General features: G+C 46.6%; 10 protein-coding genes across 16 annotated transcripts; 7 read left to right on the forward strand and 3 right to left on the reverse strand.

The window, feature by feature from the left end:
• Positions 1-1416: 1416 nt before the first annotated feature.
• Positions 1417-17035, forward strand: P2RX1 (purinergic receptor P2X 1). The gene is made up of 12 exons (XM_080825898.1): positions 1417-1573; positions 10187-10334; positions 10635-10706; positions 11154-11223; positions 11475-11571; positions 11896-11976; positions 12261-12402; positions 14133-14260; positions 14668-14758; positions 15179-15244; positions 15587-15688; positions 15803-17035. The coding sequence occupies exons 1-12, from the start codon at positions 1437-1439 to the stop codon at positions 15866-15868; spliced, it is 1200 nt and encodes a 399-aa protein (XP_080682024.1). The 5' UTR covers positions 1417-1436; the 3' UTR covers positions 15869-17035.
• A 10323-nt stretch (positions 17036-27358) lies between these two features.
• Positions 27359-47640, forward strand: CAMKK1 (calcium/calmodulin dependent protein kinase kinase 1). The gene is made up of 15 exons (XM_080825893.1): positions 27359-27753; positions 28727-28774; positions 29206-29259; positions 29674-29725; positions 29985-30118; positions 30788-30824; positions 31590-31611; positions 32782-32870; positions 36030-36229; positions 38150-38203; positions 38933-39006; positions 40746-40833; positions 41063-41191; positions 43296-43399; positions 45613-47640. The coding sequence occupies exons 1-15, from the start codon at positions 27394-27396 to the stop codon at positions 45683-45685; spliced, it is 1518 nt and encodes a 505-aa protein (XP_080682019.1). The 5' UTR covers positions 27359-27393; the 3' UTR covers positions 45686-47640.
• An 8111-nt stretch (positions 47641-55751) lies between these two features.
• NCBP3 (nuclear cap binding subunit 3) lies at positions 55752-116388 on the forward strand. Of its 2 annotated transcripts, XR_013968120.1 has the most exons (15): positions 55752-56002; positions 57915-57980; positions 60053-60158; positions 71233-71358; positions 73260-73388; positions 73610-73686; positions 74415-74523; positions 76388-76487; positions 76778-76881; positions 78684-78975; positions 80594-80748; positions 82188-82349; positions 83187-83349; positions 83830-83992; positions 116275-116388. XR_013968120.1 is itself a non-coding variant. In XM_080825887.1 (14 exons), exons 1-14 carry the CDS (start codon positions 55820-55822, stop codon positions 83936-83938), a joined length of 1881 nt encoding a protein of 626 aa, XP_080682013.1. In that variant the 5' UTR covers positions 55752-55819; the 3' UTR covers positions 83939-84339. The 2 variants fall into 2 exon arrangements, 1 of the variants encoding a protein (XP_080682013.1); XM_080825887.1 differs by lacking the exon at positions 116275-116388 and having other exon boundaries at positions 83830-84339.
• Positions 93577-161436, forward strand: ITGAE (integrin subunit alpha E; the record flags this gene model as incomplete). Its single annotated transcript, XM_080826610.1, has 31 exons — positions 93577-93610; positions 116275-116395; positions 125368-125459; positions 126688-126755; positions 127134-127251; positions 127464-127592; positions 127986-128101; positions 128699-128850; positions 130011-130164; positions 130703-130853; positions 131337-131404; positions 132144-132279; positions 132879-133021; positions 133377-133517; positions 134161-134385; positions 135400-135530; positions 136875-137005; positions 137774-137940; positions 139055-139183; positions 142762-142835; positions 146242-146374; positions 147764-147862; positions 148399-148478; positions 149189-149266; positions 149746-149809; positions 149897-150004; positions 153289-153345; positions 153657-153752; positions 154881-154976; positions 159505-159618; positions 161126-161436. 31 exons carry the CDS (start codon positions 93577-93579, stop codon positions 161219-161221), a joined length of 3501 nt encoding a protein of 1166 aa, XP_080682736.1. The 3' UTR covers positions 161222-161436.
• HASPIN (histone H3 associated protein kinase) lies at positions 150048-153169 on the reverse strand. Its single transcript, XM_080825886.1, has one exon. It carries the CDS (start codon positions 153088-153090, stop codon positions 150775-150777), a length of 2316 nt encoding a protein of 771 aa, XP_080682012.1. The 5' UTR covers positions 153091-153169; the 3' UTR covers positions 150048-150774.
• A 14444-nt stretch (positions 161437-175880) lies between the features above and the next one.
• On the forward strand, positions 175881-191943 carry P2RX5 (purinergic receptor P2X 5). 3 transcript variants are annotated; one of them, XM_080825888.1, is made up of 13 exons: positions 175881-176137; positions 179896-180046; positions 180693-180764; positions 181050-181125; positions 181212-181308; positions 181581-181661; positions 181998-182136; positions 182694-182830; positions 183287-183380; positions 183514-183579; positions 186079-186161; positions 187008-187157; positions 187901-189335. In XM_080825888.1, the coding sequence occupies exons 1-13, from the start codon at positions 176001-176003 to the stop codon at positions 187968-187970; spliced, it is 1353 nt and encodes a 450-aa protein (XP_080682014.1). In that variant the 5' UTR covers positions 175881-176000; the 3' UTR covers positions 187971-189335. The 3 variants fall into 3 exon arrangements, with proteins under 3 accessions (XP_080682014.1, XP_080682015.1, XP_080682016.1); XM_080825889.1 differs by lacking the exons at positions 187008-187157; positions 187901-189335 and adding an exon at positions 191469-191943 and having other exon boundaries at positions 175927-176137; XM_080825890.1 differs by lacking the exon at positions 187008-187157 and having other exon boundaries at positions 175973-176137.
• Positions 191944-193725: 1782 nt separating this feature from the next.
• EMC6 (ER membrane protein complex subunit 6) lies at positions 193726-195034 on the reverse strand. Its single transcript, XM_080825897.1, has 2 exons — positions 194461-195034; positions 193726-194289 (listed from the first exon to the last, which is right to left on the reverse strand). Exon 2 carries the CDS (start codon positions 194250-194252, stop codon positions 193920-193922), a length of 333 nt encoding a protein of 110 aa, XP_080682023.1. The 5' UTR covers positions 194253-194289; positions 194461-195034; the 3' UTR covers positions 193726-193919.
• Positions 194736-199663, forward strand: TAX1BP3 (Tax1 binding protein 3). 3 transcript variants are annotated; one of them, XR_013968121.1, is made up of 5 exons: positions 194765-194890; positions 197866-197985; positions 198339-198416; positions 198738-198992; positions 199076-199663. XR_013968121.1 is itself a non-coding variant. In XM_080825895.1 (4 exons), the coding sequence occupies exons 1-4, from the start codon at positions 195611-195613 to the stop codon at positions 198873-198875; spliced, it is 351 nt and encodes a 116-aa protein (XP_080682021.1). In that variant the 5' UTR covers positions 194736-195610; the 3' UTR covers positions 198876-199663. The 3 variants fall into 3 exon arrangements, 2 of the variants coding, with proteins under 2 accessions (XP_080682021.1, XP_080682020.1); XM_080825895.1 differs by having other exon boundaries at positions 194736-195625; positions 198738-199663; XM_080825894.1 differs by having other exon boundaries at positions 194760-194890; positions 198738-199663.
• Positions 199664-200379: 716 nt separating this feature from the next.
• On the reverse strand, positions 200380-218541 carry CTNS (cystinosin, lysosomal cystine transporter). 2 transcript variants are annotated; one of them, XM_080825891.1, is made up of 12 exons: positions 218457-218541; positions 215564-215643; positions 211388-211466; positions 210035-210119; positions 206685-206788; positions 206432-206563; positions 205554-205653; positions 205342-205461; positions 204131-204301; positions 202119-202236; positions 201697-201811; positions 200380-201356 (listed from the first exon to the last, which is right to left on the reverse strand). In XM_080825891.1, exons 2-12 carry the CDS (start codon positions 215622-215624, stop codon positions 201275-201277), a joined length of 1167 nt encoding a protein of 388 aa, XP_080682017.1. In that variant the 5' UTR covers positions 215625-215643; positions 218457-218541; the 3' UTR covers positions 200380-201274. The 2 variants fall into 2 exon arrangements, with proteins under 2 accessions (XP_080682017.1, XP_080682018.1); XM_080825892.1 differs by having other exon boundaries at positions 204209-204301; positions 218457-218531.
• Positions 218542-219006: 465 nt separating this feature from the next.
• On the forward strand, positions 219007-243256 carry SHPK (sedoheptulokinase). The gene is made up of 7 exons (XM_080826033.1): positions 219007-219220; positions 224354-224495; positions 231180-231363; positions 231907-232059; positions 233044-233219; positions 236591-236791; positions 240782-243256. Exons 1-7 carry the CDS (start codon positions 219053-219055, stop codon positions 241192-241194), a joined length of 1437 nt encoding a protein of 478 aa, XP_080682159.1. The 5' UTR covers positions 219007-219052; the 3' UTR covers positions 241195-243256.
• Positions 243257-253362: the final 10106 nt, after the last annotated feature.

Raw genomic sequence — 253362 nt, forward strand, 5'->3', positions numbered from 1 at the left:
GGGGACACCCAGCCTCCATCTCCCATCTCCAGAGGAAGCCCCAAGGACACCTGGCAGGGTTGATGGCCAACGAAGGAGGCCTTCCTACTTCAAGTTGAGGCCTCTAGTACTGCTTAGGGTGAGTTTGGGCAATTCATTTCTCCTCTCTGAGTTCATTTCTTCATCTGCAAAATAAGGCATTGGGTCAGGGGAGGCCTCCAGCTCTGGGGCTCCAAAAGCAAACGTAATACCTCTGTCCTGCCCCCAGTCCCCTGGGGCCCTTGCATTCATGCCCTGGGCTGTGGTTGAAGAGAGGGTCTGCAGAGGGTCTGTACCTTAAGATCAATAATAGCCTCAGGATTTTGTCCTCAGTGTTGTTGGGACCCAACCCCTTGGGGCCTCTACCTATGAGGGGAATCCCATTATCATCCCCATTTCACAGATGAGGATGCAAGCTCAGACTGGTGAGGCAAGTTACCCAAGACCTCACAGGCAGCTAGTAGCAGAGCCAAGGATATTAACTGAGGCTGTCTGATGTCAATGTCAGGCTTTCCCGCTTTTGTCTCAGGAGCCCAGTGGCAATATGTGGCCCCTGAATCTTCTAGGCACTTGCCTCCTTCTGCTTGTTTTTGGGAGGTGGAGATGTGGCTGGGACAGAACAAATGATGGGAGAGAAGAGAGGAGCTATAGAGATGCCAGCCAATGCTAAGGTTGACTGGGCAAAGGCCAGGCTTGGACTCAGAGGGACACGTGGATGGAAGCTGGGCTGTAAGGACAGAGGTGGGGGTCCTGCTGCAGGCTCTGGAAGTATCAGACAGCTGATACTTCCAGAAATGGCCCTGCTTCCTCTTCTGCTCTCCTGGCCACAAACCCCCCAGTGACTGAGCTCCCCACCTGGGGGCACAGATAGAATGGGGAGGATGTTTGGATATGGGAATGAGTCCCAGGTTTGGGGAAGGCTTCAGCCTGAGGCCACTCCACCCAAGTCCTGGCCTTGTTCTGTTCCCCCAGGTTCATGGGGGGCTGACAGCTTTATCTTTGCCTTGTGACGGGTGGCCCGTGGTTTCCTGCCAACAACTCCTCTTTCCGGAGGCTCAGCAGGGCCCAGGCGGAGCCAGAAGGAGCTGTGGGGCTGGGCTTGGGTGGCCCCACCAGCCCCGCCCCCATCTATCTTTGGGAATTTATTTGTCCACAGATGCTGCTGGCCCGCAGTCCATTGCCTGCCAGGGGCCAAGAGCTGCTCTGATCACCCAAGGGCTCTATTTTTCAACCCAAGTGCCTTCAACTGACCCCTGACTCCTGACCTCTGGCCCCAGCTGCCCTGTCCTGCCCTACCCTTCCTAAGGGGCCAGGAAGCCCCTGGGCTTCCACTGTAGACGTGGGCATCGACACCTGGCTCACCTCAAGAGCAAAGGCTGTGCAAAGGACTCAGGTCTCAGGCCCCAGCCTGGCCCACCATGGCACAGCGGCTCCAGGATGAACTGGCTGCTTTTTTCTTTGAGTACGACACTCCCCGAATGGTGCTCGTGCGCAACAAGAAGGTGGGCGTCGTCTTCCGCCTGATCCAGCTCGTGGTTCTGGTCTACGTCATTGGGTGAGTCTGGGCGCCCTACCTGCCACCCTTCTTGTACCAGCTTCCAACCTGGGCCTCTCCTCCAGGCTCTGGGAGGCCCCCATGACCCCAAGGAGTGCCTCTTTCTCTTCCTCGGTTGTCATCCTCCCTAACAGACTGTGGTGTTACTCAGAAGGAATGAAAGCCTGCTAACTCACTGTCAAGATGGGGACAGTTCGGCAGAGAGGGGAAGTCCTGCCCTGGGTCATATGGTGAACAAGAGGCAAAGCCGTTGGGCCCTAAGGAACTGACTCACTATTAACGGTCTCTCAAGTGGTGAGTGGTGCCAGAGGCCAGGGCCCTAGCAAACCACAACCAGAGTCCTTCTACTTCTGACCTCCATGCCACGCCAGGCGGAGACACACCCCATTTTAAAAGCCACACCCCATTTTATAGGATAGGTCCTGTTCCCACCTGCCCTGCCTAAATTAGAGGCATCCTGAGATACTTGAAACCCCCAGAGTAAAGAAAGTTCCAAATTCAGAACACCTGGTACCTTAATGGTGGCCTGTCAGGCAGGGATTGGAGGTCAGTTCTGGTCCCAGGGATGACTGCTCCTCTCTAAGCATCTTGAGACCTGTCCCACTGTCCCAGGAGAGCAGAGGCAGAAGTAAGGTGGTACTCCCCTACAGTCTTGCCATCCTGGGAGCCAGGACAGGCCTGACCATGCTTACACATACGTGTGCTTCCGTGAGCACACATGTGCATGGTGGTGTGTGTATGTATGTGTGTCATACCTGGAGCTCTGTGTGGATACACGTGTTCTGTGTCTGGGCACATGCCTACTGGGGGTGGCTGCTGGGTGTTTCCCTGTGTCTGAGTACCCACATGTGTATGTCGTGTGGCTAAGGTGACTGGGCACCTGATGTGGGTGCCCCGGCGGTGGGGGGCGGGGGGCATCATGTCTACTCAGGGTGATACAGCAGAGGGTTCTTGGAGCTCCCAGGGCCAATGAAGGAGTTTCAGCTCCTGCTGAGGGGGTTTGGGGATACCCGGCAGAATCACTGTGCTGTGGGATTCTGAGGGCTCTGCCCCTCTCCTGTCCATGTCCCCATTTTTGCTGTGGGACTAGAGCCCAGCATGGGCTGACTAGGAGGCCAGACAGTGCCCTATCATTCTGGTCCCTCCAGGGCCTCTGATATCCAAAACATCTTTCCCTCCACCCTGTCCGGCCCCCAAGGCCTCAGAGCTGCTCAGGTGGAGTCCAAGCCAGGAGCTAACCCTGTGCCACTTTTCGGCCTCTGCTTCCCTCCTGTTCACAGACCAATTTGACATCTGTAATGCCATTTGAGCTTGTGAGGAAAACTGAGGACCAGAAAGGAGTAGTGGTCACATAGCAAGTCCCAGCTAGAACTGAGGCCTCTTGACCCCCAGTCCTCAGCACTGCCTTCTCCTTTCCCACCTCACTAGGGCTCTGAGAACGTTGTAATGGGACACTGATGCTCTGATACCAAGCACAGGATGGGCCTAAAAGCTCAGCATTAGCTGCATTCCTGACCTTCCAGGGAAAAGAGAGCTTGCCAGCCCAGGCCTAGCCCATGCTTCACCAGAAGAGGCTGGAGAATATTGTCCTCACTGTGGCCCTATTTCCCCTTATTTCTGCTTTAAGTCAGCAGTGGGAGCAGTGCCAGGGCCCTCTTGTGCATTGGTGACAGACTGTGAGAGGGAAAGTGACAGTCCTCCCACCCCACTCCCCATTGTACCATATCGTGCAAGCCAACATCCAGTCCTGAACACATACCTCCAGTAACAGAAACCTGCCTACCTCCCTCCTTGCTTTCCTCCCCGCAAGGATAGTCTACTCGGTTTCCACATGGATGTGGCCTCCTCAGTGTTGGTGAGGCTCAGAGACACTGGGTGATTTAGTCTGGATCTCATAACCAGAAAGAGGCTGAACCAGATTTGAATCCAGCTGCATGGCTCCAAATTTGGCCTTCATAGCCTGGAAAGGAAACATCCTGGGAGTGGGGCATTGACATGCCCAAGTCATACAATGGAGCGCAGAAGGCAGGGTCCCCTGCAACACCCGCCCCTCACAACCCCACCCTCAAGCCCAGACTTTCTGTTCTGACTACAACTCTTACTGTCTCTAGCACCCTGGTCTGGCCTCTGCCCTCTGCTTAGCTGACTGCTCAGCTGCAGACAGAAACCGGCCTGGACTTGGTCTCACTATCCCAAGTTTTAGTTTCCCAACTGTTCCATGGACCAAGGTTTGGCGGGAACCCTCTAAAGAAGTTGTACACAGGCTTGTTTCTGAGGAGGGATGCCTTTCCTTAATTAGCCCTCTTCCCAAGGCCCCTGTCTGTCTGAATGCCTGGTCCTGTGGGTGCTGCAGGGTACAAAGGCGAGAATGGGAGAAGAGCCAGACTCCCGCATTCCAGAGACAGAGGCACAAACAAGATGGAGGGTGGGCAGACACAAAGACAGAACCAGACAGAGGGACAGACACTGACACACAACCACTCAGATGAAGGGAGAGGTCCTGAGACTGAGAGATGGCCAATTACTAAGAGGCAGAGAGTTTGATGTTGAGAACCCAGGCAGACACTGAGAAGGCAAACTGAAGCTGTGTTCTCTATCAGTCACACTCTTCTGGGGAGTCCATGGCCAATGGAGGGAGCAAGTGGGCCTTGAGGCCCTGGTGGGCTGAGCTAAGATCACACTCTTTTTGTCTCAAATTGGTTAATTTGCAGTCAGAACTGTCTCCTGGGAGGTGATGAGCTCTCTGTAACTCAGTATAGAGGCGGTATACATGGGCTGTCATCCATGACCTAACAGGCCCAACCAAGGAGTGTACTGGGATATATCCCTGCCTGGAGGGCTCTGGTTTGGGGAGGACAGAGGTCTGGCTGCAGTACACAGGGGGTCCCAATGGGATTCGTGAATGCTACTTGGTAAATGGAGCCTGGAAACCTTCCTGGAAGAGAAAACAGAGTGGCAGAACTAGCCTTGAGCAAAAAAGTCTGGGGGCTATAAGCCAGGCAAGCCTGCTCTTGGCTTTCTCTTTGCCACTACCCCCTCCTCCCCCATCTACCTTCACACAGAGCTCTTGAGATTGCATGCTTCTGAGATTTTCAGATGGGTCCTGGAGCATACCAATCAGGAATAAGGATAGATACAAATTCTTGATTGGAAAAATACATCCAGGGACATTTCTACAGCATCTTCTCTGTGCCTATTGCTGTGCTGGGATCCATGCAACAGAGGTGGGGTACAGGGTGACCAAAGGAAAAGTGAGGAGTGGAGGATGAGTTATCCAGTATTCCTTTGGTTCCTAGGGAAGAGTGGGGCTATCGAGTGGTTTATGCAACTGAAAAAAAAAAATCAGTAAAGGCTTCAGGCCTGGCCAGATCCTCCATGCTGAGGACACAGGAAGAGCAAGTTCTGCAGGGAGATGGGGAATTCAGGTGGGTCCCATTTGGGTTCTCCAAAGAAGCTAGCCAGGATTTTCTCTTCTTCCCAGCTCTACTATCTTCTGGGCTTCATTCTTAGGCAGTCTCTCTGTCCTCATAGTGACAAAATGACCACCAGCATCTGCAACCTGACATCTCACCAGCTTAGCCATCTCTAGGGCATAAGACTATCTCTTTTTCCAGAGTTCCAGCAAAAGTCCCAGATCTAATTCTTACTGGCAGGGATCAGACCAAATGCCTACTACAAAACCAATTGTTATGGCCAAGGAAATGAAAAACCCTTGTTGGTAGAGTCTCATCATGTGTCTACCTGGTCCAGGTACTCCTGCTGGAAATCGGAGAGTGATCAAAGGCCCTGGGGCAGGAAAAGAACAGTAAAAGAGTCACTAAGGTTAGGCTGTGGAGCCTGAAAGGACCTAAAGGAAAGGAGGTGGAAGGGTGAGTACAGCCACTGATTCAGGCCTCTGAATGCCAGGCTGAAGAACACGAGCTTTCTCCTAGAGATTTTGGGGAGCCATAGAAGGATGTCTAGCAGGGGAAGGCCCAGGGCAAGCAGGGGATGGGGAGGGAGCAAGAGGGGAGGAGGACGCCATGCCAAGGCAGAAGCAGTGAGCATGGAAGACAGAAGTAGTCATCCTGGTGAGCCCCACACCAGAGAGGTGTGTGTGTGTGTGGAGGGGGTGCCCACTGCTTAGTTTCTGCCCATTATTGCTACAGCAGTTCATGGCCCAGCACAGCCAAAGTTTTTGACTTCTTAAGAGTAGTGAGAAATTGGAATTTATGAGCAAAAGGAGCCTTTTGGTATTTAGAGGTTGGTGACTCATTAAAAAAATGTTTAAACATGAATTGTCAGCCCAATTTATCTGTAGACAACATGTAGACTAATCTCCAAACACTCAGTGTGGGGCCCAGCTCTAAACTCAATCCCTCCTGGGCCTGGAGTCTGGTCTTGCCTCTTCCCAAGGCTGCTGTGTCCCATAGCATCTGCCTGGTCTGGTTGGCTCCTGCCCATGGTTGCACCTTGTGTCCCCACCAGCCATAACATATTGTCGCATCCCCACACCAGAGTTGCCCTGACATCTGTCCCAGCTCCTCTGTGTCTCAGCCTCTCACAGCAAAACCCCTTTCGGTCCTGAGATGAAAACCAAGAGGACAGAAGGCCACAAAGAATGTGGGGATAATAGAAAATGAGGGTGTGAGGCTTTGAGGAGGAAGGGGTAGGCATAGTGCCATCCTCCAAGACGAGGGCACCAGAGGAGCAAGTTCTGCAGGAGACATGAGGCACTCAGGTTGGTCCCACTGAATTTTTGTTCTGAGATATTAGTCAAATGCCATAATATTCACCCTTTAGGAATATTCAGTTCAGTGCTTGTTTGTATAATCACAAAGTTGTGTCACCATCACCACTATCTAGTCTACAACGTGTCACTACTCCAGAAAGAGACTCTGTACTCCTTAGCAATAACTCCTCATTCTTTCTCTCTACAGCCTGCTTTGCCTGCTCTGGATATCTCATAGAAATAAAATCATATGTGGCCTTTTGTGTCTGGCTTCTTTCACTTAGCATAATATTTGTAAAGTCCTGTGTTGGTTATAACATGTGTCAGTAGTTCCTGGCTGAATACTATTTCATTGTATAGATATGTCACATTTGATTTATCTGTTCATTGGTTGATAGTTATTTAGGTTGTTTCCACTTTTGCTTCCTATGTATAATGTTTCTATGAACACTTGTGTACAAGTTTTTATAGGGAAGTATTTTCAGTTCTGTTGGGTATTTTGCTGAGTCAAGTGGTAATTCCATATTTAACTTTTTGAGGAATTGCCAGGTTGTTTTGCAAGGGTTTGAGCTGAGTTTGAGGTACCTGCGTGATGTCTGCGGTGAGGGACCAGGGGAGGGAGAAGGAATGGGTATCACAAAACATTGTGTCGTATAGACATGTATGTAAGACTTTTGAGTGCAGAATTTTGGTTGGCTTTGTTCACTTCTGTATTTTTAGTGCCTAGAACACTGCTTGGCACGTAATAAGGACTCAATCAATAAATACTTGTTGAATCACCAAATGAATGTGTGGAATTAGATCTCCAGGGAGAGTGTAGAAGTGGAGATAAAAATCTGGGGCTGAGAAGCCAGGGGGATGGGGGCAGGTGAACATATTAAGAGGAATTACAGACTCAAGACAGTGAAAATAAGAGGATTATTTATTATGTGCCTACTGCATGCTAATTTCCTCAATGAGAACTCACGGGAAATCCCACAGTCATTTAGACTTGCTTTCTTCCTGCGACCCAGCCCATAGCTCAGTACATAGGAGGGTCTTGCTCATATTTATTGAATGAAAAGCAGCATTTTTGAGGTAAGTGCCATCACATCTGTTTTACTGAGAAAGCCAGGACTCAGAGAGGTTTAGCCTTTAGCCTGGTGAGGCTAAAGACACACAGGTGGTGAGTGGCAGTGCTGATACCTGAATCATGGCTTCTGTTACACTTTGGGGGCCACACTCTTGGTCACTCCACTATTTGGAGGGGTTCAGAACATGGAGAAGCTCCCCAGAATCCCCAACAGCTCCTCTGAGCTTGGGCATGGAGTCAGGATCCTCCTTGGAGGAAGGAGGCTGAGGAGGGTAGGCGTGGGTGATGCGCCCAGTCTCCCTGATAAGGCTGGAAGCACTTAGGACTGGAAGCCTTTGTCCTGCCTTGCCTGGTGCCATCTGGGACCTGCAGGGGACAGCAGTGACCATGTTCAGGCTTGGGAGGGGCGCCTCCTGGGCCATGCTGGGGGAGAGGCCTGGAGAAGATAAAGTGGAGACCATGGGAGGGGAGAGGAAAATCTGGGTGGGCTGACTTCCTGGAGCCTGGGGCTGGGAGACCACCCCCAGAGACCTAGCACTGACTCTGAGATTAAGATGTCCAGAGAACTGCAATGAGACCTGAGCTCTGGGACACAGGAGAGGGTCTTTGAACTCTGCTTGGGCAGTCAGAGCCACAGATTTCCCCCAGAGATACAGAGCTACACACTCTGATGGTTACCACAAATGGTCACACACACTCAAACACAGTCACACTGCATCTCCATTCAGTCTTTCCTTTTTTTTTTAATTTAATTAACATTTAATGTATTATTTGCTTCAGGGGTACAGGTCTGTGAATCATCAGGCTTACAGAATTCACAGCACTCACCATAGCACATACTCTCCCCAATGTCCATAACCCAGCCACCCTATCCCTCCCCCCTACCCCCCTAGCAACCATCTGATTCCTGAGATTAAGAGTCTTATGGTTGGTCTCCCTTCCCCATCCCATCTTGTTTCATCTTTTCCCTCCCTACCCCGCACGACCCCCTGCCCTGCCTTTCAAATTCCTCATATCAGAGAGATCATATGATAATTGTCTTTCTCTGATTGACTTATTTCTCCTAGCATAATACCCTCTAGTTCCATCCACGTCATTGCAAATGGCAGGATTTCAGGGGTTTTGATGGCTGCATAGTATTCCATTTTGTGTGTGTGTGTGTGTGTGTGTGTGTGTGTGTGTGTGTGTATCTCACATCTTCTTTATCCATTCATCTGTTGATGGACATCTAGGCTCTTTCCATAGTTTGGCTGTCATGGACATCATGTAGTCTTTCCTGAAAGAAATGGACCATACCCAGGACTCTCAGTTGTAAACAACAAAAACCAAACCCAAACTGCCTTAAATAAAGAAAGGGAATTTATTAGCTCATGTAACAGGAAAGTCCAGAAGTAGATTTTTTTTTAACATGTGTCAGGCTTGGCTAGATCCAGGTCCTCAACCATTGTCGGGAGACTGCCCTCTTCCATCTCCTGGCCTAACTTTCCTCTAAGTTGGCTTCATTCTTAGACTTATCTCTCTGTGAGATAGCAAGATGACTAACCATAGTTTTGGTCTTACGGCTACCTTGCTCAGTTACCCAACAGAAAGGATTCTTTCCCAATAATTCCCAGAAAAATCCTAGCCTCATTGCTGAAACTCCCCAGGTTGTGTGTCCATCTTTGGACCTATCCCTGTTGCTAGGGCAATAGAACAGTGGTTGGCAAATCTTGGTAATGTGCCCCACCCTCCCTACACCCAAAGCTAGGAGGGAGGTTAATTTCATTGACCCTCCCAGACAGAAAATGGAGAACCCAAAGGAACAGGGGTTCTTCATGTTAGGAAGGGAAGGCCAGAATTTTCTAAGAAAGCTGGGAGGCGGGGCGCCTGGGTGGCTCAGAGAAGCCTCTGCCTTCGGCTCAGGTCATGATCCCAGGGTCCTGGGGTGGAGCCCCACATCGGGCTCTCTGCTCAGCAGGAAGCCTGCTTCCCCCTCTCTCTCTGCTTGCCTTTCTGCCTACTTGTGATCTCTGTCAAATAAATAAATAAAATCTTAAAAAAAAAAAAAAGAAAGCTGGGAGGCCTCCATCCTGAGTCACTCCACAAGGGCCTCAACTGGGGCCACATAATGCGGAGGGCCACTTAACCCTCTGTTTCCTTCCTGTCCCCCTTGCCAGGAGCTCCCAGCATGGCTGAGATAATCATAGCTAATCTCTATGTAGTGCTTACTGCATGCCAGTCCCCGTTCTAAGTGATTTACATGCAGTAAGTCACAGCAAGTACAAATAGTACTATTATTGTTATTCTCGTTTTACAGATGAGGAATCTGAGGCAGAGAGGGATTGAATAGCTTATCCAAAATCACGCAGCCCATGAGTAGTGTAGCTGGGATTCCAATCCATCCCCTTGGGCAACAAAGGCCAGGTTTTCAGCCATCATGCTCTGCTAGTTCTCAATGGAAGAATCTCAAGAAGGAAGGAGCACTCTGGGCATGAGGATTATGGTCCAAGAAGCTTGGTCTCTAGGCCTCAGCAAATCCTGCTCTTGGAAAAGGATCTGAAAGAGTCCTTTAGTGGATCTCCTCTCCAGGAATTAGTATTTTCCTTGTAAAAAGAGGGGGGGAACATTAGGTACAGGCCAGCCCGGGGAAGCAGGTGAGGCTCTCCTGCCCCCAGCCCAAGACGTAGCTTTAGAAGCAGAGAATGGCTCAGAGACTCATCTGGAGAGGGGAAGGGAAAATATCTGAAATGTCTAGCTGGTGCCAGAAAGGGCAGCAGCCCGTATAGCCTCATGCCATCTTTGAATGGCCTGGCCCAGCTCTGACTCCTTTAACCCCCAAAACACCCCACAGGTGGGTGTTTGTCTACGAGAAGGGCTATCAGACTTCAAGTGGCCTCATCAGCAGCGTGTCTGTGAAACTCAAGGGTCTGGCTGTGACGCAGCTCCCAGGCCTGGGCCCCCAGGTCTGGGATGTAGCTGACTACGTCTTCCCTGCCCAGGTAAGCTTACTCAGAGGTATACATTCCACCCACAGGGCCTGGCTCAGAGTGGGGGTTGGACTCTGTCCAATCTCCATATTGGACTAATGCAGCTCCCATCTCCCTCTGGGCCTCAGCTTCCCTGACCGTGAATGAGGGGCAAAAATAGGTTGTAATATCAACCCATTCTGATGTCACGGGGTATGGAGGCTGCTGGGTACCATGTGGATTTCAGGGGCTTGTTGGGCCAGTGTTTGTGTTCTTGGAGCTGTTCTCCCAACTCAGAACTCTGCGCTTCCCTCCCCTACTCCTTATTTCCAGGGGGACAGCTCCTTCGTGATCATGACCAATTTCATTGCGACCCCCCACCAGGCTCAAGGCTACTGTGCAGAGGTGAGGACTGCTATCCATCCCCTCTCCCTACTCCTTACAGGGGAAAATATCATGGAAGAGGAAATTGCCTTGGGCACTGAAGATAGGCTTTCTCAGGGCAAAGCTATGGTGGAATTTTAGGCATAGATTAGGCATAGGCATTCACAAAGTAACAGTCTGCTATTGGCAGTGATGCTTCCCTCCCAGCTGTGTGTCAAGCAAGATGCTGAGCCACAGTTCCCACCCAATCCACAAGCCCTAACATCTCTGGTCCCTGCCAGGTGACACTGGCATAGCTTGGGATGAGCCCAGAGGGGTCCTGGGAGGGTACTGGGGAAGGAAGCTGTAAGCAAAGTTCACCCCAAAGCTAACACTGCCTCATGATTTCCCTAGGGCTCTGGTGGTGGGAGGGGCTCTCCTTAGGACACTACTCAGAGGCCTGGGATCAGCCACTCTCCCTTCCCCTAGCACCCAGAAGGGGGTACATGCACAGATGACAGTGGCTGCACTCCAGGGAAGGCAGAAAGGAAGGCCCAAGGTAAGGTTGGCCTCCTCCTGTCCCCCTGCACAAGCCCTGTTCAGCTCCAGGCTTCCTCCACCAGGAAGTCCTTCCTGCTCTCTCCCTTCCTGCCATTCTAACCTTGGCCTGCCCTGTCCCAGACCCAGCCACATTTCTGTCCTCAGGCTTCTGCTCTTTGTTGTCCCATCACTGGGGGCTCTCAGGGATGAGGGGCCTCCTCTCTATCCCCAGCTTGGAGTGGACACCCATGGGTTCCTCCTTTGCTCCAGGCATACGCACAGGCAAGTGTGTGGCCTTCAACGACTCTGTGCAGACATGTGAGATCTTTGGCTGGTGTCCTGTGGAGGTGGATGACAACGTCCCACGGTAATGCCTTATCCATCCAGGTAGCTGGGAGCAGGTTTCCCAGCCCAGACAAGGGGGCATCTGGATCCATGTTCTGGAAAGGATCTGTCCTCCCTTCTTCCAGCCCCACCCTTACCCCATCTGTACGGCCCAAGCCAATGATCCCTCTGGCCCCTGGTCAAGGGGCCTGAGAGTCCATCATTACAGCACACCCTCCCCCTGCCACCACTCCAGGGCACCAGGAAGATCCCATAGGTTCTCACACCCCCATACCCATGACAAACACTGTCGGGCACATGGGGGACTCCTGAGGAGAGGACAGTAAGTGAGTACGGTGTCCTCCAGCCCTGCCCTTCTCCAAGAGGCCGAGAACTTCACACTCTTCATCAAGAACAGCATCAGCTTTCCACGCTTCAAGGTCAACAGGTTTGTGGGAAAAGGGGGCAGAAACGCAGGCACCCACCTCCCCCCTCCAAGGCTGCTCCAGCTGGTCTCAACTGTCTCTGTCACCTTCCACTTCGACTGATTTCACTTGGGGAAGAAACCTGAGCCGGGCTCCTGGGGTGGGCCACCTTTAGTCTCAAGGGCTGTGGAAGGGGGGGTTTGTGGAGCTTGTGAGGAATCTCCAGAGCTTTGGGACATGGTGGTCCCCCCCCCCCACCCGCCCCACTGGCATCCTGCCTCTACTGATGTTCTCCACCCCTATGTAGGCGCAACCTGGTGGAAGAGGTGGATGCGGCCTACATGAAGACCTGCCTCTATCACAAGATCTTGCACCCACTGTGCCCCGTGTTCAAGCTCGGCTATGTGGTACAGGAGTCAGGACAGAATTTTAGCACCCTGGCTGAGAAGGTACGGTGCCAGGTTAATGAGAAGGACTAGGTCCTGGAATCAGCAGGTCAAAGAAGGCTTTTCCATCCCAGGTAATGCCCCCTCAAGCCTTTCAGGTATGGGCTGAGTATATATGTGGATTTATTCCCTAATACGGGAGAGTCCTGAGGGTCAGGCCTGAGTCCTCAGCAGAGCCTGGTTGGTATGAATCTGACACAGAGGAGGTGCCCAGAATGAATGGTTATGGGCAGACATTTTCACCTGGATGTTTGCTGAGGTCACACTGTTTTTTAAATATGGGATGAAAGCAGCTTGAATTCCATGCTCTATGGCCCTGAGAAGGCCTGTGCCCTGCTCGATAATCTTGAAAATTCCAGAATCTGGGATCTGTACAGTCACCTGGGGTTCCAAGAGAAGCAGTACCTTGTAAGGAGCACAGACCTGTCTGACTGGGTTCAAATCCTGGCTCTGCTCCTAATGAGCAATGTGGTCTCAGACTAGTTAGTCTCTTACCTTGAGTATGTCTGAGCTTTTGCACCTACATAGTAGGGATAATAATAGTACCAGGCTTGTGGGGTTGTCTCGAAGATCAAGTGGGTTCATGCATAGGATGGCACTTCAGTACTGCCTGGCATGTGGTGACCCTGGGTACATGTTCCCACGTGATCATCATCAGCCTTCTCTTATAGTTGCCTATTTAGGGATGGAAATCAGCTTCTTTTCTGTGATATCACACATACACACAAAACTTGCTCACAACACATTTATCTAAAACAGGGATCAGCAAAGTTTTTCTTTAAAGGGCCAGAGGTTTCAGTTTTGCTGGCCATATGGACTCTGTTCCAACCTTATTCAAGTCAGCTGTTAGAGAGCAAAAGCAGCCACAGAAAATATGCAAACAAGTTCGGCCCTTTGGCCTCAGTTTCCCAAACCCTGGAGGCAGTTTATACTGGAGCAACACTTACACAACCAGAAAGCTGAATGTTAGACTTCCCTGTTCCTAAAATCTCCCTGCCACGTGTACTAGGAACTTCTCACCCCTCACTATCATCCACAGACCCTTGCATCCCTACCTCCTGCCGAGTCGCCCAGCTCCACTCCTGCTCTGACCACTCCCCAGATCTCCTGTTGCTCAGCCTACCCCCACCTGTCCCCGATCCTCACCTTGCTCAGAGAAGCTTCACTTTCTCAAGTTTTCTCTTCCTAACCCAGGTCTTTACAGACTCACTCTTTAATTCAACATTATTTACTTGCCTTCCACACTGTAACTTTCACTAGGAACTCAGGAGTCAGTGACAAATGAGACACACAGCCCCACTCTCACAGTTTATAGTCTAGAAGAGATGGGTTAATAATCACACAAAATGAATATATGATTTCAAAGTGACAAATGTTCCAGGAGAAAACAGAGGGTCTAACAGGCACACGTTTTTAGACTAGAGGCGGTCATTAGGGAAGGCCTCTCAGGGAAAGTGACCAAAGGATAAGAAAGGGTCAGCCTCGTGGAGCTGTATATGCAAAGGCCCTGAGGTAGAAAGAACCTGATATATTCTAGAAACCACCAGAAAGTCAGAGTGTGATGGGTGGGAGGTGGGGCCAGAGGGGGCAACAGGACCTTGCCCTGCAGTAGCTTCTCAGCGTCTCTTCTCAAACAAAAAAATGCTTCCCACTTCAAGAGATTGCTGGCACCAGCATAAGACAGGACTTTCTTGATCCTGAAGCCTGGGTTTTAAACACCGGCTTCCCTGCAGGGCGGGGTGGTCGGCATCACCATTGACTGGAACTGTGACCTGGACTGGCATGTGCACCACTGCAAACCCATCTACGAGTTCCATGGACTGTATGAGGACAAAAACCTGTCTCCAGGCTTCAATTTCAGGTGCCTGCCAGGACCCCACCGGTCCACCCTTCCTTGGGCTCCCAGAAGGTTGAGGGTTTTCATGTGGGTCTTCTACTCCCAGAACCCCTTGAGGCCCAGTAAGTGTCCCCAGGAAGAAAACAGAGGAAGCTGGGCAACTCCCACTGCAGGGAGCCTGCAGGGAACAAGACCTTGGCACCCTGAGCCCCCACCCTTTGAGGCCCACCTGGCCAGGACTGGCAGGGGAAATCACTGACATCAAGAGTTAGGGTGAGGATTGAATACAGCATTCATGGAATGAGGCATGGGGTGTTGGGTGCATGGGACTGTCCTCATGGACCTCTGAGGGCTCCTGCTGAACTCCAAGAACACTGGACCCAAAACTGTTCTCCACCACCCTCTTCTGCAACCTCACCCTTTCCCCCAAGGTTTGCCAGGCACTTTGTGGAGAACGGGACTAACCACCGCCACCTCTTCAAGGTGTTTGGGATTCGCTTTGACATTCTCGTGGATGGCAAGGTGAGTGTCCAGTGTGAAGGACAGCCAGAGACACGTTCTTAGTTCCTGTGAGTGCTTTTTGGGTGTCCATGGTTATAGACAACAGGAAGTTGACTGGGCTTCATTCAGCAGTTTTACTGCTGATAACCAATGGGCCTGATAACCACTGAGGGCAGGTCTTTCCAGCCAGTGACCTCACCTCCTCCACTACCTCCCTCTGTCCAGGGATGCAGAGCCAAGGTCAAAACCAAGGACTTCTAACCAGCAGCTGAGACCCCACATAGAGCCAGAGCTGTGTGGAGCAGGCTGTGGAGCCGGCTAATGGTGGGGGTAGAGGGTAGAAAGGGGGAGCTCTTTGACCCAAGTCTGACCCAAGTCTTGGCCTTTTCTACCTCGCTCCTTCTGACTGTTAATCCTTCTTTCCCTGGACCCTGCCACCAGGCTGGAAAGTTTGACATCATCCCCACAATGACAACCATTGGCTCTGGGATTGGCATCTTTGGAGTGGTAAGTGCTAGGGTCACAGGGGCACTGTACTAAGGTCAGTCCCTCCCCTTCCACATCTCAGTGGCAGCTTATCCCATCCTTACTGAGCCCAGCCCACCACCCCAGACCCACAGTATGTCTGAAAAAACTGAGGGCCAGAGCTGGGGCAGGACTGAAGTGGGATGGGGTGGTCTTGATCTCCCAAGGGACATGCAATGCCTCAACCCCCCTTCCAGAATCTGAGGTCTAGATAGAGCAGGGTTGAGCCAGGCCCCCCAGCCAGAAAGGATTGAAGTGGGACATGGAGGGTTCTGTCCCTGCCCCAAGATTCCCATGCGCTATCTGTCCCTTCCTTGCCCTCAGGCCACGGTTCTCTGTGACCTGTTGCTGCTCCACATCCTGCCCAAAAGGCACTACTACAAGCAGAAGAAGTTCAAGTATGCAGAGCACATGGGGTCAGGGGCGGTAAGAGATTTCCCTGAGTTGGGGCCTTTCTGAGGCCTTAGGTCCACATGTCTGTGTTGGGGGGCCAGCTGCTTCCCTGAGGCTGACTTTTTGTTCCCTCCAATGCTTACACAGGGCGAGCGTGACCCCGCAGCCACCAGCTCCACCCTGAGCCTGCAGGAGAACATGAAGACATCCTGACCCTCACCCCCTAACTCCTGACTGGACACAGCATGAGGCTTCAGGCAGGGGCCCTGGTGGGGTCCCAACCAGGACAGGACATGGTCTCTGCAGGAGCTCTCCACCCTCTTAGCCAGGCAGACACTAGGGTCTTGTCAGCTCAGTGGGGACACTGGGAGGGACCTGTTCAAGTCTGGGCTCTGGCCCCAACTCCACAAGCCCCAAGGGAGCTTTACTCCAGCCTCAGCCACTCCTGGTTTAGAGAGCCTGGGGTTGGGCAGGGCTCCTCTCACACTCCTCTATCAGAGCTGTGTGCTTCTCACTCTGGGCCCTCAAGCACTGCACTGCCTCGTGTCTCTAGATTCATGCTTTCCCATATGGCAGACACTAGCCACGATGAGATGACCATTTAAATTTATATTAATTTAAACTGAATAAAATAAAAAAATTCAGTTCCTAAAACTAGCCAGCCACATTACAACTGCTAAATAGATACATGTGCCTAATAGCTGCCATACTGGACCACATAGAATATTGCAGAAAGTTCTATTGGATGGCTCTGCTTGAGCCCTGTTTCTTACTGGCCCCAGATTTTCCTAGGGAGCTTGTCAACATTGCAGGCACCTGGGCCAACCTCAGATCTCCTGAACCAGAATGTCTAGGGCTGGCCATGGAGATGTAAGGATGGCAAACTCCCCAGGCCATTGTAAAGGCTAAAGTTTAAGAACTGCTCCTGATTGGGTATCAGATTTTGCCTGGGCCTGCCTGACCTGGAAGATGCAGGCTTTGAGTAGGTGTGTGGTGTACTTACAAGCCACATGGTGTCTCATGTACACACCCGCACACTCTCATCTACATGCACACCCCCCTCCCATCCACACTCTGGCTTTGAACAGCTGGGGCCCTGCAAACACAGCCATCTGGACAGACCTATGCCCTCAAGTACAGACACATGGTCCATGCAACAGCACCTCCACAGAGCTAGGCTTCTCCCTAAGTGTGTCAGGCCAGGACAGTCCCTTCTAGCCATGAATCCTCACTCAGCTACCTCGGGTTGGGGTGGAGCCCTGGCCAAATCCTGGGCTCCCTGCTTATGGCCCAGACTCAGCACCTAAGGCCTGACCAATTCTGTCTGAACACAAGGTCTGGGGAAAGTGAGGGGTGGAGTACAATAAAAGGAATGAGGACAAACTTCCGCCTTCTGTACTTTTCCCTCTCTGAAACTGGGTGTCCCCATCTGTGGAATGCAGGGTTGAGCTGAGAGATCTTTGAGGTCCTCTCGATCTCTTGTTAGACAGTGGTGAGTCGACACTTAGGCCCTGAGCCCACCAGGGTCAGTCTTGGAGGTCAGCTCACCTCTGACCATGGGCCACTGTACCCAAACATTGGAGCTCCTTCTGGTCCTCCATGTACCCCTAACACAGCTTTGAGAGGCCTGGCACTCAGACAAGCAGATATTCTCTGGAGTGGCCTCAGGAAAGCAGGAATAAGAATGGGGCTGGCTGCTCCAGGAGAGAGACTTGAGGGAATCCCAAAGAGGAGAGGAAGGTCTTGAATGGAGATAATGTGGAAGGATTCTCCAGGGGCCCTGCAGTGGGCAAGACCTGCAGTCTGGACCTATGGCCAGTAAGGGACCCTGGGAACCCCCCCATCACCAAATTCTATTTAGACCAGTGCTCTCCAAGAGCAGCGATGGAAACATTCTCTATCTGTGCTTTCCAAAATAGTAGTCACTAGCCACATGTGGCCACTAAATGTTTAAAATGTGGCTAGTGAAACCAAGGAACTGAATTTTTAATTTTATTTACTTTTAATTAATTTAAATCACCACACATGGCTAGTGGCAGTAAGAAATGATATTGGGCAGCACAGGCCAGCCCTCTCCCTGTCCTTCAGGCCCTTGACTTTCTACCCTCTTCCCCAGCTAAGAATCATCCTTTAGATTTTACAAGAAGGGAACTCCTTCTTCTTCCTCCCTTTGTTCTCCAGTCCTATGTGCTTTTGCACCTCCTGCCCTCTTCCTTCCTGAATGATCAAAGGATTCCTCCTTTGTATCCAACCCTTCTATCTGGCCCAGAAGCCTCCTAGAGAGGCTGCCTCTCCTCTCCAATACCTGCATTTGCTCCTCTCTTCTGCCTCCTCCTGGCCCTTGTTCCTCTGCAGCTCTTCCTGCTCTACCTTCCTGTCACCATTCCAGAAAGACCTACACTTCTATACTTCCCTCTGCATCCCACCCTCTGCAGCTGGCCGCCAGCCCCCACCGCCACTTCTCCTAAATGCCCTTGTTAGGGTTACCAACAGTGTCCTTGCTGCCAAATCCAAGCAGACACTTCAATCCATATCCTGCTTGGCCTGTCAGCCTCTGACACTGTTGACCAAGCCCTCCTTTGTTGAAAGATTTCCTTCCAACAGCTCTTAGAAACCACCCTCTCCTGATTTTCCAGCCAGACCAGTATATAGGGAAAAGAGTTTTCAACTGCAGCTCTGCCAAGGGTCACTGTATGTCCATAGGCAAGTTGCTTAACTCTTCAAGCTTCTTGAGGAGTCAGGGATAATAATAGCCTCTACTCAGGTTGGGATAAGATAAGATACGTATATACGTAAAGTGCCTGGCATACCAGTAGCACTCTGCCTCTTCATTCAGCCTCCCTTTCAATGGTGGAGTCAGCTAGTTGTCCCTGGGTATCTATCCTCTCTGTAGTGATGTAACCCTTGGTTCTTCACTGGGTATGTGGCTGCCTAGCATGGAAACTGCATTTCCCAGCCTCCTCTCCCTGCTGGGTCTGGCCATGTGACTAAGTTTTAGCTAATGGGATATATGTGGAAGTATCATGTGACACCTTTTGGGAACTTTCCTTAAAGGAGAGCTGCTACAGATCCTTTGCCCTCTTCTTCATCCTTGTCTTTATCCACTGCCTGGAATGCGTATGTGATGGTTGGAGCTCTAGCCACCACCCTGAACCATGAAGACGAGAGTCACACCCAGAGGTTGCTGGCGTAGTAAGTGGAAAGAGCCACATCTGGAAGGTCCTTGTGGCGCAGAGCTGACCTACTTACCTTGGGTTGTCTTCTCTGAGGCTCTTATGTGGAATTTCTGTTACCTGAGTCAAAACTGATCCTACTTGATACAGAAATCTCTCCACCTTAAAAGCAAGTGTTCAGTCCTTGGCCTCTGCTTTAGTTGCTCTGAGTTATCTCACCCTTTCCCATGACTATACTTATAATTATGGGTCTTTTCTGACAACTTCCAAAACTGTCTCTCTGGCCCAGCCCTCCTTCCTGAACTCTAGTCCCACATATCCAACCCGAGTGCCATATCTAATTATTCATCAGACAAACATCTTTTGAGCACCTACATGCTCATGATATGTCAGACTGTGTTGGGTGCATTAGACACAGACCCAGTCCAGAGGGGGAACACACAAGTAAACGGATGCTAAGTACATGGAAATCCCTAGGAGGGGCTATTAACCCATTAACACTGAGGACATCATAGGGAAGGACTCCTGGCAGAGGGACATTGAACCAAAACTTGAAAGGAGTTAGACAGGTAAGGTGGTTAGGACTGAGATCATGGAGGGCTTGTTTGGACCTATTCTCAGGGTACTGATGAGCCATAGAAGATTCCTAAGCAGGAGCTGACTAGTTAGACTTGGGTTTCTGAAAGATTGCTCTGGCTTAAAACAACAACAACAACAACAACAACAACAAAAAACAAAACAAAACAAACAAACAAACAAAAAAACATTGCTCTGGCTGCCAAGTGGAGAAAGGCCAGTAGGAGGCGTGAAACTGGATGGGGATGGGAGGCCAGTGAAGAGGCTGCTGCAGCAATCAATCAAGGTACACAATGATGGTGACCTGAGCTAAGAGAGGCAGAGAGCTGGAGAGAAATGAATGGATTCCAGCGATATTTAAGAGCCAGCATGAGCAGGGCTGGTCGGGGCTAGAGTGACTCCTAGTTTTCTGGCCTCAGACTAGTTTTCTGGTCCCAGACAGGGACACAAGAGGCCAGGTTTGGGGAATGATATGGAACTCTGTTTTGGGCACGTGGTGGGGTGAGGTGCCAGAGGGTTCACAAGTGAACTTAGCATAATTGAACCAAGAGTTGTTGAGCAAACCAGAGAAGAGTTACGGGGATGGGCACAGCCCCCAGGAATTGCCACCGTGAAGGTCAAGATGTCCTGACCGCTGTCCCAGCTAGGCCATTCCTGCTTCCTGTTTCATAGAGCTCTTCCCCAAACATGAATCCGACTATAACCCCAGCACTTTGGGATAAAGCCCTTCCTCTTTCCCCTACCGCCCCCCCTCCCCCGTAAACTCCCGAGTCTACCATTCCTGGCCTTTCTCCCTGGCGCTCAGCCTGTGCCTCATCCTAGCCGCGGATCTCACTTTGCCCCCCTCCTAGCAGGCACCGCGCATCTCCACCACCACCCTCCACCCCCCAAACCCTCACCCACGTTGTGCCCTTGCCCCAGCCAGGCCCAGATGGAAGGAGACAAAGGGTTTTGGAGAGTAAGCACTCTCCAGCTCAGGCTAAAAGGCTCAGGCCGAGGGTTGGAGGGATTTGGGGGGAGCCCAGGTAGCCTTCTAATTAGGGCGTCGGGGGCGTGACGAAGTCCAGACCCGCCACAGCGGGAGGGGCCCCTCCTGAGCCACTGCCCGCCGTGGCCCCTCCCCTCCAGGAGCCGGGCGGGAGTGCTGGGCACTGATTGGGCGGCGTCGCGGGCCGCGCAGCAAGACCAATGAACGAGGGCGGGGCGCGGCGGCAGGCGAGGGAGGGAGAGCTCCCAGGAGCCGCGGCGCCAGCGGTCTGAGCTCTGAGATCCCAACCCGAGAGAGGCGGGTGGGGCGGGGCGCGAACCTCGGGAGCGAGCCTGACTGCTCGCCCGGCCGCGGAGACTGTCGCCAGGCGCCGAGGTAGGGGTCGGTGGGGAGGAGACCTGGGGCGGGAAGCGGGAGCGGAGGAACACCTGAACGTCTGCTCGGAGCCTGTAGGGAAGAGGGATGGTCTACGAGGCCGCGTCTAACGAGGGCCTCTGGGACCGCATTGGTGCGGGGATCCTCCCCCTTTTTGGGGGGCCGGATCTACGAGGTGCCTGCCGGAGCCCGCTTCTGTCTGCGCTGGCTGCCGGGACCCCATCTGTACCGGCGCTCAGCCATCTGCGTCGCTTCCCCAGCTCTAGTCTTCAGGACTGCGTTCATACCCGGCGCACTTCCCACGCCCTCCCAAGCCGTGGGTGGGAGGCCGTGTCTCTGCAGAGTGGGCCCAGACCTGTGCACCCACGTGTAGATCAGCGCAGAGTGCTCCTCCTACACGGCTCTCCGCCGAGTCTTCCTGCAAAAACTGGAGATGGGGGGGGGGTGGATGAATGGGACAGATGTGTCGTGTGGCTTTAGCTGCGCAGTCGTTCCCCTGGATGGGGCCTGGGTGGAGGGGTTGGAAGAAGCGGACACTGCGGCTTCAGGGGCCTATTAGGCACAGAATTGGTGGCTCAACGGGTGCACACGTGCGCGGGGACCTGTGTGTGGTGTTTGGAGGTGGGTGTGCGTGTCACGTGGACACAGGAGTGTGCCTATGTGTGTGAGGAGAGTGCATGACTGGATGGAGTGGCGTGTGAGGGCCGATCACATGGACGTCTGCGTGCGACGTTGGCGTGCGTCTCTGGGAGGGGTGCATGTGTGTCTCGAGAGTGCAGAGGTGTAGAAAAGGTTATGCCCCAGGCACAGGACAGTGCCTTTGTGCGTGCATATGAGGCTGTGTATCTGCCAAGTGGGCCAGGGCCTGGGGGATCACATAGCTTGTGTCCTTGAGGATGCACTGGCGCCCATGCAGCCCTCACTCCTTCATTCAGCAGGTACAGACTGAACACCCACTGTATGTCAGACCGTGTCCTAGGCTCACAGACTCTGGGACCCTTGTCTCCTCCTTAGTCTCTCACCCTCAGTCCCCACAGCAGGCAGGGGGATCATTTTTAAACCTCATCCAACTGATCATTGCCCTGCTCAAAACCATCCCCTGGCTTTTGAGTCCTCCTGGTCTCTGTCCACAACCCCCTCCAAGGCCAGGCCCTGAGTCCCATCTTGAAAATGGCTCTCTGTCATGCACAGTGAGAGCTTCCATCCTCTCCCCCTCTGAAATCCTTACTCAGTGGTCATGAAAGAACTTACATACCACCTCCTCCAGGAAGCCATCCCTTGGGTCAGGCAGAGCGAATGGCTGGGCCTTCTCATCCTGGTATAACTCTGCTTGCCTGGGTAACTCTGCTTGCCTGGGTACCTGGTGTAACGCTGCTTGCAGAGCCCCACTCCAGCAACAATTAGCCTCTTACTCTTCCTCGGACAGTGTGAGCACTATCCCTCCTCACAGCCTTTGCAGATGCTGGTTCCTCTGTCTGAAATGCCCTTCCCAGATGTGCACACTGCTTGCCTCCTCACTTCCTTCAGATTCTACTTACATTCTATAGAAAGGCCTTTCTGACCACACTGTAAATAGTACTCCCAGCCCCTCACTCTTGATTCCCCTTACATGACTCCACAAAAATACATGACTGTATTTTTCTCCATAGCACATACCACTCCACAAATATCATCTGTTAATTACTGCCTTTCTTGCTTGTCACTTCTTGCCCCTACTAGAGATTAAACTGTATGGAGGTAGGGACTTTATCACTGTTTTATTTCCCAGCACCTAACACGGGAGGTGTTTATGGACTATTTGTTGTATGAATGAGTGACTCTGGATTTGCATTCCAGCAGTCTGTGTCTCTGGCTGCTCCCTACCCTGTGAGCCCCCCAGTCTGGGGCTAGGTCTCCTCTTCTTTTGTCCTCCAGATTCCAAGTTCCTGGAAGGCCAGGTGTGGGAGAATTGTGACCACATTTGCATGTTTGAAATATTCCCTCTAGCAACTGGTATGGAGGAGGACATGGGGTGGGGTCAGGGTATGAGGCTGGAGGTGGGGGTGCTGTGTGGCAGAAGCAGTGGGAAAGAAAAGTAGAGGTCTAAATCCTGACTTCGTAAGGATTCCCCAGCAGTGGGGAGATCAAAGAGGGCTCCCAGAGGAAGAGATACCTGAGCTATCCTCCAGCAGCAAAACAGAGGGAGGTGTGTCCCTGGCAGAAGGCACAGCTTGTACAGAGGCCTGGCAGCAGAACAGAGTCTGCAGTTTGGGAAGCTGCGAGTGGTGTGATGCAGCCAGAGTAGAGAGGAAGTGTGGGGCTAGGGGAGCAAGGATGGGTGAAAGGGAGAAGATGGGCTCCTGGGTTTCTGAAGAATTGAGAGGAGGACAGTACCTAGCTCTGCAACAGGCAGAGGAGGAAGGGCAGACTTGGGTGAAATGCTAAGTTGAAAAAGAACCCTGTGGGTCTGAGCTGCCTGAGGACATGGTGGGGAGGAGGCAGCTGGCTAGAAGGAATCGGGCTGGAAGTGCAGACCTGGTGTGGAAGATGAGGAGGGGCAGAAAAAGGAGGCAATGCCTGGAGCTCATCAGCCAAGATGTTCTGAAGATGCACTGAGGGTTGCCATGCCAAATTGGGCACAGAGCCCACTGCAGTGCTTGGGGCCTTTCCAGGGATGACGGGAGGGGGCGTCCTCACAGTAGGCATCCTCAAGCATGACTTGGCACTAGATGCCTGGGCCTCCCTCAAGGAGAACTGAGTCATCCTGGGCAAAGGCAGGAGCTGCAGAGGGTACCCGTTGCCAGGGCTGTCCAGACACTTGTCAGGAGCATAAACACGGCTCTGGTCATGCAGCCTGGCGATGTCAGGGCCACCTTCTGTGTCTGGCCTGGATGGCTAGACTGCCTCCTTGCAGCTTTTCCTTCTGGCCAGTTTTTGGATGGCCAGGCCATGTCCTCTCCCCCTGCATGGTAGCTGCTCAGCCTGGCCCTGGGAGTCACAGCAACCTTCCAGAACTCAGAATGAGGTCTGAGTGGTACCTGAAGTCATTCCAGGAGGGGCTCCTTGAACATTTGGTATCTCTCCTGCTCTGGGCCTCCTCTGAGTGACCCAGATGGATGGGGGCGTATCCTGAGGCCAGGACAAGGAGGCATCTAGAGCCAGGGTCTGTATGTTGGAAGCAGCCAAACACCTTGGGGAGAGGGGCATAGCCTGAGGGGGTTAGTGTGCCAGGCCATCCTGGAACCAGGGGGCAGATATGGGGTTGTACATTGTACATCAAGGCTCTCTCTTGGTGGCTTCTAGATATAGATACACCCTAGCCCTACATCACTCAGGCACAAACTGTTTTTCTGTCCTCGATCTCACCTACTTCCCTCTATAGCTCTGGGAGTTGGCAGGATGGCAGCCTCCTGTTTGATTCACATAGGAGAAAACTGAGGATCCAAGAGTCCCAGTGACTTTTCCAAGGCAACATGGCCCAAGTCTGGGAGGACAGGATTAGGATAGCTTTTCCCAGTGAGAGAGGGCCTGAGTCTGGTCATCTTGACCACAAGGCTAGGCTGGTCCCTGGGAGGCTCTCCATGCCCATAGAGTCCATGCTGGGCCCTGAGCCTGGGTCCTAGCCTCTCTGTCTGTCCTATTTGCCCATGTAGTCCCTAGTTGCCTACCCAGTCAGTTTCGACAAAGTGTCTAGTGAGGCCTCTGCTTGGGGAGGACCTTGAGAGCCCCCCTGGGTGATCCCTCAGAGAGGGGTAGCACCTGCCCATGACACACAGCCCATCCTGATGGACAGGTGTCCAGTGGGAGTTCAGACTTGACCTTCTGAGATCAGGCTTCCATGGTCCCCACGCAGACCCCGCCCCCCCATCCTGGAGCACATGTACATGAAGACCTAAAGGCACCCCAGTGCACATTAACACATTTACACATCTGTGTTGACCATACCACTAGAGTTCTGTCTCCATGCAGATAAGCTTCTCTGTGTGGACTCTTTTCCCCCCTGCCCCCACATAGACACACACCATGACCCCACCCCACATCCCTGCTTGCATACATTCTCTTATGTGTGGACACAGGCCCTCAGATGCATAGCCTCAGGTGTTAGGCCCTGTCGCCTGGACATGAGGCTGGAACTTGGGGCCTCCCTGCTGCCTCCCTCGCAGACATGCTTAGTCACCTGAATTTGATCCAGGCAGAAGGGAGGGTGGAGGGCCTGACGTCAGCCTTCATAGCCGCCTTACGCCGCCCGCACATCCATCTGGGCCACAGCGTGTCCTAGGCAATCTCAACAACAGCAGCACAACAAGTCACTTTTACGGAGCTTCCCCAGTGGCAGACTCAGTCCTGAGCCCAGTATGGGTAGTGTTCACACCTTTACGCCCCATGACTACCCAGTGAGGTGAAACTCCTATTAGCCCCATTCCATAGATGAGGAAAACTGAGGCACAAAGGTGAAGTCACCTGCCCGTGGGCCCACACCCAGAAGAAATGGAGCCTGCAGCCTGGCTTCAGAGCCTGGGCCCTTAACCAGGGAACAGGACCCCAGGTTGGAGGAGAAAGACTTCTGCCTTGACTTACTATATGAGCCTGGGCCCATCCCTGGCCCTTGCTGGGCCTCGCTTTCCCATCTGAGAAAAGGGAAGGAAGGGAATTAGAGGAGGATGGCTTCTCCCTGGGGTAATAGCCTCAGGGAAATCATATGCAAATTGTATGGGCCAGGGCCTTACAAGGGGGCTATAGACGGTGAGAGTGAGGGGCAGCAGAGTGGTCCATCTACAGGGGACAGTGGGATGGGCCAGCCAGGCTTGGAAAGCTCCCTTCAGCCTTGGCCTCTCCTTTTGCAAGTGGCCTGATTTCTAAAGCCTCCCTGATACATCAGCTACATTCACTGTCCCTGCCTCCCCCCATCTCTTTTATGAAGGACTCCTTGATGCTTCAGCCCTACTCACGCTCCTTCTCTCCTTTAGAGAGGCCTTCCTGATGTTCTAGCCCTACCTGCCTCCCTCACCTCCTCCAGGGAGGTCTCCCTGATGTTCCAGTCCTACTCATCCTCTCACTTCCTCCAAGGAGGCATCCTTGATGCTCTAGGCTCACCAACTGCCACGTCATTCCTCTAGGTCCAGCCTTCATGTCTTCTCCTATTGCCAGTCTGAATTCCCTTCCCCCTTCCTTTCTGCATATCAATATCAGCTCTACTACCTCTAGGTTTTCCCTCATTTAACACCGTGTGTGCCAAGCACAAGGGTTCTGGATGATGACCTTGCCCACTATCCCTCTGTAAGCCTTGTGGCCCTAGGGAATCTGCATCCATGGTACAGATGGAGAGACTGAGGCTCACAGTCAGGAAGGAGCCTGCCTCAGCAACCCCACAGTAGGTTGGCAGGCAGGATTGGAACCCAGTCCAGGATCCTGTGTGGCCAGTGGGTTCTGGTGGCCCTACCTCCTTGACATCTGTCAAAGCAAGTTGATGGGGGAACAAGGGCCATGTTCTTAAAGTTCTTAAAGTCACTGTGTGAGTACAGAGGAAGTTAGCACCAGACAGGAAGGGCACAGAGTCAGGAGTCCACTCACTTCCTTTTCTTTAGAAGATGCTAAGTCTGGCCCAGGAAGGAGGAAGGACATTGGGCTGGGGTGGGGCCAATGCTCAGCCTCCAGCAAAGGTGGAGTCCCAGTCTGATATCAGGATTCAGCCTGGAGTCAGGGTTCAGCCCAAGGTTGTGGTGGAAGGTGAAGGCTGGGGCCGGAGTTGGACAATGGTTTGGGATTCAAGCTGGGCTCAGTCCTTAGCCTGGGGCCTGGTTTGGAACTCAGAATGCAGTAGGGTCCAGGGGGGTATAAGGCCTGGCCATGGGGAGCATTTCAGCCTGAACAGCTGTGACAAATATTTTGGGCACACAAATAAACTGGAAGGAAAAACACAGGAAAAATAAGGGATGAACTTTTAGTTTAGTGGTTTGTCCTAACACCCGCCAAAGCATCAGCCCCTCCCCAGTGAACACTGTCCTAAGCTACAGTCTCTGCTGAGGTAGGAAAGAGAATAATGGAAGATGGCAAACTTGCTCTGTGGTCCTGGAGAGGCCTTCCTGGAGGAGGTAAGTGACTGGCTTGAAGTATCCAGGAGACCTCTGCATGACCAGCGCCCAGCTCAGCTTCCAGGCAGCAGCATTGGAATGCTCTGCAGTCAAGGGTGGGGCTGGTGAGTCACTGGGCTGTCTCCTGGATGGGGCCTGAGCTGACCCTGGACTCTGTTTCTCCTAGTGCTGCTGGGCCTCCAGGAGTCTGCCCATGTCTGTCTGGCCTGACTCCAGAATATCAGCTTCTTGCTGCTTTCCTGTGAAGCCGGCAAGGCAAATGTGACCATACCTGTTTTATAGATGGGGAGAGGTCTAAGGTCTGCTCTGCAGCAGAGCCAGATGAGTTTCTAGAATTCCTTTAGTTAGTAGGGACAGACTTGACTTTGGATGCTGGCAACTCAGGCAGAGGAAACAGGTAGGGCAAAGTCATGAAGGTAGGACCTAAAGATTGTGGCTGCAATAGGAGAAGGGCCTGGAAATCTGACCTCCATACTCCATTGCCAGGATTGAAGCCTTCTCTGTCCTCTTTTCTCAGGTTCCCAATAAGGCTGAGGACCCCCTGAAACTGTGGCAATGGAGGGGGGCCCAGCAGTCTGCTGCCAGGATCCCCGGGCAGAGTTGGTGGAGCGAGTGGCAGCCATTGATGTGACCCACTTGGAGGAGGCCGGAGGTAGCCCAGAGCCTGCCAGAAATGGTGTGGACCCTCCTCCAAGGACCAGAGCTGCCTCCGTGATCCCCAGAGGTTCTTCAAGACCCTCCCTAGCCCGGCCCAGCCTTTCAGCCAGGAAGTTCTCCCTGCAAGAGCGGCCAGCAGGAAGCTGCCTGGAGGCCCAGGCTGCTGCTTATGCCACAGGGCCATCCAGCCACATCTCCCCACGGGCCTGGCGGAGGCCCACCATTGAGTCCCACCATGTGGCCATCTCAGATGCAGAGGTTGGTGGGGCAGAGCTAGGGGGTCCTCCTGAGCTTTTCTGTAGTCCTCAGTGAAGATGCTTTTCTGTCCCAGCCCCTGCCACACAGCTGCGTAGCCTTTGCTTCTGCATACTCTCAGAGTTGAGGAGCTTGCTGTCTCGTAATATGGCTCTTCCTACCAGGGAAGCTCGTCTGAGCCAATCACGGGAGCCAGTCACTGCCTCCTGGAAGTCCCACCATTCCTGTCCTCAGGCCAGGCCTCAGAAATAGGCCCCTCCCTGGTCCCCCAAGAAGTCCTCTTAGGGATTTGAAGATAGATAGTATGTCTGCCCTCCCCACCCTAAATCTAACAGAGCTTTAGCCCCTGCTTCTAATCCTGCTACTTAGAATCTGCTCTGACTCAGAAGCTGCCAGCATGCTTCCAGCCTCTGGTCTTGCTTCTGTTCCTCTGTCCCAAGGGCTCTGTCCTTGCCACTTAGATCTGAAAGTGAATCCTAGTCCTGAGCAAGCAATCTACCGATTGCAGAGACTGGGCTTTTCATGGGCTTTTTCATGCCTGAGCCAGGGCTCTGGTCTCCTGTCCCTAAGGCTCTCCTCAGCTTTCTTGTCCATTCAGCCAAGACCTTGCATATAGCTGGTTCTAGAAATACTTGCTCATGTGTTTCTCACAGATGTAGGTCTCCCAGACGCCCGCATTCAGGCAGGAGTCAGTGCATTTTTCCTTCACCACTTCCTAGGGAGTAAAGTACAGCCATGGCTCACCATTCATGTTTGCAGACACTGTCCAAGGCCTCTTGTCACTTTTGGTGGCATGGACACTGCCACGTTTCTCCCCATCCAAACTTGAAAGGTTGATGAAATGTGGGGTTTGAGAGTGAGGGGCCCAGAGCCAGGATTGAGCCCTGAACAGGCTCCTGGGGTGGGATCAGTACTGCCTCTGGGTCAAGTTTTACCTGATGCTCCCCTCTTTACCCCCTCCCTCCCCCACCCCCAGGACTGTGTACAGCTGAACCAATACAAGCTGCAGAGTGAGATTGGCAAGGTAGGACTGGGACAGGCCGAGGGGACTTTTCTCTTGAGACTTTGTGGTGGCAGCCTGTCAGGACCCTCTGCTTGACAGTTCCTTCTCACCTGGGAATGTGAGGCAGAGCCAGAAGGGCCCCAGCTTAGAAGTGAAGAAAGTTTGTCCTCTAGGAAATACCCATGGAAGGGTGGGAAATGATTCACCAGTCCTGATTCCTTCATTTTTGATAGAAAACAAAGAGGGACTGAAGGAGCATAGAGCTGTGTTGAGCCAGACAGAGGCAGTGACCAGGGCACAGGAGTCCTCTCCCTGTCTGCCAGAAATGTATGCCTGCTGAGGGCCAGCTGGTGGTGGGGTGGAGATGGGCTGTTGGGGGAGACGGCCGGAACTGTTCAGGGTGGGGTGGGCATTGCCCTGTGCAGGTGGGGCTGACCGGTGCCTATTTCCAGGGTGCCTACGGTGTGGTGAGGCTGGCCTACAATGAAAGCGAAGACAGGCACTATGTAAGTCTGGGAATGGGAGGGAGGTGTTGTGCCGGCCAGGCCCCAGAAGCCTGGGAAATGGGCAGTGGCTGTGCTGAGAAGACAGAGGACAAGGCTGCCTCTAGAGGGAGTGAGTTCCTGTCCCTAAGGATATGCTTAGTAAAAAGAGTAAGCTTCTTGACCTTGAGAATATCCCAGCAGAGGCTGGACCCCTCTGAGGGGAGAGCTCCGGAAAGGCTTACCGGGGAAATAGGGCTGAGGCCTAGACTCTGATGTGGTCACTTCCTAACCCAGCTTACCCACACACCTAGGCCATACCTTCAGTTCTGGTGGCCATCACGAGTGTTCCTTTCCGGACCTCTATCCACATATAACCAACCTGTTCTAGCTTCTGGTGGCTGCTCTCAAGTGACATTTCTGCCCCTCCCTCCTCAGGCAATGAAAGTTCTTTCCAAAAAGAAGTTACTGAAGCAGTATGGCTTTCCACGTATGTATCTGCTGGGTCCTGTGCTTGGGAACACCTTACCTGGGGGCAAAGGAAGAAGGGACCTTGGTCCCTAGCTAGTTTTTTTTAGGACAAGGGTAGAAGTGGGGACAGCATGAGCAAAGGCCTGGTGGTGGGAATGTGCTTGGTGGGTTAGGGATAAGACCATGGTCTTACAAGGTTCTTGCTTGAGGCTGGTTGCAGGGCCATGGTGAGGCCCAGCCTCCTGCAACAGGGGCTTGACTCACCTTCCTGGTCACAGGTCGCCCTCCCCCAAGAGGGTCCCAAGCCACCCAAGGAGGACCAGCCAAGCAGCTGCTGCCCCTGGAGCGAGTGTACCAGGAGATTGCCATACTAAAGAAGCTGGACCATGTGAATGTGGTCAAGCTGATTGAGGTAGGAAGCAGTGGTGAGTGGGTGGGAGCTTGTGCCCAAGTCCTGTGCTTAGGAACACTCAGCACAGACCTAGGGTTCTCACAGTAGATGTGGCTAAGGCCTCCAAAGACAGAGCTAGACTTGGGATGGGGGCTATAGGGAGGTTTCAGGGGTCAGTTTAGGCTGGTTTGGGATGTTCTTAGGGTCTCAGTGAGGGTAAAGGGCTACCTCGAAGCAAGAAGTGAGCCCCTCATCATAGCAGGAGGAGAAAAGAGCTGGGTGTCACTTGGCGGGCCAGGGTTGAGGGTCAGTGTTTTGGTTTTTTTTTTTTTAAGATTTTATTTATTTATTTGACAGAGAGAGATCACAAGTAGGCAGAGAGGCAGGCAGAGAGAGGAGGAAGCAGGCTCCCTGCCGAGCAGAGAGCCCGATGTGGGGCTTGATCCCAGGACCCTGGGATCATGACCTGAGCCGAAGGCAGAGGCTTTAACCCTCTGAGCCACCCAGGTGCCCCGCGGGTCAGTGATTTTTGAGGCCTCATCTATCTGGTGCCTGCACAGTTCCTGGTCCATTGTCTGGGGTCACTGCAGAGCGAACCAGGGGTCCTGGGGCTGGTGAGTACAAGGAAGTCTGGGACTCCCACCCCGTGCCTCCCCCATCCCTATTCCCATGTCTGTTTCCTCTGACTAGGTTTTGGATGACCCAGCTGAGGACAACCTCTATTTGGGTAAGTGACCCAGCTTGTTCCCAAAGCAGCTTACCGGAGTCAGTCGGAGGGCTCCCGAGGAACACATATGACCTTCAAATGGGCTGTGTGAACATGTTCTCAAGCCCTGGATTCCTTTGCCCATCCCTGCCAACGCAAGCTTGGAATATCCAGTTAACTAGATTGAACAAATATTCCTAGGCCCCCTCTCCACTAATCAGACAGACAGTGGATCAGGTAGATGCAGGAAGCAGGCTGTGTGATGTGGGTTCCCAGATCCTATCTGATAGTTCTCTGCCTCAGTTTCCTCACCTATAAAATGGGGACAATGTATCTACCTCATAGGGCTGGTATGAGGGGTAAATGAGTCATTATATACAAGATGGTTGTTAATGTTAATTTTATGGCTGGGTTTAGAGGCCCTGAAACAGGGCAGAAAGAACACTGGCTTAACAATAAAGGCTGAGGCTTTAGTCTTCCCTCCCTGTCCTACCTGCCTATCTGCTATGACATTTAGGAAAATTCCTGCCCCTTCTCCAAGCCTCTGTCACCCACCTTCTTCCCAGAAAAGGAACCCATGCTGAATCAGATGAGGCAGATCCATAGGAAAACTACTATTACCCATTTACTTCCTCTGATACCCTGGAGCCCTTGACCCATCCCTCCCAAAGTTATGCTTGGATGGCTGACCCTCTCCTACCTTCCAGAATTAGGGAGGGACCTTGGCATCACCTGCTTTGCTAGCCTGGCTGCACCTTACTTACTTTTTCTTTTCTTTTCTTTCAGTGTTTGACCTCCTGAGAAAGGGGTGAGTTCCCCTTCCCAGTCAGGCAGGCCAAGTCTAATCCAGGCCTTCTTTTCCCTCCCTGTATCCCTAGTCCCAGGGTTGGCTTCTGTAGAAGAAAGCAGAGGCCAAGGCCCTGCCCTCGGGGAGCTCTGGTCTTGGGGAAAACAAGAGACCAAGAGGGCAATCCTTGGAAGTCTGGTGGGGGTCAGTGAGACTAGAACATTCAGACAGTCCTCTGAAAGAGGTTTTGAGCCAGGTCTTAAAGACCTGGAAAGATTATGAGGGAGGAGAGGGAGAAGAAAGGAGTGTTTCTCAAGCAAATACATAGAGATGGGGCCCTTATGTGGATTAAAATCACAAATAGTTCTTTCAGCTTTTGAAGTTTATGAGTTGAGTGAGTGGGACTCCATTTGCTGCCATTTACAAGAGGGGAAGCTGAGGTTCAGAGTGGGTAAGTGGCTTGCTCAAGGTTACACAGTTCTAATTCATGTCTGCCCTATTTGGCCTTCCCAGGGTATTTGCAAAGCAGCAGACATGGGGTAGTGGGCATAGGCCTGGGTGGACCGGAGCCCTAACTGTCCAGACCTTGAATATAGGCTACATATGGCTTGTGATTTTTCTCTCTTTGGGGAGTGGGGTTGCTAAGAGTAGCATCCTTCTAAGATTCAGAGGCTTTCAAACATTTTTGACCTTTATTCAACTTAGTATGTTTTCCATTTCCATCAATATCTGTAACTGAAACCAAAGTTTTACAGATCTTTATTACATGTGATACACTCTGATAAATTCTACTTCATTAGAAAAACAAAGCATTAGCCAACAACTGAATTGATTTCATGGCCCTCTATTTGGTTAGACCTAAAGTTTGAAAAACACTGCTCTGAGTGGCCTTTTTTGCAACAGTTTGATTATGGGTAATTAAATACTCAGAAGAAGGAATGAATACTAAGCCAATCAGAAATTAAGATAAAGCTAATTTGAAATTATAGTGATTGTAAAGGGATAGTTGGGTCTGTGTATGTTTTAAGTGTTTCATTGTGTGGGAGAAATAGCTAATGTCTTGATTTCTGGGGAGCAATTTGAGCATAGAGGGCTCCCCAGAAGTCCCGAGGGCCCAGCCCCTGTCGGCCTTCACGAGCTATCTGCTTTTACTCATTCTGATTCACTGCTTCTCTCCCTCCCTTCCTGTAGGCCTGTCATGGAGGTACCCAGTGACAAGCCCCTCCCGGAGGAGCAAGCTCGTCTCTACCTGCGGGACATCATCCTAGGCCTTGAGTACTGTGAGTCGGGGTGGGGGGGGGGGAGGTTGCTGCTTGCCGCCTGGAACAGGGGACCGGAGGGAGACACCAGAAAGGGTGGAGCCCAGGCTGAGCTAGCTCTTTGCAGTTCTTGTCTGTCGGCGCTGATCTACCAATCAGTTTCATTTGGGGGCGTGGCAGGGCTGTGGGCGGGGCCAAGTTCTGGTGGGAAGGGGAGGGGAGGAATTGGTGACTGCCTTCCCTGGATGCCTGCCAGTTGCTTCGTGGTGTCTAGTCACCATTGAGTCGGGCTGTACCTTGGGGGTTCTCTGTCTCTATCTCTTCTGCTGAGTTCTTAGGCAAGGCTTAACCTGTCCACAGGGCCTCAAGAGATATAGAAAGAAAGAGATTTATGTCCAGCTGTCCTGTCCTGTCATGGGTCCTTTGGGTGAGGAAGGGTGTGTTTACTGTGAGGACCCTAAGGTGATGAGAGCTCAGGAGGGAGGATGGTAGGGTAGCCTCTATCTCTGGAATTCACTTATTCACTCATTCATTTATTTCACTTACTTCATTCATATATGAGTACCTGATAAGTGACAGGTAGAGGCAAGGAGATGACAGAGACACAGATGTGAACTCAGGGAGGGACCTCACAGCCTAGTGAGAGGAACAAGAAACTAAACAGGCAGATGTAATGCAGGGCCTGCTAAGGTTAGGGAGGCACAGGGATGTTAAGAATACTGAGAGGAGGTTTCCCAGCCTTGAGGGATGGGCGGGAGGAAGTATGCCAAGCAGAAAGAACTGTATAGCAGAGGCACAGTGGGGAGTGGGCATATCCTGTTTGAGAATGGGAAGAAGTAAAATCTGATTGAAGCATGGGGCTGAGGAGAGTGAAACATGATTCAGGCCACACCATGAGGGCTGGCCATACCTCCACAGAGGACTTTCCTGATTTTATCCTGTCAGCATTGTAAACCCCTGGGGGCTTTGAGAAGGGAGGGGCATGATAGGATTTGCATCTTAGAAAGCTCTTTCTGGCAGCTGTGTGGTGGCTAAATAAAGGGCAAGAAGTGGCCAGCGGGTTAGGAAGGAGGCTTTTTCTACAGCCCAAGTGACAGATGGTGAGCCTGGATTAGGACAGTGTCAGTGGGGAGGAGATATGAAGGAGGTGAGCGGGAACAGCACTGGATGACATACTGGTCATGGGGACGGGAGGGCCCTCAGACACCTATGTTTCTGGCCTGGTTTGGGGAATAGAAGTGGTTCCCAGCTCTCTAAAATCTTAGCTTGGTTTATCTGGAGCATATTCTCTCCCTGGGTGAACAGAGTGAGGACCTAGCTGAGGTGACAGGAACCAGGGTTATCTTTATCTCATTTGAGTCACTCCAGTGCCCTCTAATTAATACTCTCTTTGTACATATGGAAAAACTGAGGCACACAGAAAGGAGGGTTTTGCAGAAGGTCCCTGTCAAGGGTCTTAGACTTAGGGGAAGGAGGCATTTCACCCTGAGTGTGACAAGTGGCAGCCACAACCCTGTACCAGATTGGCTTCCACCCCTTCCTATCCTGGGCCTTTCCCTACAGGGAGGGCCTGTAGTCCCCCATCCTCTGTCCCCATCCCACCCACCCAAAAATAAGCTAATCCCATCTGGCTTTTGAGTAAAGCCTTATCAAGACCCAGTTAATCGTAGTGAAGGGCTTCTGGGAGCCCATTGGTTAGAACCAGGGGCTGGACAGGCAGATGAATGGAGGCACCAGGCACTGAAGGTTTATTTCTGTTGGTATGATTCTGGTCCTCAGAAGGGAAGACTTGGGGAAAGCTCTGTGATCAGGGAGCCCCAGGTCTGATTTTTAAAGATGGGGCAAGTGCAGCAATGCAGGTATGAGAAGCAGTCAGATCTGGAATATATCTTGGAGAAGTTGAACCCATAGGACTTACTGATGAATAGGATATGGGGTCTGAAAAAGAGAGAAGTTGGGAATGATCCTGAGGTTTTTGGCCTGAGCAACCGATAATGGCCATTAACTGAGTAGGAAAGACTAGAGGAGGAGCAGGGATCTTCTGTTTTGTTTGTTGGGGGGGGGGGTACGTTGCTGACAGAAAAATCAAGTACTGAATTAGATGTGTTATTGAGAAATATTGAGATCTACATTGAGATGTCTGCTGGATATCCACATGGATAAAGAACCCAAAGTTCAGGGGAAAGGTCAGGATTTGAGATAAGAATTTGAGACCACTTTCCATGGTCAAATACACAGCCCCTTGAGCCTCTGCACTCCAATGGGTGTGAGTTAAATCTCTCCTGTGCATCAGGCACATAGGAGGCAGTTGCTATAGGACCAGTGGTTTGGTTGTTACTGTGTGTGACACTCCCTTCCTCTCCTCCACTCTCCTCTCCTCTTTCTTCTTGCCCTTTCCATCTTCCCATCCCAGCATCTTGGGATCTGTTGGTCCAGGGGAAGGTATTCGCTGAGTGGGGAGCCCATTAGTGGGTGGCTGGGGTAGGGTCAGTGCTTGCTCTCAGCTGGGACATCTCTGGCCATCTCAGCCTGAGACGCCCATTTTTCCTGGCAGTCCCAGAGCCAGGAAGCAAGGTGAGCTCTCAGCCTCCTGGAGTAGGCTGCTCCTTACCCCAGCCGTGTTCATCCCAGCAGTCCCAAGGCCTGGAATGCCCTCTCTCTGAGGCCAGAGTCCCTAAGCCTGAAGCAGTACTTCTGCAGGATACCTTACTATTCCACCCTACATCCAAGAAGGAAGAAATCTCTGAGCAGGCTGGGTGGGGGAAGAGACTGGAGATATGTTTTGATAGGCTTTGGGACTGCAGATAGCATGAGGGAAGTCCAGAAATGGCCAATGGAGAGCCTCCCTTCCCGATGTCCTCTGAAGGCCCCCTCAGCAACAGGTGTCTTGATTGCCACAGAGCACTTCATTTGGAGTCCAAAGAGTACTAAGAGTCCAGTCCTGGCTTTGCTTCTAACAGCCTGGGCTGGCCTTGGTGTCTCCACGGCATAGTGGAGCAGAGGGGCCTAAAATCCCTTTTGAGGTCCTGAGAGGAGTGTGTGCATGGGCTGAGATGGCCCTGCTCCTTCTCACTAGAGTTTGAGATGGGCTTCCCTGGCCAGGTGAGGGCAGGTGGTGGGGGGGGGGGGGCTCCAGGCATTGGTCCCCCATGCCAGCACTCAAGCTGCCTCTCTCTGCAGTGCACTGCCAGAAGATCGTCCACCGGGATATCAAGCCGTCCAACCTGCTCCTGGGAGATGACGGGCATGTGAAAATTGCTGACTTTGGCGTTAGCAACCAGTTTGAGGGGAACGACGCTCAGCTGTCCAGCACAGCCGGGACTCCAGCATTCATGGCCCCTGAAGCCATTTCTGATTCTGGCCAGAGCTTCAGTGGGAAGGTGGCTTCTAGGACCTAGGCTGAGTTGGGATTCAGGTGGAGGGGTGCGATAGATTGCAGTGGGGCCTTGTTTCTAACCTGAGGGTGTCAGGGTCCTTAATATCTCAGGAGTGAACACTGAACATGGTCCTCTCCTTCCTGTTTGCCTCTTCCTGGAGTCTTAAAAAACTCCCCAACATTGGCCGCCTCTCATTTTCCATCAAAATGGCCCCAGGTCTCCCCTGCAGATATTTTCTGCCAGCTGCTCTGTGCTGCGTACAGGTCGGAACAGAGCCCAGACAGCCCAGCTCTCCATCCTTCTGGAGATGGTGGAAAAGAGCAGGAGAGCTCATGTTTGGGAAGAAGTTGGATGCTCCCCTTAGACTCTTTGGAGATGGCAGGGTTTGAACTAGGTCTTGATGAACAGGGAGGATTTGAGCATGAGCTGGAGTCTAGAAAATGTATGAGGGCACTGAGGGGCACAGGGAAAGGGGGCACTATGGGGCTTGAGCAGAGTTTAGAAGGCTTGGGGGCTTGTGGTTCCTCCTAACTGACAGAGGCAGTGGGCACAGCTTTCTGAGCAGGGGGTTTCAGTGTAGTGTGTTCCCCTGGGCATGTGCCTGTTCTCACCTGCCAAGGAGGCTGTGGTCCAGAGGTATTTGGACACATGTGGGTGTGGAGGAGCTCAAAAAAGAGGTCAGGGATGTAGATAGAGTTTTTTTTTAAGAACTTCTAATTTTGATATAATTCCAAGTTTACAAAAAATTGCAAGAATAATACAAAAAAACTCCCATGTATCTTTTTACCAAGATTCACCAGTTATTGACATTTTGTCCCATTTACCTTTTCACCATCTCTCCCTATATTTATGTAATTAATATTACATTTTTCTGAACCATTTGAGAAGTTAAGTTGGAGACATTATCCTCCTTTATCACTAAATATTTTAGCAGATACTTTCTAAGAACAAGGACATTCTCTTACATAATCTCAGTACTATTATCAAAATTAGGAAATTTATCATTGATACATGACTATTATCTAAATGACCTTATTCACATTTCATCATGGATCCTGTCCTTTAATGCCCCTCCTCCTTTTTGGCCCAAGATCTGATCTAGGGTTAGTTACAGCATTCAGTTGTCACATCTCTTTGGGGTCCTTTAATCTGGAAGATTTCCTCAGCCTTTCATTGTCTAGTCTGAACTTGACATTTTTTAAGAGAACAGTCCTGTTACTTTATAGAATGATGTCAGTTTGCATTTGCCTGGTGCTCCCTGGTTCCCTGGTTGGAGTCAGGTGAAGCATCTGTGGCAGGAATATGTAGACAGACGTTTGAGAATCATTCACATTCACTCACATTCACATGAGAGAAAGTGGAAACCAGGAGAGGAGATAGGATTCCAGAAGGGGAAAATGTAGAGAGAGCACACATTAGAACCCAGAATTTGAGGGAGCTGTGAGCAGCTGTGGAGGTGACTGAAGACCAAGGCCTTAGTATGGACAGGGTCCGTTTCTGGTGTTAGAAGAAGGCAGATGGTGACTTCTCCAGTAGATTGTCAGGAAAAGGGATGAGGATCTGTTTTAGTGAGTCTAAGTTTAGTACATACCATGGTTTCTGGGGTGCGCCATGGGTACTGCAGATGTGACCCTGAAGGTAAAGGTAGTTTTGCACCTGCTGAGTTAGAAATGTATCCAGTTTGGGTCTGTTACAAGGGAACTTGGAATCCCTGAGAGGTAGGGGCCCTGTTCTGGTCATCCCTGTGTCCTTAGTGCTCAGCACAGGGTCAGGCAGAGAACAAGTGAGTGGGAGTATTTGTTGAGTGACTCCATGACTGAGGAAGGAGCTTCCCAGTATGCCTTCTCCCATAGCGCATGGGAGCTAGGTGAGTGAGGGGCATTGGTTCTTTTTGAGGGACTGATACGAGCTGTTTCTTCATAGGCCTTGGATGTGTGGGCCACCGGGGTGACGTTATACTGCTTTGTCTATGGCAAGGTGAGTGCTGGGTGGGCTGGCAGACCCTTGGCACCGTGGGCTGGGCCAAACTGAACCAGGATGAATGACAGCTACAGGCCCTTCCTTTGTGTCCTAAAGCCAAGTGACTTCTGAAAGGGCCCACCTGGCCCAGAGAAGACTAAAGGAAAAGCTTTTTTCTGTTCTCACCTGACCCTTGGGAGGAGAGTCATGTGAAGGAGTCCGGGGACAGCAGACAGCCCAATGGGAGATGGTGGCGTTGCCCCCTCTCCACCAGAGCACGCCCTGTCCTTCTGGCCCTTGATGCCATCCATTCTTTCATTCATTCATTCCACAAATTGTCCTTGACTTTTGCTCCGGGGCAGGCTGGGCCTGGGGAATGCTCAACACTGACTTGGCAGAAGTCCCTGTCCACAGGCGCTCCTACTCTATTGACTGGACTGAGAGGTGGGAAGGCATCTCAGTGAACGTGTTCGCAGACTCCAAGCCCTGGGAATGGAGGCCCTTCTGCAAGTGCCTGTTAAGCCAGTGCCCAGCCTCATAGTTCCTTCAATGATTCATTTGTTCAGTCAGTGTCTCTTGAGTACCTGCTGTGTGCCAGGCCCTAAACAAGTTAGACAAGGTTTCTCCCATCTGTTAAGGAGCCCAGAGCTGCCCCCCACTTCTGGCAGCACCAAGAGATGGGGTCAGTCCCCCAGGGCAAGTTGAGGCCCTGGGCCTTCATCCTTTGTCTGCTTCTCCACCCAACAGTGCCCATTCATCGATGATTACATCCTGGCCCTGCACAGGAAGATCAAGAATGAGGCCGTGGTGTTTCCTGAGGAGTGAGTTGCCCATGAAGGGGGCTCCTGCCCATCCCCAGGAAGTCGTGTCTGAGTTGTAGCAGAGCCTTTGCCCTTTGAAGGCTCCCCCCAGCCTGCAGATCTGGAGGTGGGGGTGCTGTTTCCTGGGAGGGGCCCCTGGTGGGACGGTAGAGCAAGGTTTCAAGGACTTCTGATTGGATTCCATTGTAAATGGAACTCTGAGACCAGGAGTTGGGCAGGAATGGCCCCAAGTTACACATTTACACTGTTCCTTCTCTAGAGGCTTCCGTGGGGTTAATGGTGTCAATCTTATGCACACGCTGGAACCACAGGGAACCTCTACTTTCCTCACATGGGGTAGGAAGGCTTCAAGATAGCAGTGTGCTTCCCCATTTTGTAGATGGAAAAGGAGACTTCTAGAGGAGACTTATCAGTGGGATCTGGGATTTGAAACCACTCCCTCCTCCCTATCCCTTCATGACTAAGGTCTTTGAGCCCAGAGGGACTATTTGGAGCAGTCTCCCTGCTTATCTGTGCTTCTTCTGGTTATGATACTGGCTATCACAGCTCCTTACTTTAAAGGGCCCTTCTGCCATCTGATCAAAGTCCCCTGGACAGGTCAGAAACCAACCTGGGTATTGTCCTCAATGACTCCTGCTCCCTTGTGCCCACTCCCATTCCGGTCCCCAAGCCCTGTCGAATCTACCTCATATATCTCTTGACTCCATTGATACCTGTGCCCCTAACTGGTTCTGTCCTTGGCCTTGTCTAGCTACCTTTTCTGTGGTCTCCCTGCTGCCAGCCACCACAATCAGGTCAGGTTGACCCTGATAAAGCACAGAGCAAGTCTCAGGCAGTGGCAATGCTCCCCTTATCTCACCATGTCTCCTGCTTAAAGTTTTTCCAAGGCTTCATAGATCCCACATGAAGAGGCCCTTTCCTAACCCTGGCATTCAAGGACCTCTGCCCCCTCTAGCCAACTAGATTCCAGCCCTTCCCTATAATTGCCTGTCTTTGTGCCTTCCCTGCCGCTGTACCCTATGCCAGAGGTCTCTTTCTTCCCAGCCCAGGAGTTGTAAAAGGGATTACATGTCTAGGACAGCGGAGGGATCCAAGGTCAACAGTCCCAAGAGTGAGTTCCTTCTCTGCAGGATTGGACAGATGGGCTTCCTAAAAATCTTGGTAGCAAAGAAGCCTGGAGTTTGGGGAGAAATAGTCCAGGTTAATGTGCAGCTGAGAATCCTGCTCTCCCTTCCCCTGAGTCTCTCATCCCTGCCCTTACTGCTCTGGTTAACTATGTGGCAGCCCACTAACCTCTCTGGGCCTCAGCTTCCTCCTCTGTCAAATGAGAATCTTAGCTACCTCCCAGTCAGAGGAGAGGATAAGATGGCGAGTGGGGCAAAGGCTTCTAGTATGCCTCTTCTCACATTATCCTCACCATTTCTGCCACCCAGGGGGTGTTCAGTTACCCCTGGTACCCCTGGAATTGCATTTGTATTTGTGGCCCCTGCCTCCTGAGGGATATGGCTTTATTTCCTGTTCAGGAAAGAAGGATATTCATCTACTTGTTTTGAAGCTCTCCCCTTCTGCCTTGGTACCTTGGGGTATCCCTCTTGCTCTTGAAGAAGTGAGGGTTGGGTGTGTCTCTGCCCTGGCATGTTCTATTGAGGGAATCCCAGAGCAGGTGGGGATGCAGAGGTGAGTAGGAAAGAACCCTCACTAACTACCTCTCCCTCATCTTCTTCCTTCTCCCCTTTTAGGCCAAAGGTCAGTGAGGAGCTCAAGGACCTAATCCTGAAGATGCTGGACAAGAATCCTGAAACAAGGATTGGGGTGCCAGACATCAAGGTTGGGGAGCCAGAGGTCTTGGGCTAAGCTTGTCTTGGACACAACAAACAGGCCTCAGTTTCTTCCTCTAGAAAGCCCTACACCAAGATATATAAATCATATATTGGGTTTGGATTTGGGGTTTGTGGGCTTTGGGTCCCCTCAAGGCAATTGCTGGTTGAATGCCCATGGTCCTTTGCTGACTGGGTGTCTGTCTATCTGACCTCTCCCTGCCCTCCCAACTCCACAGTTGCACCCCTGGGTGACCAAGAGTGGGAAGGAACCCCTTCCCTCAGAGGAAGAGCATTGCAGTGTGGTGGAGGTGACGGAGGAGGAGGTGAAGAACTCAGTCAAGCTCATCCCCAGCTGGACCACGGTGGTAAGGGGCTGAGGGGCAGAAGGCTCCCTTGTCTTGGGAGGGCCTTAGGTGGGCATTGCCATTGCCTGAGACTTGCTGTGTGCTCGGCCCTGTTGGGGGACAGAGGGCCATCTGGTCAGCCAGTCCCGAAGCTGATCTGTACTGAGACCCTGCTGGAGCGCAGTGGGGAAAGAGGTCATGTTATTTAGCCTCATGGTAGGGAGACCAGGAGGCCTGGTGAGGAGAGTGAATGATTTAAAGAAATATACTGCCCTCACTGAGTGTCAGCATTCATCATGACTGGAAGAAGCATTTCCTCCCTCTCTCCCTCTCTCCCTCCCTCCTTCCCCCTCCCTTCTTTCCTTTCTTCCTTCCCTTCTCCCCCCTCCTCTTCCCCCTCCTTCCTTCCCTCCCGGCTTCCAAGCATTCTATTAGGTGCCAAGAACATGATGGTAAGAAGGCCTAGGAAGCTTTTGGATTGGAGATGTGGCCCTGTGCTCTTGGATCCCATCTGTGTGCTGCCTGCACTTTCCTCTCACAGTTTAGTTTTTTTCATCTTCCTTTGGACAGGTTCCATATTAACTATTGGAAGTTATTCATGTAGCCCGTAGTGGCCACTTGGGATTTTGGGGGAACACTGAGAACCATGATCTGCCCTGCACTGAAGTATCACAGCAAGTTGGGGTAATTATAAGGCAAAAGGAGAGCTGGTACCTATGCTGTAGGTGACATCAAGCCTGTGCACTTTGGCCCTCCTCACTGGGTCCAGGCCCAGCTAAAGCCAGTGGCCAAAGTCCTGCTCATTTCTATGATCTGTAGAGCTCCAGGACTCTGTGGGGTCCCTGGAACCAGCCAGCTCCCATAGGGTCTCTACTGCTACCTCCTTGGTCTTAGCCACCACTGTCTCTCTCCTTAACCACTGGAATAGCCTCCCAAGTTGTCCCCTGCTTCCACCCTTACCCCTACTACGGTTGCTGCCCAATTCAGTAGGCAAGGTGGTCTTAGTGACTAATCATGTCCCATTTCAGCTGAGACCCTGCTCACTTAGGCTACCATGTCACTCAGAGGAAGAGCCCCAGCCTTATCCACCCTAGAAGATGCCACACAGACAGCCCATCTCCCACTCCCATCTTCCCACTGCCTTACCTCTCCCCTCCTCCCTCCGTTTGCTCAGCTCTAACCACATAAGCTGCTGCTCCAGAACCTTCCTTCCTGGCAGATGCTTCTGCCCAGATATCTGCAGGGCTCACTTCCTCACTCCCTTCAGGCCTTTACTCCAAAGTCACCTCAGTGAGAAGTGAGCCTTCCCTGGCCCCTTATCTAAAATTCCCACCTCCTCTTTGTCATACTATATCCTGCTACTTTGTTTTATTTTCTCTCCTTAGCTCTTACCACTAAGTAGCGTATGTTTTACTGATTTGTCTTATTTACTGCCTGTCCCCCGAACTAGAACACAGGCTCCATGAAGGCAAGAATTTTTGCCTCAGTGTGGTGCCTGTGCCTAGAGTAGTGTCTGGCAAATGACCAGCACTCGATAAATGGTTGTTGGTCGCATTCAATGAATGAATAAATGAATGAGTAGAAGAAAAACTGAATGCAGCCCCACACTAGGCATGTGTGTGTATAGGCAGGGGCCTAGAACTGTCCGTGCTATGGGAGGAGGGGAGAAGTCAGCGAACCAGGGTACAGCATCTCCCCATCCAGGCATCTCCCCCAGGCCACTGTGCAACTTCCTTGCTGCTCTGCCTGCCACAGATCTCCTCCGCTCCATCCTTCCCACCTCAGCTATAAGGCATTTCCTGATCGCACTCTGCATGTCCTCAGGATAAAGCCCCTGCTTTCAGCTTGGCATTCCAGACCCTTCACAATCTGCTTCTGGCCTCTGGGCACCCCCACGCACTAGCTGTGCTGAGCTCCTCACCATTCCCAGAATTCACCCTTAACTATCACCCCTGTGCTCCTGCCATTTTCTCTGCTCGAAATACTCTTCCTTCCTCTGCTTACTGAAAGGGAGCCTCAGCAGGGCCCACCCAGGAGTCTTCCCCATAGGGAGTCAGAGAGGAGGCTGCCAGTGTGTCTGGGAGCCTGGCGTCCTCTGTTCCTCACTCTGATGTGTCCTCCCCAGATCCTGGTTAAGTCCATGCTGAGAAAGCGTTCCTTTGGGAACCCATTTGAGCCCCAAGCTCGGAGGGAAGAGCGATCTATGTCTGCTCCAGGAAACTTACTGTCGTAAGTACCAGTGGGCTGAGGCCTACAAGGTGCTCCCTGGGGTGGCGTGGGGGCTGAGGTGTATCCCTGCAACTTTCACTGTCACTGGGCTGTGCAGGCTGAGCCTGGAGCCTGGAGACTCAGCCAGATCTCCGAGGAGGGCCCTGTTGGCACCTCTGTTCTCAGTGGATGGCAGCCTAGTAGAGGTTTGCAGGGCTTGTGTCTGCTCCTTGTAGAAGGTTGCCTGTCTGTGAAAAGAGAGGCATGTCTGCTGACTCTTCCTGGCCTGGGGGAGTGTTAGCTTTCCTGAGTGGCCCATGATCCCTCCAGCCATTGCTGAGGCCATGTTCTCAGGCAGCACTTTGGAAATGCTCATCCAGCGAGTAAGGAAGACAGGCTGGCTGGCTGATAGGGCCAGGGAAGAGAAATTCCCATTTGCCGAAGGCTCCCTACTGTGAACCAGGCATGTGCACTCACCGCCTCCTAGGAGAGGTGGGAAAAGCAGTTCCCCAAACCTCTGTGAGCCTTGTCCTCTGCTTTTCCACCTTCTTCCATTAAAATAAAATTGAGTTTGGGGTGCCAACAAGGCCTGCTGGAGTTTGTGCACTGACCCATAGAGAGAAAATCATGGGGGCGGGGGGATCCTGGATCAGAAGGTGGTTCTGGGACACTTGTTGCCTTCCTCCAGCCTGTGAAGGGTACTGCAAAGGGGAGACACTGTGTACCTTTCCACACCTTCTGCCCCTCCCACCCTCTGTGTGGGAAAGGCGTGGTCCCTAGAGAGGGGGGTGCCAGATGTCCAGTATTTGAGCCTCTCCACATCACTTATGCGGTGCAGGGGCCCAGACGTTGGTTTCGTGTGAGCCTACCCTTTGGTAAGTGGGATCTTCAGAGCATCAGGTCCCATTCAGTGGACAAGCTGGTGTCTGCTCCAGCCAGAGGTTGCTTGCCCACAGTGATGTCTACATACCAACTGCTTGCCCTCCATTTGACAAACTTCCTGGCCAGTGGAGGTTGAGGGATGGGTCTTTGGAGAGGCCTTGACAGTACTGAGCTTCTTTTTAGTTCTGTCTCTTCGGTGAGGTGGCCAGAGTGAGGAGAAGGAGTTCCCCAGGCTCCTCTAGGTCTGTAGGCCTCAATGATGGAATTGGGCTTAGTGTAGGGGATCGCATATGTAACACCCAAACAGAGCCAATTTTGAGAGTGAAAGAGGAAGCTGTTTTAAGGCATTACAGAAGGCATTAGGTAGGACCATGAGGATGAACAAACCTGGATGGCTGGTTAGTCCAGCTCAGTGCCCATGACTCGGCGCCCCCTAGTGGTGTTACGGGGAAGTCACGAACTAAAGATAGCTAGTGCATGTCTGGCACAGAACGGGTCCCAAGAACACCACTGAACAAAGCAGTCATTAATCACCATCCTTTCATGGACATGTTAATGGGGAGAAAGGCCAGTTTACTCACCTGGACTGTGATAGAATTAGGCTTAACCCTTTTCAACTATAAAATTCTATAATTCTGTGACCCAAGTTTAATTCTGAAAAGCAGGTTTTACCTCATCGAAGTCCCAACATTTGTCCTAGATAGAATCTGTTTTTTATGCTTTGGGATAATTGGTGAAGCTCTACAGTAGAGTTAAATGGTACTGATTTTGTTTTTTGCACTGATTTTTTAGTATCAAAATCTATTCATTGGTCATTTTGAAAAGAAAAATCTTTGGGGAATAATCAAATACAGGAATGCATTAAATACGGGACAGAATTCCAAGACTGATAGATAGACTCTGCCCTATGAACAAGGCAAAGAAAATACAAAACCAAAGCCTCTCTACCCAGGATGATGGGGGCTGAGCTAGGCCACCATGGAAGGCCTGACCTACCTGGTACTCAAGGGTGCAGGGGAGTTAGCTGGGTCAGCTTGTGAGCAGCTCTGGAAGCCAAGCTGGGAAGTCTAGACTTCATCTCCAGGCAACAGGGAACCACAGAGACTTGTGGGCTGAGACCAGGGTTAGGGAGACCGGCCAGGGGCCACAACACAAGGGGCAAGACTGAGGGGAACTTGGGGAAATGGTGGCGGCAGGGTGCGGGGGGCAGTGGTTGAAAAATTGTGGAAAGGAATGGCTGTGTGTGTGTGTGTGTGAGAGAGAGAGAGAGAGAGAGAGAGAGAGTGTGTGTGTCTTCCTGAGTGCATGTGCTGACCCCTGAGGTCCCTCTGCCCCTGGTGTCCCCTGAACAGGAAAGACAGGTGTGGTGAAGGGGGCAAGAGCCTGGAGCTCCCCGGCGTCCAAGAAGATGAGGCTGCATCCTGAGCCCCTGCATGCGCCCAGGGCCACCGGCAGCACGCTCATCCCACGCCTCCAAAGGCCCACTGCCCTCATGCTGACAGCCGCCCCCGCAGGCAGGGGGCTGAGGACTGTGGCCCCTCTTCCGGCCCCCCTCCTTCTGTCATGCTGCATGACCTCAGCGCACAAGTCCAGGGACAGGATTGCAATGTTTGTCATCTGGGGTTGGGGGGGCAGGGCTCCCATGAGGCCTTTCTCCTTGTCCTGGCTCTCCCTGGGGGGACCCATCCTGTAGGAAAAAGAGGTACCCATGGTGCCTTAGAAACCCCACCTGGCTATCTGGCAAAGCAGGAGGTAGGAAACCCAGCTAGCAGGTGGAGGCCTGGTTTATGACCACGGCAGAGACGTTCCCTTGGGAGTCAGGCAGGCCTGGCTCAGTTGCCTCATGAACATGGAGGGCTGTACTGTACCCACCTCAGAGGGGTCCTGTGAGAGCTCTTGTCTACTGAGAATGCTGATATGGAGGCTCTGAGCCCCAGGGAGTTTTCCTGGGCCTCGTGGAGGCAGGGGCCAGCATTAGAGAATTCAGATTCCTCTTTTGCTGTCTTCAACTTTTACTTTTAACATTGTGGCGGAAGGGTGGTACGTAAAGGCCTGCTTGGGAATGACTATAAAGCTCTCACACAGCTTTGGGTGGTCCCCAGCATGCTCATTGTTATTTGGCAGCCAGGTAGGGTGGACTGACCTTCCTTGATGGTTTCACACTCAGCGCATCTGGAGAATGGGATAAATGAGCGCTCTGGGCAGAGGCCTGAGTCAGGAGCACCCACCTTCCCTGCCCACTTTACTGCCTCCCTGCATGGTCCCCTGTAGAAGAGACACCAGGGGCAGGCCCAACCAAGGGCCCTGGACTCACAGGGCTGTGGCCTTGCAGATGCTGAAGTAACGAATCCGACCACCAATCCTGCACTGGCCTGCGCGTCTGGCCTTGGAAGCTGCCCTCCTGTTGCTACAGTGAAGGACAAACTGCCCAGATTGGAGGCAGCACTGGAAGGGGGACCCTGGTGGGGTGTGCCCATTGGCCACTGGCCACAGAGACGTGGGCCTCCTGCCACTGCCTCACCCCCAAGACAGTTGACATTCGGCATGCACAGAGCTGGTGTGCCAGAACACATGTGTGTGGACCTGGCCATGCTGGGGCGGACTTGATCTTCACCCTAGGATCTGTGTCTGGCTGGCTTGGCATTTACTGACCAAATCCTCAAGTGATTGACCCCCAAAGGAAAATAAAACAGGCCTCCAGTACCTCCCCTGAAAGTATGGGCCAAACAACAAGGGATTTCAGTTGCCTGTGTGGGGCTCCTAGGGCAGGAAGGCTGGTGCTGAAGAAGAGAGGGAGGCTGGGCTGGAGGAGCGTCTGTGTCCTGCTCATCTTTGTGCCTGTGGGTATATGTTGCACCTGCACGCACACGCATGTGCGTGCCCATCTGCTGCACACAGCACACCTGCATGTCTTGCACTGGCACATGCATCTGTAATATAGTTCCTATGTGTCTTTAAGGCTCTGAGCCGAATGTGGCTCATTGTCCGTGGGCCCACTTTTCTCCCTCTGCAACTAAGGCATTATAACCCAGGGGTTAAAAAATAATTCAGTACTGTTTTTAAGAATACTTTTTTTAGAGTTCATGGGAGGCCCATCACAGATCCACAAGTTTCCTTGAGCATCTCTGCACTGGGGCCTGGAGGGTGGGAGTTTCAAGGAGGCACATCAGTTGGGCCTGCCCTCACAGACCTCATAGGTGGGCCTGGCTCCACAGCCCATGTCAGAGCCTGGATGAGGTGCTCACCCCATCACTGGGGGTTTTGGTTGGCATTATTGTTTCTGAATGTAGCACAAGTGATGAACAAACCCCATAAGAGTGTTTTAAAAATTAACTTCCCAGGAAGTGAGTTAAAAACAATAAAAGCCCTTTCTTGAGTTAAAAAAAAAAAAAACAACTTTGTGTGTACATTTTCAATATCTGGGTGTGTGCTCTTTCTCACCAGCTGGACCACTGGCTTGGCTAGTTGTTCTGGAAGATTCTGAGCAGGGCAGTGGTGAGAGGAGCTCTGGAGTGGGGTTGGGGGGGTGGCAGGGAGTAAGAAGGAGGCAAGGAGGGAGAGGGAGGGAGAAAGGCTGGCTCTGGAGGGTGACGAGCTAGTCAAGGATGTGACTCAACCTCCTGAGCAGGTTCTGTGGCCCTTCCTTGGAAAGAACAGGACATTTAGGAGCCAATGCAATGCCCATGTTTCACAGGGACCCAGGGAGCCCAAGGTATGGTCCTTGGGAGCCATCACCATTCCTTGTGGGGCGAAAGTCCCATTGGAGCAGCACACAAGTCCCTGCACTACAGGTCCAATGTCTTTACTGTGCCCCTTTGCCCTTGAGCACTGGCATGGGCTTTATGTACCCTGTAGCTCCCTGCTCGTAGTAGGTCCTCCATAGCCACCATGAAAAGAGTCATCAGTGAGGTTAGACAGCCTTGAGCTTGAATCTAAGCTTTTCCATTTAATAGCTGTGTGTGACCTTTGGCAAGCCATTGGAGGAGTCTTGGTTTCCTTGTTGGTAGAATGTGAATATCAGCACCTCCTCAGGGGCTTCTTGTGAAGTTGAAGTCCTTGTGCCAAGCATCTGATACAGTACTTGGTATATAGTAAGCACTCAGCAAGTGAGGCCCTTAAAAGAAAAAGAACTTTGTTTCTGGGGCTCTCTGAAACCATGGTCTTAGCGGCCATGGGCTCAGCAATCTTGCATGATTGGTATTTACCTGTCTGTGGAGTTCCCAGCTGGGTGAGAGGAGACCAAGCCAAATGCTATCCAGTACGCTGAACAGTTGTTCCCTCTGAGAAATGGGTACCAAAGCTGTTCTTGCATGTTTCATGGTCATCCTGGGAAGGTCCCATGAGGGACTGTACCAAGTCTTCTCTAAGAGGGGCACTGGTAGCCAGGCAGAAGTTTCCCAAATACCAAGGCCTGTAAATAGGTCTATCCCCACTTCCTCCCCACCATCTCTCACTTCCTCACTGGTCTCCTGGCCTTGGTCCTTGGGACTCTAATCCATCCTCTTACTGGCTACCAGAGAAATCTTCAGTCACCCACCTGACGATGCCCATCACTCAGATCCTTTCCACATTTCTCCAGTTGTCAGTCTGGCATTTGAGGCCCCTGTCCTCAGCTCTGCTACCCTCTGGATGCTCTCCAGACCATGCCCCACACTCCATTCACTCCTTACTCTCCACGACTCTTCAAGCCCACCCACTCTAGAGCACTGCTTTCCCCCATCCCTGCCTCTGTTTGTCAAAGTCAGCCCCACTTCCAAGGGGCTGGTTCATCCCAAGCATTGCTCACCAAGCCCTGGGCCTGGGTTTGACAGGCCAGATCCTCATGCATAAGAGCTTTTAGGACCATGGGTGCATGATGTCATTTCCCCTCAAGGACAACCACTCTAAGAGGCAAACTGTGGTAGGGAAACTGAGGCCCAAGAAACAGTCTCACTCAGTCACATAGCAAGTCAGGGAAGAGCCAGACTAGAGCCTAGATCCCCTGTCCACCCACCCCACCCAGGTCTTCCCACATCAGCGGCCAGGAAAATGGAGAACCCTATATAGGGAAAGGACATCTAGGGAAACCAGAGACAGAGGCTGCCTCTCCAAGCCTAACCACAAGGAGAGCTGAGCCCAAGCCAGCAGGGTCCAGCTGGAGGCTAGGGGGCAGTCGGGTTTTTCCTCAGAGGCCCCAATTACTTACAGAGAATCTTTTTGGGCTCTGGAATCTACAGGCACTTTGGTCTCTGCTCTTCCCAATCCCTATCATCCTATATGGTCTCAGCCTGAAGTAGAAGGGAGGGGGGCTCAAGGCAAATGGGTTTTTTCAATTTTCCAGGGAGTCACCCAGACACAAACTGGAACCCATATAAACACCCCATAGATTACTTAGTCTGTCTGTCTGTCTGTCTGTCTGTCTCTCTCTCTCACAAACACATACAGAGGCCTATACACCTACATAGCCTCCCCTTGGGCAAACAAGCAGGCCTGCCTCCTGGGCCATTGGGACTCTGCCAAAGGAGGCCAGGGGGAGCCATGCAATGGGTGGTGCTGGACCCTGGAGGTCAAATGAGAAGCTCAGAAGGAGACCAGGAGGGTCTGGGGAAGGGTGTGCCCTCCATCTGGCCGGTAGAACAGTCTCTTGCCTGCAAGGACTCCCTGCACCCCTCCAGCCTCCAGCTAGACTGCATGGCCATGGCTTAAAGGACCATCTCGTGTCTGGGTCCCCTCTGTCATACACACACAGACCTGGATTTTCCCTCTGGGATCTCAGACTCATTTATTTCTCTAGCTAGGATGTCCCAGGGAGCAAAGTCTCAATCCTTTCATTCTCCAGGGCAGCTGCCAGTCCCCTCCCAGGACAAGCTGACCAGTTTGTCATTAGCCCATCCCAGCTTTGTGGTCAACCTCCCTGCCCTCCCCACTACCTAGCCCCCATCCCCCAATCTCCAAATCACCTCCTCCAGGAAACCTTCCCCGGCCACAGCCCCAGAGACACCCTTGGCACATGGCCTGGTGTCTAGTCCATCTCCTACAAGACTGGGATTCAGGGCACAGGAATTGCAACCTCACCCACTGACTGATTCACTTTCTTAACCTATATCTGCCCACTGACTGTTCCACCATGATGAAGTCCATTCGAAGAGCATCTCTCAGCTGAATCACAAGATGGAGTCTTCCCTCTCTCCACTTGATCCCTTGTAAGGCCCTTCTCTGGCCTGTATCTCACTGACTTTTTCTGGTTCCCTGTTCCTGCTCCCCAGCCGGCAAACTAGTTCAGGCCTCCCCTGTAGCTATAACCCAGATTTCCACCCCTGTGTCTTTCCAAAGGCTACTGCCTCACACTCCTGGGCATATAGGAGGAAGCCCCTCCTGCCTTCTTTCTCAGATGCCCCCTACTCTGACTCCTTCTTTCCTGCTACTGCCTGGCTCACTCTGTCCCATTCCCAGCAAGACAGGTCACTTTCCTAGCCATGGTCCATGCACTTGGCTGATACTGTCTGCATTAAGAGCCTTGTGACACCCCCACCCCACAGACCTTTGGTGTCCTCAAGAGCTACCTTCCATGGCCCAGACAGGGGTCTATGCCGAAGGAGTGGAACTGGAATAATGGAGAACTGCAACACAGGAAGGAGCAGGTTAAGCCTGTATACTTGGTCTCCCCCGGAGTCCAGGGGACCATGGAACTTTCACAGAAGAGGATCCCCTTACCCTCATGTGCTCCCATCTCCTTCTTTAAGACAAGCTGTCCCAATATCTACCCACCTTCCTGGGAAACCCACCCCAAAGCTGAGGGAAGGCTCCCAGCTCTGGTCTGTCCCTCCCACTCCCATTTCAGTCTAAACAGTAGTTATCAAAGTGCCTACATGCCAGGATCTCCGAAGGAGCTTTGGGGGGAAAAAAACAAAACAAAACAAAAACCCTGATGCCTGGGCTCTACCAACAGAGATTCTGATTTAATTGTTCTGGGATGTAGTCTGAATGTCAGGATTTATTTTTTAATTAATACGCTGTATTTCAGAACATTTTAGGTTTATAGAAAAGTTAAGAGGAAAGTACAAAGAGTTCCCATATACCCTCTCAGCCTCCTCTCCTGCCCCCCAGTTTCCCCGTTAGTAACATCTTGCCTTATTGTGGTGTGTTTGTTAAAACCAATGAGATAGTAAAGACCACAGTGTATATCAGAGTCCACTCTTTGTGTTGTACATTATGAAAGTTATGTAAGTATGATAAATGTATATCACGTATCATCCTTACAGTTTCATACAGAGTAGCTTCACTTCCCCAAGAATCCCCCATGTCCCACCAGTCCATCCCTCCCTCCCCCCAAACCCCACCCTTCACCTACCCTCAACCCCTGTCAACCACTGATCTTTTTACTGTTGCCATACTTTTGCTTTTTCCAGAATGTCATAGAGTTGGAATCATACAGTATGTAATCTTTTCAGCTTCCTCATTGATTTTTAAGTTTTTCCATTATTTTTAATTGAGATGCAATTGACGTGTAATATTCTATAAGTTTAAGGTGTATAACATGTTGATTTGATACATTGTATTGCAGTATGATTGCCACTGTAGTATTAGCTAACATCTCTGTCTCTTCACATAATTATCATTTCTTCTAGTGGTGGGAACAATTCAGATCTAGTCTCTTAGCAAGTTTTATATTTATAATAATTTTGTTGTCTATAATCACTGCACTGTGTATTACATCCCCAGGACTTATTTATCTACTAGTTACAGGTTATGTATCTTAACCTAGGTGATTTTAATGAACAGTGATGGTTGGTATTGAATAGCCCTGGTCTAGAATTTGGTAAAGGTGGGTGTAGATCTAATGCTCCATGTTTTTAAATTTAACATGGGCAAAAGTCTCTCTCTTTTTTTTTTTTTTTGATATGCCCATCCAACCATCCATCCATCCATGCATCATTTCAGTATATGTCCAGGGCCTTCTATACCTGGGCACTGAGTTAGACAATCAGCTAAATCAACACTGTTCCTCTTCTCATGGCTCTCATAGTCCATTGCCGGAGACAGACATTAATCAAGTTGCCATGCATGTATGTGGATGATTTTAAACTGATATGAGTGATATATAGGAACTATGTTGTGGTGGTGGCTCTCTAAGAGTAGTTGGGAGATTTCCCAGAGGAAAGGAGGCTCTAGCTGAGATCTGAAGGAAGAACTAGCTAGGCCAAGGAGGAGGAAAGAAAGCTCGGGAAAGAGACCAAGCTGTGCAAGACCCTTGTGGTAGGAGGGAGCCTGGTACTTACCAAGAACTGAGGTGGTGATGTTGGGAGTGAGGAGGAACACAGTACAAAATGAAGCTGGAGAGGAAGGCAGGCCTGGATAATGTGTCCTGAAAAGATCAATCTGCCTACTGTGTAGAGGAGGGATGAGGGTGGAGAAACCAGAAAAATGGAGAAATCAGTGGGAAGGCCACTGAGTGTACAGACAAGATAGGATATGATGATGGCTGGGATGGAAAGAAGCTGAGGAATGGTAGCCACGAGGATAGAAAGAAGCAGATGGACAAGAGGGATATGTAGGAGAAGAGCAGTGCCTTGAGACATTCAAGGGAAGATGTGCAGTAGGCAGTTAGACATGTGGTTTGGAGCTCAAGAGGAGAGGGGAGATTTGGAGATGGAGATGTGGGCAACCTAGAGGTATATATGGTGGGAGAACTGGAAGCCATGGATATGATAAGATGGCCCAGACACTGAGCATGGGGTGAGAAGAAACAAGGTCTAGGACTGAGTCCTGGACAACTGTTAATATTGGGTAAAGAGGAAAACCCCGAAAAGGCACAGGAGCAGGATCAGCAGGGAAGGTGAAAAAGGAAAACCAAGTGTGGCTTTATAGCAGAAGAGTGTGTGTGGTTTCAAGAATTAGGGAGTGACCATCAGCATCTATGATACAGAGTGGTCAAGTCAGATGAAGAAAATGAGGGAAGATAGTCCTTTCAAGAATTTATCTGTGTAGGAGGTTGGGGAACATGAATACAACTCCCTTACCAGGGTCAGCTGCCTCATGAGCTTTCCTTTAACTGTGGAAAGTTTTCCTTAACTAACACCCTGCGCATGTTCCAACAACAGACATAAACTGAGGGGGCAGGGGGTGTGAGGCATGGGTTCTATGTACCCAATTTAGAACTGCATTAAAGAACATCTCTGAGTAGGCATCACGTCCAGTGAGTGGACCATGTTACCAGTCCTCAGGTAGCATTTGATTTCACCTTAGAAGCTTATATTACCTTTTAATAGCTTTTCCTTTTGTTACCCCTATGAGAGGTAGGCTTCTACTATTTTTATTCCCCTTCTCCATGAATGGGAGAGAGAAAAAGGACAGGGTGTGGCTGATTTCAGTCAAAGAAAAAAAAAGTGAATTCTGCAGAGGACCCTGTTAATATCCTCCATTGTCCCTTAGCCTCCATCTTCACAAACTTTTAAGACTTGTCTGTACTTTTTCACATTCCACCATTAATCTACCTTCTCCTTCATGGGCATTGGTCTCCTCAAGGTCACCAACAGTCAACAAACCTCTACACCCAAGCCAAGTTTCACTGAATTTGACACTTGATCACTTCCTTCATGAAACTCTCTCTCCTGTCTCCCCCAGTGTCCCACTCTCCTGGTTTCTCCTGTTAATAAGAAATCATCCAGACTTTGGAAATAGGAAAAAGGAATAGGAAAAAGAACAGCAGTGATGTCCTCTCAGAGTAGTGTCAGGTGTTATTCAATGTGTCAGTTCCACCTGGGGATCATTGATTTTTCTAGGGACATGTACCTTTGCTTGACTTCTGATTTACTACTGAGTATTTTACAACTCTGTAAGAGTAGAGGCTAATTCATAGGAAACATAATGAGTAAATGATTCTTGTCAAATAGCAATACAAATATTTTCTGTCTGATAAAGGGGAACACCAAAGGTTGCACTTTCTGGCATTGTAGGGCTTTAACCTTTATTGTCAAGTTCATTTCAGCATTCCTTTGACTGACCAACTCTGTATTCATTCTCAAATTCTCTTATAAATTAGTATTAATATCTTACTGATGTCTACATTAATCAGTGAATAAAAGCTTTGACATGTGTATATTTTATATTTCAGTCACTTTTTTTTTTTTTACTTTTTGAAAATTATTCTTACCCCTCTTAATTCTGTTAAGTGGCTTGCCAAAGTCACACATGGTATAAGGGGCAGAGCCAGTCAGTTTGAAACCCAGACATGTGTGATGCTGATTAAGCCCTCCCTTGGTTTATAATTATTTATTCCTCCATTAATAGAGCAATTAGGGCCTCTGAGAACCTAGGGTCCCACTTACACCCTCTTCAGATGGGAAGACAGGCCCAGATAGTGGCCAGATCTAGCCCAAGGTAACACAGGAAGGAAGGTGCAAAATCAGGACTCAAAAGCAAAAACTGACCAGTGATGCCCTCTGGAAGCCTGTCTCCCTGTCTCTCCCTGTCTCCCAACCAGGATATCAGAAATGTTGCAAGAAATCATGCTCAAGAGTTTACAGTGGACTGAGCCTTGGCGAGTCAGGAAATTTGGGTTCAAGCTCTGGGCTTTGGGCAACTCATACTCTTCTGGAGTCTCAATATTTATGTATTTGAAATGGGCCAATTATTGAGAGACTTGAAAGAGACACCAAGGTTGGCAAGGCAAGGAGACAGTAAACCTACCAATAGGCTAGAAGTGAAGGACCAAGGCTCTGGAGCCTTAAGCTCAGATTCAAGTTTTCTTTCTTAAATAGCCTGTCACTTGGGTACCTAGGTGGCTCACTCACTCAGTTGAGCATCCCACTCTCGATTTCAGCTTAGGGGTCTCGATCTCAGGGTTGTGAGATTAAGCCCCACATTGGGCTCCATGCCGGAGTCTATAGAAAAATAAAAAATAGGGACGCCTGGGTGGCTCAGTTGGTTAACCGCCTGCCTTCGGTTTGGGTCATGATCCCAGGGTCCTGGGATTCGTCCCCTGTCAGGCTCCTTCCTCCGCGGGATCCCTGCTTCCCCCTCTGCCTCTGCCTGCTGCTCGCCCTGCTTGTGCGCACTCTCTCGTTCTCTGACAAACAAATAAAGAAAATCTTAAACAATAATAACAAATAAATAATAGCCTGTCACCTTGGATAAATTTCTATGCCTCAGTTTCCTCATATGTGAAATGGTGCTAGTAATAGCGCCTATCCAATAGAGTTGTAAGATATCAAGAAGTCAGAACAGTCACTGACATGTAATGATCATTTAGTAAAGCTGACTTTTATAACATGTTTAATGCTCAAGGCGTCCTATTCTCTAAGTGAAGGAAACAGCGATCTCCCCCAGGCCCCGCCCCCTCCGGCAGGCCCCGCCCACGTCCCCCCTCGGGCCCTCCTCTTCACCAGGCCTCGCTCCGGCTGTCCTGGGTTCCTCCCGCCACCAGGGGGAGGGGGCGCTGAGGGGGAGGGATGTGGAGCTTCTTGCCGAAGTAGGCGACACTCTAGAGAGCAGCGGCGACTGCTCTGTGGCCAGAGGCGGCGGCGCTCTAGCCGGCGAGTGTACGAGGCGGGTTCTCAGTGGTGCGGCCGGCAGGCGGCTATGGCGGCCGTACGGGGCCTGCGAGTGTCGGTGAAGGCAGAGGCCCCGGCGGGGCCGGCTCTAGGGCTCCCGTCGCCTGAAGCGGACTCTGTTTTGGAGCGTGGCGAGCCGGAGCCCATGGAAGTGGAGGAGGGCGAGCTGGAGATTGTGCCGGTGCGGCGCTCGCTGAAAGAACTGATCCCGGTACGGGCGGGGGGCGGGGGCGAGGAGGTCGCGGAGCTACTTCCCCGCTGAGGAGCCTGCCCGCCGGAAACGGAGACGGCGGGCGCCTGGGCCGGGGGCAGTCTGGGGAAGGGGAAAGAGAGGAGTGAGCGCTTAGAGCGTGGAGGCGCCAGGCTTGAGGAGAGACGGGGAGCGGGAGAAGGGACGCCGGGGCGCCCGGAAATGGGTGTTGAGGGGGCTGGAGAAGATGGGGGAGACTAAGGGGTATTTGAGGACACTCCCTTTACTGCTTCTCTGAGCCAGGCTGTGCAGGGTGGTGAGCGAGGAGGGGCTGGAGTTGTCTGGGGTCTTGAGATAAAGGCGGGGCCCGGGGCGGGAACGGGAGGAACTGTCGGGTGACGCCTGCATCGGGGTCTCCGTTGGAGCTGATGTTTGTTAAAATATAGCACTCGCGGTTTCTCTTAGAGGGTTGGACTTGTCAGCAGCCGAAACTCGGTGTTTCTTTTGTGACTTGGGAGTCATCTTGTTCCCATTCCACTTGATCTGTAGCACCTACACCGTGGCCCCAGCATGTGACCCTTAGTGAGACCAAAACATAAGCAAACCAGCAGTAGTCCTTGGTCCGGCTTTCATCACATGGGGAGGGGCGGGGAGAGGTGTTTTGCTTTTGGTCTCATGGTCCTATGTCGCGTTCTTAGGGCCGGTCTCAGGCCTGCATGGCTTTTATGTACTTAGTTTCTCATCTAACATGAACTACTTTTTAACCACATGTCAGCAAGTCTGGGTTTTAAACTGAAGTTGTGGGAAAAGGCGAAGAAGATAGGATCACTAAAGATAGCAAATGATGACTCTGGTAACAACAAATAACATAGTGGCATTTTACCATTTACTACATTATGTTGTTTAAATTTCACTGCAGTTGTGAAGTAGATATTATCCCTTTATTCCTTTAGTGCAATATGGAGTTATTGCATCCCCCACTAGGTGCCAGACACAATCCTAGGCACTTGATCAAGGTCAAGATCAAACTGTCTCCGGGAGTTTGTTTTAGTAGGAGGACACAAATACAGAATTTCTAATAGTGGTAAATGCTATGAAGAAGGTAAAACAAGTTAATGGGACAGAGAGTGCAGAAAACTGGGTAAGTGTGCAGAGCCAGAAACCAAATGGGATAGGATGGTCAGGGAAGTCCTCTGATAGTGACATTTAAGCTGAAGCCTGAGTGACAAAAAGGAGCCAACCATATGCAGGTTTGGAAGAAAGTATTTCCAGCAGGAACAACAGTAGCAAAGACTCTGAGATGGGAACAAAATTGTTTTGTTGGAGAAATGTAAAGTCTGTAGAGCAAATGGGAGCGCAGTTAAGGAGGTCAGGAAGGTAGGCAGATACCATGGAGGAAACCCAAGCCCAGAGAGGCCAAAGGAATTGTACAGTGGCAAGTAATTAGTGAATCTCAGAGCTGTGACTTCAGTCTTTGGCTTCCAAATCCCGTCCTCTTCATTGCACTGTGTTGTTTTCCCAGGAGGTCTAGATGAGTCTGGACTTTCTGTATTTTGATAAAGACTTGTGCTCCACCTGGTGGCCTGACATGATGGATTTGTTTTGTGTGTGGCTGGGGAGATGAGTGAGTGTGCCTTAACTTGGACATTTTTCATGAAAGCCTGTATTTTCATTTACATAAATACCTTCAGCAAATGGACTTCGTTAAGGTTTGGGACAGGGTCTGATCTAGATAAGACGACTTCTTAGAGTGGTTGATTGTGTATTACCTGGTGTTACTGAGACAGGCTTCCTCATGAATAAAGGGTTGCCAGGGTGAGGAAGGGTTGCTGAAAGGAATGACTATCCAAAAGGAATCTGTTACAGGGCTGTCTTTTATCACGAGTTTTTCTTCAGTTGCTGTTAGCATTTTTCACTCTTCCCCTCGTGTTAGGACACAAGCAGAAGGTATGAAAACAAGGCTGGCAGCTTCATCACCGGAATTGATGTCACCTCCAAGGTAAGACAGACCATAAATTATTTATTCATTTTGATAAGCCGGTGAACTTAATGAACTTGGTCCCTAGGATTTGTGAAACAGCAGTTATTCTTTACCTCCTTTTTTCTTTTGTTGCTTCATTAAGGCCTTTTTAAATTTAAATTTTGTATTACACAACAATGTCTTCATGCATCCTAAAAACATACAGACAGCATTTGTATTCTTACATTTATGAAAAGATAAAATCCATGTACCTAGTTGCCTGTGCTTAGCCATATTTAAAAAAAAGTTCTTCACTGGGGATGCTTTTTTTATGTTACATCAGCTCTTTAAAAATGTGTTTTTGGGGCGCCTGGGTGGCTCAGTGGGTTAAGCCTCTGCCTTTGGCTCGGGTCATGATCTCAGGGTCCTGGGATCGAGCCCCGCATCGGGCTCTCTGCTCAGCAGGGATCCTGCTTCCCCCTCTGTCTCTCTGCCTGTCTCTCTGCCTACTTGTGATCTCTCTCTGTGACAAATAAATAAATAAAAATCTTAAAAAAAATTTTAAAAATGTGTTTTAAATACTGTTTTTAATGCTATTTCCACTTTAAATGAGACAGAACATGAAAAGTACCTGGCATATAGTAGGCTGTTAGTAAATGTCTTTATTCTTTACTTATTGCAGGCTTAGAAAAATAGGATGTCCTGATTGTGTAGCTGTCTAAACTTTGAAAGCCAAGTCAGCTGAATTATTCTCAGTACCTGGGAGTATTGCCTTTTTTCTAGTGACTGCTATTACTAGGTTACCAGCTTTCCTGTAACTCTTTACAGAGCCTAACCTATTGTTTTCCATATTATAGACAGTCAGGATACATTTGTTGCTTTAATTGGTGGTATCCAACTTAAACATTCATTCTGATTTTAATGTGTGCAGTTAAGTTTAGAACAGAATTTTGAATTATAATTCTGAGTAATGTTTAGCTATATTGGGTGCATAAAAACAAATAAATATGTCATGCTTACCTTTTTGTATTTTATCTGGGTCTCATTCTCAGATTGCTTAAAAGCCAAAAGAAAGAACTAGTCATCTTTTAGACAGGCAAGGAAATAGAATAAAGTGAAGATATTTTCTTACTGTAATTGAAAAAGAAGTAGATTGTTCTGTTTACTTTTGTACAGTTAGCCATTATGTGAAACATGTATGAGGGAAAGGGTGGTAGCCCCAGAACTGGGACTTAAGTTGTTACTAAGGAAAGGTAGATGTGTTGTTTGCACTGGGAAGACTTCAGTGAAGAAAATTAGCATAACTGTTGGGAAATAACAAAGTGTTGCTGCTTTACCAATCCCCACAAGCTTTCTTGTAGTCAGACCTTCAATTAGTGTGGCAAAGTCAGTGTACAATTAGTGAAGAGTTCCTAAGAGCTATCAGAAACCCATAGTTGGACCTGGACTTATTTTAGCTCTTGGAGAAAAGCTTATGAAGTTGATTATTTTTTCAGGGAAGTATCTGTGCTTCTTGTCACTTAAAGATGAAAACCGGCAATTCCATGGACACAAGCCTAGAATAGAGGAGAGAGTTTCTTTGCTTCAATATTATTTTGAAACGGGGAAAACGCTTTAGGAAGTGGACTGCTCAGGCAGACATAATGTGATAGGTGTGATTACCATGCACACAGATGATGTGAAATGGGGGTGGTGGTGGCACTTCTAGAAATAGTACTGAGATCAGAAGATCTGCACCCCCACCACCAGCCAGAGTATCTCCAGCAAACCTTTTTACTTTTCTGTATCCCAGTTTCTACACCAGGAAGATTGGAGTGAGATTGTTTTGTTGTAATTTGTTTGCATGATTGCTAATAATAAGTAAAATGTCAGAGAACCAAAACATTCATTACTCATTGAATCATGGAGATTATTACAAATTATAACAGTATTAGTATATGCTCTGCCAGTCATTGACTGAATATCCATTTCTCTGCAAAAATTATTAAAGGCACAGTGTTGGTTATTTCTTCTGATTTACTTTAGGATTGTCACTGAAGCATTGTGTTGCATTTATGATTTAACTTTCTTCCTCCATGTGTCACTTCTTTGGCCTTTTCTGTACCTTCTAGGAAGCAATTGAAAAGAAAGAACAGCGAGCCAAGCGCTTCCATTTTCGATCAGAAGTAAATCTTGCCCAAAGAAATGTAGCCTTGGACCGAGACATGATGAAGAAAGGTACAATGTGTTGGGGGTATTTTTCTGCATTTTCCCAGAGAATGGGTTTTCCCTGCCATGGCCTTGTGCTTCTGGCCTTCCAAACACTCCGAAAAGAAGGGACTTGCCAAACCTCCATTTCTGAGTGATGTGTTTAAAGTTGAGCTGCTGCGGGCGCCTGGGTGGCTTAGTGGGTTAGGGCCTCTGCCTTTGGCTCGGGTCATGGTCCCAGGGTCCTGGGATCGAGTCCCACGTCGGGCTCTCTGCCCAGCCGTGAGCCTGCTTCCCTTCCTCTCTCTCTGCCTGCCTGTGATCTCTGTCTGTCAAATTAAATAAAAAATCTTTAAAAAATAAAAAATAAAAAATAAAGTTGAGCTGCTGGGGCATCTGGGTGGCTCAGTCCGTTAAGCATTTGCCTTCAGCTCAGGTCATAATCCCAGAGTCCAGGATTAAGCCCCACATCAGGCTCCCTGCTCAGCAGGGAATCTGCTTCTCTCCTCTGCCCCTCACCCCACTCTCACGCTCTCTTTCTCTCTCAAATAAATAAATAAAATCTTAAAAAAAGAAAAAAATGAAGTTGAGCTGCTGCTAGCTGTGTCTTAGATGCTATAGCTGGAAGAGAGATCATCTTGTCAGAAAGCCCAGAGACGGTTACCCGGTTAGTGGCAGAGCTGAGATTAGAACCTGTACTTCTACAGAATCTTACTCATTTTCTGCTTTTATCATGGAAGTGTCAACGTTTCTTTGCCTGTAAAAGTGTGGGACGTCTGGGTGGCACAGTCGGTTAAATATCCGACTCTTGGTTTTGGCTTAGGTCATGCTCTCATCGGGTCGTGAGATCGAGCCTCATGTTGGGCTCTACGCTCAGTACAGTCTGCTTAAGTCTTTCTCCTCCTTCTGCCCCTCCCCCCCACATGCTTGTTCATGCACACTGTCTCTCAAATAAATAAATGAATCTTTTAAAAAAATGTAATGGAAGTGTATCACACCAATGGTTTTTTTTTAAGGGGAGTCAGAGCAATACTGGGATTTTAGGGGAAAGCCATTAATAGTTGTGTGATCCAGGTTCGTAATTTTATTTTTGTGTTTTATTAAGGTAAATATTTTGCTTCCTAGAGCTCACCCTGAAGTATATATAGCAATCTGCCCTAGTCTTCAAAAGCAATTTATAAAAAAGGAAAAATTAATACTTTTTAAATTCACAGCCCGTATTATTCCACTCTAATATAAATGCGTCAATACAAATGGTCTCCATTTCTAGTATTTGCAAATTTGGGTATTTGAAGGGCTTAATAGGCATCCCTCTAAATGCATGTTAAAGGTCTCTGCTTTGATGTGTGAGTTTCTCTTGTTGGGAACTTGCTGTCTTACCAGGCACTATGTTAATTAGCACATTACACGTTTGTTTCTTAATCATTTCTCACAACAACTCTATGAAGAATATATTTTTATCCCTATTCTACAAAGAAAGAAAGAGGCTCAAAGAAATTTAATAAATGCCCAGGGTTACACAACTAATACAAGTAGAGTCAGGATTTGAACCCCGGTTTTCTGACTCTAAAGCCTTGCTCTTAATTACTTTGCTCTTTTGCCTTATAGTATGTATATGATACCATAAACCCAAACCTCCTCAGTCCATCCCACTGGATAGAGTAGTTTGGATACAGAGCTCAACTCTGGATGCTGCTTTACTCTTTTTCTGCATCATGAGTTCAAGTTGGAAATATGACCTTGGTTCCTGTGCAGGCTGGGTTTCCAGGCATCTGCTTGAGTGGATTTCTGTTTTAGGAAAACAGAACAGCTGTGCAGCTTGGCATTCATGTCTGTACAGTCTGGGCTCAGGTAGACCTCTGAGGCCTCTTACAACTCCACCTTTAAACACCATAGTTTTACCACAGCTGTTTACTTCTAGTCCTGTGAACATTTCTTATGATACCCTTTTTTTTTTTTTTTAAGATTTTATTTATTGGGGCGCCTGAGTGGCTCAGTGGGTTAAAGCCTCTGCCTTCGGCTCAGGTCATGATCCCGGGGTCCTGGGATCGAGCCCCGCCTGGGGCTCTCTGCTCAGCCGGAAGCCTGCTTTCCTTCCTCACTCTCTGTCTGCTTCTCTGCCTACTTGTGATCTCTGTCTTTCAAATAAATAAATAAAATCTTAAAAAAAAAATCTTTATAAAAAAAAAGATTTTATTTATTTGTCAGAGAAAGCGAGCAAGCGTGAACACAATTCAGGGGGGAGCTGCAGGCAGAGGGAGAAGCAGGCTCCCCACTGAGCAAGGAGCCCCATGTGGGACTCGCTCTCGCTCTCGGGACCTTGGAATCATGACCTGAGCCAAAGGCAGATGCTTAACTAACTGAGCCACCCAGGTGTCCCATCTTGTGACATCTTGCTCTGATCTTATTCATGCCTTTCAGTAGGGTGATTAGCCCTTCCTATCATCCCATGCTTTATCTGGTTCGGATGTCACATCCTCCATAAAGCATCCCTAATCACCCACTCAAATTTCTCTCCTACTTCTGTTGGAACTCTTTAGCATGCTAAGCCCTCCTGGAATTCAGTCTCAGTTTCTTTGTGAATGTGGGCAGATTATTGAACCTTTTTAGGTCTCAGTCTCCTTGTCTATAAAGTGGGAAAATGATACCTACCTGAAAAGGATCACTTTCAGAGTTAAGTTTTAATTAAAAAAAAAAAGAAGAAGTTTTGTTTTGCTTTTCTGGTTTTTTTTTTTTTTTGGAATAGCAAACCTGATTTCGTGGTTCTAAAGATACTTCTAAAAAGCAATAGATCTACCTGGAATGTCAGCTAGAGCAAGTTGCTCATTACAACATGATTCTCATGTAGGAGGGAGCACCACCTAGGATAGCATTGCTGAACTCTGGAGAACTCTGGTGCTTATTCATATCAGTTTAGATTAGAATGGGAGGGGGGTTGTAAAGGTCCCAGAGATAGTTCTTTCTTTTAGTGTCTCTCCTAGTAATTCTACTGTATAGTCAGGATCGAGAGCCTTTACTCTTATGGTTAGGAGCCTGGGTTCTGAAGCGTAACCTGTGCCTTTCTAGTTCTTTGACCTCGGGCAAGTTATTTAGCCTCTAAACCTGAGTTTCCTTATCTGGAAAGGCAGATTAACAGTAATTTTTATATGGTTATTGAGAGGCTTTACTAAAATGTTACAGCTCTTAGGGTGGCATATATAGTAAGTGCCCAATAAATGTTGTAATTATCTAATGTTCTCCATCTCAGGCAGTCATCTAAGTGGCCTAGCCTCTTGGGAGAATGGGGATGTTGGAATAAGTATCTTGACTCCTGCAGCTGCACCAGGTCTCAGGTTATTTTTCTTCCTCTTCCTCTCTTCCCCCCCCTTCTTCTTCTTACTCCTCTTCATTCCAGTAATAATAAAAGGTACCACTTGATAAATGCTTATTATGTGCTGGTCACTCTTCTATGTGGTTAACTTATCCTTTGATGAATGCTGTGAGAGAACAGTATTCATCATTTGTTTTACTGATGAGGAAACTAAGGTGCTGAGTTTGAGAATGTCACTCAGATCCTACAGCTAGGTAAGTAGCAAGACTGGAATTTGAAGGCTGGTCTGACCGAGGCCTGTGTTCTAACCTTTTTGCCAGCATTCAGGGACATAACTTGGGATATATTGCACTAGACCATTCTGCATCAGGAGTTCTTGCTACTCTTGAGTGATTCGGTGTCAAGCAGCTTTAGTCTCCTTATCCCCAAGATCAAAGCTCTCTTGTTTGGAAGGGACTTACAGGTTATCTAGACCCAACCTCCTACCCAGTGTTGCAGGCCTTTTGGCAAGGTTCTCAGTGCTCTTTTGGCCTTTGCCTGAACATTTCCTAGTGGTGGCACAAGAACTGTTTATGAAGCGGTCAGTCTTATATTTGGATACGTCCTTGTATTGAGCAGAAATTGCTTTCTAGTAATTTCTGTTAGTTACTTTGTGACTCTTAGAACAACATTAAGTCCTTTCCTTATTCATACAGTAAACCTTCTGGTGAGGGAATTGGCAGGCTGTGCCCTAAACTCTCTTTACGTGACATGACTTTCTGGTCTCCTTCCTCTAGACTCTTTCCAGTCTCAGAATGCCCTACATAAGGGGAGGTGTAAATTCCAGACATGGTTGGATTCATGGGGAGTGTGGCAGGACTGTTCCTGTAGTCTCTGTCCTACCTGTTTCATAGTGTTGTATTAATCTTCTAGTGTACCTGAGCACCGGGCTTTTCCCCAGGGATCAAAAGTCTTCCCATCTTGTACTTGAAACATTTTTAAAGAATTACCTTTTTATTTATCCTTACCAATTTACATCTTGTTGATTTCAAGACTGTTTCAGCCTATTGTGTTGATTTTATCATAACTACCTTTAAACATTTTAGCTATACCTAATCTATACTTTGGTATACATGGCTTCTGCATCTGCTTCTGTTGGTAAATCTTAAACAAGATAATCCTGATGATGTTTAGATTTTTATGTTTATTACATTCATTCTCTTACATTAGTCATTAGTAATTTACTGTTTATCTTTCATGTTTGTTCTTTGGCAGGTTGTGCTCCCCTAAACTCTGCTGCCTTTTCTTTTTGGGGGATCACCTCTCATGCTTTGAGTTATTATATTTAGTGTATTCCAAAGTTTTTGATCATTTTATTTTTATTTTTTTTAGGATTTTACTTATTTATTTCAGAGAGCGAGAGAGAGGGAGGGAGCTGAGAGAGAGAGGGAGGGTCAGGCTCCGCAGGGAGCCCAACACACAGGGCTCTATTCTAGAACCCTGGGATCATGACCTGAGCCGAAGGCAGATGCTTAACTGACTGTGAGCCACTCAGGCGCCCCAAGTTTTTAATCAAAGGCCTTGGAATTGACTACTTTTTCTCTGGATTTTCAGAAATCTGCTTTCCTAAAAACCTGAGTTTTGTGTCCTACTATCTGTCATTCTTTGTCGTCTTTCCTGCTAGGAAGTCAAAGATGATTCCCTCACCACCTTGCTTTTACGTTAGTACTCAGTAAATGTCCAGTCCTCATTCCTCAGTGCATGTTTTCAGTGCCACATCAGCAATTAGCCCTTTCTCATTGGTTGGCCATAAATCTAGGTGCCTTTTTTGTTGTTTTATTTTAGGCAGTGGCACCAGCAAGGTGAGGAAGTATTGAGCATCCTTTTTTGGGCAGTCTTCCATCAAATTTTGAACTTAACAAAGTTTCCATCTCCAATGGATCTTGCTGCTGTCACTGACTGACAGTTTGGTTCTCTTTTGAGAATGAACCTTTTTTTACATCTTTACCTGCTTCTTTTGACCAAGATTGTCCATTGCCCATTTCTAGATTTTTATGTCATTCTCTCTTCTTCAAAATATAAACATCTGAGCCTAAAAGCTTTGTTCCTTCTACTCTTTTCCTTTTGTTTGTAAACTATTTTTTCATTATAGGGTTTTTAAAAAATGTTTTAATGTTTTGATAAACAGTGCTGTGATATTCTTGATACTTATTTTTGTCATTTTTTTTTTGGTCTTTATTTTCTTTGCTTATCTCATTTATGACTAAATCCTTGTTATCAGATCAGCAAGTCTCCTACAAGATATTTTCTCCCAGGTTTGTCATTGCCCCTTCCCATATAGCTCTGAGGATCACTCAGTCTGTTCCCACTGCTGGGCCACTGCTCTCCCTGTTATTTGTTCTTTTTCAGAACTGTGTCTTTACATCCCATGGGATTTTTTTCTTCCAAAGTCCTGCTGTAGCTAGAAGAACTAAGAAGGCTCCTGTCCAATGTGGACAGCCATCTCAGTTGTATTTGGGCTCTGTTCACCATTGAACTGCTGGTCACTAGTAAGGACTTGCCAGGGCTCATAAGTCTTGATGGTCTCTGTCTCCATGAATCTGGCTGGCAGGAAAACACCCACCTGATTTAGTCTGACCATACTTGTATGGTTTCTAATTAAACCTATCTTTCACTCTTCAAAATGACAAGTATTTAAACATTTTTTTATCTGAATGTGTTCATGTACTTTAAAGTAAATGCGTAAATACTTTTAAGTTCATTAGTTTTGCTTCTGTTTTGGGGTTTTTAAAAAGATTTATTTATTTATTTATTTATTGAGAGAAAGAAAGAGCATGTGCGAGCAGGGAAGGAGCAGAGGGAGAGGAGAGAGAATTCCAAGCAGACTCCTTGCTGAGCATGGAACCTGACATGGGGGCTGAACCCCATGACACGTGAGGTCATGACCTGAGCTGAAATCACTAGTTGGGGATGCTTAACCATCTCAGCTACCCAGGTGCCCCTAGGTTCATTTGTTTTAGATAGATATATGAAAACATACTTGAGAGTAATGAACATTGAATTCTTAACAAAATTACTTCAGAGAAGGGAGGGAGAGAAGGGATGTGGAGGAGTTACACAGGCCTGTTTTGTATGTAATGTTTTATTTGCCTCAAGTCTTTTGAAGAAATTAATCATAAAGTTAGGTGGTAGATATGCAGGTATTTAAAAAATTTCATTGGTACATTTGCATATTTTACAACTACAAAGATTAAGTGAGATATATGAACTGAAGTATTTAGTAAAAAAAAATAAAAATAACACAGTCCTGGTAAGGCTGAGGTTCTTTTTTTGGAGGATCTGACCTTTATTTATTTATTTTTTTCCATTATGATACTTGTACTCTTCTTTTTTTTTTTTTTTTTTTTGATACTTGTACTCTTTAATCCTTATCACCTATCTCACTCATCCCTCCACCACCATCCGCTCTGGTAACCATTAAGAGTCTGTTTCTCGGTTTGTCTATCTCTTCTCTTTTTTTTCCTTTGCTTGTTTCTTTTGTTTCTTAAATTCCACATATGAGTGAGATTGTATGGTGTTTGTCTTTCTCTGACTGACTTCTTTCACTCAGCATTATACTCTAGCTCTATCCATGTTGTTGCAAATGGCAAGATTTCATTCTTTTTTATGACAGTAATATTCCTCTGTGTGTGTGTGTGTACAACACATTTTTTATAAAGATTTATTTATTTATTTGAGAGAGAGAGGGAGAGCATGAGCAGGAGGGGCAGAGGGAGAAAGAGAGAGAAGCAGACTCCACACAGAGCCCTAACACAGCTTGATCCCACTACCCAGAGACCATGACCAAGACTCGCTCAACTGCGCCACCCAGGCACGCCTGTATACACCACATCTTTCTTGTCCATTCATCTGTCAGTGGACAATTGGGCTGCTTCCTTAATTTGTCTATTATTAATAATGTTGCATATATCCCTTTGGATTTGTGTTTTTGTTTTTTGGGGGTAAATGCCAATAGTGTGATTATAGGATTGTAGGGCACTTTTATTTTTAACTTTTTGAGGAATCATCATACTGTTTTCCATAGTGGCTGCACCAGTTTGCATTCCCACAAAAACGGTGCAAGAATGTTCCTTTTTCTCCACATCCTAGTCACCTCTTACTGTTTCTTGTGTTTTTGATTTTAGCCATTCTGACAGGTGTAAAGTGATATTTCATTGTAGTTTTGATTTGCATTTCCCTGATGATGAGTGATGTTGAGCATCTTTTCATGTGTCTATTGGCCATCTTGATGTCTTCTTTGGAGAAATGTCTGTTCATGTCTTCTGTCCTTTTTATTTTAAGTTTTAATTTTAATTCCAGTGTTTCAGATGTACAATATAGTGATTCATCAATTCTATACATCACCGTGTGCTCATCACAAGTCCACTCCTTAATCCCCATCACCTTTTAAACCCATCCACTCTGCCCTCTTCCCCTCTGTAACCTCAGTTTGTTCTCTGTAATTAAGAGTCTGTTCAGGGCAGAGTCTGCTTAAGATTCTCTCTCCCTGGAGTGCCTGGGTGGCTCAGTGGGTTAAGCCTCTGCCTTCCACTCAGGTCATGGTCTCAGGGTCCTGGGATTCAGCCGCGCAGTGGGCTCTCTGCTCAGCAGGGAGCCTGCTTCCCTCTCTGTCTCTGCCTGCCTTTCTGCCTGCTTGTGATCTCTCTCGCTCTCTGTCTAATAAATAAATAAAATCTTTTTAAAAAAAAGTCTGTTGCTTGATTTGTCTCTCTTTCATTTTTTTCCCTTCTTTGTTTTGTTTCTAAAGTTCCACATTCAGATGGTATTTGCCTTTCTCTGAGTGACTTATTTCGCTTAGCATTAAAAAATATGGAAGGCTCCACAAATTTACATGTCATCCTTGCTTAGGGGCCATGCTCATCTTCTCTGTATCATTCCAATTTTAGTATATGTGCAGCTGAAGCAAACACTATGCCCATTCTTAAATGGGATTATTCATTTTTTGGATGTTGAGTTTTATTAATTTCTTTATATATTTTGTGTACTAACCCTTTATCAAGTATGTCTTTTGCAAGTATCTTTTCCCATTCAGTAGGTTGCCTTTAAGTTTTATTGATTGTTTCCTTTGCTCTGCAGAAACTTTTTATTTTGATGTACTCCCAGTAGTTTATTTTTGCTTTTATTTTCTTTGCCTCATGAGATATATCTAGAAAAATGTTGCAACAGTCAATGTCAGGGATACTACTGCCTGTGCTCTCTTCAAGGATTTTTATGGATTCAGGTCTCACACTTAGATGTTTAATCCATTTTGAATTTATTTTTGTGTATGGTCAAAGAAAGTGGTCCAGTTTCATTCTTTTGGATGTGGCTGTCCAGTTTTCCTGATGCCATTTGTTGAAGAGACTGTCTTTTTTTTTTTTATTGTATTCATTCATCCTTTGTTAAAGATTAATTGACCATATAATTATAAGATTATGTCTGGTTTTTGTCTTTTGTTCCATTGATCTTTGTGTCAGTTTTTATGTCAGTACCATACTGTTTTAATTACGACTGCTTTGTAATATGAGTTGAACTCTGGAATTGTGATACTTCCATTTTGTTTTTCTTTTTCAAGATTGCTTTGGATATTCAAGATCTTTTGTGGTTCCATACAAATCTTAGTATTGTTCGTTCTAGTTGTATGAAAAATGCTGTTGGCATTTTGGTAGGGATTGCATTAAATCTGTAGATTGCTTTGGGTAATATAGATATTTTAACAATATTTGTTCTTCCAACCCATGAGCATGGAATGTCTCTCCATTTCTTTGCATCAACTTGAATTTCCTTCATTGGTGTTTCAGGTCTTTCATTAGGTTCCTTTTTTTTTTTTTTTTTTTTAAAGATTTTATTTATTTATTTGACAGACAGAGATCACAAGTAGGCAGAGAGGCAGGCAGAGAGAGAAGAGAAAGCAGGCTCTCCACGAAGCAGACAGCCCGATGTGGGGCTCGATCCCAGGACCCTGGGATCATGACCTGAGCCGAAGGCAGAGGCTTTAACCCACTGAGCCACCCAGGCGCCCCTAGGTTCCTTTTTGACTATATAGCCTTCAACCTTTCTTCCTCCCTAGAGGTAATAACTGTTATCAGTATGAATTGTACCAGGCCTTTTTTTAGGTATTTGTATACACAAATACATACCTTTAGAAAATGTATGGTGGCATTTCTATTTTATTTTTTTAATGTCATCATGTTATACAGGAACACCTCGTTTTATTGCACTTTGCAGATACTGCTTTTTTTTTTTTTTTAAACAAATTGAAGGTTTGTGGAAACACTGTTGAGCAGGTCTGTTGGTGCCATTTTTCCAACAGCATTTGCTCACATCAGATCTCTGTCACGTTTTGGTAATTATTACAGTATTTCAGACTTTTGTCAGTATTATTGTATTTGGTATGGTGATTTGTGATCAGTATCTTTGATGTTAACAATTGTAATTATTTTGAGATGCTACAAACCACTCTCTTACAAGATGGATAACTTAATCGACAAATATGCTTGTTCTGACTGCTCCAACTGGCCAGTCTCCCATTTCTCTCCCTCTCCTTGGGTCCCCATTCCCTGAGACAAAACAATATTGAAATTAAGCCAGTTAATAATCCTACCACAGCCTGTAAGTGTTCAAGTGAAAAGAGGGTCCGTGTCTCTCACTTTAAATCAAAAGCTAGAGGTGATTAAGCTTAGTGAGGAAGATACATCAAAAGCCAAGATAGGCCAAAAGCTAGGCTTCTAGTGCCAAAGAGCCAGGTTGTGAATGCAAAGGAAAAGTTTTTCTCAAAGAAATTAAAAGTGCTACTCCAGTGAACACACGAATGATAAGAAGTGAAACAGCCTTTTTGCTGATATGGAGAAAGCTTTATGGTCTGCAAAGGTCAAACCAGCCCATTCCCTTAAGCCAAAGCCTAATCCAGAGCAAGGCCCTGACTCTTCTGTGAAGGCTGGGAGAGGTGAGGAAGCTACAGAAGAAAAGTTTGAAGCTAGCAGAGGTTGGATCATGAAGTTTAAGGAAAGAAGCCATCCATCTCTATAACCTAAAAAGCACAAGGTAAAACAGCAAGCATGTAGAAGCTGCAGCAGAATATCCAGAAGATCTAGCAGATTAATGAAGGTGGTTGTGCTAAACAACAGATGGGCAGTGAAATCTCGTGTTTTGTTTCCCATGTGCACTTTCCTGATTACTGGTGAGATCAACCATCTTCTCATATGTTTATTGGCTTTTTGTATTTCCTTTTGTGTGAAATGTGTGCTCATGTTCATTTTTATTTTGGGCTATCATTTTATTATTGATTTGTAGGATTTCTTTACTTTAGTTTCATACTTGGCTTTATATTCAGGAGCAGCATCTCTTCAGAATTGTCTTGACTATTGCACATCTCTATTTGACATATATTCTAAAATTATAGAATCAGCTTGTCAGGTTGAAGGAGTAACCCTGTTGAATTTGGTATTGCTTTAATTACAGGTTAATTAATTACAGGTTAATTAATTTAATTACAGGTTAATTAATCATCTTTTTAACAGTACCTTTTGTTTAATCTTTCTCAGCCTAATATACCTTTCTGAATTAGATTATTTGTTTAATGCTGTTGCTCTGTGATAAGAATTAAAATAGCATACCTTACTGTCATATCTCATTTCTCTTGAAATACTTGTCATCTCTTCTAGCACATTTCTTTTCTAAACACAGGTTATCTGAACTGTTACAAAGGGCTACTGGTGGGATGTGCAGTAGCAGGTAAGAAAATTCTATCATCTCTTTTTTGTCTTGTTTTTCTAGCAATCCCCAAAGTGAGACTGGAGACAATCTACATTTGTGGAGTAGATGAGATGAGTACCCAAGATATCTTTTCCTATTTTAAAGAATATCCTCCTGCTCACATTGAATGGTTGGATGATACCTCCTGTAAGTACACTCAAGTTTTTTGTTGTTTTTGCCATCTCAGATGGTGAATATTTGTGATTGAGACTACTCATCTGTTCCCTAACCTCTGCCTTTAGCCTAGGGGAGAAAGAATGCCCATTGATGAGAATCACAGTGCCTTAGCCAGTCTGCCAGATCATATTCCATGAGTATTTCAAGTCAGCTCAGATGAGATGACCAGGAATCTAGGAGGTTGGTTGCTGGCACCTGAGTCTTGTGTACATGATTGAGGCCTCTTTAATTCCCACAATTTCCCAAAAAAGGGGTGGATCCAACTATATGGACTTGGGGCTCTGTGTTCAGGGCTTTAGATTTTGTCATTGACCTTCCCATATAGGTCTTCACAGGCCTGGGTCTGCCTTAGTATCTGATCTAGAACTAAACTGGAACTTTCTGATACTGTATGAAACCTCTCATCTCTGCTTGCTTTGAAACTTCACCTGCTTGAACTAGCTATTATTTTTACTTGCATCCCCACTCCAAGTCTGGTAGGACTTGTGGTAACCACTCTGCTGGCTTCTTGTCTTAATTCACTTCTAGTCTGGCTTTGTTTACTGCCAGCTTGCTGACCTGCTAGGCTGTACCTTGAATAGCTGCCTGGTTTTTTTTTTTTTTTTTTTTTGAAGATGTTGATTCAGCATTGAAAGAAGAAACATGACAGAATTGAAGAGTTTTCTCCATTTTTCCTTTTGCTTAACTTACACTACCTAAATCAAGGGTTGGCAAACTTTTTTTTATAAAGGGCTAGACAATAAATATTTTAGGCTTAGCAGGCCATACAGTCTTTGTTTTGTTATGTCTGTTCAGCTCTGCTATTGTAGCATGAAAGCAGCCATAGACAGTATGTTACTGAATGAGCCTGCCTGCTTTCCACAGATTTTTTTTTAATAAAAAATATGTTGGATGTGTAGTTTATTATTTATTTATTTGTAGTTTGGTATTTATTTATGTGTAGTTTATTATTATTTAATTAATTATACCTACATAAAGCTGGTGTAAATATAAATAAATAAAGGAATAGGTGGTGGGCTGGATCTGGCCTGCAGGTTATAATTTGCTAACTCCTGATCTACGTTACTAAAACTGTAGCTAAGGGATATTAGAATCAGAGAGACCCTTTAGACTTACCCATTTTTACTAACTCATGTTGAAAATCAGAACTGAGAAAAAGAGAAGGAAAATTGTTTGCTCAAGGCCATATTGCATGTTTGTAACAAAAGTGAGAATCTGTAAGTCTTCATATCTGAAACTGAGAATGTAAAGGTAACTTTAGTTTGAGAAATGCTGCTTTAATTAAAATTAAGTAGATTTATTTTCTATGAGACTTCTCAACATCTTTTTCTTGCTAAATTCTCTTGCTTAAAGAAGCAGATTAAATTAGTTGCTAAAAAGCCAAGTGGCTGTCATGGCGCTACTGTATATATTCCATGGATACCATCATCACCTACACTTTACAGTAAGAAACAGTCATTTAGCGTGTCTGAATGACAAGGTACAGCAGACGGCTTCCCTGTAGAGGGCAGTAGTATAAAGGCTAATCCAAATTTATTTGACAGTGGTCTTCTTGTTATCATCATCATCATCATCATCACAAGAATGCTAACACTATACTTGCTGAGTCAGGCATTTTTAATATACAGAGCTCTTTTTTCATGGAATACAGTTATTTTGTGGAACCTAGTTTGGGAATGCAGCTCTAGGCTAATTTCATCAAAGAGGTTTTACTGCCGCTTTCTGTGCTGCTTTCATTAGTTGGTTCGTACATTTACTGATACTGATCTGTAGCTAGATGAGGTCATAGCAGTGACTATGTTGCAGTCTCTGTTTTTAAAAAATTTACCATATGGGTATGATGTAATGTTTTATTTTACATTTTGTTTTAGGCAATGTGGTTTGGCTGGATGAAATGACAGCCACACGAGCCCTTATCAATATGAGCTCTCTGCCAGCCCTGGATAAGATAAGAACCAGGGATGCCAATGAGGACAGGTCATCTGAGAAAAGTAAAAAAGGTAACAATACAAAGGAGGGACTTTAGGGATGAAAGTCCTGTTCTTTACACCATTGGTTTAGGTTTCTCTGCAAAGCATTATATAGTATCTCATTGTCAGTTATTTCTAAGGTAAGCTGTGATGCTTTGGATCACCAGTGTATAGGAGAAAATAATGGACTTCTAAGTTACGTGAGATGGAGTTATGTTAAGTTTCATCTTGTCCCTTATATTGTATTTTAGACAAGCAGGAGGACAGTTCAGATGATGATGAGGCTGAAGAAGGAGAAGTTGAAGATGAGAACTCAAGTGATATAGAGGTTAGTAATAGGGCAAAGATATAAACAAGGTTATAGTGTAAAAAAAAACTGCTTACTTTCTTTTATTTAAGGCTTAAGGACTTACTAAGTTGTGTTCTTCCTTTGATTGAACCTTTTGAGATTATATCAGGCTCCTGGCCTTTAAGTTCTTATGGCTGTAATGAGTGACTTTTCCTGAAATCTTAGAATAGTACTCATTCTTCTGTGTAAGAGAAAATGGGTTTATTGAGAAATACTTTGAAATGCTACCTAATCAATAAAATTAAGAAAAAACAAGTGATGGAATATTTCCTCATGGGGCATGTGCTGTTATTAAATACATTATTAAATACATTAAAGTGTATTCATTTAAAAAATATTTATTGAGTACCTACTATACACCAAATTCTAGGTCCTGTGGATATAGCATCAAACCAATGTCCTTCCCTCTTGGAACATACATTCTAGTGGAGAAGACAGACAATACACAGATACACAGATATATAATGTCAGAAAGTGAGGAGTGCTATGGAGAAAAGTAAAGAAGGGTAAGCAGATAGAGAATGATGGAGACTATTCTTTTAGACAAGGTGTTCAGGGAAGACCTCTGACTTAGAAATGTTTCAGAAGAACATGTGCTGTCCTGCTTCAAGAATTGTTAAAGAATGCTTTCTCAATGGTGACTTTGCTACTGAATAAATATGAAAGAAGCTTTAATGTTTATATTGAAAATGCTCTTTTTTCTTAAGTTGGACACATTGTCTCAAGTAGAAGAAGAGTCTCTGCTAAGAAATGATCTTCGTCCAGCCAACAAACTTGCTAAAGGAAATAGGTTATTCATGAGATTTGCTACAAAAGGTAAATGTGATATTTGGCATTAATTTTTAGTTTTATTCTAAGTCATGTATTTTTGAGTGACATCCTTTTCTTTTGAAGAGGAATTTAGGTCAAGTAATCTCAAAGTCCCTTCAAACTATAATGTTCTATGCTTGTGAAATGATGGCTTGCTGCCTGAATTGAATTTCACACTTTGAAGGTGAATGTTAGCTGTTTGTATACTTTTGTGATTTCTGGCTAAAGTAAGTTATTTTCTCTTTGTTTGTTTGTTCTCTGTGCTTTTCAGCCAATTTATCTTCTGAACTATGAAAACATTTTTAAATTATACTTTCTTATTCATCACAGCAATATCTTCCTGGACATTGCTAGTAGTGCCATTCAGCCTTATCCTCTAAGGACCTAAAAGCCTCCTAGGCTCTCTATGCACAATGATTCTGGTGTGCATTAAAATAGATATGAAATTTGAATATGGAATACACTTCTGGTTTATTTTTCTTGACTGAGACATGTTTAAAGAGTCTAGGCTCGTTATTTTATAGACTGCCCCTCAGTTTGTTTTTTTACTATCTCCTCCTGATTGAATCGGACTATACATAATAGGCAAGAGTACCACAGAAGTGCTGTTGTGTCATTTGCAGTGCATCATGTCAGGAGACACGTGATATTTACTTGTCCCGTGTTTGGAGATGTTAGCTTTTCTCACTTAGTTAAGGTAATGATTGCCAGGTTTCTCCTGTTTTCTGTTTGTAATACAAAAATTGGCGGGAGGTACTTTGAGATTATGTAAATAGACTTTGGTTCATCATACTTCCACTCAGCATCCATTGATGACTTTTTAACTCTACATTTCTGTATTAGTTGGCATTGTGCTTAAGGAAAACCTTTTTCTTTTTACCCATTTATTTACTTATTTACTTAATTGTATCAGTTTAGGTTCATGAGTCTTATTTTATTCAGTGGGTTATTCATTCATGTCTTTGTTTTGATTTACAAATCTTCTTGGATTTGGCCAGTGGAGCCCCTTCAAGATGTATTATTTTGACATGCCTTCATGATTCTTTGAACACTTTCATACTTTATGGCACAGTAAAACATCTTGTTTTTCCATACTCAACTTATACTATCCCTGTCCCAGATCTGGAATCAGCCATTTCTCCAAGCAGCTGGTGGGCATGTCTTTTAAAGGGTGCACATACTGGCTTGTGCCACTGTTTACTTATAGCCCTGGATACGTGTGCCTTGGTATTCATCTTCTGTAATCAGTGAGTGCCTCAACGAAAATGTGTATGATCAGTGACCACCGTTTCTTTCTATTAACTGGCATTTTAACTTGATGAAAGTTATACATTCTAGATAAATGGTGCAGTGCTGTTTTCTTTAAGCCATTTTACGAAACGTCATGATAGATTGGAAAAAATGTTTTATGAGATATATGGAGTTATGTATAATCTGTTTCTTTAATACTGATTCTTTGTTATTGGAGTGTTGTCATTCAGAAACAAATGTCATCTTTCAGGGGAGCAGGAAAAATGCTACCTCTTCTAGAAAGCCCTTTTCATTCTTCAACAGCTGTAGTGACTGAAGCTCTCGTAAGCTTCCTAAAACCTTGTATGTTATGTTATTGTTGTTGTTAATAATATTTTCTCTATGAGGTCAGTCAGCTCCTTAACAGCAGCTTAACTTCATTCATCTCTATTTTGCTCCACCTGCTCTATACTGCACTGCTTTTGTAGGCACTGAGAGTGAATATTTGTAGCATATCTTTCCCTTTTGTTGGCAGATTGTGCTGATCTGACCTCCGCTATGGAAAACATATTTTTAAACCATTCAACATTGTCTTCATACCAGTGGGAAATCCTAGGTAACTGTCGTAATTAATTTTTAGATGACAAAAAGGAACTTGGAGCAGCCAGAAGAAGTCAGTATTATATGAAATATGGGAATCCAAATTACGGAGGCATGAAAGGAATTCTTAGTAATTCTTGGTGAGTCTAAAACTTTACAATAGTTTAAGTAGTACTTGAGCTTTTCTTAATCCCGCAGTTGGTATTCTGCAGTGGAATGTCAACACCATGTGTGCACTCAAAGGAAGACAAGAAGAAAGAGTTCAAGATTCTTAACTCTGGGGTAAATGGTATGAAAGGCTGAGTTTTAGTTTCACATGGAATGTCTCTGTTTCAGTACCTAACATTTCATCAGTGTATAGTTGAACTTAGTGGATTTCAAAGTCCTTCCTGTTGGTTTTTGACGATGTGCTTATTTTGGAATGTTGCAGGAAGCGAAGATATCATTCCCGTCGCATTCAGCGGGATGTGATCAAGAAGAGAGCCCTGATTGGGGATGACGTTGGCTTGACATCCTATAAACACCGACATTCCGGTAGTTGCCTGCTCAGCTCTTGGGTAGACACATGTTTGGCTCCCGAAATCATATTCTTATTCTTAATACAGTCTTTTAAGGTTCCAAACTTTATCATCCTCTCTTCCTTGCCCTCACCCTCTGCCAACATATAGGAAAGTAAGTCAAGTCACGATTAATTTTAAATTGCCCATACAAAAGAGGTCAAATGATTTAATAAAAGCTGTTCTAACAAAAAAGGCCAAATGTGACATAGGAAAAATTGAAATAAAATTTTCTGTAGGAATCTAATTTTTCTACTATTAATATCAAAAGCTGCATGAAAATTTTTTGTTATTTTATCAGATGACTTGATTTTATTATTTCTTTGATGATAAAAATAGGCTGCTGTGTCTAATGTTTTATGCTTATTGGCTTGTGCACACGAATGCCTCTGTTAAGTAGCATGACTTGGGTTTCATTTTGTTTGTTCTGTCCTTCCTTTCCTTCTTTCTTTCTTTTGGTGCTTATATAAGAAGCATTTTCATTATGTTTTTATAAAGATTTGTTTCTATTTTTAATCTGATCTGTAGAATTTTCTACATGCTTTGTAGAACTGCTAAGTCAGCGTACAAACATGGGATAACATGTTTACGTGTTTATCATTGTAACAGGGACAGGTGAAGTCTATCATTTTTATTTAATGGATATATCCAAAGTTGTATATTTGAAATCTGCATCTTTAAAAATGCACATACTTTTCTGTTACACAGTTACAGGTTTCTAATTTCAGTTACTCTAAGATATTCTTATCATATAATCTTTATATTGTGTTAAGTTAAAAAGCAGATTGCCCCTAATTCTAGCACTCTAACATAAACAACTGATTTCATTTTACATTTTTCTTACTTGTCTCTTTTCATAATAAATATAATTGTTAACATATATTTTATAGTCTTCTCCCACTTAAAAGCATTTTCCCATGAACTTTAAAGTTACAATTGATTTTCATTATTCATAGTGGTTATGTTCTATAAAGTCATTGTGATCATTGATATAGTGAATACTAAACCATTCAGAGACTCTGGTCGCACCATTTTCATCAACTGATCAATATATAACCTTCTTAAATTGTGTTTCTGTTTAAAGACTTCTTATTTAATACATATTGTTGATTCATTAACATTGGACTCACAGCCAACAGCACTGTATCTCATGCTTGAACAAATCTTATTTAACACATGTTTATTCTGTAAGGCACATCACAGCCTGCTTGGGCTTAGGAACTCTAAATAGCTTTGGCAGTACACTTAGAGGACATTTTTAAAAATTTTTAAATGAAATCAACAAAAGCCATAAAAATATGAAAAGCATGGCACTTAAGAAACTGCAAAAAGAACACTTGTTTACAGTATGAGAGCTGAAACAAGAAAGCAGAGTATTGCCTCATTTGACCTCAGCTGGGAATATGCACATCTGATGATTCAATTTTTTGCCACTATGCACATGTTCACAAATGACAAGAAAACAACCCTACAAGTGTTGGTGTGGAGATACAAATAAATTTGGCTGATTTATAAATACAGAATTCATGAATAATGACAATCAACTGTACTTTAGATTACTTTATAATATTCCATCAGGTTACTAGATTATACTTTACCTAGCCATTCTTCTGTTGTAGGTATCAGAGTGGCAACTAGATTGGCACTTACATAGATAATGCTCCAGTAATATCTTGGGAATGGGAACCCCACCTTTTGAAAAGGTCACCAATGTAGAGTAGAAAATCAGATTTGTTAGTTTCAATGCTTTTCCTAATGTTTTTTGGTTAAATTTCTTAGGACTAGTAAATGTTCCAGAGGAACCCATTGAAGAGGAAGAAGAGGAGGAAGAAGAGGAGGACCAGGACATGGATGCAGATGACAGGGTGGTGGTGGAGTACCATGAGGAGCTCCCAGCTCTCAAGCAGACCCGGGAACGGAGCACATCTAGGCAGTCCAGTGCCAGCAGTTCAGACTCCGATGAAATGGACTATGATCTAGAACTGAAAATGATTTCCACTCCTTCACCAAAGAAAAGCATGAAAATGACCATGTATGCTGACGAAGTGGAATCTCAGTTGAAAAATATTAGGTAAAAATATTTTTTCTCTTTAGCAATGCTAGCTTTTAATTTTATTTTAAATACTAATTTATAGCTTTCTCTTAACTCCTCTTCATTCTATAATCGCTTTTATCTGTTTTCTTATTAGTCTGTTGAAGAATTTGAATAAAAGCATCCAGTTTTTCTTGTAAATATACCAGAAGTAGTCCTTGTTATAAAAAATGAGATAGTAATAGAAAGTGAAAATCACCCATAATGTCATCTTTCCGAAAATAACAACTTAGCAATTGAATTAATAACTTTCCTGCTAATTTTATGCCTATACGTAAAGCATGGAGAAATTATATAGTTCTACAAAAATGAAGTTGTATTTATATTGTTTTGCAGTGTGCTCTTTCTGTTTAATATACTGAAGATTTCTGCTGTTTTTTCACCCAGACATAGTACATTGTTTGAAAGTATCGTGATTTATTTAACTATTTCCTTATTGAAAGACATTTAGGTTTCTATTTTCTTACTGTTGCACTAATTAGATAAATTTCTTGAATCCCAGTTATTGCACAAAGCTACATAAATGTTTAAAAATGTGATGTTGCTAGGAGTGCCTGTGTGGCACAGTTGGTTGAGTATCCAGCTCTTGGTTTCAGCTCAGGTCATGATCTCAGGATTGTGAGATTGAACCCCACATTGGACTCAGCATGGAGTCTGCTTAAGACTCTCCTTAAGACCCTCTATTCTTCCCCACCCACCCCTATTCTCGCATGTGCGTGGTCTCTTTCAGTCTCCAAAATAAATAAATCTTGAAAAAAAAATTGGTTTTGCTAAATTTCCCTCCAAATAGGTTTTACTCACTTTATAAACTATTACCTATTACTCACCAGTCTTAACCAGTCTTTCTAATTTTTGCTAATTTTGTGGACCAAAAAATAGGTATTTTAATGTGTTTCTTTTTTTAAAAAATTTATTTATTTATTTTAATAAACATATTAATGTGTGTTTCTTTGATGGCTAGTAGGGATGAGCAGATTCCTGAGGGCAGATAGCATATGCACAACTCAAAGTGTTGGGGTCCAGGGGTTCTCTAAGTGTTCTTGGTAGTGTATTTGGGGAAGGGAAAAACAATTCAGTCTAATTCTTTTGTATGGCTTTGTTCATATCCTTATTTTTAGTTTTCGGAGACCTTTCCAGTGTTGAATGCTGCCAGAATAATGCTGGTGCCTAGCATGGTAGCAGATGTCTTTGACAGAGAAGTCTGCCCTTTACTGTAGACTCTTCTATCTTGACTACAGCAAAATCACAGCCTGGGTTAACAGAGATCCGTGAGCCCTTTGCAGGCCTTACTTAACGTTTGTCCTAGAAGGGAGGGGACTGGGATTCACAATTACACATTCTTTGATAGTTTACAGATACCGTTTGTGGAAACCACCCTGGAAAACTCAGAAACCTACTTGCCCTGATTGATCTCTTTATAGCAGGCTGATATGCTATTGTAAACAAATAATTATTGGTATATTGTATTTGTGAGTGAATATTGGCTCTGTTAAATTGAGCTTCTTAAATTGTCTTCTCCAAAGTATATGAGATTATTGCATAGTCATTACCCCATAGTTGAAGCTGGTTAATTGTACCTTTTTTTTCTTTTTTAAAGGAACTCCATGAGGGCAGATACTATATCCACAAGCAATATCAAAAACCGAATTGGTAACAAATTACCAACTGAGAAGTTTGTAGATGTCCGACATCTATTAGATGAAAAACGTCAGCACACACGTCCACGGCCACCAGGCAGCAGTACTAAGTCAGGTATTGTTCAGTTGTGTTTCTGAGCTCCAGAAAGCAAATCAGGACAGAGATAGGTCCTTGGATAAAACATTGCGAGTAATGAACTGATTTAGTTGTCCTAGTTCTCCACTTCTAAATTTTGAGTTAGGTGTTGGAACTTTAGGACTTGAAAAATAATGATCCTTTTGCAGTATTAGCTTTCAATATTTTTGTCCCAGTTATTTTATTCTGTATGTCATTGATATACTTTATACATAAGGATGATAGAAATTAAGTTGAGTTGTTGGTCAAGAATTTGAACTAGCTAGTATACAAGTGCAAAGTAGGTACTTGGCCATGCCTGCTATATGCTGGACCCTGGGTTATATGCTGGGAGTGTTAGAATCTTTGGAGGGGATTCATAGAACTTAGATGGAGAAACACAAGTGCACGCATTCAAGTAATTCCATTGCGAAACAGAATGGAGTAAGTGCTCTGATACATCTATAAGCTGTGGGCTGTGGGAAAACAGAGAGGAGGTAGATCTACAGGGGGAATTGTGGAGGGCTTCTTAAAGAAAGTGGCTTTAGAGCAAGGCTGATGGAGGGAGTGGGATCTCTGTTAGCAAACCTGTTTTTTTGAGGTGGGAAGTAACCTGATCTTATATCTATTTTAGAAAGATAATTTGTGGCAGGATGGGGTAGGGTAGAAAGTCAAATAAGTAACAAGGGCCTGAACTAGATCAGGGAGAGTGGAGGTGGAATGGGTGAGAACATCAAACCTTGTGAAGGAAGAAGACTTGGCACTAGGAAGTGAGGGAGCAAAGGGAAAGAAGCCAAAAGGCTCAGGCCTGAGAAACCAGAAAGTTGGGGATGCTGCTCTCTGAGACGATAAACAAGATGGATGAAAGCCCCAGTACAGTGACTTGCTAATGAACATGTTGTTTACATGCTGTCATTGTTAGAGGGAACTCAAGAGGACAGATTTCTGGAGGGATTGGAGGGAGGAAAAACAAATTTGATTTGACATATCTTCCCTTGATCCTTTGGTTTTTGTCAATCTCATTACATTTACTGTTAAATATAGTAAGTTCATTAAGAATTCCTTATATGTTGAAAGGTTTCCCCTCAGGGAACTTACAGTAATGTTTGTTAGCTGAAATGTTTGTAAATTCTTTGGTATGCTTGGTTCTACTTAAAAAAAACACACACACACTTGCACAAAAAACAAAAACAGCTGATTTTGTGTCAAAAGTTCCTTTCTGGAGCAGTTCTTTTCCACTAAAAGCCCCTATGTCTGACCTTTCCTAGGGGAATCCAGACTCATTATTTAGAGAGAAGGATTTTAGAAGTTTGATTTTGTAAGGCTCTTTGTCATCATTTGGGGAGATTTGGCACCAGGTCCTCTAGGGATCTCAGGTTGACAGTATCATTAGCAAAGCTCATGTTTGGTCACAGTAATACTTTTTTTTCTTTTTCTAGATATACGCCAGCGGTTAGGAAAAAGACCGTATTCTCCAGAAAAGGCTTTTAGTAGTAATCCAGTCTTTCGGAGAGAGCCTTTTTCTGATGTACATAGTAGGCTGGGTGTTCCCAGACAAGATGTTAAAGGCCTCTACTCTGATACACGGGAGAAGAAATCAGGTTGGTAACACTTAAAACTGAGTGGGATAGGAATTGGGTAAGAGCAGACTATAGCATAGAAATACTTTGTTGGTCAAAGGCAGGAAATAGCATATATCAAAAATAAATTACTTTTCCTCTTCCATTATAGTCGTTGTCATAATTGTAATAATAAGGGTTTGGAAAATTTAGAAAATAGGGGGAAAAACCCACCTTTATTCTTTCTGTTTAGCGCAGATACTTTTTAGGCTTAAGTCTCTATTCACATCTTTGTCAATATACATATTCTGCTTTGTTCATACAGGATTTTATTGTGATCATTTTTCACATTGTTAAATTCTTTATAAATGTTTAATTGCCTTTATAGTGTAGTATGCTATGAAATTCTAAACACATATGTCTCTATTGTTAGATATTAATAAAGTGTATTTTAAAAAGTATAGTGGGATAGTGGGCCAAATTTCTGAAAGTATACAGTATAGCAGGCCTATCAGTTTGCAGACTTTATAGCTGGTAATGATCTGGGAATGGCCCACTCCTGGCAGAATGAAGCTCTACAGAGAATGGTGAGTCTCACCAGGGAGGGGCAGGTGTAGCATAAGCAGCTTCCCAGGTGTTTCTGTTATACACGGGAGGCACACGTCCGCTAGCTGCGAGACCCCAACTGAGGGTCCAGATCCCTCAGTTCACAGGCAGGGATGATAGCCAGGGAAATGAGATTATCTTCCTAATGCTGCACAGAGGTTACAAGAGCCATAGACCCCTCTCAAGAAGGGCAGTGCCCCTTCTTCCTCAGCATTACCCTGCTTCTCAGCATTGATCAACCACCAAAACTGAAATGTCTTCTCACCCAAACAGGTAGTTTATGGACGCGCTTAGGATCTGCACCCAAGACCAAAGAAAAGAACACAAAAAAGGTGGATCACAGGGCGCCAGGCACTGAGGAAGATGACTCTGAGCTGCAAAGGGCATGGGGGGCTCTGATAAAGGAGAAAGAACAGTCTCGCCAAAAGAAGAGCCGGTTAGATAACTTACCATCTCTCCAGATTGAAGTTAGTCGGGAAAGCAGCTCTGGTTCAGAGGCAGAGTCCTGATGCCCTTGGGGCTAATGGCAGCTGCCCTAAAATCTGACATTCTCATGCAGGGTGGGGTGCACAGTAGGAACCTTTCCCTTCCCACGCCCCCCCCCCCCGCAGGAGTTGGCGCCCCTCCTGCTCCTACACAGTCACCCTCAGCTCTTGCTGCTTCAGCAAGACATGTTAAGAATGTGACATGTTTTGAAGGGCATCTATCTATCTTTTGCTGCAGAGTAAGAGTTCTGGGCCCTCAGTTCTTTCCCCACTACCCCACAAGCTTTACCCTTTGAGGAGAAGGCAGCCCTCCAGATTTTGTAGACGTTTTTCTTAATATTTTTAACATTGTGTCTTTTAAAGAAATGTTTTACACAGTTCATCCAAAGAGCAGAGAACTGAACTTCTCACTATTGCCTTGGCCCTGACAGCTGTTACCAGCACCCTTTTCCCAAGAAAAGTCAATTCCCAGGTGCTTATTGGACAGCCTTCGAGGGGGAAGATGAGGGAAGCTGCCAGCTCACCCTTCCGGGACCCTAGTGTGGGGGCCGAATCTCATGGACCTGACCTCAGAGGTGCACCAGTGCCGCCCAGGTAGATAAGAGATGCAGCATCGATCGTGCTTCCGTTCCTCCCTGGGGATTTCTGTTACGGGCCTCTTAGCAATCAGCTTGAAGTGAAGATCAAGTTCAGTGCTATGGGATTTTTAGGAACAAAAAACTGTGACTTCTGGATTTGGGGTGGATTTTTGTGCTAGGGGTGGGGTTATGGGTTAATGTTGAACAATTTTTAAGTCTGTATTATGTTTAAAAATATTAATGATTTAAAAGTTTAAATTTTTAATTTTTATATGTGAAAATACTTCCTGTTGGCTACAAGGGAAGCTCAAGTGGTATCTTATGTGTGCTGTTAAATATATATTATATACTTTGGAAGACGGCAAGGAGAGGAGTCTCATTATTTTTAAATGATCCTAATTGTATAGTCTGTCTGTTGTATATAGTGTTCAGCTTGCTTTTTGGCCACTGTAGGAAAAAAATCCATCCATCTGAGATGGGGTCCTGTTGTTTATTATCACTTCAGAAGTGATACATTAGTATTTATTCTTTGTATTTCCAAGTTCTGGCACCTGAAGATATCTTTAAAACTGTCAAATAAGATAATAGTTACAGAAATTTTAGTTTATTTCTCATTTACTTCTAAACTCCTTTCAGATTATTTTAAAGGCAGTAGATTATTTTATCTTCCTATTTGATCTTTATTTTGAAGTATTTAATGTTTGTATTCTTCTGCAGGCTTAAAAATAGTGTTTCACTTCAGTTCACTAGAACTTAAGAATTAGAGAGAGTAAGCCCTTGTCTCATTGTGATATCACAACTCCTCACCTGTCTGGAGTGTTTCAGTACCTGGTATAGTCCTGGATTCTAAGGATCTTTGCTTGAGGCATTGAGAGTTGATTACGGTGTGATGTGATTGAATGCAGAACACTGCTGCTAATAAAGGAAGGAAAGGGCTGTAGGACTTGAGAGCTGCAGCAACTGTACTGCACCATGTTTTGTTGGTTAACCTGCTTTTCACTCCCTTTGGAAAGATTAGAGGCTGTAACTGTGGTATGTTTCCACTTCCGGAGTGGATTCTTAGAGAGGGATGGTTCTCTGCCAGTTGAGACCTAATGTTTCTGAGGTTCCTCCCTTTTTTGTTCTGTGGAGCATACAGCTGAGAGCCAGATTCTTGAGACGGGGCAAGGTTTGGGGACTTGGTAGAGTGAGAAGAACAAGAACAAGGTCTCTGAGAGTCAGAGACCTGGATGCCAACCCCTGCTTTCTGTTCCATCTGTCCCATCTGGCAAATGAATGGGCTGGTACCAGAGCTTCTGACTTTGTTGGTGCATCTCAGTGGTGTTTTACTCTTCCTGAAGCAATGGTTGTGGGCTGGCCAGCACTGGTTTCTGTTGCACCTGTGGGGAGGGTCAAGAAGGGCATGCATGAGGTTTTGGGCAGGGATTCATCCCTATCCCATTTCCATTACAGTCTCTGGGTCTTCTAGTGGGACAGAGATATCCTTGTGGTCAGGGTCCTAACTGATGTGGTCTCAGCAGTATTTTGAAAAGGCCCTTCTTCTGTGTTTGCCAGTCATGACCTTTTCCACCAGTAGTTTGGGCCCATCTATCCCATGGTCTAATAGCCCTTGCCAGTCTCCTGCTAGAGATCAGGGAATGCTTTCTGGAAAGGTGGTGGTGTGTAGTCAAAACTGGGCCTTTGATCTAACCAAGAAAAATGCCTGCTTGGGCAGACTTGAAATTCTTACAGATATACAGACCCTGGAAAAGTATCTTAGAAGATTTTACTTCCCCAAGTTATTGTTGGCTACCTCCTCTCTCGCTCTCTGGCCCACACTCAGGCACTCAGATCTTGCAACATCTTACACGTGCTCTGAATGCCCAGGCCCTTTCTTTGGAGTTTGGGAGTGAGGGTGGACTGTCAGGATGGTCCCTTAGTGGCAGCTCATTGTGCCTGGGTGCTCCTTATGTATGTGGGCTTCAGGGCTGCACACTTTTCTATATTCTTCTTAGTCTTTATGCATATGAGATTGCAAATACATTTTTGCTGCTTCATAGTAATTTCAGATACCTCATTTCTGTTTCCTGCTTTCCTTCTTGGGAGAGACACCAGCTACCCAGGAGAACTTGTGGAGCTTGTGACAAGCCCTCCTCTGGCCCCTTTGTCTGGTCCCATGAACTCCTTCCCTTTAGTTCAAATCACTGTCTTCTCCCACTTTATCCCTGTGACAGCCTCCTCCCTGATCTCTTCCCCATACCGCATCCCTCCATCTCTGTTCTGTGTACTACAGCTGGGATGAACTTTTGTTGTTGTTTGCAGCTTGACAGCTATTATTTACATAGCATACCCCTTCACTCCTTTAAAGTATACACTTCAAGGTCACTTGGCTATCTCAGTTGAAGGAGCATGCGACTCTTGATCTTTGGGTTGTGAGTTTAAGCCCCACGTTGGGTGTAGAGATTACTTAAAAATAAAAAATTTTAGGAAAAAAAATAAAGTATACACTTCAGTTGCTTTTAGTATATTTGAGTTGTGTAGCCATCACCATAGTCAGTTTTAGAACATTTTCATCACCAAAAACAAACCCTATATCCATTAGCAATCATTCCCCAGTTCCTCTCCCCTCCTGGCAACCTCTGCTTTTGGTTTCTATGGATTTGCCTATTCTGAACACTCATGTAAATGGAATCATACACTTTGTGGCGTTTGTGATTGGTTTCTTTCACTAAACATATTTTTGAGGATCATCTGTGTTGTAGCCTGTGTTAGTACTTCATTTTGTTAATGAATAATACTCCATTGTATGAATACAATACATTTTATTCATTCATCAGTTGATGGACATTTGGGTTGTTTCCACTTCTGGCTGATGTGAATTATGCTGCTATGGAACATTTATGTACAAGTATTTGTGTGGTTATGTTTTTATTACTCTTGGGTTATATAACTAGGGTGGAATTGCTGGGTCATACAGTCTGTCTTAACCCTCTGAAGAACTGCCAGACTGTTCTCCCAAATGGCAGCATCATTTTCCATTTTCCCCATTAGTGTATGAGGGCTCTAGTTTATTCACAATCCTTGACAACCCTCGTTATTTCACAGCGTGAATTGGTATCTCATTGTGATTTTGATTTGCATTTCCCTGATGTCTAATGATATTGGGCATCATTTCTTGTGCTTCAGAATGAACTTTCTTAAAGTTATTCTGTTACTTTTCTGCGTAAAACCTTTCTAAAGCTTCACTATTGTCCTTGGAATAAATGCCAAACTCCAATGATAGCTCACAAGACTTGTCAGAATTTAACTTTTGGTATCTTTGGCCAGTTCTCCCCGCCTCCCCTGCCCTGTGCCCACTAGTTCCTTGGACCCATCTTGATCTCACCAGTCTTTAGTGCTTTTCTTCCCTAGCAGTGACACACTCCCCTGGCTCTTTCTCCCTTCTCTTAAGCTTTGCCTTCTCTTTTCCCTCATCCTCAAGGACTTAAAGACACCTCATCTTCAAGGACTTAAAGACCAGGTGGCTGCCTCCATCTTCCAGAGCCAGGTTATGGGCCCCTGCTATGTATCCCACAGTACTGCCATGAATGAGACTCTGCTCATTTCAGGGTTGGGCTATACAGTCACACCTAAGATAAAAATGGAGTGTAATCAAAATTCCACTTGGAAATCCTGGGGAAGGTGCCATGTTGAAAACCAGCATCATGGGTTCCTGCCTGTGTGGGACCATAGTTTCTTTGACTGAGTTACAGGTGAAGTGGTTGGCCTACAGTGAAGGCCATATTTTGTTTAAAAAAAAAAAAAATCCACTTATTTTTAGGTGTTAAATTCACTCAGGCAAGCAACTCACTTTTGAAGAGGCTCTTGGGAACTGTACAGGCCACAGGTGTGGCAGGGCACAAGCTTACCTTTAGGTGAATGGAGGTGAAATGGCCCAAATGACTTAAAATTGCTTTGCTTTTTCCTTGTTTGTTTGGTTTTTTTTTCCAACTTTTTCAGGAAAATATACCATTGTGTTTGCCTAAGTGAAATGTGTGTTTGATGCCAAATCTCTGTAACTGCCCCCCAAAGCCAGCACACCTATACACTGAATTGTAATGTCCTGTTCCTACTTTGTCTCTTTTTTGCTAGATTGTAAGCTCTGTGAGAGCAGGGACCAGGTCTGGTTTGTTCACGGATGTTTCTCCAGTCTTAGAGAAACCTGGCAGGTTATCTGTAAACATGCGGTGAATGTATAAATCCCCCAGCTGCAGGAACAGCTTCATTCTCTGAGGCCTTTGGGTCCTCTTACAGGCTAGTCCTTGTTTTCTGCCTTGTACACACGATACTTGATGTTCATGTTTTATTTTCCCTTTTAGCCTGTGAGCTCCTAATGAGCCGGTGTCTTCATGTTGTTATCTCTGTATCCTCCCACCATGCCAGTCCAGAGTAAGTAGTACTTAAAAAGTGTTTGGTAAATGAGTGAATTATGGTAACAACCCAGCTCTGACTCCTTTGCCTACAGGCTAGTTGAATTCTAGCTGACACTACCAGATTGAAAAAAATGAATATTATATAGAAGTGCATAAACTGTATTTGTATAAGAAAAAAATGTCATTAATTAGACCTCCATAAAATTCAAATTTTGATGATCTGGCCGTATCTGAGCTGAAGTTTACCTGCTATGTAAAGAATTTGCAAGAGCATCATGTAGAATATTTTTTTGGAAAGCATTCATCTGCCCCAGGAGAGCAGGAAGGGAAGCTGGCAGCTGGATGAGAGGCCCCAAGGAAGAATTACTGAGTCAGTTCTTAGCTTTGGTTCCTATTGGAGAGGAAAGTGGTGGCAGTCCAAAGAAGGTGAAGAGAAACAACTTGTTTAGGCAGCAGCTCTTTGGCCTCCAGTAATAGTCCACCTCTCACTCGGAGCATTCTTAAAGTTACGCTGAAATGCTAACAGCCCGTTTGGATTAACATTAACAGCAAACAAATCATGGCTTCACATATTAATTAATTGCTGTACAAATAAATTTGGTTACGAGTATTTGCTTTTAAACTTTATATAACAGGAAGCAAATGAGAAGTTAAAGCCTTTTTTTTTTCTTTAAGAACTAAAAGGACAGAATGTTTTTGATAATTTTGAGAATATCACACTTGCTTCAAGGCAGATTGTTATTGCATAATCTGACCAATGAAAATCCAGAACTTTTCTTAACATGTTTATAAAATAAATCTTAGAAGAAAAAATATGGTAGCATTTTTTTAAATGAAATTCTATGAGCATTTCACAGGATTTTGATATTCCTGGGAACAATTAGAGAAATGCTGGCTCAAAAGCCTATTTCAGATTATGAGGCACTGAAGTGGGACTTTCTGTGCTATAAATAAAACTCTAGAGTGTGGATGGTATTAACCTGCCAAAGTCAATTCCCTGCCCTAGGGTTCTTACCTGTTTTTGCTTTAGCAGTTCGGAGGCCCTCTTTGCGTGACCAGATTCTTTAGTAGGTGAAACTTTGTGTTTCACAAATTGCCTGTCACCCTCACCACTGACTGATGTAGGTTAGTGAAGGCAAGAGGCCCACACCGTTGGCGGGAGAGGAGACATGACCTTCCTATCCCTTCCTGGCTTTTTGTGTGTTTAATCATGTGGTGCATCCCCTCTTGTCATTGGCAAGGAGTACTCAGGAAGCCCATGATCAGGAGGTTGCACTTTTAGCTCAGGTAGAGTGTCTTTGGAGGATGGTCAAATAGACTAGTGTCAGACCAGGCCTGAAGCCCTGGGGACTCGTTTTTTCGCACACACAAACTGGAGAAGACTGAACAAGTCCCTTCACCTCTTTGGATCTCAGTTTCCCTGTATGTCAAATGAAGGGCTCAGCTGGGATGGTGTCCAGGTTTCTTTCTGTTGCTAATGTGAGTTCTAGGATCTTTGCTTTACTTTTGTAAAGACCATTAGAAGCCTAAATTGAATAGGAAGGAAGTTGGGCAAGCAAGAGGCCTAAGCCCTTGGACCTTTAGTCCATAAACCAACCCCTCAGTTACAGAAGAATAAGAGGATTCTCTCCCTTGCTTCTTCCCCACTAAGCCCACCTTCCCCAACAAATACACACACACACACACACACACACACACACACACCCAAGTGTTTTATTTGGGAGGCTTTTTAGGAGGTAGTCCATTGTATTAGTTTAGGCTGCCATAACAAAATACCATAGACTGGCTTAAATAACAGAAATTTAGTTTCTCACTGTCTAGAGTCTGAAAGGCCTAATGAGGGCTCTCTTCCTGGCTTGCAGACGGCCATCTTCTCATAGTGCCCTCACATGGCCTTTCCTTGGTACATGCACATGGAGAGAAAGATCTCTCTTCCTTTTCTAAGACTGCTAAGCCTATTAGGGCCATATATTTATGACCTTAAATTATCTCCCTTAAGGCCTTTAGACCTTATCTCCAAATAAACTCAAGTTGGGGCTTTATGGCTTCAACATATGAATTTGGCAGTGGGGCACACAATTGAGTTCATGACACCCCGTAATGCGAAAATCCCGTTATATGTTTGTGAAATGAGGTCTCTGCTTTTTAAAAGCTCATGAACTGGGAGGAATTTAGACCCATGGGTATGAGGGTAGGAGGATTATAGTAGTTCAGAATCCTGATACTAGAGGAAACAGACCTGTCTTAAGTCCCAACTCTGCCACTTATTAGCCATATGGCCTTAGGCAAGTTACTTAACCTCTCCAGGCTAGTATCCTCATCTGGGATTTCAGGATAACCAAGTAGGTTGGCTGTTAGGATGAGATGAGGGCTTTGCATGGAAGGCCCTTGGCACTGAATCTGGCATTCCCTCCTTAGTGCTCAGTCAATGGCAGTGATTCTTACTGTTCCTCAGACTTCCCCCAGGTGCCCTTTGCCAGCAGTCCTCTCTCAGTAAGTCCTCACTCTTCCAAATTTCCTCTACCCAGCTTCTCAGGACTCAGAAGGCTAGTGGGTAGTTAGAACATCTGTGTCCAGAGGCGATGAGGCAAGACGAGGGGAACTGCCCCGTATCCGCTGGTGAGTGCAGATATCAGAGCTTTTGACTCACTCTCAAGACAGGGAGCAGTTAGTACTTTTACCTCTTGCTGAACAGGTCTTCTCCATCCTGTAACTTTTAAGACAATTTTGAAATAATTTCAAAATTACAGAAAAGTTTCAAGGATAGGACAAAGTACATTTTGCCATATTTTACCATTCATTCTTTCTCTCCTGCCTTCTGTCCCCCCATCTCCACCTCTGAAGCATGACCTGTTTGAGAGTGACTTGCATACACCTGTCCATTTACCCCTGAATATTCTAGTATACATCTCCTAAATTTCTTAGGAAATAAGGACAGTTTCTCATATGACAATGACATAATTATCAAATTCAAGAAATGTATAATTTTATCTAATTAGTACAGTAGTATCTAATAATTAGATACATGTTTCATTTTTGCCAGCTGTCCCAATAATGTTCAGTAATGTTTTTGAAAGCTTTTTTTTTTTTCCTGGTCTATGATCCAGTCCAGGATCACACTGCATTTTGTTTCCTTTCCTTAGTCTCCTTTAACCTGGAACAATTCCTTAACCTTTGTCTTATGATACTGATGTTTTTGAAGAGTTCAGCCCAGTTATGTTGTAGAATATCCCTCAAGTTGGTCCCTTACCATTTGTCTAAAACCTGTATGAGGTGCCAAACAGAAGTATTGTAGAACACAGTCTGGCTCTTTCCTTGTGAATCTTAGGTTTGGATTTGTGGGGACAGTAGTTAATCTCAGATAGGCTCAAAGGACCTATGTGTGCTTGTGATTTAGAGTTGTGTCATGCTGACACCAGCAAGCTTGGGTAAACACATCTTTGAGGAATGCAGGATGAATCTGCATTCTAGACGTCCCCAAAGATGCAGAAATGGCCCTGCATCCTGTCCATCCTCCAGTCATCAGCTTCGCTTGGCCTCCTGAGGTGCCCTGAAGTTCATACTTCGGACACGAAGTCCTGTTTTCAGAAATCTTGAGCATCTGCAGTCCTGGGTTCTAACGTGTCCCTACTGCTGATCTGCTCTGTGGCCTGGGGCTACTCTCCAACGCCTCTGGGCCAGTGATGGGGAGAGGAACCTATCCTGGCTCTGCCAAGTGCCCCTGGCACTCCAAACAAGTGTGGGGTAAGGGGAAAGTCACTGAGCCTTGGAGTGTTAGGAAAACAGGCCAGGGATCTGGACCACAACAAGGTTGAGCCAATTTGGATAGTCTTCTTTGTGATCTGGCAGGCAGATCATCAGACCTGGAACTTTGTTTCCAGCTGTTGGACAGTGTCAGAAACAGTGAATTGTAATCTCTGTTCAAGCAATCATATAGCATCAGGGAACTGTCACATTAGTTGTGGGTATTTTGTCAGACCAAAGCAGACAATGCAAACATGTTTTAAGTGTCAGTGACCTCCACAAGACTGGCCAAGCAAACTTTCAAAGTGAGAAACAAAATAAAATTGATTTTCATCTTATCATTAGGTCAACACCCTTGTCTGCTTTAACATTTGCATTAACACTACAGCATGCTCTTCCTGGGGATGCAGACATTCGTGTGAGAGACATAGAATCTCCTGCCTTTTTGAATGTGAATTCATTAAAATTAAATAAAATTTAAAATTCAGTTCCTCAGTTGCACTGGTAACATTTCAAGGGCTTGGTAGCCACATGTGGTTATTGATTACTGTATTGGACAATGCAGGTCTAGAACATCATCATAGTTCTGATGGACAGCACTGCTCTGCACATAACAATCTGGGAAGCGGGGACACTTCATTCTGTGACAGATGACAGACTTGGTCACAGGGAAAATTTGACAAATTGTGAAGTTAGCTTTTAAATATGACTGCAAGCTGTTGGCAGTATATCTTTGGGGGTTGGATTGAATCAGAGGTATGCTGGAAAGATTTATGGAATTTTTATGTTTTCTGGTAGCTCAGAGCTCTGTTAAGTTAGTTCCCACGTCATGGTACTATAGCTAGGTTTTAAAGAGAATGTAGCCGAGCTGAATTCACTGAGGTGGTGATTTCAGCCAGTGCATTGGGTCTTAACATTTAACAGGGCCTCCATAGCCTCAGGGCCTTGAGTCCAGGGGCCAGGTGCAGGAGCCCAGTTTCTAGCTGTGGGGGTACTTCAGGTGGGAAGGGGACCTCATTCTCATTGCTGAGGCAGCGCCACTAAGGACTCTGGGCTGGATGTTGGGCTAAGGTATCTGGTGGTAGGTTCTAGAGCAGGGCAGGAGGCTGGGACTCACTCACATGAATGATAAACGTCTGGATTAATACTACTTCTGCACTCAAACATCTGTGAAGACATCCAGAGCTATGTTCCTAGGCTAAACCTTGTCTCACTGTTCCACGTAGTGTGGGTCATGGGGAAGGGCTGATAAGTGTCTCTGAGCTTCCAGGACCCAGCCCACAACTGCTGAGGAAGCCTCACAGCCGGCTGTGCACAAGTGGGAACATCCGTGTCTATGTGAAAGTGCCTGTCTGCCTGTGGGTCCTTGCTTCTGTGTGTGCCTGTCCCCGCCTCCAGGCCACCAAGCAGAGGAGGGGAAGCTGAATAAGCTGAGGCCCACGCCGCTGCCTCTGCTCCAGCTAGGATGTGGCTCTTCCACACTCTGCTCTACATAACCAGTAAGTCAGCCTCACCCCCCTGTCCTGAGAGGTTGCTGTGCCCTCAGCACAGCCTATCTGTCTAAATGGGGCTCACTCAGAGTGAGAGGTCAGAGACCGTAGGGAATCCCTAAGGGAGGCGCTCTTGTTTGCTGGGTTAGATCCCCAGTCTTGCTCAGAAGGGCTTCTGAGGCTGTTGGCAGTGCTGATATCCTGTGGCTTCAGACTCCAAAACTCTGCCACCCTGTTCCTCCTCCAGCCAGTTTACCCTCCCCACCCTGGGCCTTTTCCCTACACCATCCATTCTGGGCAGATCCCTGGGTCTGTACAAATTTGTTCTCAGAGTATGGAGGCTAACGATATCCACCTTCCCCAGCAAAGCACCCTTCCATCCCAGATTGGGGCTCAGCTGATAAGGGTGGGGGACTCTGAGAACATGAGCATTGAGGAGAGACTTGTGGGGAGGGCATGTGTCTGTCTGGTAGAAGGCGAATGTACTGGGGGACCCTGCTTCCTGTTTCTGATGTTAGGGCTAGTATGAGAAACTGTGTGTGGGTGGAGGGGGCACTTCCTCTTCCCCCAGGCTGAGGGGTCCCATTCTGGCCTTTAAACTTACCATGGAAGCCACTTGGGGCAAGGCAAGCCATGAACCTGCACCTGTCAAAAGGCCTCAAGGACAAGATTGAGCATAGTCAGGGAGCCCCTGGAGGCAGCTCAGATCAAGCCAGGGGCTAGAGTGGTCCAGCATATTGATCGGCACAAGCTTCCCCAGGGGTCTCCTGCATTGCTCAGAAGCTTGGTAGAAGAATGAGATAAACATCAGGCAGATGTTTTCAAGGCTCTTGGGAGCCTGAGTTCTCCCTGAAGGATGGGCAGGGGCCAGCAACTGAGTACCAGACTGTCTGAGAAAGCTGAATCCATTGTTGGGGGGGATCTCAGAGTTAGCATCCACCCTGGGGCCAGGTCACCAGGCGGCAGGCCAAACATGTAAGGGACCAGGAAAGCATACGTTTTGGACACATTTTAATATTTGATACTCAAAATAATCATTATGAAAAGGTCAAAACTTTGTGAGCTTCATTTTCTTACTTTACAGTTTAGACTTCTTTTTATTTTCAGTCACATACAGAGTGTGGAGAGGGTTTCACACTTTTTATGGCTTAGGGCTTTGATCCCCCATCACCAAATATGTCTGAAAAAGAGACTAGACTCTGGAGCCCAGAGAGGTGCAGTGACTGTCCAGAGGTACAAGCAAGTACATGGAGAAATGGGGCTCAAGCCCAGGCCTCTGCCCTGACTCCCAGCTCTAGAATACCCCATGGCCTGGGGTGCTAACCTTGGCATCATTCTGAGCTCCTGCTATTCTGTTTCCCATGGCCTCTGACATGAACAGCTATTGCCCCAGTGCCTTTTTCAGCAATGCTGATCCAAGTGACATTTATCAAACCCCTTCTGGGGCCTAGACAGTCTCCAAGCTGATGGACAGCTGATAGCAAGGTGGAGCAGGCTTGCAATGAGATCACTTAGCCCACAACTTGGCTAAGCAATGGGAAGGTTGTGTGAGCAAGGCCTCAGCAGCTCCAGTCTGAGTGGGAGAAATGAAGCTGTGACAGTTCTGCTCCAAGCTGTGAGGTGGAATGGAGGGATGGGCCAATCCTGAAGTGCTTCCTAGAGGAGGTGAGACTGGTGCTGAGTCTTACGGGCTAGAAGAGTCTGAGAAAGTGAAATGGAGATGCAAGGAGGGTGGGAAGAACCCCTCAGACTATGACTCCAGGCCCAGGGCTGTGAATCCTGTGCCTGGCTGGGCTTCCCTAGACTGGAGGAAATCTAGACTATTCTGGCCTGACCCTGATCTTTTACCCTTCCCAAGCCACCCACTGTGATGATGTCCACTTCTCATCTGTGAGAGCAGATGAGATAACATCAATTGTCTAATAAGAGTTTTTAAGCCAGGAGCAGATACACAGACCTGCTATAACCCTGGAGCCACCCTTACCCCCACTCCTAGCCCTGACTTGCCCTGCTCCCCTACAGCTTGCTGTCCGCAGCTCCGCCTTTACCCTTGAGCTGTTCTGTGACCCCAGCCACTCACTTCTCCTTTCATCATCACCTTGCAATGGTAAAGAAGGAGCCAGAAGTCTAGGGCCTGCTGCGCTGTTGTACCAACTTCAGGCTGAGACCTGTGGCCCTGTTGGGTCCTCATGGGGAGTGGGAAGATGTCAGACCTGGCTCTTCCCAGGGCACACCCCAATACTTGTGGGCAAGTATTTGATGGAAAACCTTGGTTGCTAGGGATGAGAGACCAGTGTCCAATGTGGCCCTGAAGATGGAGGAGGTCTTCAGCAAATATAGACTGTTGGAGGGGGGCTTTCTGTTTAGTATGGACAAAGATAAGGGAGTGTGAGGAGTCTGTTTAGGAAGATGCAGGTCAAAGCTTGAGTGGGAGCAGAAGGCTGCTGTCACCACCCCCCCGCCCCGCCCGAGCACATGCTGGGCACGAGGGTGCACTGTCCCTGTTCTGGGCCCCTGTGTGAAGAGAAAGCAGGCTGCACAACAAACTCTCTAGCCGGAGCTGGTGGGTCCATTGAGGATGCCTTGGGGTCTCACACATGGGGTTTGGGAAAAGGGTGTTTCAAGCAAAGGCAAAACATCCGAAAAGAGCAATGTTTGTGGGCAAGCCAGGTGTGGACTGTGGTCCATGTGGGAACCAGATGTTTCCAACCTTTGCTGGAAGGCTGGCTTGTAGGGTGTGTATGGGGGGCTTGTGGGCAGTCAGGCTGGAGAGCTCCAGGATGGTAGTGGGGATGTGGAGCCTAAGGGAGCTTAGACCTCACCCTGAGGGGAATGGGAAGCCACAGCAGATCTTGAGCAGAGTGACAACAGTGAGACTTACATGTTGGAAGGTGGAATCCCAGAGAAAGGGGAGATGATGAGGCCCCTGTGTGAAAGAACAATGTGGGTGGCTTGAAGGTGAACTGCCCCATGGGACAGGCAACTTGCATGTGGCTATGAGGCATGAGTTTCCCCTAAGGCCTTTTTGGGTGTTCTGGGCAGATTGTCAGAACACCCGACTCTAGTCCCAGTTCTACAGCTAGCTCCTTTTATAAATTTGGACAAACCATTCCCCCTGGACCCAAGTTTGCTAAACCAAGAATAGTGCTGTGAGAATGTGTACTTAAAATGTCCATAAGAGACTCTTAATTGTAGGAAACAAACTGAGGACTAATAATACACTATAATACAGTAATAATACACTATATACTAATGAACTGAATTTAAATAAAATAAAATTTAAAAAAACTAAAATGCCCAGTGTGTTGGGGGAAGATAAAGATTTAAGGAGGAAGGCAGTGCTGGCTGACAGGATGAAGGGAGGGTCTTATTCTTACTCAGCAGGCCTAGGTGGCTGGAGACAGCTTGGGAGAGGCAGCTCTGTGGGTAGTGTGGTGACAGACACTGGTTTGGCTGGGCTCACATGTCTGACAGCACATAAGAGGGACTTGAAATGGAGGGTAAGGCTGTCAGAACATGACAGGCCCTCCCTTGTGGTTATAACACTAACATCAGCACCCACATACTGAGCCTTCAGTGTCAGACCCTGGGCAGGCATTGTCCTATTTGCTCTGCACAGCCATGTATCTCAGGTGGGGAAACTGAGGTGAGATGACAAGCCTAAGTTTCTTCAGCGTGACTCTGTGGCAAAGCAAGGATTTGAACACAGGACTTTCTCTGTCTGGGGTCCATGCTGTATTTTCTTGAGTCTCAGTGGGAGGTGAACATGATAACCACTACACTATGGAAACACTGCATCTGAGTCTCAGTGGGGAAGGAAGGGCTTACCCCATCTGGTGACAACCCAAGCAAAGGTAGAATGTCAGGGGCATGGAGGGAATGTGCTCTAGCAAGGTGGCCCACGGCTGGCAGATCCCTGACTCCAGCCAGCACTCAGGGTGGGTGCTGGTGACTAGGGAAGCTCAGTGAATATGGTAAATCCCCTCTACACATGTTCTCATGCCACTGTGCTTGCACAGGAGGTTCTCGCTGACCTAATTAAACAGCTATCTAACCCGGAGCTCTGCCCAGGCTCAGTGAGGGGCTGGCACGACTGGGAGCTCTGCCCAGCAGGAAATGTGCCCAGCTTCTGGGGCCATTTGTAACTCTTTTTTCTGTTTACCAACCCCTCAGTGCCTCCAGCTTTCACTAAAGGCTTGAGTTAGACAGACCTGGGCCCTAGACACAAGTATTCAATTTGCCAATGGACCACAAGCAAATCACTCAATTTCTCTGAGCCTCAGCACCCTGTATGGTGCCTGGAAGAAATCAGGTGATCTGGGAGGGTAGCTGTGGTTATCTCTCTGCTCATCTGCTGCCCCTTCCCACCTTTCAAGGATCTTGCATCAAGATCGCTCAGGTGAACAAGGCAAAAATGAGGATGGGTGGGGTGGTGAACAAGAATTTCTGGCCTACTCTGACATTTCCAGGACACTTCTGGGTCTGGCTCTATGCTGAACTGGGCTTTGTGGTTGAAGGGGAGGGGTGTCATGGATGGCTCAGATCACGTTCTGGGGGAGACAGACTTAATCACAGATCACTCTGACCTAGACAGGACTTAGTCAGAGCCAGACACACTGCAGGATGTGGTGGGGGCTCAGGGACCAGTGAGTAACTCTAGCTGAGAATATGAAGTAGCTCCTGGGAGCAGGGAGTGCCTGAGCAGGGCCCCAAAGGATGGGGTGGATGTGAGAACAAGGAAGGCATACTGGTCAGGGGGAACTGCTTGGACAGGGGCCCAGAAGTGGGAGGTATGGGGATGGTGTTCAGGGAGTGGGGTATAGAGGAGCTTGAAACGGCTGGAGAGCAGACCTAGGAGAGTGGGCATTGTGCTAGGCAGGGAGATGCCACAGATGCCCAGATGAGGAGACTGGACCTATCTCAGGGGTTTCAAACCTTGTCTGTCAGTTACACAGGAAAACATGGAAGGAAAGCCTCCTAGTCACCCCTTGCAAGAATTTGCTAGTTCTTACTCTTTTTTAAAAAAATATTAATTTATTTATTTTAGAGATAGTAGAGCTGTGAGGAACAGAGGGAGAGAGAATCTTTTTTTTTTCTTTTTTTTAAGATTTTAATTATTTTTTTACACAGAGAGAGAGATCACAAGTAGGTGGGGAGGCAGGCGGGAGTGGGGGAGCAGGCTCCCTGCTGAGCAGAGAGCCCGATGCGGGGCTCGATCCCAGGACCCTGAGATCATGACCAGAGCTGAAGGCAGAGGCTTAACCCACTGAGCCACCCAGGCACTCCAGGGAGAGAGAATCTTAAGCAGACTCTGCCCTGAGCTCAGACTCTACCAAACACGGGGCTCTGGGGCTCCATCTCATGACCCTGAGGTCACAACCTGAGCTGAAACCAAGAGTGTGGTGCTTAACAGACTGAGCCACCCAGGCGCCCTTTTAATTTTATTTTTGAGTAAGCTCTACACCCCATGTGGGGCTCAGTCTCACAACTGACATCACGACCCAAGGCAAAATCGGGAGTCGGAAGCGTAACTGAATGTACCGCCCTGTCACCCTGTCACCCTTAGTTCTTACTTTTTAATTCTCTCCTAATCAGTTTGTTTACCCTAACCTGACTGATCAAGAAACACAGGGCTTCTCATAAAATGATCCAAGGAGCCTGAGTCCAATCCTGTATTCATGGAGAACAGTGCTCCCCATCTCCCACCTCTAGAACCCTTGAGGGTCCATGGGATGGCCACAGGGATTGTCTTTGAGCCCCCTTCACCCATCCAGCACCTAGAGGTGTAGGCCACCCTACCTGGCCCTGGGATGACATGGTGAACAAGGCTGACTCACAGTCTTTGCCCTCAGAGGGGCTCACTGGTGGCAGGGGAAGCAGTCAATAAGTAACAGGCAATGATAAGTAAACAAGGAGTTGAGGAGAGTAATGTCAGTTTGTGATAAAAGGCTTACAAGGGTACAGAGTGCCTACGTAGGGGTCTGGAGGTGAGGAAAGCCTCTTGGAGAAGGTGAATTGGAAGAATCAGGAGGAAGTCAGGAGATCACCTCAGAGCAGAGCACTTTCAGCAAGGATAAGACTTGGGAGATGTACACTTGGGTGGGATGGACTCTGCTGCTCATACCCAATTCTCAAAATTCTCAAAAGTGATCCTTGGCCCCCAAATGGGAATTGCTCATGGTCTGATTATGTTTTCTGTTTTATACTTTGGGTGATGGCAAGCAAGACACAAAGAATAGCTCCCAGGTAACTTGGGATGCAGGTTTGTTCATTCACTGCTATTGTTTTTTGTTTGTTTTTTGTCTGTTTGTTTTAACTGTACTCTGCCCCATTCATTCATTGTTCTTGTGAAGAGAACCTTGGGAAACATTTTTTCTGGTTTTCTGTTTGTTTTCCTGCTTCACCAGAATAATTCTTTTCCCAATTGTGTGGACTCTGCAAATAATACAACTGATCATTTTCATCCTTATACTGACTTCAAGAAAGTTCATACATTTATGCAGTTATTCAACAATTAATTTTATTTGGCATCCACTGTGACCTTATACTGTGTTCAGAGTCCAAAGGGGGACCCACCATAGAAAGTGCTAGCACTTGCTGATGCACAAGCCAGGTGGCCTCCTTCCTGGTTTAATTGTGCCCTTTCATGTTCATCCCTCTTTCATTTTCTTTTTTTAAGACTTATTTATTGAGAGAGAGAGAGGACAAGTGGGCAAGGGGCAGAAGGACAGGGGGAGAGAAAATCTCAAGCAGACTCCTCGCTGAGTGCAGAGCCCAGTGCAGGGCTGGATCTCACAACCTTGAGGTTATGACCTAAGCCGAAATCAAGAGTTGGAGGCTCAACCAACTGAGCCACCCAGGAGCCCCTCACCCCTTTTTTCTAATTGTCACTTTCCTTCCTTTTTTTTTTTTTTTTTTTGGCTTGCCCCATCATTTAAAAATAAGTTTTACCTTACTGTCTTGTATATTTTTATGAATTGCCACAAATCATTCCAGGCAAGGCCAAAGTATAAGGGAGAAGAAATAAAGTGCAGATGTCTCCTTTCTGCCAGCCTCAGGGAGAGGGCTTGGGAATTGAGAAATGAGAGATTGAACACTGCCTTCTCACAATGCACCCCCTCCTGAGCCTTTGAAAGGTGTGTTTTTTTGTTTTTTTTTTTTAATATATTTTTATTTATTTATTTATTTGACAGAGAGAGAGATCACAAGTAGGCAGAGAGGCAGGCAGAGAGAGAGGAGGAAGCAGGCTCCCCGCTGAGCAGAGAGCCCGATGCGGGGCTCGATCCCAGGACCCTGGGATCATGACCCGAGCCGGAGGCAGAGGCTTTAACCCACTGAGCCACCCAGGCGCCCCTGAAAGGTGTGTTTTTAACAAAATTTTAAACATGTACAAAAACAAAGAAAAGAACTGTAATGAAGTCGGTATACCCATCACCCAGATTACACCATTATCAAGACTTGCCGTACTTGCTGCATCAGTTCATAGCCCCTTTGGTTTCCTCTAAAGCTGCGCTGCTCAAAATTTGGTGCGGTGGCCAGCAGCAGGGCATCATCTAAGACCTTGTTAGACTAGGCTCTCAGTCCCACCTCCTGATCTACTGAATCAGAATCTGTATTTTAATAAGAAACTTGGGTGATCTGTTAGCACTTCAATGTTTCAGAAGCATTATTATAAGGCAAACCCAAAACATTGTGTCGTTTCATCCCACACACTTCAGTACACATTTCTGAGGTATGTGGTTATTTTTCTTACTAGGCCACAATGTTTTTATCATCTAAGAAACTTAACAATAATTTGGGGGTGTCCATATTCAAATCTTCCTGTCTCAGTTTATCGCTTTTTAACAATAAGTTTTTTGGAGTCAAGATCCAAACAAGGTCCAGATTACATTTGGTTGCTATGCCTCTCTTAGTCTAGAGTGGCCAGTTGCCTATATTTTGGTTTGTGTGTCCTTTTCAAGTCTTTGCTTTACTGTAGGGCTTGGTGGCTTGTCTGGTAGAAGAGCGTCATTCAGGATTTGTGTGTTTGCTTCCTTTTGGTGTGGTTTGCCCTTTTATCCCTGGAATTTCCCAAAACCTGAATGTTAGCGCTAATGACTTCATTAAATTCAGGTTTAACTTTTTTGGAAAGCATACTCTATAGTGGGGATTTTGCCATATTTCCTAGATTTATCTCACTCCCCTCTGTGTTTCTTTTGCCAAAGTATTTTAAAGACTTGCTGCTCAAAATGTGGGCACCACTTGGGAGCTTGTTGAAAATGCAGAGTCTGGGACTCCTATAACCTTCCTATGGTGTCATACTCTGAGGCGCATATGTTTGAAGACTCATTCTTGGGGATGTTAAGATTGACTATTGGGTTCAGGGGGTGTCAATCTAATTGTAAAGTTTTCTATCAAACTTCCTTCTAGTAAGTTTTATCTGTTGATGATCGTGGCCTGAATTCATTATTGTACTTTGGTTTGCAAAATTGTGTTTTTATGATTTTATTATTCTGCCCTCATCAACTAGGACTATTTGGTGACCCTGAAATGCAATTTATACAGGAAAGATAAGAAAATTACTTAGTATTTTCTCTTTAATAAACAATTTTTAGAGTAAGGGGATGGTGCCCTCATTACTTACAGTGCTAACCAATGCAGTGTTTTGATTTGTTTTGGAGGTTTTTTCTTCTCTTTTAAATATTATTATTAACTTACAGAATTTTTATATATTCAATATGTTTTAGAAACTTGTAATTATATTTTAATGTAAACTCTTTTGAATTACACAATAAAATTACACAATAAAATTCTGATTAATGACTTTTCAAAATAAATCAAATGCATGTCACCAGTACCCATTTCGAGAAACAGAATATGACCAATGGCCCAGAAGTACCCTTTGTTCCTCCCTCTAGTCATTCATTATGTCATCGCCAAGGATAACCACTCTCCTAACTTCTAATACCATACATTATTTTGCCTGTTTTAAACTTTGTGTAAAGGGAATTATACAGTATGGTCTGTTTTGTTCCTAGTCTTTCATCCCACATTGTGTTTATGAAATTCAACCACCTTAGATGGGTTGGGTGGTTATTTTCACTGCTTTAGAGTATTCCATTGATTAATATTCACAGTTTTTCCTTTCTACTGCTGATGGATATTTGGATTGTTCCAATTTGGAGTTATGAATAGTGAGGCTGAGAACATTCTTGTACATGTCTTCTTGTGAACATATAGACACACTTCTGCTGGTGATATACCTAAAAATAGAATTGCTGGGTCATAATTTGTGCATATGCTCAGCTTGGTGATACTCCCAAATGGTTTTCTGAAACGGTTATACTGATTTATGTTCTTACCAGTAGTATTTGAGAGTCCTAATTGCTCCAAATCATTGCCAACACTTAGTATTATCTTTTTCATTTTCATCATTCTGGTAGTTGTGTAGTGATATTGTATGGTGGTTCTAATCTGCCTTTTTCTGAAGTCTATTGAGTGCCTTCTTATTTGATTACTGGCCATTTGGATAATTTGTTGTGAAATGTCCTATTTCTATTAGCTTACATGCCTTTTTCTTATTGAGCTCTTAGAATTTTGCACATATTCTAAGTCTTCTGTCAGATATTTGTGTTGCAAATATCTTCTCTCACTCTTTATTCTCTTAATGATGTCTTTTGATAAACAGAAGTTCTTAAGTTTAATGAAGTTCAGTGTATCAGTTCTTTCCTTTATGGTTAGTGCTTTTTGTGTCCTGTTTAAAAAATATTTGTCTACCCCAGGTCCTTTGTTTTCTCTTAAAAACGTTATTGTTTCATTTTTCACATTCAGTCCATCTAAATCCATATTTCAACCTATCAGGAATGTGTGTGCGTGCGCGCGCGTGCGTGTGTGTGTGTGTGTGAGAGAGAGAGAGAGAGAGATGGGGTGAGAATAGTCAAGATTAATTTTTTTTTTCAGTATTGATATTCAAGTGACCCAACACCATTTATTTAAAAAATCATTCTTGGGCACCTGGGTGGCTCAGTCAGTTAAGTGTCTGCCTTCAGCTCAGGTCATGGTCCTGGGGTCCTGGGATCAAGTCCCACATTGGGCTCCCTGCTCAGTGGGGAGTCCACTTCTCCCTCTCCCTCTGCCTCCCACTCATGTTCTCTCTCTCTCTCTCTCTCAAATAAATCAATAAAATCTTGAAAAAAATAAAAATAAAAAATTCTTTCCTGGGGTGCCTGGGTGGCTCAGTGGGTTAAAGCATCTGCCTTCAGCTCAGGTCATGATCCCAGGGTCCTGGGATTGAGCCCCACATCGGGCTCTTCGCTCTGTGGGGAGCCTGCTTCCCCTTCTCTCTCTCTGCCTGCCTCTCTGCCTACTTACGATCTCTGTCTGTCAAATAAATAAATAAAATCTTTAGAAAAAAAATTCTTTCCTCACTGTTCTTCACTGTTACCTTTGTCCTAAAGCAGGTGATCATATGTGTTTGGACTCTCTGTTTCATTGGTCCATTTGTCTGCCTGGATGGTCTATCTGTCTGCCCTGTGCTAGTATAATTCTGTCTTAACTGTAACTTTGTAATATCTTGATAGATGATAGTATGTTATCAAGTCTTATAAGTTGTCTTTCTCCTTTAAGACTGCCTGACTATTCTTGCCCTATACAATTTCATATAAATTTTTAAATTGTCTTGTTAACATACCTCACCTTTTCCCAATAATTTGCTGGGATTTTGATTAGGATTCTATTGAAGCTATATATCAGTGTAGTGATAACTGACAACAATATTGAGTCTTCATTCATGAACATGATCTAGCCCTCCATCTATTTAGATCTTTAATCTCTCCTAATCTTTTATAGTTTTCAGCATGGAGGTTTTGCATGTCTAACTAAAGTTAGACTGTTTTTTTTTTTTAAGATTTTATTTATTTATTTATTTATTTATTTATTTATTTGTCAGTGTGGATGGGGAATCACAAGCAGGCAGAGTGACAGGCAGAGGCAGAGAGAGAAGCAGCCTCCCCACTGAGCAAGGAGCCTGAATATGGAACTCCATCCCAGAACCCTGGGATCACGACATGAGCTGAAGGCAGCAGCCCAACCAACTGAGCTCCCAAAGTTAGACTTATTTTTGAGCATTTGATTTTTCTGTCTTTTGCTAATGGCATCTTTAAAAATTGTTCACTGTTTATTTGATCATTGACAGTATATAGAAGTACAGTGGTTCTTTGTATATTGCCTATATATCCAGTAACCTTGCTAAAAGTTCTTGTTAATTCTTGGTGTTTGGCTGTGGATCTGTTGTATTTCTCAATCTGCTTAATCATTTCATCTGCAAATAATGGCAGTTTTATTTTTTCCTTTCTAATCTTTATGCTCTGTATTTTTTTTTCTTATTGCTCTAAGTCCTCTGGCAAAATGTTTAGTAAAGTGGTGAGAGTGGTCATTCTTGTCTCCTTCCTGATTTTAGGGAAAGCTTTCATCAACTCACCAATAAGAATGATGTGTGCTGAAGATTTTTGGTGGATATTCTTTTTTTTTTTATTTTAATAAACATATAATGTATTTGTATCCCCAGGGGTACAGGTCTGTGAATCGCCAGGTTTACACATTTCACAGCACTCATCATAGCACATACCCTCCCCAATGTCCATTTCCCCACCACCCTCTCCCGTCCCCCCTCCCCCCAGCAACCCTGTCTGTTTTTTGAGATTGAGTCTTTTATGGTTTGTCTCGCTCCCAATCCCATCTCTTCATTTTTTCTTTTCCTACCTCCCCCCAACCCCCCCGCATTGCCTCTCCACTTCCTCATATCAAAGAGATCATATGATAGTTGTTTTTCTCCAACTGACTTATTTCGCTAAGCATGATACCCTCTAGTTCCATCCACGTTGTCGCAAATGGCAAGATTTCATGTCTTTTGATGGCTGCATAGTATTCCATTGTGTATATATACCACATCTTCTTTATCCATTCATCTGTTGATGGACATCTAGGCTCTTTCCACAGTTTGGCTATTGTGGACATTGCTACTATAAACATTTGGGTGCACGTGTCCCTTCAGAGCACCACGTTTGTATCTTTAGGATATATACCTAGTAGTGCAATTGCTGGGTCATAGGGTAGCTCTATTTTCAGTTTTTTGAGGAACCTCCACAGTGTTTTCCAGAGTGGTTGCACCAGTTTGCATTCCCACCAGCAGTGTAGGAGGGTTCCCCTCTCTCCACATCCTCGCCAGCATCTGTCATTTCTTGACTTGTTAATTTTAGCCATTCTGACTGGTGTGAGGTGGTATCTCGTTGTGGTTTTGATTTGTATTTCCCTGATGCCGAGTGATGTGGAGCATTTTTTCATGTGTCTGTTGGCCATCTGGATGTCTTCTTTGCAGAAATGTCTGTTCATGTCCTCTGCCCATTTCTTAACTGGATTATTTGTTCTTTGGGTATTGAGTTTGATAAGCTCTTTATAGATTTTGGATACTAGCCCTTTATCTGATATGTCGTTTGCAAATATCTTCTCCCATTCTGTCATTTGTCTTTTGGTTTTGTTAACTGTTTCCTTTGCTGTACAAAAGCTTTTGATCTTGATGAAATCCCAAGAGTTCATTTTTGCCCTTGCTTCTGTTGCCTTTGGCGATGTTCCTAGGAAGAAGTTGCTGCGGTTGAGGTCAAAGAGGTTGCTGCCTGCATTCTCCTCAAGAATTTTGATAGATTCCTTTCTCACATTGAGGTCCTCACATTTTGAGTCTATTTTCGTGTGTGGTGTAAGGAAATAGTCCAATTTCATTTTTCTGCATGTGGCTGTCCAATTTTCCCAGCACCATTTGTTGAAGAGGCTGTCTTTTTTCCATTGGATATTCTTTCCTGCTTTGTCGAAGATTAGTTGACCATAGAGTTGAGGGTCTATTTCTGGGCTCTCTATTCTGTTCCATTGATCTATATGTCTGTTTTTGTGCCAGTACCATACTGTCTTGATGATGACAGCTTTGTAATAGAGCTTGAGTCTGGAATTGTGATGCCACCGACTTTGGCTTTCTTTTTCAATATTCCTTTGGCTATTCGAGGTCTTTTCTGGTTCCATATAAATTTTAGGATTATTTGTTCTATTTCTTTTAAAAAAATGGATGGGATTTTGATAGGGATCACATTAAATGTGTAGATTGCTTTAGGTAGGATAGACATTTTCACAATATTTGTTCTTCCAATCCATGAGCATGGAATATTTTTCCATTTCTTTGTGTCTTCCTCAATTTCTTTCATGAGTACTTTATAGTTTTCTGAGTATAGATTCTTTGCCTCTTTGGTTAGATTTATTCCTAGGTATCTTATGGTTTTGGGTGTGATTGTAAATGGCACTGACTCCTCAATTTCTCTTCCTTCTGTCTTGTTGTTAGTGTAAAGAAATGCGACTGATTTTTGTGCATTGACTTTATATCCTGACACTTTACTGAATTCCTGTATAAGTTCTAGCAGTTTTGGAGTGGAGCCTTTTGGGTTTTCCACATATAGTATCATATCATCTGCAAAGAGTGATAGTTTGACTTCTTCTTTGCCAATTTGGATGCCTTTAATTTCTTTTTGTTGTCTGATGGCTGAGGCTAGGACTTCTAGTACTATGTTGAACAGCAGTGGTGATAACGGACATCCCTGCCGTGTTCCTGACCCTAGCGGAAAAGCTTTCAGTTTTTCTCCATTGAGAATGATATTTGCGGTGGGTTTTTCATAGATGGCTTTGATAATATTGAGGTATGTGCCTTCTATCCCTACACTTTGAAGAGTTTTAATCAGGAAGGGGTGCTGCACTTTGTCAAATGCTTTTTCAGCACCTATTGAGAGTATCATATGGTTCTTACTCTTTCTTTTATTAATGTATTGTATCACATTGATGGATTTGTGGATGTTGAACCAACCTTGCAGCCCTGGAATAAATCCCACTTGGTCGTGGTGAATAATCCTTTTCATGTACTGTTGGATCCTATTGGCCAGTATTTTGGTGAGAATTTTCACATCTGTGTTCATCAAGGATATGGGTCTGTAATTCTCTTTTTTGGTGGGATCCTTGTCTGGTTTTGGGATCAAGGTGATGCTGGCCTCATAGAATGAGTTTGGAAGTTTTCCTTCCATTTCTATTTTTTGGAACAGTTTCAGGAGAATAGGAATTAATTCTTCTTTAAATGTTTGGTAGAATTCCCCTGGGAAGCTGTCTGGTCCTGGACTTTTGTTTGTTTGGAGATTTTTGATGACTGTTTCAATCTCCTTACTGGTTATGGGTCTGTTCAGGTTATCTGTTTCTTCCTGGTTCAGTTGTGGTAGTTTACATGTCTCTAGAAATGTATCCATTTCTTCCAGATTGTCAAATTTGTTGGCGTAGAGTTGCTCGTAGTATGTTCTTATAATTGCTTGTATTTCTTTGGTGTTGGTTGTGATCTCTCCTCTTTCATTCATGATTTTATTTATTTGGGTCCTTTCTCTTTTCTTTTTGATAAGTCTGGCCAGGGGTTTGTCAATCTTATTAATTCTTTCAAAGAACCAGCTCCTAGTTTTGTTGATTTGTTCTATTGTTTTTTTAGTTTCTATTTCATTGATTTCTGCTCTGATCTTTATGATTTCTCTTCTCCTGTTGGGTTTAGGCTTTCTTTGTTGTTCTCTCTCCAGCTCCTTTAGGTGTAGGGTTAGGTTGTGTATTTGAGACCTTTCTTGTTTCTTGAGAAAGGCTTGCACCGCTATATATTTTCCTCTCAGGACTGCCTTTGTTGTGTCCCACAGATTTTGAACTGTTGTGTTTTCATTATCATTTGTTTCCATGATTTTTTTCAATTCTTCTTTAATTTCCTGGTTGACCCATTCATTTTTTAGAAGGATGCTGTTTAGTCTCCATGTATTTGTGTTCTTTCCAAATTTCCTCTTGTGATTGAGTTCTAGCTTCAGAGCATTGTGGTCTGAAAATATGCAGGGAATGATCTCAATCTTTTGGTACCGATTGAGACCTGATTTATGACCCAGGATGTGGTCTATTCTGGAGAATGTTCCATGTGCACTAGAGAAGAATGTATATTCTCTTGCTTTGGGATGGAATGTTCTGAATATATCTGTGATGTCCATCTGGTCCAGTGTGTCATTTAAGGCCTTTATTTCCTTGTTGATCTTTTGCTTAGATGATCTGTCCATTTCAGTGAGGGGAGTGTTAAAGTCCCCTGCTATTATTGTATTACTGTCGATGTATTTCTTTGATTTTGTTATTAATTGGTTTATATAGTTGGCTGCTCCCATGTTAGGGGCATAGATATTTAAGATTGTTAGGTCTTCTTGTTGGACAGACCCTTTGAGTATGATATAGTGTCCTTCCTCATCTCTTATTATAGTCTTTGGCTTAAAATCTAATTGATCTGATATAAGGATTGCCACTCCAGCTTTCCTCTGATGTCCATTAGCATGGTACATTGTTTTCCACCCCCTCACTTTAAATCTGGAGGTGTCTTCGGGTCTAAAATGAGTTTCTTGTAGGCAGCATATTGATGGATTTTGTTTTTTTATCCATTCTGATACCCTGTGTCTTTTGATTGGGGCATTGAGCCCATTAACATTCAGGGTAACTATTGAGAGAGATGAATTTAGTGCCATTGTATTGCCTGTAAGGTGACTGTTACAGTATATTGTCTCTGTTTCTTTCTGATCTACTCCTTTTAGGGTCTCTCTTTGCTTAGAGGACCCCTTTCAATATTTCCTGTAGAGCTGGTTTGGTGTTTGGAAATTCTTTCAGCTTTTGTTTGTCCTGGAAGCTCTTTATCTCTCCTTCTATTTTCAATGATAGCCTATCCGGATATAGTATTCTTGGCTGCATGTTTTTCTCGTTTAGTGCTCTGAATATATCATGCCAGTTCTTTCTGGCCTGCCAGGTCTCTGTGGATAGGTCCGCTGCCAATCTAATGTTTTTACCCTTGTATGTTACAGACTTCTTTTCCCGGGCTGCTTTCAGGATTTTCTCTTTGTTGCTAAGACTTGTAAATTTTACTATCAGGTGACGAGGTGTGGACCTATTTTTTTTTTGTTTTGTTTTAATTTTCAGCATAACAGTATTCATTGTTTTTTCACCACACCCAGTGCTCCATGCAATCTATGTCCTCCCTAATACCCACCACCTGGTTACCCCAACCTCCCACCCCCCGCCCCTTCAAAACCCCCAGGTTATTTTTCAGAGTCTGTAGTCTCTCATGGTTCACCTCCCCCTCCAATTTCCCTCAACTCACTTCTCCTCTCCATCTCCCCTTGTCCTCTATATTATTTGTTATGCTAGGTGTGGACCTATTTTTATTGATTTTGAGGGGCATTCTTAGCATCTCCTGGATTTTGATGTTTGTTCCCTTTGCCATATTAGGGAAATTCTCTCCAATAATTGTCTCCAATATACCTTCTGCTCCCCTCTCTCTTTCTTCTTCTTCTGGAATCCCAATTATTCTAATGTTGTGTCGTCTTATGGTGTCGCTTATCTCTCGAATTCTCTCCTCGTGGTCCAGTATTTGTTTGTCTCTCTTCTGCTCAGCTTCTTTATTCTCTGTCATTTGGTCTTCTATGTCACTAATTCTTTCTTCTGCCTCATTTATCCTAGCAGTGAGAGCTTCCATTTTTGATTGCACCTCATTAATAGCTTTTTTGATTTCAACTTGGTTAGATTTTAGTTCTTTTATTTCTCCAGAAAGGGCTTTTAGCTCTCCGGAGAGGGTTTCTCTAATATCTTCTATGCCTTTTTCGAGCCCAGCTAGAACCTTGAGAATTGTCATTCTGAACTCTAGATCTGTCATGTTACCAATGTCCGTATTGATTAGGTCTCCAGCCTTCGGTACGGCCTCTTGTTCTTTTTTTTGAGGTGAGTTTTTCTGCCTTGTCATGTTGTCCAGATAAGATTTGCTTTCTCCTGCTGTGGAATTCCGCTGTTCTTGGTGAGTGAAGTTGGTTTTGGATGGGTTTCTTGTTGATCTTCGGGGGGAGGGGCCTGTTGTAGTGATTCTCAAGTGTCTTTGCCGCAGGCAGAATTGCACCGCCCTTGCCAGGGGTCGGGCTAAGTAATCCACTCGGGTTTGCTTTTGGGAGCTTTTGTTCCCTGAGTGCTTTCTGTAGAGTTCAGAGGACGGGAATGAAGATGGCGGCCTCCCAATCTCTCAGCCCAGAGGAGCCGAGAGCTTGGGGTTCCGCTCCTCAGTGCGCCCTCAGAGAAAAGCGCCCAACCACCCCACCTCCCTGGCCTGCAGTCACACCTTGAGGAAAGCAGTCAGTTGCTGGAACCTGGAGAAAAGCGCCCAATCGCTTCCGTCTCCGTGGCCTCTGGCCACGCTCCGAGCCCACCCAGCGTGCGACCGGCACAAGGTAATCCCGGGCTGAGAGCTCACTCCTCGGCTTTGTCGCTGTAGCCGGCTTCCCCGCTCTAACAACTGCGAGCTCTGTGGCACTCAGACACCCCCGGTCCTTCTGTGACCCCGTGGGACCTGGGGTTATGCTTACACCGCCTGGATTTCTCCCCAGTTTAGCCTCTGGAGCGATATCTCCCAGTGGAGAAGACTTTCAAAAGTCCCGATTTTGTGCTCCGTCGCTCCGCCGCTTGCCGGGAGCCGGCCCCTCCCCCCGGGGTCTATCTTCCCGTCGCTTTGGATTCACTTCTCCGCAGTTCCTACCTTTCAGAAAGTGATCGATTTTCTGTTTCTAGAATTGTTGCTCTTCTTCTCTTTGATTTCCCGTTGGATTTGTAGGTGTTCACAATGGTTAGATAAGCTATCTAGCTGATCTCCTGCTACCCGATGTCGTCTCAGCCTGCTACTTCTCTGCCATCTTGACTCCTCCCCTTTGGTGGATATTCTTGATCAGGTTAAGGAAATTCCTTCTATTCTGGTTTACTGTGATTTTTTTTTTTTAAATCATAGACCAGGATGATTTTTTATCAAATGCCTTTTGCCTCTGTCTATCATAATGATCTTATGATTTTTTCTTTTTTTCCTGTTAATGTGATAAATAAATCAATTATTATCAAATGTCAAACTGCCCTTCCATTTCTGAAAGAGACTCAACTTGGTTGTAATGTATTATGCTTTGATGTCACCAGATTTGATTTGCTAATATTTTGCTTAGGATTTTGACATCCATGTCCAAGAAAGAGATCTTTCATCCTTCATTGTATTGTTCCTGTCGGTCTTTCTCTGATTTTTGCTTGTTTGTTTTTTAAATCTTTGCTCTTGTTGGGTTTTAATATCAATGTTATTCTGGCCCCATAAAATGATTGGTAAGTGTTCTTTCAATTCTGTTCTCTGGAACAGTTTGTGTAAGATTGGTATTTCTTCTTTAAATGTTTGGAAGAGTTTTCAGTGAAGCCATCTGTGCTTGGAATTCTTCCTTAGGTTTTTAATAACCAATTTAATTTCTCTGATAAAGATTATTCAGCTTGCACTTTTTTCATCAGTTTTGGTAAATCTTTATTTCAAGGAATTTACCTATTTCAACAAAATTGTGAAGCGTAGTGGCATAAACTGTATATACTATCCTCTTATTATTTCTTTATTTTATTTTATTTTATTTTATGTTTTCACTCTTACTATTTCTTAAATGTCTTAGGACCTATTCTGATGTCCTCTTTTTCATTCATATTGGTAATTTGTGTGGTCTTTTTTTCCTTGATCAGTGTTGCTAGGGGTTTATCAGTTTTATTAACCTTTTTTAAAAACACACTTTAGCTTTGCTGATTTTCTCTGCTGTAAGTTAGTTTTCTGTTTCTTTGATATATGCTCATATCTCTATTCCTTCCTGGACTTTCTTTGGGTTTGATTTGCTGTTCTTTTACCTTCTTGAGAAGAAAGCTTGATAATTGATTTTTACCCTTCTTTTTAACACATGCACTGAAGACTGTACATTTCCTCTAAGCCTTAACTTTTTCCCACAAGTTTCGATTTGTTGTAGCTTAATTCTCATTTAGTTCAAAATATTTAAAAATTTCCATTGTGATTTCATTTTTGGCTCTAGGTTATTTAGAAGTGCATTGCTTAATTTCTGAGAAGTTCAAGTTTTTGTTTTTTGTTTTTTGTTTTTTGTTTTTTTTTAGTTTCCTTTTTGTTATTGGCTTCTAATTTAATTCCACTATAGTCAGAGAACACAGTCTGAATTATTTCAATCCATTGAAATTTATTGAGGCTTACTTTTTGATGCAGCATATGTTCAGTTTTGGCAAATGTTTCATGTGCATTTGAAAAATGCTTATTTTATCATTACTGGGTACAGTGTTGTATTAATCAGGTAAGTTTTGTTAATTGTGTTATTCAGATCTTCTATATCCTCCTTACTGATCTTTTCATAGCTTATATGAAAGATTGTTAAAGCATTAAAGCCTCTCATTTTGGTTGTGGATTTTGTATTTTTCCTTTTAATTCAATTAATATTTTTATGTATTTTGAAGTGTTGTTATTGGATACACACAAATTTTAAATTTATATCTTCTTGGTAAATGAAGAACAATGGTATCTGTATGTATGTATTTCTTTCTCTTCCTTATATAAAAGTCTGTAAACTTTTCCTTTGCCTAATGAATTTAATTTCTTTTTAAAATCTCTACTGCTAAGGGAAAAGCCATTAATTGGGGGTAAAAATTCCATCAATTTCAATGGAAAAACTGGTTCATAACATCCAGCCCAATACCAAAACAGTTTTTTCTGATTGAAAAAATTTATTAATTGGTCAATAAAACAAGTTTATACTAAAAAAATAATTTGAATTTAAAAATACAATTTACATATACAACTTACTGCAATAAAAGTTTATTGTTCTTATTAAAAGAGGAAATGAAGACTTAATGATGAGTAGTGGAGGATAGTTATGAAGGAGTCATTATTGTGAAAGCTATAATTTTCTTTCTGCACCATTTCTTCACTGTCTTTTGGGTACTCGTGGTTGTCTCGTATTCAAACTACCTTTAAAAATAAAGTTGTAGCACAGAAAAATACATTGAGGGTAAAATAAATACTAAACCTGAAAGTACTACAAAATACATGGAATAGCTTATACATTTAACAGACTTCAGAATCACAGAAGCTACTACCTCTCCAGCCCTTTCAATCAGCACATATATGCAAAAACAAAGCATTTGGGTTTATCCAAACAAGGCAAGCCTTTCACATTTGTTTCCTATGATATTGTTGGGCTAGAAACTGTTTTATTAAATTTAGTATGTTTTCCCTAAAAGTATGATATCAAAACATTATTCCTTATAGCATGTTTATGTGGTGTATTTTGGGAGGAAAAAGGCATTGTACCACCATTAAAAAAAAAAAAAAAAAAAAAGTGTTTTCCAAAAAGCAGCATCGGTTTTCAAGAGCTACTGCAAAAAGTTGTTCATTGAACAGTAGTTGAACAGATGGGTTCTGTTTACTGAACTTCGCCTTGCTCTTTTTCTATGTAAATATACATTAGAGTTTTTACAGTGGAGTGGCATGGTCAGACCATGCTTCTAAGAATTCCTTCTGGTAATTGGTATAGAGAGGATGTATTCAGAGGGACAAGACTTGGAAGAGAAAGGTTGGGAGACTAATGAACGTATCCAAGCAGGAGACAATGAGGTCAGTAGGGCAGAACCAAGTCCCAGCAGAGGCCCAGATGCATATGGGAGTTCTGAGAATGATAAAAGTGGTACTGCAAGTCTATGGGGACAAGATGAGTTATTCAAGAAATAATGTTGAGACAATTTCATTTGTGGGGAGAAAAAGTCAAACCTGGATCGCTATTTTACCCCATACACAAAAATAAAGTATAGATGGATCAAAGATTTACATGTAAAAAGTGAAACAAACAAAAAAACCCAAATATAGAGGAAAATGTGAGTGAACTCAAAAAAATAATCACTGAATGGGGAAGCATAACATAAAACTCGAGTCACAAATGAAAAATGACAAACTATACTGGGGCGCCTGGGTGGCTCAGTGGGTTAAGCCTCTGCCTTCGGCTTGGGTCATGATCCCAGGGTTCTGGGATCGAGCCCTACATCGGGCTCTCTGCTCAGTGGGGAGCCTGCTTCCTCCTCTCTCTCTGCCTGCCTCTCTGCCTACTTAAGATCTGTCTGTCAAATAAATAAATAAAATCTTTAAAAAAAAATGACAAATTATAGATGTGGGGAAAGATATCATGCAAGTTAAATAGCTAAGTGAGAAACAATGTCTTTATCATATTGATAATTTCTTTTGATTCAGAAAGCTCTTACAAATTAATAAGAAAGCAATAAATACTTCATACAAATGGATAATGTATATGAATAGGTGGTAAACAACTTAAAAATTAAAAGGTTTTACCTCATTCATAATTTAAAAATATATTTTGGAACAAAATAATAAGATACTCTTTCAAAACAAGGATGAAAAGGTCTGCACACAGCCCAAGCTGCACTGTGGGGAAACAGGACTTCTCCTATTCTGTTGTTGTTGTATGAACTGGCACAGCCTCTGTGCAGGGCAATCTGTCAATATCAATATTTCCTCAAAACTTTTTAGTTAAAAATTTCAAATATACAGAAAAGTTGAAATAAATGCGCAGTGGAAAAGTATATACCACACTTCGATTTGACAGTTGTCAACATTTTGTTATATTTGCATTACCGCATATATATCATACATATAAACATGTAGCTATATATCCATCTTCATATATTCATCTATCCATCCATCAAGCCATCTTGTATTTTGATCCATTTCAAAGTAAACTGCAGATGTTGGCATACATTATCCCTAAATATTTCAGCATACATATTGACTAGAGTTTAATGTGTGTTTATGGTTCTTTTTTGAGGGAAAATTTACCTTCAGTGAAATACACAAATTTTAAGTTGACCATTCAGTGTGTTTTTGACAAATGCACACATCTTCGTCATCCAAATTCCTCTCAAGATCTAGGATACGTCCATCAGCCTACAAAGTTTCTTCCTGTTCCTTCCCAGTTAAGCCTCATTCCCATACCTCCAGGAAATATTTTTTACTCTAGATCAGTTTTGCTGGTTCTAGAACATCATGTAAATGGAATTATATAGTAGATACTCTCGTGTAAAGCTTCTTTTACTCAGCATAATGATTTTTGTGATTTACCCATCTTGCTATGTGTGTCAATTGCTCATTCCTTTGTATTCCTGAGTAGTCCATTGTATGAATACACCACAGTTAGTTTATCCTTCCCCAGCTGATGGACATTTGGGTGGTTTCCAGTTGGAAATTATTATAAATAAAGCTTCTGTAAACTTTCTTGTACATGTTTGAAGACATGTTTTCTCTTGGGTCATTTGAATGGAGGGTCATAGATAGAATGTATGTATATGCTGTCCCTGGGGCTCACAGTCTATTTTAACTTTAGTACAAGACTCTGTCATGAGTATGTGCTATCTGACAGGTACAGAAATTGCATAGTGGGAGGTGTGAGAAGGTGGGAAGTACTTGTAGGGGAGAACAAGTGAAGGCTTCCTAGATGAGGCCTTGGTGCTGACACAGTTTAGGAGGATTGGGGAGTGCAGAGTCTGGGTCAGACATGCCTACATTCCTGTCCTATTTCCACAGGAAAAAGATCCTGGGATTCTCATTTTTCTCATCTATAAAATGGGGATGATGACACCACAAGATGTGGCTGAATGATAGGAATCTAAGGCCCAGCCATGGCCTCAACAGGCACCTCTTTTGTTAAACATTCCTCTTTTCTTCACAGGCCTTGCTCCTCTGGTGGCCTTCAATGTGGATGAGGCCCAGATCTGGGTGACTCCTGAGGGAGACACACCCTATGTGCTCAGCTCCCTTCTGCACCAAGACCCCAGCACCAACAAGACCTGGTGAGTGGCACCCAGCAGATGGGACGCATAACTGAGGATGCCTCTGGGGAGTCTGAACAAGCCCCAGAGAAGACCTTCACACCCAACCCCCACAGTCTGGGGACAACCTTCCTTCATTTTCATTAAGGGTGTGCTGGAGAGAGGCTGTGAGCACTGGGCCAATCCTGGCCATCTTTACTGCTGGGGAGCAGGAGCAGGATACACCTCGAAACTATTTTAAAATAAAGTTTATTAAGGCTGTTTTGTCTCTTATAGAAGTAACTCATGCTCAGTATAGAAATCTAGGGCAATGACAAAAATATCAAAGAAAAAATGGAAACTATGAGGCAGCAGGGAATGTGGTTAAGATAAAAGTTGTGGGTCTGGTAGCCATGGGTCAGTGACAGCTTTACTCTGTACTTGTAGCAAAGCGCTCAACCCACAGCCTCTTTCTTATCTCCACAGAAGGGGTAGAGATTTCCCTACATCCCAGGGTTGTTGCATAAGACTATTTAAGTTAATGCACGTAAAGGATTTATTACAGTTTCTGGCCAAATTCAAGCTCACTAAACATTGCATTTTCTGTTTTTAAAATCTCATCTGGGGGCATCTGGGTGGCTCAGTCGGTTAAGTGTCTACCTTTGGCTCAGGTCATGATCTCCAGGTCTTGGGATTGGGCTCCTACATTGGGCTCCCTGCTCAGTGGGGAGTCTGCTTCTATCTCTCTCTCCCTCTGCCCCTCCCCACTGCTTACTGTCTCTCTCTCTCAAACAAATAAATAAAATCTTTAAAAAAAAAAAATCTCATCTGCACCCATTAGATAAGCCACAGATTTTAAATGTGGCAAAATTCTGCTGCTGAGGATGTGGGAACTTGTGGGGCTGTAAATTGGTATAAGCAACTCAGAGAATGGTTTTACCATATCTGGTAATGTCGCAGATTCCTTTGACCTGCCATTCCACTCCCAGATCTGGCCAACCTTAGAGATACTCCCAGGCACAAGTAAAAGTATTCACTGTAACATTTCTTGGAATAGTGAAAGACTGGAAATGGTCCTCACTAGGAAAATGGAAGAAAAAAGCTTTGAATCACATATGATGCAATATTAGAAGCAGGTCAAATTAATAAAATGAGCACAGCGGTTGTTAACTTGAATCACCCTTGAAACATAAGGTAACATTGGCAGTTGTAGAATTGTATATACCATGGTCATTTACTCAACAAATATTTAGAATGGAGCACAAATTTTTTTTTACTCTTTTTTTTTTTTTTACCATTTTTTGGTTTGTATTTTGTTTTTTTAATTAACATATAATGTATTATTTGCCCCAGGGGTACAGGTCTTTTAATCATCAGTCTTACACAATTCACAGCACTCACCATAGCACATACTCTTCCCAATGTCCATAACCCAGACACCCCATCCCTCCTACCCCCCAACTCCCCCAGCAACCCTCAGTTTGTTTCCTGAGATTAAGAGTCTCTTAAGGTTTGTCTCCCTCCTGATCCCATCTTGTTTCATTTTTTTCCCTCCCTACCCCCACAACCCCCTGCCCTGCCTCTCAAATTCCTCATATCAGAGAGATCATATGATAATTGTCTTTCTCTGATTGACTTATTTCGCTTAGCATAATACCCTCTAGTTCCACCCACGTCATTGCAAATGGCAAGATTTAATTTCTTTTGATGGCTACATAGTATTCCATTGTGTGTGTGTGTGTGTGTGTGTGTGTGTGTGTGTGTGTGTGTGTACACCGCATCTTCTTTATCCATTCATCTGTTTTTTTTAAAGATTTTATTTATTTATTTGACAGAGAGAGAGAGATCACAAGTAGGCAGAGAGGCAGGCAGAAGCAGGCTCCCTGCTGAGAAGAGAGCCCGATGTAGGGCTCAGTCTCAGGACCCTGAGAACATGACCTGAGCCAAATGCAGAGGCTCAACCCACTGAGACACCCAGGTGCCCTTCCATTCATCTGTTGATGGACATCTAGGTTCTTTCCATAGTTTGGCTATTGTGGAGATTGCTGCTATAAATATTTGGGTGCACATGCCCCTTTGGATCACTACATTTGTATCTTTAGGGTAAATACCCATTAGTGCGATTGCTGGGTCATAGAGCAGCTCTATTTTCAACGTTTTGAGGAACCTCCGTGCTGTTTTCCAGAGTGGACGCACCAGCTTGCATTCCCACCAACAGTGTGGGAGGGTTCCCCTTTTGGAGCATAAATTCTTATGCTCTGGGGAGATAGACAATGAGCAAGCAAGCAAAATATGTATTATATCAGATGGTGATAGTGGGGATATGCTAATGTAGAAACATGTCTTTAGTTTTGTCCCTTATTGTCACCAAAATGACTTTGAGCTGCTTTGCTTTGAAACCAGGATCCAGTCAAAGTTCCTGTGTTGCATATTGTTGTGTCTCTTTATTCTCTTTTAACCTAGAGCAATTTTTCCTTTCCTTTCTGTTCACAATGGTCATATGGCTTTCTCTGTGCTTGCTCTAGGACCCAGCCCAGCTCATGCCCTGCCCCAGGCCAGTTCCCTCCCCATCCCTGCTGCTTTGCTTCTAGTCAGTGGCCAGGGGTTTCCTTCTTACACAGCACACATGAGCCATGAGCCCAACATCCAGACAGGCTTTGGGGGCAGAGCCAGATGAGGAGCTCGAGGTTTCTGGCTGGGTGGAGTTTCCCATCTTCCCAAGTTGAGCATAGCAGAAGCTCTGTTTGGTGGAAGATGGGTGGGCAGTAGCAGCTCCTGAGGCAGGCTTACAGCCCTGGGACTTGGGCCATGACCCCGCCAGCCAAGCATGCTTGGACCCCTTGCCAGACTGTGATTTCCTCACTGTACAGTGAAGAGGCTGGTGACCATGTAAGCAGGGAGGGCAGGGTCAGTTGATTCATTCATCCACACATTCGGCAAGTATTTATGGAGCATCAACTCAATCACAGGCAAAGTGTGGGGATAAGACAGCAAAAGAGGCACAGTCCCTGCCCTCATGGAGCCCTCTGGTTCATGAAGGAGATAGACAAGACAGGCAATGACAAGAGGAGCGATGGCTGCTCTGGTGGGGGTGTCTAGGGTACTCTGGAGACATAGAAGCAGGTGTATCCTTTAGCTACAAGGTGTGCACCAACTCTGAACTGAGGAGATGAGTACGAATTAGTGTGAGAAGGCAGTGGAGGAGGAAGCCCTGCCAAGAGCAAAGTGGCCAGGAGCCTGGAAGTTAGCATGAGCAAAGTCAAGAAACAGAAAATGTCAGGGGGTTGAAACTGAGTATAGTGAGCACTAGGTTGGGAGAGGTGGGTGGTGCCTGTTACCAAGGCCCTGGGGGTTTGAGGAGCCAGAAATGTTTGAAACAGGAAGGGGTGGTGAGAAGGTTGTTAATCAGTTTTTGGCTGCAGGAGGATGAATTAAAGGTTGGTGTTTGTTGTGATTTTTTTTTTTTATTTGGTGGTGTTGTTTTGGTAAAATTTTTATGGACATTTGCCACGCAGAAAAATGCACCCATCATACGTGTGTAGCTCAGGGAATTTCACAAAATGAACCACCTATGTAAGCAGCATCCAAACAAAGGAACAAAACATTACCAGCCTCAGGATGCCTGGGTGGCTCAGCCGGTTAAGCGTCTGCCTTTGGCTCAGGTCATGATCTCAGGGTCCTGGGATCGAGTCCTGTATCGGGCTCCTTTTCAGTGGGGAGCCTTTTTCTCCCTCTGCCTATTGCTCCTCCTGCTTGTGTGCTTGCTCTCTCTCTCTCTCTCTCTCTCTGACAAATAAATAAATAAAATCTTTTTAAAAAAAAAAAAAAGTACATTGCCAGCCTCACCTAAGCCCCCTCTAGCCTGGTGCTCCCTTTTAGGCACATCCCTTGCTGAGAGTTAATGCTCTGACCTCCATCTCCCTGGATTAGTTCTGCCTGTTCTTGAACTTATAAATGATGCATGCTGTTATGTGGTCTGTTGTCAGGCCTCTCTCCCTCAGTATGGTCTGAATTTTGAAAGTGGTATTGGCTGAGACAATGATACTTATTCTCATTGCTCTAAGTCTTCCATTGTGTGAACAGTGCTGACAATGGGCATTTGGACAGTTTCCTTGGACAAATTATACTGCTTTCTGTGGACAGGTACACTTCCTTTTATCAGGCCTGTGCCCAGGAGTGGAATTGCTGAATCGTGACTTGCGGGTAGAGCCAACATGTAGTTTCCCAAACTTGCAGTGCATGAGTGTTCTGGTTGCTCCTCATGCTTGTGAAAGCCCAGTGTCAATCCCAGTCCCCTCCCACCAGCACCCCAGCAGGGCCCTCTCCATCTCCAGGCCCCCTGCTTCAGAAACCAAGGTGAAAGGACATGGTGGATGAAAGGAGTTTGAAGCCCCTGGAGCAGAAGGCTCTGGGTCCATTACAGGGTGGGAGAAGAGCCTAGCTGGGCTCAGAAAAACCTCCTTGAACACCTGATGAAGCACAGGGGGTTCATGGGAGGATGTGGTGGGAGGAACTTCTGGGTTCCTGCCACAAATGGTGAAGCCCAAGACCACGGGCCTGCCTTGCTGAACAGGAAATGCACTGCCGGCCACCCCAGGGCCACAGAGAGCAGAGGAGGCTGGGCTCCCTGTGAAAGCGTAATGTGTCTCTCTCACTCCCTTGTGCTGTTTCTCCCTAAAATAGAACACTCAGGACTGGCAGCAGCATGGGTGTGGTTGCTGCAGGGTGAAATGAGTGGAACATAAAGAAGGCCTTCCACACCTGAAACTAATGTAACATTGTATGTTAATTATACTTCAATAAAAATGCAAATGAAACCATAAAAAAATAAAACTATGATAAAACTTGGGGGAGGGGCACCCAGGTGGGCCAGTCGTTTAGGTGTCTGCCTTCTGCTCAGGTCATGATCCTGGGGTCCTGGGATGGAGCCCCATGTTGGGCTCCCTGCTCTGTGGGGAGCCTGCTTCTTCTTCTCCCTCTGCCTGCCACTCCCCCTGCCTGTGTTCTCTCTTTGTGTGTCAAAAAAATAAATAAAAATCTTAAAAAAAACCAAAACCTTAGGGAAAAAAGAAGGCCTTCTCCTGGGAGGTATGGGATTAGACCCAGAATGGACCTAGGTTAGAGGTGGGTGAAGGCAGGAGATGGACGCTTCTAGCCCAGGGTACAGTAGGGTCCCCAGGGCTGTCAGCTGATGGTGGGTTTGGTTATTGTTAGTCATTCAGTCAACAAACCTGGAGATCAAGAGACTACCCATCATGCGGGAAGAATGGGTAGACAACAGAGGCAGCTCAGACTGGGCCCCAGGCCACAGCACTGCATGATTTGATATGAATGGCAACCTTATTTTCCACAGTTCACAGCCTGGACAGCTGTACATGGTAGTCTCTTGAGAACTCATAGTCTAGGCGAGTATGGGGGTGGGTTCCAGTAGTCAGGGAGGGCTTGGAGGGGGTCAAGTTGCTCCTTTTGGGAAGACTTCCTGAAGAGCTGGGGTTTAGGATGACTGTTGGCAGGAAAAGGAGATAGGAAGGAAATAGCTTGGGCAATGGCCTGAAGGAGGAAGGAGAGCCGAGGCTATTCCAGGCCTGGACCTACCCCACCAAAACATGATCTAGAATGGAGGCTAGTTTTGCCCCCACCTTTATGGGGGAGAGGGAATGAGGTGCTAGACCGAGGGCTGAGGTTCAGGCTGGGGAGGAGTCTGGAGCTGAGGCAGGGTTGCTGAGCAGGCGACCTATTTTGGGAGCTCAGCTGCAGAATCCACAGAGCTGCCCCTCTGCTCATCAGCCCTGCCCCCCATTAGACCCCTTACACGCCGCCTGAGCTGTCATTCAGTCAATATTTAGCCATATTTACTGATCCCCAGTTCTGTGCCAGTTGTTCTTCCATGCTCTGGAAATAACATGGTAAACAAGATTAGATGTGATCCTTGAGGAACTTATGGTCTAGTGGGGGGGAGAGATAATAAGCACATAAGTAAGTAAAGAGGATACTCTAGGACATAACAAGTTCTGTAAAGGAAATAAAACAAGGTGACATGAAGCTGAGTAGGTGTGTTGTGAGGTGGGGCTGGTTAGAGAAAGCATTTATGAGGAGGTGACAGTTAAGCAAGGCCAGGAGATGAAAATGAGTCAGCCTTGGGGAGTGAAAAGCAGGGCTTCCAGGCAAAGGGCACAGCAAGGCAGAAGGCTTGAGCAGGCAAGAACTTGGGCCGTCCAAAGAAGGGGCTGGAACAGAAGCCAGCCAGTGTGAAGCTGGAGCTTAGAGAACAAAGAAATGAGAAGAGGAGGGCGCCTGGGTGGCTCAGTCGGTTAAGCCTCTGCCTTCAGCTCAGGTCATGATCCCAGGGTCCTGGTATTGAGTCCCACATCGGGCTCCCTGCTCAGCGGGGAGTCTGCTTTCTTTGACCCTCTCCCCACTCATGCTCTCTCATTCACACACTCTCTCTCAAATAAATAGATAGAATCTTAAAAAAGAAAAATAAAGAAATGGTGAGAGGAGGTCTCAGAGGCAGGGAGGGCTAGACCAGCAAGGCCCTTGTAGGCTGCATCAAGGAGTACGGACTCTTTTTTCTAAGTGCACAGGAGGCTACTGAAGCAGGGGAGTGACACGGTATAAACTGTAAGGGTAAATTTCAAAAACAAACACTACCAGTTAGGAGGCTAATATCATAGACCAGACAAGGTGCTGGTGGCCAGGATGGTGATGGGGAAATGGAGAGAAGAGGTGCTCTGTAGATACAATTTGGAGGAATAATCCATAGGGTTTACTGATGGACTTGATGCAGGGATGAGTGAAAAGATGAAGCAAAGATGTACCCAGGCTTCAGGCTTTATAATGTAGTGGTCGGTGGAAAAACAGAGGCTTGAGGCACCTGGGTGGCTCAGTCGTTAAGTGTCTGCCTTTGGCTCAGGTCATGATCCCAGGGTTCTGGGATCCAGCCCCACATTAGGCTCCCTGCTCCACATGAAGCCTGCTTCTCCCTCTCCTATACCCCTCCTTGTGTTCCCCCTCTCTCTGTCAAATAAATAAATAAAATCTTAAAAAAAGAAAAAGAAAAAGAAGAAGAACAAAAAGCACAGGCTTGGGAGGACAAGACTCCCAAGTTCTGTTTAGACAATCTAAAGTTTAAGATGCCAGTTAGGGGGCAGTTAGCCATTGTATTTGTTTCCTATGGCTGTGGTAACACCCACAAAATTAGTGGCTTAAAACAACACAAATTTATTATCTCACAGTTCTGGAAGTCAGAAGTCCAAAATAGATCTTAATAGGCTAAAGTCAAGGTGTGTTAGCAGGGCTGTGTTCCTTCTGGTGGCGCAAGGGGAGAATCTGTTTCCTCACCTTTTTCAGTTTCCAGAGGCTAACCACATTCCTTGGCTTTTGGCCTTTTCTTCCACCTTTAAAATCAGCAGTGTATCATCTTCAAATCTTTCTCTCACTCATCCTCTTGTCTTCCTCTTATAAGGACCCTTGTGATTACATTGGGGCCACCTAGATAATCCAGAATAATTTCCCTTATTTCAAGATCCATAACTTAATCAAGTCTACAAAATCCATTTAGCCACAAAAAGTGGCATATTCACAGGTTCTGGGAATCAGGACCTAGACATCTGGGTGGGGGGTGCATTTCCTACAGCTATTTCCTATATCCTATATCAGACAGGTTATGCTGGTCTGACTTCTGGTGGAGGGACCCTACGGCCACAGAACTTCAGCATTTGCAGGTGTATTGAAACCATGGGATTGGAGGGGATTACTAGGGAGAATGTGCTAGCAAGGAAAACAGGGACCAAGCCCCAAGGCTCAAACAACATTTAGAAATTAGATGGTGAAGAAGCCAACAAAGGAGTCTGAGAAGGAGTATTGAGAGAGGTAGGGGGAAATCAAAAAGAAAGTATTTCAAGGAGGGGATGGTCACATGTCCAGGGCTGCTGAGAGGTTGAAGATGAGGACCGAGAGGTGTCCATTAGATTTGGCAGTGTGGGGACCACTGTTGACCTTGATAATAGCTATATCAGAAGGTGGAATCAACCTGGGGTGGTTAAGCTGGGGGTGGGGGCATGTACACAGGTGTAGACTTAATATTATTATTCTTAACCCATGGAGATAAGTAAATGATCTATTTCATAATGATAACAGAGTGACAGGAAGTGAGGAAGTGGAGATGGTACCTCATTCCTGCCACCCAACCCATCATAGCTGCATCATGACCTTTTGAAAGTACAGACTAATATTCCCCATTATAAAGTCCTCCATGACTTCCTACTGCCTGCAGCACAAAGGTCTTGGAACTGGTTCCCTGTTATCAAGCCCAGCCTTGGGCCCCCTTTCTCAATGCCCCCTACTCACAACCCAACCCCTAAGATGGGGAACTCACTCCCTGTCTTGAGGCAGACCAGTTCTCCCTGGGCAGTGTGGATAATGAGAATGCTTAGGCTGACACTGGACTCTGCTGTCTCCCAGGGCTTGGGATGAGGGGCAAAGTTTGCCATTGGGAATCATACCTCTGGAGGCTGCCTTAATGTGGCTAAGGTGCTCCCCCCCTCAAACCTCCATTTCTGACTGACCCAGAGGGTAGGAGCAGCAACATACTCTTCTCAGGAAATACTATCACTGAGGCCAGGTGGGGTGGTTTCCCTGGCAGCCACCAGAAAGCCAGCACCCCAACAGAACCAACTGTCCTGCTGATGGCTTCCTGGTACCTACCCACCCTTGCCCCAAAGAGTATCACCCCCATCTCTGTCAGCAGGCAGAGAGCAGATGCATTTAACCATTTCCTGCCTGGAGCTATATAAAGGTAAATGCTGAGCAAATGTTTTCCACATAATGCAGAATCTGCCATTCTGGGCTGGGAGTCTGTCTGCCTGCCCCATGTCTGGACCTCCTCCATTAGTTTTCCAGATAGGGAGCCTGTGAGCCTGTGGACCTGGAGTGGGATGACTATGCCTGGGCAGGCAGAAAGGAGAAGGGAATCATTGGCCAGCTCAACTTTGCTGTCTACCTTTCCAACTCAGGCTCCTGGTCACCGGCCCTCAAACCAAGGTGGAAGGAGGCCTCCTGCATTGTTGTTCCCTCATCCAAGATAAGATCTCTTGCGAACGAGTAGGTAAGTCTACCTCAGTTCTGGGCAATGCTCCTAGACCTCCTTCCGAGGAATCCCACTTTTCTGGGCCAAATTGTTTGAACCTAGTCCAGTCTCTCCGCTCTAGATTCTACCACCACCCGCAGCAGGTCTTCTACCCCAATGCCCAATCCCATCCCAACCCAGTCCTAATCCCCAGCCCATCTTTCCAGACCCAGTCCTAATAAAAATGACACTTAAAATGTATTGAGTGCTCACCATGCGGCTGGCACTCTGCTAAGTGTTCACTTCAAATCCTCAAAATCACAAAATCACACCATTTTATATAAGAGGAAGCTATAGTTCAGAGAAGTCCTTTGATTGCCAGTATGACTAAGGTCGAGCATCTAGCATTGGCAGCAACAGCTGGCAAACCCAACTCTGTCTGATTCCAAAACCCAACATGTCCCAACTCATCACACCTCAATGGACTCCAACCTTACCCCTCCCAACCTGTGTCTAGCCTAACATCTAGCATGGGGACTGGCATATATTAGGCACTCAATAAATGCTATGAACAATGAATGGAACTAATTAACTTATTAACCAACTCTACGCATCCCACTGAGTCCTACTTAAGTCCTACATTTGCTGATGACCCTTCGACCTTGTGTGGTAGAGTCCTTGTCTCTGTGAGACATATGATGTTGAACAACCTCACTCTGCTTCAGAGGGGATGCAGGTTGGCAGGGCAACTGGGTGATCCTATGGCTCAAAAATGCATCTCCTGAGGCCCACAGTGTAGAGGGAAAGGAGTGAGCTACATTTTCTTGGGGATTCCCCAGGGACAGAACTTTGAGAGTGGGGAGTTCATCGATCCATATCGCCAGTCCTTTAACATCTTGCACACCTCCCTGGTGCTGCACACACCCACCAGCTAGTGCTTCTCTACCCTCCTGCCCCTCCAGACCAGGATCCCCTGTAAGAAAATCACCAGCTCTCAGTTATTTCTAGATCCCTAACACCATCCGGCATGAGGCCAGGCACAGAGCAGACATCATAGGGCATCTGTTGAATGAGTCAGTGAATAAGTCTGATGAATAGGCACTTTGCCCTGAGCACGTCTAAGCCTGTGCTTGAAGGCCCCTCAGCCAGCTTCTAGAGGCTGCGCTGAGTGACCAACAGTTCTTTATGGGGCCCTGTGACATCTGACCTTGGCTGAAGGGTTGCCTCCCAGCATACCTCCCTCCTTACCTGGCCTTAACTGTTTCAGAGACTGTCCCCATCCCAAAGGGGAGGTACCGGGGAGTGACAGTTGTTCGGAACCACCACAGTGTTTTGGTGAGTGTGCATGAGGTGGGACGATGGAGGACTTAAGGGAGGGTGGCACTAACCCTGTGGTTGACCAGTGTTAATACCAGTCTGACTAGTATATTCTCAGGGCTGCGCCCAGCTATCTCCTTGGTACCAACTGCAGGGCTGACCAAGGCTCTAACCTGGGTACACCATGTGATGCAGCACACTGACCCAAGTGCTTAACCTCAGCTTTGACCCCAGCATGACTCCCACCCCTGCTGAGGTATAAACAAGCTCTTCCTACATCCTCTGCCTGGTTGATGAACTCGATTCTGGCATGGGAGTGATGGTGTAGCTGTGATTAGGGTGACTGTGCTGAAGGTGACTTAGGCTTTCTCCTCCCTTTCTCCCCTTCTCCCCTAGATCTGCATTCAAGTGCGGACCCCGCAGCCCCACAGTCTCAGCTCAGAACTCACAGGGACCTGCAGCCTACTATCCAACAACTTCCAAAACCACACCCAGGTCCACTTCTCCAACCTTGGTAAGGTTTGGACACTCACTGACCTTGGACATCCCTGAAGAGGTCTCCTTGGGTCTCTAAAAAGAGGCACGGCAGGGCCACAGAGGCCCGGAGAGGGGAAGACAAGCCTAGGCCCCTGTGAAGGGAATCAGGGCAGAACTAATTGTGGGCCTGCCTGGAGGTGAACAAGGAGGCTGTCTGACTCTGAGTTCTTCCATGTGTGTTTTTTAAAGAAAATCTGGATCCCAGTGCACACGTGGATGACAGAGACTGCTACAGGAACAAGAAAGGCAACACAGAGAAGCCAGCCAGGTGGCGCCGGGCTCTGAAGATACAGGAGGAGGAGGAGGAGGAGGAAGCTGGTGAGGAAAGGCAGATCTGGGTTGCTCCCAGAGGCTGTCAGAGCAGATCTCTAGGCTGGTGACCTCCAGGAGTGAGGTGTGCCCAGGTCTGGAAGATGGGGAGCCATGGCTGGATTCCGTAGACCTGGCCATCCCAGCTCTGCCCGCACCCCCCACCATATTACAGATGGGGAAACAGGCCTAAAGAGCAGGAGCAATGGGAGTGACTCACTCAACAAGTCATAGTGAGCAGGCTCTGGCTGTCTCTGCCTCTGAGACAAAATCTTCAATCTTGGGAACTTTACCAACTTCCTTCCTGAACTGAGCCCCCAGAGCCTGAATAGGGTGGGTACCCTGAGGGCAGTACACGCTGCCCTCACTGTTGCCTCAAATTCCACACTCACTCCTGACCAGGCACTGAGATTGCCATCATCCTGGATGGCTCAGGAAGCATTGAACCCCCAGACTTCCAGAGAGCCAAAGACTTCATCTCCAACATGATGAAGAACTTCTATAAGAAGTGCTTTCAGGTAGGCTTCCCTAAGAGGTACACTCATGTGGCCTATCAGTTCTCTATTGCTGTGAACAGATCTCCTCAAAACAACAACCCCTTATTTGCTCACAGTTCAGGGTCAGTTATGTGGGCTGGGTCAGCTGGGTGGTTCTTCCGCTGGCCTTGCCTGGAGTTGGTCCTGCAGCTGCAGACATCCTGTTGCTTGACTGGATGGCCTTCCTTGTCTGAACCATGTGCTTCCAGCAGGCCAGTCCAACTTTTTCATGGCTACAGTGTTCCAATGTATGCATGTACTTTTCAAGGTTCTGACTATCACATTTGCCAATGTCCCATTGGCCAAAGCCAGTCACATGACCTATCCCATAGTCAATATGTGGGAGGTGGACTACACACAGACATGGTTTCAGGGACAAGTCTATGACTCACTGAGAGCCATTACTATCATAGCTTCTTCCTTCTCTATTTGCTTAGAGATTTCCCTCTGCTTTAGCATCTCCTCCTGCCTGGAGGCAAGGAGAAATTGAATGGATTCTTTTACTACTCCCAGGGGGAGCCACCTAAAGGGCAGGGGGTGCTTTGGGCATCACGACTCAGCCAACCTCCTCCCCTCTAGTGCAACTTTGCCCTGGTGCAATACGGGGCAGTGATCCAGACTGAGTTTGATCTTCGGGATAGCCAGGATGTGAGGGCCTCCCTTGCCAGAGTCCAGAACATCACTCAAGTGGGGAGTGTCACCAAGACTGCTTCTGCCATGCAGCATGTCCTGTAAGTATGAGGGTAGTGGGAATTCCCTGAGCACCTACTGCATGCCGGCTCACAGCCCTGCCCAGAGGCTCTGAGGCGTCATGCCTGGAGAGGTGTCTGGAAAGAGCTGGGAAGAGAAAGGATCAGGTTCCAGCTCTTCCTTGGCTGAGGGGAATGTGAGGTCAATCCAGCCCTGGCTGATGGATGACATCCCAAGACATCCTCCAAAAATTGTTTCAAAAGCTCCTTTTGTGAGCAGCAGTAGAGCACAGTGCTTATAGTATGGGCTTCGTGGCTGCCTGGGTTCAATCTCAGCTCCAGTGTGTACTTCGGAGACCTTGGGTGAGTTGCCTAACCTGTCTGTGCTTCAGTTGCTTCACTTTTTCTCTTTTTTGAGAGAGAAAGAATGAGCTCACATGGGCGAGCAGGAGTGGGAGGGTGGAGAAGGGGCAGAGGGAGAGGAAGAAATAGAATCTTAAGAAGGCTCCATGCCCTGTGCGGAGCATGATGTGGAGCTCGATCTCATGACCCTGAGATCATGACCTGAGCCAAAATGCTTAACGGACTGAACCACCCAGGTGCCGCAGATGCTTCACTTTTAAGATGAGAATAAGTAGGGACACCTGGGTGGCTCAGTTGATTGAGCGACTGACTCATGTCAGTCTCTGTGTCAGGCTCTGTGCTCAGCACAGAGTCTGCTTCAGATTCCTCTCTCTTTCTCTGCCCCTACTCCTGAGCACACACTCTCTCTTTCTCTCTCACTCTCAACATAAATAATAAACAAATAAATTAAATTAAATGAGAATAATAATTGTACTTGTCTTACAGGATTTTGTGAGGATTAAATGAGTTAAAATATGTATGGTGCTTACAACAGTGCCCAACACATAAGTACTATGTAAATATTAGCCACTATTATTAATATCATTATTATTCACAAGAGTAGACTGAAGTGTGGTCCAAAACCTTTCTGTGGGAGGAGGTGAGGGGCAAGGTCTGTCACAGCCTCCCCTCCACCTGGCCCTGCTGTATGCCAGAGGGGGGCTTTTTGCGTTTTTGTTCCCATTTTGAAGGGCTCCTTAATCCTATCCAATTCTAAAACAGGTCAGTGAATAAAATTTCCCCAGAGCTCAGTATCCCTCTGTCGAAGTTCTCCTCTTCATTTATTGTCCCCTACTTAGAGACAACATCTTCACGCCAAGCCACGGCTCCAGAAAAAATGCATCCAAGGTCATGGTGGTACTCACTGATGGGGACATATTTGAGGACCCACTCAACCTCACTACTGTCATCAATTCCCCAAAGATGCAAGGTGTTGAGCGCTTTGCCATTGGGGTAAGAGCCAAGAGTTGGGGGGAGGCCCTCCCGACCCTTTGCAGCCTGGGATGGGGAGGAGCCAGGGTTCCTAATAGGGCAACTACTATCAGTCCCTATGTCCTGAAATTTCCCCATTCCATACTGGGTCTTCTCACAGAGGGCCAATTTCCCAGTGGTAGGCATAGCTCACTTGCCCAGCAGTGATGGGGAGAGCAGTGGACACTGAGAGCCCCAAAGGAAGGACATCAGGGAAGGTTCCTGGAGGAGATGGTGCTGAGCCGAGTCTTGGAGGACAAATAGGAGTAGCTGGCCTAGGGTGCGGGGGAAGCGGGAAGGGCTCTGCAGGCAAAGGGCACAGCATGTGAGAATGAGCCTGGTATGAGAAGGAAGGTGTGTGTGCAGGAGAACAGGGAGCAGGGAGTGGATGCAGGTGGTAGAGGGCCCTGAAGGCCAGCAGAGGGATTCAGCTCTCCCCCTGGGCCTGGAGAGCTCTTGGGGCTTGGGAACCAGCCTACTCTTAATGATCCTGATCCACTGACCCATGGCCCCTGTGCAGGTGGGAGAGGCATTTGAGAAGAATAGGACCTATAGTGAACTGAAGCTGATTGCCTCAGACCCTGATGACAGATACGCCTTCAAGGTGACCAACTACACAGCACTGGATGGATTGCTGAGTAAATTGCAGCAGAATATCATTCAGATGGAAGGTGAGAGCTCTGCTGGGCAGTCCCCTTAGGATTTGGCAGGAGGCCAAGCCCTGTGCTCCAGCCCCATTCCTGTCCTCCCTCCATATGGCTCCCTGGGCATCCCATCACTTCTCTGAGCCTCAGCTGTTCCATCTAAAAAGGCAACAATATCCCCAGCCCTCCTCACTTCCCCAGAATTCCCTGAAGCTCTGATGAGAAGCTCCTTCTGATGCTGGAGAAAGAAGGATGACTGGGTTTGGATCCCATCCTCAGGAGCTCACAGATCAGGAAACTGAAGCCCAGAAAGAGGGAGTGAGCTACCCAAGCTTACTCTGCCAGTGACTACTAAAGCAGGACCAGGTTTCCACTCTCAGCCTGGTGTATGTCCCATTATTCTGAACATGGTTCCCTCTGCGTATGAGGTCAAACTGGGCCTTTATCTGACTTAGTCTCTCCCTTCACCTCAGCCCACAGCAGTGTCTCACTGGGCTTCTTGGCTTCTAGGCACAGTTGGAGAGGCCCTCCACTACCAGCTGGCACAGATCGGGTTCAGTGCCCAGATCCTGGATAAGGTATGTGGCCAACTCAGTACCAAGCAGGCTTACCATAGAGGAGGGGCCCCAATGACCCCCAGGGACTCAGGGATCCCTGGCTCACAGTGTAGAGCTCTGCCCTCTGAAAGAGCCCTTTTAGGATAAAGGAAAACATTTGTACTTGCTTCCTCTAATCTAGACCTTTGAGGTAGATGAAAGAATGGCCATATTTATTACAGGAGGTCATTTTGTTCTGTGTGCTCAGGATTATGCACTACTAACACAGGCTTTGGCTTAGGTCACTTGCCTACCAAGTTCCATACTTGTCCTCACCAGAGACACTCTTCCTTACCACGGGAAAAATGTAGACGTGGTGAGGACATCAGCCTTGCACGGAGGTGGAATTATGGTCAGCAAATTGCCTTGACACAGGTGGACCTTGTGTGCCAGCCAACGTGCACAGGAGATTAACTCTGTATTGTTCAATCATACTTTGTTTTCATGCTCAACATATGGGGCCTGGGTCAGATTTCTGTCCTGGGGGTGATGGGCACTGGAAGGATGATTGTCCTGACAGGGTCATGGATACAAGGCAGGAACCGAGTACTTGCTATCTTGCCTTCCTCCTGCATTTCTAGCCAGGTGGTCAGTGATCCCTGAAAGTGAACGTGCCCTCCACCCCCAACTCTGCGCGCCGCACCCATCATCCCCCCTATCCCCGCTGTGGCTGGCCCGGGTCCCTCCCTCTCAGATGGCCTCCAACCCTCATCCCCTGTAGGGGCAGGTGCTGCTCGGTGCCGTGGGAGCCTTCAACTGGTCGGGGGGTGCGGTACTCTACGACATGCACAGCCGCCGGGGTCGCTTCCTGAACCACACTGCGTCAGATACCGAGAATGCACAGTACAGCTATCTAGGTGAGGCAGGGCCTGGAGGCTTCCTGAGCGAGGGTGGGGCCTAAAGAGCGACGCAGAGGCTGGGCATCAGGCTGAATTAGGCTTCCCAGTTAGGGCAGGCTCTGGTCAGTTAGGGCAGTCACAGGGACTAAGCGATAAGCCTTGGTTGGGGACCCCGAAGCTGAGAATTAGGGCCTTCTGGATGAGGAGAGGGCCTCCTCAGGACGGAAGCTCAGGGCGGCCCCGGGCAGCTACCTGAGGAGGCGGGGCCTCACCATTAACAGTAGTGGTGAGTGACCCTTCACCCCTGTTCTTGGTCCTCATATACCGTGTGTGTGAGATGAACGTGTGTGGTGAATGTGTATGAAGGAGTGTGTTTTGAATGAAGCTGTATATACACTGGGTGCATATCACTTCTGTGTGGTGGGGCACATGTGTGTGAGAAGGCCCAGGGGTAAGTGGGAGCACTCCCTGATGCTAGTTTTTAAAAGGATGAGAAAGATCTGCCCCCCCCCCCGCCCAGGCTACTTTGAAGGACTGGTTGGGAAAATAGTGGGGGGTATCAAAGGAGTGGCCCAATGGGAGCTCCCAACCACAACCACCACCACTCCTTCTCTCAGGTTATGCAGTGGCCCTACTGCACAAGGCCTGTGGCCTCTCCTATGTGGCAGGGGCTCCACGGTACAAGCAATGGGGAGCCGTGTTTGAGCTCCGGAAGGAGGGCAGAGAGACGAACTTCGTGCCAGTACTGGAGGGAGAGCAGGTACCTGCTGGAGAAGGATGCCCCCCATTATTATAGATGGAGGATCTGGAGGCCCTGGAGGGAATGGGATAGGCTCCAAGGCATGCAGTGGGTTATTGACTCAGTCTGGACAGAACTCAGACAGAATGCAGTGCCATTGCCCCAGCTCTGCATATCTGTTTGGCAACTGGGTTCCCCCATTGTTGGGGATATAGCTGCTCACCCAGGCATCTTTGTTACTCTGGTGAACAAATTGATCTGGAATAACCCAAACTGGTAGTCTAGGAAGAGCAGGAGCAGGAATCTAGCCTTGCTGAGGGGTACCAGAGGAGGCCTCCCCAGCACCCTTGTGAGCTGAGTTCCTTCTGGGCTATAGATGGGATCCTATTTTGGCTCTGAGCTGTGCCCTGTGGACATTGACATGGATGGGACCACGGACTTCTTGCTGGTTGCTGCTCCATTTTACCACATTCACGGAGAGGAAGGCAGAGTGTATGTGTATTATCTGAATGAGCAGGTAGGAGTCTCATCTTTGCAAGCTTGCCGAGGTTGTGGCTGCTCAGCCAGGTGCAAATCTGATGGAGGCTGGGAGCACCCTGGGCCTGCCTCTCATGGCAGGACAGTGATGGGGAAGTGCGCAGGGTGGATGGTAGCCAAGCAGGGCACCATCACCTTTCCTCCCATACTCTTTCTCACTTTCCCCACCCCATCATCTCATGTTGATGATGATAATATCCCACGTAGCTGCATAGTTGACAAAGCATGTTCTGTCTATGATCTCACTTGTTTCTCACAGTAACTGTGTCACTCCCATTCTACAGATGAGGAAGCTGAGGCTCAATGATGCTGAGACTTGCTCAAGTTTACATAGCAAGTGTGTGGTAGAGCCAAGACTAGAACCCAGTCTAGTAATTGCCAGTCCAGTACCTGTAACTGTGGGAACAGAGGGGGCAGGCTGTGGGTTCTGAACTGCAAGGCAGGAGGATTCCAGCATTACCACTCACTCCCCATGTAACCATGGGGGGTCCGTTTCCTTTTCTGAGCCTCAGCTTCCCTGCTAGAGAATCAGAAACAAGTCCAGTGAGCATGCCTCTTGGGGTGGCATGGGTGTGCACCCCACATCCCTCCCTTGAGGGCTGAGGTGCCTCTTTGCTTTACAGAATGGTTCCTTCTCCTTGGCATACACTCTGAGTGGGCACCCTGGATTCACTAATGTCCGATTTGGCTTTGCCATGGCAACAATAGGGGATATCAGTCAGGATAACCTCACAGATGTGGCCATTGGGGCCCCCCTGGAGGGTTTTGAGGCAGCTGATGGCAACAGCTTCGGCAGCGTGTATATCTACAATGGACGCCAGGATGGTCTTTCTACCAGTCCCTCTCAGGTAACCTGCAGGGCTCTCTTTAGCCTTTGCTCTGGGATTCTGACCTCCCCTTGAGGTGATGGCCTGAGCCCCAAGCCAGCTCCAGTTCTAAGTGTCAGGTGGGACCAAGGGGTCAGGAGTGCCCAGTGAAGCCCCAAAGTCGCATGGAGGTTCCAGACCAGGGCTTTACCCCAGACACTTCCAGTGGGGTAAGAGGTGGTGGCAACATTTGTCTATTTCCTGACCTGTATCTCCCTTTTTTGGCATTCCTGACCATGGAACTACCTCAGATTCGTTTTACTCTCTTTCTGTCCCCTCTGTGGCTCCTGTCCACGCCCCCCCCCAACTCCTCCATGCCTAAACTCTCATCTCTCATGACTCCCTTGCCAGCCTCTCATGTTACATATTTTGTGAGCACTTTTACCCACCCCAGATCGTAGTTTCTCTCCTAACTCTAGTCCTGTATGTCTAGATGTCTCCTGAGCACCTCACTGGATGGCCCCCCAGGCATCTCAGTCTCATGCTGTCTAACCCAAAGCATCCTCTTCCCCCAGACCTGCTGCTCCTCTGGAGGCCTTCCACTCATCCTCCACACATGTCCTAATGATTCTGTCTCCCATATCCAGCCCCTGGCCTGGCTCCTGTCTCTCTCTGTCCTCACCCCTGGCCTGACTCCTTCTAATCCCCATCTTCTACTCTGCATCTGATTAGACAGGAACACCTCCCTGCCCAGCCCCTCCTCAAGCCTCCTTGTACCCAAATCTCCTTCTATTCCCACTGTAGTGGCCCCTAGCTAGGTCCTCAGATGGCCCTGCTCTGCCCCATACCCTGCTTCCCTCACTCTTCCCATGTCAAGTCCCACCTGCCCTTCAGGGCTCCATTCGAATACCACTTCCCCTGGGAAACCTTGCCCTTCTTTCTTCAGTTCCTCAGCTGAGGGCTTCCTGGGTTGGGGAGGAAAGCTGATCAGCTGATTTGAATAAAACCCAAAAGGACTCCCCTTCTCCTCCATGCCTTGTGTTTCTCCCTCCACAGCGGATCAAAGCCTCAGCGGTGGCCTCAGGACTCCACTACTTCGGCATGTCAGTGGCTGGTGGCTTAGATTTGACTGGTGACCGCCTTCCTGACATCACCGTGGGCACCCTGGGCCGGGCAACTGTGCTACGGTAGGGGTTTACCCTGCCTTCTGTGGTCCCAGGTCCCAGCCTCAACCTAGTTGCCCTGCCTTCATTGACCCCATGAAGACATGAACTGATCGGTGGGAGTAAATGTGTCTGTTAAGGGCATCAGCTCTAGAATCTGCTCATCTGGCTTTGAACCTCAGTTCTCAATTAACCATGTGCCCTTGGGCAGGTTATTGTATTTGAGTCCCAATTTTCTCCTCTGTAAATGGGAATAACACTAGCCTCTACCTCACAGAGTTATATAGATTAAGAGAATCTTTGCAAGGTATTTGGTACTGTGCTCAGTGAAGGCTGTTATTTTGATGATATGAATTTCAGAGCTGCTGTGCTCCATCTCTAAGTGAATTATCAAATCTCACGGCTGTAAATACTCTGGCAAAGCACCTATCTGCCCTGTGCCCTCCACTGAGCTCCAGACTTGGCTGTCTATTCAACACCCCTCTTGGCTGTTACTGTCAGGCATCTCAAAGTCTAAAAATGGGCCTCATATTCTCACTCGATCCTCATTCTCCCAACCTGCACTTTCCCATGCTTCCCAGCTCAGTAAAGGGCACCATTTATTCAGGACAAAAATCCAGGAGTCATCCTTGGTTCTTCTTTCCTTCTTCTGCCACTCCATTGACAAGATTTTGTTGGCTCTGCCTCCAAAAACCTCCCCATACAAGATGCTGTCATCTCTCACCTGCATCATTGCCATGGCATTCTTCCCTGCTCCCTCTGTTGGTGCTCCATTCTCCACACAGCAGCCAGAGTGATCCCTTTATTCTGCTGCTTAAAACCCCTCAGCAGCTCCCACTTAGAGAGTAAATATCCAAATTCCTTCCTGTGGCCCACCCTCTCCATGGCCTGGCCCTGCCCATCACTCCATCCCCATCTCCTCTTACTAACCTCTGTCTCACTAATTGTGCTCCAGTCCTGCCGACCTTCATGTTCCTCAAACGATTCAAGCTCATTCCTGCCCCACACCCTTTGCACTAGCTGTACTTTCTGCTTGGAGTGAGGTTCTCTTTATCTTCAGCTCTTGTTAACAGATCTCAAATGTCTCATCAGTGAAGCCTCCCTGATCACCCAGGCTAACTAGCCCCCAATCTCTGTTACCCTATTCTATTTTATTATCATAGCATTACCTGTACATAGTTTCTTCTTACTTGTTTATTGTCTGTTTTGCCACTAGAGAAGGGACTTGTCTCTTTCCCTACTCTATCCTGAAGATGCAGAATAGCGTTTGGTATATTGGAGATGTTCAATATTCATTGAATGAATGAATGACCAAAGTGCTGAAGTCTTACGGTCACTTCTCACAGTTCTCTTTGCTGTCTCATTTAGCTCAAGACCTGTGGTTTACCTGAAGGTGTCCATGACCTTCACCCCTGTGGCACTGCCCATTGGCTTCAACAGCAGTGTGAATGCACGTTTGTGTTTTGAAATCAACCCTATGACCACAGTTGCTAACTCAGGTAACAGAGAGCCTAGCTGACCTCCCCCCAACTCCTATCCCCCTGTCGCATGCCAAGTGTTGTGGTCATTCCTTGTTGGCTTCAGTAGGGGACAGGAAAAGAGGCCTGCCAGGGGAGGGGTACAGGGAGTGTTATGAAGTCCTGGTGCTTGAAATCCCTCTATTAGAGCTTAGTTCCTTTGACATTAGGTTCTATTTAATGGGAAGTGCCACAGAAAAGGATGGTCTCCTATTAAATCCATACTATGAAGGGCTTTATCTGACCCCTGCTGGGAAGAGGGGCTCTGTATCCCTTCCTCAAGGATTAAGGATTGAATTCCTGAAAGAACACTCAGAAAAAAGTAGCCAAGTCTCCATCTCCCATCTCGCCTATTCTGTACAGTAAGGGAGTTAGCATAGGTAATCTGTAAGGTGCTTCCAGCTCTGCTATCCTTGGTTTTACTCTAGGGTCTCTCTCTCCATTTTCTGAATTATTCTTCCTCCTCATTTTGTCCTTCAATCATAGCCTCCTCTCTGAGCCCTCCTTCCCCTAAGGGAAGATGACTCAGTCCTGAGAATGGGTTTGGGGCTGGGGCACTGAGGGACCCTATCCAGGTGCCAGAAGACCATGAGAAAAGTACTTTTGAAATGAAGAAACTAAGGAATCCATCACAAGGGACTGGGTGGAGATACCACTCAGGAGGGGCTCATAAGGCAGGCTGGCGAGGGGTGCTTTTTCTTAGGCTTATCCACTCCAGCCTCATTATGAAGGTCTGGTCTTCATTCCCAGGCTTCAGAGAGACATTTCTGAACTTCACAGTGGATGTGGATGTGGTGAAGCAGAGGAAAAGGCTGCAGTGTTCAGACAAGAGTAATTGTCAGAGCCACCATCGGGAGTGGGACAGCAGTATGTCCCGGCTTTGTGAGTCCCTCCTGCTTATTCCCACAGAGGGAGAGGTAAGTGGAGTTTAGAAGAAAGTCCAGAGGAGTGTATGTTGTTGAGAAAAGATTTGAGGTGCATGCAATGAAGGATATATACCTAAAACAAACTAGGCAATTAAAATAATCCTAATAGATTAAGAACCACACAATGACATGAGAGATGGAGTTAATTGTACTGGAACTCCAGATTAAAGAAATCTGCTGAAATGGAACATTAATTATACCTCTGAACTTCCTAGAACCTCAGCACAAAGGGAAATGCTCTAATGGCTGACATTTTTCTTGGTAACAAATTAGGAATAACAGGGGTTCCTCCCACCTCATGTCATCTCACCTCACCTGGTAGTAGCATTGGGGCTGAGTGCTTTTATATGAATGAACATCAGAAAAATTGAATGAAAAAGTAGAAATCAAGATAAAAGAAATGCATTTGTCAGCATTCAGAGCCTGACAGGGACTAGAAGGACCTATAAGGATCATTTATTCCGGTAAACTTGTAATTATGCTTCCACCTACACAAGTGTTCCTATGTCTGTTCAGAGCGTTAGTTGGATTAGGAAAGAGTTTCTAGCAAGTCTATGCCTTCCTTAAATAAAAGCTACATTTTCCATGCAGGAATCATGCTCACCTACTCTGGGGTGTTCAAAGCTCTCACCATGGCTGAAAGGCTCACTTAAGGAGAATGGCCAATGGCACCCTATGGAATCTCCTTTATCTTCAGCTTTTACCTTTCTAATATGTTCCTCCAGGTTGCTTTGAGAAAGATCTTTATTAACACAGATGTGGCCATGATTCTTCCCTTCTGTGGCATCCATTTGCCCTCCAAAAAAAATTCAAATTGGTTTTTAACTCCTGTTGGGCAGAATCCCTTTGTGTTTGGGATGGGAACCAACAGGAGTTATTAGGCCTGAGGACATAGCAGATCAAGTGAGATTTTTTTCCCACAGCTCTAGGCAGCTTGGTTGAAAGATGTTTCCCTTCAGTGTGGCTTATTTGGAAGAGGCTTACAACTTCTGACTCACCACTTGCATTGTTTATTTCTTATGACACATTAAAATTAAAAGTATTCTCCTTGTCCTCTTGTCCCCCGCATGCCACTTTGACCCCGCATTACTTGGTGACTCTGTAGCTCTGTGAGGAGGACTGCTTCTCCAACATCAGTGTCAGCATCAGCTACCAACTCCAGACCTCAGAAGGCCGGAGGGACCATCCCCAACCTGTTTTGGACTTCTACACTAAACCCTTCACCATCTTCCAGGTGACTCAGCTATGTGAGAATCTCCTGGGAACCAAACCCAACAAGCACCTGTTCCTCTAACTTCAAAGACTGTTAAAATTAGGAGGGCTCTCAGACAGTATTTGGGCCCCTTGCTGTTTAAATGGGGGAAATGGAGTTCCTAAGATGGTGTTAATTTGCCTAGGGCCTTACTGGTGGGTAACACAAGTCTCCAAACCACATGCAAGGTTAGTTCCTTCATGTTCACAGAAAATGTGCTTGCTACATTTTTAATGATGCATAGAAATATGTTATCCAGCTTGGCAAGGGTCTTTGATGTGGTCTTTGGTGTGGTGGAGTTCCTGATGTGATGGGGGTTCTGTTTGGGGCCTGAACTAGAGTTAACCTGCTCTGTGCTGTAGACAGGATGCCCTTTAGTGCACCTGCTGACCCAGGTCCTGACCATGGCCTTTAGCTGTGTCTGGCCTACCACACCTATACCCTAACAGGCAGGTAATTTCACAAGAAACTTCTCTCATAACTAAGGGAAGTCTGAGGGCGAAATAAACAGTCAGATTTCCCAATTCTTTGCTATCTAAGGTGATTTGGTTCCCACCTCGGCCCTGGCCCCCATGGTATTCTGTCAGTCTTCATTTAGAGAGTCTTATTGCATATAGAAAACTCAGCAAGATCAAAGTGACAACATGATCATTTAAAGTAATAATTACAGTCAGCTGGAATTAATTGCATCTCCAAAAAGGAAAAGAAGCCAAAAGCAGCTCATACTGGCACAGAAAAGCTTCAGGTAGCATAAGTATATTTCCAGGTAATCATAGGACACTCATTACTATCTAATATTTTACAACAATGCTCTATATAAATTAAATCATAATTCTTTGGCTCAGATTTTGGCCAATATCCAATGAATCAGTCACAAATAGTAAACAGAAATAAGAGAGTAGCATAATCAGGGTAACTGTTTCCATTGCTCATCTGCCCAGGGAGAGAATCAGATTCCCTATGAGTGAAGATTGTCAGCTTGATTATTTTAGGCAAGAAATGTTATTTTAAATTTATTTATTTATTTAAAAAGATTTTATTTATTTATTTATTTATTTGACAGAGAGAGCACATGAGATCACAAGTGGGCAGAGAGGCAGGCAGAGAGAGAGGGGGAAGCAGACTCCCTGCTGAGCAGAGAGCCTGATGCAGGACTCGATCCCAGGACCCTGAGATCATGACCTGAGCTGAAGGCAGAGGCTTAACCCACTGAGCCACCCAGGCGTCCCTGTTATTTTAAATTTATAATAGTGTACTTATTTTGTAAAGAATTTTTAAAAATTTGGTATTGACAGCAAGTTAGATGATTCAGAAAAGATTAGGAGAACTACTGTCACAAAATTTCATCAATAAGTAGATGATTAATAATTATATATATTTTGGTATTTTAGAACCTTTTTATTTTGAAATATTTAGCTCACTAAAAAAATTAAAGAATAGTCCAAAGAATTCCCATGTATCTTTTATTCAGATTCCCTGAAAGTTACCATTTTGACATTTTATCATATTTGCTTTATCATTCTTTCCCTCCAACATATACATATACACACCCACATATGTGTGTATATATGCATATCACACATTTGTATTTTGCAGCCATTTGATACTAAATCACAAATATGATACCTCTTTACCCCCCAATATTTCAGTATATATTTCCTAAAAAACAGAACATTCTCTTATAAAACCACAGTACAAGGATCAAAATCAGGAAATTAACAGTGACAAAATGCTATGTTATCTAATATACAAACTTTACTCAGATGTCACCAGTTGTCCTATTAATGTCCTGTATAGCAAAAGAGAACAATTTTTTTTTCTGGCCCAGGATCATTCATTACATTTTTTCAGAACTTATTTTTAGACTCCTTTAATCTGCAATGGTATCTCAGTCTACTATTTTTGAAGGATCAAATAGGCCACTCATTTTATAGAATATGTTTCCTCATGATTAGATTCAGGTTATGCATTTTTGGCAGGAATAGCACAGAAGTGGAGTTGTGTCCTTCCAAGTGCCTATGCATCAGGAGGCACGTCATATAATTAATAAATATGTTATAGGGAGATGCTTTGAGATGCTTTGAGTGTATTTATATATTATGTAACATCCATTCATGATTCTTACCTAAATAATTACTTTGATGTCCAGCAAAGAGATTTTTAAAAAAATTTATTCCATCAATAAAATGGGTGTGGAGAAAGTATTTGGTGTTGGGTTAGGCACATAGATGTTTCCAAAGAATGAGTTCTAGCTGGGAGCTTGGTTTAATCCTGCTCTCTTCCACTACAATTGAATGAAAAACAAGCTACTTCACTGTATTAAAAGCAAAACTAAAAAATTTGCCTCAAACTGTTGACCTAGCCAGGTAGAGCTCCAGGACCTGACTTCTGCAAACTGTATCTCCCTTCTCCAGGAAGTAGGCTTCCTTTCTAGCTCTGAGTTCCCATTCCAGCTCCAGGCCATGTTAACAGTCTTTGCAGAAAGCTGCTGAGGTGGTCACTGCCTGCTGGGGACATAAATACAGAGATTCTCCTATTAAGGATCTGCCTATGTTTCCTTCATAATAAAAGTAGATGCAGCTCCTTTAGAAAATTTGATCTTTCTGAAATAAGTCAAGCAGAGAAAGACAATTATATAGTTTCACTCATATGTGGAATATAAGAAATAGTGCAGGGGGACCATAGAGGAAGGGAGGGAACTCTGAATGGGAAGAAATTAGAGAGGGAGACAAACCACAAGAGACTCTGGACTCCGGGAAACAAACTGAGGGTTACAGAAAGGAGGAGGATGGGTGTATGGGGTAACCAGGTGATGGGTATTAAGGAGGGCACATGTGGTGATGAGTACTGGGTGTTATACACAACTAATGAATCATTGAACACTACATCAAAAACTAATGATGTACTATATGTTGGCTAATTGAACATAATAATTTTAAAAAGGAACATTTGATCTTTCAACTTAACTAGGGCTGTTTAACATTGACTGGGCCTTTTGGAGCCTATGTAACCTTCCATATTAGTTTGTTTTAATGGAAGCAAGATTATAAGGGGAAGACTGGCCATGGGGGACAAGAACCTCACAGGACTGGACCTGATAATATGTGATTAGGTATATCCTATTCCTGCCCCTGCTGTTCCTGTCTTTACTTTTAAAAGGACTAAGGAAGCTTCTCTTCACTTAGGTTTTCTCCCCCAAGTGTTCAAATTAGTGAGTTGTGAACACTGCTGCTTAATTCACATGATATAAATATGACAGACACCCCCACCTTTCCACGAAGGTCACCACATTTTTTACCTTGACCAGAGGCCCGAGTCATGGTGTACCTGTGTTGTAAGACCAAGCACACTCCCTACCCCTGACAGGTCAAGGAATGTAAGTCACAGCTCTCTTGGCCCTATGGGCACAACCCCAGTCTATCAGTCTTCACTTCCTTGTACCTGTACTTCTCAGAGTCTAAGGAAGGATAAGTATGTCTTAAGGAGAAGATCATGAAGCAAAGCTACTGGGGATGGTGGTGTTCCTGGACTGACCCCTGTTTCTCTCTGCTTGGTTACAGCTGCCCTATGAGAAGAACTGCAAGAATAAATTGTTTTGTGTTGCTGAGTTACAGATGACCACCACTATCTCTCAGTGAGTTGGATCCAGTCATCATAGTTTCTGCAATTAACTTCCTTCTGAAGGCTTACCTGGGCAAAGCCCTCATCAAAATTGACCCAACCTCAGGGCCCACAAAGGGCTTTGCATGTATTATCTCACTGGGTCCTCAGCCATACCATGAGGGAGGCAAGAGATTTATATCCCTCATTAGGGAACAGACTCAGTGGTTGGAAGGACTGTATGTGGTCACAGTGGTCATTTGGTGGACTTGAACCCAGGTCTCTTAACATCCTGGATAATGCTACTTTCATAATCCAGTGTCCCTTGCTCCTAGGACTATCTCAGTTAGATGTAGCCTCTTCCTTGGCTCACCTCTTAACCAAATTACTTAACTAATTCATTAAATATTGACGGAGCATCTCCTCTGTGCCAAGTACTCTACAAACATGCTGAAGATACATCAGCAAACAACATAGACAAAAATTCTTGCCTCCTGGTGTTTTAGGTGGAGAAGATAATAGGTAAATTTTATATTGATGAGATATACATAGTACACTATGAAGAAAAGGCAGGGAAGGTGGGAGAAAGTGCTGGGTAGGGGTGGGTTGCATTTTTAAAAAAATTTTTTAAAATATTTTGTTTTTTTATTTGATAGAGAGAGATCACAAATAGGCAGAGAGGCAGGCAGAGAGAGAGAGAGAGGAGGAAGCAGGCTCCCTGCCGAGCAGAGAGCCCGATGCGGGACTTGATCCCAGGACCCTGAGATCATGACCTGAGCCGAAGGCAGAGGCTTTAACCCACTGAGCCACCCAGGTGCCCGGGTTTCAGTTTTAGAATGGCCAGAAAAGAGCTCACTGAGCTGATGTTTTGGTATACACAGGAGGAGGTTGAGGGATGAACTAGGTGGGTGTCTGCAGGAAGAGCAACTATAAATGCCCTGAGATGGGAGCATGGCTTGTGGGTGGAGGAATGGCCAGGACACCGGTGTGGTTAAAGTAGAATGAAGAAGGGAGGGGTAAAGCCGGGGCAGGGAGAATGGTTATTCACGGTTTCTGAGGACCTGCATAAAGGCTTTTACTGTGGACTGGTAAGCCGGAGGAATGACAGGATCTCGCATTTTAACAGGCTCATTCTTGCTTCTGTGTTGTAGACTACAGGAGCAAAGATGTAAGCAGGAAGATAGTAAGGATCTATTACAATTCAGGTGCAAAGTGATGGTGACTTGTCCACAGTTGTAGCAGTTGAAGGTGGTTATATTTTGAAGTTAGGGCCCACAGGATTTGTTGATGGATTAGATGTGGGGAGTGAGAAAAAGAGAAGGGTCTAAGGCAGCTTCCTCCATTTCATCCTGAGCATCTAGAACTTTGCAGTCTAGTACAGTAACTATTAGTCACATTTGGCTATTTAATTAAAATTAAGTATAATTAAAATTTTAGTTCCTCAGTTGAACTAGGCACATTTCAAGGCCCTACATCCACATATGGCTGGTGATCTTCAATAGCACAGATACAGGCTATTTCCATTCTTGCAAAAGTTCTGTTGGATCACACTGAACTCCAGAATAATGGCAATGCCAAGAACTGAATTGGGGTAGGAAGCCTTTAGAAGAAATCTTGGAAGGCAGGGTGGAGAGGAAGAGATAAGGATTTTGGCTTTGGACATGTGATGGTCTTAAAATACCCTCCCTGGCTACTAGTGCTGTATATGGAACATGGTACTGATGGCCTGTTGGCCAGGGTAGGCATCTGTGGGGAAGAACACCGTTGCCTAAATCCTAGTAAGCCTTTTTGTAGACATTTGTAGGACTTGTGGATGGCTTAGCCTATCTCAATTACTGAGGATCCAATTGAAGACTTTTGAGTGCTTTGGAATCCAGCCTAATAAACAGATGCAGCTGTTTCCAACAGGAATTAATTACAGCCGAGAAATTCCCTCCCTCCCAACTCCTTGTGATATGTAGCACACACAACTGGCCCCACATCGCCCCCTAGTGTAAATAGTAATCAGTCTCTTCCTTTTTTCAAAAGCATTATTGAGTCTAATCCTTAGCATCCAAACATTTCAGTGTTTTCCACCTTTTTCTGGATATAGGTCTCCTAAAGAACCTAAGGAAAACTACAGACCCTACTCCCTAGAATATCACATGTGCATACATAAGTGTTTGCATTTGGGGCTTTCCAAAACTATCCATGGTCCTCTGGTTAAGAACCCCTGTGAAATATTCCATTGGCTCCCAGAGCCCTCTCCTGGGCTCTAGAACAGTATATCCAACTGATGTTTCAACATCTCTACCTTGTTACACCACAGGCACTTCTCATTATACCCCTAACTGAACTCATCTGGTCAACTGCCATCCTGGTGGTGGCACTCTGGTCTCCCTCATGAAGAGCACAACTTGGTCATCCATTCAGGACTTATCCTTGATCTGTTGCTCTGGTTGCAAGTGTGGCCTTACTGTATCTGGCTTCAATCCCTTGTGTCTGTCAACACTACTACTGTGTTACACAGGCATTTGCCATCTCTCAATTGGATTTCCACTTACAGCAGGCTCTAGCTATCTCTGCCCCCTCTCTCCCACTGATCAATCTATTCTCTTCTCAGTTGTGCTAAAACAAAAGCAGTATAACAACAAAACACACGTCACGTTGCTTCCCAGAGCTTCCTATCCTGTTTTTGAACATTTTGGATGGTTAGGAGATTTTCTTTGTATTGTTAATATGTTTTTCTGTAGATCTTGATTGTGGATAGTGGTTTTATACTCTGGGGCCCCACAGCACCTCAGCAGACTGAAAGAAGCTCTCACAAATCCCCCCGTCTTCTCTTCTCCAGTCTGAAAAGACTGTTTTAAACCAGTCTTTAAACTGGAAGGGCCTGAATGAGTTTGCAAATGGTAAACTGAGGCCAAGAAAGAGGCAGGGACAGTATCCGTCTCAGACACTTCAAGCAGCTCAATCTCTGGTATTGAGCAGAATATCTGGCACAGAGAAAGTACTCTGTAAGTATATGTGAAAATGAAGTATCTTGCCTAGGGTTGCAGTGATTTGGTAGTAGAAAGAGGATTTAAATATAATTTTCCCAACCCTCTTTTGAGAATGCTAGACCCGAGGCAAATTAGTTAGACTCTCTTGGATTCTGTTCTTTTCTATGAAATGGAGAGTAACCATACTATTTTATAGGGTTATTGTGAGGATTAATTCAGGATGTGAAGCATTTAGCACAGTCCCTGTCATATAGTAATCAACATGGTAGCCATTATCATCATCTCACACACCAACTGAGGTGGGTGTGGCAGTCCAGGCATTTGAGTGGAAGAAAATCTAGGCTAAATGTATCCTTTAGGCAATTTAAGGAGTTAGTTGAGAATGTACTATTGTACTGCTTGTCATTCTTAAAGATTAAATAAACTGGTAACTTGTTTCTATTTGCCTACCCGGTGCAGGCAGGAATTGGTGGTTGGTCTCACAAAGGAGCTGACTATGAACATTAACCTAACAAACTCTGGGGAGGATTCCTACATGACGACCATGAATTTGAATTACCCCAGAAACCTCCAGTTTAAGAGGATACAAAAGGTAACAGTGAAATATGCCACACATGGCTTTCCCTCCCTGTATGCCTGCTTTTTTATGGAAAACCTCCTAACTGGTCTCCCTGCCTCCAGTCTCATCCTGATCCATCCAATAAATGATTATTAATGAGATGAATCCCCTCCAAACCACTACGCACTGTGCTGTGAGTTCTCTGCCTCCAGAATCTTCAGTGTGGCTGTTCTTTAGTCACTTTCTTGCCTGCAGCCTTTCTTAACTAGGGTTCTGAGAGGGAAAAAAAATCTCTAACACATGAGCCTGCACTGGGAAAGTAAGAATCTGCCCTTTCACTCATGAGCCTGGGGTCACAGCCTGGAAGCTGGCTGTAAGAAAACAGGAAACAGTGTTTCTCCCAAGGACATCCTGCAGCTGCTAAGTACTGTAAAACGGTGAAGTACTGTAACACTGAGAAATCTTCTCGAAAATCATAGGCAATCAGAAAACTTTGCTGCTTAAAGTTCTATCTGTAATTATGAAACCATTTCACTTGACTGGAGAATATAAGTCACTTTGAAAAGAAGCAGTCTTATTTTCCATCTGGAGTACAGAGTTTCAGATATAGCATTTCTGTACACAACTTTACAACTTCCTAAGAGTTTCCAAAGGAATGGGTCCCTGGGTCCAGACCTGATGTTGATGGACCCTTTGATATACAAGCCTGCTTTACTTAGAGCCCACCAAAACTCTGCTTTACTTCTATATTACCTGAACTCCACTCTTCCCCACCATTCCTTAATAACTGTCTTGGCTTTTGTTTGGTGAGACACCACAGTGCAGTTTTCTCATGATAAGGAGTCAGTAAACCTGGCTTTGTCAGGTTACAGATTTGTCCGTAGGGTCTTAGGCTATTTAGGCTAGGACAGCATCTATTATATGAAAATAATGAAATTATCTCATAAGCTTCTCAAGTGGAATCAGTGCTGCACTATCCTTGGGAGAATTAAGAAAAGTGTCACTGAAATCACCTTCCGTATTCAGTGGTCCAGGTGAAGAGCCCTGGTTGAGAAAGGCTCTGTGGCAGTGTGGGGGCTCATGCTAGCCTTCCAGTCCATCCCAGTATGATAGGTTTGCCCAGCTCAAATGTCTCCTACCCCTGAAGATTTTACAGATTCCTCCTAGTTGGATTTTACCTCTTGCAATACTGTCTTTCCTTGTACCTTCCACAGAACCACTTGGGCCTTGTATTTAAATTCCTCAACAACCTATTGATCCCTTCTGCCCAGCTTGGGAGGAAGACAGAAACCAAGTCTGATTAGTGTCCCAAGGCTCCTGGCAGATGTCTGGCATGTAGAAAATCAGTGAATGTTTGTTGAATTGGTACCAGGAAACTTCTTTTCTTGCTCTTTAAGAACAGTGTCTTCTCTGTGTTAACAGCCTCCTTCTCCAGACATTCAGTGTGATGACCCGAAGCCAAATGCTTCTGAGCTGGCCATGAACTGCAAGATTGGCCACCCTGTACTCAAGAGGTCATCTGTGAGTGTTTGGGTTGGCTGACTCTTCTCACTACCGTGGAGGTGGTGTCTCCTACATCCCAGTGTCATTTGAATCTTAGCAGTGGTCTCCACATTTCCCTTTATTGCAATCAATCCACAGCAGAGCTTAGAGCTGCCAAGTTTGCTTTCAAAGTAAGGAGTGGTGGGCTGGGGGATACAGCCACAAACTGTTGACTCAGCCCCATACAGCAGAGTGAAGTTGGGAGTAGTATGGGAAGAGCAGCAGGCCCAAAGTTACTAGTGGTGAGTGAGTCCCTCATCTGCCACTGATGATCTTTGTGCTGTGCTCTGAAATGGTTTCCTCAACCGTGAAAGAGGAGTAATGCTGTCTGCCCTGCTTACTCCATATTGACATTGTGATGCTTATGTGGAATAATGGATGTGGAGGCATGCTGTGCTAAAAAATGTGAGGCATATGAATTGTTTCCCAGGTCAGTTTAGTTAGTAGGAAGCAGTTTGAATTGTGAGTGGTAGAGAGGAATCAAGTGACCTTTTCTTTTTCCTTTTTTTAAATAGGCAAACTTTTCAGTAGTTTGGCAGCTAGAGGAGAATGCCTTTCCAAACAGGACAGCCAATATCACTGTGACAGTCACCAAGTAAGTGGGCCGTATGTCCCTGCAGGCCCAGGCTGTGGCCCTCGAAAAAGTCTCCCTCCCTTGTGCATGTGTAAGAGCTGTGGCTCTGTCACTGCCCAGGAAGAGCCTCAGTGAACCCACAGGAGTCTGTGCTGCTGCAGTGACTTGGTTTTCCCTTCTTGTTATCAGAGTTGCTTAAAATGTCCTTTCATTGACACACAAAGCAAAACTATGGTATAATCTAGTAAATGAGCCTTGGACAGAGGTTCTATTCCTGTCATTTCACCTGGAGAAGCCCCGTCGTCTGTGAAACTTCTGTTTTGGGGGTAGGGTATGGGTATAGTGGTGGGAAAGGGTTCTCAAACAGGGATGATTCTGTCCATCAGGGGCAATGCCTGAAAATATTTTTGGTTGCCACAACTTGTGGGGTGTGGGAATGCTTCTGGTATCTAGTGGATAGAGGCCAAGGATGCTGCTAAACATCATACAGTATACAAGATGGTCTCTTACAAAAAATTATTTGGCCCAAAATGTCACTAGTGTCAAGGTTGAGAAACCCTTTTTAAACCAGTGTTTCTGCAACTATGGTCTTCTAGCAAGTCTTCTGCACTCTAATTACTTATCTTCAAGCATCTTTTCTTATCTGACTTTTCCTGACCCCGAAAAGCCAAGGTATATAAGCAGCTGTGTACAAAGTGGGTGAGCTGTGAACTGACACTCTTATTTCCTAGTTTCAATGACAGAAATTCTTCAGTCAAACAGAGCCACAGCCTTCAATTCAAGCATTCCTTCCTCGCAGTTCTTCCGAAGTAAGTACTTCCAAGGGGCCAACACCTGCAGCTTCAGGTGGTCAGGGTGGATGTGAGCATTCCCCATCTCGGACAGGAGGCTGCTTAAAATCCAGGCTCCCACTGATCGCTAAGGGATGTAGTTTGGCCCTAGAAACCCCATGGTAGTAATCAAGGGAGGAACAGTACCAACTGGTCTTAATACTAAAGGTTACTGATGTAATACTAAGGAGGGAAGAGAGGCGCTGTGGGATTGGGAAAGAAGGAAGGCGAAAAGTAAGGTCACCAAGGATTAACAATTAGACACAGAACCAGCCCAAATATACAAAATTCAAATATGTCTACCTGAACTGCCCTACCACCACTTTACATTTTGATATTCAGCTTTGATTCTTCTTCAAGATATGGTGCCCTCTGTCCTAGTGTATCCAACTGGTAGCATTCAAGCTCATTTGAAAGAAAGGGGCCTTGAGGCCTAACAAATATCCTCTCATTTGCAGACCTTCAGTGATGTACATGAACACAAGCCAGGGGCTTTCTGTCTACAAAGAATTCCTCTTCAATGTAAGTGCTTAATGCTTATTATTGCAAAGTTACAGGTGGCAAAACAACACCAGTTTTGATTTCCCATTCTCTGATTTTATTTTGTAGATACATGGGGAAAATCTCTTCGGAGCTGTATTCCAGCTGCAAATTTGTGTTCCAATCAAATTACAAGGTCTCCAGTTTATAAGAGTGAGAAACCTGACGAAGATTCAGGTACTTAGAAGTTTTTTTTTTTTTCTTTTGTTTTTTTAATCACAATCACATCTCTTTCCAGAGTGACTGTGGATTCTTAAAGGTATAACACTAGAATTCTAGGAAAGGAGTAAAAACAAGTTTAGTTAACTTAGGAACACATTAGGAGTAAATTACCAGTCATGTTCACAAGAAATAGCAACCATTCGGTTCTTAAAACAACATTTCAGTTTTCCTTCCCTTGATGAAAAATAAGCAAAATTTCAAACCTTTTTAATACCCATGGACATATTTATTTTCCCTTTGAAAAACTGATAAATCCTGCTTCTTTGTAATTGACAAATAAGCTTGATAAACAGGTATTTCTTGCCCTTCTCTCTATAAATTTACCATCTTTCCTCCCTCCAGTCTGTCCCTGTCTCTGCTTTGCTACAGCCCCTCTGCTCTCAGTTGACTTCCCTTATGATACCCACAGCCACAGGCTCTGATCACCTTGAAAGTTGAGGCCTTTGACTTTCCTGAATTTTTTTTTTGCTCAGGGTTTATGAAATGTCAAGGTTCAAAAATGAATATATGGAAAGGCATTTACAGAATGGAGTCTGTTGACAGAGAGGGCTTATAAATTGTAATCATTTGTTCCCAGGTATAGTTTATTTTTAAAGAACATTTGTTAATTTCTAGAAACATTTAGAATGGGAATTCCACCCTGCTCTGGGGATGGAGATTGAAAATAGCATCAGGGACTTTAAGACCAGTGTCCTCTCAGTTTGGGCCAGTAAGGTACCTCTGGCTTATTTAAATAGACTGTGCTGGCAAAGCAAGTCAGTGGCAGAGCTGAAGTTCAGCATTGTCCTATAAAAATGCTGGATCTTTCTCTTCATTTGTTTCATGGCAGGGGTGTTACATTTAATCTTGAAGGTCATCTGTTTCAGAATTTTATCTGTTAGGTAATGGAGCCAGAGCACATTATTGTAAGGGTGATATTCACCCCAGCAGTTGTTGTTCTCCTTCCTCATTAGCCTATAGATCTCAAACTGGTAGTCACCTTCACCTGTAAATAGGTCTTCATCCATGGAAATGTCACAGAACACCACAATCCCATCCCGCTCCAACCGTGACAGTGTGTAGTCAATGATATTGACTTGCACTCCACGGGTGGGGATAGTGCTTGTCTTCCCATTGAGGGTGTAGTGGAGCTCTTTGAGGCTGGTTTTCTTTAAGAGCACGTTCCCCCAATGTAAGTCTCGGTGCTCAAAGTGCAGTGATGCCTCTGCCACTGCGAGGGATGCTGTGATCTGGTGTAGGATGCTCTTTGCAGTAGCCATGGAGGACAACTTCGTTCTCATTTGCTCTAAGTCAGTCCCTCCAAACTCAAATTCCAGTACAATGAAGAGCTGGTCTTCCTCAAAAAAGTCAGGCCGGTCATTTGCAGACCCTTTAGTTGAGTTATAATGGTCCCAGGCTCTGAGAAGCAAGGGAGGGTAAGATCCTTGAACACAGTGCACTGAGTTCAAACCAATAAAGCCTTCCGTACGGTTGCATACCTCATCAGACAAGAGGCTCAACTCTTTGGAGATGATTATCTCTGGCAGAATTTCCTCAAAAGTTTTTTGGTGGGCTCCATTGACTAAATCTGGTCCTTCAATAGCAATGATTTTTAGGGCAACAGGTGTGTGATTAGCAACTGTTTGAAACACTTCTCCAAACACTCCTTCCCCAATCTTCTGACAGCACTCCAATTTTTCTGTGGAAAGGCAATAGCTAAAGGGGATAGGACCTTCCTGATTGCATTCCCCATAAACTTTCTCAGCATCAGATGCCTTTTTGTCTGTGACATGTAGTGTCTTTAAGGGGGTTAGCAAATACATGGAAGAGCAGTGCCAAGGAGACAGAGCACTATTTGTTCTGTTCATAACAGGAGGGTCTGAATATTCGGATATGAGGGACTCAGAGAGAGAACTGGCAATGGTGTGGCTGCTGCATACTTCTGACACAGCAGTCACCATCTTCTTCTTGTGGAAACTGAAGGAAGCCCTGGCTTTGGTCCAAGAGCAGGCGTTCTGTAAATGAGTAAGGTCCTGGGTGAGGAATGAGTCTTTTTCCATCTTTTGGCTCTTCTTAAACTGGTGATAATGGAGAAGGGAGGTTTCTACTGTTTCCTGAAGTTTCCTTTTTCGCTTAGGCCCAGTTCTCTCAAACCTGTTGATTTCCCCAGGTACAATACAGCCCTTGCAACCATCTGCTTCCTCGTCCATCTGGGCAGCCCCTTGAGACCCAATCTCTTGACAGGAGTCCTGGTCTGTGGCCCTCTTCTTACCGATGCTTGATAAACCTGGCCTCTCCAACCTCTTCCCAGTCCATTTCCTTTCACAGCAAGACTCCCTCATATTCTTCCCATCTGCCCCAAACTCAGAATCTTCAGGGTTTCCAGAGTCCATAAGACTAAAGAGAGCTGACCTGAGGCTGGCATGGGCTTGGTGGGCCAGTCTGGTGAACCTGCTTCCTCCCGTTGCTGCCTCCTGGAAGCCATGGAGGGATGTTGGGTCCGGGGAGGCTGCTGGGAGGTGGAAGCCGCTCGGAACTTCGGAGGCCGCATCCAGAGAGGCGGAGGGGCCGGGGCCGGGAGAGGCCAGACTGCTGAACAGGGAGGCACTGGTGCCCAGCTCGCCGCCGTCCCCGGGCTGGTTGCACGTACTGAGGTCCGGGCTGAGGCGGCCTGGGTTGCCGTTAGGGAAGGGCGGCGGTCCAAGCGGGCCGCAGGGGGTGCTGCACTTTTGTGGAGGCCGAGCTCGCAGCCTCAGGCGTCGTGGAGTCACGATCAGACTCGGCCAGTCCTTGGAGGCTTGACCGCCAGGGCGCCTCCGCCGCTGACCTACCAGAACGCCGAGGAAGTCAGGGTCGTCGGGATCGTCGGAAGCGATAGACCCGGAGGGGCCGCCGCTGCTAGCGTCGCTGCTACTACTGCTGCTGCTGAAAAAACGCTTCCGGTCTTGCGGCGGGAACCACTGCGCGACTGCCCGGTCCGGCCGCCGCCGCGGCCTCCCGCCGCCCACAGCCCCATACGTTCGGAAGAGGCGATTCCCGAGTCGCTGGCTTGACGCCGCCATAGTCGGCACCCGCCCGGAGATTCAAATGCAAACACCGCGAGACTTCCTTAAGACAGACGCATGGGCGGGCCTGACTGCTGGGTCCTAACGTCCGGCCGTGAGCATGCGCATCACGAAGGGTCCCGGGAGAGGTGGGAGAGGGTGCGTGACTGGCAGTTAGGCATCCTCTAATCCGTACTGTCATGGCTCTCGTTTCAGGCCAACACTAAGTGCAACTACAGTCTGGAGAAGGAATGTGGGAAAGACCCCGTTTGGGTGAGCGCGGCCGTCCCGAGAGGTTAGGGAGGGAGGAGGGCTTGAAGCTGGTGACGTGAGCGGCGCGGGGCTGCTGCTGCTGGCGTTCACTGCTGAAAGCGAATGCAGGGTGGCCTCCAGGCTCTCCTTAGTCTCTTCTCTGGGTCAAGACAGCCACGGTTGCGGCTTTGCTTGAGCCGAGGTGAGCGCTGAACCTGTTCGCACCCTCTATCCTGGAACTTGAACGTGCTCTGCGTACTAAGTGTTAAAAGTTTTCTGCCTTTTCACTCAAAAGGGGATAGTGCTAACTGTAATCAGAGTTTCCTTTTCAGTATGTGGACCAATGGTATTCAGTGAACTGCACCATCACTTCAAATAAAGAAAATGTAACGGTGGCTGCAGAGCTCTCCTTGAATCAATCGCAGCAGGTACTTGAGATGGTGAATGCTTTATATTTGATTGTTCTGCTGCTCATGTGCATCGGCTCTCTGTCCGAGAAAAGTTAATAGCATCTCAAATGTAACATGTCCAAAACAGGTGTCTTGATTCACCTTTTGCCCCAGTCTGTTCTTTACACAATTACTTGGGGTAATATACTAGGGTAAGTGACTGTAGTTACTTAACATAGGAGATACTTGTGATTTCTTCCTTTCCTACATCCCCACATCTATTCCAGCCCCAAGCTCCATCATTCCACCTCCAAAATATGTTATAAATCCATTCACTTCTTTCCATCTCCACTGCTACTGTTGTAGTTCAGGCCACCATCTCTTGCCCAGGCCGTTGCAGTAAGCTGTCTTCTCCTCCTGTCTCTGCTCTTGCCATGCCCTTTACAAATCTTTCTTCACATAACAGCTGTTTTAAAATAAACATTGTGCCATGGCTCTGAAAAGAAAAAAGTTATATTTGAATGCACCCCGAGTAAAACACATACTTTTTCAGTGGCCTGCAAGGCACTGCATGATCTAGTCTCTGCTTCTTCAACTTTATCTCTTAGTACTTGGCTCTTTCCCACTTCGTATACTCCAGCTATTCTATCCTTTCTGTTTCTCCAATATTTATTCTGACCACAGGATCTTTGCCTCTGCTCTCCCTTCTCCCACTGTGTACTTCTCCCCATATCTTCATGTGCATGGTTTCTTATATTTAGCTCCGATGTTACCTTCTTAGAGAGGCATTTCCTGGTCACTCATTCTAAAGTGGGCATTAGGATGAAGTTTAACTCCTCACAGTGATCCAGGTAAGAATGATGATATCTGAACTGAAGGAGTAGCAATGAAGAATGGAGAAAAGGGACAGATGTGAGGAAAGAAAAGAAAAAGAATTGTTAAGAACTGAATTGGGGCTGGTGAGTGAGGCTGTGACATGAGTTAAAGTGTATAGGAAAAGAAATTGGGGAATGATTGTAAGTTTCTTGCTTTGGTAACTTTGTGATTGCCAAGACAGCTAACTAGACAAAGGAATACAGGAGAAGGAACACGTTTAAAGGAAAAAATACTGTTCAAAACAGTAAGTCTATGTCTAAAATATGTTTTTATCTACCCTTCATCTTACAGTTACCAAGAGGTGTAAATGAACTGCAGATCCTTGGTGAAATCTATTTCGACAAATCTCTATATGACGGGCTGAATGCAGAGAACCACAGAACTGAGGTAATCCCTGGCTATTTTCTGGTTCTCTGAGCAGTGTTCTGGGGAAAACTATGCCTAGCCTTAGAGTCTCTGTACAGGCAGCTCTTCCTGTTTTCAGTCTTGCCACCTCTGATTTTGACTCTACCGCCATCTGCCTCTGGAACCTTGAATTAGTCAGCTTCTGCCTCAGTGTTTCCATCTTTGAAATGGCAATTGAATAAGAGGACTAAGCCGAAATAACTAGGCTGTAATCAACAGCTATGTATACTTTGATTTGAAAAATGTATCTTTAAAATATGCTAAGTGAGAAATTATTATCTTTTGTATACATTGACAGTCTTCCTAGTGTACAGTGTCAGTGTTTATATTAACCAGTTACTCAGGAATGTGTAATTCTTTTATAAATTTTAAATTAAATAGTAGGACTCTTGGGATTTCTTTTGCAAAAGTGCGACCACAAGTCAAACTGATGTCTGTGATCTATGGGCTAAATAATCTTGTTGACACTTAAACTAGATGTGGTTAAGTGTCAGCTGGCAGCAGCAACTAACTTGAGAGATAATCCATCTGTGGGCTCGTTGGTCAGGCATGATCATTACTGGAGGGAATGTCAAGAGAATGACACTTGATTTCTAAATATTAGATCCTCTGATTTCTTTTCTGGAGGAGGAGAAAGGGACAATTCTCCAGACATATCAGAAATAACATTTCCTTTTTATTTTTAAGTATTTCTAATACAGAAAATTATATGGAGGAAAGAATCGCTCCATTATCCCACTAACCAGTTAAAAAAAAAAGAACAGCAAGAAAATCCAAGCCTTACAGAAAAATATCAAATGAAAAATAATGGTTCCTCACCCCCCCCCTTATGTCCCCAATTTCTTCACAAAGAGTGCTACGATTAACAGTTTTGTATATTCACATTTTGTATATTCACATATGTACATATTCTGTACATAGATTCCCAATAATTATAATTATTTTCCTTCCTTTAAATTCAGCACCCTAAGCAAAGTATTAAGTTGTTCCTGACAATAAGCAAATAAGGTAGCGTGAACCTATGAGTATAAATAGCCATGTATCCAAGTGCATTTCATCTGCAAGTAAGGGAAGACTTCCACTAATGTACCATAAAGGCATCTGTTATTTGTCTGGTCAAGGGCCTGGCTCCTTTGGATCTTGTGCCCTACCATCTGTGTTGGTGCCGCCTTCCCTTGTAGCCAGCACAAAGATGCCACCTTTCCCAGTGCTGTTTCTTCATATGGCAGGATACAAAATAGGAAGCAAGAGATCAGTAGATGCAAAAGGAATTTTTCTAAGTGTGTCTTCCCTTTTTAGGGAGGAAAATTTTCCTAAAAACTCCCAGCAGCTATCTCTTTACATCTTTTCAGTGAGAACTGGCTCTCATGTGAATCACTGGCAAAGGGGAATAGCTCTGTCATGATTAGCTTAGACCAGTCATGATTTCTGAATGAAAATTAAAAGGAGAGAATGGTTGTTGGGTAGGCCACCATCAGTGTTTGACTACAAGCACTAGTATTCTGTGTCCTGTTTCTCTCTCCATCTTAACCAGGGTAGCTTTATGTCAAATCTGGAACTTGTGGGTTTAGAAGAGGAAAGGGGGAAGAGACTTTGAGAAAGAGGAGCATTTCTTCTACTGAAATTTGTCCTGTTACATCACTGTGACCTTGGGACTTCTTTCATTACTTTCCTAAACCCAGATTCTCAAGTCCTTCCCCACTGCCCTCCACTTCACTCTTCCATAGAAGAAAAACCAACTTTCTTCTTTTCCTCCCTCTCTGTTGCTTTGCTCCCTCCCTATTCGCAAGGCCCAGAACTTACTCCAAATAACCTCCTCTACATGTGAATTAAATAGTTACCTGGAGGGTCAACTATAGGAAGTAACTGGCATTTATAACTTAATTGGAAGAGGCCTTAAAGGTGAATTTGTTCAGGGGTGCCTGAGTGGTTGAGTTAGTTGAGCATTCACCTCTTGGTTTCAGCTCAGGTCATGATCTCAGGGTCAAGGGATGGAGCCCCTCATCAGTCTCTGTGCTCAGCACAGAGTCCACTAAAGATTCTCTCCCTCTTCCTCTGCCTTTCCCTGCTTGCATAAGTGCATACTTGAACACGCACAGAAATAAAAAAAAATCTTAAAGGTAAATTTGTCCACCTTTCCAACTCATATAGAAATGATCTCCAAAGGCCTCCTGACCTTGGTGCCTAAACATGTGCATGAAAGGAGCTCAGTGTTTTGGGCAGGCACAGAAGTCTTGGTGGCCCTCTGGCCCCACTTAAGTACTGGGAAGCTCTGGCCATGGGAAGGCCATAACAGTCTCACTTGGGAAGCAGTGTCCCCTGAGCTTTCCAGCTGAGTCCTGTTAGTGAGAAGAGGGCTTAGACTCTTAAAATTAAGACAGCCTTTAGACTACAATTCTGGAGTTGGCTTCTGATAGAAGAACTCTGTAAGTACATCTGACTCTTGAACAACACGAGGGTTAGTGGTGTCAACTCCCCACATAGTCAAAAACCCATGTATAACTTTCAACTCCCCAGAACTTTACTAATAGGATACTGTGAACCAGAAGCCTTATTATATTAAATACTCTATTCTTATAATAAAGTAAGCTAGAGAAAAGAAAATGTTAAGAAAATCATAAAAGATACATTTACAGTACTGTGTTTATCAAAAAAAATCTGCATATAAGCAGACCTATACAGTTCAAACCTGTGTTGTCAAAGGGTCAGCTGGAGTGTACATGGGTGCCATTTTGCATTTATTTTATTTTATTTTATTTTTTTCCATTTTGCATTTATTATCATGTCTTTGAGGTAACATACACTGTAGTTTGGTGACGAGCAGACCAGTATCTTTGTGATATATTTCATGGGGATTTGTGCAAGGTCAAAAGAGCTGTCAGAACAGAGTTGAAAAGGACATAGAGATTATTTGAAATCGGTCATCATTTTGAAGAGGAGCTTGGGGCTCAAGGACACAGAGTGGCATAGCTGGATGTAGAACTGATTTTCTATCTTTCAGTGTTCTCTAAAACCTAGAGATTGTAATTCTCTGAGACTTCTGTTAAACTGTCAAAGAATCCTTAACAGATCTCCTGACAGACCAAAATAATTGGAAGTATTTTGTTCCTTAGATAATTTTATTGTGCTGTTGTTGGTGTGTTTTTTCTATCCAGTGTTTGTTCTCTTTGCTTTTCATGGATTCTTTTCGTGTATCTAGTTCAGAGATCCTTTCGTCAGCCATGCCAGTCTACTAATGAGCTCATCAAAGGCATTCATCATTTCTCTTACAGTGGTTTTTTTTTTTTTTTTTTTTTTTTAAATCTCTAGCATATCTTTTGGTTCTTTTGTTTCCTTCTTTCTGTCTGTCTGTCTTGTTCTTTCCTGGGGTTTCCATCGCTGCTTAATTACCTCTCTGTTCTTTGTCTTTGTTCTTACATGTGATCTACTTTATCCATTAGAGCCCTTACCATATTAATCATAGTTGTTTTAAATTTCAGGTCCGATAATTCAAACATCCTTTCTCTGTCTGGTTTTGATGCTTGCTTTGTGTCTTCAAATTGTGTTTTTTATATGTTTTATAATTTTTTTCTTTTCTTTTTTTTTTTCCTGATAATTTTTTCTTGATAGCTGGACATGATGTACCAGGTGAAAATAACTGCAGTAAATAGGTCTTTACTAATGTGGTGAGGTATAGGGAGGGGAAGTGCTCTACTATTCTATGATTAGGTTTCAGTCTTTTAGTGAGCCTGTGGCTCTGGGCTGTGAACTTCACAAGTATTTCTCATCTTTTTTCAACGCCCTTAGATGGGACAGGATCCCTAGAATGGGCTTGAGTTGGGAATTTCCCTTACCCCAGGTCAGTTAGGCCCTGGTAATACCTTAGTAGGTTAGGCTCTAATTAACTAGTTTCCCCTGAGGGTAGGCCAGACAGAGTGCTCTGGCCTATTTCAGAATGGTTCCTTTTCCTCTCCCCTTGCCAGAAGCACAAAGGGATTTTTCTCCAGTATTTACTGTAGGAACCTGGTAAAGCTCCTGGAAGAAAACCTTATAGTATTGTGGGGGCTCCATTATGACTGGGTTCCTTGGGTTTTTAACTCTGAGAGTCGTCAATACTGAGCTTCTTATAATTCATTGATTACAGATCAGGTTTTCTTACACCAGCACTGGGAAGACTCTACTCCCTATATTTGTCTTTCTCCCTCACCAGTCTTAGAGGCAGCAGTTTGCCAAGTGTCTTCCCTCTCTTAGAAACTCAAGAGTTGTTGATTTTTCAGTCTGTTCAGCTTTGTACTTGTTAGTATGGAGTGGTGCCCATCATGCACTCTACATGCAGGATCAGAAACTGGAAGTCTCATTAGATAATTTTAGATGATGCAATCAAATGTTTAGCTTTTTGTTTTACTGTCAGCCTCGGTCAATATACAGAATGTTGCCAAGTTCTCCTATTTTGTTCCTTAAAATAACATGTAGAATTTTTTTCTCATCGCCTTTAGCAGACTTATTGGATGATCTCCTTGTCTTGTTCCAGATCACTGTCATCTTCCTGAAAGAGGAGCGTTATTTGCCTGTCTTCATTATCATTATTATAAGCAGTGGTTGTGGCCTTCTGGCTTTGACTCTGATTATAATCATCCTATTCCAGGTCAGTTCTACTCATGTGAAATATCAGAGTACAGAGAGATTTTCCTAAAACAGATATGATGATCATTACCCTATTTAAATCCTTTACTTTCCTTCCCCTGTTTTAACGTTCAAACTTTTTTGCTGCTTTCACGACCCTCACTCTGTGGCCTCTTCCCCTCTCCACCCTTAAGTCTTACTTTTTCCTCTGAACACATGGAACTAAGTAAGTTTGTGTTTCTGTGCTTGCTATCTATACTGCTTTCCCTCCACACTAATGCCTTTTCCCACTTTTACACCTTGTTCACACTCTTCCCTTAAATCTCAGCCCAGAGATTCCTCAGTCTCTAAGCTGAGTTATATGCTTTTCCTGTGAACAAGCTGTTTTCTGGAAACCCTTCTAAGTGGCAGTCATCACACTGTATTGTAATTATTTTTGTTCCTACTGGATTGTGAGTTTCTTTTTTTAAGACTTTTTTATTTTTAAGCAATCTTTACACCCAGCATGAGGCTCAAACTTACAGCCCTGAGATCGAGAGTCACTAAGCCAGCCAAGTGCTCCTAGACTGTGAGTTCCTTGATGTAGGAGGCCATACTATCCATAGTAGGCTGCATATTTTTACATAAATAAGATGCATTACAGCTGAAACTATAATACTTTGCAGAATTAGTTAAGTTAAAAAGGTCAAGGAGTTTGGGAACTTAAGAGGAAGGTGATTTTTCACTTCTGACTGGAGAATGAGCACCAGAAAAGGCTTGTGGAAAGGCAACATTTAAGATGGATCTTGTACAGATGTAGTGAAAAGAAGGGGTACATGTATCCCAATGTTCATAGCAGCAAGGTCCACAATAGCTAAACTGTGGAAGGAGCCAAGATGTCCTTCAGCAGATGAATGGATAAAGAGGATATGGTCCATATATACACTGGAATATTATTCAGCCATCAGAAAGGATGAATACCTATCATTTACATCAACATGGATAGAACTGAAGGGTGTCATCCTAAGTGAAATAAGTCAGTCAGAGAAACGCAGTTATCGTATGGTTGCACTCATATGTGGAACATAGGAATAGTGCAGAGGACCGTAGGGGAAGTGAATGGGAATGGGAATGAAATCAGAGAGGGAGACAAATGGCGAGAGACTCTGGACTCCAGGAAACAGACTGAGGGTCACAGAAGGGAGGAGGTGGGGGGATGGGGTAACTGGGTGATGGGCATTAAGGAGGAGACCTGCTGTGATGAGCCCTGGGTGTTATATGCCCCTAATGAATCATTGAACACTACATCAAAAACTAATGATGTACTATATGTTAGTTAACTGAATTTAAATTAAAAAAATTTTTTTAAATATAATAGTTCCTGATTTAAAAAAAACTGATCCTAAAGGATCAGATAATCAGGGAGAGATTCAGAGGAGGCATGAAAAGCAGAGGAGTATAGGAGCTATTTTGGCAACAACTAGATAATGGTTTTCTAAAACAAGTGGGTATTTTAGGTCTGTAATGGGACTTCCCCTTGTTTGTTTTAGTGTGGCTTTTTTAAAAGAAAATACCAAAACCTGAACTTGGACAACACAAGGAAGACTCAGCTGAAATCAGAAAATCTGCTCACAGAAGACAATTAGGACCAGCTTCCTCATCTTTGGGGCGAGAACATCAACCAGTCTTCGTGTCTTTTTTTTTTTTTTTTTTTTAAAGGATGATCTAGAGTAGAATCTAACAAATTGTTTGAGGAATATTGTTTTTTAACCATACATTGTCCCAAAAGTGCTTGTATGTTTTGCAGAAAATAAACTTGGGAAATATCTGATATTAAATAAAATTAAACTGTTTTCTTTACAGAAGTGCCTTTATTTTTTTTATTTTTATTATTATTATTTTTTTATTTATTTGACAGAGATCACAAGTAGGCAGAGAGGCAGGCAGAGAGAGAGGAGGAAGCAGGCTCCCTGCTGAGCAGAGAGCCCGATGCGGGGCTCGATCCCAGGACCCCGGGATCATGACCTGAGCCGAAGGCAGAGGCTTAACCCACTGAGCCACCCAGGCGCCCCATAGAAGTGCCTTTAATACAGAAATATACTTTGTGATATTTTTTCCCCAAGAGAAGGTACAGCAATTTCCAACCTTATTTGCCTAAGAATGCTTTTTCTTGGCATTTCTATATGTTTCCCAGTGTGGTCTTCTACAAAGTACATCTTGGGGGACAGTGGTCAGAAGCTTTTCCTAGTCTAGCATTTTCAAGATCCTAAGGTGTAGCCTATTATTTCAAATCAGGCCGTGAAAAAGCACCACCTGTAACAAATGTAAAAAGTAGAAAAACAAGTCACCAAAACAGGAACTAGGGGAGGCGAAGAGAAAACCAAGACTTTGTTCTGTAGTTTCATTTCTGTTGTATGTATATCTATTTAAATAATGCACTGTGCTAATCCTTATCCAGCTTCCTGCTTAGTGAATTGCTTAGGAGACTTTTGTTGCTCAGTAAATACTGTCACTAGGAGAGAGCACTCTTCCACAGGAGGAGATGGAACTGGCCAGGGAGTTGGGAGCACAGATTACGGCCTTGTTACAGGCTGACTTTGTTCTTAGTATCTTATTTTATCTTTATACCCTATGTTAAGACTTGACTCATCTCCCTACTCTTAACCCTACAGTGGAGAAATCTTTGTTTTCATGTATCATAAAAGTTATTGCATAAAAATTAAATGGTGTATCAGTATATAATGTACAAAGTGATCTTTATCTTTAATTCAGATGCTTTCATTATTTCTTTTAAATTTTATTTTTTTTCTGAAATATATATATGTGTATAAGGTATGAATTAGGGACTGGATTTTGTTTTTTCATTTTTCATTTTGTTTGTTTTCTCCCAGAAGCATAACTAACTAATTTTCCACCTCCTTTGCTTTTCCACACTCCTGTATCACAGGGTTTGAAAGACTAAACATTTGCCAGACTCCCTTGCAGGTGAGTTTCTAGTTTAGGTTTGGGCAGTGAGAGGCACTTGCATAAGACTGGAAGGTGGAAAGATAGAGAAGTCTTTCTTTTGGCTGTGGCCTCCAGCAGTGGTGGCAGCTTCCTGCAACTCCTGACCTCTGGGTGATACCAACTGTCCTGTTTTTATTTTCTAGCCCTCCTGACAAATTTGAAACATAACTCTCTCTATTAAATCCCTTTCTGCTTGAAATATCTAGAGTGGTTTCTGTTTTGTTGTTGACCTTGAGTCTAATTATATTATTTCCAATGAATAATAGTTGTCCCTATGTCATTTATTGAAATGGTCATTAATAATGTGAAATTCTGCTGTTACTCCTTGTGAAATTCATATACATACATATAAATTTTGGAAATTTAATTTTGCTTCACTGATCTGTTTGTTCTTGTACCAGTACCATAATTGAAGGAACATTTTCTAGCATTATGCAAATGATAAATTCAAAAGAGCACAAAGGTGTCTAAAAAAGGAAAAGTAAGTCTCCCTTTCCTCTCCACCCCCAAATTCTTTCCAAATGCAACCACTGTTAATAAATTTTTAGCTATTCTTTTAAAAATATTCCTATGAGGGCGCCTGGGTGGCTCAGTGGGTTAAAGCCTCTGCCTTCAGCTCAGGTCACGATCCCAGGGTCCTGGGATCAAGCCCCACATTGGGCTCTCTGCTCAGCAGAGAGCCTGGTTCCCCCATCTCTTTCTGCCTGCCTCTCTGCCTGATTGTGATCTCTGTCTGTCAAATAAAGAAATAAAATCTTTAAAAAAAAAATTCCTATGAATATACCAACATAAACTTACTTTCTCTCTAGATATATTTAGATATGTATCTAAATATATCTAATCATCTAAATATAACTAATATATATCTAAATATAAATATATCTAAATATGACTAAATATAACTAAATATAACTAATATATCTAAATACAACTAAATATAAATATAACAATATAAATATAAATATATCTAATATATCTAAATATAAATATAACTATAAATATATCTAAATATAAATATATCTAAATATAGCTATATATATCTCTAGACATACATAGATATATACATGTCTAGAGATATATATAGATAAAAGTATATATATCTATATATATGTTTAGAAATATAAATATATAAATGGAATTACATTGTATGTAGTGTGTAGTGTCCCACCTCTTGCTTTTTCATCTAGTAGATTCTAGGTATCTTTTAATAGCAATATCTGCAGATACACCCCAATCTTTTTTTGTTTTGTTTTTTAATTTTATTTATTTATTTGACAGACAGAGATCACAAGTAGGCAGAGAGGCAGGCAGAGAGAGAGGCGGGGGAAGCAGGCTCCCCGCTGAGCAGAGAGCCCGATGCTGGGCTAGATCCCAGGACCCTGGGATCGTGACCTGAGCCGAAGGCAGAGGCTTTAACCCACTGAGCCACCCAGGTGCCCCCAGATATATACCCCAGTCTTTTTAACAGTTCCATAATACACTATGTTGTGTTTACTTAACAATTAAAAAACTTAAAAATTTAAACTTAAATTTAAAAAAAATTTTAAAAGCTTAACAAAGTAGATATTTAGGTTGTTTCTGTTTCCTTTTTTTATTACAAAGAAAAGGTATGATGAACTTCTCTAAACATGTATCTGGTCTAGTATGCTTTTCCAGTATATTGATGGGTAAGTTCCTAGCACAATTATTGGCTCAGAGATTATGTGCATTTGAAATTTTGATAGATGAAATAAGTCACAGGAATGAAAGGCATTGAATGAGAATTATAGTCAGTGGTATTGTAATAGCATCATATGGTGACAGATGGTAGCTACACTTGGGGTGAGCAAAGCACAACATGTGGAGTTGTTGAATCACTATGTTGTATACCCAAAACTAATGGAACATCGTCTGTCAACTATACTTCAATTAAATTTTTTGGATAGATGATGGCAACCTCCAAAAAATTTTTACCATTTTATACCTGCACTTAGAGTATATGAAGTGCCACTGTATACCTTGCCACCACTGTATACATTGCCACCACTGGACACCATCAAACTTTTAACTATTTTGCTAACCTGATCATTGTGAAAAATGATATCCTGTTTTTGATACCAGTTTTAATCCGTATAACTTTGCAGTAAATTTTGATACCTGATAGGACATTTTCATTCTTAAGTTACTGATTATATTTTTCATTCTTAAGTTACTGATTATATTTTATTCTTAAGTTTCATTCTTAAGTTACTGATTATATTTTTTCAGATTATTCTTAGTATCTGTGTTTCAAATTCACAAAAGAAAGCATTTTAATTTAAGGATTAAATTAAGGATTTTAATTTAAATGTACAGATTAGGTTGGGAAGAATTGCTTTCTTTACAGTATTACCTACTCAGAAATATGACATTTCCCCACTTGCTGAGATTTCTTTCTTTCCTTTTTTTTTTTTAAAGATTTGTCAGCGTGCCTGGGTGGCTCAGTTGGTTAAGCATCTGCCTTCAGCTCAGGTCACGATCCCAGGGTTCTGGGATTAAGTCCCACATCAGTCTTTCTGCTCAACAGGGAGTCTGCTTCTTCCTCTCCTCCACCCCTCTGCTCATGCGTGAGCTCTTTCTGTCTCTCTCAAATAAATCAATGAAATCTTTTAAAATCTTTTAAAAGATATTTATTTGTCAGAGAGAGAGCGCGCACAAGCAGGGGGAACGGCAGGCAAAAGGAGATGCAGGCTCCTCAATAAGCAGGGAGCCTGATGTGGAACTCCATTCCAGGACTCTAAGACAAATGCTTAACCGACTGAGCCACCCAGGATTCTCTTGGATTTTCAAAGGAGAAAATCCTATCTGGAAATAATGGTGATTTGGATTCTTTTTTATATTTATACTCTTTTCATCCTTATTTCTTTGACTAGAAGTTGTAGAGCTCTGAGAAGTTAATGGGATTGCTCTGTGTACCTCCCCTGCCTGCCTCACAGCCTGCCCATGGCCCGACTCCCAGCAGGCTCCCTGCTGAGCAAAGAGTCCGATGCAGGGCTCGATCCCAGGACCTTGAGATCATGACCTGAGCAGAAGGCAGAGGCTTAACCCACTGAATCACCCAGGTGCCCCCCTTCTTTATATTTCTTGAGTTATTTCAGAGGATATACCTTCGAAGGCAAAAAAAGAGGTAAGTTTGCTTCAATATTTCTCTGTTGTTGGGCTTAGAAGTTTCATCCAAATTTTCTGCGTTATAGGTGACTTAGAGCCCTTGCTTTTATACTTTTTTATTACAAATAAGACCCTACTGTCATTATAACAGTCAAGCCTTATACTGTGTACCTATGATCTAGCGACTGACAGCTGTGCTGATCTGATTGGAGTTAAGCCAATGCAAGTGTAGTTAAGAGACTACATAAGGAACCAGTCTGAGAAGGGAAGAGACTTATAAGGAGACATGATTAGATTTTATAGATTCATGTACTATAGCTCGGGCCAAGGCCTTGTCTTTATTCTAAAAGATGCCTTTCTAGGGCCAGGCATTTTCCATTTCCTGTTCACCCTCCTCTGCCTGGGAATAGGAAGTGCCAAAACTTGTATAGATCTAAGGACAGTGGGTCATGACCACTGTCCTGACCAGATAAGGACCAACATGAGGTCAGCTTGACACCAGCATGGGGAAAATGCCCCTTGTGATTTCTCTGTTTTCATTTCCCCTATTACAGTCTTAATGAGTACACATTCAAATAACCTTTTTCTCTTGTGATAACATCGGAACTTTGGATTTGGTTGTTGGAGGGATGACATCAAGCAGATGTGAAAACCTAAATCTGCCAACTGTTTAGGCCTAATTAAGTTTTGAGAAAGGGATGCTTCTTATGGCCAACCCCAGCAGCCTTACGTTATCCACAAATGGCGTATGCTCTGTGTACATCTCTTCCCCTGCGAGTAGGAATATTTATTTAAGATCAGGATCTAGGTATTTTTTGGGTCTCCAAGCTATAATTAGTAATGGTAAATCTTGTAATAGTGCCAGAAGTCTACCATTACTTTTTTTTTTTAAGATTTTATTTTTAAGTAATCTCTATACCTAGCATGGAGCCCAAATCCACAACACTGAGATCAAGAGTTGCATGCTCTACCAACTGAGCCAGCCAGCCCTGTCATTACTTTAAGAACGGATTTAGTAAATGGAATCAAGGGAAACATTGAATCACTTTAGGAAGAGTAGTTCTAATATCAGAGTTCAGGAAGTAGCTGGATGATTGTCTTAATAGACAATTCCCAACTTCAGTTAACTCATTTCACTGATCAATAGAAGGATATTTTGAAAAGTACATAAATAATAAGACTGTGATAGTAAGATCATAATAAAAAGTGAAAAATTGGGGCACCTGGGTGGCACAGTCTGTTAAGCGTCAGACTCTTGGTTTCAGCTCAGGTCGTGATCTCAGGGTTGTGAAGTCCCCCTCGGACTCTGCTCTCAGCAGTGAAATCTGCTGGAGATTTTCTCTCCCTCTCCCTCTGCCCCTCCTGCACATGCTTCCTCTTTCTCAAATAGATAAATCTTTAAAAAAAAGAAAAAGATGGAAAATTGCCTTTGTCACACCCGGCCCCATCCAAGCCGCTCCTTAGAAGCTAGGATGAACTGGTTTAGCAGACATTCCTCCAGGCTTTATTCTGTGCATTTATAAATATTCACGTATATAAAAATAGTATATAGTTTTGGGGTTTTGTTTTCTTTTACATAAATAGAATCATATATTCTGCCATTTGTGACCATTTTCAAGGAACCAGTGTCAGAAAAAGTGCTGCTGCCAAATGTGGGTGAAGTGGATAGGGAGAGGTGACACCTTCAGATAATGTGTCTTTGGGGGAATTAATAACTTAAATTTGCATAGCTCTTTACAGCTTATAAAGAGGCCCTTTCAGTTTCTTCCAAAAGTGCAATTAAAGACATTTTTGTAATTGCTATACTGTGCCAAAGAGCTTTCCAAAAGGACTGAGTTATGTTGCATGGTTAGCAGCATGAACATGTTCTGGGATCTCTTTTCACTTAAAAGAGTTTGTTTGGTTGATGAGTGTATAATCACAGCTTTAGTTTACTTTCTTTGCAGGCAAGACCATGTATTTTTCCATGAACTAAGATGACTTCTTCCCCCACTCTCTGCTTTACTTTTTCTTTCTTGTCTAGTTAAAATGTGGCCCTGGTAGTTTCTCATTAGCTCTTCTGAACTGCACCATCTTCTGGGATAGAAGTAAAGAAGTATTTCTCCCTCTGAACTCAGAAACCTCTGGGCGAGTAAGGGTGATTTGACTCAGAATTGGAGCAATGTGACTTCCAGAATGGGGGAACTGAGTGATACAAATTTGCTGGTGGGCATTAGGAAACAGTAGTCCTTACTGGTGGTCTGTCCAAAAGAGAAACTCTTCCTAAGTACCATAAAGAAGCCAAGACCATGGTGCCAACCTCCAGGAGAGCGTGCTGGAGGCTCTGCTCCTCCCTCTCCCTCTATCCTGAAAAGAGGATTCTGGGGCCCTATAGCCAGACGAAGTCCTCAGGGCAGAGTGGGAGGGAGGTGATTGAAGATGTGGTCCCTGGGGATGTCTCCTCTCCTGTCCAGGGCCTGGAAAAGGGGCCTGGACTCACCCTGCCTAGAGTGCTGGCAGATGTTCTCGGGCTCTTGGCCTTGGTTTCTGGGGTTTGACTAGTGTCCTACTCTGGGCTAATCTTTTTTCTCTTTAGAGCTGTGAGGTCAGAGATTAAGGTTGGAGCACTGGGGTGGGAGAAAACACCGCTGAACCACTTTGATCCTGCAAACCTTGGAGAGTTTGTAGTCTAGGAAGAAGCTACCAGCCTAACTCCTGGAACTTTACACTGGGACTTGGGGGACTTTGCCCAGTGATGAACTCGCCCTGTGGTTCAGCTAGCCAGTGAAGGACACTAATACCTCTAAGTCAGGGGTTTCTAACTTTTTTCTGTGTCATAGACCCCTTTGATGGTCTGGTGAAACACAGGGACCCCTTTTCAGACTTTTCGCCAACATCATACTATGAAGAGTTGAATCTAGTTTCTTCCATTAACACTTTACACTAGGCTCGCCTTATCACATATTTTCCCATCTATCCATCCATCAGCTTGTTTTTGAATACGTACAATAAAAGTTAACACATAACCAATTATATTGAAATATAATACTCAGAATATTTAAAAATTCTTATGGAGATACATGTGTTTCTTTATTAAAGTGTTAAAGCATCAGGTCTAATAACTACCTTTCTTTCAAAGTAGTGATGAGCTTAAAATGTATTTTGAGATATCTGCAATAATTGTAATGTGGAAAGATAGCTGTAATTTCTATTGGTGCCAAGATACAGATATTGCTAATATTGCTATGGTTTGTTGCCTACATTCATAATTAAAGGAAATGTTAAATTTCAGTTAAAGAGCAGGAAAAAAACATGTAACATATTTTTCATCCAACTTCACAGACCTCCTACGCTATATGTTCTGGTCCATTTAAGAAAAGCAGTGTCCTACACTGGGCTTTGTACATGTGCAGCTAATTTTAACGATCACTCTGTTTTAGCTCTGTTTTATGGAGGAAGAAACAACCCCATGGGTCTAGTATATAGCAGAGCTGTTGGAACAACAGCAGATCTCCAAATCTAATGATTTTTCCCAGAAAATCTTCCTGATGGACCTGGCAAGGCTAAGGTGAAAGCCCTGGGTGGAGTGGTGGTTTTCAGACTTCGCTGGGCACAAGAGGTACAGGTGGAGCTCAGCATTTCAGGTTCCTTGACCTTGTCCACTAAAGGCTCTTGATGCTCTGGTCCAGCTTGGGCCCAAAAAATCTGCTTTTTTGGCAAGCACTCTAGATGATTTTCATGCAAGAGTCACCCCCTGGAGGATACTAGTTGTGAGAACAGAGCTTGTTCATCTGATTATACTTTGTCCATGGGTAGGCCTTAACACAGATTTGGAATCTTGATGACGAAGAAGTTGCTTCAGGAGACAAATTTAACTTAATGCTCTGGCAGAATTATCTCTGAAATCTTCTATAAATATGCACATAAAAATAAAAGCTGAGTCACTCTGTCCTCAGACACTTCAAATATTCAGGCTAATGGCCAGAGGCAGGGTGATCAGGAATCAGTCCTTCCTTCCTTCCTTCCTTCCTTCTTTCCTTCCTTCTTGTCCCCCACCCCCTCTCTTACCACTCCACAAGGCTCCATGACCACCTACTTCATGAAGCCTGTGGTATCAAGAGTGCTAAAGCCCCTTCCTCCACTCAAAATTCTATATGACAGATATATACCCAATGGTAACTCCCTAAATTGTACAGATCCTGTCCTTCAGGAATTTAGAGAACTTGAGGGATTGATTCTGGAAGGCTTCATGAACGAGGCAGACCCCTTGAAGCCATGGAGGACTGAGGGGAGACCAGCCATGGGCAAAAGCATGGAGGTTGGAAAATGAAGGATGTGATAAAGCATGCTAGCCAATTTGGCTGAAGCAGAGTGTGTCTAATGGAGCATGTGAGGCTGGAGAGCAGGTGGGGATGGTAATTGCAATAAAGAATAAATTAAGGAAGAGCTGTGTATAAGGAACTGTGGGAAGACACAACTACTCACAGTACAATTTTTATGCGAAGATTTCCTGCTCATTCTCATTTCAATACTACTTTAGTTCGGTGAATTTGAGAGTGGAGCAGAGTGGAGCAGATGGATATGAGGAATTTCATGAAGGTCTGTGGGAGAAGGCACTGTAGGGAGCAGGAGGAAGAACAAGATGAGCTTGCTCTAAGAGATACCGTGTTAGAGTTGGTTGACTTGAGTTTAAATCTTTATTCTTTTTGGTGCTCAGTGGACCAACATTTGAGTCTACTCTTTTAAGCACTTGATATCTGCACAGAGTTTTTCCCCAGGTTGCATTTTGAGACCTAAGTAATGAATAACAACGCATCAATTAAGATGGGTCATGGGAGCCACTGATGGACTCAGAAATGCTTCCCACAGAGAGGATCTTCCTTTTCCTGTTGACCATATTGAAATGACATTAATAATGCATCTGCTACTTCTTAAATGGACCAGTAATGTCTATTAACGGAATGTGTTTTTCATAGCAGGATTATCAGAGCAAAATAAAAAATTAAAGGAAAATTTGTGGGACCTTTTCTTTTTTTAAAGATTTATTTATTTATTTTATTTGACAGACAGAGATCACAAGTAGGCAGAGAGGTGGGTGGGGGTGGGGTGGGGGAAGCAGACTTGCTGCTAAGCAGAGAGCCCAATGCAGGGCTTGATCCCAGGACCCTGGGATCATGACCTGAGCTGAAGGCAGAGGCTTTAACCCGCTGAGCCACCCAGGCACCCCATGCTTTGTGGGACCTTTTGTGAAACCCTTTCCACACCATGCCTTTCCCATTCTTGTCCCTTCTGTGCAATCCAGGATGCTTGGAACTCTGAAGAAAGGCCAGGTCTGCAGATGGTCCTCAAAGGCCTTTCTTACATTGCTGTGACCTCCTTTTGTGCCCCAGCATAGACTCAAATCTTCTACCTCTAGGCCCTGCATGAACCCTTCTCTCCTTGGAGGTGGGAAGCAGAAACACATTCACTATGTGTAAGTAATATCTGAACCTCCAAGAACCATATTATTTTATGGAATTTGTGAGGTTTTTAATTTCTCTTTGTCTTCCTTTTATTTTGGGGAGAACATTTTCTGGGTTTGTTAGTCTCCTCAGACTAAAGGAAAAGCTCTAATACTGGGAGAAGCCCTTACTAGAGCTGGAGAGAAAAGGAGGAAACCATGTGTCTTTGGAGGCCACGGGGTGACCAAGTGATACCTCCAGGCCTCTGATGGAAACACAGTAGTGCCACCCACCTGCAGCCAGCCCATGGTTTCCCTCCTAGAAACTCCTTCTCATCTCCTACAGAATGGATTTTTCTTGATTAAAGGGGTGATTTCCTTGCAATTCTCCTGCCTCTAAGGCTCACTCTATTGCACCATACTTCCTTCCTTATAATCTCTAAAATTCAAAGGAGAAAGAAGAGAGAGTGGTATGGGGAAAAGGTTGGAATCAGAGTCAGGAGGGCCTGCTTTCCACTAAGTAAAGAGTCTAACACATTTCTTTGGGGGGACATGTGGAGGCTCTGCCTGTTTCAATTTTAACACCTGAGAATCTGCCTTTTTTTTTTTTTTAAGATTTACTTATTTATTCTAGAGAGAGAGAACGTAAGTTGGGAGGGGGGTAGGAACAGAGGGAGAGGGAGAGAATCCTCAAGACTTCCCACTGAGCACAGAGTCTGACACAGGGCTCGATCCCAGGACCTGGAGATCATGACCTGAGCCAAAATCAAGTCGGATACTCATCCAACTGAGCCACCCAGGCACCCTGAGGATCCACCATATTTTTAACTAGAGATTATCTCAGGACACAGATTGGACAAAGATGGCCACAGCAATGGGTTCAAACCACACCGAACAATAGGTTTAAAATGTTGGCAGGTCTTAGGAGTAAGTGAGATGAAAGAAAAAGGAAAAAGGCCCTTTAGAAATTCATTTTATAATTCCCCATCACTTTATTGCTGGTACCTTAGGTCATTGAGCTAGACAAAGTCTTGTGAACAAGATGAGAATAGATAAATTCACTCACTGCCAAGCCTTCTTTCAAGTGGACAACACTAATAATGAAGCATCATGTAGACACCTTTGGGAGAGGAGAGGGAAGGGATGTGGTGGTGAGGCAGGGAGGGGTTTTGGCTACTCTGAAGACAGGCCATTCATCCCTGACCCCTGACAGGAAGTGAAGTTTCAAGGCACTCAGTTCTTGGCATGCCAGAGTGCTCTCTGCCCCAGCAGCAGTGGGAGCTCCCAAAGATGGTGCCCATTCTTTTGAATGACCCCTCACTCTGATATGGCATCATGAGAGAGTCTGTTGTCCTTTGAGGAGCCCTCTATGACTGGGCCTCAGCAGTGACCTCCCTCCACAGTAGCAGGGCAAATGTGTGAGCTCCACACTGTCAGCCAGAGAAGCCATGGTTCTACAGGACTGAGCCTTGAGTGGATGGCTGGGAGACCCAGGACTGACTATAGCTTCTCAGGTGACCTAGGACCCTGTTCCATCAAATGCATAATAGAATTGAGAGTTACCTCTCCAGCTGGGTTCACAGAGTGAGTCACAGGAGTTGATGTGGAAACTGTAAAGCACTGTGCTTATGGTGACAGTGGACATCATTGCTTGGGCTGCAGAGCCAGATCACCTGGATTCAAATTCTGGCTCAGATGCTTACTAGGAGACACTTCTAGCCTCTTAGGGAAATGTAAAGATAATGATTGTACCAACCACGTAGGCGTTATGGTTGTAATGATTAAATGAGCCAACAAACGTAATGCATCCAGAAGAAGGCTGAGCAAGCAATGGGTGTGGAGACACCCTTGCTGGGGAAGATCACTGGAACAGGGTACTTGGGGGCCCTTAAGACTGTGGCCATGGGGTTAGGTAGAAACTGGGGAACCTGTCACTCAAAAGCAACAGGCAATTTTCTTTCAAGTGGAGAATACATCTTAGTTTTGGAAACATCCCTGACTTAGAATTTTATAAGGGAAATGTAAAAAGCATAGGCCTCTTCTCCCACTTCAGGTGTATTGAGTGTCGAGTTGAACTTGTGGGGGTGGTGAGCTGTCCTCCCACGTGGAGGACTGCAGACACTTGGGTTTGCAGCTTTCCAGAAGCATTTCACACAGTGTTTTGACCATGACCAGGAAGAAATACATTCCACGTTATATGCACACACTCATACTCCAAACAACAGTTTCATGAAACTGTGTCTACACTTGCTTCCTTAATAAGCACACTGATACTTCTCTCTCTCTCTCTTTCTCTTTCTCTCTTCTTCTTTTGAGCAGGGGATATGCTGTTTGTAACCCAGTAAGTGAGGATCATGACCCACTGATGGGTCTGGACCTAGTAGTCTGAGAAGCTGTGCTATGAGGGAACCCACAGGAGGGGTCTGGCCTGACCCCAAGAATGGCCCTTTCCTTTCCAGTTCTACCGCATGTGGTCCCTAAAGCTTTATGACAGTTCTATCAGAAACTGCAGCCTGGTCTTCGCTGAGTCATGGGGGGTTCAGGAAGGGCTGCCCATACTGCAAATAAGAGCAGAGCCCCTTCTCTAAAGCCAGAGCGGCAGTCAGGATGAGCCACAAACAGAGGATGGGGGCTTTGCATTTCAGCCTTAGCAGCAGCATACAGTACGTACTCAGGGAGGGGCTGAGCAAGCAAGAACAGGGGAGAGTGCCCTGGACTGGGGCTAGCTGTAAGCTCTGCCCAATGACCTGGGTCCTCAGTTACCCAACCTGAGAAATGAAGGCCTGTGTCTCTGGGGATCTCACAGCAGAATAAATAGTCCAGGCCACAAAGCCTGGAAATCACTTTGGGGAGTGGAGAGACCCACTGTGGCACCATCTTATATGCAGCTTATGCAAGGATAAGGGGCCCTGTGGGGGTGGTGTTTTTCAGCCTCAAGCTCTTCTTCAAGCCAGATCTTGAGACCCTGAAAGGCTACTTTCCTCATGGGCTCAGGTCGATAGAATCTTCACAGGTGTGATGTCACTCCATTGAGGCTGCCTCTCCCCTGAGTACTGGAGAGCCATGGGAAAGGAGCGCTGAGGAAGAGGCTGGTAGGAGAGTGAGGAAGTGAAGTCTGGTGACAATTCCCAAACCTTCCCCCCAGGATGATATCAGCTTCTAAAATCCCCAGTCATGACTGGGACAGGACGGCAGCTCCAAATCCCTCCCTGTTTAAAAAATCGGAGCTGAGTTTGTTCACACACTTGACAAATATGTATTGAGTTAATATATGGCAGATACAGCAGTGGACATCAGACACAGATGTCCAAAGGCAAGGTCCCCATGCTCCAAGAGCTTATGGTCTTAGCGGGGGACACAGTCAATAAGTAAACAAGATCCTAGGCAAGAATGACAAGTGTTTTCAGGGAATAAGAAGGTGAAACGGGGTAGAAAGTGACTGGGGTAGGGACCACTTTTGGTGGGATGGTAATAAGAATACACCTTTTGAGGAAATGGTGTTTGAATTTGGTGAAAAGGTTTAAAGATCTGTGCTTCCCAAACGACAGTTTGAGAGCAAAATACAGATCCCCAGGCCCCATCCTAGACTTAGGGAATGAAAATATCAGAGGCAGGGCACAGGGATTTGCATTTTGCCTCCAAATGATTCCCATGCACACTAAAACTGGACCCACTGCCCTGTAGCCTTTACTTTTAGAGAGAGTCACCTTGGTGAACTTTTGGGACCCTTCCAAGCCCTGGAGACTGTGGTTCAGGGAAGGGAAGGTGTGTGAAGGACCAGCGCAGAGAGGAGCAGGACTGCTTCTGGTCAGATGCCAGGATGCAGAAACACACAGGGCCTGCCTTTCTGTGGCTGTCACAAGTTCTAAAACTGATCTAAAACTTCATCCCAGTGCCCACTCCCTCTTAATTTCACCTGTTGTGAGGAAGGGTGTTGTTTTAGCACCCTAGACTAGGCTCATCTCTTGCTCTGGGAACATTTCAGACAGTTGGTTTGAACTCTCTCCAAGCATACTTTGTGATTCTGCCTGCATCTTGGCACCCCCAGCCCATCTGTCTGTCCTAGGTACCCTATGGAGTTCTTTATGCTGTGGGTGCTGGGACCTGCTTGGCAACTGACTCCCTGGGAGCGTCTGGTTTTAAGTAACAGCAGCTGCTCCCGGAGCAACACCCACTTAATCACAGAGGACACAGGAGCCATGGGTCAGGCAAGTCTTCAGACTCCCTCAGCCTGTGTGGTGAGAATCAGGGTCCCCCCAGAGAGCAGGAAAACTCAAACCCAGGGTGCTTGCCTGCAAATGCTCTTTACCCGCCTTCACTTCCTGCGCTGTAGGTCCCTCTTCCCCTGGCCTCAGTTTCCCCATCTATTCAATCTATCCAACACCCATCCCAGGATTGCTTTGGGAGGACAAAAAGTGGGGTTGCTGGAGAAGCAGCCCCTCCTACTCTCCTCTCCTCGCTCCTGCTCCTCCAGCGCCCGGTTTCTGCTTTCCGGCTGGGGGGCCTCACGGGCTGCCCTGCGCCTCAAGAATGCCCTCGTAGGCTTGTGTCATCGTCACGGGAGGAGGAAGAGGGAGAGGCGGCGGCAAGGTCGCCACCCTCCACCCCCGGCCCCCGGCCCCCGGCCCCCAGCCCCCAGCCCCCAGCGGCGTCTTACGCAGCGTTGCCAGCAGCGGCCCACGCCCCCGCGCGCTCCCCGCCCTGCCCGCCCCTGGCCCCGCGCGCCCGCCCCGGCGACCCTGCCGCTTGGAGCCGCGCCCCCGGGAGCCGCAGTGCCCAGTCGCCCGGGGCCGGCGCGGAGCAGGCGGCGAGAGGCGGCTCCCATGCGGCACCCGCGTGGCGGCGCGGGCGGCGGGCGCAGGTGACAAGGCGCCATGGGGCAGGCGGGCTGCAAGGGGCTGTCCCAGTCGCTGTTCGACTACAAGACCGAGAAGTATGTCATCGCCAAGAACAAGAAGGTGGGCCTGCTCTACCGGCTGCTGCAGGTCTCCATCCTGACCTACCTGGTGGTGTGAGTTCTCCGGGGGCTTTCAGGGAGGCTCTGGGCCTGGGAACTGGATGCGCGGTCCTTGTGCTTGGGAAGGGGCTCTTGGGTGTAAGAGGGGCAGGTGAAGAGGGAGCCCACTGTTTACCCCACCGGCTCTGGAGGTGATGAGATGCGGGCAGGGACTTCAGCATTCCTTCATTTATGAGGCTCTCCGTGGGCTGCTCCTTCTGGCTGGAACTCTGGGTGTTGGGGGAGGGTGGCAAAGATGCAGGGGGCTGCGCTCCAGCTGTTGCCCTGAGAGCCTCCCTGGTGCATTGGCCTGGTGCAGGCCCGGGACACCGTGTGGGTTATTTATAATCACGGAGCTCATGTGCCAAACTCCTGGCTGGGGCAACTCAGCAGCCTGGCATGTCCCGGCACTCGCTTCTGTCAACTCACCCCACCCCTAGCTGGCCTTTCTCATGTCCGGCTAGGGGTCCTGCCCAGAGGCCCTCTACCCCTTAACCGGCTGGAGGGGCTGTCTCCCCTTTCCCCCTCTCACCATGAGGGGAGGGGGCAACTCCTGGGAGTTGCTCAGCCCGGCACTGTTCTGAGCCCTCCCCCCAGAAGGGAGGGAACAGGTGGAGGGAGGAAATGGCACCTCTTTTACTGCCTTAGTGAATGCGGTTGAGTCCCTCCTATTTCCTGACTGGGGGAGGAGCAGATGGTGCTCCTGAGAGGGCCACCCTGACCTCACAAGGAGGCCAAGTGCCCATGGAGCTTCCTCCCTAAGGCACCTGAATGTCTCCCACCTGAGGGCATTTGTACATGCCGGTCCATAGCCAGGCACACCTTTACTCCTCTACTTGGCTAAAGCCCACTTGTCCTTCAGACCCAGGTTCTTGAATCACTCCCCTGATACATTCCATAGGGATCGTTTGCTTGTCTGACTCCCATCCAGTTTGGGGATGCCATGAAGGCAGGCATAGCCTGGCATCATCTAACCACTTAGAAAGCAGGTGTGAAATGAATGAATGAATGAATGCATGTTGTTCCTTGGGCATTTGCTGAATGTTTCTGTCCAGGCTGGGTCCAGTGTGTCCCTACTAAAATGGCTGATTGGCTCATTGTCACAGCCCTTTCAGGTTTCCCCGGGGGACAGGAGAGTCTAAGGCCTAGGATGTAGCAGGTCTGCCCCAGAGATGAAGAGGGTGAGCACATCCTGGTTGGCACCAAAGAACTCTTACTGGCACTCTAAGAGGTGCAGGACAAACCCCGCCCCCCCACTTGCCACTCCTGCATGACCTCAGGCAGGCTGCTTCCTGCCCTTCCCTGGCCTCCGTTTTCCCAACTTTTTCTAAAGGATTAACCTGGACAATCTCTAACCTTAGCAGTAAATGTCAACACTAGGTTGGTTAGATCCCATTTTGAGTTCTTCCATGGCCCAGCCCTCACTGTGCTAAGCAATTTATATATGCCTTCTCATTAACAAAAAAAAAATTTTTTTTTTGTATTTTGACATTTTAGACTTACAGAAAAGTTACAGGAGTAGTACAAACTTTAAAAAAAATCATTCACCTAGATTCCCCAGATGTTAACATTTTACTACATTTGTGTTGTCCTTTCCCCTTTTTTTCTCCACATACACGTGTTGTGTGTGTATATATGAAGTTTTTTCTGTTGAAGAGTAAGTTGCAGGGGTGTCCATGTGCCTCAGCTGGTCGAGCGTCTGGCCCCTGATTTGGACTCCAGTCATGGTCAGCGGGTGTAAGGTGGGATCATCGGAGAATCTGCTTCTCTCTCTCTCTCTGCCCCCACTTGCATGCTCTCTCTCTAATAAATAAGTGAAAAAATAACTCTTTTTAAAAAAAGAGTAAGTTGTAGACATTATGCCCCTTTACTACTAAAGACTAGTGTATATTTCTTTTTTTTTTTTTTTTTAAGATTTTGTTTGTTTATTTGACACGTAGGCAGAGAGGCAGGCAGAGAGAGGAGGGGAAGCAGGCTCCCTGCTTGGCTCAATCCCAGGACCCTGAGATCATGACCTGAGCTGAGGCAGAGGCTTAACCGACTGAGCCACTCAGGCACCCCTTGAGTGCGTATTTCTTAAAACCAAGGAATTCTCTTACTTAACCAAGTACACCTGTGAAAATTAGACCATTAACACTGAAACAATATAATTTTCTAATCTACGGATCTCTTGTAAATTGTTCTTATAATTATCTGTAATAGCAAAAAAAAAAAAAAAATCTGAAAGCTTGCCTTGCTTCCGTTCATTTTGTCTTCTTAGTCTCCTTTAATCTGGAATTATACCTGAGACTGTCTTGTATTTCATGACATTGATGTTTTTTGAAAAGTAGAGGATTTTTATTTTATTACAACTTTTTAGTTGAAGTAAAATTCACCTAACATGTAATTCACGATTTTAACTATTTAAAATTATACGATTCAGTGGTTTTTAGTACATTCGCAATGTTGTACAACTGTCAACCACTGTCTTATTTCAGAACATTTCCAACACCCCAAAAAGGAACCCACATCTATTAGCAGTCAGTTGGAATTCCCCCTTACCCCCAGCCCTTGGCAACCACCAATGTACTTTCTGTCTCTATAGATTTACCTCTTCTGGACATTTTATATAAATCAAATCATACGACATGTGGTCTTTTTTTTGGTCTGGCTTCTTCACTTAACATAGTGTTTTCCATGTTTATCCATGTGACAGCGTGAATCAGTACTGCATTCCATTTATAGCTTAAAAAATACCCACATTTTGTTTGGACTATTTCTACTTTTTGACTCTCATGAATAACATTATGAAGGACATTCATGTGCAAGTTTTGGTGTGGATATATGTTTTCAGTTCTCTTGGATATATATTTTTGTCAGTAAGTTGCTGGGTCAACTACCAAGCTGTTTTCCACAGCAGCTGCACCAGCTATAAGCGAGTCCCAATTTCTCTGCATCCTCACCAACACTTGTTATTTTCTTTTTTTTTTTTTTTTAAAAATTACAGCTATCTTATTTGGTGTAAAGTAGTACCTCATTGTGGTTCTGATTTTTATTTTCTTGATGACTAACGATGTTGAGCATCTAATCATGGGCTTATTGGCTGTCTCTATATATTCTTTGAAGAAATGCTTACTCAAATCCTTGGCCCATTTTTAAATTGGGTTGTTTGTCTTTTTCATGGCTGAGTTGTAAGAGTTCTTTATATATTCTGGTTACTAGATCTTGACTCTATGATTTGCAAATATTTTCTCCCATTCTGTGCGTTATCTTTTCACTTTCTTGATAGTGTCCTTTGATGTACAAAAGTTTTTAATTTGGATGAAGTTCCACTTATCTATTTTTTCCTTTATTGTGTGTGTTTTGGTTGTCAAAGAATGTAGGATTTGTACTCTCATTTTGTAGAATGCCCCTCAGTTTGGATTTGTCAGTCTCTCCGTGAATAGTTTCAGGTTATGTATCATCTTCTTTAACTGTCCTCACACCCCTGGAGGGAGGCACTGTTACCCTGTGTTAACTCCCAGAATTCATTGGCTCTCCTGAGGTCACACCACCACTGCACAGGTGAGCAGGTTTTAGCCCAGCCTTCGCCATCTTCAGGGCCTCAGCCCCTGAGAGCCGCCATCTCCCTTTTCTGGGATTGCTTGCCACCTCTGCTGCTTGCAGAACCAGGTTTAAGGCAGCTGTGGAAATGTGACCCCTGCCCACGAGCTGGTGGGAAAGGTGAAGCCCCTGTGGAAAATTCCGAGGACAGCAATGAGGCTGATGCCCACCTGTCGACCCTTTCCCTACAGTTGGGTGTTCCTGGTGAAGAAGGGTTACCAAGACACTGACACCTCCCTGCAGAGCAGCATTGTCACCAAAGTCAAGGGCGTGACCTTCACCAACACATCTGAGCTTGGGGAGCGGCTTTGGGATGTTGCTGACTACGTCATCCCACCCCAGGTCTGAGTCCCATGCAGCACTGGGGCCTGGGCTAGCAGGACCTGGCTCGGGGTGGGTCACGTAGGAAGGTGCTCAGCTATCTAGGGACTCCCTTGGCCCAGGACAGCTGCCAGGGTTTGGACAGCGACCCTGCCCAGCTCCTTCCCCCCAATGCCGACCCCTGTCTTCCCTGACTGTGTCTATGGGACCACTCCCTTCCCAATAAGCCCTGAGCCTGTAGAAACCAAATGGGGCCCCAAGAACGCTCAGGTCAGTGTGAGTCAGGTGGCCTGGCAACAGAGAACCGCTTCCTTGTATTAGCCACTGACTGCCCTTGGGAATGACTCCCTGGCCTTTTCCCAATCGGCCTGGGCCGGGACCTTGGCCACCCTGCCTGGGCCTCTTCTCCCAGATCTGGGCTTGGATCCCAGGGACTGAGCTCAGAATAGGAGTTCATGGAGGGGGCAGTTTGGGATTGTGGGCCTGAAAGGGAACTATCTAAGGATGTCTACTCAGAGACTTCAAAGTCAGTGGGCAAAATCTCCTGATTTTGTGGCCCCACTGTCCTCAACACGTATGCAGACACCCAGCCCCTGCCAGGAAGCCTGGGAACGAGGGTCCCCAAGAGGGAAGGAGGATGTCCCTCAACTCCTCTTTGGTTCCTCAGGGAGAGAACGTCTTCTTCGTAGTCACCAACTTGATTGTGACCCCCAACCAGCGGCAGGAAACCTGTGCTGAGGTTTGATGGGGTGCAGAAAGCTGGGGAGGGGGTAGGAGAACTTCCAGCAGTGGTTGGGGTCCACCCATCTCCTGAAGCAGGGGTTTCTATCTCCTCCAAGTGCCCCAGGGGATATGTGTGCCAGAGCATGTACCTGCATTTCTTGGGTGAGAAGCAGGTTCTCAAAGGGTGTGTAGCCCCACTCAGGGGAGGAAACCCTGTCCTAATTCCTGGGGTGGGACCTGGTTCTGAAATGGGGCCCCTGCAAGGAAATCCCCCCACCCAGGTGTCCTTTCTTTCTGGCAGAGTGAAAGCATTCCGGATGCCTGGTGCTACACAGACAGTGACTGTCCTCCTGGGGAGCCTGTTGTGGCTGGAAATGGTGAGGCCTGGAATAGCTAAGGCTAGGAGCAAAGTGGGGAATGGAGTCAGGAGGCTTCGAGCATTGTCTCTGTCCCAATCCTGCAGGAGTGAAGACTGGACGTTGCCTGCGGGTGGGGAACATGCAAAGGGGCACCTGTGAGATCTTCGCCTGGTGCCCAGTGGAGACGAAGTCCAGGCCATTGTGAGTGGCTCTAGCCTCGGGACCCTGAAGAGCATCTGGGCAGGGACTGGTTCTCAGCCTGGTGGTGGAGACACGTCTACTCTGGATCCCCTTTCTGAGGACACCCGACAAAGCCCCAGGACCACCCCAACATGATCAAATTAATGGTCCTTGGCAAAGGCTCCAGGGGATCCAGGGGGCAGGCAGGCCTCGGTCCTGTCACAGGCCTGGGGGATGTACAGAGGGAACAGGGGCAGGGCCTCCTGGACAGACTGTCCTGGCTTGGTTTTTAGGAAGCCACTCCTGGGCAAGGCTGAAGACTTCACCGTTTATATAAAGAACTTCATCCGTTTCCCCAAATTCAACTTCTCCAAGTACGTGGGACTTGGTTACTGGGGATCTGGGGCCTGCTTCCTTGTCACTGTGCATGGGGCTGTGTGCATGGTGTATGGGTGTATGTGACATCCGTGTGTGGGTGAACCACTGGGTGATGCTGGAGCACCCCTTCCCCTTGTTGTGGGAATGGGGTTCTGTCCTTGAATGCAGTAGGTTTTAGGGGGGGCTACTGAGGGGGTAGTAGTCAGGACTTGAGGCTAAAGTAAGGGACTCAGCCTGAGCCAGGGAAAGGCCCAGTGATGCCCAGTAATGCTGTCTCTGGCCTGGGAATGGCCCGTTTCAGCCTCATGTCACTATATGTTCATGGCCTCCAGGACCAATGTGCTGGACACCAAAGACAGAGCCTTCCTGAAGTCCTGTCAGTTTGGCCCCAAGAACCCCTACTGCCCCATCTTCCGACTGGGGTCTGTGGTCAGCTGGACGGGGAGCAACTTCCAGGAGATAGCCCTGCAGGTAGGTGCTGTGCACTGAGGGAGCCGTGCCTGGGGGCCTGGGGGCCCAAGAGCTCTGGGTCTGGGCTCTGTCATGAAGAGGGGGACTCCTGGAGTGGGATGGACAAAGTCCCCTGCCCAAGGGACTCATTGTCTTCAGAATTCGTATGACACACAGACTGTCAGAACTCAGGCACTCAGTGGCAGGCACACTGAGCACCTGCTGTTTGGTTCTCAGTCCTTGGGGCATCTGTGGAAACTGAGCCAGAAGAAGCCCCACTGGCACATCCTGGCTCTTGTGTGAGGTGCCCATCCCATTGTAGGTGCTCACTCATGGAAGCATGAAACAGGAGAGTTCTGGGGTTGGGCGCTCTAGGCAGTGTGCTTTTCTCAGCCACTCCAAAAGTGGGGCTAGGACCCTGGAACTTCCACCTTCTTCCTGGAAGGACGTTCCAGTGGGCCTGACCCTTGGCCTGAGTACTTTCCTGGTCTTGTCCAGCTCCCTGTGAGGAGCTGGTCTGTGTCTTCTGTCCACTTCCATAAAGTTCTGTGCACTGATTCTTGTCTCTTCTTTGTCAGGGTGGTGTGATAGGAATTCAGATTGAATGGGACTGCGATCTTGATAAAGCTCCTTCTGAGTGCAACCCTCACTATTCTTTTAGCCGTCTGGACAACAAATTTTCAGAAAACTCAATCTCCTCTGGGTACAACTTCAGGTAAGGGGGGCAGAATTATTGTCTTGTTACCCTGTTCACATTTTGTCCTCTTCTGGATGTCAGCACTCTGACACCCCTTACTGGGCTATTAGAGTGGGAAGTAGAGGGAGAGAGAGCTGAGGAGAGATGAGGGATGGCAGGCAGGGGCATCACTGGGAGAGGAGAGAAATTTCTGTCCCCCTATGGGCTCACTGGGAAGCTGAGGCTTGGCTTCTTAGCTGGGTCACCTTCCTCAGTGCTTTGGTGGCCCTGGGTTGGCCCAGCATGTAATGGGAAAGCCCTTGCCTCTTAGAGAATGTCTGTAAGGAATTCAAGTATCTGGATGAATCTTTACCACAATTTTAGCACGAGGATCCATAACCTCCCCCATGGCTGCTAAGAGCAAGGGCTTGGGGGTGCTTATAAATCTCCAAAGCAGTCAAGTACGCATTGCCAAGCAGGGAAGGTCTCCGCTAGGTTTGCCAAATATTACCGAGATGGAGCTGGAGTGGAGTTCCGCACGCTGATGAAAGCCTATGGGATCCGCTTTGATGTGATGGTGAATGGCAAGGTGTGTGCGGTGATCTCCCATCCTGAGGCTGGGCAGGTCTGGGGTGGGGCATGCTGGAGTCCCTAGGGAGCCCACTGTCTCCCCTCCATGCCCCCACCCCATGTTCAGCCTGCTTTGTTTCTCTGTGCTCCAGGCAGGGAAGTTCAGCATCATCCCCACGATCATCAACATTGGCTCTGGGGTGGCGCTCATGGGTGCTGTGAGTACTCCCCCTCTTCACCTGAACCCTCTGAGCACTGGCTGGGGAGGGGGAAGCTGCTCGAGAGGTGCCGTGCTGATGCTTCAGAAGAATGAGAGCAGGCAACATAGGTGGGTTGCAGGTCGGGCTTTCTGGGACCCGACACCTGCCAGCAGCCCCCGGGTGGCAGTGAGTGCCAGAGTTTCTACTTCCAGAGCCAGAGAAGCACCTGCCTGTGGCTCGAGCTCAGGGCGGGGCTGGGCTCCTCTGGGATCCTGGGTCAGTCCCTGAACTTCCAAAGCCTCATCTCCACTGCTGCTAAAAAGAGGCAGGACCCAGCTATATACAGGGCTTCTCAGCTGTGGCCCTGTTGACATTTTGGGCCAGATAATTCTTTTTTGTGGAGGGCCCTCTGTGCACTGGAGGATGGTTAACAACACTGCGCTAGATACCTCTACTCGCTAGATGCCAGTAGTGCTTTCTTCCCCAGTTGGGACAACCAAAAACGTCTCCAGAAATTGCTTGTCTCTTGGGGAGCAAAATCCCACCCCCCCCCCATTGAACATCACAGGGCTGAAAGAGGAGCAGCAGGGAAGTCAGGCTGTAGTCCTTCCTCAGATCCTTTCCTTCAGCTAGGCCCAGAGGGGCTCACAGGAGAGGAAGCAGTGGCTGGGGAGTAGGCAAAAGTTTCCTCCAAATCTCTTGTCATGCCCTCATGTTCTTCTGGAAGTTTTTTTTAAAAGGCATGGGAGCTGTCCGTGAGTGGCTCATGCCCATCCCAGCAAGCTCCTTGCCAGCATTTCTGGCAGCCTCGTCCTGTCTGCCCTCTCTGCCCTGTTAGAGGCTTCGGGCAGGACTGAGGATGGACTTTTTATTAAGACCGGGGAACTGTGTAATGGTATCAACGAGTAATAGGCTCCAACGAGGCCATTCTCCTGAGATGTGGTCGATGAAAGTGAGCCCCAAATGATTCCTCTTTACTGCAAAGAGTCACTGTTGGGAGTCTTGCATGTTTGCTTATGTGACTTTCTTAAGCCGGGTCACTGTCAGTGATTACTTCCCTATGTTGTGGGTAAGTCAGAACACAAGGGCGTGGGGTACGTACCTGTGAAATAAAGGTAACAGGGAAAGGGGGGCGCCTGGGTGGCTCAGTGGGTTAAAGCCTCTGCCTTCAGCTCAGGTCATGATCCCAGGGTCCTGGGATCGAGCCCTGCATCAGGCTCTCTGCTCAGTGGGGAGCCTGCTTCCTTCCCTCTCTGCCTGCCTCTCTGCCTACTTGTGATCTCTGTGAAATAAATAAATAAAATCTTAAAAAAAAAAAATAGGTAACAGGGAAAGGGGTATAGATGCCAGGTCAGGTGGAAGAGTGTTCTCTGTGGAACAAGTGATAACATTTTGGACATCTCGGTGGGGGCAGGGCTGGGGGAGAGTCGTGCAGTACCCAGAGTCAGAGGCCAGGGTTCACCTGTGAGCCCATCTCTCAGCCCCCAATCCCCCTCACCCTCTCCTCAGCCCTGCAGGACACACCCCTTCCCCTGGGGGCTGTTGGGGGGAGGGGCCCTCTGTGGCATTTACACCATGCACTCTGCTCCGAGGCCCCTGTGAACAGTGTCAGTGGGTTCCAGCTGGATTAGCTCTGTCCTCTTCCATCTTTCCTTGACCACCCCTGTTGGCCTTGTTTTTCAGATCTCCTCTAACCCATCTCTCACAGTGAGAGATGGGTACCGAAGGGACCAACCTAAATTTCTAAAATGCCACAGTTCTGACTGCTTGGAGCCCCTGTTCAAGGCTCTTCATTGTCTTCCCCTAAGGGATTAGGATCAAAGTTTCAAAGGCATTGTAAGAAAATTTACCAGCTCTTTCCCATCCCACCTCTCCAGAAGTGTCTCTCACTTTTACAACACAGGCCCTATGGAATTTCCTTTGCTACCTGTGCAATGCCCTTCCTGGGTGGGCTTTTTTTTTTTTTTTCCTTTTTTCCCTTTTCCTCTTTTCCTTCTTTCTTTCTTTTTTCTTTTTTTGCCTTGTATAAACTCCATTCAACCCTCAAGACTCAGCCCAGATAACCATCCCCCGGCTGAGTAAAGTCCTGTCTTCTGCTTCCTTGCTCGGGTCCTTATCATAGGCTATGTCACTGTCATCATTTACATACTTGTCTCTTGCACCCAAGGGACAGTCCCCACAGGGTCTCATTGTCTTAATCCTCCTGCATTCCAGCGCAGCGCCAGTCTCGTGGTGAGTGCCCAGCAGACGTTCACTGAAGACATGATTGAATGGGGTCAGGGCAGTGCAGGGGGTGCTTGGCCTGATAGAGCAGGCCTTCGCTCTACCATGGACTGGCTTTGTGGCCTTTGACAAAGGTTCTCTTCCTGAGCCCTGTTTCCTCATCTGTTAACTGGGGACAATGATGTCTCTTAGGGGTTGGTGCAAGATCAGATGGGATGTACTATGTGTCATGTGTCAGGGCACTTTCTGGAAGTCTAGGATTCTGATCCAGGAACCTCAACTCTTTTGCTGCAGGGAGCTTTCTTCTGTGACCTGGTACTTATCTACTTCATCAAGAAGAGCCATTTTTACCGAGACAAGAAGTACGAGGAAGTGAGGTCAGTGACGCTTCCTCCCCAGCAGTGTGAGGGGACCCTTGTGGAGCCTCCTTGATCAGCCTCCTCTCCCCAGCCTAGAGACTTTACAGTGGTTGGATGGTGGCACTTGGGGTATGGAGGGAGGCAGGGCTGAACTGTTAGGAGGGAGCTCCCCTGGAAGGGCCGCAGAAGGTGGGATGTTTTGAGAACACGCTTTCCAGAACCTGGTGCTGCCTGCGAGCAGCTGGTAGGAAACAAACAGGCCATGGGCAGGAGATCTGCCACTGTCTACCATGTGGTTTCAGACGAGTCCCAGCCTTTCTTGGGCCTCAGGTTCTCTCTCTGTGAGCCTTCTAGCACTTAAATTTTAGTATTCTTGGACATGGTTGTCCTGGTGGGCAGGGATTAAGGGAAGCTGGAGTGGTAAGGGAAGAAAAAGATGCATTTCCTGTTTTGTACTGTGGAGGTCTATTTCTAGGCTCTTTGGGGCCCCGAGCTTGGTGGTGTGTATTCATAGCTGCAGAACATAGTGTAAGTGGGAAATTATGATGTCTGTGGGAAGATTGGAAGGAGAAAGGGACTCTGGACCAGCCATTCTGGAGGAGTTGGGATCAAAAGGGGAATTGCAGATGGTGGGCTCCAGACAGGCACCTGGGCACCCCCTGTACCCCACCACAACATGTCATTCCCCAGACTGAACCAGCCCTGAGTCAGGCTGAGCCCTTGGCCCTGACCCTGACAGAACCCTCATAGCTCTGCCACCACCCACCCCCACCCCACTGCTGTGAGCTGCTGGAGGAAGAGGGGTGCCTCCCAACCCCCGCTGGGCTGTGCAGACCAGGTTTAACTGGGTCCTGTCCCGCCCAGAATCCTACGGGTCCCCCCGGGGCTTGCAGAGTCCTCGAAGCAGGGCGGGACCCCAGAGGCAGAGGAGGCCGAGCAGCCTGAGGTGCACCACGGAGGCGGCAGCCAGAAGGGGAATGGCTGCCCATGCCAGCAGCTCCTTGAGCCAATCAGGTGAGGGGCTGCGGGGCAGAGGCCCCGAGAATGAGCCTTGCAGAGATGGCTGGGCCCTCTCCTCTGCTCCCTGCCCCCAGGAGAGCCCATCCACGCTGGACTTTGTGGGGAGGTGGTGCTTTAGCTCCTCCATTTTGTCCGTTATTTCCTCCATGCCCTTAAGTCCCCACAGAGCAGCCTGCTTGCTATGCTCTCCCAGCATTAAGATCATAGCAGTACCACCGTCTACTTGGCTCACTCTGCCTGCCACTTCTCTGAGCTCTTCATATGTATGAACTCGTTTCAGCAACTTAGTGAGGTGGACACCAATAGTCCCTATTCTCCTAATGAGGAAATGGAAGCAAGAAAGGTTAAGTAACTTGCTCAAGTCACACAGCTGATAAATGGCAGAGCTGGGATTTGAACATGGCCAGTACATCTCTAGAATCCAGTTCTTCTCCATCAGGTTTTTCTGCCTTATCAAGCCCTCCATTCCCCTGCTCCTCATCAGATGCCTTCCTTGCCTGTCGCTGTGGGAGGCTCTGGGTGCCCCCCACGTACCAGCATGGTGGCTGCTGCTCATTGCCGGTACAGCTCCAGAGACGCCGAGCATCTGCGTGTGTCTGGGCGGTGGCCAGGGACTCGCTGTCTGCTGGGCTGCCAGTGAGAGGCTGCTGTGGGTGGGGTCTGCCTTTAGGGTGGCCGTCCCCATTCACAGGGTCCCCAATTGTCCTCTGTGTGCCCCCTCACCCATCCACACACAGGTCTGGCCACCTGGGAAATGGAAAGGTCAACGCAGAGCAGCTACAGAACCTGCAGACAGTGGAGGCCTAGCCAGAGGTATCCGCTGAGAGCAGATTTGCTGAAGATGTTGGGGCCAAGCCACCTGCAGCCCTGAACTGAAAATTGTCTTTGTGTCTGCATGGGACAGGTGCTTCCAGGCACTGCCATCTCTTCTGCTCTTTGGGATCTTGCTATGGAGCTTTTTGTTATGTGTGTTGGCTGTGTGGCAGGGGTGAGGCAGCCTCCTAGTGGCCAGAGTGGCTCAGATCTACAAAAGGAGGCCTGGAAGAAGCAAGTGGGGGAAGGTCAGGGGCCTGGGTGGTACTAGAGTTCTTTATTTTTCTGAAATGAAAAATGTTCATGCATTCATTCATGCATTCATATGATACATATTATTTGCTATGGGCTGTGCCCTATCCAAGAGATGCTTAAATGAGATGCTGACCTGGCCCTCAGGGAGGGGAGCACACATGTAATTCCCTCCAGAGCCAGCAGACCTCACAGCCAGCCTCAGCCACCCTGGCCTTCCTCCAGCCTCTGGCTGAGACTTTCACAAATCCTTGTTGAGAATGGTGGCTCCTTGGAGAAAGACTCTGGCTAACATCCCAGGGGACATTTGGCCTTGCCCTCAGGGAAAAAATTTAAAGGTGGCCAAGGAGGCAACCAGGAAAGGACTGGACGTGTGTAAGGAGGCAACTGGCCCTTGAGGGGAGAGGCAGCCTCTGAGGGCTTCCAGCTAAGGTGGGGAAGCAGAGGCAGGGAGGCCTCTGCTCCAGTCTACCCACCCAGTCTCTGGAAGCTTTGGGCACAGTGTCCCACACCAAATAGGTCTGTCTGTCTCTTGCAGTTCCGTGCAGCTGGGTGTCCCGACCTAGCCTCCCTCCCTTTCTCCTCCAAGGCTAGGTCTGAAGGGGTAAGGAGATACAATAGGTGGAGCTCACTTGGCCCGGAAGCAACTGTTAATAGGGCAGCCCTAACCCCTCACCCCAGCCTCTCCTTCCCCACCTTGCTCCATCCCGCTCCCACCCTGCAGACCCAAGCTGCTTCCCCCCTAATGGCTGTAGAGCCTCACTACTTCAAGTGTGGCCTGTAGACCAGCAGCATCAGCCTCCCCTGGGAGGTTGTTGGAGATGGCAGTCGCTGGCCCCTCCCTTGTCCTCCATCAGAACCTGTGTTTCATCAAGATTGCTAGGTGATTCGTGTGAACATTACTGGTTGAGAGCACTGGTTAAAGAGATATGCCAAGACTGGGTCCAAGGCAGGAAAAGGCTGGCTTTGACAGGTGCTGCCTATTTCTAGGTCAGACTTATACACGTTGTACTTGGAGAGCAGTAGGATTCCACCCCACCCCAGGAAAGCGGCAAGCTCCGTGTATTTCAATTAAAATATTTTGACTAGATAATACTTACATGATTCAAAAACTAAAAGGTACAAAAGATTATAGAGAATGAAAAGCTTCCCTCCCACGAGGCAACCTGTGTTACCCATTCCAAGAGGCTCTCCTGTTTTGCGGAGCATCTACTCAGTGGTTCCTTGCGCCCTCACACAGGAAATGAACTTTGCCTGATGCTTGCAACATCAGACCAAGTCTCCTCTGTCAGAAAGGGACACGATGGAGGACACCTTAAGTACTGGGCTGGGGAGTCTGCTAGCTCATTTCTCCCTCTTCCAGTGTCTGAGGAGTCACTGTGTAAACCCCAGGGGAGAGACCCAGAACTCATCACTCACTGTTGTCTGATGGCTCAGGGGCAAAGGCCTATGGTGCTGCCTCCAGCCTGGCAAGCTCCAGGGCTTTGTTTGCACAGTTACCCGGATGGACGCTAGGCAGTGTCCTCTTTGGGCCTCCCTCAAGTCAGCAGGGTTTGGTTTTTCCCTGCACACAGAGGAGGACGGAAGCATCCTTCCACTGGGGGCCTTTGGAGAAGGTCAGAGGGACCTGCGAAAAGGCCGTGCCCCTGGGGCAAAGAAGCATGGTCCCCCAAACAGCTCCGTGCTCCACAAGGAGCAAGCAGCTCCCTCGTTCTGGGCTGGTAACCTGTCAACAAGCCCACTTGCTCTCTCAATCAAAAGTGAATAATCCGGGTGATCTACTATGGTGTTCACTTCCCAAGGCAAACCCTAGGATTTGATAATCTAGCATGTTACTTTTATGTTTGGGAGGAAGTAAAAAAGGCAGGCATCATGGCTGCTTAGGAGTTAGTCTGGTTTCTTTGAACCTGTTTTTAGAATTGCTTTGCAGCAGCCACATAACTTGGGGAAAGTTGTACAATTTGTCTTACACGGAAGGAAGTGGCTCCCTACAGTATTCATTCAATCAGTATTTATTGGGTACCTGTTGACAGGTGTGGGACTAAATCTGAAAACACAGTTGTGAGAAACACTAAAACTGTCCCTGAGCAAGTGCTTACAGTCTGGGAGGAAGTGAGCCTTAATCAGTGGTCACGCCTATGATCACAACTGAATTTTCAGTAAGGGATAGCCAGAGGTTTCCCCAAGGATGGTACATATAAGCTGAAATATGAAAGCAGTCTAATTAGGTGATGGGGAAGCATTCCAGATAAGGGAACCACACGTGTATAAACACCTCGACATGAAAAGGAGTAACTGAGGAACTGGATGGAGACAGTGTGACTGAATCTGGTTTTATGAGGCTATCTTTCCATTTTCTGACTTTAATTTTAAGGGTTGCCCCATTAAACTTCACTGTCACAGAGTACTTAGCTTCCAGTCCAGCCAAGCTTTCCAGGTGACCTCCCCTACACTTCATGGGTTGTGTGCTCAGAAAAGCCAGTGACCCCATACCAGCTTCTGGATGGTGTTGCACACTGCATTTCCTTGCTTTTGCACAGCAACCCCCCTTTTTTTGTATAATCTTGGTACATGAGTGGGAAGCTCGTGAATCTTACCGAAACTGGCTTTGAAATGGGAAGTGAAGTAGGAACCTAAGCCCCATTGGGAAAGCCCCTTTCCTCAGGGCACCAGTTGCCTATCAGGAAGATGAGCATGCCAGCCTCTCCAGAACTCCCTTCCACGCTGACATTACAGGTGCACCTGAACCATCTATGCCTCCCTTCAGGCCCTGGCCTAAAGCCATCAACCTGGTATTTTCCTAATGATTAATGTCATGCCTTGGGAGTGTCATCCTGCTGGCCAATGGGATTTGTAAATTGGGTGCTACTATCAAGGGGACCAGCCATTAGAGTGTAATGTCCTCTACTCCCGATACAGGGGTCACCAGGACTGACCAGTCATGGCTGCCTTTTTGCCCCCACCACCCCATCAGTTCTTCCTTTCTCAGAGCTGTAAAGGGGAACATGACTTCCTCTAGGAATCTGAGCACCCCAGCTAAAGACTACGGTGTCCTGCAGAGTCCCTAGATCATCCCACTTGGAATGGCATCTTGCATGTCTGAAAAAGGGTTCTACTTGATTATGATCCACCCTCCCCCACCCAAGTAATGCAACTTTCCTCAGAGCACTCTCCAGTGGACCCTAGAGTACTGTCTGTTCAAAAGGCGCACGTTTCTTCTGGATGTTTGTTTTCCCATAGGCCAGTGCACAGAATTAAAGGAGGAAAGATGGCAACCATTGACTGGGACCTGCCCGGTAAATGTATTCTGATATTTTTATTTGGTTATAAAACAATAAAAGGTTTTAACTTTAAATGTATCTTGATTTTTTTTTCCCTTTCATATCTTTTTGGTCACTCTGTGTTTTAGAAGAAAATTTAAGGAGAAAGTGACACCAAGAGGCAGACACAGGAACAATCAATGAGCAACAGATTATGTTCCCTATTACTTGCAAAGAAATTCAAATGGAAGGAAGAAAACTCTTTCAATGAGCAAACATTAAAAGGCTAGGAAGGTACCATAAAACTGGTACTTTTTCATTCAAAGAGTGTAATCTGATAAAACTCTGGAAAGCATTTGGAATCAAGTTTTTAATCTTGTTTTAGGAGTTTATTAAGTTCCTCAAAATGATATAAAGACATTCTCTGCAATTTTTTTTTTATAATAGTGAACATTTCAAACAACTTTACTGCCTAGTGAAAGAGAAATGGTTAAATCAGTTTATTCCACACTACCCGCCCCCCCCCCCACCACCCAACCTCCCAATCCAGGACTGCCTCTTTATTCCACATCAGGAATGAACTTTCCCTTTCCATGCAGAGAAATGCCCTGAGAGGACAGGGAGGTTGAAAAGGGTGAGTATGTGTGTGAGTCTCTTCAGTGGTGTTCTGAGATAGGGTTCAGAGGTCATTGGGAGAGGGAGGCAAAGCTGTGGCCTCATCTGTTTCCTTCGTGTGCAAGCATATGGTCCAGAACCCCAAAGGATTCATGAGGCCTAGGTCCCAGATCAATCTCTGTTATTGGCCATGGGCCACATAACTGTCTATAAAAGGGGACTTGGATTCAAGTCCAGATCCTCTTCTGATCTGAAACTGATTCTTTTGAAAAAATCCAAATGTGATCACATCACTTCTGGCTAAAACTTCCAAGGGCTTCCTCCAATTGCTCTAAGGATCAAGGCCAAAATCTCCACTGTAGCCTTCCATGATCTGGTCCAAGTACTGGTCCTGGCCTCTTAACTCTCCAGATACAGGCTAAACTCCTTCCTGCCCAGTGGTCCTCACACACGTGCTTTCTTGTGAAAGTAGCCCCTTCTTCATACTTATTATTCAACTTTGAGGTCTCAAATGTAATTTCCTCAAAGAAGACTTTTTTTTTTTTTAAGATTTATATATTTTGAAAGAGAGAGAGAGACAAACAGACAGACAGACAGCATGAGCACATGTGCTAGGGAGGGGAGCAGGGAGAGGAGAGAAGCAGACTCCCTGTCGAGCTCCTAGCCTGAATGTCTATCCAGCGACCCCTGAGATCATGACCTGAGCCAAATCAAGAGTCAGACACTTAACCGACTGAGCCACCCAGGCACCCCTCAAAGACTTTATTGATTCCCACTCCCCAACCTGGGCTCAGTTTGGGGCTATGTTGTCTTCCCAGCTTACCATAATTTAAATATTTGTGAAATTAGGTAACACTGGTCTTCCCAGTTAGACTACAAATTCCACAAGCAACATGTTCACTACTGTAACTGTAATGCAATATGTATTTCTCAAATGTCTGTACTTTATTCTAGGATACCCCCCTGACAAGAAGAGATCACGGGTTAGCATATAGACAGAAGCATTACACTACAGTCTAAACAAGCCCAAAGTTTAGCTTGAATGTCTTCTATTTAATCTCCATTAGACATATTCTAGAAAAGAGCTTGACCGTATTTAAAATGGAAATAACAGCTAACTGTAACTAGATGAAATGGAACTGTAATTCATAGCTGAAAGCAGCAGTTACTGAGAAGGACAGCTTGGATATGAAAAGGTACACTCAGCAAGGACAGCAAGAGCAATGAAAAGACCTGTATTTCAAACTTGGCTCTCTTTCTAGCTGTGCCTCTTATGGCAGAGGTATAGTTAACCTGAGCCTCAGATTCATCAATGAGGGATAATAATTATATCTACCCCATAGGATATTGCTAGAATTAAATGAGATAATGGGAGTAAAAGGTACAAGGCACAATGCTTGGCATATAGGAAACGCTTAATATTAACTGTTACTGGTTCTTGGGATGTTAACAGTAACTTCTCTTTCCTTGGGCCATAGTGGCCCTCTCTGGATGTCCTATGTGTAAATGCAAGGAAATTACAGAAGGCTAAGACCCAGCCCAACCTCTCTGGGAGTCAAAACTCAGCCTTCTGCACCCACGGCAGACATGGGGTATGAGTTAAGGGAGGAAAATACTCCACGGAGTGTCTCACGCTTCATTTAATCTGAAGAATATTACAGGCTCTTCGTCTTCAGATATAAATTATAACGTTACAGAACAAGCAGCGAATTCAACAACTTAAAAACTAAGTTTACACGGTGTTAATTTCTGGCGACAGTCCTCCCAATCTGTTTTTTTTTTTTTTTTTTTTTTTTAAAGTCATCTCTGCCCCCATTCAGTACACGTGCACCATGCCATAGAGGAACGTCCAGAACAGGACGTAGGTGAAGAGGCCTCCGATGAGACCTCCTGTAAAGAGGGGCCTTCGTGATTTAAAGTATTTGTTCCACCTCCTTCCCGCTTTGAGAATTAAGAGCAGGGAGAGCAGGATGGAGGCAAGCAAGTAGAAGATGAAGCCGTAGAGGCCGGTGAGGCCGAGGATGCCTGCCGTGGCCCCCGACAGCGCTGACACTGAGGTCCGGCAGTAATCCAGGACGGCGGCGTTGCCTCGCACAGCTGCCTCGCTGATGAACGGCGGCCCTTCCCGCTTGGCCACCACAGCGGCCATCGCATTCGCCGGGGCTCAGCCTGTTTTTTTCGCGGAGCTGCGGAGGAAACCAAGTTACAAGTGACCCCCGGAGCCTGGCGAGTTACGTTCACGGCGCCCCTTCCCCCGGGACTGCCAAGCCCTCACACGACTCCTGGATCTCGGACCTTCAAAAGACCCAGAGAAGATTTGAGGGCTCGGGCCGGCCCACCCAGGCTCACCCAGTTACCTGCAACACCACGGCGGACACAGACACTTGGCGTTCCTTCAGACGGCCAGCGGCAGAGAGTCGCTCAGCGCCATCTTGCGCTGGAGGTTGCTGGGAGGATCCACGCTGCGCGTGCGCCAAAGCCTCGCTCCCGCCCCCTGACGCGTACGCCGCGGGCGCCCACCCCTTCCCCGCCTTTCTACGCTCCCTCCCCTCCCCGCCTTTTTACGCACGCACTGGGACTTCCGAAAGCCGAACAGCGCTCCGACCGGTGACTGGCTGGGGCTTTGTTAACTATTCATGAAGGGGCGGCCCGAATCGGGGTGCCTTTGTTAACCGGGGAGGGCGCGGCTGCTGGGATTTTCGCTGCGGGCTTCACTGAGTTGGTCTTGGTCTCCAGATTGGGGTCGAGATGTCCTACGTCCCGGGCCAGCCGGTCACCGCCGTGGTGGTGAGTGCGCTCGCGGGCTTCTCTTGGTCTTGGCTTGCCCCCACTTTCCAGATAGGAAAACTGACACCCCAAACAGGTTGACAAAGCGTTGAACCCAGAGCTGTTGCAAACCTGCGGCCGCGGTTCCGGTCCCGGCTCTGTCCCAGCGGGACCGCGGTCTTCCCCAGCCAGGCAACAGAAATGGCTGGGACCCAAGCGCCCCGGAACACCCTGAATCGCGATCAGATCCCGCGCACTACCGCCACCTCGTTGGACTCCATCCAGCCCGCAGGGGCGGGAAGGACTGAGGAGAAAGTCCCCAGCTGTGGGAGTATCGGGAGAGCGCCCCCTTCCCGGCCCGAGTCCCCAGCTGGGCAGCTGCGGGGGGCGGGCGCCAGCCGCGACATCCGTGAGTCGAAGCCTCTGGAATGAGGAAATGCTTCCTCCCCTGCTGGAGACGCCGCCGCCGCCGCCGCCCAGAGGGAGATTTGTGGGTTGGAGGTGGCCGGAGCCTGACTAGCAGCCCCTTATCCCTCCCGTCCAGCCTTGCTTGCGCGGACCCCGCGCCGCCCGCTCCAGAGTGGAGGCGCACGCAACTGGCTCGCTCCTGCTCCAAACTTTCCCTGCCTCCCCAGCCTCTGGGACGATGTCCAGGTTCCTCGCCTGGCACTGAGGAGACCAGACCCTTGGGGGGCTAGCTCAGGCCCCTGGCTCTCCCCACTGGCTTGTCTCGGGTTCCAAATGCTATTAGAAAAGGTAAGGGGAAGAAGAGACTGGGACATTAGATTCAGACACCAGTGCCAAAGCTGAATGGGGCAGGGAGGCAAACTCCTAGGCGGAGGTGGGGAAACTGAGTTCCGGAAAGAGGTCTGTTCACATTCAGCCCTAAAGGAAGCCCTCAGGAAGAACCCAGATCTCTCTGAGAAGAGATGCCTGCTGGGTAGGCACTGTGTCAGATGGAAGTCCCAGTCCTGAAGCCACGGGACAGACTGCAGTATCTCCGATGGGCGTGCAGGGTAGTCAGGCGGTGACAGGGTGTGAAGCCACTGATTAAAGTGTCCTGTGAGGTTGACCTTAGAGAACCAGCTCTAGCCTTAGTAAGAAACATTTCTGCACCTGCAGACAGCTGTCCTACGCTTCACCCTGACTGCACCAACCTTGCTTTTCTAGATCCCTAGCTGCCTCAAAGAGGGCCAGGTTTGCTTCTTAGATTGGGGTGGGGGGGTGGGGGGTGGGGGGTGGGGAGATGGGGCGTGGGAAAGTCAGTGTAGGGGAAGCACAAGAAAGGGGCAGTTACCTGCCTGATAATCACCTAGTAAGTCTGGAAGAGGGCCTTGTCTTCCAGCCTGAGGGCCTGTATTCCCCTCTAATCTTGAGGGTGGGGCAAAGGTGTGCAAAGGTGTGTTGGATGAGGTGGAGCAGGCCTGGAGGAGTTCACACTTGGGCACAAGGACCTAAGTCTAGTGGGCTTCCGGAGTCACACTTCCTGCTGCCCTTCTCTCCTGTCCTGGCAGGTCCTTTGGCCTTCCTCAGAACTCTAAGACCATGCCCTCCCAATTCTTGTTAACACTAGGAATATGTCTGAAAGTGGTGGGTGGGGTCTGGCCTCTTGCTCTGGTGTTTTGGATTGGGGATGGGGTAGGGGCGATCTCCTCCCTAGTCCCTGCCTTATCCCATGTGATAAAAGGTGATACCCACATTTTGAGAATGTTAAAACCATTTTGGCTTCTCTGAACTCTGGCTTCATAGGTCCATTTGCCTTCTGGACACTTGTCTGGGTAGCTCCTGGCACTCCAAAATGCTTCTCCTTGTGTCCCCAGCTGAGAATTGTGTTCAGCCAGGCCACTTGGCTGGGTGCTTCCCTTGACTCCTCTCCACTACAAGCAGTCCTCAAGTCTGTTGATCTCAATTTCCAAGTAGTCATGTCCCATGTCCTCCACATCCCAAGGCTGGAAGATACCCATTTCCTCCTGAGTGCCCAACTGGTCGGTCGTTCTAGCATCAAACCTGACCATGACCAACCTTATCCCTGGACTCCTGAGAGCCCTAGTAGGCCCAGAATAAAAACTCCTGTCATTCCTTTCAAGGTCTGGTTGGTCCAGATCAAGTCACTTTGGGTTTTTTTTTTTTTTTTTCCTGTTAAAACTCAGCTTTTGGGGTGGGGTCATCTGGTCTAGCCCCTACACTCTGGTGATTGGAGGGCTCCTGCTGAGGGCTTCGAAAGGAGCCTAGCAGTTTGGGGACCACAGCTGCAGAGTATGGTGGGAGAGCTCTAGAACCCATTTCTGCCTCCTACATGCAGAAGAGCAGGGTCTGGGCTTACAGAGAAACCCCCTCCCTCTTGCGCGTGTACTCCACAGCCTTTCTAATCCGGCCTCAGCCTCACCTCACTCCCAGTTCTAGTCCTGTACAGTACACTCATCTCATGGACATGTATCCATAGCACCTTCAGGCCTCTGCTCTTGTCCCTTGGCCAGGACAGCACTTCCTCTTCTTTCTGTGCAAGTTTGAACTTCTCTGCTTTTCTGGAGCATCTTTAGTCTTGTCCTTGACAGGGTTGGCTCAGTAATGAGCTGCCTCAACAAGGAGTACCTGCAGTTTTTTTTTTTTTTTTTCAGGGCCTGACCTCTTCTGCCCTGTGTGGTCCCTCCCCTGGGACACAGGCCCCCCTCTATAGCAGCCACAGCCTCCTGGCTCTTGGACCAGGAGCTTAGAGTACATGTTGACTAAAGCTGGTGCCTGAGACTAACAGGAAGGTCACAGAGGCTAGGACAGAAGGTTAGGTAGGTCGGTTGTTGTGGCTGAGTTCTGAGTCTCAACCTTACCCCGCCCAGTCTCCCAGTGTGGTGACCAGCTGGAATTCTGCAGAGGGCCTTGGTCTCCACCCCCTTGGCATGGCTCTGAGCTGGGCCGGCAGCCTGAGGCTGCTGCTGGACATAGACCAGATTCATTGTCCACATACCCACCTGCCCCCACCCCGTTTTTTCCTTTGCCAGCAAAGAGTTGAAATTCACAAGCTGCGTCAAGGTGAGAACTTAATACTGGGCTTCAGCATTGGAGGTGGAATTGACCAAGATCCTTCCCAGAATCCGTTCTCAGAAGACAAGACAGACAAGGTGAGGGGGACCAGGGTCCACTGGGGACAAAGGCCCGAGATGGTGGGTCTCTGTTTCCTGGGCCTTCATGGAAGGAGCAGAGCTCTGTCTTTGAAACGGTCCTAAAAAGGTTTAAGAAATGATAAGTAGGGATGGGGGTGGGAAATAGACCTCCCAGCCCAGGAGGAACAGGAAGAGGCCAGCAGTGGGGGCCAGAGCATGGTGGGGCAGCCCTGTCTTGGCACAGCCTGTGCTGGGGCAGACTTGGTGCTGAATCAGTTGGATGGCTGGGAGTTTGCCATGCTGGGCTTTGCTCTCTGGATAGCGGGCCAGTCCAATGACACTGGGGCTGGACCGGGGCTGCTTTTTTCCAGGGCATTTACGTCACACGAGTATCTGAAGGAGGCCCTGCTGAAATTGCTGGGCTGCAGATTGGAGACAAGATTATGCAGGTAACACATGTCCCAGAGGAGGAAACCAAGGCTTGGGCCAGAGGCTCTGGGGTGCCAGAAGCACTAGGGGTCAGAGGCTACCTTTGCCTCCTGGGGAACCTGGGAAGCTCACTGAAGCACTTTGGAGCACATGCTGGAGTTGCCCCCAGAAGGGAGCGGTCTCTCTCCACTGTGTGCCTCCATTGTGGCGCTTGGGATCCCCCAGCCCAGAGACATCAGCTTGGGAGACTGTTTGGGTGGGCCAGGACCCCAAAGCCCATCCTGCTTCCAGATCCCAGAGGGCAGAGAGCTGAGGTAGGCTGTCTTTTCTCCTTGGGCCAGGTGAATGGCTGGGACATGACCATGGTCACGCACGACCAAGCCCGGAAGCGGCTCACCAAGCGCTCGGAGGAGGTGGTGCGCCTGCTGGTGACACGGCAGTCGCTGCAGAAGGCAGTGCAGCAGTCCATGCTGTCCTAGCAGCCCGCCATGGTCCCGGACTCGGGCCTGCCTGCCTACAGTGACACATGTCCACGCTCTGTCAGCACCTCATCCTGGCTTCTGCTAAGTACTGGCCCCTGGCTTGGAAGGGCCAGAGCTGGTCCCAGAGGCCTGACCCTGGGACCTGACCCAGCCTTCCTTCCCCACCTCCCACCACTGGCCCCAGGCTCTGGGACCAGCTCTCATCCTCAGAATTATCAGTCTGTTGGCCTCCCCAGACCTTGGGGCTATCTGGTCTTCGCAGTGCCCAGATGGGCAGGAAGCTGGGGAATGCTTGGTGGGGCCAGCCTTTCCCACACTGAGCCCTGGCTCCAGGGCTTGGCCTTGCCCCCATGTCTCAGCTCTGCAATGACTATACCCCATGTTTTTTTCCTGCTTTCCCCAGTAGGGACTTGACACACGGCCAGAGACACAGAAGTTTGTCTGAACAGAAGCCAGGCAGGCTCACAGTTTACCCCATGGCCTCCCCAGGGTTCACCTGCTTAAAAGATTTAGATGAAGTCCAAGGGTGACATTTCAGGGCAGTTCTCAGGATTGCCAGTTCCTTCTATACTTGTGGGTTTAACTTTATATTTTTTTAATCACAACTTTGATACAGAAGCATTTTTACCTTACTATTTGGAGATGCCAATTCTACTTTTGAATTTAGCTTACTAAATCACATATGGGAACAACAGCGTTGCTTTGGTTCCTGTGGAAATGGAGTAGTATGAAATTGCCCCATGCCTGACATCTTGGGCCCAAATAAACAGTGCTGGAATTTACAAGGGGTTTTTGCTGAGGCATGGGGTTGGGATGTCTAGGGGTGGATGGCAGCTACTCCAAGTAGTCCAGTACTCCAAGCTTCGGTGGTAGGGCTGACCAGCCTGTCCCCTAACCACTTCTGAAATGAAGCCCAGCTGATGCGAGGCCTGCCTGTTGCTATGTGGCCAGGGCCACATCTGTAGGAACATCTGGGAGCCCCTGCACTGGAAGTGGGGTGAGGCACTCTTCGCTTCCCCTAGCTTGTGCTCCACTTGGGGCACTAAGGGGTTCATGGGAAAAAATACCTGTCCTCTACGACTCTTGAGAGCCTACAGTTTATCACAGACAGGAGTGCAACTCCACATTTCCAGAGGCTGTGATCAGATGAGATGTGGATAAGTTGGGAGATTACCAGGGCCTCTGCCTGGCCCAGCACAAATGCCACCCCGCCACCCCCCCCCCCCCCCGAGAGTGCCCTTAACCCATCCAACCCATGCTCACAACCCCAGCTTGAGCAACATGCCCTGTACAGACATGGTACCCACATGACCTACCTGGCCCTGAGCAGGCAGGCATCTTGCACTACCCGAGAGGCTTCTCCGATGAAGTGCCCCATCAGCATGCAGCCACCTCGCCATCACTGTGTAACCCATGCGTTTCCTTACCCGAATTCTCCCCAAGTCCTAAGGATTGGTTCTTAAGCCCACACACCTGCCTCCCACATCTGGTAAATGCTCAGTGTGCAGAAAGGAAACAAATCAGGTTTTAATTAAGGATACAGGCACCTCACATTAATCTTGCAGTAGAAAGTCTGAGAGTGAACTGACAAGGCACATCCTGGGACCCTCCCCTCCTGCCACAGGAAGGATAGCTGCCTGGGAGAAGAGGGAAGGAGGTTTGGAATAAGGGCTGGGCCCATGAGGTTTGTGTGAAGTGGTCTCAAGTCCTTAAGGGAGGCTCCTGAGTAGCCAAAAAATTGGTGAGTCTCAGGTAGGTGTCTGGGGTAAGTGAAGGAAGGGTCCAGCCTCTCCCCTACATGGGAGCTACTCTCACCATTTGGCAGGTCTTACTGGCCTCTAAGGCACAGACTGGTATGTATGTGCACGCACAGACGTGTCCCATACTCAGACACAAGATAAGGAGCAATTGAAGGGGTTTATATAGGGTCCCTGACTCTGGGGAAGTAGAGGTAGGCAGAAGGTGAAGAAATTTAGCTACTCATTTCAAAACATCCCTCCAAAAAATCCAAAAGGGGGTAGTATGGTAAAGATCCAGAGGATCTGGGCATAAGCCTAGCTCAGAACCAATCTGTTGGGCACCTCAAGGCTCTGAAATCCAGTTTCTTTACCAGACCCTAACCTGGGCTGCCTGTGATATGGTGCGTGTTGAATTATGTAGAATGAGTGTCAGGAAGGTGGATGCTCAGAGCATGTGGCCTTCAGAGAAGGGATCCCCCCACCAAGGCCTAATCCCAAAAGTCCTGTCCCCTCTGCCACCAGCACCAGCACCTCTGAGTCCATTGGCCACACCACCTGGCTGCTTGGGTCTCTGGGAACACACCAGTGGCAGCAAAGCACCCTTGGTTCACAACTGCGGGATCAGTCCTTCAAGCTGCTCCCAGAAACACTGGTCACTTAGGTCAAGGCCTTCGGCTCCAAGCTCAGCACCCAGTCCTGCCTGGGACGGCTGTCAGAACCCGTGTGTGCTGCCTGAAGCCTTAAAGAAAATAGAGACGGCGGCATCAAGATGCAGGAGGGTCAGACACCCGGCCGGCAAGGCCTGGGAGGGGCCATCAGTGGTGTGGTTTTCCATCTCAAAGCAGAGTCAGCCATCTGTCTCAGAGGGAGGTTCCTCCCAGCCTGGCCTGGGACAGTTCTGGCTGAGGGCAGGCTGGTTTGTGTGTAAGGTGTTTGGCCTTGAGGAAGAGAGCACTTGCAACACTGTCAGCACACTGAGCCAGCCCTGTGCTCCAGGCTCTGCCCCAACCTTCCTGGTGGGCACAGGACCCGGGGCCATTTATGCTGGGGTCCCTGGGTGCTAGTTCAGTTGGTCATACCCTGGTTTATTTCTGTATAAGCAGAAGTGCTGAATGAAGAAGACCATATCGAAGAAGATGGAGAAGATGCCGAGTCCAAACTTGGTTGGGTCTCCGAAGATCAGTGTCCACTGGTCTGTTAACAGTCACAGGGGACAGAGTTTGGTTTTAAGTTGGCAGCTCCTGAAGCAGTTGGAGGACGTGGGGGCTGCGGGGTGATGGCAGGGGGCAGGGAGGAAGGTGTCCTCATCTGCCCAGGAAACCACAAATCCTCCCACTGTAAAACCCCTCAGGTGAGTCTCACCTTGTGTGCTGGGATTGGGTCAGATTCCTAGGCTGAGGGGCTGGGGGTGGATGGGGGTGGAGAGGTATCCCAGGAAGCCTGGCCCCCACCCTGTGCCTTCAGCCCACCAGATGGGAAGGCAGTCTGCTGGCTGACTCACCATTGTTGTAGGACTGGAGGAACATCTGGAGGAGGCTGAAGCTGCCCCCAGTGAAGTCCAGAAGCACGTTACCAATGCTCCAGCCCTCGGTGCTTTTGTAGTAAAAGTTCATGTAGGCCTGGGTCAGACAGAGGACGGCAGTGAGGGGGCTGGGTGGCCGCCTCTTAGACCTTGTGACCACCACTCCAAACAAGAACAGCTCTAATTCCTCCCACTCATGTGCTCAGGCCTTAGCATCAAGGAACACAGTGACCTTTGGGCTCTGACAAGTCTGTCAGCAGACGGAACAGTATGGGTGGGTCCCTGTGTCTCATGTTGGCACATAGCAAACAGCTCTCCTCTCACCCCTGCACCTCACAACTGCAAAGGAGGGGGAGATGTTGCTTCTCCATCTTTATCCTTCCCTGTTCTGGGATGAGACCCTATCCTGGTTTTCTAGCAATTGATTTTTCTTCTCATTTCCAGTGAAGGTGAAATCCAGCCTGGACTTCATGTTGTGCTTGTGAATATGGGCTGGGGGTCAATTGCCTGGTCTGGGATCCCAGCTCCACCACTGGAGGGAGGTTATCTTGGGAAGTTCTAACCTCAGTTTTTTCCCATCTGTAGAGCGGACTTGATTCCCACCTCAGCTCTGGCTGGGCTCTGGAGACTGCATCTCAGGGTTCCTAGGTCTAGTTGGGGAGGTCCACTTGGACATCTCCCCACTTTCTACTGCCACTGCCCCACATCCTTCCTCCAACACCAGAACCCTCTGGACTTCTCTGACTGGGGCAACCTCCCTATCACCCAAAAGGAAAGGTGTGGCCTCTGTAGTGGCTCTTCTCCCAGGTCTTCTCTACCTATCAAGTTCCCTTCTTCATCCTCTTCCACCCTCTTTCATGCTTGTGGCCACCTCTCCAGTCTTGGGACAATTCCAGACATCTCCAAATGGGGCTCCTGTCTCCTGGGTTGACCAGGCCCAAGCCTTCCCACACTCAGGGACTGTGGTCCTACTTCTCTCAAGACCTCCCCCCCACCAACCCCAACCATTCCGAAGCCTTATTCCCTAGCCCCCTAAGGCCTGACCCTACCGTTTTTATATTTTAGAATACATTTTTTCTGGCCCTACCTTTTTAGCTTCAACAGTGCTTCTTGCTGCCTCCCGTACTTCTCTGCCTATGTTGCTGTGCAGGTTGCCCCTGGCCTAGAATCCCCCTCCTCTCTTGCCCACAAAATTAAGGCCTGCTCATCCTTAAGAGCCTGGATCTGTTTCCATGCCCTCTAAGAGACATGCCTTGGCTCTTGGAGGGCATGGATGGATGCTCTCTTTCCTGAACCCATGAAATACAAGGTTCTCTGCACTGGGGAAACTGAGAAGGAGGCTCCTCCATGGGTAATGGGGTGAGTTACAGGAGGCCCTAGATTCAGGGGTGGAGCCCGCCACTGGCAGCTACTTCACACCTCCCCCTGTCCTGGGCCATTTGGGCTAAGGGGGAAGTCATGTTGGACTCTTAGATCTCCGAATCTGAATAGGACCCAGTACTTGAGGGAGCATGCTGAGGGTCCCTAAGGTGTATCCTGGATGGAACCGCTGAGGAAAACCTCTTTGGATGGGATGCTGGGCTGCCTCCTCTCACTGGCTCTTTCCCAAGTCTCCTGCCACTGCTTGTCAGAGTTATCAGTTGTAGCAACGGGGGCAAGGGTGGTGGTGGTGGTGGGGAAGAACTGATGTCCTTAGGAAAGATCGGGATGGAGAGACAAGGGACCTGTACAACCTGACTCTCAGAGCTGTGCAGGAGCTCAGAGAAGTCTCTACTGACCCTCAGGCGACTGCTGGCCCCAGGGAAGGGAGCAGTGCTTACTGCTAGCTTTCTGCTAGGCCCTGCTCTGGCTGGGCTCAGGACTTCCACTGCAACTTTTCATTCACATCTCCACACCCCAGCTACAAGCTGCCCCATGGGAGCAGAACCTGCACCCTGTTGTGCCTCCCACGCTAATGGCCATGTGAAGAGTAAGGAAGGCCCTGGAGGCACCTGGGGAAAATACTTGACCAGCGTCACTGCGAGCTTGATGTAGGAGAAGCAGAAGAGAAACTGCAGCCATGTGATTACCCCAACTGCAGCCAAAATCATGGTGACGAGCACGAAGACCCATGAGAGCACCAGGAAGCTGATGGTAGGCCAGGACACATGCTGGTTGCCTTGCTGAGGATGACAGAGAGAAGGAAAGGGAGCAGATGGTAGGGGCTGGGGTGGGGGCATAGAGAGCCCAGTACCAGTCACACCCTTGTCACTCTCAGGGTCTATTTCAGTCCTTTTTAGATTTTCCGGAGCTCATTTTCTTCTTGTTCCCACATTGCAGAGCTGGGTGCCTCTCGGAGGCCACCAGGAGCTGGGAATGTGGCCTGCAACACACGAGAGGCCTGTGCCTCATTCCATGATCCAGGTGGAGCCTGATCACCTCTGGAACCCATCCCTCACCCTATCTTGCCCCAAAGCAGGCCTTTACCCAGCTTCACAGCAAAGGGTAAGAAAACCTAGAAAGTTCGTGAAGGCAAGAGCCAAGCAGTCCCTGGCTGACTTTGCAGGTACAGAAGGAGCTCCCCGAAGGAAGCAGTGTATCCACAGGCAAGTGAGACAAAACGTACCTATTGATGATCTCCTGAAAATTGCCCTAATGGTGCCTTTCCCTGCTGCGACACCTTCCAGCAATACAGCCCTCCAGCAATACAGCTGAGGCCAAAGTTTCTTCAGCATGGCAAGCAGACCCCTCGGGAGCCTGCTCCCCTCTCTGGGACCCCGAGCCCCAGCCACACCCATTTGCTTCACAGTTTCGCCCTCCAGCTGGGGCTGCCCCGCCCTGGCCTCTTCCCCATCACCATGGCAACATCACTTACACTATGGACCACAACTCCACCCCACTTCCATGCTGCCCTCCTTCCCTGCTCCTTCCTGGCCCTGTCAGGGCGTCCAGGAGCTGCCTGTGTCCTCCCCTCCTGCTCAGCTCTCAATCTGATAGGTCATGACCGCCTCTCTGTGTCCCTCACCCCAGACCTGGGGTCCTGAGGGCTCAGGTTCATGGGTGTCCCCGGTACCCAGCACAGGGCCAGCTCTATTATCTCCATCTCAGTGAGTAGACGCTGAGTTTCTATGTCTTCCGTAAAACGGGAGGAGTGGGGAGCAGGTGGTGGGGGGTGTTGGTCTAGGCAGCCCGAGGTGGGGTGGGCACCGGATTCATCTCTCACCTCATAGAGGAAACACTGCACCATGACAACCAGGGTCAGAGCGACTGCATGCAGACTGAAGAAGACATCGTTACTGTCCACAGGGTTCACTCCATTGGGATATTTGAGGAAAAACTGCTCCTGGTTGAGGGGTTGGGAGAAGCTTGGGGGTGAGGTGCAGCCCGGCTACCCACCAGCTTGGGCCGGGCTGCAGTGGGCAGGCAGTGTCATACCTTAATGGAGGGTACCCAGAGGAGACCAATGTTAAACACGCTGTAGGCCACGAAGCCTGTCAGGTTCAGGGCCACGAAGTCAAAGCTTAGACCGATGACACTGTGGCATGGGAGCAATGAAGAGAAATCAGGGCAAAGGGTGAGACTGGAGGGAAGAGAGGGGACAGAGCTTCCAGCACAAGGGGAGGAGGGCCCAGGTTTCCCAAGGACAGCACCGCCCTCAGGTCCCTCTGCATACCCCAGTCAATGCCACCCAATCTTGCCCTCTTGGGAAACAGTTTCCTTCCTCCCTCCTGCCCTCCCTTGTCTCCTGCCTCTTCAAGTCCTGGCCCCACAGGGAAAGTCTTGGAGGCCTCCTCCGGAGAGGAAGCATCTTCTTTCCTGGCTCCCAGCTCAGCAGCCCCCTACAAGGCCCATTTGGCAGAGGTGACTCAAGAGAGCTTGGGTCCTTGCTGTGCAGAGACACAACTCTAGGCCCACTGTGTCTTTAAAGTCAGGGTGGGGCGGCTTCACCTCCAAGGCTGAAGGACCCAGCCTGGCCCTGCTGCAAGACTTGACACTAATTCCTCCAGGGCTGGGTGGACCAAGAACAGAGCAGATGTGGTGGACTCCCCCCAACCCTGCCCATTCTCCCCTTCCTGAAAAGCCCCATTTTGTTGCTTTCACACAGAGGAGCTGAACTGGGCCACAGACCAAATGCCCAGAGCTTTAAGTCCTGCCACAGGCTCTTAGAACTTTCACACTGGACACTTTCTAGAAAGGGCAAGAAGAGAGAAGAGCAGAGGAGGAAAGTCTGAGCCCATGCCGCCTACAGCCTCTCTGGAATGCCTCCCATCTTACTAGCCTTTAGTGACTTCACATCAGTCTTAGCAGGTTACCTTTTCCGCCTCCAGTTGGTGATCACCTGCGGGTAGAAGGAGATGGACCAGGCCACAAAGTAAATCCAGCCAATCACCTGGTTTATGGTGCTAACGATGTCACTGTGGATGACCAGGAAGCGGATCCTCGGGCTAGAAAGAGTTTGGGGACTGAGATGAGCTGAGGCTGGGCTTGACGGAAACACCCCTGTTCTTAACACTGCCAGCCTCCCGTCTCATTGCTTAAGGCCCACTTGGGCTGAGGTTAGCCTACCCAGTCTGGTTGGAATGATTTCCATGCAGATAAACAGTAACTTGTCCAACATTTTGAGATGTCACTTGAAAAGAGGCATCTGTCACTCCAGGAGGCACCACAACCTGTTAAGAAAACTGAATTCAATCTGGTGCTACAGTTATTAGGACTTCAATGTCCAGCTCCAGGCTACACTCTAGGAATGATGAGACAGACCACACACAGTCCCTGCCTTCTAAGAGCTTACCAGTAAGAGGGAGAAACACTGGATCAACTACCTGCATGCTCCCCCCGCCAATACCTGTGTGTTACAGGGCCCTCAGGCCCTCCCCTGCCCCAACTACCAGGGAAGGTGGGATAGCTCTTCTCCTCTTCCTAACCATGAGATCTCAGGCAAGTTATTCGAGCTCTGACCTCAGTTTGCTCATCTGTACAAGGCTGCTATGAATGGCATAATGTCCAAATACTATGACTGCTATTACTTCTACTTCTTTTATAATGGAAGGCTCCTCAATGCCCACAAACGATGTCTGCCCCATGCCCAGTGTAGCTGCCAAGTGACAAAACAGAAGAGGTGCACACAGTAGACACCTTCAGGGAGAGAGAACGTTTTCCCCTCCTTTCTGACCAATACTTATCAAAAGCTCTCCTCTGAGAAACAGTACTTGGAGGCCTGCTTGCAATATCTGATATCCCAGTCACCACCCCCCCCCCCCGACATTCTCAAATCTCTCAAGTGTGGCAGGGAGCAGAATGATATACCTTCCCTGAACCTTCTCCCCCACTTTGTTCCCTGGGTATTGCTCTGGGCCCCAACCTCCACCCATACCACAGGCACTGTGAAGATGCAGCCATTAGAATTCAGTGGCTTCTTTATGAGGATCCTGGAAGGTGTTTTTAGCACTGGAAATCAGGGGGCTTTGGCAGAACAAGTGAAATGGTATAAGTGGCTGCCGCAAAGCCCAGAGTCCGATTCGTGGCCTGCCTCGTGCAAGCTACATCCCCATGCCATCCATGTACTACTCTTGGTTACTTTTTCTTTTCTTTTTTCTTTTTTTTTTTTTTTTACTTTTTCTTATTTTTAACAAGGTTTTTTGGTAATGTTGTTTGTATATTTGTTAAGTGGCCACTAAGTCCCTTTAGGAACTAGGCAGGAAGAAAACTGGTCAACTGGAAATCAACGGATACAAGGCAGAAGGAAATACTAACTATCACTATCTTTTTTTTTTAATTATTAAGCTTGGGGCGCCAGGGTGGCTCAGTGGGTTAAAGCCTCTGCCTTCGGCTCAGGTCATGATCCCAGGGTCCTGGGATCGAGCCCCACATCGGGCTCTCTGCTCGGCGGGGAGCCTGCTTCCTCCTCCCTCTCTCTCTGCCTGCCTCTCTGCCTACTTGTGATCTCTGTCTGTCAAATAAATAAATAAAATCTTTAAAAAAATTATTAAGCTTTATTTTTAATCAATTTTTTTAGAGAGAGCGAGAGAGAGCATGTGCATGCCAAGTGGGGAGGGGCAGAGGGAGGAGAGAAAGAATCTTAAGCAGGCTCCACACTCAGCATGGAGCTTGACACGGGGCTTGATCTTGCGACCTTGAGATCATGACCTGAGCTGAAATCAAGAGTCAAGCACTTAGCCGACTGAGCCACCCAGTCACCCCAAGAAACTTTATTTTAAGGACAGTTTTAGGTCTACAGCAAAATTAATCACTATTTTTTACTGAGTGCTTTCTTTCTACATGCCAGATACAATTCTAGAAATTTTATACTTGCTTTTACTCCTCACAACACCATCAAGTAGACATGACTAATGTTACAATTATGTCTACAAATGAGGACTTGGTGCTGTATTGGGTGGAGTACCCTTATCTGAGATTCCTAGATTGCTTGACCCCCAAATTCTATCTAGTGGTTTCCAAAGGCACAGGGAGTAGACAGGAGTGCTTAGAGCTGGATGGGGGGTGCCGTACAGGTTGGCCCCTGGAAAGTGGGTTGGCGCCCGTACAGATCATTCTATAACTGGATTTGACTCCCACTATATAATTTTAGAAAAAATTACAGACATATACAGTGTTATCCACCATTAAAGTTACATAAAAATGAATCATAATATATGTGCAGGAAAGTACACACATCACAGCTTGATGAAGTATCAACCATAAACCAAGATCAAACACGCAGGTCAAGAAATGGAACACTTCCAGCACTCCAGAAGCCCTGTTCTACTCCTTTCCAGACTCACCTGATCTGCAGGGGAAACTGCTGTGCTGACCAACACTATGGATTGGTCTTGACTGTGCGTGCACTTTAGGCACAAGGAAGCACACAGTGTGGGCTTCTCTGCGCCAGGCTTTCCTTGCTTAAGATTACGTTTGATTTTTACTGGCCCTAAACTAGGTGATTGCATCATTCCTCAGACTCTAAATTTGATCTGTGGATCAAACCAGACCTCAGCTGGGTGCCACAATCTGCTGTGAGAACCAATGGCTTTTCTTACCCTACGGCAGGCTTCGTGCCCCACGGCAGGGGAAAGTTGAGAGAAATGGCTCTAATGAGGTGTGCTGTTCACTAGAGGGTGAGACAGAACTGCCCTCCCACACAAGTCCCTTCTGGGTTGACGCCCTTTATTTGACCACATGCTTCAGTACTGTTTTCATGCTAGGGGCCTCAGAGCCAACCTGTAGCCCATCTCTGCAACCACACAGGGCCTCATGACGAGCTACATAGTTATCCCTGCATCTATCTTGTCTATTTTTTTTAAACTCTTGTTTTTTCTCTACATTGCTGCCTTCCCTACTGATATTTTTAATCTAGTCAGTTAGTAATTGGCTCAAATGTTGGTAAGGTAGGAGCAATGTGTATATTAACAGATGAATGCATAAGAGCTATGAATAGTTATCGTTAGCATTTGGCCTCAGTTTTTGGAAATAACTTTCAACCAGTAGAATCTCAGAAAAGTGCTCTGCAAACTTCAGTGTGGGCCTAAATCATCTGGAGACCTTGCTCATATGCAGGTTTTGAATTAGCAGGTTTGGGATGGGGCCCACAATTCTGCATTTCTCATAGATTTTCAAGCAGGGACATTACTGCTCATCTGCCAATGCCCTCTAAGCAGCCAAGTTTTAGAAAGCCATCTTATTAAGAATTTCTTCTACATTCCCAGAACCATTTTTGCCTCAAATTTCTTGCTACCACCCTCCTCATTCCAACTACACGGCATAAAATGCCCATCCCCAAAGACAAACAAAGCCCAAATCAGAGATTTTTAGAATTATGGAACAGGAGCAGCCCACGGCATAAAAACAAGGTAGCCTATTTTGAAAAGCACTTACTTAAAAACTATTTTGTTACCCAGCAGTTAAAATTCATTACTTACTTCATCGGGGAGCTCAAGGATAGTAACATTTTTTGAACGAAATGTGATTTGAAAAGTGATCACCAAGGTTGCATTTAATGGATGCCTGTGGAGGATAAAAGTCTGATTACTGCTGAGAAGTTGGACACTGTGAGATCTCAACCAATCCTCTGAACTTCACATCGGGTGTGTCACTGCTCAAGCAATTAGGGATTTTGGGTCTGTCACTTCTCAAGCAATTATAGTTAAGTGCTCTGTGCTAAGCCCTGAGAGGTCGTGGTGGGGTCCTTGCTCCTAGGAGCTTTCCATCGGTATCGGGAGACAAGAGGCCTACAGGGGCCAGAGGAGAGCATGAGAAGGTGGGGAACAGGTTGTGACTGCCAAATGAAGTGTCCAGAGACCAACAGGACCCTGCCATCTGTTCTGGTAAAGAAAGCTGTCAAGGGCTTAGGTCTGAGCAGAGACCAGTGTGTCCCCAGAAAGCCAGGAGATATGTGAATGTACAGACCTGGGGTTCATCTGGAAGGCCATGGAAAGCCACCTGAGGATTCCGGAGAGGGGTGATGTGGTGAGGGGATGGCTTGTCAGATTTATAAGGTGTCCATGTAGAGGGGTGGCAGGAGCTGGGACGGAATCCAAGTTCCTATCAAAGCTTTGGCTGGAGATCAGACTTCCCAGGAGAGGTGAAAAAAGGGGAGAAGGGTAAAGAGAAAAGGACAGGATTCTAGATCTCGGGGAATCCTCATGGCTGGGAGGCAAGAGTAGGGAGAAGCCGTGAAGGACAGGGAGAAGGCAGGCTCTCTAGCAGTCTATATTAGGTCGGTACCTCACAACTGAACCAGCAGATGTTAGCCAGTAAGACTCTCAGACAAGGCCAAGTGGGAGTGTTGCCATGAATGGGGTCCACCCAAAAAGGTTACTTCTGCTTTTGGAAGGGATCTTAGAACAGCTCAGCTCCTTGATCCCTGACCTTCAGGGCTCTCAGCAAATACTTAGAGCCTTGGAAGGGACCACTCTGAAGCATCAAATGCTGATCACTCAAGGTCACCTCAGCCAAGGAAAAGGTTCCTGAAACAAGGATTCATTGGCCGGGAGTGGAGAGACTCTAGGACATGCATCTGCAGATCACCTGCTATCATGCTATCACCTTCCTCTGGCTTTTTTTTTTTTTTAAAGCTTATTTTATTTTCTCAGGACAGAGGGACTTGATGACCCCATACAGAATATCCACTGGCCCTCGGGTTCTCTGGCTTGTCTTAAAGTGAAGGGGCAAAGGTATCACACTTGAAATATGAACAGAGCCAGGGGTCAGCCTTGACCTGGCCATGGGGTGAATGAACTGGCTGATGATAAGAGTTGGGCCCAGGGACTTACTGAAGGGTGATGCTGATGTTGGCTGAGCTTCCATTTTCCAGCTTCACAGTGGGAGGAACAGTGAGGTCGACTGTTGACTCTAGAAGGACCCAAACCAATGACAAATCATTAGGTCAGAGAACTTAGGCTCACAAGGAAGAACTGGGATGAGGATCCCCAATATCTGAACTCATGAGCTCTGACTCGGGACAACCCCCATCTTCTAGAAGACATGGAGGTCCTGAGAGGATGGGTGCTGGGCCTGGAAACCTGAGCCTTCATTATGCTCTTTCTCCTTCTGCTGCCAGAGAGAGGTAGACATAGGCCCAAGCAGGAAACACTATAGCTTCTTCTTCCCCGCACTGAGAGGCTCTGAGGCTGAGTGACCCAGAGTTTTAGAATACTGGAGCCCAAAAATTGTCACACATCAATCTGGGACTGAAAAATGTAGACTTGAACCCCCTCTTCAGATGGGAAAGCACTGGGGTCTCCTCTGTTCATGGGGCTAAAATGGCCCTATAGAACTGGTCCAGCCCTTTTCTGTACTCTCAGAGATACACAGGGCCCGGCTACCTTGTTTCCAAAGAACCCCTTTGGACTCTGTACTAACTTAGCCTAAGCCATTCACTGATCCCCTTCCTGAGGCTGACTATACTGGGGAGTGGGGGGAAAATGGTGACTACCACAGTCTCACTATCAGTGATTTCTTTTTGGCACTACGGTGTTAATGCAGGATAAGGTAGACAAATAGGCCTTGGGAGTGAGGGAAGAAGCAGGTTTGGGAGGCCAAATACCCCAGAGCAAATAGGCCATAGAACCCGAGTGAGTTAGCCTCTCCCTGACCTCTTCCTGTGTTCTTTGGGCAGCCCACACTCCCACCCCACCTTACTCCCAGGTGTACTCAAAGCCCCAGTCACCTGTCTACTTCACCTCCCTTACCTAAGGGCCTTCAGGGTTACATAAGGAATAAGGAGTGGTCATGAAGCTAGACTGGGCAGGAAGGGAGCCCACGGGAAAGGAGCTCAACTCGATTAAGATACTCCTTGTAGGGGGAATGGCTGTAGGCAGGGCCCAGGTTTCTCTCCTCCCGGTTCCCTCCAGACAGAAGATCAAGAAGTGAGATCAGAAGTTTTAGGTGTTCAGGTTGGAAGGGAACTTAAAAGTTCGGGATAAAACCTCCACTGTCTGATCCCCCTTTTCATTGTTCCTACCTGGAAGTTGCTCTTCCTCTGCCTGAACATTTCTAAGAACAATAACCTCATCTCCTGCCAAGGAATCGGCCAGCCTGGAACTTTGTACTTCTGGGCCTGGTTCTGCTACCTGGGGCCTTGGAGGGCCGCCTTCTCCAAGACAACCCTGCACCATGAATGTGGACAGACACAGGCTCTGTCATTTGCACTTGCAAGCCTCCAACAGGGAGAATCCCACAGTCTGAGGTCTCTAGTCTCAGCACCGTCCTCACATCTGCCTGGCTGGGTCCCACTGAGTGGGTATGTGGGTATGTTCCCATGCTGGTCCTGGCAGCGGCCAAGCCTCTCAAAGCTGAGTGGCTCATGTGTAGCCTAAGGACCCGGAGGCAGCTTTGGCAACTCTGTCCCTTCTTTTTCACACTCTTGATAGTAATGTGAGGCTTTGTTCTGGGCTTGCACAGCTGGGAGGTGGTAGGACTTAAGGTCCCTGTTGTTATTTTCTATCTAGAGTTGAGGACCACACCAGATAAGCAAAACCATTGACGAGACAGTGCCCAGGACAGAGAGTGATGCCAGGCAGCCCCCACATCTCTGGGGTAACTCATAACCTCGGGCCCAAAGGCTCTACTGGGCTGTGGTCATGGCAAGCTAGAGATCCGCGTGGCCTTTGTTCTTCCATATTCTTAGCACTTTACAAGAAGAGGCTGTGAGCTCCTGAGAACCAGATCATGGACTCTTTTCTTTCCCCTCACTGAGAGTCCCTGGATACAGCGGCACTTAGCAGCTGAGCGACTGGGCCTTTGTCACTCCCCTGCTTCCTTCCTTCCTTGTTTATAACCTCTATGTGGGCCACTTTCTTCACCTATAAGGTGGAGGGAACGGCACTACGTACTTCACATGGCGCTGTGAAGATACAGTGTGATAGTGTTTGTGACACATTTCCTATGTGGCCTGAGTGCCAAATAATTGCTGGCGGCTGTTCTCATCAGGTAAACACGGCAGGACATTTTCAAGCTCAAGATGGCAGGCAGTTAAGAAACAGGCATTGTATCCAGGGAAAGTGCATTCTAAAGTTTGCCCCGGGGCAAGAGGCTCTGAAAACCATAAGAATTACCAAACAAGTCTTCACGAAACCATCCAAAGTTTCCCCTGAGGCAGGGTATTTTTAAAATTTTTTCTGAAGGAATACTTACTGGCACCTCGCACTGTGCTTCCCATCCCACCCACTCTGCCACACTGCTAACCCATTCTCTAATTATTGTAACAGTGAGAGGTGGGTATTATCATTCCCAATTTGGATATAAGGAAACAGAATCCCCAGAGGGAAAGTGTCTTGCCCACACAGCTCAGAAATGGAGGAGGCAGGATTCAAACCCAGGCCTGTTGGGCCTGAGGCCGAGCTTCTCGCCACTAGGTGGCAGTGCCTCAAGATTCCACCCAGAGAAGTCAGAGACTCGTCTACAGTCCTTGATGACCAATCCCCAGAGCAAAGAGAAAACAAGCAGAATGAGATTAGAGCCCCCATTCTAGTCACTTGATTTTATGGTGTTTACATCATTCTTTTTCAATGACATTCAGGAAGAATGCAAAGAAATAAAACGGAGCAGGGATCCTGTGCAGGTCCCACCTTTGGGGATGACTTTTACCCTCTCCTGGGCCAAAGTTTCCCCTCCGTATAACTCAGGTGTGGTGGCCAGATGCTCTCTTCCTTCCTGGGCTTTATCTAAAGCCTGACAGTGCAGGTGTGACACACACCTGGGCCTGAGGCCCAGAGAATATGAACCAGCAGGTCTGGAGTGGGGCTCTGGAATTCATGTTGAGAAACACCAGGCTTCATGGTACCACCTTTCCTTTCTTGGAAATTGTTTATCCACCAGGTGTGACTGCAAAGTAACATGACTGATTATTTAACAAATCTGGAAGAGCCGTCAAGAGGCCACATGACTGTTACGGTACCGCCACTGTGCACGGCTCTCAGGAAGCTTCTGCAGGATTTGTATTGTGTGTACAAGGGTCATTTGAAATCTTTAGTCAGGGATTTTAAGATATATTTGATTTTTTAAAAAAGATTTTATTCATTTGCTAGAGAGAGAGAGAGGGCCCAAACAGAGGGAGAGGAGAGGGAGAGGGAGAAGGAGGCTTCCTCTAAGTAGGGAGCATGACCTGGGGCTTGATCCCAGGACCCCAGGATCATAGCCTGAGCCGAAGGCAGCCACTTAACCAACTGAGTCACCCAGGCACTCTGAGATATATTTGATTCTTGACAATAGCTAAGCTGATGATCAAAATAACTGGCCTGCCATCCTAGGAGTGTAAATACTTTCCATCCTTTTCATGGAAGAAATTTCAGCAATGTTTTGGGCAGTGGGAGAATTGATAGAATGATACAGGCCTCTAATCTAAAGGCCCTGCTGCTCTCGCAAACCTCATAAGGATGCCCAAACCCCAAGGTATTTTTTGACAACCAGCCTGTGTTACGTGAGGCCCTTGCTGCACTTGGGCTGTTGCACCCTGTTTCTCGGTTTCTCTCTAAGAGAAGGTTTTTTCATCTTACAAGGGGATGCTGGGAAGACTCCTCATGTATCTGGGCCTGACAGAAGAACCAGGTGCAACAAGGTGGTGACTTCGTTCACTTCTGCAGCATCTCCTAGGACCTAGAATTCCTTCTGTGAGAATTCCTTCTGTGATGACCCATTTCTAAACTCACCACACTTCTCCACAGAGCACAGAGTTGTTGGAGCGCCTCAGTTTGACTTTGGTGGTACAGGAAAGGTAACAGGGACCTCACGGAAGAAGGCCAATTATTTGCAGAATCATCTAGATCCTTGTGAAAGTCCTGAACCCCATACCTGCGTCTGCTCCACCACCCAGTGGTCATTTGGCCAAGGAGCCGGCAGACACACGCAGGCCGGACAATCCTAAACCCTTGGCTATGAACAGGTCTGGCTACTTACTCTGTTGCACCATCTCCCTCTTTACGAAGCTGATGACCCATTTCTAAACTCACCACACTTCTCTATGAGCTTCAGGTGAAGAAGGATAAAAATAATCAGTGAACTCCGTATCATGTTCCTCAATTTCAAAGAACTAGGAAGAAAAACAAACAGCAAGAGTTCAGGTTAAGTTTGGAGCAACTCAGCAACAAATGGACAATATGCCAGCTGGAATCAAGGCACATAAAGGACGTTCACCTCACGCTTGTGACCTCATCATGCGCTTTGCATCACCAGCTCAGAGGTGACTGAGGGGAGGGGGATGTGGAACACAGCTTTCTTTGATATGTGGAGCCATGGGCTCAGAAAGGCTAAGTGTGTTGTGTAAGGTTCCACTCTGAGGTAGACAACTACTGACTTTTTCCCTCTTCACCTGCTTCTTGTAACTAGTTAACAAAAAGAAAGAATGCAGTTTCATTGCCTGGTTTTTTTTTTTATGTTTGTTTGTTTTCAAAAAGTTATCCAAACTGTGGTCAGATATTTGACTTGGTGAACCTACGAACCCTAAGGAAAGTAATTGCATTCCTTGTCCCAGGACAAAAGCGTAAGGGGCTAATGCCACCCAAGGACACCAGGTCAAGACTTTTTCATTTAACAAATGTCACCTCGCCAGGACTGGCAGGGATCACACATGATAGGAACCCAGTGAGGGGGGCACCTGGGTGGCTCAGTGGGTTAAGCCTCTGCCTTCGGCTCAGGTCATGATCTCAGGGTCCCGGGATCGAGTCCCGCATCCGGCTCTCTGCTCAGTGGGGAGCCTGCTTCCTTCTTTCTCTCTCTCTGCCTGCCTCTCTGCCTACTTGTGATCTCTCTCTGTCAAATAAATAAATAAATTCTTTAAAAAAAAAAAAAAAAAAAAGGAACCCAGTGAGGGATGAGTCCCAGATTAGCCCAGGGGAAACTCATGGTTAAGTGAGGGAGATGCACTACATAACACCTAGAGCCCAGTGTACAGCAGATGAACCGCAGGTCAAGATGGGGCAAGTCAGCATGGATATCTCTAACTTGTCTGTACCTGCTGCCTTAGCATGCAGAGTCTAGACCCTCCCACCTGACAGCCTCTGGGGATTCCCGCGGGGACAGCTAGAAGAGGGCTCTGTGGAAACACCTCTCTGGTTTCAGTTTTCCCAAAAGGCCTCAAGACACCTCTTGATACATGCCTCCCTGCCTCCCTTCAAAGACGTCTTCCCGAGGGCTCCAGCCTGCCTGATCTCTGCCTGTCCCTGTCTCCTCCAGGGGTCTGTCTTGTCTGAGCAGCTCCCTTTGATCTGTTAGGTCTTTATCTCAGGAGCTTTCACACCTGCCAGCACAGACCTCCTCTGTCTCTGGCCTCCTCTGGAGTCCTTGCCTTTGATGCTGTATCTCTATGCTCTCTACCACCCACTTTCTGTACCCTGACCTGCAGGGAATTGCTCTCCTGTGTCTGTGGAATGACCACAGGTCTCCCATTCACTCTTGCCACTCTCTGCTCCTCACACTTCCCTGTGTCCCTGTGTCCCTAAGTTCAGGATTCAGAATGTCCCTCAGGGTAAAGTCTGGGTTTTCCTCCGGAAATAAGATATGAATCAAGCCTAACCAGCTCCTCTCTCATCCTGCAGGAGTGGAATGTGGACGGAGAAACTCCAATGTTTGGTCAGCAAAAGTCCCCCAGCCCCAGGGGCTAAGATACCTTGGAAGAAAGACACCAGGACAGATAGACATTGAGAGGTTAAGTTGATGAAAATGTCAGAAAAGGGTCAGAGTGATATGTATACACTAAAACTATGTCTTGTGAATGCTACAAGGTAGAAATGGGAGAATTTCATGACCATGGGCTCTGTCAGCATGGCCCTCTTCCTGTGTAAGTTCTATCTTCCAGGCTTTACTCAGATACCATTTTAAGAAGTCTCCCATTCTCAAACCACAAGTCCCAGGAGCAACCTGGGGTCAGGGATCTCCAGCTGCTGTCAAGTATCTGACTTAATCATGTCAACTGTTTTACAACCTGCAAGTCCTTGAGTCTCCTTCTCTTGTGAAACACAGAAAGTGGCAAGAATGTGTGCCCTGCAGACAAACTGCATAGGTTTGAATCTGGGCTCACCAAATGTTAATTGTGTGACTTTGGGGGTGCTACTTAACCTCCTCAATCTTCAATTTCCTAATGTGAAAACAAGGGCAGTGAGACTACATCATGGGACTTAAATGAGATGAAATGCAAAACATGGCTTGTGATTCTCCAAAGGGGGACAGTACATAAACTGATTAAATCAGTGTTATTAAAATTTCATGATGGTGGGAAGGAGTTCATTAGAAAAAAAAGGTTGAGAAGCAATGTTGTAAAATGACCATTACCGTTGCCTCGGGCACCTAGCAAGCTCTCATAAAGCACAGGTGATTATTTTTCTCAATTCTTTGAAAAGGGTAGGGCCCAGGCAGTTGTCTTCCCTTCCCCAAGCCTGAAAGCCCCGGAATACAGGGCGGAGTCTCATTCTACCCAGTCCCCCAGAACGCAGACCGGCGCTCAGCACACCAACGCGGGTTCGTGGAATGGGCTTTCCAGCATCTTCTCCCTCCAAAGTAATCTGCAAATTCTGCGACCCATATTCAGGTCGCAACTAACCCAAAGGCGGGGAGGGGGCTTCGGACTTGCACTGGGGTGGAGCCACCCACACCACCGCGGCAGCCCCGTGTCCCTTGCCTCCGCTCACCACCTCGCGGGCCTTTCAATCTGGAGGCTGTCTGGTGTCTCGAGGCCGGGATTCCTGGTAGGTGATGGAACCCTGGCGCGGCTGGAGGGGGAATTTGCGCGGCTGGAGGGGAACTAGACGCGCCGCAAGATCCTCAACCGACTTATAGTGCCAGTCTTTAACCCTCTGGGGTTCGGCCGGGTAAATGGAGGGAGGCTGTTGGGGCGGCGCCGACTCTCACCTGAGATCCTCTAGGATCAGGGAACCGACCACACCAGACGCTGGATCCGTTTCGGACTGTACCCGCTTCCCCCGGCAGCCTGACTTTGGGCGAGGGCGGGGCAGAAGTCACCTGACTCCAGCCACCTGATTCTCGGCGATGCACTCTGGGAACTGTAGTTTAGTCTTAGCTTGACAATTGGGCAGGATTGGGGCTCAGCAGAGGGGCCTAGGCGCCTTGGCAGGGATGAGGGCTCGGGTGTGTGGGAGACTTAAACCAGTTTTGGGGACACAGAGGCTCTCGGAGCCCCTAGTGCCTGTCGGCGAACCCTGCGCCACTACGATGAGCGAGGCCGGGGAGCGAGGCCGCTGTCCTAGAACCGCTGTCATGGGGAACTGGGCCCTCTAGATCCCGCCTTCCGCCGCCTCTCCGCCTATTGCCAGGGCTCGCCGCGAGGGTAGGCGGGGCTTAGCCTTCTTCGACCAATGGGAAGGTGAGAAGCCTCAATGTTGGGTGTGGCTGAAGGCTTGGCCCCGCCTCGGCGCCTAGAACCCCTGTGGAGCGCGCAGGAGGGGGCGCCAGTATCCCATACGTCAGCTGCGCGACTCTCTGAGGCGATGGCTACGCGGGTGGTCACTCTGGGTATCGACCTGGGTACTACGTCTGTGAAGGCGGCCTTGGTGGAGGCCGTGCCACGCGACCCGTCCGGGTTTGTGGTACTGGCGAGCTGTGCCCGGGCTACGCGAGCTGAGGCGGCGGCCCAGAGTGCGGCGGCTGGGCACCAGGTGAGGCAGCGTCCTGGAGCTGCGCCGCCTCAGGGAGCCACTCTCTCGCTCCTCAAAGGAGGCCTCCTCGACACCCCTCTTCTTCAAAGAAGTCTCCCTGATTTCTCCAGCCTGTCTGACCTCTTCCTGCCTGCTGCAGCTCCCTCTGATCCGTTACTCTTCCTCACAGGAGGTTTTCCCACCTGCTGACACCGTCTGGCTCTCTGGCCTCTGGGAGTATTGCTCATGGCGCTCTATCCCGGTGCTCTCTGCCCTCCACTTTCTGTACTTTGATCTGGGGAAATTGCTCTCCCCGTGTAACCTCAGGCCTCCCTCTTGTTCTTGACCTTTCTGCACCTCCCACCAGCCGGCATCCGGTATCTTCAAGTTCAGGATTCAGTTTGTTCCCCAGGGCAGAATATAGGTTTTCCTCAGGAACTAAGATTGTAGAATCAGGGCATAAGTGGCTCTTCTCATTCTGCAGGGGTGGAACGTGGACTGGAGAATTGAAACACTTGGTCAGCAAAAGACACCAGGACCCAAAGGCTGAGACACCTTGGAGGAAGGACTGTGCAGACACAGGAGAGATAAGCTGATTTAAATGTCAGGAAAAGAGCGGATGGATCATTATATATTAAAACTAGTGTTTTGTGAAAGCTACGGGGTAGAAATGGAGAATTTCACCAGAGTGGGATCTGTTTGGAGATGTGGGTTCAGAAAGATCATCAGTTCTTAGAGCTGGATTCCATTAATTCCCTGAAAAAGGTAGCTCTATGTTCAGTTAATTGACAGTAGAAATTAATATCCAGGAACTTTTTGTGAAACCTTAGGACTTTTTTTTTCTTTCTAGATCTTTGCTTGTTCTTCCAGTTGAAATAGGTGGCCTCTAAGGCCCTTTCCAGCCACAAACAAGCCTCAATCCCTAGAACTTGTTTTTTACAATCTTTTGGCACTTATCTAAGTTCTTTAGGGTTCAGAGTCCATCTTGCTCAGAAACATTTCAGAGGATAAAGAGTTCAGGGGCACTTTGCATTTTCATAGACTCAAAATTACTTTGGTTGGGGCATCAGGGTATTTTAGAATGCTTATTTCACTACATGGACTATGAAATAGAGCCATCTTCAGCTCTTACCCTGTGGGGGTGAGCAGCAGAGCTGGGATTACAGGGAGTGGAGTTAGGCACTGCCCTTTTCCCTTGAAATAGATCCAGTCTTTTTTTTTTTTTTTTTTCCTTTTTCCCAAGTAGGCTTCCCACCCAGCATGGGAAAGCTGAACTTACAACCCTGAGATCAAGACCTGGTCTGAGCTCAAGAATTGGACGCTTAACCAACTGAGCCACCCAGGGGCCCTGAAATAGGGTCACTTCTTGAAAACTGCTTTCTAGGCTTCCCACAGCATGCAGCAGGCTGTTCTGTGTTTACAGGCACAGAGTGTGCCACACCTGCCTAATGACAGTTTTAGGAGAGGCCAGGAATAGCCCCCTTGCATCCTCCACGTCTGTTTTGTGCTCTGGGACAAACAGTATTGCTGTAATTTCATCTATAGCAGAATTTCTCAACCTTGCTACTGTTGATACTTTGGATTAGATGATTCTTTGTTGTAGGGAGCTGTCCTGTGCATTGTAGGATATTCAGCAGTATCCCTGGCCTTACGTACTACATGCCAGTAGATCCTTCTACCCAGTTGTGACACCCCAAAATGTCCCCATCCTGCCAAATGTACCCTCGGGGACAAATGTTACCCCTGAGGTGAGGACCACTGAGCTACAGAAATGCCTGATGACTCTGTCCTTTCCTTATGTCTGTACTTTTTACTCTTAGGAAGTATTGTATACACCAAGGTCAAGCTTGGCAGCTTTTAAGTATTTGTGACTTTAAAATACCAGGATGTTTGCGGGAATCTCTGTCCCCCTTTCTGAGTTATTACTTTCCCCTTTCTGGGCCCCAGTTTCCTCATTTGTAAAGAGGGGTTGGTGGGTAGGAGGGTTGAATGAGTTTCTGCGTTCTTCCTCAGATCTAAAGTTTTTGGATTTGATTTGGTTGTAGAGCGATGGATATTTTGAACCAAGGAAGGGGGGCAGCACCAATCCTTTTACATTGTGGATATGCCCATTGTCAAAGAGCTACTCCCTGATCACACTCACCAGTGAAACTCGAACTAATTGCTGAACACTGACTACCCCCTTGTCTTCACTGCCGCCTGGCCCATTTCCCTCCTCCACTATCCCCACCCACACGACTCACCCACCCTGGGCCCATTTTAAACAGTGGCTCCTCTGTCTTGGGTTGATACACCTTCCAAGGTCCTGTGGGAACTCTAGCACTATCCAAAAGAAATTCTAACCACATATGTGATGCACACCTGTAATTTTCAGTTTTCTAGTATTAAAAGTAAAAATTAACATTTGAAATTAATTTTAATTGCATATTTAATTTAGTCCAATGTATCCAATGTACTATCATTTCAATATATAATAATTAATATAAAATTATTAATAAGATAATTTGTGTGTTTTTTCATATTAAATATGAAGTCTGGTATGTATTTTTATACTCCCAACACATCTCAGTTCAGGTGCACAGCCATACATCTCCTCTCTGTTGGTGTCTCGCTGCCTAGTCACTTCTGCCATAGAGTCTTGTTAGAATCTGGGGCTACAGCCTCAGGGAAATGATTTGTGCTCTCTTCGCACTCCTTCCCCCATCCCACCCAACCTCACCTTCCTTTTCTTCTGCTCCTTCGTTCAGGCTTGTTTGGAGTCTTAGAACTGCCCCTGCTCAAGGCCAGCAGGCTGACGGGGCAAGTGAGGGGTTTGTCTTAAGGAGGAGAAGGCTGCATTCTGCCCTGGGCAGGGTATCTTGGGGCTTGAGGGCTTAGTCTTTAGATACTTTTCCAAGACTGTGAGCTTTTTAGTTCTCCAGAGACCAGACATTTATTAAGAGCTGAGCCACATTTCTCTTCTGAGTTTTCCATGGGTCCTTCTAGTTATTAAGTATAAATTTATTTTGTGCCTTGAGATAATTTTTGTGTGCCAGAACATTTTACTTTGGTTGAAATAAAAATAAGTATTCAACTTATTAAATTCAGAACCCTAGTTCTTAAGCTTTTAAATTTAGCTCATTAAGGTGGTTCCATTTGTAAGTCTAAGATGTAACTATGATTTTTGAGGACCTTTGAATAATACTTAATGCTATCTCAGTTAAGTACCTTAGTTATACATTTTATATAAATATATAATATGAAATATAACATTACACAATATTCTATTTAAGTATATAAGGTACTCTAGTTGCCTGACCCAAAGCTTTTCAGAATACCTAAGTAATTCTTATAAATCTAATAAGTTAAATGGATAACGATGTAAACTTGAAATGTTTTATATGTTTAAAATCCTTTTATAAATATACAGTAGTGAGATTTGAACTTACAATTGCAAATCTACATCAGTTACTCAATTACAAAGGTAACCTAGGTCAAATTTTCTTAAACATATAAATTTATCTAAAATACCAAATATTCTTAAGTTTCCTTAAGCACAAATGTTAATCAGATAGGCATGACTCTTTTAAACATGCATGTTTAATTCTTGATCATGGGACCCCTGGGTGGCTCAGGTGGCTAAGTGTTCAACTCTTGATCTCAGCTCAGGTCTTGATCTCAAGGTCATGAATTCAAGTCCATACTGGGCTCCACACTAGGTGTGGAGTCTACTTGAAATCTACTTAATCATTGAGAAAACAATTACGTCATCTGGGTTGCTTTTCCAAGTGCATATTTTGTGGTGGCCTCCTTAGCTTTTTGAAACTTCTTACTGAATGGAGACATCTCCTGGGATTGGATGGGATCTTGGAGTCTGATTTCTAGTCTTTAACAGGGACTTCATAATTTAAAAGAAGAGATGGTCATGGAACCTACCTAAATTTTTTTGGTGTGAGTCACCTACTTTTAAAGTTATATTAGTCTGTACCTCCCATCCATTTGGATACACTGCTTAATTGGTTTTGGCATTTTATTATCTCTAAGATACATAAATGTGCTTTTGCTTCTGACTCCAGAGACCTTTAACCTTTTTCAAATCCTGCATTCTATTCACATATTTGTCGCTTAAGACCATTTGATTCATAGATATTAGTATGCTGTTTATGTACAGCTTCTTATTTCCCAAGACTTTAGTTTTCAAGGTTATTCTGCCTTGAGAAGTTCTTCAGGAGTCAGCAGATCAGAAAAAAGACAAATCAGGAAAGGATGGTCCTGACCTTCTTGAATCTCATTTCCACCCCCACCCCCCCCACCAAAATCTCTCTATACTACCAGTCTCTCTCTGGGTAGCTTATACCATTGCCTAATTAACCTTCTGACGATGATACTGTCCTATTCAGAAAGCCCAAGGGGAGGGCTTTAGGAGGAGCCTCTCACCCTGAATCTTGAGGTCCCCCACTGGGGTCAGCCTCTCCTCTTTTACTCCCACCAGCCCCTCATATGGACCATCTCCCTGGGGCTCTGCCCAGGTATTCTTGGGGTTATCTCCTTGCTTGCCTTGCCTAGTGGGTGTTTTGTCTCCAAGTCTAAGGCCCAGCTCTAAAGGCACTCAGGAAATGTTTGCCATGTGGATGAACTAAAGTCCACAAGGAAGAAAATGCTAGAGCTTGTCCTAAAGTGCTTAAGTCCATTAGGCCTTTCCTGTCTACAACTTTCCTGCCAGGTTCCTCCCGGCTATATTCCATCCTTCCCTTATCCCGAACCTGTGTCCCTTGTGATAGACCCTTAACTTCTACTTACATTATGGTCTTTCTTGTGTTTTCCTATCCTTCCTGCGAGACTGTCCACTCTTATAGGGCAGAGACAATGCTTTCCTCAGCTCAGACTCACCTACAGCGGAGGGCAGAGCCTTGGCCATTTCTGAATCTAATTCGCAGCAGTGCCTCACCTGTGCGGGGAGGGAGTGGAGTCTTGCCCACCACATTCCTGCTCCAGGCCCTTCTGAAAGTGGTGAACCCTCAGTCCCACATGTCCTCCCTGAGGCCAGTGAGCAGGTCCTGGAAGTGACCCCAGTGGAATTAGCTCGGCAGATAGTACCCGGGAAATTCCTTGAGGCCTCTGCCCTCTTCCCCCTGTCTGTGTGCCCCTGCCCAATGTGTCCTGTTCTGTTTCCAGGGAAAGGAGCAGGATGTGAGCAGAATCATCCAAACCCTAAATGAGTGCCTTGCTGCCCTTCCTCGGCAGCTGCTCCAGGAAGTTTGTGGCATTGGAGTGTCAGGACAAATGCATGGAGTCATGTTTTGGAAAACAGGCCAAGGTATGCTGGGCTCTGGGGGTGATCATGTGCTCCTAGCAATCACTGTGGATAGCAGAGTGCTGTGGAGGGCTCTCCTCTGAAGTAACAGGTCACCCTGCAGTGTGAACAAAATGGCCTATGCTGCCTCTTGCATTTTGTGTGCACCCTTTCTTATACAAATGCGTAAATGAGTAAGCGAACTCTCCACTCACACTCTGTCCATAAACAGGGCGAGGGAAGAGTGAGTTCTCTCTGATTCTCTGTAGGATTCAGTGGAGTGGATTTTCCACAGCTTTCTCTTTATTTCTGTCGGTGTCTCAGAGCATCAGCGCAGACAACTAAAGATTAGTGTAGTTGTGGGAGATGCCAAGACACAGGGGACACTTGAATTTGGGCATAATTTTTGTTGTTTGCCATAATCACAGAAGTTTGTGATTTTTAAATTTCAGGGCATCCTTTTTATGGGCTCAGGTGCTGAGTATTTAGTTGGCCCTCTTCTATCAGGTCTCCCATAGTGCAGAGGTCAGTGACCTGTTCTGTTTGGCCTCCAGGAGGAGACTTATTAAGCTAGCAAAATAAAAATGCTTGCATGCTTGGTAAGGGTGTTACCTGTATGATCTCATTGAACTTTCCCAACATCTTTATGAGGTAGGTTACATTAATGGCCCCATTGTGCAGGTGAAAAGTGGAGGTTCAGAGAGGTTCATATGCTCAGGGTCATATGGCAGCAAGTGGTGACTCCAGCTTTTGAACCCAGGTTGGTCTGATTTTAGACACTGAGCTATTAAAGGCCTCTAGAAGGACCAGAGTTGCAGGAGGGTGCAGTAGCTCAGTGAAGAGAGGAACTTCCCAAAAGAATGTCCACCTTCCTTGGATGTTATGCGTTCCTGTTATAGCTAGCATTAAAAGGCCTTTTTTTTAACTATAAAAAATTCTATATAGACATAAAAATAGGGAGAATATTATTATGAACAGACACATACCCATCATCCAGCTTCAAAGCTGCCAACATTTTACTGCAGGTGTTTTAAGTACAGGATGGGTGGCTACTTTGGGGGCTGTAGTAAAGGGGATTTGAACATTGGTTCACCCCTTTTTGCCTGGAGAGTTAGTGATTCCAGTTCTCCTGGGCCAAGTGAGTGGTGACCTGCCTCTCAGCAATGTGACAGGTGTCTAGTGAAGCATCCTTTGATCAGTCCCCAGGAGGGCCTGGGTGACTGTAGAAGCCAGTGCAGTCAGTATCTCTTGCTTCTTCCCTCCTTCTTATCTGCTTGTTGTCAGACTGTTTGGGACCACAGGAGCTGCTTGGCTCTAATCAGTAGTTGGAGGAGAAGGCCGATTAGGGTGTTAGAGCTGGCTTCTCAATGGGAATCTAGGTTGTAAAAGCTTTTTAAACTCCTTAATTTTGCATTAATGAGAATAAATGTCCTTTTAATACTAAAACCCTTCCCAAAAAGGACAACAGAGATCTAAAGATTGTGGTCTGGTCATACACCTCCCTTTCTGCCCGTTTCCTGGACTCTGTAACAACCACACAAACCATTGCCCGCATTGTTGGAGAGAGCTGCTTAATATTTCATTGAGACAACCACATGCCTCCTTGTTTTGTTTTGTGCTTCTGGGAAGGAGGGAAGCCACTCTTTGACGATGGTAATACTTGCTTAGCAGAGTTGAGTGAATCATACTTGGGAGCAAGTCACTGTGTTTTAATGGTGGCCATAGATGAGTTTGGCTTCAGTACATACAATATATAAGGCTCCATGCTAGACCTCATTGGAGACATAGAAACGAGCAGACAAAGCCCTCACCCTCTAGGGCACACTCAAGGCCGTCAACACAGACAGGCACCAGTTTGCTGAGCAGAGAGCTAATTGCTTCCACGAGGGCACAGGCCAGCCAGCGGGCGGAGAGGAAAGGCAGGGAGAGTGTCTTCTGAGAGGCCTGTGGTTATTATGCCTGTAGACTCCATTTCCAGGCTCAGTAATAGCAGGAAAGAAATGGGGATCATAAAACCAAGCTAAAAGGCAAGCAGCCGACTAGGAGAAAACGTTTGCTAGTGTGAATATGGGTGCATACTAAAAAACCAAGAACAAAGAAAGGACAAATGGCTCTGTGGAAAATGGGCAAAGGATACTGAGAAGGGCAGTTCCTAGAAGAGGAAATACAAGTGGCTAATAAGCATATGAAGACATGCTCAGTGTCATTAGTAATTAGGGTAGCACAGATGAAAACAACAAGAGAAGTTACTTTCCACCCACTGGATTATAAGAAATCAAAGTCTGAAAATGCCAAGAGTTGGCAAATGGGGTGGAAAATTGGTTCTTTTAAATATGACTGGTGGTAGTGTAAATTAGCATGGCCATTTGGAGGGCAGTTTGGTGGGGCCTATTAAAAATAAGGGAACTGCTATGACTCAGCAGCTCTGCTACTTGGAATCTGCTCAGGAAAATCACTTTCATATGGATGTGCATAAGGATGGTCATTCATGGTCGTTCTTTGCCCCCTTGTCTCACTAGTGGAAACTGGCATGGAGGAATAAATGTTGGCGTGCCCATGCTGCAGAAGGATATGCAGTAGTTAGCAAGAAGGAGGTACGTTCACGTATCCTGACATGGAAGGAAGTCCAGAACATTTGTTGGATGATAAAAACAATGCCTAGAAAAAGAAATACAGTGTAGTGCTATTTGTTTTTAAAAAATAGACAAAAACAAAATGAAGTCAATGAAAGCAAGCCAAATATGTTGTATCAGTGTAAGCATTTTATTTGGATGGTTACCCACAAGGGCCAACAAGGACAGGAGGGGGACTGGGACCAAGCCTTTGGCTTTATGTGTAATATCTGAATATCTTATACTGAAAATCTATGTGACTTAGTATCTATGTGACCTTTGATAATTTTTTTAACTTTTCTGTGCTTCATTTTTCTTGTATAAAGGGGATAATTATCATACCTATGTGATAAGGCTACTATGTAGATTCAGTGAATTATATTTTTAAAGTGCTTTGAACAATACCTGTACATGGTAAGAGCTCCACATTTGTTTTATAATACAAACAAACAATAGTCCAAATTTGTTTTTGAAAAAGGACCAGAGTTTTGGAAGCAGATAAAGGTGTTGAAAAAAAGCTGCAGAGATCCAGCTTTAGAGCTGGGATAAGAATGCAGCTCGAAGTTTAAGTACAGATGTAGTATACAGTTGTGAGGGTGCACTGCTTTGAGGAGCCCTTCACCCCATGTGAAACTGAGTGTGGTTTAGATGCATGGCTCTTTTGGCTACTTGCCCGGAATACCAAGCAGAGACTGACAAGAGCCTCTAGATCCTTTGCTCTGACCCATCTACCTGCAGTATGTGTCCCTAGACATTCTTCTGGATCACTTCCTTACTCCATTCACATCCCTTCTCACATGTCACCTCAGAGAGGACTTCCCTGATCACCCTCCAAATATCTATCACTGCTGTATATTTCTTGACAGCAATTAAAAGTATCTGGTACTACGTATTTGCTTGTTTATATTCTATATCCCTAGCATATAAGCTTTCTGAAGGTAGTGACTTTTCCTTGTTCTTTGCTGTGTTCTCAGGGACTAGAACCAGTGCCTAATACATATTAGATATTTAATACACATGTCTTTCAATCATACATGTATGAGTGAATGAATGATGTTTCGTGGCTTGGAACTCATGGGGAGGGACAGTTAAGTCTCTTTCTTTGGTTCTTAATGAACATACTTATAAGAAAATGTAGTGGTTTTGGCTCCCAAATCTGGGGCCTGAAATCAGTCATGGTCATGAAACAGTCACATGTGGGGCTTTGCCCTGGTTTGCTTCATGGCAGGCATTGGTCTTACCTGGAAGCCATCTCATGTCGTGTGGAGCCAGATTCTTATGTCCATCCATTGGGTTTGTAGTATTCTTGCTGCTGATAATTTTTCTCAACTGGCACTTAATATTAACATTCTTTTCCCATTCTGCTGCAATGGTTGTATTAATATTGTATGGAAGTGTGAGAAATCTCCCTTGTATGAGGATAGGCGAGAACAAAAGATATGTAGGGGGGTGTATATTCTCTTTCTATAAGGCTGTTGGAAGTCTTAGACCTTGGACAGAATTTAGAAGGTAATGGTTCATTTTTATCATTATCATCACTAACATGAATTGAGTACTTACCATGTCAGGTACTGTTCTGAATGTGTACATGTGTTAACTCATTTAATACATACAACCCTATATATATAGCACAGACAATACACCCTAACCCTAACTCTAACCCTTTCCCTTGCTACTAGTTTGACAGTAAAGTCAATATGTGGCTGGAAGAGATATAGTTATAAGAAACAGTTATAAGTTTCCTTCACCTCTAGACTTCCAGATACAGTTGCCACCAAGATGCTGAACTAGCTTGACTGCTGGCTCTCTCCCCCAGGATTGGTTTCAGAAGAATCATAAGAGAAAAATACCAAAGAAAGGGGAGAACACTGTAAGAGAACCTAGGGTGATGGGGCTACTTTGAGTTGGTACGTGTGGGTTGATGGTTTGGATCTGGGGCAAGAGGCAACCAGCCTTGCCTGTGGGAGGATAAATCAAGAGGAGAACTGCTGGTTCCCGTGGGCTGTCGTGGCTTTATGACAAGCAGTACCTGTCCCCACATCCATAGTAATTCAGGTGTCCTTGAATAAAATTAAGGCAGTGGAGAAAAGCGGGAGTCTTTCCCCAAATCACAGGGCTGGTGACCTATAAGGATCCTCAAAACATTGTTTCATCCTGGGGGCAGACTGGAAGCCCTGACCTGAGGAGATGTTTTTCAGGGTGGGATGGGTTCACTGTGGATTCACCCCAGGTCTCATCCATCCTCCCCAGACCTTTAGAGTGGACAGTCTAAGAATTTAAAATTAGCCTGACATACATACTAAAATATGTGAAAGGTGAATATTAGCAAAAAAACAATAAGAAGAAACATAAAAAGAACCAAGCAGAAATATTAGGCATAAAAAATATAATGGTTGAAATAAAGAGTGTAATAGATGGGATTAATAGCAGGATGGATAGAACTTCAGAACAAATTAGAGAGTGAAAGATGCAAATTTAGGAAGGAAGAAGAAAAGGACAAAGAAGTAGAAAATATTAAAAAAAAGATATTGAAAATACAAATAGAAGCACTAGCATCTGAATACTAGGAGATATAGAAAAGGAAAAATAAAAGAGGTAGAGGAGGAAGTATGTGGAGAATTAACGGAGAAAATTCACCATAATTGACAAAATAAGATGTAACAGTCTGGACCAAAGGGGCCCATGGAATGTCAATGGAGGGAGAGAAGGAAAACCTTACAGCTGGATATATTAGAGCAAACTTTTAAGGATTTCAAAGACAAAGAAAACTCCAAAAGCTTACAGAGTGAAAGACCAGATCCTATATACAAGAATAGAAGCAGATTGACTAGATAGTTTTCAATAGCAACATTCTATGTAAAAATGCAATGGAATCACATTTGGGTTTTCTATTGTTGCATAACAAACTACCTCCAAAACTCAGTGACTTAAAACAGCAACCATTTTATCATACCTTGTATGAACTACTTCTGCATATCAGATTGAGCTGCTCTATGTGGGGTTGACAGAGGTTGCTTGGGAGTATTCATCTAGTGGACAGACTTGTCTGGAGGGTTCAGGGGTGGTTCTGGTCAATGCCTGATGCTTTGGTGGGGAAAGCTGGAAGGATAGACCCAGCTGACGATGGCCTGCTAGATGCCTGCATGTGTCTTCTCCGCCTAGTTTCTTCAGCATGGTGGCCTCAGGATAGTGGGACTTCTTACATGGTGGCTGGCTTCCTCCAGAGTGAGTGCTCCAGGAATCTCTGGTGGGAGCTGCACATCTTCTTATGACCTAACCTTGGCAGTCCTAGGATGTCACTCCCCCAACATTCTCTTGCTCTTACAAATCATCAAGGCCAGCCTAGATTTAAGGAAAGAGGATTTGAACTCTACCCCTTAATGGGAGTAGAAGCAAGGAATTTGTGGCAATCTATCACAAGTCTACAAAGTATTTTTAAGTATTGAAGAAAGGGAACTTAGAACCTAGAATGTTACAACTGTCCCTCAAATATGAGGGTATGAAAAAATATTCTGAGCCATATAGGTGTCTAGATGCTTTGCCACAGAATGAACTTCACTGGAACTAATTTTGGGTAAAATATTTAAATAAGAGCAGAGGGAAAAAAAATCCAGATTTCAAGAGACAAATGAGATAAATTAAGTAAAGATGCCAGATTCCTGAGTAAAGTTTGATGTCTAAAACTCAATTAGCTAAGACCAAAGGAAAAGAGAAAATATATCCATCATCATCCAGAATCAACTCTAGATAATATTATCATGATAAGGGTTGGAAGGACAGAGACTAGGGGACTTGAGAGTGTGCCAAATTTGTTTTCTTACAGGGAGGGGGAGGGGATATGCCATCAGTTTTAAAAAATGAATTAAGGGGAACATAGAGGAAGTGGGATAAATGGAGGGAAGTAGGTGACTTGGTGAGGGTCACGCAGCCGTTGGTGGTGGAGCCAGGTGTTAAACCCAGGTGCTCTGATAGCAGAACCCACGTGCATACGTGAAGCATTATCATGCTGTGATCTCACTAGCAGAGTGGTCTCGAGGACATGCTGCTGCCGGTCAGTCGTTCTTTTCTCTGTTTTTGGTAATTTCCTTTGTTCCAGGCTGTGAATGGACGGAGGGAGGGCCCTCTCCTGTGTTTGAGCCCAGAGCTGTGAGCCCCCTGGTCACATGGCAGGACGGCCGGTGTAGCAGTGGGTTCCTGGCTTCTTTGCCCCAACCAGAGTCCCATCTCAGTGTGGCCTCGGGGTTTGGCTGTGCAACCATCTTCTGGCTTTTGAAGAACAGGTATGGACAACTGATTTTTGAATTGGGTGCTGGATTTCCAGGGACACGAGAATGGCCAGGAGTCTGTATCTCTAGCCGGTTGGTATCGTTCCACCTGCTGGAGCATCCCTCAGTGAGGTGGCCTGGCCCAGGGGTGGTCACAAGACCTAGACTTGGTCTAGAACTGCTTCATTTCTCAGAGGGCTCCTTGTTGGTTATCTGATTGTAAACCAGAGGGGGGAAGAAAAAGGCAGAGAGGGCAAGGGACTTGCTGAGGGTTGCGTGGTAAGTTCATGGTGGGGTCAGGGCTGCTGATGTGCTGTTTTCTCTAGCATGGCATATTCTCCCTTGAAACCACTCCCTGAAGGCCAACTCCTGCCAGCTTTGCCTTGAGTGGCTGGGAGGGCCTCCCCCTGGGAGGTTCGGCCATCAGGGAGCCACAGCGTGTGGGATGCCTGCTGCCGCCCAGCTATGCCATGTCTAGTCCGCTGCCTGCAGCTAGGTGTAGCACATGCTTTCAAGTTGCTGTTGGACCATGTTGAACTGTTTTTGTATGAAAACTAGCCCAGAGTTCCTGAAGTCCTACGATGCTGCTGGCACCATCCATGACTATGTGGTTGCCATGCTGTGTGGCTTGCCAAGATCCCTGATGTGTGACCAGAATGCTGCTAGCTGGGGCTATTTCAACACTCAGAGCCAAAGCTGGAACTTGGAGATGTGAGTATATCCTTGCAAGTTGGCTCCAGGGTAAAGGCCGGAATCTCAAATGCAAGCGATTTAGTGGGGCTTTCCCATTTGGGAACAATAATGGAGGATTCCAAGAACCCAGGAATCAGGTTCCAAAGACCCTCAGCCTGTTCCAGTCATCAGGCAAGGGTGGGCCAGGCTGTGAGTGAACCCTTGGAGGGGGGTTACGCCATACACCATGCTGTCCTGCTCCCCCACAGTTGTCCAGACCTAGGTTGGGCTCCCCTGTTCTCTGTGACTCGGACCTAGCCTGCGGATTTCAAAGAACAACTGTCAGTGTAACAAATTCTTAAATAAGGTTAAGAAATGAAAGTAGTAGTCTTGAGGGATATCTTTCAAAAGTTCATTTTAAGGAATCATTTGCCTTTTCAGATCCAGAAATCCAGTGCCCTCTAAGTTCACTTCCTTCAGGGTCTAAATTCTGAGTCTGTAAAAAACAAAAAGCACCTGGTAGTTCAGGTAAAGGACTTTCTAGCATGTTCTGTAAAATTGATGGCCCCTTGTTTACTAACCCCAAGTGATGAATGCGGTTGGTGTTTAGGAGACTGATGGGTTTGACTTTGGTTTGGCATGTGCTAACTGACTATGACTGTGTGCTGAAATGCTGTCTCCCTTTGCAGAGTGTTTGTGTTTGTTCAAACACAGAAGGCTGGATGGCGATGATATCTGGCTCTTATCTAACTCTTCCTGATCACCCCTGCTTAAACTGGTTGTTTTCTCCCCTGGACGGCCAATCCCCAGACTTTTGAAAGCCAGTGTTCTCTTTTTAAAAAATACAAGTCTATTTTTCATGGTTTAAAAAAAGCCAAAAAGGTCCTCTGTGAAAACACTGGGTTCTACCCTCCCTTCTTGTGTGTGTATCCTGTAGTGTTTTCCTTCATTGAGTTTCCTGGAAACAACAAAGACCAAAAATCCAGCTCCGGGTGAATACACTGTCCATTTTTTGGATTGCAGATTGAGGGCCTCAGGCTTTCCTGTCCACCTTCTCCCAGACATCGCGGAGGCTGGCAGTGTGGCTGGCAGAACTTCCTGTGCCTGGTTTGAAATCCCAAAGGGGACACGGGTGGGCGTGGCCTTGGGTGATTTACAGGCCTCTGTCTATTCCTGTATGGCCAAAAGGACAGATGCAGGTAAGTCTTTCTTTTATTGGCTCCTTAGACTTCTTCTATTACCTCTTAAGCTCCAGCTCTGTGTGAGGGCCCAAGGGGCGCACATAACCAGCAGCCTTGGCATCCTGTCTATCGTTATGCTGTAAACATGAAAAACAGCCTCCTTCCTATAGGTAAAGCCCCTCCTCTGGGAGCTTACAATCCAGCCGTCCAAGTTCTGTCCCTTGACCACAGTCTGCGCTTTTCCTCTTTAGGGCCAGGTAAGGGAATTGACTCTCTCTAGTTAGCTGATTTCTGTATAACTCCATGACCAAAAAAATAGATTAGTAGGTTTTAGGGTTTTTTGTTATTATGTGTTTGTCAGTGGAAGTTCCATCCGATCTGATTAGGAGTGCTGTCTTTCTGTATTCAGTGTAAAGAGTCACAGTAAGGTGGAGGCCTCAGTCTAGGGCAGGGCTTGGTAAACTTTTTTTTTGTAAAGGGACAGATAGTAAATATTTTAGGCTTTGCAGGCCATATAGTTTCTGTCCTAACAACTCACCTCTGCTGAAGAATGGAAGTAGCCATAGCTAATACATAAATGAATAGGGGTATAACTGTGTTTCAGTAAAACTTCATGTATAGACACTAAAATGTGAATTTCATGGAATTTTCATGTGTCATGAAATTTTCTTCTCCTTTTGACTTCTCAATCATTTAAAAGTGTAGGAACATACTACTGGATAGTAAAATGTTACAGCCCCTTTGGAAAATAGTCTTGCAGTTCCTCAAAAGTGAAATAGGGAGTTATCACACAGTTCTACTCCCAGGTACAGACCCAAGAGATCTGGAAACACATGCCCACACAAACACTTCAAACAGATGTTCTTAGCAGCATTATTCATGATAAGTCATAATTCCAAAAAGAAGAACCAATCCAAATGCCCACCAACTGATAAATGGGTTTTAAAAGTGCGTATATCCACATAGCTTAAATGCCACACATGGGAGTGAAAGAGAGGAATGAAAGAAGCCAGTTCCAAACGGCCATATGCTGTCTGGTTCCATTCCTAAGAAGAGTGCAGAACAGGCAAATCTGTAGAGACAGAAAGCAGATGAATGGTTGTCAGGGGCTGGGTGGAGCCCCGAGTGCTAACAGGTACAAGGTTTCTTTTTGGAGTGATGAAAATGTTCTAAAATTAGATTGTGGTGATGGCTGTACAACTGTGAATATACTAAAAACCAGTGAATTATACCCTTTAAGAGGTTGCTGTTTATGGTGAATTATGCAAATTATATCTCAATAAATCTATTATTTCAAACAAAATGTAAATGCTGGGCTTAGCTCCTAGACCTCACGAAAACACATGGTGGGGTGGATATGGCCTGTGGGCTATTGTTTGCGCCTCTCTGGACAAGGGGAGAATTGGGGCCTGCCTGCCCAAACCAGGGTGGTTGCAGGATGGGGGTTTCATTTGATCTTTATGGCAGGCTGGCTGAGTGAGTCCACTCTGGGAGTCCCTTCCTTGTTATCAAGGGGAATGGAGAATTCATTCATCTTATCTGAATTCTCTTTGTTATCACATCTTTTTTCTTCCATCAGTTAGAGCTATTACAATTCAACCCTGAGTTTAAAAATTCTGACCAGCTTTGTGCCCTATGCAGTTTGTTCCTATTTCATGACAGTCTTAAGAGATAACACTTCAAGGACTGTTTTTATGTTGTTTTAGGTAGTAATTCCTCTTAATTCAAAATTATCTGAGAGAGAAAAGTGAAATTCTGCCAATTTTGTTTGCACATATTTTATGGAGAAAAGTCTTCTAAAGTCAAAAGTTGTTCAAAACCTTTTCTCCCAAATTTTCAACTAAAATCAATTCTTCAGGAAAATGTGCTACATTTATTCTGTGACACTTAATTTTCCCAATACACCATCTCAGAGTATAAATGTCAGGTAGCTCACATGGACTTTGGAGTCCAGCCTACTGGCCTGGGTGAGAATTTAGCCCCTCTTCTCCTTCCGGTGTCACCTTGGACAGGTTGCTTTTCTTCCTGAGCCCTTGTCACCATCTAAAATGAGGGCAATGATATGTTTCTCATGGGGCAGTTGTGACACACTGGAATGGTGCCTCTAAAGAGCCTGGCTCTTTCTACACTGCTGGTTTTCTAATCAAAGGCTATTCCCTTGACAGCGGACTGTCTTGTGCCTGGATGTAAATGTGCTTTCTCTACAGTAAGTGAAGGGCTAGTCAGATGGGAAGAAAGTAGGTATTAGGTTCCCTCTTCACTGAGCTGGTTGTAGTCTCTGGTTCCAGATTGGGGCTGCTGGCTGTGCTCACTTGTTCTGTGTCCATGGTCAAAGTTGGTTGGCCTCCATCCTTGTCACCTCCACTTGAAGGGACAGGTGGAGGACATGTTGCTTCTTGGTAAAGAGTCATGGTGAAAGGCTTGATATGGCAGAAAGTAAAGGTTATTGGCTTTCTAAGATTGTTTTCAGTCTTCTTGCTTCCAACCTCCCAGTAGGTAGGAAGATTACACGCTGACCTCAGTTATTTCAGATCCCAACAGACTGAGAAGAACAGGCTTTTTGGCCAGGTCTTGTGAGACATGGAAGAAAAGAGATTTCTAGAATCATCCACAGGCCTTGGCCTCAATCCAGAGGAGGAAATCATCCCCTCTGTGCTGAGTCTGGGAGCTTTTCCCCTGCTGGTGGAGGGAGGATAAGAAAACACCATGGATATAAGGAAGAGGTGGCACTTGCTGAAAAATGAATGAAACCTCCATAGAGAGTCAAAAACTTGGACTGAGTGAGGTCTTACTCTCTGTACGTCATTATCTATTGTTGTGTAACAAAACACCCCAGTGCTTAAGAGCCTCCAGCAGCAAACATTTATTATCTCTCCTAGTTTCTGAGAGTCAGGAATCTGGATGTGTCTGGATGGTCTGGTTTAAGGTCTCTCATGGAATTGCAATCAGGGTGTTGCTTAGCTGGGTCTGCAGTCATCCAAAGGCTTGGCCAGGCCTGGTGGATCTACTTCTCAGCTCATTTACGTAGCTTTTGGCAGGAGGCCTCAGTTTTTTGCCACTGGACCTCTCCACAGGGCTGCTTATGACATGGTGCCTGCCTTTCCCCAGAGCAAGTGATCCAAGACAGAAGCTGCAGTGCCTTTTTATGACCCTATGACTACACAGGATCCCTTCTGCTTTATTTTCTCAATTAGAAGCCAGTCCCCCAAGTCCCACCCACACTCACAGGGTAGGAGAAATTAGGCTCTACCTTCCAAAAAGGAGGAGTCTCAAAGAATTGGAAGACATTTTTTTTTTTTTTTAACCAGAATACTCTCCCCTTGCCCTGTTGTGACCTGTGCCCTCTGAGTCAGCCAACAGGCCTAACTTCTGCTTTCCTTGGACCCCAGTTCTCAACATCAGCACCTCAGTTCAGTTGGCAACCTCCATGCCTTCAGGATTCCAGCCAGCACAGACTCCAGACCCTGCGACTCCAGTCACCTACTTTCCGTACTTTGACAGGACCTACCTGGCGGTGGCAGCATCACTCAATGGGGGCAACGTGCTGGCCACATTTGTCCACATGCTGGTACAGTGGATGACGGATCTAGGTAAGGTGTTGCCCACACAGTGATGTATTCCCTGCTTGTCCTTGCGATGTGGCAGAATCTTGGTGCTGCCTGTGTTATTTAAGCTTCTAGATTCATGTGTCAGATCCTGCCCAGCTCCAGCACATTCCTTCCTTCTTTGGGGATCTGGGCCTGCAGCCTTCTTTCTTCTCATCTTCCGAGCTGTCGTCACCTATTTTTTTCTGAGGGAGCACTTTCTCCTCTAACACTGACTAGTCCCCTGGCTTTCCTGTGCCCCCTGGTTACTTTGTTAGTAGGTCACTGTCCCTTTCTGATGACTACAGACAGCTGAAAATAAAATGATCAAACATGGATGAGAGAAGAGAGTCCTGGTATTTTACATTATTATAAAATCCTTATAGCACTTATTCCTGGCAAGTGGTTCCTGACTCCCTTTCTTGGAAGGGATCCCTGAGAACTCTGATGCCCTCCTGCTTTCATCAGGGTAGAATAGATTGGGCCTTTCTCTGCTCTTCATTTGCAGAGAAACATGTAACCTCCTTCCACGAGAGGTTCCCTTTCTAAGCATTTGAGGTAGAGATGAAATTTCTGGTCAGCCATGCAGGTATAGGGAAATCACTAGTCCACCTGTTGGAGCTCTGAATCAGGTCACTCTGGGAAGCTTTCAGCATAGTAACAAGGTGAGACACAGGTAGTAGGGAGCACATGGGAAGGTCATAACTGCTTGTGCAGACAGGTGTTGCTGACATGTCCTTTCCAGCTGGCTAGGGATGTCAGGATTTCAGGGGAATTCTGCCCCCTTGGCTGAGATCCCCTCAGGAATGTGTCATTAAAAGAACAGAACTCTGATTTTATTTTGCTTGTGTCAGAAAAGGTTTTCAAGATGCAGAACCAGTTATCAGAATCTTTAGGCAAGTGCTATGTTTAGATACTGGTTTAACTGGTTGGCTCTGTGAATTGTTGACTGAGTTGACCGGTATTTTCTTTACACAGAAGTGACTGTTATTTTTACCCCTGAAAGAGACAGTAATATTTAATTTCTCTGTAAGATCCTTTGAAAATGAAAGTCTTTTGCATTGTCATGGTTCTTATTTTGGTGAAACTGAGGACTTTGAAGGCTTTTAAGAAATTTCTACAGTTACGTCATTTGATTAAAAAAATATATAGATGCAGGGGTACCTGGGTGGCTCACTTAATTAAGCGTCTGACTCTTGATTTGGGCTCAGATCATGATCTTGGGGTCCCAGGATCAAGCCCCACATAGGACTCTGCACTCCACATGGAGTCTGTTTGAGGATTCTCTCTCTCTCTCCCTCTGCCCCTGCCCTGCTCATGTGCACTCTCTCCCTCTCTCTAAAATAAATTAATAGGGGTGCCTGGGTGGCTCAGTTGGTTGTCTGACTCTGGATTTTGGCTCAGGTCATGATCTCAGGGTTGTGGGATCAAGCCCAGCGTCGGGCTCCATGCTTCGATGGGAGTATGCTCAAGGTTCTCTTTCTAACTTCCTCTCTGCTCCTCCTCCCCTCTCTAAAATAAATAAACAAATAAATAATAAGAAATATATAGATACAAATACAATAGGTTGTTGAGATAAAAGACATTACATTTATTAACCAGATATGGAAATATTAAAGCACAAGATATAAAAATAAAACTCTCTATTCAGAATACCCTAGATTTGCATTATCTTACAGAAGTTAAAAAACATGAGTTCCACCCTCATGTGGTTTAGAGCAGGGACTCTGAAGCCAGGTGGCCTGCATTTGAATCCGGGCCCTGCCACTTTCTTGTGCTTTAGGGCAGGTTACTTATCCCCTCTGTTCTTCACTTTCCTCATCTGAAAAGGGATTATCCCAGATCTACCCTGAAGGACTGTGAGGATCAAATGAGTTGTATTGCAAAGCACTTAGAATGATGTCTGGCCCATAACAAGTGTGATATAACCGCTTGTTAAATAAGCATTGTGTGGTGGTGCGATCCAGGAGAGTGGCCTCAGTTCTCTGTTCTGTCAAGTTATTATGTGGCCTTGGCAAGTCCCTTCCCTTCTGTGTTTTTTCAGCTCTGATGGTCTGTGATTCTAAGCCTTTGATGTGAATATTTGGCAACTCATAGCATTTGATCCCCTCCAGTAGATTTGAATAAGGTGGTAAGCCAAGGAATGGAGAGACAGGTCTAGAAGCCAGGTCTCTTGGGCCTTCAGCTAATCTGTTCCTTCCTTCAGGTGCCTCTCATGGCCCAAATGTTTCCCAGTGAGGAAGAACACTTTATTTTAACATTTCCTTAACATTCTTTAGGGAATTTTTATTAAGGACATACAAGCACATGGCTCATTGTTTTCTGCTTTTAACTATAGACTTTCTTTGAGTTATGGCAATTTTCCACTAATGTTGTTTTTCTGTTCCAGGATCCAATTCAGGATACCACATTGCATTTAATCATCGTATCTCCTTAGTCCCTCTGCTTTCTATTTTTTAAAGTTTTTATTTATTTAAGTAATCTCTACACCCAATGTGGGGTTTGAACTCATGACCTTAAGATCAAGAGTCAAACACTCTACTGACTGAGCCAGCCAGGTGGAGCTTTTCTATTTGAAAGCTTTCTATTTGATTGATCTGTTTTTTTTTTTTTTTCTTTTTCATCTCCTTTCCCTTTTCTCCCACTAGTTTCATGGTTTTATATTCTTTATCTATTCTTTTAGAAGTTTTCAGTGCACTGTGTTTCCTATGATATGGAGAGATAATCCCTCTTCTACATTTAGTAGTAGTATAAATTGGTCCAACTTCTAAGGAAAGAATATGATGTGCATATCTTTTGAACAAATTCTCCAAGGACTCAGTCCTACAGATTTGTATACTTGTACACATATGCTAGGTTATTCATCAAGCATGTGATTTTTTTTAGATTTTAGTAGAATTTCTAGAGGGAGGTGAAAGACACTAATATCCATTCTGGCATTTTTTTTTTTTTTTTTGAGTAGGCTCCATGCCCAACATGGGACTTGAACTCACAACCCTGAGATCAAGAGTCATATACTCTACTGACCAAGTCAGCCAGGTGCCCTGATTCTGGCATGTTGAACCAGAGTTCTGCTGATCACATTTTGACTATGATTTTAAATTATTTCTCCCTCTTCCTCTCTCTGTCTCATTCCCAAGTGTATGTAGTTGAGTTTGTATGAGTTAAATGTGCTGCTGAGGAGACTTTCATGGTCACACTGGGGCGGTGGCTTTCAGCACTGGCTGCACACTGGAAACACCTGAGGAGTTTAAAACATTGTGGAAACAATGTTGATGTCCTAGTCCTGCCTGCAGAAAGCTGATGATTTGGCCATGAGGTAGGGTGGGGTAGGCATTTTAAAAAACTCTTCAGGTGATTGTTATGCCCTTAAGTGTCAATAAGCACTGGTCTAGAACCTTCTACCTCAAAAGTGTAGTTTTGGGGCCGGCAGCACTAGCTTCCTCTAGGAGTGGGTAACAACTGCAGAATCTTAGGGCTCCCCCAAGGCATACTGAATCAGAAACTTCATTTTAATAAGATCCCTAATTGATTCATATATATATTCAAATGTGAAATGCATTGGTCTAGACTGGTGGTTCTCAACCTCTGCTGAGCGCTGGGCTAGACTGTGATCAGCACTGTGGTCCTGGTTTTTTTTTTTGACACTGCTGATAAGTCTAATAGTAGCTGTGATGATGCTTTTTTGATCAGTGAATGCATTTGCCTCCCTTGGGAGCATAGTTATGGGATGCTTAGTTGTTGGATGCTTAGTGTTCACAGCAACACTTACGAGATCTCTCCCTGAAGTCTCGGCTGGGGTCTGCGGTGAGAGAGCCGGCTGGTGTCTGGAGCAGAGCATAGCTAGCTAGCTGCATGAGTCACTGAGCCAGGAAACAGCCAGCCAAGTGAGGATGAGCAACAAGTAGATCTATCCCTGCTCACTGGGAATTCTATACTGTCTCGGCCTACAGCAAGGGTGCATGAACTCACACAGGTCTTTTCTGTTCTTGGAAGGTCTAGAGGTCGAAGAATCCACTGTGTATTCATGCATGATCCAGGCAGCTGCACAGCAGAGAGACACCTGCCTAACTATCACTCCAACGGTGTTGGGCGAGAGGCACCTGCCGGACCAGCTGGCCTCAGTGACCAGAATCTCCTCCTCTGACCTCTCCCTGGGGCACGTGACCCGGGCTCTGTGCCGAGGCATTGTTCAAAACCTGCACTCCATGCTTCCATTTCAACAGCTCAAGGATTGGGGTGTGAAACGGGTGATTGGCAGTGGGAGTGCACTGTCCAGGAATGAGGTGCTAAAGCAGGAGGTGCAGAGGGCTTTCCCCTTCCCAGTGTCCTTTGGGCAGGATGTGGATGCAGCTGTGGGGGCAGCACTGGTCATGCTCCAGAGAAATCTTAACCAGAGGGAGTCTTAGTGCATTTTTTGGCCAAAAGACTGTTGCAGATTTTATCTAACTAACATTCCTGACATGACCTTGGGGTCATCCTTGAACTGGACAGTTTTGTGGGCAGCTTTTAAGCAGAGCTCATTTTCAGGGAACCATCTTGACCAAGTACCTATCTTCATACTCTAATAACGCAGGCAGGACTCATCAGCTGGATCTCAAATCAGCGCTTTCCAAAAGACTCACTTGGGAATTGGTTGCAAATGTGTATGTGGAAAAAAGAGGGAAAAAGAAAGAAAAGGAACAGTAGCCCAGCATCATGGTCAGCAGACTCTTCTGTGATTCACCTGTAGACAAAGAGAAAATAAATGTGGACTTCAGACACCAAAAAGTCTCCAATTAAGAAAAGAAGACCTCCCCACCCTGCCCCCAGCTCCAGCTTTTGGAATGATTGTTTTTTGGGACATGAAGGCCAGACTTGGGTCATATGCACTGTTGGAAAAGTCCTTCCCTACTGGATTGTACCATGTGTCCCTAAGGCCCCTCTCCCATTCTTGTTCTCCCTTGGCCAGAGCTGGTTAGCTGAGGCAGGGCATGGCCCAAGAGCGTAAAGCAGACTGGCTGAGATGGAGATGCATGGTGCATGTGCATGTATGTGCATGGTGTGCATGGTGATGTGCTTCTCCTTCCAAGGAGAGCCTTCTGTACTGGAGCTGCTTCAGATCCTTAGCACAACTCGCTTGAAGTCACAGAGCAGGGAAGTAAAGGCGGGTGGCATGACTAGCAAGGGAGACGGCTGCTGTGTGGCCCCATCATTCAGGCATATTGTTCCCAAGAGTCTGGGACCCTTTTTCAGAGGTATGTCTGGGCAGCAGTGTGTTTTTGTCCCTGCACAATCTTGGGAATCTTTCCAAGGGAAGGGATGTGGCTGGGCATGCTCCTGTCAGAGCGGCCAATTTGATCAGAGGGAACCCCTTTATCCTGCGGGTACTAGCTTTTCCTTCTCTTGGGGTAGACCTTGGTGGGCCACTGTGTTCCTGGCTTGCAGAAACATCCCCCTGGACTCAGCTTCCCTGCAGGGATCCCAGAGCATCTAGGAGAAAGCTGTCATTGCTGCATCTAATTCCAGACTCCCAAGAGTGATTCTAAGGCTCAAGCAGGCCTGACTCTGAGGCACCTGGGCAACTATGAGTCTGGTAAACAGTCATGTTGCCTCTTTGTAAATGTCACAGTTATGTGATTGTCTGAAGCTCTTAGATTAATCTGCCTGGCCATGCTGATTGGATTTAAGATACTAAAGCTCTCTCTTCCAGAGCCTTGTGCCTTTAATAATACATACCTATCTTCTTTGGGATTATTGTAATTTATGGCACAGCTGCAGAGCTTGGTTTGGGAAGCTGGACATAGCCCTGAGGTTGTGCTGTAGAAAACCCCTGCCTATTGCACAGTTCTACCAGGACAAGTGGCTGAAGATCACTCAGGAAAGTCATGTGAGTTTTCTCTCAGCAAGAATGAATTGACCCCATTACTTTGGAGCCTCTGTGAAAGGCCTATGAGAGAGAAGTCACCGCGGGATAGGCCTGTCTGCTGGGAGGAATCGGCCCTCTGACTTCAGGAAGGCAGCCTGTCTTGCGTTCTCAGAGTGCTGTGGATGGAGTCTGTAAATGTAGGATTAGGACCTGGATGCAAGGCCCGGAAGCAAAGCCCAGTGCCCAGTATGGTGCTGGAACTTTGTTCCCTTCCCACATGTCCACTCTATCTCCGAGGGCTGAGCTTTGCCCTGTCCAAGCTCATCAGCTCAGAGCTCTGCTGCTGTTTTTATTTCACATGGCCTAGAGCCTCTGCAGGGTGTGGATTGAGGACGGCTCCCAGGGCCTCATTTCTTCAGCCGGAAGTCACAAACCACTCACTGCTTTTGCTGTCATTCCCAGAAGGTATCAGGAAGTGTTTGATACCAGCATGATCCTGATATGAGCCACTGGCCTTGAGGACTCTTTGCCTGTGTCTCAATCTTATAGGCACATGGTAGGCTTGCATTCTCCCACCTGATTTGCTTTCGCCAGTAAAAGGTGACGAGAAGTGTGTCACTTGTTCTGTGCCTTCAGGCCAGTTTGTGTAGCCTTTAGGAGCCAGTGCGTGATTTGTCACATTCCCTTCCTTTTGCCACCAGTGACTGGTAATGTCCCAGAGAAAGGCTCTGTCAGCGTGGGTTCCATGTTAGGACAGTATGGTGTAGAACCCTCACCAAAGAATGAGCAACATGCAGTGTGACTGAGAAATAAGCCTTTGATGTTTGAAACCCTTGAGATTTGGGGGTTGTTTGTTACCACAGCATAACTAGGTATATCCTGACCACCGCAGCCACAGTAGAGACCAGACCTAGGAAGCCTCAGCTGTACCCAGCACTGACCCAGACATTTGTTGACACCCACTAGGAGCTGAGTTTACTGTCAACACAATGATGAGTAGCTGAATTTCTATCACTAGGGAATGAAATTAACACTAGCACAGATTTATGTGTGTGCAGAAGGAGCAACAATTCATTCTTTATGTAAGTGACATTGAGCTAAACCTTGAGAGTTTCAGTCCATCAATACCAACAACAAACAGTTAACATTTTTTGAGTACCTGCTTTGTACTAGGAGCTAATCTAAGCTCCACTTGTTTGGACCTTTTGATCTTTACAGTGATCCTAAAAGATAGGTACTATTATCTTCATTGCTCAGATGAAGAAACTGAGACACAAAAATGGTAAGTAACCTACCTAAGATCACAGCTCTAGGATTCAACCCCAGAGCCCACTTTCTTTGGTGTTCTAGGCTGAGAGAGCAAATGTATTGACGTGAAAGACTGGCATGAGCATGCTGTGGTGAATTGTCTGGTGTAACTTGGCCATAGGGCATATGAAAGGGTGTGATAGGACTTGTGACTGGAAATGTTGGCCAAACTGTGAAGGATCTTGGATGCCAGATGGAGGGGTTTGGACTTTCTCCTGTGGGCAGTGGAATGGAGGACAGGCTTCCTGGGGGCTTTAGGAGTATAACTGCCAGTGTGCAGACTCTAGATTGGAGAATGGGTGTTGCAGAAGGCAGGAACCTAACTGGAGGGGCCTGGAAAGCAGCCCATGAGAGAAGGTGGCCCGAACCAACCTGGGGGCAGAGACTGCCACATATAGCCTTCTTTTGGCTCTTGACTGTGACTAGATCCATATTATGCTTATATGGTTTTCATGTTCTCTATTTTTCTTCTCAACTGCACTGAAAGCTGTTTGAGGGAAGGGTTCCTTTTAAGCTGTTCTCTTCCCTGTCCTCCTCCTTCATCTTGGGCTGATGCCTATGTTTGGAACGTCCTCCTTCTAGGGCAGAACATTATACCTTGTCCAAGGCCGAGCTCAAATGCCATCTTCCTGCTATAGTCTCCCTGGCAGCATATTTGTCACTGGATTATAATCGCAGCTGGCATCCAGGACAGCTCTCAGTGTTTGCTGGTGGCATGGCCTATTGGCCTCTAGCTTGTGCCTATTACAGGGCTCCCCGCCAAGTAAAGCATCAGAGAGAGCCTAGCAGGTCTTCCTCCTCATGCATCCTGGCCTCCTTTAGGGCAGAGATCATCTTATTCACCCTACTCAATTGCTGTGGGTTTGCTAGTGCCCAGTGGTCTCAGGAAAGAGGGCAGTTTGCACCTGACCTCTTGTCTCAGCCACAGTTAGATGGACAGATCACGTCTTTGAAATTGAGAGATTCTGGGTTTAGAGATACTCACTGTGTGAGTCATGAAACATTAAGCAAATCTTGTTCTTTTTCATTAAAAAACAATTAGTCAGAACTTTGAGCTAATGGCCGGATACATCTCAACAGTCAGCAGATGCGGTTCTCATTTGAAATAATGAGGATGAGAACCATAATCCCCCATGCCTGTCCAGAGCTTTACCAGCTCACAGAGACTATTCACGCCCAGTATCCTTATTAATCCTCAGAAAAGCCCTGTAAAGCAGGTAGGGCAGGTGCTTTTGCCCATTTTGTGGATGGAGGAAGCAGGCCCAGAGCTCCGGCTGTCAGCCCAAATTTATGCAGTGGGCATCTAGCACAGCTGGACCTCCTCTCCCGCCTCCATTCTCTGCCCATGCTCCCAACCCTCCCATCTCTTCTCCCTTTTGTTGGCAGTCTCCACCCTGGGACCCAGCTCTGCAGAGCAGGGCCCAGTTATTGGGCACTGAGTGGATGCCTTATCCCTCCCTGGCTTAGGTGGCTGCTCCACCCACTTCTGGAGTACACTGACACCTCTCGCAGAGCTCTGCCCTCCACAGAAATTTACTCACATGGGTACCCAGTGATGCTAATACACAGACCAAAGGCAGAAAGGAAAGTCATTTTCTTCCAGGCTTGCTGTTTGCCATCTGCATCTGGGATCTCTGAAGCCATTTAAAATCTGGGAGGCAGGGCGCCTGAGTGGCTCAGTGGGTTAAGCCTCTGCTTTTGGGCTTAGGTCATGATCTCAGGGTCCTGGGATCGAGCCCTGCATCAGGCTCTCTGCTCGGCGGGGAGCCTGCTTCCCCCTCTTTCTCTACCTGCCTCTCTGCCTACTTGTGATTTCTCTGTCAAATAAATAAATAAAATCTTAAAAAAATAAAAATAAAATCTGGGAAGCAAGACACAAAGATCAGGGAAGTGAAATGTCAACACAAAATTTAGAAAGCTCAAGACAAGACAAGACTAGTAGAGTTGGCACTGTCCTTGGGTGGGGTATAGGTACAGGTTCCTACCTGGTTCCTCGCAGAAATGCCAGGCTGACAGTTTTGGTAATCAGGTTTTTTCAGCACAGGAGAGTGTGCTGGTCTCTAGCTGTACCAGTAAGTCTGGCTTCAAATCCAAGACCCAGATGGATGAAGAAAAGAAATGAGGATTCTCTCATCAGAGTCAAGGGCTCAGTTTAAGTCACTGTGCCCCCTGGTGGTAACTCTAGAAGAACAGCCATTGTGACGTGGGTTCCAGCCGACTTGGCCCACACACTGGCTGGTGTAGCCTTTAGTACTTTCCTCCACTGCTCTTTGTCCCCATCAGACCTGAGCTTGCAGTAGGTGCCTCCTCCAGAATGCATCATTTAGACATCTACTTACAAAGAATTTTAATACGTACATCATTACATAGATTCAAGAACACCCTTAAAGAATTATGGAAGCTGCAGGGAGGGGAGTGGGTAGAACACCTTGTTGCCCATTATGACCCAGAAAACTAGGCTGATGACAGCAGTGCTCACCTCTAAGGCAGTGTCTGTGCCACCATTTCCCGAGTTTTACTAGAACCACTCTGCAGATTTTGCTCAGATAAAACAATGCCAATAAATAACAGTGTGCTACCCTGGGTAAGGCATGGAACTAGGCTTAGAGAAGGAAAATTGAGGGGGCAAGAACCCTGTCACCCTGAAGCCATTAAAGTCTGTGAGATAAGACACAAACATCAGAAATGTTAGAACTCAATACAAGCTTTAGGAAGCTTCAGACAAGACTGGTATGTTTGTCCCTGTCCTTGGGCAGGTTACACAGCCTGTCTGCACTTCATTTCCTGATCCATAAACTGGGGACAAAAATCACACTTTCCTCATGAAACTGTGAGAGTCTGATGAGTTAATGCTCAAAGTGCTTACCCCATGCACCTGCATGGGCTTAATAAGGATCTACTGCTGTTATTGTCATTGTGATCACAAACACCAGTTGTTACAGGAAGGCATATGCTGAGATTTCTGTAAGAGTTTAGAGGTGAGTACTTAGACTGGGCCCTTGATAGAGAGGCTTTCTGGAGGATGTGGGAATTGAATGATAGTAATCACAGATCTCACCTGACACCTGGGCCTTAAAGACGTGTTAAGTGGATGCACAGTGCAAGCACATTGGGCCGAAGAAGGGCAGGGGAAGAGCATGGAGGCAGGCACAGTTGGTGTGACTAGGGAGGAGATGTGTCCAGGTGACAGGATTGGCTGGGCTGCGGTGGGAGAGGGGACCGGGGCTGTGGGCTCAGGGTGCCAGGCTGAAGGATAAGGCCTTGTTAAGTACAGTCAGGAGGATGTTCCAGGACTGGGATTGGAACGTGGTAAATCGAGGTGCTTGGCCAGGGAAGGAAGGTATCTCTGGAGCCCTAGGTGAGAGGAAGTAGCTGCTAGTTACAGAGAAGGATAGATGTGAGCTATGGAAATGTAGCCCAGATAGGACAGAGAAGGAGAGGCTAGAGATGACAGAGTATATCAGGCTTGGTGACCACAAGAAAGTTGGTGTCTCTATAGGCAGGAACATTAGGAGAGGGGACTGTGAAGGGCAGAGGAGTCTGCTTGGACGTGCTGAGTGGAAGGGCTTTGTGGTCTTCATCTGGAGGTACCAGGAGGTAGGGATGGAGCTCAGGGGAGAGGGGAGGGCTGGACCCCTGCATGAGGGAGTCCCTGGCTTGGGAAAGTCAGATGGGTCCTTGGAGGAGTGGAGTCTCAGAAAGGGGTAGGAGGATATAAGTGTCAGTCGTGAGGAGGTCCCGTGTGTTGAGAAAAAGCAGTCAGAGAAGGATTTCCCCTGTAGCCCTCACAGTATGCAGGGTACCATGCAGACTCTGGGAGATGTTGTCAGCACCCAATGGCTCTGTTGCAAAGGGGACACATTTAGTGATGTATATTGTCCTCACTGGAGGCAGAAATCACCTCAGAAGCCAAGGGGGCGGTTCTGGTGGAGAAGTGCAACCTGCCCCTTTCTTGGACTTTGCCCCTGAGCTGGCCAGTTGTCTCGGTGCCTTTCTCAGATGCCTCCCACCTGTTCCCCAGGGCTGCCCATGTCTGAGACCTGGCCCTGGCGAGCCTGAGGCTGTCCCTAAGATAGCATAGGCCTGTCTCCATACTAAGGGGTTCCCCGCAGCACCTCTGGCCCACACATTTGGTTAGAAGGAACAGTGACTCAGAGAACTTGTAGGCTGAGAGGTCACTACTGGGGATTTTTTCAAATATAGGTAACAGATAGTTATGTATGATGAAGAATGAATTCCATGATCCAGCAATCTCACTTCTGGAACTGAAACCCAAAAGAATTGGAGGCTGTGACTCAAAGAGGTATTTGTACACCCCTGTTCACAGCAGCATAGTTCATCCTACAGTTAAAGGTTGGAAGCAACCCAAGTGTCCATTGAGAGATGAATGGCTAAATAAAATGCAGTATAAACACATGATGGATTATTATTCAGCCTTACAAAGGGAGGAAATCTGCAATTTGCTACAACAGGGATGAATCTTGAGGACGTTATGGTAAGTGAAATAAGCCAGTCACAAGAAGATAAATACAGAGTTATTCCACTTACATGACAATTTTAGAGTAATCCAATTCATACACAGAATGTAGACTGGTTTCCAGAGGCTGTGGGAGGGGAGCAATTGGGATTTAGTGTTTAATGGGTATAGAGTTTCAGCTTTGCAAGGTGAAAACAGTTTTGGAGATGGATGGTGTTAATGGCTGCCCCACATTTTGAATGTACTTAATGCTCCTGAATTGTATGCTTAAAATGGTTATGATATTTTTCCTGTTATATGGATTTTACCAAAATTTCAGAAAAGGGATGAATTCAAAGTTTCATTTTAATTGCAGCTAAAGTGGCACATATGGAAAGGCACACAGCTAAGAAGATGTCCAAGCAGGGGGCATGGTATGGCATGTTGAGATGGGCCTGGCTTCCATACCCAGACCAACAGCATGACCTGGGCAGTCAGCTAACTGCATGGACTTCTCACATGTGAAATGAGTCTGGCCATCTCTGCCCTGCCACTGCCCAGGGTGTTGGGTGGCCTGGGAGAGTGAGTTTGCACAGCCTCTCTCTAAACTGTCCAATGGCATGCAAAGTCCTTGCAGTGTCTGCACTCTGCTCTCTTGACTTAAGGGTCAACCTTGTGAGCTACTCCAAGTAGGGCTATGATGGGACTTTTGGCATGTGGCTGCTCATTTCAGGCTGTGTGGGGCCTGTGGTTTGTGGAGTTATGTAGGGTTCCTATGGGCAGCTGCCAGGTTGGGTTCTGCAGGACATTTTGGGTTGCAGACTGAATGCATACTCAGAAGGACCTGGCAGCTTTTCTCAGCCATATTCTGGGAGGGAATTAAGCCTTACTGTATTAACTTTTCTCCTGTGCATTTAGGATCATACTAAGAGAAACAAGGAAATAGACAAAATAATTTCCTGTGTTCTGTGGTTCCATGAGGAATCCCAGCTAAGTGAAGCTGGGACCTGGCAGACCCAGAAGCCTCCCACCTCAATCCCTACACCACGGTTCCACAGGGAGTGAGAGGCCTGAGAGAGGCAAGGATTCATCCAAGGTCACACACAGCTGGTGGCAAAGATGGCATTCAAAACCAGGTCCATAGATGCCAAGCCGGGACTGTATGATGGGTGACCTGATCATTTCCATTCCTTCTACGTGGTGCTGGGTTTGACATTTCTGGTTGTAAAAGTGAATTCGTGGATTTTTCCCCCCCCAGACCACACTGTCTGTAAGGTTGGTGGGTTTGGGAGGCCTGAGCAGTGCCCTTCTCTTCCTTGTGAGCTGAGGTCACAGCTCTGGCTGGTTCTGGGCTGTGTTGTGGCTAAGTGCACTGCAGCCCCTGGCGTGGTGGGAGGCGGGGCAGCAGCTAAGTGGTTTCTGAAAAAGGGCAAAAATGATGGGAAAAGCTCTGGGATCCTCTGGGAATCAGCCACGGCAACAGCAGCTGCTGCCATTGCTGGAAACATTTTCCTTGAGTGCCAGAGCGTACCCACAGCTCATCCTGACCAGCGCAGAGCAACCGCGACCTGGGGAGCGGCCAAGGACCCTCACAGAGTCAGGGAAGGCAGCTTTCCTCCCCACACCATTCCAGCTCTCCCTTCAATTAACAATAGCCTCGGAGCTCCCTGGTACCTGCTGTCTGGGCTGTGCCTGCATCTAGCTGGTGAGTCCTTTTTGTTGTTTGATGGCCAATGTCGATGTTAGTTTTTAGAATGGCATAGTGAGCTGTCAGAAGCCAGGCCTTGCCTCTGTCCAGCTGTGTGATTATAAGCAATTCAACTAGCCTCTTAGCACCTCAGTTACTCCGTCATGGGATAACCACAGTGACTGCCTCAAAGGTCATGGGGGTGCATAAGTGATGTGTGGGGATGCATATAGAGCATTTAACGTGGCTAATCATAAACACTTGGCAAGTGATAGGGGAGGTTGCCATGGTCAATGTGTATTATTTGTACCTGAGTCATCCTGGACCCTCATCCTGGAGCAAAGAGGCCATGGGTCCTGCAGAGGCCAGTGGTTTGTGGGTGGAGGTTTCAGCACATTGCCCTCTCTGTACTAAGGGGGTGCTGGGCTGGGAGACAGGAGCCCTGGGTTCTTGTCCAGGCTCCAGTCACTCTCTGCTTTGGGTAGAGTTCCTCTGGCTCTTCATCCATAGGTTGGGTAGCCCCTCAGGTCTCCATTCCTCTTTAGGAAATGCTCAGGTAGGCCAAGAGGGCAAGAAAGGTATGGGCTGGTTCCTGGGCCAGCTCCTAAGAGCCTGCGGGGAGGCCAGAGACAGACAGATACTTTGAGCAGAGAGGGAGCAGAAGAGCTGCACCTCAGTATGTCTCGTCTGGATTGGGGAGAAAAGGGAGGCTTCTCCTAGGTGGTGGCTAGTGTCCTCCCTGGCTCTGGAGTTGAGGAAGACCCAGAGGCCAAGCTAAGTTTTTGCTGAGCAGGGTCATTTTTTTCAAGACTACCCTTTAGTCCAGATTGGTGTTTGTGAATCTTGCAGAAATCAGAACCACTGTCTCCATCAAACACCCCAAGTCATGGTTGGAAATACCCCATCATTGTAGAACATTCAACTGTGACAGGTGCATTGCCATGGGACTCATGTACTAGACACACCCAAGTCTGGCAGTGGCAGGCTTTCCTGTCTCTGTCTACCCCACAGCCCAAAACAAATAGCTTCTTAGTCCCTGTCCTTCCCATTGCTCTTGAAGAAGCTTGGCTTCTGGTAGGGAATCAGGTGCGGGACATGTGGGGCAGACTTGGGGTTTCTTGACCTACTGAAAGATGTTACTGTGTAGGCTGCTTCATGTTTCTTGGGTTTGATTAGATTTGGACCAGTCAGAGGTAGAGGCAAAAAGGAACATCGCAGAAAAATTTTGTGGATGCTCCTGCTAACAGGTGCTCTTATTGGGCTGTTAAGAGCTGTGAGTCAGGAGTAGGTTTATTCTTGGTTTTGTGGCCAGGCCTATCCAAGGGGATAGCCCTGGGAGAGCCACGCCTGGCATATGGCCTGCATCTTACCCATACTTCATTTTGGGCTTTGAGTTTCCTGGGATACTTGTTTGAGCAGGAAGGTTCTACAGGTTGGGGCTTCCGATGGGAAGGGTGTCGTCCCTGCCTGATTGGCCCCAGGGCTGGGGAACCCTGGTCTAATTAGCCCCCCACTCTGGGATGAGATCTGGGGCTGAGTCTGATGCCTGAGAAGAGCTCCAAGCCTTCAGAGAGGTGGTGGAGTGCTGGAGACTTGGGAGCCAGGCTGCCGCATATCAGATCCAGCTTCCTCCTCTGCCTGTGTGGCCTCAGGAAACTGCTGTGTGTGCATCTCCTCATCTGTCACATGCTTACTTCTCAGACAAGTGAAAATGAAGTGAGTGCATGTGAGGTGTTCAAACAGCACCCACCTTTGCACAGCACACACTCAAGCATGTCAGTTATTTTCATTCTTCCTAGCCTCCTGTGCCTTTTAAAGGTGACAGGCTCCCCACAGTAGGAACAGTCCTGGACAGGAAGTTACCTTTTGAAAGTATAGATGAATGCCAGTCTTCATGCTTCTAAAGCTTCTCGTGGCTTCCTACCATCCACACAATAATGTTCACATCCTGTTCCTTGACATCCAAGGACAGCAGCCATCTGGTTCTGACCCTGCTGCCTGCCTTCCAGTCCCACTGGCTTCCTCTCTATCATCTAGTCTGGGATCTGCATCGTCTCCCCCAGTTCCAGACCAACCCTGCTCTTCTTCCGGGCCCAGATCCTCTTGTCACTTCCTCCCTGAAGCCTCCTTCAGTACCCTGGCCCCTCCTGCGATAGCCCTGCCCCAGCCAGCACCTAGGTTCTGTCTCACTTGGGGCCTGAGCTCTCTCTGTGCCCCCTACATGGGCCTGGGTTCCCAGTGGGATTCCGTACATAGGTGTTGAGTGATGGAATGAACAAATGGGTGAGTGGTCAGGAGTGGGATTCTCTGTAGCTGGGACACTTCCTGCTGCAGGGTTTCCATTTAATGGATGACCCAGAGAAAGACTCGGTCCCTCCTGAAGGAGGAACAACAGGCAGGAGGGAAAATGGGTCTGTCTTACTCACAGGATGCAGAGAGGTGAGGCAGCCTCATTTTCTTCCCCCAAGGATCTGGGCATCAGAAGGTAACCGATTTATTGCCAAGGCCCAGCCATGTGCTCTGAGTGTTCACTCTCTGAACTTGCTCTTGAAAATGCAGGCCTAGAGGGGCACCTCCCTTTCCTTCAGTGGCTATTTTCTGGAATCCAGCCACTGCTGGAACATGAATCTCACTTTCAATGCAAGTGGGAACAAAAAGGGCTGTATCTGATCTCTTTCATGTCCTCCACAGAGACCAGCCCAGCGTTTTTTCATAAGGGGGGGATCAGGCAAGCTCCCTGCTCAAGAGGAGGTCACAGGTTATGGGGGAGATAAGGCAGTACCAGATAGAAATTGCTAGACTGAAGGATGATAGACAACCAGCTGGGCCACTCTGGAGGGGGGAGGGGTGCATGGCCAGTGCAGAGCTTGGGGGTGTGGCGGAGGCAGCATCCGTGCTGGGGATGTTGCAAGGGGAGTTGGCATCTTAAAGGTGGCAGGATTTGGGCAAGAGGAGGAGAAGGGAAAAAGTACCCCAGGTGGAGGCCCTGAGATATGGGAGAGCCCTGGATATTAGATAGTGGGGATATCCTGCTTGGATGGAGCGAAGAGTGGGAGAGGAGGTTAGAGAGTGAATGGAAAACAGTATCAAAACAAGTTCACAGCCATATGTGCCAGAAGGCCTGAACCAGCCCTGAATCATTTAAAATTTCCAAGTTCAGGGATGCTTGAAATATGCCAGTTTCACAGAAATGACCAAAAGTACGAAAAATCTCCTACAAACTCAACAGTTGCGGCCAACCAGGTCAAAGAGCAAAGGCCTGTGAGTGCATGGCTGGT

Source organism: Martes martes (assembly GCF_963455335.1).
Source record: "Martes martes genome assembly, chromosome: 16".
Lineage (NCBI taxonomy): Eukaryota > Metazoa > Chordata > Mammalia > Carnivora > Mustelidae > Martes > Martes martes.

What these genes read in the sequence shown, in the direction of transcription:
- NCBP3 (XM_080825887.1), top strand. Translation starts at nt 55,820, where the DNA reads ATGGCGGCCGTACGGGGCCTGCGAGTGTCGGTGAAGGCAGAGGCCCCG. An exon ending in GAATTGATGTCACCTCCAAG is followed by an intron (nt 57,981 to 60,052) that starts GTAAGACAGACC and finishes TGTACCTTCTAG; the next exon opens with GAAGCAATTGAAAAGAAAGA. An exon ending in TCTCAGTTGAAAAATATTAG is followed by an intron (nt 78,976 to 80,593) that starts GTAAAAATATTT and finishes TCTTTTTTAAAG; the next exon opens with GAACTCCATGAGGGCAGATA.
- P2RX1 (XM_080825898.1), top strand. Translation starts at nt 1,437, where the DNA reads ATGGCACAGCGGCTCCAGGATGAACTGGCTGCTTTTTTCTTTGAGTAC. An exon ending in ACTACGTCTTCCCTGCCCAG is followed by an intron (nt 10,335 to 10,634) that starts GTAAGCTTACTC and finishes CCTTATTTCCAG; the next exon opens with GGGGACAGCTCCTTCGTGAT. An exon ending in CCACGCTTCAAGGTCAACAG is followed by an intron (nt 11,977 to 12,260) that starts GTTTGTGGGAAA and finishes ACCCCTATGTAG; the next exon opens with GCGCAACCTGGTGGAAGAGG.
- CTNS (XM_080825891.1), bottom strand. Translation starts at nt 215,624, where the DNA reads ATGATACGGAGTTCACTGATTATTTTTATCCTTCTTCACCTGAAGCTC. An exon ending in TCTGGGTACCCTCCATTAAG is followed by an intron (nt 205,462 to 205,553) that starts GTATGACACTGC and finishes CCCCTCAACCAG; the next exon opens with GAGCAGTTTTTCCTCAAATA. An exon ending in CCTCCAGTCCTACAACAATG is followed by an intron (nt 201,812 to 202,118) that starts GTGAGTCAGCCA and finishes GACTGTTAACAG; the next exon opens with ACCAGTGGACACTGATCTTC.
- EMC6 (XM_080825897.1), bottom strand. Translation starts at nt 194,252, where the DNA reads ATGGCCGCTGTGGTGGCCAAGCGGGAAGGGCCGCCGTTCATCAGCGAG.
- TAX1BP3 (XM_080825894.1), top strand. Translation starts at nt 194,852, where the DNA reads ATGTCCTACGTCCCGGGCCAGCCGGTCACCGCCGTGGTG. An exon ending in AGCCGGTCACCGCCGTGGTG is followed by an intron (nt 194,891 to 197,865) that starts GTGAGTGCGCTC and finishes TTCCTTTGCCAG; the next exon opens with CAAAGAGTTGAAATTCACAA. An exon ending in TTGGAGACAAGATTATGCAG is followed by an intron (nt 198,417 to 198,737) that starts GTAACACATGTC and finishes TCCTTGGGCCAG; the next exon opens with GTGAATGGCTGGGACATGAC.
- SHPK (XM_080826033.1), top strand. Translation starts at nt 219,053, where the DNA reads ATGGCTACGCGGGTGGTCACTCTGGGTATCGACCTGGGTACTACGTCT. An exon ending in CAAAGCTGGAACTTGGAGAT is followed by an intron (nt 232,060 to 233,043) that starts GTGAGTATATCC and finishes TTTGGATTGCAG; the next exon opens with ATTGAGGGCCTCAGGCTTTC. An exon ending in ACAGTGGATGACGGATCTAG is followed by an intron (nt 236,792 to 240,781) that starts GTAAGGTGTTGC and finishes TGTTCTTGGAAG; the next exon opens with GTCTAGAGGTCGAAGAATCC.
- P2RX5 (XM_080825888.1), top strand. Translation starts at nt 176,001, where the DNA reads ATGGGGCAGGCGGGCTGCAAGGGGCTGTCCCAGTCGCTGTTCGACTAC. An exon ending in GCCTGTTGTGGCTGGAAATG is followed by an intron (nt 181,126 to 181,211) that starts GTGAGGCCTGGA and finishes CCAATCCTGCAG; the next exon opens with GAGTGAAGACTGGACGTTGC. An exon ending in GGGTGGCGCTCATGGGTGCT is followed by an intron (nt 183,580 to 186,078) that starts GTGAGTACTCCC and finishes CTTTTGCTGCAG; the next exon opens with GGAGCTTTCTTCTGTGACCT.
- HASPIN (XM_080825886.1), bottom strand. Translation starts at nt 153,090, where the DNA reads ATGGCGGCGTCAAGCCAGCGACTCGGGAATCGCCTCTTCCGAACGTAT.
- CAMKK1 (XM_080825893.1), top strand. Translation starts at nt 27,394, where the DNA reads ATGGAGGGGGGCCCAGCAGTCTGCTGCCAGGATCCCCGGGCAGAGTTG. An exon ending in AAAGCGAAGACAGGCACTAT is followed by an intron (nt 29,260 to 29,673) that starts GTAAGTCTGGGA and finishes CTCCCTCCTCAG; the next exon opens with GCAATGAAAGTTCTTTCCAA. An exon ending in GCTCCAGGAAACTTACTGTC is followed by an intron (nt 43,400 to 45,612) that starts GTAAGTACCAGT and finishes TCCCCTGAACAG; the next exon opens with GAAAGACAGGTGTGGTGAAG.